At 35.9% G+C, this 288358-nt stretch overlaps 1 protein-coding gene, 1 long non-coding RNA gene and 1 pseudogene across 3 annotated transcripts; 1 reads left to right on the forward strand and 2 right to left on the reverse strand.

Moving 5' to 3' along the window:
- Positions 1–42853: 42853 nt before the first annotated feature.
- LOC120224119 lies at positions 42854–43327 on the reverse strand (annotated as a pseudogene).
- Positions 43328–44279: 952 nt separating this feature from the next.
- On the reverse strand, positions 44280–166781 carry LOC120224121. Its single transcript, XR_005526467.1, has 3 exons — positions 166716–166781; positions 156857–156960; positions 44280–44437 (listed from the first exon to the last, which is right to left on the reverse strand). It is a non-coding gene; the product is annotated as an uncharacterized LOC120224121 (long non-coding RNA).
- A 159-nt stretch (positions 166782–166940) lies between these two features.
- On the forward strand, positions 166941–210251 carry EMC2 (ER membrane protein complex subunit 2). 2 transcript variants are annotated; one of them, XM_039222348.1, is made up of 11 exons: positions 166941–166999; positions 173390–173503; positions 173966–174030; positions 174691–174776; positions 181161–181218; positions 191272–191357; positions 191515–191574; positions 197387–197468; positions 198255–198365; positions 200705–200809; positions 209841–210251. In XM_039222348.1, the coding sequence occupies exons 1-11, from the start codon at positions 166960–166962 to the stop codon at positions 209925–209927; spliced, it is 894 nt and encodes a 297-aa protein (XP_039078279.1). In that variant the 5' UTR covers positions 166941–166959; the 3' UTR covers positions 209928–210251. The 2 variants fall into 2 exon arrangements, with proteins under 2 accessions (XP_039078279.1, XP_039078280.1); XM_039222349.1 differs by lacking the exon at positions 200705–200809.
- The last annotated feature ends 78107 nt before the right edge of the window (positions 210252–288358 follow it).

Here is a 288358-nt window from a genome sequence, read left to right on the forward strand (position 1 = left end):
AGTAGCCCATCATGGGTATTCTAGCATCATTCCTTCTTCAGACAATCTTTTCAGTGCTGCCAATGTAGGCATGCATTTATGAAAAGAAAATCTCTACTGCTTCCTTAAAGGCAAGAAGGGGGCTATCAAACCAGTTTTTGCCTTCTTAGTAACAATGGGTATGTTTTCAGGATCCAACCTCTAACATGTTCAACAACTGTAAACTCCTGCATGACAGAGACCATGACCTTGACTTCTAATTCCCAGTTTATACCCAGCTTAGAAGAATCTTGCCCAGAGTCAAGCCATGGCAGCTTATGTTTTAGTTGTTGAATTCTTGCTTCCTCTAAACCCTGAAGACTCAAGCCCTGAATTATTTCAATTATTTATGAAGTAAACCAGTGCTCACATTAATACAGTTCTTCATTTATTTGATATAAGTAGATGAAGAAAATGTTTTGCAAATGCTCATTTTTACAGTAAGTTGGGTTTGGCTTATTGACTGAGTGGCAAAAGATTTGGATATGAATATTTTCAGTTGGCAGTAAGGGAGAGAAAGAATTATCTCTATTTGTTTCCTGACATTGTGAGTTTAAGGAATGCTTTGTGCTGTTATCCCAACAGACTTACAAATCAAAATAAACAAGAAATGTGGGGCGCCTGGGTGGCTGAGTTGGTTAAGCGTCTGACTTTAGCTCAGGTCGTGATCTCAAGACTCATGGGTTTAAGCCCCATGTTGGGCTCTGTGCTGATAGCTCAGAGCTTGGAGCCTGCTTCAGATTCTGTGTTTCCCTCTCTCTCTGCCCCTGCCCTGCTCAGTCTGTGTCTCCTTCAAAAATAAATAAACGTTTAAAAAAAAACAATAAATGGCAACTTACAGCTTTCAGTGGAAGACAATATTGATGGGAAAAGAGAATTATGTTTTCATTCTCAAAAGGGTAAAATCTGTTCAGTAGGAGAAAGAGGAGCTCTTATTTTGAAGATAATGTATAAAATATTTTTTACAACTTCATGAACACACACATTAAAATTCACTTTAACTCCATGAGGAAGTTAAGAAATACATGATAAAACTAAGGTAAGTACCTCAAATGAAGAACTGAGAAGTCTCCTTGTAAAAGAGTTAGTGGTATTCCCTAGAACATGGTCCCTAACTTCATAATCTCATCCTCATGGAGTCTCTTCCCGTGAAGTATGGGCTAGACTTAGTAACTTGCTTTTAATGAGCAGAATAAGGTATAACTAACAATGTACATCATAAAAGGCAGTGTAGTGTCTCTCTCTCTCCCCACATGCTCCCTCCCTTTTTCTCTCTCTCTCTAAGATCATTTGGTCTGGAGGAGCCAGCCAGTAACACCATGAGCAAACCTATGGTGAGTCACATGTGGCGAGAAGCTGAGGCCTCTTGCCAACAGCCATGTGAGTGAGCTTGGAAGTGGATCTTCCAGCCTCATTCAAGCCTTTAGATGACCATAGCCCCAGCTGACAGTCTGACAGCAACCTCATGAGAGACTGAACTAGAACTACGCAGCTAAGCAGTTCCCAGATTCCTTACCTTAAGAAACTGTACAAGATAATAAATGTTTAATCAGTAAAATTTGGAGTAATTTGTTGTGCAGCAATAGATAACTAGCACAAGGAAGCAGGAGTGATAACACACACTCTATCCCAGAAAGGATAGGGCCAGGAGTTCATTTCAGCAAGAGGACTTGCTGAAATAGCCAGGAATATGTCACATTAAAGTAGGTCAGTTAAAAGAAGAAAATATATGCCACAGGTCTTGATAGTCAGCGTGTCAAGACTGAAGGATTAGAGGGCAAGCAAAATTGGCATACTTTTGAAAAATTGGTACATAAAAGTTTAACCTCAAAGGTTAGTAGAGCATGTAGGTGAATGACCTTAATTAAGGGGGGCAGCTACAGAGAAGCTAGAATTACCCCATAGACTGGGAGACTATATGACATTTGATGTGGAAGTTGTCCTACTTATCAGAGTTCAGTCAATAAAATAGGCATGGTTGCTACCTTCTATAAGCTTATATTTCTAAGAGAAAATTTGACCTGCGCAAGCATATAAAAAGGTATAACTTTAAATTCTGAATGAATGTTCTTCCTCTTCACCATTCTCTCTGCCTCCATCAAGCTCTGACTCTCAGCACCTCAGAACTAGCACTTAATTGCTACCAGGTTGTTTCTTGTTCTTGAGCCTTGTCTCCTCAGCTAGACTGTAGGTTGCTTAAGGAAAGGATCATTTCTCATTCAATAATCCTTCTCTTACCACAAGTTCTTATTTGAAATGTGAGTATATGTGGACATATTTCTGTACCTTCTCTGAAGCCACAAGAATTTTGGATCACTATATATGTATCATTTTAAATGCCACCATCTTGTCTCTAGTGAGATTCAAATCTCTCTGGGTTATTTTTTTTTTCCTACCCTCTTCTGCCTCTCTGTACTATTGGTTACATTCTCTCCACGTTTTGCAAAGGTGCTTTTTCTATTTTCTTTATATTATGGACATTCTGATGTGGTATAAGAAATGGTGCTAGGTATTGGGAAGATATGCTGTCATAGGTAAAATAGACATTGACCCTGCTTTTCTGTCATTCACTACCCATGTTATCTGTACAATATTATTAGGGAAAAAGTAATTAAACATAAGCAGTGGAAGCTCCCAAGAATGTTTAAAGATAGTACCCATGAGGTGTCATGCTATTTCCTAGTGAAGAATCCATGTTTTGGTCTGACAATATGCTGTGAGTGGTATCTTGTGCCAAAGAAAGTTTATAAGATTTTTCAGCACAAAATGCTCTTCAGAAAAGAAACATGTACTCATATAAAAGGGTATAGATAAAGAACACAAATGTTGGAGACACAAAAATGAAGTATCTGAAAAGCAGGCAGCTAACAGTTGTCAGAGCATATTGAAAGGTGGGAAGGCCTTAGAAAATAACTTCTTAAACCTTGATAGCTAGAAAACTTTCATTTGAGCAAGTGGGCTTATAGTGTATTTTAAAAAGACCTTCACACACATATATTAAATGACTCATTTCAATTCTTTAAAATGACTAATTCCTTCTAATCTGTTATGTGTCCATTCAAACTTTTTCTTCCAAGAGTCTATCCCATGTAGTCTAATAGTCCTTTGTATTCAGCATAACTTAGAGTAATTTAATATTTAATTGTCCATTTCCATCCAATAAATCATGGGATTTTAATGAGTGCAGGGACCTGTCTTTCTTGATTAATTTTGTATCACTAGTCCCTAGCATAGTGCCTCACACATGGAAACTGTAATGAATAAAGGAATAAATACATGGAAGTAAAAAGGGTTTTCAAAAAAAAAAAAAAAACACCTGTTATCATATGCATTCTTTCTCTAAAAAGATAGAAAAAAACACTGAAAAGAAATAAAATCACTATGTAGGGCTGTTCAAACATGTCTGGTGATAAATAATTCTCCTAGGAGCACAAGATCCATTAATTATTTTTCATTCATTTCTTCATTACTGTCCTACTGCATACTCAGAAATGCCTTTTACCTTTCCTTTCCAGCTTCTGAAGCCTCTCTGGGGGCTGCTTTCCAGATTTTGGCCTAGCAGAAACCTGACATTCCTGGAACTCACTCTCTATCTTTTGCTTTGAAGAGCCTGATATTGAACAGTCCCAGCTTGTTCATTCATAACAGGCTGAAATATTTGACCTGCATTCTGCTAGAAACAGCAGCCATTAAAACTGTGTGAACAAAAAAGCAACATTGCAAAGCAGGAAGATTCTTCTGTTAACAGCCATTAGAATTGGTCTTTTTCTGGAAAGTTGGATGTTGAAGAGCCATAGCTTTTAGGCAGAGGAAGGCCATACAATGTTAAAGGACAAGGAGCAATACTTTATGTTGTATTTGGTTTCAAATGATGTCACTGGTATGAGTTCAGTGAAAGAGGAGATAATGTGGGATGGCAGGGTCAAGGTGTCCTCAGTGATGAAGGGGGCCATAAGTTAACTTTGAAGGCTAAAAAGGCTTTAGATAAGTAATAATGCCTATGATTTGTTTACAGGAAAAATTGAGAATAGTTTGATTGTGGCAGTGGTCCTTGGTCTCAACTTTGGATTCACTTAAGGAGCTCGATAAAATGAGAATTCATATGATCTGTCAATATCCTCCAGCCAAAGACCACCAGGAACACATCTACAGTTGAAGAAGGCTAAGTTTATTGCTTCACTGCAAAGAGGCAGAACTCCGTGGTATGTTAGTAAGAGGGTGTTAGAAAAGACTTATTATAATATTTGGGTTTATGCTAGTAATTTGGGGGTGGGTTCAAGGAAACAGGGCTTTGCTCTACATTAGATGCTGTCAAGAAGCAGGGGTAATTCTATGACTGGGGATCTTAATAAGTCTTACCTAGAAAATGGAAGAAACCAAGCAATCCTATAACTGTAATTAGTAAAGAAGCAGCAATCAATCTTACCATTCAAGATGGGGGTATTTGGACATTTTTGTGGTTTGGGCACTGTTCCTATATTAGTCTGTGCTAACACTTGATTACAGATTGGTTATCATGGGTACCAAGTGGCCTGGTCTGATGCCGGTGTTCTGTGAAGTTGCTGGGGCTCAACAGAATACCATGGCCCTACCTGTGAATGCCAGGGCAGATCGTGAATGTTGGGGATTGCTTTTCAATTTTTTAGATGCAGCACAAGAAATTGATTCACTGACGGTGCCTGGGTGGCTCAGTCAGTTAAACGTCTGACTTTGGCTCAGGTCATGATTTAATGGTTCGTGGGTTAGAGCCCCGCATCAGGCTCTGGGCTGACAGCTAGCTCACAGCCTGAAGCCTATTTCAGATTCTGTATCTCCCTCTCTCTCTGACCCTCCCCTGTTCATGCTGTCTCTCTCTCTCTCTCTCTCTCTCTCTCTGACATAAATTTAAAATAACATTAAAAAAATCTATGTATCTAATAACATGTCTATGTGATTCTGGCTGAGGGAATCTGAGGATCAAGTTTTCCTATGATGGGAAATAAGGCTGAACAAGAGGAGCAGAGGATTATAGAGATCTTTGAAAAAAACAGGCTAATAGGTTTGAACATGATTCTGCCAGCAATACCAGCCATTAAAGACATATGAGCAAAGAAGCAACATTGCAAAGCAGAGTTCAGGAAGATTTTTCTGTTGGTAGTGAATACAACAGTTAGATAGAGCTTAATCCCAGCAGGGCATAAGCAGAGGGAAGAGAAGCAGACAGCAGCTAGAAAACTTATCCTGATCTTGACAAGATGATCAATTAGATTAAAATATTAACAGTGGGAATGGAAAGAAATTGTTGGATATGAAAGACATTAAATAAAAAGTTTTGATTCATTCACTGTGAACTTAGGGGGCGGGGACTTCTCTTAATATTCTTTGCTCCCAGGCCTGTGCCTGTGGCAGATTTTACCTCAGGGGCACAATGTACACCCAAGAACTATTTAAGGACTGAATGAATTAAACAAATAATAGGATTCTACAACTGACAGGATGGAATGGGGGGACAAGGAAGAAGGAAAAATCAAGAGTGATTTTAGGACAGTTTGGACAGGAAAATTATTTCAGTGAAAGAAGTATTCAGTTTGGATATATTTAGTCTCTGTCATATTAGAAATTAGCAATATGGGCTTGGAATTTAAATTCAAGAGATAGATTAAATTAGAGGTTGCAGGATGAATAAATGGGAGAACTGAAGTCTTTGGAGTACATGGAATTTTTTTCAACTGTTTTTTGAAGTTTATTTACTTATTTTGAAAGCTAAAGAGAATGGGAGGGGCAGAGAGAGAAAGAGGGAATGAGAGAGAGAGATTTCCAAGCAGGCTCTGCATTGTCAGCGCAGAATCTGATGTGGGGCTCGAACTAAACAACTGTGAGATGATGACTTGAACCAAAATCAAGAGCCACCAATGCACCCCTGGAGTACATGGAATTTCGAAGAGTGGGTAGATGAAAGAATGGAGGCTAAGAGTCAGCCTCCTCTTCATTTGGCAGGGCAATGCTTATTTTCTACCCTAGGGGATGAGTTAACCACTAGGGGGAAAAATACATACTATATCAGGAATACAGTGTAGGTTTTATGAGCATGATTTTGGAGTCAGCAGACAGGGTTTCTAGTGCATCCTTGTTTCCATCAAGCTGTGTCTTTTCATGTATTTAACTTACCTAAGTTAAAATTTCCTGATCTGTAAAAAGAAGATAGTAAATGTAAACCCAAACACTTAAAGATGGGTCTAGAAAGACAAATGAAAATACAAGTCTTCTGTGGGAATGTATGAGTGACAGTGTGCAATAAGTGTGGTGAAAATTTAGTTTGCTATTTAGGATATTTTGGCCTTCTCAAAACATGACCTCTTAAGTACAAGTTGCCATCTTCAATGACTCTGCCCTTTCATATCACAAGACAAAGATGGAGAATTTAAATGAACTCATTGCTGCCAAAATGGTGGAATTTTGAGAGCACCTCTAGAGACTAAATAAATACAAAATAAGAGGGAAAATCCTCTGACTTGACAATTAATACTATATCCAACCACTAATGGAGTTGTTAAATAGAAGTAAATATATTTGAGATAGCTCTTACCTAGCCCATTCTGAATTTTGTAAACACATATTTCCAGACAGCTCACTGAAATCTTTCTTGTTAAAGTTAAACCAAAAGGTGGTGATATTCTATACAAATGCTCACTTGTCCTCTACTATTACTGTTATATTTTGTAAAATAAATGTCTCAATATTATACATAATGAGAATTAAGTCATTAAGAATCAGGGAAAAAAATACCAGGCTTCATTGAGAAAATTTGAAATTTACAAGAAAACATCTTTAAATAATGGGGGACACCACATAGTGTGTTAAGAGTATTTGTGTTTCCACCAAGATTCTTATGATACACTCAGTGTTGGAGATACAAAAATCTGAAGCATCATTTCCATACTTGATTCGTACATGGTCTTCTTGCTTATCATACTGCCCATCTAAACATTCTAAAATTGATTAGTTTCTCTTTTTCTTATACAAACCTAGTCCCTATCCTTCTCAGCGGGCCCTCCAGTTTACTGTAGCAATTTGTGTAATATATGGGAAAAGAACACTGTCCTACATTCAAAGATACTCAGGTTTTAATTCAGATTCTATCCTGACCATAAAAATGGAAAGAAACAAACATTAATTGAACATCTATAACACACTAAGCCAAGATTTCTGTAATCTTGCTTAAATGATAAAGGTGACACCAAAAGGTAATTATCATTAGTCCCATTTTATATATAGGGAAAGTGGAGGCTCAGAAAAGATAAATAGCCTATCCAAGGTCATTGACTAGCAGCTAGGATGTAAATATTTAAACTGACTTTGAAGTCCCCAGTTCTTTACATTATATTAACTCCCATGACTACAAACTATTCATATTTTTTTGGTTGTTATTTGATACTATCGTTAAGGAAAAGCTACTAACAAATTAAGAACCTTCTTCAGGATGTTGGGAAATATTTTTGTAGAAATCATTTTATTAGTCCACTGCCTGAGTCAGATGTGAAGTATAGAGATCTGGAAGTGTGTGTTCTCAGTGAGGTACATTTTAATAATATTGGAATAAATCAATTAGCTACATTGTGACATTGTTCAATGTTATACTTAGAGCCTAATATGAGGAAAGAAAGACTGAGTTACAACATATAATCAGTATCCATAACTTATTTTTGTGCATTATCCTTCATTATTTTTCCTACAGCTGCATTTCCAATGTTCTTTATGAATTTTAGATTTCCCAATATTATGTTTTTTCCAGCCCAAATCTTTGACAGTCTCAGTCAAAATTCAATTAATGTTGTGGGCTGATTCCCCCCACCCCCTCCAGCTTTATTGAAACAGTCTATTTCTCTGGAATAGTTTAAGGCTGTTCTTACCATTTCCTGCTGGGTGGGACTTTTTTTTTTTTTTCTGGCTATGCTGTTTGCTTAAACTATGAAACTATTTCAAGTAGACGTGTTTTATCATACTTTTTCCCCTTTAGAGGAACCTCCCTATAATTTAAGGTTGTTAATAACCTCACCAAAGTGACATTTCTAATATTTATTTACTTATTTTTGTCATTAGACACACAGAATGAAGGACAGTGGTTTGTCATCAGTACTTCTAATTCCAACCTACAATGAGTTGTTGATAGTGTGTCCTCTCAATAAAATTATGTGTCATAAAAAGAGTATTTTAAACATAAAAGTAAATAAGGCTAATAATTTTAAAAAATACATGAGAGAAATAGCTAATATTAAATAAGGCTAATAATGCCTTAATATATAGGTCATCCATTTAAGAGTTGAAAAGCCAAACGTATTTCCTAAAGTTGCTTTTGGAAAGCAAAACATTGGAGTTAAATTAATTAATTGAGTATTTAGGACATGTATGTTATTATCTTCCTCATCATTGTTATTATCAAGGTACTTTAACCACAGTAAGAATGTGGCATGTGGACCCATTTACATTTCATCATTAATTAAAGCAAGTGACATGCTCTTTGGGAACTTTTTTTTTTTCAATTAGTAATATGCATTTAATGTTCTTACATGTCTTTTTTTTTTTTCACAAATAGTTTATTGTCAAGTTGGTTTCTATATAACACCCAGTGCTCATCCCCACAAGTGCCCTCCTCCATGCCCATCTCCCCACCCCCCCACATCCATCAGTCCTCAGTTTGTTCTCAGCATTCAAGAGTCTCTCATAGTTTGCCTCTCTCCCTCTCCCCGACTATTTCTCCCCTTCTTTTCCCTCATGGTCCTCCGTTAAGTTCCTCCTAATCCTCCTATACGTGCAAACATATGCTATTTGTCCTTCTCTGCCTGACTTATTTTGCTCAGCATAACACCCTCAAGGTCCATCCATGTTGCTACACATGGCCAGAACTTATTAATGAAAAAGAACAAAAATGACAGGGCCTCTATTAAGCCAACAAATATATTAGATCATTGAAGATGAAGGAAAGAATGGACATCCTTTTCACAGATGAAAACTTGAGTGCTGTTTTAGAAAATCATTCCAGTATTTTTCCTGCTTCATTAGGGGGAGTTTCTTATTTTGAAATTCCCCTGCATGGGTATCCTGACCTGTTCTTAGTAAGTTACCATTACAGTAGTCACCCTACCCCTGCATCTGTGGTTTTGCTTTCCTTGCCTTCAGTTGGTCTTCAGTTGCCCACGGTTACCTGGAAGCAGAAGATCCTCCTCTGACATACTGTCAGAAGACCAATAGTAGCCTAATGCTATGTCACAAACCCTATATCATTCACTAGAGTTCATCTTATCAATGTAGGCAGTTTTGTCTTCTCGCATTATCACAAAAAGAAGGATGAATACAGTATGAGATATTTTGAGAGAGACCATATTACATTCACATTACTTTTATGACAGTACATTGTTATAATTTTTCTATTTTATTATTAGTTATTGTTGTTAATGTTAATCTCTTACTCTGCTTAATTTATAAATTGGACCTTATCATAGGTATGTATGTATAGGAAAGAACATAGAATATATATAGGATTCCATACTACCTGTGGTTTCAGGCATTCACCAGGGCTCTTGGAACATATCCCCTTCAGATAAGAGGGACTACTGTAACTGTATTCCTGTATGAAAGCAGATTAAACCTTCCATACCTCATGATATAACCAGTTGTCCTTATAAGGGTTTCATGTTCTAGACTTACTGGGTCAAAGAGTGTGAGAGGATGAGGCACCCTGAAAAGACAATTCATGGTGCAGGTTATACTGATGTGATAGAGGGCTGTCTTCTCACACCATGTAACATATAATCACCCCTTATTTCCAGAAATTGTACAGAAAGTACTGAACTGGTAGTCATAAATTAAGGTTCTGGTTCTAAGCTCATTTCTAATTCGAGAGGCCACCCTTGGAAGTCATTTGGCCTCTCTGGGTCTCAGTTCCAAATCAGTAAAATGAGGGACTTGTATTGTCTCTCAGATGTCCTCCAGATGTGACACTTTAACAAGACCCATAAAATCTGTATTTAATGCCAGAATCCAATTGGAATAACTTTAAATTTACTAAGTAAACACTGAGAGCTGGCAAGGGGTCTGCAATGCACCTGTTGAGTAACATTTTGAAACTCTCTAAACCATGCGACATTTTCTAAAAATCAGGACATTGTACAATTTTATTTATCCTACTAGCATACAAGCCATGAGAGTGAGTAAAATTCCTAGTTAAAAAACTGCTGAGAAATTTTTGGAAATCATCTTCAGTAAATATGCAGTAAATAGCTACTTATTGGAATGACTAAATATACATCCTAAATAAACATGCTAAGAGAACTACTACTTTGAAGGAAAAAAAAAAAGTCAAGTGAAAAACCATTTTTCCATTGTACATATATACCACATCTTCTTTATCTGTTCATCAGTGGATGGATATTTGGGCTCTTTCCATAATTTGGCTATTGTTGATAATGCTAAATATTGGGGTGTATGTGTGCCTTTTTTGTATCATTTGGATAAATTTTTAGTGGGGTGCCTAGGGGGGTTGTAGGACAATGAAAAAGAATGAAATCTTGCCATTTGCAACAACATGGGTGGAACTAGAGTATATTATACTAACCGAAATAAGTCAGAGAAAGACAGATTTCACTCATATGTAGAATTTCAAAAACTCAACAGATGAACATAGGGGAAGGGAGGGAAAAATAAAATAAAAACACAGAGAGAGGCAAACCATAAGAGACTCTTAAATACAGAGAACAAACTGAGGGTTGGTGGAGAGGATGGGTTAAATGGGTGATGGGCATTAAGGAGGGCACTTTTTGGAATGAGCTCTGGGTATCATATGTAAGAGATGAATCACTGGGTTCTGCTCCTGAAGCCAAGACTACATTGTATGTTATCTAACTTGAATTAAAAAAATTTTTTTTGATCGATGCTTAACTAGACTTGTGGCGTTTGTTTTGCAATATATAAAGATATAGAATCATTATGTTGTACACTGAAAACTAATAAAACGTTTTATGTTGTACCACAATTTAAAAAAAGAGGGGCACCTGGGTGTCTCAGTCGGTTAAATGTCTGACTTCGGCTCAGGTCATGATCACTTTGTGAGTTCAAACCACACGTCAGGCTCTGTACTGTCAGCTTGGAGCCTGGAGCCCACTTCAGATTCTGTGTCTCCCTTTCTGCCCCTTCCCTGCTCATTTCTCTGTCTCAAAAATAAATAAACATTAATTTTTTTTAAATAAAAAAGGAAAAAAAAAGCATGAGAAACCATTTTATTTTCTTTTAGACAAGGCTCACCTATTTTTCTCATCTATTTTTAAAATTAAGAATAGGGAATACTGCCTAACTGTCAATACACTTAAAAATGAGTAAGGAGAGGCAGAGATTAGAAAAGAAATGAAAAATAAACATGGAGGAAAAAAATGAGAAAAAGAAAGAAAGGGATTCACAGACAGAGAGAACTAGACCAGCCAGAAGATAAGGACAAACATCAGGGGGACTTTCACAGAAGTTAAGTGGACAGGCAAAGACAGACAGACACTCAACAAATGGAACATTAGTCATCTACAAGGAAGGTTTTCATGGAGTAATAGCTTAATCAATGGTTTTTAACAAAACAGATTTTGTAAACATAGTGACTTTAAGTAATCATGGGCCATATGGGAAATGATAACCTCTAGGCACTGATTTCTGGGCCAATTGAAGAGGAATTGAAGACTGCATCAGAGATTTCCCAATGTTATTTCAATCCAAATGAAGTTCTTCAATGGGCACTCCTACTCAACTGTAAAATGATAGTAACTAAGTAGAAATTGGTGCCTCACTTAGAAAGAGGAAGAGAAAATTTTAGGAGAGAATAAAAGACAACTTAAAAAAAGTATTTTGTTCCTCATGGGAAAATTAGTTACAATTTTTCATGAAAGTCATTTATTTACAAATCTTTTAAATAATGTATAACAACTGCTAACATCCACCTATTTTCATATTATTATTATTAATTCAAAATAGAATATTTCTGAAATTAAGGAAGTAATTGCTCTTTTAGATGTTATAGATGAGCGCGTAATTGTTATTTTTGTAAAATATCCTCATCACTTGGAGATATAGTAGATATATATGAGTGAAAGGACCTGACTCCCTCTAATATAATCTGTCAAAAATGTGTGCGGGTTTATAGATAAAACAAGTGTCAGAATATTACGCACCTGGGAGATGTGTGCGTAGAGCTTCATGTATTTTCTATTTGTGTGTATATTTGAGATTTTCTACAATAAAAAACTAAAGCCTCTTTTTTTTGAAACTGAGTTAACTATTGCACTGTGTTTGGAAGAAGTAGCTAGATGAAAACATGATATCTCACTTTTAGGGCATCATGAAAGACTCAAGGATTTTTTTGTTATCGAAATTTTTTTGGATCCTACTTCTGTTTCAGTGATTTCTGCAACTTTATTTTTCATCATTATCTAAGTTTTATTTTCAGAACAGCTAAACTGCATTTTTCTAAATTTCCACTTCAGAAACACAGCAAGTCTTAAGAAATGGATGAGAACCGGGTACTTGGTGTACTACGGTTTTCCATTGTGTTTTATTTAACCCAAGTTCCAGATTCTAAAAGCAGCAGTGGAAGTGTCTTTATGCCTTGGGTAAAGATGTTTCAGTTGTTCCATGAGAAAGCTGGAGAAAGAGTTGCATTTGGAAGCCTTGCTTTGGCTATCACCTGAAACTGGTATCCTAGAAGTACAGAGTGCTCAGCCTCTTGGAGGAGAGGAATGCTTGCCTCTTACTCACACACGGCTTTATTTGCAAGTTAAAGTCTCAGAGGAGACTGCCTGTCTACCCAGCTGCAGAATGTGTATGTGATGATTGCATCTGTTGCCATAGAAATTGAAATATAACCGATAAACTACACACCCCAAACAGATTAAAATTGACTTAGAAAAACTTTGTAGGGTTATTACAAAATGTATGATAGAACATCTCTTTACTGTACCTCCCTCTTTAAAATGATAGCTTATGAAGTAGTATTTTCAGAGAAATCATTCTCCCTAACTGAGTTTTTGGTGATAGCCAGATCATTGCTGAATAAATCCTTAAAGTAGTATAAAATAACTGCACATGACAGCAGATGGATGAATGGTTTAAATACATAAGGGTAATGATAGAGTTATGAGTTACTATGAGTCCAAGAAATCCAGGCCCAAAGGTTTTGAACATGATAAAAATATAATTGATTTCTGTTTTAACATGATTTACTGTCTCATAGATGTATTATCTATTGTCTTGTTGTTGAACTTATATTAACCTAAACTTAGTAATAGCTACCACTTATTCAGACCTTACTAATAATGATAAAAATGGTAGATACAGAGAACTAATAATTGACACACTTGTAGAACATAAGTTGGTTGAAATGGAGATTTTATTTTTTTTCCATGGAATGTGGCTATCATACCTAAATAGCTGAGATTGGTCATTTGGGGAAACTGAAAATTATGAAATGATAATTATTTAGATGGCACACAATTAGCAAAACTTATTTTGGGGGTATCAAGGGAATTAAGATCATTTCATAATACCAATAAATTACAAAAATTTCCTAGCAAAAATAATCAATGGTAGGGGCGCCTGGGTGGCTTAGTTGGTTAAGCGTCCGACTTTCGCTTAGGTCATGATCTCGCGGTTCGTGGGTTCGAGCCCCGCGTCGGGCTCTGTGCTGACTGCCAGCTCAGAGCCTGGAGCCTGNTAGACCAGTGTGATCGGGCCATTATACGCAGGACGCACAGCAACGTGAATGGCTTGAGCTCACAACGCCTCCTCCTACAAACAGCGAGGAGTTCAGACTGTACTTTGTGAGCACTGGGAAATCATCCCAAAGCCTTACGCTGGGAAATGGCATAAGTGATTTATATTTTTAGAAGCTCCTCCTTGGGGCGCCTGGGTGGCTTAGTCGGTTGAGCGTCCGACTTTCGCTTGGGTCATGATCTCGCGGGTCGTGGGTTCGAGCCCCGCGTCGGGCTCTGTGCTGACTGCCAGCTCAGAGCCTGGAGCCTGCTTCAGATCCTGTGTCTCCCTCTCTCTCTGACCCTCCCCAGCTCACGCTGTCTCTCTCTCTCTCTCCTAGAAATAAATCAAACATTAAAAAAAAAAAATAATGGTAGTATATACTAAGGAAAAAGAGCAAACCCTGAAATTGCACTTGACCATTTTTGTGTTTTCATTGTGTAACTAATTTGTTCTTCATTAGGAATTAAAAAAAAATAACCTTGCGAGTTACTCAGCGCAAGAGGGCAACTTACGGCGGTTATATCTGTCTCTCAGAAATTTTGAAGTTTGTTTTGCCATCTTTTAAGTCAAAGGAAGACTGGAAGTTCTGTTTTCCTATTTGTTGCTCTGAATATTTATAGAAAAGGGAAGGTTCTTTTGGAGACAGCTGAAACAAAGTTTCAGTGTTCTAAATTCTGTCTTTGAAGATGACTCATAGTTTCTAACATAGGACCTTCTAATGATTTGTATGTGGATGTATGGAATGTTCCATGGCCTAGGAATGGTGATAGCTGGATCTTCATCTATTCTCTGTCCTGCCATTACTTGGCTGTGGGTCTCAGACATTTCTGGCCCACAGTTTTCTCATCTGTCAGATCTCAGTAGGAGGTGTCAAATAATCTGTAACATTCCTTTCAATTCTAATTAGAATAAAAATTCATGCTAATGTTTCTGGCTGACTCAACTCCAATCTATAATTCCTTTCTCCCTAACCATTTTCTGGTATTGGTCCAGGGGTAAACATGTACCCAGTTCTAACCACTGAAGAGTTAATGGCTGAGATTTCAGGAAAGCTCTTTAAAAGGATAGATTGGGCCAGAATGATCCTTCTGGCTTTTTGAACCTGTCCCTTCTTGACTGAAAAAAATGCAATTGCATAGGGTATAGCAGCCATCTTAATGACCAGAAGGTGATAAGCAAAACAGTAGGAATGACAGAAGCAGAGGCATGAAAAGAAATGTGTATCCCTAATGGCTTCTTTGAGAAGCTGTGTCAGCCTTGCACTGACTGTATCTGGATTTCTCGCTATATGAGAAAAATAAACCCCCTGTTTAAGCCATTGTGGTATGATTTACCATTTTCAGTAGAATTTATGTCTAAATAGTATAACTTAATGCAACAAATAAAATGAAAATGCCCTAACTGAAGAAGTATCCTTGTGAAGGATACAGAGATCAATACCATGATTGCTTCTCTCAAAGAGCTTCTAAGAAGAAGGGAAAAGATGAACACTCAACTGGCCACAATACCAGTCAGAATGCATTAAGAAGAGATACAGTACCAACATTTTAAGCAAGATAAAGTCATACTTGATTTTAGGGAACCATGTGGGGAAATCAGGCATAGAGTCTTAAAAAGATATATTTTTTGGAAGTTTATGCTGCCTCCTAATTACATTAATAATTAAATTATTAATACAGAAATAATAACTACACATTAAGATATGATCACTTTTTTATGCTGAGCTAGCAATTGTGTGTCATGGTTTGGCTTGACTTTCAATGGAACGTTTTAGCAAAATATTGTTTTTATAAACCATAATTTTGAAAGAATTCCACATTTGGGAGATAAAAATGATCATGGTAACCCATTTCCTTCTGCTTGATCAGCTACTGGTTTATGCAGCTACTCCCAGTATCCTAATGATTTGCTGTTTGAAAAAGTATGGACTAAAGTCAATGCCTGTCTTCTCTCTCTTTATACACGTTTCTCTAGGGCTCTGTGTTAGTGCTTTTATAGCATCTAGCCCATGATAACCCCTGATCACATTTTAGAGTCATCAGGGAAATTTTTAAAAAGACCAAATGCAGGGGTGCCTGGGTGGCTTGGTGGGTTAAGCGTTTGACTTTGGCTCATGTCATGATCTCACGGTTGGTGAGTTTGAGCCCCACATTGGGCTCTGTGCTGACAGTTCAGAGCTTGGAGCTTGATTTGGATTCTGTCTCCCTCTCTCTCTCTGCCCCTTTCCTGCTCATGCTTTGTTTTTTGCTCTCTCTCTCAAAAATAAATAAACTTAAAAATTTTTTTAAATATCAAACGCATGAGCCCTCCCATCCAAGCCAATTTGAATCTAATTGGTCTGCAGTGGGATACAGGAATTGGTAGGTTTAAAAACACTTCAGTTGTTTTTAATGGATGATTGAGGTTAAGAACCAGCAGTCTAACCTACATTTAAGACATGTATCCACCAGGTGCATGACACTGAGTTTCTCTAAAAAGCTACTCTCAGCCTTGCAGGATTAGATGACCAAAACACAACTCATTTTGCCCCTGAGTTAAAAAGGAGTTGGTTGAAAGAATCTTGCATTTTCTCAGGAACATCACAGCAAGTAGGATCTCTTTAGGACCTGCACCCAGAATCAGAAAAGCTGACGGGAATCAGGCAGTGGTTCTCCCACCCCTTCCTCTCTCACTGCCTCTATTTCTCTGCAGATTTTTGATTTATTCTTTTCTCCCTCTGATCATCCCCAGACATTTGGTCCATTCTGCTCTTTTTGCAACTCAGCTTTCTCTGCCTCACCAGCTATGAAGGAAAATACTATAGCTACTTAACATCACTATGTAGATTTGTGCCCTGCTCCTGAAGCTGCATCTACCGAGAGGGCTGTCCTTTTCTCTTTTTCTTTTTTCTTTTTTTTTCTTTTTTAATTTATTTCTAGGAGAGAGAGAGAGAGACAGAATGAGCAGGGGAGGGTCAGAGAGAGAGGGAGTCACAGACTCTGAAACAGGCTCCAGGCTCTGAACTGGCAGTCAGCACATAGCCCGACACGGGGCTCGAACCCATGAACCGAACCGCGAGATCATGACCTAAGCTCGGAAGCTTAACCGACTAAGCCACCCAGGCGCCCCTGTCCTTTTCTTATATAAACAAAATGGTCCCTCCGGAGGAACATGGCCTCAAGGTACATCACTACTGGTGGTCCCCGCTACTCCCTTAAAAAGACAGAGTCTCCTTTCTTACAAGTACATGGTGTCTGAGACCCTCTGGCCCAGCATAGTTATTTTTTTAAGGTTTTATTTATTCCTGAGAGAGAGAGAGAGAGAGAGAGAGACAGCAAGAGCAGGGGAGGGTCAGAGAGAGAGGGAGATACAGAATCTGAAACAGTCTCCAGGCTCTGAGCTGGCTGTCAGCACAGAGCCCGACACGGGGCTCGAACCCACGGACCGTGAGATCATGACCCGAGCTGGTCGGACGCTTAACCGACTGGGCCACTCAGGCGCCCCTGGCCTAGCATCCATAAATGCCCATTCTGAACTACTCACCTGTGCTCTGAAACAGACTACTATGGCAGAAACATAGCTACAGAGAATTCATCCCTACGTGGGGGAAAGGGGAACTTAATTAAAAAGGAGATCACTTATGAGGTGGGAAGTTAACTGAAAAGGTCTACCTGATCCCTCAAAGAGCTACCTTCTGAAAAGGAGAGATGTCTAAAATGTTAAATGTCTCTTAGAAGCCCTCTGTCAGTGGAATAAGCATGTAGGAAAAACCAGAGGTCTTTCTTGACTTGTGTGTTCTAGGAAAGCATTATGGAAGGGATATAATTTTTATATACAATTTAGGGAAAGAGGCAGCCCAGATAGGCACAGAGGGTATATTGAACAAAGGCATGGTGTGAGGATGACAATCATTTCAGATTGATTGGACTGTAGCATTTAAACTGTAGGGTGTGATGAAGTTAAGGCCAGATTGTGGAGATTTTTGAAAGTCAGTCTAAGGAGAAAGGACAACTTCTAGAAAATGTAAGATTTTTGAGCAAGGGAAATATATAATCAGATGAGTATTTTAGGAATGTTGATCTCTTCCAAAGTGTCTGTAATAACTAGAGAAGAGTAGGGGTACCTGGGTGGCTCAGTCAGTTAAGCCTCTGACCTCAGCCCAGGTCATGATCTCATGGTTCATGGGTTTGAGCCCCGTGTTGGGCTCTGTGCTGACAGTTAGCTCAGAGCCTGGAGCCTGCTTCTGATTCTGTGTCTCCCTCTCCCTCTGGCCCTCCCCTGCTCATGTTGTCTCTCTCTCTCAGAAATAAATAAAATACATTTTTAAAAAATTAAAAAAAAGAAGAGTAGATATGAAAGTAGATGAGTAGATCAAATAAGAGGCAAGATAGGGTCCAATCTAGGTTGGTGGCAGTAAGAATAAAAAATGAAGACAAGACATTCTTGAGAACCATGGGGATTTCAGGCACCATGCCAGGGAAAAGGAGGGGGATATTTTGATTAGGAAGCATATTCCAGTGCTCTGGCCACATGAGTGTATGGTAAAGCCAGACCCAACAAGTTACTTTTTAAGGAACCCTATTGTATTTATTTATTTCACTTCACTCATTCCATCATTCACTCACTCAACAAACATTTACTGAGTACCTGATTTGATCAGACATTATAAGAGGAGGTGGTTCAGATAAGATGAATAAGACTGGTCCCTTCCAATGAGGATGTGGACATGAAAACAATGAATGAGAAGACACTGTGAAAAGTGCCACATTACCTCATAGGGCTGCTGAGAAGATTAAATGAGATCACGTCTGTAAAATGCTTAGTTAGGCACAGTGCCTGGTACCTAGTAAGCGCTCAACAAATAGTAACTTAACTATTATTCCACATAACATCCCCTGAGAGCAAAAAGGAGGAGTGATGAACTGCTTCAGGATATTGAGGACAGCTTCTGAGAGGAGGTGAGATCATTGACCAGGCAGAGGCAAAGTTGGGCATTCTAGATGAAAGGTCCCACATGAGAAAAAGCATGGTGTGTTCTGAGAAGATGGATACAGGATTTGTATTTATTTATTTTTTTACCAGTTTGTTTTTTAAGTTTATTTTTTATTTTTTGAGAGACAAAGAGAGAGCCAGCATGTGCGCAAGTTGGGGAGGAGCAGAGGATCTGAAATGGGCTCTGCGCTGACAGCTCCGATGTGGGGCTCAAACTCACAAACCATGAGATTATGACCTGAACCAAAGTCAGATGCTTAACCAACTGAGCCACCCAGGCACCCCACGGGATTTGTATTCAGTAGTGGCAGGTAAACTGGGCCTCCTTTTGGGTGACCTTGATGCCCAGCAAAGTCTAGACTTTCTATTTTAGGCAATCGGAAGCAATGATTGGATTTCAAGCAGACGAAGAGGGTAAGCAGATTCCTTATTAGAAAGACCACTATAGCATCAGTTAGGGAGATGGACTAGGGGTGGGAAGTGAGAATAGGTCAGAGCAAAGAAATTAGTAGCCTACTTAAATTGTTCAGGTAAGTCATTTGAGCTAAGAATCAAGATGGTTGTAGTAGAAATGGAGTAGCAGAAAAAAATGATAATTTTTCTTTTATTTTAAAAATTTTGTTTTGATAAAGCATCTTAAGAAACATTTTCAACAATCCATATACTTATAAAGCTGAGATTATGTTTGAAAATTTATCTAATTCAGAATGTATTACATTTTTACCCGCTATTATAATGTTAGTCTCTTCTAAAACAAAAAAGACTATGGTTTAGGGAAAACAAAACAAACTTTCACAATTGTGACATACATGATAACATCATAGATTGGATTACTTGCAAATACACTGTTCAAAAATAACATCATACAAACATTTTTTAAAAAATTATTTATTTTGAGAGAGCATGTGAGAGCATGAGCAGGGGAGGAGCAGAGGGAGAGAGAATCTTAATCTCTGTGCTGGGCATGGAGCATGAAGCGGGGCTCAATCTCACAACCGTGAAGGCGATCGTGACCTGAGCCGAAATCAAGAGTCAGATGCTAAACCAAGTGAGCTACTGGGGTGCCCCAAGAACATCCTTTTCTTATTGCAAACCGATCAGGTGGCCTAGCCCTCAGTCATGCCTGGAGGCATCAACAGCTTTCCAGGTTGATAAGTTGCTTAAGGCTTATCTTCCTGACAAGTGGAAAAGGTTACAGAATTCTCTGGGGTCTTATTACTGCAGTTCTTGTGTTCAGGCAATGCCCACTCATTGAAAATCAAATTAACTAAAAATTTCAAATTATTTGTTTTTTCTAGTCTTTATATGTGATAACTCATCTTTACAATAAACACCACCAAGAATGGTAAAACCCTGTATTTCATTTTAAAACAAAACAAATTCCTCCATTCCATTTGCTATTATTTTACTGTCTTTTTAAATTTAATTTCTATTTATTTTTTTATTATTATTATTTTTTTTAGAGAAAGAGAGAGAGCCTGCATGTGTCAGGGAGAGGGACAGAGGGAGGGAGAGAGAATCTTAAGCAGGTTCCACACAGCGTGGAGCGCTATGTGGGACTCAATCCCATGACCCTGGGATCATGACCTCAGCTGAAATCAAGAGTAGGACACTCAACCAACTGAGCCACCTCGGCATCTTTTACTGTCTTTTTAAACTAAACTTCTAATTTTGAGGCAATTGTAGATTCTCATACTGTTGTGAGAAATAATATAAGAAAATTCCTTGTACCTTTCCCCTGTTCCCCCAGTGGTAACATCTTGCAAAACTGTGGTATAATGTGACAACCAGGATATTGACAGTGATAAATCTCTTACAGAGTGTAAATCTCTTCCTGGATTCTCTGTTCTATTTCATTGATCTATCCATCTTTTCCTCCATCAATACCTTATTTCCTTGATTACTGTAGCTATCTAAATGGCCCCAATATCAGGAACAGTAATTCCTCATACTTTATTCTTCTTTTTCAAGGTTGTTTTAGGTATTCTAGGGCCTCATATTTCATAATAACAGATTTCTTAAAAAAAAAAAAAGAAATCCAGGTACACTACATATAGCAACCCCTATTAACCAGAATATGAAGTTAGCTATTAATATGTCATTCATCACAATTCTGAATATGCAAGAATTTAAGTCTTGGCTTTAAGGTAAAGTTACCACAACATAGATTATAAAAGCAAAGTTGTGGAATATTCTCTATAGGTATTTGAAAACCATCTATTCCTATCTATATGGATATATCATGGATATTTCAGGTCTAATACTTCTAATATATTCATTCTTTAAAATGATTTTAGGGGTGCCTGGGTGGTTCAGTCATTTGAGCATCCGACTTCAGCTCAGGTCATGATCTCATGGTTAGTGGGTTCGAGCCCCATGTCAGGCTCTGTGCAGACAGCTCAGAGCCTGGAGCCTACTCCAGATTCTGTCTTCCTCTCTCTCTGCCTCTCCCCCACTCATGCTGTGCTTGTCTCCATAATAAATAAACATTAAAAATTTTTTAATTAAAAAATAAAATAATTTTAAATGCTACAAGTTCTAATATGTTAAACCAATGGGATGTTCCATAAGATGTTCTGTTTCATCGACCTTTAGTTACATTTACCTACGTATAACCTTTATAAAGCAATAAATAACGGCAAGCACAGGACACGAACAAATCCTCAAACCAGCTTGTTGAAATGCAACTTTGTCTCCAAAGGTTCTGCTGTGCCATTTACCTTTAGAGAAGAAAGGAGCGAAAGACAAACAAAAGCTTTGGCAAATTCATGCTCAGAAATTAAATGTACTTACGGGTGGCGGATTCATTTTTAGTCATGAGAATGGATATTTTCACTAGCAGTGTGCTCTCATAAATGCCTGTTATCAAATGGGTCAGGATACAGGAGATAAATCTATAAACTACTGAATATGCTTGCCAATTTTTTAATTTAAGAGGCAATCATATTGTAAAATTTTATACAACATTCTCTAATCCATAATACTCCTAATTTCTTTTTGAGGTAGAAAGAATTTTTTATTTTCTTCCAGACAATTGATTAAGATATCTGTGCTGTCTTCAAACAAGAAAACAGGCTTTTAAAAAGGTAATCTTTTATTATTGAAAAATGAAGTCTACCCCTATTAAGTATATCAGATATATCAGAAATCACCGTAGCATATAATCAAAAGAAACAAATATGGAATAAAAATATCACCATCATATGTACTGCTTTGCTATTTAGCTAACGAAATCTTTAAACAAGAAGAGAAGATGGGGTGCCTGGGTGGCTCAGTTGGTTAAACGTCTGACTTCGGCCTAGGTCATGATCTTGCCGTTTCTGAGTTCTGAGCTAACAGCTCAGAGCCTGGAGCCTGTTTTGGATTCTGTGTCTCCCTCTCTACCTCTGTCCCTTCCCCACTCACGCTCTGTCTCTCTTTCAATAAACAAACAAACAAACATTAAAAAATATTTAAACAAGAAGAGAAGAGCTTTTCTGAAAATTTACATGTTCAATAGCTTTATTGAGATAGAATTGATATAAAAAACTATACATATTCAAAATATATTAAAACAATGTAAGTTTTAAGAGGTGCCTACCCTTTTGGAACCACACCACAAGCAATGTAATAAGCATATATATTACCTCCAAAAACTTTCTTGTGTCTTTTTCTAATCCCTCCTACTTCCCTTACCCCGGTCTAGGTAATCACTGGTCTGCTTTTTGTCACTATATATTAGTTTGCATTTTCTACAATTTTGTATAAATGGAATCATACAGCATGTGTTTGGTTTTTGCTTGGCTGCTTTTACTCAGCATAATTATTCTGAGATTTATCCATGCTGCATGTATAATAGTTTGTTACTTTTTTTTTCCCAGAAGTATGGATATTTGCTTATCCAATCACTCCTTGAAGTGCATTTGGGTTGCTTCCAGTTTGGGACTACTGCAGATAAAACTCCTATGAATATCTGTATTCAAGTCCTTTTATGGACATCTGTTTTCATTTCTCTTAGGTAAATACCTAGGACCAGAGTGGATAGATCATGTAGCAGGTACATATTTAATTTTAAAGAAACTGTCCAGCTTTTATCCAGAGGGCTGAACTGCCTCTATTTCCACCTGCAGGAAGTGAGAATTCTGGTTGTTCCACGTCCTCACTAATACTTGATATGGTCAGTTATTTTATTTTTAGCCATTCTGTTAGGTGTGTAGTGGTATCTCATGGTGGTTTTAATTTGCACTTACCTAATGACAAATGACACTTAACATCTTTTTTGCTCTTTTGTTATCCATATATCTTTTTGTTGAGGTGTCTGTTCAAACCATTTGTTCCCTTTTAAAAAATGGGTTGTTTTCTTATTATTAAGTTTTGAGAATCCATTATATATTTTGGAAATAAGTTCTATATCAGACCTATGATTTGTAAATATTTTCTCCAACCTGTAGACTGTCTTTTCATTCATTTATAGGATCTTCTGAAGAACAGAACTTTAAAATTTTGATGAAATCCAATTTGTTTTTTCTCTTATGGATTGTGCCTTTCATGTGGTATTTAAGAAACATTTGTCTAAACCCACGGTTCAAAGATATTCTTTTATGTTGCATCTCAGAAGTTCTACAGTTTGAGTTTTTTACATTAAAGCTATGATCCATTTTGAGTTGATTTCTGCATGTGGTAAGAGGTGTGGATTGAAGCTCCCTCTCTCTCTTTTCTACACGGATATTCAAATATTAAAATATATTTAATACCTCCTACCTCCCTTACCCCAGCCTAGGTAACCATTGGTCTGCTTTTTGTCAATATATATGAGTTTGCATTTTCTACAGTTTTATATAAATGGAATCATACAGCATGTACTTGGTTTTTACTTGACTGCTTTTACCCAGTATAATTATTCTGAGATTTATCCATGCTGCATGCACAACAGTTTGTCACTTTTAATTTGTTGAGAAGATTACTTTATCTCCAGTGAATTGCCTTTGCACTTTTGTCAAAAATCAGTTGTCTAGACATGTGTGGGTCTATATTTGGGCTCTCTATTCTCTTCCATTGTCTATCTTTATACTAATATATTACATAACTAGTGTAGTTTTATAATAAGTCTTGAAATCAGACAGTATTTGTCCTCTAACTTTGGTGTTTTTTTTTTTTCCAGTTGGATATCAGACAACCCTGGTGTCATGACTGAGAATAACTGTTTTCTTGCCTTTTCTTTTTTTTTTTTTTAATTCTCTCAGCTCTTCTAGTCTGAGAATCTGGAATTAAAAAAATCCAGTTCCTAATTGTTCTGTAAAGGATATGCTCACAGTAATATGGTAATGCTTTAATTATCATTACACTTGTATCTTAGACTTTGTTGAATATTGACCATGTTTCAATTATTGTGGCTGAAATTCACATCAATCCAGTTCTTGACAAATGCTAACTATTGTAGTATAGGTAAGTGAAAAGTGCTGAGTATAACTTCCAAAAGACATCTTTGCCTTGTGAGTCCTTGATCCATTTAGAAGGAAACTGGAGTGAGTTTTCATGCAATATCATATTTTAAAATTTGACAGGACTAAGAACTACTGTCTACCATGGAATGATATGTTTATTGAGGAGAAACATATCTAATCTTATTATCCAGTTTCCTGCAACAATCCTCAGTAGTTTTATCATGCTTTCATTCTGACCATTTGCTTGAGACCTTACTGAGATATGATAAAATAGCTGTTTCTATGGCTTTTTTGGTATCATCTACTCACAACTCTGGAGGATTTTTCTAATTTTTTTCTTTCTTTTTTTCCCTCAAAACTCAGATTCTCAACATGTCATACCTCAGTTTAGTTGGGAAAGTTATGCATAGGAAATTTGCTTGAGGCGAGATAGCATTGCAACTAAGGGCTCAGCTTGGATTCAGGCAAACTGGGTTTAAATATTGATTATACTTTGTGATAATTACTTGGCCTTGATTATGTTATCAAATATCTCTAAACCTCAGTTTATCATCTGGAGATTGAGGATAATATGGTATTGGGATTTTTACAAATATTAAGTTAGATAATTATAAACACTTAGGTTATATGGACCTAATACAGACATTGCTGTGCTCTAGGTCAGCGGTTCCAAAATTTGTCTGTACATTAGGATCACCTAGAGACCTTTAAAATTTTTCACATCTCAGGCCGCACCTCTGACCCACTAACTCACAATGTTTTGGGATGGAACACAAACCAGTAGGTCTTTTTGTAGCTCACTAGGAGAATCTAGTGTGTATATGACTTGGGAACCACTGCACTAGGTGATTTACATAAACTATCATGTTTAATTTTACAACAACTCTCTGAGTTGTGCTTTCATTCCTTTTTTTTTTTATAGATAAGAAAACTGAAGTTCGCAATGACTGTTGATGAAGGCGATTAAGCAAACACAGCTTAAGGAATTCAAACCCAGATCTGTCTGATTTCACAATTCCTACTTTTAACTACTTCACTATATTTATGCAAGCAATGTTCTTAGAGAACCCAAAATTTAACTAAGGAAAAAAATGCACCCACACAGCAGAGATTGCAAATAGCTGGCCCAGACTTTGGAATAAAGCAATGGGGGAATTGGGAACATTTCATTGCCGTTTATGAAGGAGTCTACCATAAACCATGAATATAATTTTTTTAAATATTTTTTATTTATTTCTAGGACAGAGAGAGAGAGACAGTGTGAGCAAGGGAGGGTCAGAGAGAGAGGGAGTCACAGACTGAAACAGGTTCCAGGCTCTGAGCTGGCAGTCAGCACAGAGCCCGACGCGGGGCTCGAACCCACGAACCGTGAGATCATGACCTAAGCGAAAGTCGGATGCTTAACCGACTAAGCCACCCAGGTGCCCCTCCATGAATATAATCTTAAAAACAAACAGTGAGGATCCCTGAAGAAGGTTTCACCATCATATATCACGGAATTAACTTGGTATATTATACACCAGAGCTTGATATGTGCTTTACATTTTTCTAGTCTTTGTAGTAGTCAAAGTCCAAGCCACTAGTTAGAGCTTCTACCCAATATTTTCCTGAGAATAATTCCCAGATGTACTGCATTTACAATGGCCAAGATAACCTGATGACTAGTTTCTGGAACAACATTCTGCTTGCTATAAAATGCATTCCAACAGGCATGTATTTCTTTCTCTACACACCTGATTGAGGACGTAGATGAACCAACATCACGGTTCTAATGGGAACACTACAACAGGTTTTGGTATCTACGTGGCAGATGCCTCTGACCATCACCATTAGCTCTTGTTCTTCCAGGCTTATAAACAAGTTACAAGAACTGAGCAAAAACGACACTTCTGCATACATGATGACATAATTATGGGTGTAGACTTAATCTTAGAGAAGAATCCCAAAAGAGTTTATGTCAGTGCAAACTATAAAGACACTACCAGAAGGGATATTTTTAGTATTTCTTTACTCCCACAATAATTGCAAAGAAATCAATGACACTTGACAGCAATTTTATTATTGTTGAGAACTTTCTGCTTAACTATAGTATTCTTCAGTCCTACCTGGCACTTTAGGCTAAGGACTCACCAGAATTCATCAACTGAAACAATAGTAGTTTGTATTCAGTGTAATATGGTGATCCAAACCAAGAAGTAAATAGTACTTTCACATTCTGAAAAGTGTTTTCCAACACCACCAGATGTTATTTTCTGATAGGCAATAAAGTACTTCAACAGGTTTTTTTTTTTTAATTTGTGATTTTTCTCTTTTTCAAAGGGAAGCCAGCTTTATTTTCATGTTATAATCATAAAAATATTGTCAGCCATGCAGACAGGTGTAATGAATCATCTGAAACTTCATTATGCAGTGATAACCTCTATGTATGTGGGTTTCTCTCCCTCCCTCTTTTCCTATTATCTATTAATCTATTTGTCTAAAAACAATCCAATAAATGCACATGTATGGGAAAAATTAAGTATTAGAGAATGAACATAAAATGAAAAGCAGAATTCCCTCCTCCACTCCTAACCAGTTTATCCCAGGTTAAATGTTTATGTTTTACTGCTAGTTTTTGATATATCAACTTTGGATATTCTCTGTTGATTCCCAGCTGTAAAGGGAAGGTTTCACTATCATATATCACAGAAGTAACTTGGTAGATTACACACCAGAGCTTGATATGTGCTTTTTTTTTTATAGATAAGAAAACCGATGTTCACAATGACTGTTGTAGTATTCAGTCTACTTATGTTACTTGCTACTTGTTTCTCTTTTCTACCAGTTTTAATAATTCTATTGTTACTTTGAATTGTATTGGTTACTGACTGACTTTAAATATTATACTGAAATTCCTATTGCCTAGTCCCTTTGACTATCAAGTCTTTCTCTTTTCTCTTCATGTTAGTAAGATGATACTAACACCACTAGCCAAACTTCTATTTCTGCCACACATTTTTTAAAGTAGCTTTGACACCCAGTGCAGAGCTCAACATAGGGCTTGAATTCACAACTCTGAGATCAAGACCTGAGCTGAGATCAAGAGTTGGGTGTTTCGCTGACTGAGCCACCTACCCAGGTGCCCCTCTGCTGCCCATTTTTTAAACCTAAACTTCTGTACTTTTGCACTGTCAATATTTATAATATTTATATTTCTGCAGGGAAAAATACAAGTAAAATTAAAAGGTATGTGTTAAAATCATATTTCTATTGCATGCAAGCTGTATAGTACAGTTCCACTAGGCTTTGATAGTGAGTATGTGATTTACCTTTTCCATTTTCTTAAAGAGGTCTTTGGATGAACATAAATTTCTAATCTTGATAAAGTCCAATATATCTTTATTTTCTTGCCTACTTTTTTTTCATACCAAGAAATTCTTGCCTACTGAATTATTGCAAAGATATTTTTTATGCTTTCTTCCAAGGATTTTATAGTTTGGCTTTTATTTTTAGGTTTATAATTCACCTGAGGTTATATTTTTTCATATGTTGTGATGTACAGGATATATAGATATCCAGTTGTTCTAGCATCATTTGTTGAAAATATTTTCTTTTCCCCACTAAATTTATGGCATTTCTGTCAATTGGCTGAATATATATGGGGGAAGATCTATTTCTAATTTCACTATTCAGTCTAATCCAACCGTTTGTCATCCATTTGTCTTTTTTTAATGTCAATAACACATTGTCTTAATTGCTACAGCTTTATAATAAGTCTTAGAATCAGGTAGTTCTAGGTCTTCCAACTTCTCTTTTCTTTTTCAGGATTATTTTGACTATTTTGGTCCTTGTATTTCCATATAACAGTTAATGTTATACTATCAATTTTCATTAAAAAAGCATTGTAAGTTGGAAGTATACTGATTCTATGGATCATACTTAAGTGGAATGACATCTTTATAACATTATCCTGCAATGATGTACACAAAGTATTTTTCCACTTATTTAGGCCTTTTTCTCTTCAGACTTATAGTTTTCAAAGCAGAGGTCTTTTATACCTTTTTAAAAATGTATTCTTAAGTATTTAAGTTTTTTTATGCTATTATAAGAGGTATTTATTTTTAAATGTTATTTCCAATTGTTTACTGAAATACTATAGAAATACTGACTTTATATCCTAGAAACTTGCTGAATTCACTTACTAGAATTAATAGATGTTTGGAGAATCATTTGGACTCATGTTGTCTGTGAATAAAGGCAGTTTCATTTCTGCTTTCTAATCTTTATTCCCCATTCCCCATTTCTTTATATGTTATATCCATCTTTTCTTGTAGACTTTTAAACATATTTATCACAGTTATTTTAAAATCTCTCTCTCCCAACTCTAACACCTAGGTCCTTTCTATTGACCATAAATCACATTTTTCCATGTCTAATATTTTTTTATTGTTATGCTGTGGGTAACATATTGCAGAGTCTCTGGGTCTTCCTCTGAAAAGTATTCAGTTTTGCTCTAGCAGGCAGTTAAATTATAGACAGATCACCTTTAACTTGGGGAAGCTTGGTTTTCACTTCTTTAGGACAGATTTCCACTTTAGTTTTGGTGATGCAGTCTTTATTCCCAGCTTCATGGAAAGCGCAGTGTTTACCAAGGCCATCCAACACAGTTGGATTTCAGTAGCTAAAATCTTACCTATGGTGCGCAGCAGGTAGAATCTCTGTTAGCTCTTAAAGCTTTCCCCAGCCTCCTTCTGCAAGGCTCTTTGGATTGTCACTGGCACAAATATTTACAGGCAGTCAGTCAACAATTTGAGGGGAGTTTATATGAAGTTTTTGGGGCTTCTCACTTAGTAGGTCCTTCTTTCAGGGGACTTCACCCTAGATTTAGCTGCTCAAACAGACCCAAACTCAGTTCTCCAAACTCTTAGGCCAATAAGACTGGCTTTCTTCCAGCATTCTGTCTTCCCAGGCTGCACAGACTGAAGAGGGAGATGGGCTATTTTTATAGATATGCCATTTAGGGTTAAGTAGATATAGGAAATCTGATCAGTACATATTGCCAACCTACAGTCTTACCAAAAGTTTCCCATTTTCCTTAATGAATCTCTTCTGTTACAACTCTGATTGAATAATTTGTAAAAGTTCTTCTCGTCCTGCTATTATCATCAAAGAATAAATTAGGCTTTAAAATTTTTTTTACTTAAATTCATAATTACCAAAAATTGGATTTTTTTAGCAACTGGTTATACAGAAGTAGAATGGGATTGAGGATGAGGAGACCAAGGTTTTTTGTTTTTGTTTTCTTGTTTTTATTGCTTTTCCAGCAATCAGCTATGTATATTAGCATTAAGGAACCACTAAACCATTCTGTACTTCAATTTCCTGTTTCAACAAAAGCTGAGAATGGACTAAGTAATGTTTAAGAACAATTCTAATTAGATCCTATATACATATGTACATACACATAAACTTTTTGCAAATTGTATTATTTTAGTGGAAAATCATTAAAACATCAAAAATTTGTAAACCTTAAGAGTTTTACTTCTAACTACTGTCCTTTTTATGTGTGCTCAAACAATATAATGGGACTCATATGTTTTCTTTCACATTTCACTAAATTCAATTTAGTTCAACCTAAATATTAGAGAAGTATGTGGGATTGTAAACTTAAAAATTAATACTGAATAGTGTTTCTAGGAACTCTGCAGATTATTAAATATTAACATTAAATATTACCTCATTTTGGGTCTAGAGTTAACCTATTTCATCAGAAATTATTGATAGGAATAATGTACTTTTAGTTATACAGTCTATGTTCCTAGGGCCAATGCCCTTCCTTCCCAAACATAGAGGCAGACAACTTTAATGAGCCTACTTCTCTCATTCTTTACTTCTTTACACCATTCACATTTGTTCAAATGGTCACCTCCTTGTGCCAACTGCCTTCTTCTTACTCTTCATCAAAATTATTACTATAGGGATTATCCTTATATTACTATATTACTTAAGCTGACTTGCTGGCTGTTTGTTTTTCCATTTTAAATTTCTGCATATTTTGAATTTTTATCAAAGAGATGCATGCATATAGTTAACTTAAATCATTCTATTAAACAACACTTTCCTTCTCTCTTACTGCTCCTCCACTTTTTAATTTCCAGAGGAAACCATTTGATTTTTTTGTTATTTTTAACTTATCTGCATATTTCTAAACAACATGGCTTTACTGCTACATCTTAATCCATCAAATGTAGATATTATTTCATGTCATCTTCCTTGAGATGAGGATCTAGCATTCATTTTTGTTTGAAACCATTCATCCTACTGCCTGTTTCTATCCCCCTTACCTACATATTTTCCCCCTGGACTCTTTCCCCCCCAATATAGTTATTCCATGTTTAGTTAAGTCAGTATTCAATGTTTGAATAAGTAAACATTTCCTGGTGAGCCACATACTATACTGTGATTAATTTTACTTTCCTTTTATTAGAGTTCATTGTTTTGTTTCTTTTTCTTTGATTAGTGATTTTTACATATAATCCTTTGGTTAGTAGTTTTATATATATAATTAAACTATTCTTCAATTTCAACCACTTTTAATTGTTTATATACCTCTAAATACATCCAGATATAGTAGGTATTCTACCAATTTCATTTTTATTGAAGAAACCTCTCCTGGAGATGGTTGACTTTTCCCAATTTCCTATATTTTCCTATATCTTTTCTTTCTTGGTTTATGCTCTTATTGGTAAAACGCATCCTCTAGCAGTTTACTGAGAGATTCACAGAAGCTCAATTTTCATGACTTTAGATGTCTGAAATGTCTATTTTCGCTCACAGTCGATTAGTGGTCAGAGTATAGAATTCTAGGTTAGAAATCTAGTATTTTAAAAATCATGGTTTCAATGTTTCATAGATTCCAGGGCTGCTGTTGAGAAGTCCAAAGTCATTCTAATACCTGACTCTTCTTTGTACTTTCTCTTTGGAAGTTGGGTGGAGTTTTCTCTTTGCTCCCAGTGTTCAGAAAATGTATGATAACTGACATTAGTATGGATCAGTTTTTTCCAATGTGCTGAGACAGACAACATTCATCAGAACCCTACATCTACAAACTCCTGTAGTTCAGTTCTGGGAAATTTTTATGAATTATTCTTCGCTGGTTTCCTCTACTCCTCTGTGTATATTCCCTCTCTGGAAATCCTTTTATTTGGGTCTTGGATTTCTTGGATTGGTTCTCTATTTGACTATCTTTCCTAGTTTTTATCTGTCTTTATATTCTATTCTCTGGAAGTTTCTGCAGTGTTATTCTCCAGTCTTTCTACTGAGCTTTTGATTCCTGCATTTTTTTTAAATTCCAAAAGCTCTTCAAAAAAATTGTGAATCGTTCCACTTACTTTTTAATATAGATATTTGCCTCATGGTTATAATATTTATCTCTTTATACATCTCAGGATGATTCTTTAAAGTGAAATTTTCTTCTCCCTTAATAGTCTCCATTCTCTCATTTGTCTGGTATTCCTCAGTTGCTATTTTTTTCCAAAAATAAAGTCATTGAAAATTTGACTGCAAGTTTGCTTGTCAATTGTGGGCTTCGCTTTTGGTGGTCTGCCCTTTCATTGAATTTCTGATGCTCCCTATCTTTAGTCTTTCTCTTTGGGCTGGTCACTTTGATCAAAGTAAGCTCCAGTCTCTTGCCTTCAGGTTAGAGACCTGGCTTTCAGAGATCTGGAAGCTGAATAAGGGAAGGTGGGATGATATCTTAGCATTCAGTATGTGAATACTGATTTAATCTCCACATTTTTAGTGTGATGGTAGGGGTACCAATGTCTCTGGCATCCCCTACTCCAGAGACCCTCTCTTTTACTTCCTTCAGAGATATATTTTTAGTAGTCTCCTGGAGATGAAGTCTGCAACTGCCCTGTACTATAGAGCAGAAAGGGGGGTGTGGGATCTGTTTCCTAAGCAAACTTTCAAGTAATTTTTTGTATTTAGACTCATTTTTACTATACTTTTTCATTTGTTTGGCCAGAGACCTCTATTGTTTTACTACAGCCCTATCTGTGGCATTCTGGCTATCAAAACAGAGTATCTGGGTAAAAACATTTGTAGCCTCACTTTACTGAGTGATTGCTTCGTACTGTAGACATTACCCTTAATGTTCAAATCAACCTGAAACAAGTTATTTTCATTCCCATTGCATGGAACTGAATAATTTAGCTAGGGTCACGTAGTAGGCAAGTAATTGTTTTGGGACTCAAAACCAAATCTGGACTGTTGGCCCTGAAGTTGATGCTTTTTGTTATATGCTGTACCACTTTGTTAGTTAGTCTTTGAAGAGGAGTCAACTTATTAAGTCAGAAATGCTAAGAACTACTGGCACAACTGAAATGTGTTACATAATGCCTTTGCTTTCCATCTCACTTCATATTCATTGGGTGTTTTAACAGTTATAATACTCACAGTGGCCTTTTATATGGCCTTTTATATGTGAGTATATAATACTCACAGAGTGGGCATTAGGAGTGGAAAGTGAGAGACCAAGTACTATTGGAATGATGACTTCGAAAAGATCAGTAATGCAGCAACTAGCAGGAAATGGAAAAGAACTATTGAAGGGGGAAAGCTTGTGATTCTATTTATATTCTTCATATTTGGGTAATGGTAAAAAAAATCAAATGATGAAATAAAATGTAACCCTTTGCTGGTATTATGAGTCTTTTTGGTTGAGTTTGTTTCTTAAGGCTGAACAAATTAAGTGAGCCTATCCTGGAAACAGGACTCGAGATTCTGATCTTGATAGATCTGAATCTGATAGATGATCTGAGAAGTAATTTTCAGCTTTACAACTTAAAAATGTTTATTAATTAGAGCAGTTTCCCCACTCACAAAACTAGTCTTGTTTTTCTACTGTAATCAAATATTTATTCCTATCATTTGGGCCTTGCATTTCCACCCTGCTTCTTAAACCAAAGCACACCTTATACATTCTGAACTAATATTTACCAACCACCTACTATATTCCAGCCATTGTTAGATGTTAATAGAACCAAAATAAGCAACAAGACAGACCAAGGCCTGCCCCATAGAACTTAGAGTCTAATGGGAAAGTCTTACCTTTAATAAGCAATTGAAATAAACAATAAGGGGACAGATCTTACGATATTTTTTAACTTAATTTATTTATTTTGAGAGAGATATAGAGAGAAAGAAAGAAAGAGAGAGAGCATGTGCGTGTGAGCAGGGGAGGAGCAGAGAGAGAGAAACAGAGAATCCCACTGTCAGCACAAAGTCCAATGTGGGACTTGAACTCATGAACCTTTTAGATCATGACCTGAGCCAAACTCAAGAGTCAGACGCGTAACTGACTGAGCCACCCATGGGTCCCCAAACTTTTTCATGTTATATCTAGTCAAAAATATGTTTTATTAAAGAATATTTATATTCCCTTTCATTTTATATTCACCATTAACCTAAAGTACCTCCTCCATCTCCCAGATTTTACTGTCTTTCGAGTAGGCTGGCATTGCTCTTTTCCCAAGAGCACTCATTTGGTTCTTTCTCTAACCACAACCTCCTCCCTGCATTCTGCCTCCTGTCCCCAACTCTCCTGATCCTTAGGAGTTCTATTCCATTGTCACCCATTTAGCCCTGTTTTGACATCATTTGTCTTTTTTACTCAACTCAGGAAAAAAAGCTATTTCTTTTCTTCCAGATTAATACTACTACTTTTAGCCTAGGAATATTCTGTATCCTCAGATGCATTATTTTCACTCTTTAGCGTCATTCCTGGACTGGCTCCGTTGGCATACTCTCTTCTGTCTTTGCATGTGTGCAGATTTTTCCCCCACTATTGACAATTTTCCAATTACCACAGACAACACATGGAGCTAGTCTTCTTTCCTTCAGATTTTCATGTTCATACAGCCAGTTCATATTTATTTTCCATGGTTTTGATTTTTCTTACAACAGATTCCTCTTTAGTCTTTGTCATATATATTTTTCAAACTCTTCCACAAAAATTCTTTCGAGGGTAGTATTAACTTCCAACAAATCCAATGGACTTTTCCAGGCCTTTCTTTTGGCTTTGGCCTTTTTAACATTTCTGCAGCACATAGTCATGTCAACCTTCTAATGCCTGGCTTCTGTGAACTTCCATGATTATCTTCCATTTGTCAGACAATTCCTTCATCAGACTCTTCTCTATCCTGTTTCAGTTCTTAACTGCTTAACCTTCACTCTCAAGGTTCTTTTCCATTTTTTATTTTCTCTGTGCACTGGCTTTAGCTATTAAGTCTATACTTAATGAGTCTCATCCTGTGTTTTCCAAGTGGATCATGGTATAAAGTATGTCAAGGGTTGACCAAAGTTTGGAATGTTTTGCTTAAACAAAATTATATAGGCTTCTGTACAGAAGGATCATTCTGAGGGTTTGATATTTTAATGTGCATTATGAACAACCAAGAAAAAGTAAATATTTTCCAAATTTATTTAGCCTCAGGATCTTTCAGTGAGGCACCTCATGTCAGTAGTGTTTGAGAAACACATTTTGGAAAATGCTGGTTATTATTGTGAGTTATAATGTCTCACCTTCATTCAATTTTGTGCCAAAAACTAAACATGGGATATTTCTACTTGAATATACCATTATTCAAGAACCTACTTAGTAGATGTAGAATTCTACTCAGTAGGTCACCATTGTCTTTTTAACCCATGATGTCTTCTCATTTTTCTTCTCTGCACCAGTGTCACCACAATGTTCTTAGTCAACCCAACTCAAAATCTCAGCATTATCTTTGGATTTTCCTTCTTCATCATTCTCTTTACCATTTAGTCATCTCTTAATCATTCATTAGATATTTCTTGAACTTGTATATACTGTCATTTCCCTAGTCCAAATTCTCATAACCTCATATCTGGAAATCATCCTAACTGGCCCTGATGTGCCAAGTTTTTCCTTATGCTAATCCATGCAAAACAACTACTTTTGTCAAAATACTGATTTGACCATATCACTGCCCTGCTAAGAATCTTCAGCCAACTTCTTGTTACCTCTTAAAGAAAGTCTGAACCATTCATTACCTGAGGCTGTTAAGGTTAATGTTTCTATTGACTTTCCCCCATCTAGTTCCTTGATTTACTATTTACTCCAGCTAAATAGACCTCACTATTCTAAGACTGTGGAAGTATTTCCAGCTCTGAACCACTTATTAAGCATTGGCCTTGCATTACTTTAGGCATTATTTTCAAAAATCATAGATCATAAAATCAAGGTTTTTGGTGTTTAGATTAAATTCTTCCTTATTTTCATTTATTTGCTTGAAGATTATATCTATATTATAGTTCTTTATTTTCTCTTAAGGAAGTAATGATCTCTGTAAGATATTCTTATACTCATATCAGTTATTCATTATTATGTAACACATTATCTCAAGCTTAATTGCTTAAAACAAAAATAGTTTATTTGTTCATGATTCTGTGGGCCAGAAATTCAGGCAGGGACTGGCTGAAGTTTCTTCACTGTCAGGAGCCATGGTGTCAGTGGGGAAAGAGGGGCTGGGAAAGTGCTAGATCTAAAATGGTCTCACTCTCATGTCTGACAATTATTTCTGGTTCCTGATGCGACACTCAGATGGGGCTGTTGTTGGGAACCTTGGTTATTATTCCACATGAATCTCTCCATGTGGCTGCTTGCGCTTCCTCATAGCACAGTGGCTGGCTTCCCAGAAGGTGAATTATAAAAAGCAAAGATAGAAGTTGTGTAACTTTTAAGGCCTAGCCTCAGAAGTCAAAGCATTGTAGCTCCCATTAAGCATGATAAGTACTAAGGCTAGCCCATATTCAATGGTAGAGGACATAGAGTCTACCTCCTAATAGGAGAGTAAGTAGCAAGGCCACATTGCAAAAGAACATGTAGAATGGATGATATTGCTGTAGCTCTCTTGCTTTCTTTGGGAAAACAACCGATTCACACTAATGTTCTTTCTAGTTTTCTAAAATAACATATGAAAACTTTCAAACACATGTAATAATAGAGAAAACAATGCAATGTATTTGATGTATGTGTTTTCTTAGATTCTATATTTGTCTATTGACATCCATTCATCATGGGGCCAATTATATTAACTATATTTTCTTTTCTGTGTTCTTGATGTTCTCGCTTTTTTGGGGTCTTACAGACCTGGGAGAGATTGTCCCTCCCAGAGTTAGCTAATTCCTAGAGATAATAAACAATTTACTTTCGAGCCTGTCTCTCCTACACAAACCAACCACCTCCTTATTGAACTTTAACACACCAAGCCAAACTTTCTCCTGCTCTAAATTATCCCAGGGATATGTATGAAACATCCAAAGCCTGCCAGAATTATGTAAATTGGCCAGACCTAAACTGTTTACCCTGTTCTGCCTTGCCTTTCCCATGGAAACCCCAGTAAACACTCTGGCACAGACTCTCCCCTTGCTCCTGTTTTCTGGACCACCCTGACGCTGCCTCTGTCTTGGATGGACTGCCTTCTCCTCTTGAAAAGTGTAAATAATGAAAATTTTCTTTCTTTTTAAAAAAATTTTTTTAACATATATTTATTATCAAGAAACAGAGAGAGACAGGGCATGAGCAGGGGAGGGGCAGAGAGAAGGGGAGACACAGACTCTGAAGCAGGCTCCAGGCTTTCAGCTATAAGCACAGAGCCTGATGCGGAGCTCAAAACCAACAAACTGCGAGATCATGGCCTGAGATGAAGTCGGACGCTTAACCAACTGAGCCACGCAGGTGCCCCTAAAAATTTTCTTTCAATGGCATTAGCCTCTCTGTGTTGGTACTCAGTTATCATATAAGTTAAAATCCTGTGGGCCAAACAAGACAGTATGCATCAACCTCAAGTTCAATAATTCAACAGTTATCAACTCATGGCCAATATTGTTTCCTCAATATATCTACACTTTTTGCCTCTCCACCTCTAAAAAATTTAGATGCAAATTCCAGATATCATATAATTTCATCTGTGAATATTTCATTATGTGTATTTGTGTATTCATACATATATGAATATATGTATGTGTACATACATCTCTTCAACTATAACCATAATATCATTATCTTAGCAAGTGATATTTTTAGTATCATAAATACTAATGAAATATTGAATGTTGAAATATTTTAAATTTCCTCACAAAAGTTTTATTTGTTTGTTTGTTTGTTTATATTTTAGAGGGAGAGCATATGAGCAGGTGAGAAGGGCAGAGGAAGAGAAAGAGAGAGAGAATCTTAAGTAGACTCCATGCTCAGTGCAGAACCTGGTGTGGCGCTTGATCCCACAACCCTGAGATCATGACGTGAGCTGAAATTAGGAGTTGGATGCTCAACCAAGCTGCCCAGGTGCCCCCAAAATTATTTTGTTTTTTTAGTTTATTGTTCAAATTAGGATCCAAATGAAGTTTATACATTGTAGTTCATTGTTACGTCTTTTTATTTTGTTTATATGTAGATTTCTTTTCTGTATTTTTTTTATTTGCAGTTTTTCTTCCTCCCTGTTTCTCTCCCCTGCTTTTACTTCCCCTCTCTTCCTCTCTCCACTTTTCTCTTTCTCTTTGATATCATTGTTGAAGAAAACACCAGTTGATTTTCCCTGCAGAGTCCCTACTCTTCTTGTTTTGCATACATTCCCATGGTGCCATTTAACATGTTCTTTCACCCTCTTAATTTCCTAATTGTCAGTTAGATATAGAAGCATTGACATCTTCGGGCTTGATATCTTTTAGCAAGAGTTCTTCATAGGTATACATACATACATACATCTCTGAGGATGTACATGATGTCTGTTTGACTCACTCTCAGTGCTGTTAGCAGCCATTGATGATTATTGCTTATAGCTATTAATTTATTAGGGATTATAAAATAGTGATGATTTCATCATTCCTTCATTGTTTATTAGCTGGAAAGTTCAATAAAGTAAACCTTCTCCACATCAATTATTTCCTTTCTCGATGTATATTCCGTTCTCAAGAGAATGATGATCGATGAAGTTTTTAAAGTATCATTTTGAACTTATAAATTTAAATATATTGGATTTGTGTCAATCCATTATAGTTAATATCCTTATTGATGTTCAGAGGCCCAAGTCAATAGGTCAAGTTGACATCTGTCTCTGTAACATGACATAGTTTTTGATAATTTCCTTGCTTTCTGGCTGGCAGAATGTTCAAAGCTCATCAGTACATTTCCTGTTTTAGAACTGGCATCAGCTATCTGTCCAAGGGGCACTGGTTCCTTTTAGTGGGAAATGGTATTTTTCTTTTGTGGGTAACAATTTTTCTGGTTTGTGTTCTTTATTTAAAAAATATATTAACAAGGTTACACTTCCAGGGAAAATTTTTATAGTTTGTTACTAAACGAATATGAATAGACATTAGAGAAGTTTTAGGTTCACAGCAAAATTGAGCATAAGGTACAGAGATTCCTTACATATCCCATGCCCCCACATACACAGCCTCTCCTATTATCAAAATCCTGTACCAGAGCGGTACATTTATTACAATTAATGAACCTACCTGGAAACATTATTGTCACCTAAAACCCATAGTTTATATTAGGCTTCACTATTGGTATGTTCTATGGGTTTTGAAAAACATTTAATGATGTATATCCCCTATGATAATATTATGCAGAGTGGTTTCACTGCCCTAAAAATGCTGTGTTCTCCACCTATTCTTTCCTCTTTCCTCCCTAACTGCTGACAACCACTGATCTTTTTGGTGTCTCCATAGTTCTTCTTTTTCTAGAATACCATATAGTTGGAATCATACAGTATGTAGTGTTTTTGAATTAGCTCCTTGCACTTAATAATATGCATTTAAGTGGTGCCTGGGTGACTCAGTCAGTTGAGCGTCTGACTTTTGATTTCAGCTCAGGTCATGATCTTACAGTTTGTGCATTCAAGCCCCATGCCAGGCTCTGCACTGAAAGTGTGGAGCCTGCTTAGGATTCTCTCCTCTCCGTCTCTCTCTGCCCCTCCCCACTCTATCTCTCTCTCTCAAAATAAATAAACATTTAAAAATATTCATTTAAGTTTCCTCCATGTCTTTCTATGGCTTGCTTGATAGCTCATTTCCATTTGGGCTGCTATAACAAAATACCACAGACTGGGTGGTTTATAAAAAATAGCAATTTATTTCTCAGAGTTCTGGAGGCTGGAAATCCAAAACTCGATGCCAGCATGGTTGGGTTCTGGTGAAGACCCTTTTGTGGGTTGCAGAATGCTGACTTTTCAGCATAACCTCACATGGTAGAAGGCGCAAAGCTTTCTCTGACCTCTTTTGTAAGGTTCCTTTCACGAGGCCTTATTCTCCTGACCTATCACTTTGCAAGGGCTCCAACTTCTAACACCATAACCTTGGTTGTTAGGTTTCAACATATAAATTCAAGGACAGGAGGGGCACATTCATAGCCTTGCACTTATTAAAAGAGATCTTGATTGCTTGACAATCATGAATAAAGAATAAATATTTGCATGAAGGTTTTTGTGTGGACATAAGTTTCCAAATTATTTGAGGAAATGCCAAGGAGCATTATTCCTGGATCATATGAGTAAAGAGTATTGCTTAGCTTTGTACCAAACTACCAAACTATCTTCCAATGTGGCTGTATTATTTTGCCTTCCCACTAGCAATGAATGAGTGTTTCTGTCACTCCATGTCTTCGCCACCATTTGTTTTATTTATTTGTTTATTTATTATTATCTCTTTTAGAGAAAGGGAACAAGCAAGCATGGGAGCTGGGCAGAGGGGCAGAGGGAGAGAGAGAGAGAATCTCAAGCAGGTATCATACTCAGTGCAGAGCCCAACATGGGGCCCAATCACACGACCTTGGGATCATGACCTCAGTTGAGATCAAGAGTCAGACACTCAACTGACTGAACCACTAGGTGCCTCTTCCTTTATTTTTAATATAAGGAAATATTCCCACTTTCGTAGAGAAATGATAGCATAGCATAAACATTCCTTTTTAAACTTAAAAAATATCTCCTTGCAATCATAGCATACTAATATTTATAGATATTACTCATTCCTTTCTACAGCTGCAAAGTATTCCGTATTGATACAGCATGGTTTTAGCTAACCCATTACCCATTAATAAACATTTGGGTTGTTTACAATCTTTGTTATTACAAATAATATTTCAATGAATTCCTTGTGAACCTGTCTTTTTGTATTTTTTCCCACTGTATCTTTGTAGATTCTAGAAGTGGCAGTGCTAAATCAAAGGGTAAGTACTTGTGTAATTTTGCTATATACTGACAAATTCCCTTCTCTTTAGGAGTTACAACATTTTGTATTTCCAGAAGAGTGTGTTAAGGCACCTATTTCTTCACAGCCTCATCAACAGAGTGTGTTGCAAACTTTTGGACTTTTTTTTGGATTTGATAAGGGCCCTGGGCTGCTCAATTGGTTAAGCATCTGACTCTTGATTTGAGCAGTGCACCCAGATCCCTATGTGCCACAGTGTGGAGCCTGCTTGGGATTCTCTCTCTCTCTCCCTCTCTGCCTTTCCCCCATTTGTGTTCTCTCTCTGTGCCCCTCCCCCACTTGTGTTCTTTCTCTCTCTCTCTGTGCCTCTCCCCCATTTGTGTTTTCTCTCTGTGCCTCTCCCCCACTTATGTTCTCTCTCTCTCTTTCTCTCTGCCCCTCCCCCATTTGTGTTCTCTCAAAAATAAATAAATAAACATTAAAAAGCAAAAAAAGAAAGAGTAACTCAGTGAAGTTTTAAATTGCACTTCTATTATGAATGTAGTTGAAAACTTTTATGTTTAACAGCCATTTGCATTTCCCTTTCCTATGAATTCTGTTAATATTTCTAGCCTATTTTTTTTTATCGGGTTGTCTTTCTTCAGTTTTAGAAGCTTTTATATATAGTAAAGAGATGAACCATTTGTGTATAACATATACTTTTTCCTAGCCAGTCATTTGGTCTTTTTTAATTTAGCTGGGTTTATATTTACATTTCTAATTTTTATCACATCAAATTTATCATTTTTATTGCTTCTGGAGTCACAGCTTCCCTACTTTCAGGTTATAGAATAATCCAATTGTGTTTTCTTTTAATACTCGTATAGTCACCAAACTAACCCAGTTTGGTGGGTTGTAACCAGAAATTTTTAAAATAAGAATCAAATTGCACAAAATAAAGTATTGAAAGTGCATGGAAGTTGTCACTCTGAACCTCGGGACAAGAAAAAAGCTGAAACTTAAAGTCATCAGAGAACTGAGGTCAATGGACAAATTTGCTGCCTCACAAAACAGAGACCCACAGGAAGATACAGAGGATTGCAGTTTACCAGGAATATAAGCCTAAGAGAAGTAGCCAGTTGCTGGAGCTGGTTTCTGTAGGGACACTTTGAACTGTAACTGATGAATTACTAAGTATCTCAATGTAGACTAGCTTAAAAGTTAAAAACTCCAAGGGGGCCCAGTTTTAATGGATCTCTCCCATTTCTATTTTTACCTCCAGGGCTCCTATCGTATTCTCACTGTGAAGATGGAAGACAAACCTGCTAGTGCTTCTGGCAGGGGTTGGGTTAAAGTAACCATGTTAAAATATGTTCTTAGGAAGGTCTACCCATAAGGGAAATTATTTTACCACGGCCTAGCCCATTGGGGTTTTACGAAAGCTTAACCGGCCTGAGGGATGGGAAATACCGAGCTTAGAGTCCCTTAAAGACTGAGGCCTACTCATAGGCCTACAGAATACTTTCCCTCACCCTACACCTTGCACCACATCAGTTAGGGCTCCTGTATAATATCAGAGGATTAAAGCTAAGGGAACGATAAGCCTCAGATGTTATTTGAAGAGTCTCTATGAAAACCCAAAGACTAAGGGGGAGACAAAAGCAATGACAATAAGGAAATTTATAGTTTCTGACATCACAGTTACAGTAAACGGTAAACACAATCTACTCTTATCCAGATAAAGTATGGATTGTTTTGCAACAATTTGTATACTTAACATATCAATATGGACATAGTTACAAATGTGTGTATAGATTACAGTCTAAGATGTATTTCTTGCTGCAGACTATAATCAAAAAAGTTGAAATCAATTGGCATAGGGAATCTCTTGACTATGCCCTCTCCAAAACCAAATACTAGCACCTATGCCCTCATTACCTTTTCAAATACAACAAAGACTTTCTCCAATTCCATTTAATGCGGATTTCACGGATGGGTACTTCTCAACCAGAACTTATTTATACTTTTCAAGTCAGCATAAGCCTTTATATCCTAGTGATGCTTGTCTTGGCTGTAGTACCCACCCAGCTGGCAAAAGATGCCAAACAAGCTAGAGGCCCTTGTGATCCTGACAGGTCTGCCTACTTTCATCTTATTTGTGCCGCCATGGTCTTCATTTGCAATATTATTGTCTGGGAAGCATGGAGAAGTTTTCAAGTAAAAATATGGCACATAACTTGTATTTCCTATAGTACTGAGCCTCTCAGTAACATAGTGTCCTTAAGAAACTGCTGTACTCTCTTGACTGCTTCCCACATGCGCATCTTTGTACTTGCTCTGAGAACTTAAATGAATCTTGCCCACCTGTAAGATCAAACTCCTTTTAAGTGGAACTCCCCAATGAAATTGTAAAGATCCCCTGCAGACTTCCTTTTTTTTTTTTTTAAGAGTTCAGCTTTTTACTGAACAGGTTCAGAAGAGGTTCAATCAGAAAGACCAAAGCTTGTGTCATCACCAGATTCCACGGATTCTTCTTTCTTTGCTTCCACCTCCTTCTGCTCAGCAGGGGCCACAGTGGTAAAGGGGGCAGGACCTCCTGCTGGGACAGCACCAACTATGGGCCATCAGCCCCTAAGGTGCAGAGGAGGCTCCCGATGTTGACATTTGCCAGATCATTTGTAAACAAGCCCTTCAGAAAGATTCTACATACACCAGCTGATTTAATGAGGCCACTGATCTTTTCCTCTGTGAGTCACCTCATCATGCTGCAGGGCTGAGTAGATGCAGGCGAGCTCCAAGACAGAAGCTTTGTGTGGGCAGGTACGGAGCCCGCTTACTGTTAGTCCTGGATGAAGTGAGGGCCTCAACCCAAGGAGGCCTAAGCTTCCGTATTTAACCCAGTCTGTATGTGTCCAAATCCAGTCTCTACTGAACCAATTTTTTAATACAAGAATCATTTATTACCATGAGTTTATTACTTATTTCACACGTATGAGGATTTTTAAATCTTTTTTTTTTATGTTTATTTTCTTGAGAGAGAGACAGAATACAAATGGGGGAGGGGCAGAAAGTGAGGGTGATGCAGAATCCAAAGCAGGCTCCAGGCTCTGAGCTGTCAGCACAGAGCCCCAGCTGGGGCCTGAACTCACAAACTGTGAGATCATGACCTGAGCTGAAGTGAGACACTTAACCAACTGAGCCACCCAGGCGCCCCTTGATTTCCCCTTCATTTCTGAAGGATATTTTCAAGGGCGTGGGATTCTGGGTCAATAGTTCTTTTTTCTCAAAACTTCTGGTCTCCATGAAACATATATTTTCATTCCATTCCAGAATGAAATGAAAGAGTAAGCCTGTACCTGGGACATACTACTCTCATTTTGGAAGGAAAAAAAATCAAGAGACTGGGTACCAAGCCATACAAAATATGTAAACACATTTAAAACTTCTACTGAGATATTTTTTTGGCTAAAGAAAGTAATATGACCTAGGCTAAAGTCAGTGGGCAGGAAAGTAGACTGTGTTCACAGAGCATGGCAAGGGTATGGAGGGAATGAATATCTGTGAAATAATGCAATCTGATACAGCCTGCCATTGTTCACAAATGTTCACTCCATTCCTTAAACAAACATAGTCACCCCGTTCTAACAATACTCTAAAAACATCAAAACATCTACCTTGAAACCCAAGCTCTTACAATATATATTGTGCTCAAATATAGCTTCTCTTGAGCTAAAGTCCTATAAATTAAAAGATTTGTTATTTGTACCCCACATATCCATCATAAAATGTGGAACCCATGATAAACACTCTTATTTAGAATAAGAGGAAAGGGGGAGAACCAGCAATCACTGATTCATAGCAATTCTGAGATCTCAATGAGGAATTGTTGTAAGGTCTACTAACCTGAGTTAGTGTAGAAAACTTAATCTTCAGTTTTGTTTCCTGGAGGTATGTTCATAGTCTATTGTCCTTTGTGACTCTTGACTTCATCTTCTAGGAGGTCCTTTCTTTTCCACTATCCTCTTCAGGAAAAAATGCCTCCTTGGCTATTGAACAGCTTCCTCAGCCTGCCCAGAGAAAGTTGAGGGCTTGAGAATAGTTTTATTGTTCAAACAATCACCTCCCTTTAATTCAGTCTGGTGGCAGTTTGGGCACTACAACTCTTTAAAAAATATTGTTTCTTTTTTTCATTTTCTTTCTTTCTGTCTTAGAGAGAGGGAGAGAGAGAGAGTGAGAGAGAGCAGGAGAGGGGCAAAGGGAGAGGGAGAATCTCAAGCAGTCTCTATGCCCAGCACAGAGCCCCACGTGGGGTTTGATCTCATGACTGCAAGATCATGACCTGAGCTGAATTCAAGAGCTTAATTTGACTGAGCCACCCAGGGGTCACTGTTGGTTTCTCTTATATCTTTGTTTACTATTAATGCCTCCTGCCAATAGCAAGATCCAAAATTATAAAACATTCCTTTAGGCTTAATTACAGATAATTTGAATTCTTTAGACTTTCATTGGGCCAAATCTATGGTCTCTTTTCCTGAACCATTTTGTATAAGTGAAATGACTTACTTGGGATCTTAACAAATTGTATGGTGACAATAGTCTTGATTTGGTCTTTGCTCTCAAGTTTGACTAGTAGTAGTAGTAGTAGTAGTAGTAGTAATAGTTTTAATTGGGTGTACTTTTACTTAATAGAATGAAAATAGTGGCTCTTCATATTATGAAGGATGACAAAAAAATTTATAGGCATGTTATAATGTTAATTTTGCTGACTGCTCATATCTTCTAATATTTATAACGGGCTTCTAAAAGAGAATAGATAATACAAATTGCTTTTCTTCCATTTATCCACTTTAAAGTTTCTTTGAAATCATCCTTAAAATAGCCTACGTGTTAGTATGGTATTTTCATATTCAGAATTTGCTCAAGTTGCTAAACTTCTAATATGCTTTCAATTCACTAAAAATAATTCAAATTATTCCATGTAAGAAAATGCACACACAACTAAGAAACAACTTTGCATGCCCTTGAGTTGGTCTTTGCACTAAGGTTTTGACTTAATTTGCAAACAGTTTACTGGTTGGAGACGAGAAACTGTTGCATCTTTCAATTCTGTCTCTGGATTTCTGGATGCTCCTTTTCTCTTCCATTCTTACTTGGAAAAAAGGCCAATTCTTTTCTTAGCTCATCTCTTGCTGATAATGCCAGATAAGCAATTTGGGGCCAACTACATTCTGTCTTAGAAAGTCTTTGCCAAAGTCACAAGTTTATAGGTACATTTTCTGCCTTTCAAGTTATCTCAGGTGATAGTTTTACCAAAATTTTCACTAGCCTTCTTCAAAATTTGGGCTCCCATAGCAGGCATGGTGCAAATACCACATATTTTATTTTATTGTTGTTATAGTAATTCCTTTGCTTCTAGGTATCAATTTCTTTATTAATCAACTTTCATGTGGTAACAGCAATCTCCAAATCTTACCAATTTACAACAACTGTCATTTGTCACCCATGTTAGTGGGCTCTCTACTGGTCTCTTTTGGGCTTGGCTTGTTTCATGCATCTTCTCTCTTTGAATACAGACTGAGATATTACAAAGAAAGCCATAGATCCAAATGGTATCATTTAGGTTGTCTCCAAATGGGGGCTTAATCCCTAATCTAATTGTAGTTTCAATCTTGTCCAGAGATGTAGTTTTAACCAGTTTGGAATTTTCTGATCAGCCCCAATGAAGTAATTGGCCACATGGGTCCTCTGCATCCTCCAAAGGAAATTGAGACAATCTGCACAATAAGACCTTTTACTACTGGCTTTGCCTGAAACAATCCTTTTTTTTATATATACATAATAACTTTGTTGCCTTACTCTCCTTCCTATAAAAACCTTTCTTTTTGTACAATTCCTTGGAATTCTCCTCCACATTGTACATGGGATGCTGTCTGATTCATGAATCCCTACACAAAGCCAAGTAAGATCTTCAAATTTACTAAGTTGAATTTTGGAGTAGCCACTATTTGAAAGATGCTTTTCTATCTGTGGAAGGCAGGAAAAAGAGGAGTATCAAATCATGCTAGTGCTTCTAAAGCTTCTGCCAAGATGTGCTATATGTCATATCTGCTCACATCCCATTTGTTAAAGCAAACCACACAGCCATCAAAGTTAACCAAAGTTAATTGGAGAAGTGAGCAAATGCTTACCATAGCACAGAAAGAAAAGCAGAACTATGAACAAAAAATTAAATATACTACAACAAATATTTACTGAAAAGCAGCAGTATTCCTCCCAGCTGCTAAAGGCATTCTTATAAACAAAACAGTGTTTCTGATCTCAGGAAACTCAGTCTATTGGGAAATTCCACTAAGTAAAGAAGCAATTGAAATGTAATGTGAGGAGTGTACACAATTGCATGCCACTTAACTCAGAACTGAGACATTAGGGAAGGCTTAACTGAACTGGTGCCTGGATGGTGAACAGGGGTTAGACTCATGAAACAAGTTGAGGAGCAGTGGACTGGGTTCCCAGCAGCTCAGTATGAGCAAGGTCTGAGGGCAAGAGGGAGCCTGAAGAGCCAAAAATAATTCCATGTGGTGGTGTCAGGGCAGAGACCAACCCTGTCATATGCACAAAATAATATTTGAATATTTCCTATTCAAGAGAGAAGTATAAGGTTTAAAACCGTGATGTCACTAGTCCCATAAACAACTGCATTGTAGTATACTGTTATACACTGAAACGGAAAAGCAGAAACAAACAAACCCATGCCCTTCAGAGATGGAGTAGACTAGACAACATGGGCATTGACACTTCTACAAAGTCAGAGTGAAGGCAGAAATGGTTTTATTAAACTTCCTTGTGGCCTGGCACTTTTCTCCAGCAGGCTTTGTGGGAGAAATCCTCAGTGGTGATATTGAGTGAATGCTGTTGATATGGTAATTACTTTGCTATCAAGGGACAACCACTGGCAAGAGAGAGATGGCCTTGAGGTTTGCAGTTTATATATCTAATTAGAAATATTTCTAATTAGATATATATCTAATTATATATCTATTTATATCTAATTATATATCTAATTATATATCTAATTATATATCTAAGTACAGTTGTTTCTGTCAATTAACTATATTAGCCAGATTTTGGAGAGGGGAGGAAACAAAGTTAAATGCAATTTAACTCTATCACTCTTCAAGGGTGTGGCTTTGAGTTTCATCTAACCAGCATGAAGGAATCTGAAGAACATCGCTATTTTGTCTCTGAGCACAGCGGTCGGCCTGTGGAGGAGTTCAACACACTCACAACATGGACAAGCCCCACTGTCCTTTTGAAATGGACAGGTGGGAAAGGTTAACATGCTGATAACAAGCAAAAACAAACAAACAAACCGAAATAAAAAACACCTCTGGCCCAGTTTGTACTCAATGTGCATGTATTTTAAAAGGGGAATTTTTTAAGTGTGAGACATAAAGTGCTTTCAAAATAGGATCTGGTAATGCCTCCAGTTTTGTTCTTCTTTTTTCAAGATTGCTTTGACTACTTGAGGTCTCTTGGTGTTCCCTATAAATTTTATGATTATTTGTTCTAGTTCTGTGAAAAACACTGTTGGTATTTTGATAAGAATTACATTAAATCTGTAGATTGCTTTGGGAAATATGGACATTTTGACAGTATTGGTTCTTGCAATCATGAACATTGAATATCTTTACTTCTTGTGTGTGTGTCATCTTCAAATTCTTTCATCAGTGTTTCATGACTTTCAAAGTATAAGTCTTTCACCAACTTGTTAAATTTATTCCCAGATATTTTATTCTTTGTGGTGCAGCTGTAAATGGGAATATTTTCTTCATTTCTCCTTCTGCTATTTCATTATTAGTGTATAGAAATGCAGCAGATTTCTGTGTTTCAATTTCGTATCCCGAGAATCTACTAAATTCACTTAATAGTTCTGGTATTTTGGTGGACCTTGTAAGAGTTTCAATATATAGTATTATGTCATCTGCAAATAGTGAAAAGCTTTACTTCTTTCTTAACAGTTTAGATGCCTTTTATTTCTTTTACTTTTCCAACTGCTGTGGCTAAAACTTCTAGTACTATGTTGAATAAAAGTGATGAGAGTGGACATTCTTTTCTCATTCCTGATCTTAGAGGAAAAGCTCTCAGTTTTTCATCATTGGTTTTATGTTAGCTGTGGGTTTTCATTTATGGCCCTTATTATATTGAGATATGTTCTCTATAAACCTACTTTGTTGAGAGTGTTTATCATGAATGGATGTTGTACTTTGTCAGGTGATTTTTCTGTGTCTATTGAAATGATCATATGGCATTTACCCTTTCTATTGTTAGTATAATGTATCATATTGATTAATTTGTGAATATTGAACCACCCTTTCATCCCTGCAATAAATCCCACTTAATCATGATGAAATATTTTTTAATGAATTGTCAGATTCCTCTTGCTAACATTTTGTTAAGGATTTTTTCATCTACGTTTGTTAGATACATACCACAAAGCTGTAATAATCAAAACAGTATAGTACTGGCACAGCAATAGATACATTGTCTATGGAACAGAATAGAGAGCCCAGAAATAAACCCACACTTTTATGGTAAATTAATGTTTGACAAAGGAGGCAAGAATATGTGAACAGTCTCTTCAACAAATGGTATAGGGAAAACTGGACAGCTACATGCAAAAGAATGAAACTGAACCACTTTCTTACACCATACACAAAAATAAACTCAAAATGGAGTGAAGACATTAATGTGAGACTTGAAACAATAAAATTCCTGGAAGAAAACATAGGCAGCAATCATTTTGACATGAACTATAGAAACATTTTTATAGATATATCTCCTTTGGCAAAGGAAACAAAAACAATTAAACTATTAGGACTATACTAAAATAAAAAGCTTTTGCACAACAAAAGAAACTGTCCATAAGACAAAAAGACAACCTACTGAATGGGAGAGAAGATATTTGCAAATTATGTATCTGATAAAGGGTTAGTATTCAAAATATATAAAGAACATATACAACTCTACACTAAAAAAGGCAAACAATCCAATTAAAAAATGGTCAGAGGACCTGAATAGATATTTTTCCAAAGAACACATACAGATGGGCAACAGACACATGAAAATGTGCTCAACATCACTCTTCATCAGGGAAATGCAAATCAAAGCCACAATGAAATAACACCTCACACCTGTTAGAATGACTAAAATAAAAAACAAAAATAAAATAGCAAGTGTTGACAAGGATGTAGAGAAAAAAGGAATTTCATGCACTGTTGGTGGGAATGCAAACTGATGTAGCCACTGTGGAAAACAGTATGGAGGTTCCTCAAAAAATTAAAAATGGAACTGCCATATGACCCAATAATTCCATTACTTGGAATTTACCCAAAGAATACTACAAAACACTAATTCAAAAATATATATGCACCCGTGTGTTTATTGTAGCATTGCCAAAATTGAATTTTCAAAATATGGAACCAATCCAACAAGTGTTCATTGATAGATGAATGGATAAAAAAAGGTGTGGTATTTATACATACAATGAAATATTATTAAACCATAAAAAGAATGAAATCTTGCCATTTGCAACCACATGGATGGATCTAGAGGATCTGCTAAAAGACAGACAAATACCATATAATCTCATTCATATGTGGAATTTAAGCAAAAGTAAAACAAAGGAACAAAGAAAGAAAAAGGAAAAAAACCACATTCAAATATAGAGAACAAACTGGTAGTGGCCACGGGGGAGGTGGGTGAGTGAGTGGGTGAAATAGGTGAAGGGAATTAAGAGCACACTTACAGTGATGAGTACTGAGCAAAGTATAGAATCATTGAATCGTCATATTGGACACCTGAAACTAATATAACGTACTTAATTGTACTTAATTATATTTGAATGAAAAAATAGGATATGGCTTTGCAAAGTAGCCTAGAAATTTTAAATATTCATCTTTGTTTTGGACACTCCCATTTCCCTTAAGCATCCATATTTCCTACCTCTGTAAGGACTAGTCATACGAAGAAAAGTTGCAGCCAGTTACAACAAAAATCCAGAAAGGATCATTGGAAGAGAACAGATGTTGATGCAATATTAATGCACGGTATATGATCTTTTATCATAAAAAACATTGGACACATGATCATATATTTGCACCTCAACTCCACCACTATTGATCATGTTATCTTAGGCAAGCATATCGAAAACACAAAGTATGCCTTTCTTTTCTTACATTCATCCAGGATCTCATTGTTCTTGCTACAAAAGTACCTCTTTTTCTCCATCCTAGTATTAATAGCCACCATCTATTGGTTGCATAACCAGGCTCTGGACATTGTGCCAGTCAATATGTGTACATTAAAAAACAATAGCAGATAAACACATTTCTCTTATTTATCGATGAAACCACTGAGACACCTTGAACATTAAATAGTTTTCTCCAGCTCATAGCTAGTAAAGTAGTAGAGACAAGATTCAAACCAGATCTTTCCGACTGTAAGAAAATGCATAGTGCTGACCATTCCAAAACACTGCCATCTGCACTGGATTTGTCTCTTGCACACTGTAAGGCCTGGCTAGACAGAAGCAAAGTGTTTAAACTAATACTAAGGCATAGATTATGATAACCCCTCCCCTGAGCCCCAACACCTTTATCTTTTCATTTTGAAAGATGAACTTGTTGGAGTGCCTGGGTGGCTCAGTCAGTTAAGCGTCCGACTTCGGCTCAGGTCATGATCTCATGATGGTTCATGAGTTCGAGCCCCATGTCAGGCTTTGTGCTGACAACTCAGAGCCTAGAGCCTGCTTTGGTTTCTGTGTCTCCCTCTCTCTCTGCCCCTCCCTCACTCCTTCTCTGTCTTGAAAAAATAAATGTTAAAAAAATTTAAAAAAAATAAACATACTCATTCAAATTAATCTCTAATTGGATTGATTTCACGCAAGGTGACAAAAGGGAATGAAACATTTTAGACACAACAAGGAAGTATTTGGAAAAGGAAAGAGAAGCAGGAGTCATTCAGCTGCCGTTTGAGTCATTCCATAAAATTGGTGGTGTAATCTCCTCTGGCTGAAGCTTTCTAATATGACATACCCACACAGGTCAACTTTGAATGTTTAGCAAGATTTAAAACTTTAACAACAAAGGAAACATTGAAGAAAATCAGTGAGGTGTATTAATAGCATACATGAATGTTAAAATCTCTGATACCAATGCAAGCTTTCTACTTAGCTTCATTCCTAATTTATTTACCTTTACGCAATTGCAATGTATCCTTTAGTTTTTAGCTACATCTTATGTGAACTATTTTTCTATACACTTACCCACCTTCATTTATCCACAGAATTGATCTTTCTTTTGTGTTCCCAAAGCATTTACTCTCTTTCTCTGTATGATGGCTCTTACACATCACATTTTATATTTTTCACATGTTAAACTTTTTTCACTGTAACAATCTCCTATGGTTACAAATGACTTATAGGCTTTTAATGAGAACATTTAACAGTGTTTGGCACTGATTAACTGCTCAATAAGTAAACTCATAATTTCTATATCTGTATTTCATATTTGAAAAATGCCAGCCACAGGATCAATGTAACCTATGTGTGCAAAAGTTAAATTTTTTATCTATACAAAACTGAATCCTCTAATTCATTTCGTTCTCTGTTTTCTTTGCTCACTTGCTCCTCTTTCTCTTGCACTTGCACTTTCCCCTCTGCCTTTTTGCTTTTTTGTTCTCTTTTTCTGTCTCTAATTCTACCTGCCTTTCATTACTCTTTATTTCTGATGAGCTCCATCCCGCAACAAGCTCCTCTTTGTGCCAGGGAAGATGACCACTAGTATCAGGTTCAAATTCACCTTAGCAGAAAGAGAACTTGTTTCTTCTAGCATTAAAAATGTTATCATCCTGTCTTGATTTATCTTACATTTTTCTGGTAATATTCTAATATGAGGGTAAGTCAGAAGGATATGCTTCAATTATCTGAAACCTGATCTATTACCTTTTATAGTGTATTACTTAGGTTTTTATTGGGATAATCTATGTAATAAACAACCCCTGAAAATCTCACCTCCACTTTCAGGAGATTCATTCTGGTCATTCCAAATGGTTCCAGCAGCTCTCAGGCTGCATGCTTCCTCATTAATGTACTGCTTGTGTCCTATTTCCTCAGCCTTTGGCTTTAGCTTCATTTTGGGGTACCTGGGTGGCTCAGTCAGTTAAGTATCTGACTTTGTGAGTTTGAGCCCCACATCGGGCTCTGTGCTGACAGCTCAGAGCCTGGAGCCTGCTTCAAATTCTGTGCCTCCGTCTCTCTCTGCCCCTTCCCTGCTCGTTCTCTCTGTCTCTCAAAAATAAACAAACATTAAAAAAAAGTTTAAAGTCATAGCCTTCATTCTACTTACACTAAATTAGGTCATGCTACTGTCTCTCTGAACCACTAGTGAATCAGCGTAATGCTAATTAGTTAAGGCCTGAGCCACATGTGCCACTCAGTGAGCTACTTCTCTAAAGCAAATGAGATCCTTAGAAGGGTGATGGGTGGTTAACTGAAACACATGCTGGGCGCTACAACCAAAAGAAGGCAATAAAAGGCTGCCAGAATCATCAAATGCCCAACACAGAATATGATACTTACATTTTAGATTTCTTATTTAAGTTCAAGTTTGTGGTTTAGTCTACTTAGACCTTGGGAGGAAGGATTGGGCAACAGCCATGATGTGAACTGTCTATTAGTAGATGCCACATCCAGGACTGAACTGAGAAAATCTGCAGAATAAAGAAGGAAAGATGAAGAAGTGGTACTTTGTGAGGGTGATATTTTTCTCCTATCACCTGGTTCAGTGATAAAGAGCAGTTACCTAAGTTTAAACTTTTTCTTTCCCTGGAAAGAATATAAGACATTCTGAATTAGAAACATCTGCTAGTACGTTAGTCATTGTTCCAGTTCTAGGGGGAAAGTAGTAAAATTTTGGTCATTACAGTGGAGGAAGAATTACCCAGAAAAAGTTTTTCTTGATCAAAAAAATCAAAATACACATGTAAGAAATGGAGAAGGACACGTATTAAATAATTCTGGGGAAAAAAAATCCAGTACATCTGAAATGTTTGATGCAAAATAAATACTTAAGAATGGTTAAGAAACAATTTTAGTGATGCTGACAAGTTGCTACTTCCAGGTCATACCTACAGAGTGTCTTCGACTCAGTGTTTATTCAAAGGACTGCTATGACAGATTAGTGAAAGGATTTCCTACATAGAATTCACTGTGCTTCAAACACTCCTACCTTAACGTTTTAAAAATATTTGTCTGTGAGGTAATTTTGAACTGCCTTGAAGATTTAGGGTGTTCTTCGTAACTCTGCTTCACTGAAGCCCTTCCTCTAAGGATGGCCCACAATTGTCTGCTTGTTTATATTCCAGAAAGGAAATGAAATAACATATGAGATGTGACTAAAACAGTCCTTAGTACATGGAAAGTGCTCAGTAAACTGCAGGAGCAGTTATCTTTCTTATTACTGCTGTTCTTTTGCCCAATATAATTTGAATCATTTTTCTGCAAGAGCACATTCTGTGTGCAAGTTGCTGCTCTAAGGATTTGGTGGCAGGAAAGTCCACCAACACCTTTGTCTGATCTCAAAGGATGAAAAAAGAAGGCACCTGGTTTCTAACATCTTTGCTTTGACAGCTCTCAGAGCCACCAGAGCCTCCAGTGCATTTGGGGCTATTGGTAGCTTCTGGAGAAAGAGTGCTTGAACATCCTCAGAATGCCAATGTTTTTTCAGGGAATAGTATCCATGTGTCTCAAAGTGAAAATTAAATCCAAACTTCCTTCATCATCAAACACTTGCTGTTTCTCTTTGAAAACTTGGTGAATCTGGTGCTCATGAAAACATGGGTTAGTGAAGATCAGTGTGAAAGGCTAAGTAACACATGTCTTCTTCCTTCTCTTTGGCTTTTCATTTTCATGGTCCTAATAGTTCTCCAACAGAAGAAAAGCAAGCAAAAACAAAAACAAAAAAGATATAGAAATGATACTGTAGCATAAGGATCACTCCACAGTTAATGGTAGAAGAAATGTTAGTTTGATTCAATACAGCTTGTACCGATAATTAAAGACTGATGAGTAAATGATAACTTAGAGGTTTGTAATTACTACATTTTTATTGTATGACTTATTTCAGTAAGAATTTTGTGATGTTTTGATTGTATTGTTTATGAAGAGCAGAGGCTATATCACAAAATAATCAGTAGTCTTCATTTTGAGGTTTTTATTTTAAAATACTTATAGAGAATCTATACCATGGAATACTACATGGCAATGAGAAACAATGAAATCTGGCCATGTGTCGCAACATGGATGGACCTTGAGGGTGTCATGCTGAGCGAAATAAGTCAGGCAGAGAAGGACAAATATCATATGTTTGCACGTATAGGAGGATTAGGAGGAACTTGACGGAGGACCAAGGGGGAGAAGAAGGGGGGAAATGGTGGGGGAAAGGGAGAGAGGCAAACCATGAGAGACTCTTGAATGCTGACAAAAACTGAGGACTGATAGATGTGGGGGGGAGGGGGGGATGGGCATGGAGGAGGACACTTGTGGGGATGAGCACTGAGTGTAATGTGGAAACTAATTTGACAATAAACTATTTGTTAAAAAAAGAAAAAATAAATAAAATAAAATATAGAGAATTTTTTTAAAGATTATGCTCAAAATACAAAATGGAAACTAGAAAAAGTAATAATGGACATCTTAATACTTATTTATATTTACAGAGATGCAAATCAAAATGAGACTTGACTTTTTTAATGTTCCAGATTAGGCCAGGGTGAAATAGCAGAGGATGTGGAGACAGTCAAGTATCTTGAAGGGAGAGCTGTCAGGATCTGTAGCTGAATTGGATCCGGCATGTGAAAGAAAAAAGAGGAGTCAAGGATAACTCAGATGTTTTTACTCTGAGCACCTGGAAGGTTGACTGAAGTGAGGAAAGCTGAGTGGAGCAAGGAGGGATGAGCAGAGGAGAGGAGCTCCTTTGGGGGCCTGGTAAGTTTGAAGTTTAATTCTACTATCTTAAACAGTTTATATTCCCACAAACTTATTTTGATTAAATCTCTTGATTTCTGTGGTATAATATTCCTCAGTCCAAACCCAAGGGAGAGATTTTGCTCTTTATGATTTGGCTTTTCACAAGTTCCAATAGTGTGACAAACTTTTTTGATCTTATCTACTTTGAAAAATAAAAATGTAAGTATAAACAACGTGGAATAACTATCAATTATTACTATAATGATGTGTTGAGCATTGTGCTAACTGCTTTATAACTGTTACATTTTCTCCTGTTATCAGATAAGAAAAATTGAGGTTTTATGAGGGCCTGGGGACAACAGTTAATACTTAGCACAGCTAGGGAGACCAGTTTGACTCTAAAGGTCATGCTTAAGGGCATTAAAATTTATTTTAATGTGTTTGCTTTTTTCTTTTTGAAAAATGAGAATACTGATATTTATGCATATATTCAAAACATTTCTAATTTTTCTTTATTACCTTTGATATATATACTTTTATTCAATTTCATACTAAATGGAAGCAAATATTCAAATCAATCAATCATAAACAATATTTAACATGAACTATTATGCCTGGTTGCAATTTAATAATTGGTATGGCATCAGGACAATCATATTGAATTGTTATTAGAATGGGTAGTCATAAACATAAATGCTTACAATATTGTTAAGTAAGCTGAAAAATTTGTCAATGATATTCACTAGATAGCTTCACTTTTGAAAATCAGGTATTAGGCCAGGAAATTTTTTTTTTTAAAGTTGAAAGTGTGTATCTTTCCAAAAGATGAGCTAATGAATTACAGAGTTTTGTAAATATAATTTTCAAGATGACAAACCTATTGAATAGGTACTGGGTCTAAATATTAAAATATTAATGTGGGCACATTAGTTCAGGATGAAACTTAGTGATGATGAACACTTGCACAAATGAAAGAAAAGAGTTTAATCAGTTACTGATTAGCCTGGAATAAAATTCAATCACTAGATTTTCCACAGAAAAAATCAAGCTCCTCTGGGCTGCACACAAAATAAGACCAGAAGGGGATTCTTGTGGTGCCAAAAGCAAATCTGGATTAATCATTAGTGGCTGGTCCTTTGACAAGTGTGGTTTCCTGCCTGGGATGTCATACCCCTGCACTGAGTTTTGACTGCCAGCATGGCCAGAGACCATCATCCCTACATAATAGCATCCTATGGAAGGTTCCATGATGTCCCACTTTAACATCTTCTTTGGAGAAAATTATGTTAAAAGAGCATCACTAGTGGCACTGAAGGTGAGAAAAAGTAACTAAAGGGCAGATTGGTACTTGTGGGAAAGGAAAGTCTCACTGTCTTGCCCTGGGGTTAGGGAGGGTTATAAGCTGACTCTGCACACAGAAGCTTTACTATAGAAAGTCTTCAAATTTTTATCCTTTTATTCATTCATTCATTTTTTTAAGATGTGTTTTTTTAATTTATTTTTGAGAATTGGGGGAGGGCAGAGAGAGACGGAGACACAGAATCTGAAGCAGGCTTTAGGCTCTGAGCTGTCAGCACAGGGCCAACATGGGGCTTGAACTCATGAACTGTGAGATCATGACCTGAGCTGAAGTCGGCCATTTAACTGACTGACCCACCCAGGCACCCCTCATTCATTTATTTTTAAATATAAATCCAAGTTAGTTAACATATAGTGTAATAATTGTTTCAGGAGAGTTTAGTGATTCATCATTTATACATAACACCCTGTGCTCATCCCAATAAGTGCTCTCCTTAATGCCTATCACCCATTTTTAGCCCATTCCCCCACCCACCACCCCTCCAGCAACCCTCAGTTTGTCTCTGTATTTAAGACTCCCTTATGGTTTGCTCCCTCTCTGTTTTTATCTTATTTTTCTTCTCCTTCCCTATATTCATCTGTTTTGTTTCTTAAATTACACATATGAGTGAAAGCATATGATATTTGTCTTTTTCTAATTTTGCTTAACGTAATACATTCTAGTTCCATCTATGTTGTTGCAAATAGCAAGATTTCATTCTTTTTGATCACCAAGTAATATTCTATTGTATATATAGCACATCTTTATCCATTCACCAGTCAGTGGACATTTGGGCCCTTTCCATACTTTGGCTATCGTTGATGTTGCTGCTATAAACATTGGGGTGCATGTGTCCTTTCAAATCAGCATTTTTTTCTATTTTTTGGATAAATACCTAGTAGTGCAATTGCTGGGTCATAGGATAGTTCTATTTTTAACTTTTGAGGAAACTTCATACTTTTTTCCAGAGTAGCTGCACCAGTTTGCATTCTCACCAGCAGTGCAAAAGAGATCCTCTTTCTCCTCATCCTCGCCAACATCTGTTGTTTCCTGAGTTGTTAATTTTAGCCATCTGACAGGTGTGAGGTGGTATCTCATTGTGGTTTTGATTTGTATTTTCCTGATTATGAGTTATGTGGAGCATCTTTTCATGTGTGTGTTAGCCATCTGGATGTCTTTTTGGCAAAGTGTCTATTCAAATCTTTTGCTCATTTCTTCACTGGATTATTTGTTGTTTGGGTGTTGATTTTGTTAAGTTCTTTATAGATTTAGATACTAACCCTTTGATACATCATTTGCAAATATCTTCTCCCATTCCATCAGTTGCCTTTTAGTTTTGTTGATTGTTTACTTCACTGTACAGAAGCTTTATATCTTGTTGAAGTCCCAGTAGTTCATTTTTGCTTTTGATTCTCTTGCCTCCAGAGACATGTCTAATAAGAAGTTGCTGCAGCCCAGGTCAAAGAGGTTGTTGCCTGTTTTCTCCTCTAGGATTTTGATGGTTTTCTCTCTCTCATCATTCAGGTCTTTCACCCATTTTGAGTTTATTTTTATGTATGGTGTAAGAAAGTGGTCCAGGCTTATTCTTCTGCAAGTCACTGTCCAGTTTTCCCAACCCCATTTGCTGAAGGGACTTTTCCCAATGGCTATTCTTTCCTTCTTTGTCAAGGATTAATTGGCCATACATTTGTGGGTCCATTTCTGGGTTCTCTGTTCTGTTCCATTGATCTATGTGTCTGTTTTTGTGTCAGTACCATACTGACTTGGTGATTACAGCTTTGTAATACAGTTTAAAGTCTGGAATTGTGATACCTCCAACTTTGGTTTAGTTTGGTAAAATTATCCTGTTATACATTTTAAAAGATTATTTGTTGAAAAGTAAAAAAAAATGATTATATTTTCAACTCATTCTCAGGTATCCATAATCAGAGAATTAGACAAGTCCTAAATTAGACTACATATTCTCTGTTTTCAATCAGCATTAATCAAGAAAATTTCATTTACCTCTTAGGTTCATGTGCTTGACTCACACAAGAGCTGGTATGATTATGCACATTTCATGATTTTTTATTAAAAAATGTTTTTTAAATGATTATTTTTAAGAGAGAGAGAGACAGAGCATGAGTGGGGAAAGAGCAGAGAGAGGGAGACACAGAATCTGAAGCAGGCTTCAGGCTCTGAGCTGTCAGTACAGAGCCCTGTGCAGAACTCCAACTCACTGACTATGATCATGACCTGAGTTGAGGTCCAATATTTAACCAGCTGAGCCACCATGCACACTCATGGTTTTTTTAGATGGGCTGAACCAATCTGGAAATCACACTCTCTCCTCTTCCCTAAAGAACCATATTCTTTCATTTCTATAAACAGTGGAACACCTTCCTTCCTGCCTCCATCTCTTTTTGATATTAGCTGGTCTCATGGTCAGCTATTACTTGGCATTCTGATGCCTGTCTTTGCTACCAGCTGTTTTAAAACTTCACTTTTTCTTTTCTCCTCCTTCACTTCCTCCCCACCCACTCCCTTCCTCCTTCTCCTCCTCCTTCTTCTTCAACTAAATGCCTTTGCAGAAACACTTTTTCCTTAATGGTGAATTTATTCAAGAAATTTAACATAGATTGAGATTCTGGCAATTGTAGGCTTTTTAAAAAGAATAGTAGGCCTTATTTAAAACCACACTTAAGGTAAAAAATTAAGAATCTCTTTTAGAAGAAAAAAAGCTTTGGAGATTTGTAATAACCTCAATCAGTCCTAACTAGTTGGTTAATAAGGTCATTTTTGTAAATTAATATTCTTCTCTTTTCATGTCTCATTGAATGTTAATGTGCTATACCTTCACTTTATTAATAATAAAACAAAGCCTGCTCATTTAATGCATAGAATGCTGATTTCCCTTTGGTTATTTTAGACTCTGGTTTATTTCCTCATTTCCAGTCTTTATAATTTTCTACATAGATAAATGACTGTATTTTTCTATTCTTAATTTAAAAACAGGTCATGAGAAAAAACTTATGCCAATGCAACTAATCTTTAGATTGCTAGTGCCAGGAAAGCAACATTCATAATATTGTCCTCACTGGCTTTCCTTTTGGAATTGTGGTGCCAGGGAAAATGATTTACTGCCAGCCGGGACTGAGACTTGGGCTTTGTAGAAAAGATTTATTGGCATCAACTTTGCATAAAGCCATAATCAGTCCTGAAAAGACATTTGTCACTATAAACCCTTATTTTCAGGTGCCTGACACTTTCCATAAAACTATACTTCAAGTGGAAAAGTCATTTGGGTTTTCAGATCCTTTATTCTGATATTTCTTGATCATTTAAAAGTCTATCATCTCTTGAACTTTCTGGATACACTAGAGCAGTATTTCCGGGACCTATCCCTAGGTTTCCAGAAAGCAGGGAGAGGTGGGAACTATAAATGTACATTTTAAACAAGCGCCTGCAGAGATTCTGCTCCAAATTGAAAACTGAAAAACATTCTCAGAAAAATGGGTATGGCATCCTGTGCATAAGCTCAGGCCCTGTTTGTGTCACCTTGACTAACCTACGTTGGCCTCTCCATCTCATTTGTTTCCTTATGTATATTCCTTATATATGCTTTAATTGGGAAAGTATGCTTTCTATTTATAAATTGTGAAGTCTAAAGAAAAGCAAGGGAGTACCTTACAGGAAGTACGTATAGGAAACAAATGATTCATCTTAGTTCTATTCTTTTTTCTACAATCCATAATGACAAACACAAACACACAAGCAAAAATACATGTGTGTGTACATACATGCATGCTCAGCCGCTCTAAGAAGAGTAAGCTGATCTCTTGGTTGGAATCAGAAACTTAAAATTCACTTGTAGGGAGCAGCAATTAAGGCAAGGCTACAACCCTGCAAAGGGTTGAGGTTAGGGGACATAAAAAAGAGCCAAAGTTTATTGCAAGATGGACAATCAGAAAGGCCCTGTCTGGAAACCCTAGTCTTAAGGAAGAATAAGAAGTTGAAAACATTCCTCAATTACCAGTGACAGGCCCTCAGATTTGAACAAAGAATTTAAAGTACCTAATGCACTTAAGGTGGCCTGCAATAGCCAACTATTTACTTTACCATATTCGTTAACTTGCCAAGAAACTGTGCCCAAATTAATTAGTCTATCGTTTACTCTTATCTGTGCCACAAATCAGAGGGGTTCAAAAGTCAACCTAAAAGCACTTGTGCATTTCAATTGATTCCAAATGTAAAGCCATTATAGCATTTGTCTTTTTACAAAATAATTTAAAGTGAGCATCCTTTATAATGTGAATCTGTGAGCTCTATCTGTGTTCACCTACATGTTTAAGTTCTGAATTTTATGTGATTATTGCATTCTACTTCCTCTTAGAAAAACCTCCTTTAGTCAGTTTTGGAGAGAATACAGTAAATCATGAAATCAGCCAAAAGAAAGAAACCACCAAGCAGTAGTACATTTTATCATGTAGCTGTTATTTCCAGATTTATCCATTTTGGTGCTAGTTCAAAACACACTGGTTAAATTGTTTATTTTAAAATAAGTATATATTCAAAGAAGGGTTTTGCCTTAGTTACTGTTTTAAAATAACCAAAGAATACTTTTCGAGGTGTTACAAGGAAAAGTAAAAATCTGGTAAATGTGTTCTCTTACTATCCAAGTCTTATTTAACATAATGGATTTACTACTGATACTGAGACAGATACAAATACATTTATTAATTCAAAATAAAATTTTACATTGGAATAGAGACCTAGGTCCTAAACATATACATTTGTAAAAATGTTTTAATACTGGCCTAACATTTATTCAGATTATTTAAAATGAATTATAGATTTTTAGAAAAGACATATTCAAATACTAGAAATGAAAAGCTCATGGTATATTTTAAATGCTTGTTGATTATAAAAATGTAAAACATGAGCTTGTTCCTTCAAACAATCAAAAATCACTTAAACAACCGATATTGATTAGGCTGACTTTCTTAGATACACTAAGAAAATACAAAAAAACCCCTCTTGCATGGAATCCCAGGGATACCACATTGTTCAGCCCCAGTCGGCGTTCATATTGTGTACTGAGGATGGTGCCCCCTGGATGTAAGCAGGGCACACCCAGTCTGTGGGATTGGATGTAACTGCCCTTCATGGCTCCTGTCCTCAACTAGTTTACAATCCATATGAGGAAGGGGATACAGAAGCAGGCAGAATTGGAGGTAAGATTAATACACATGAAGCAACAGTAGCAAGAAAGTATATATAACAATAAAATGAAAAAGAGGGGAGAAATAATAAAATTAAGATGGTATATGCCAAAGACGTGGAAATATAGTTTGTTTCTTTTGTTCTCATTAGGTGATAATGATCAGAATCTAAAATAACTTGAGCATGTAGTTGAGGACATGCTCTGAATTACAGCGTTGCCTGTGAGCACTGAGAGGCCTGAAGATTAATGACTACAACTGAGGCCCTGGTAGAAATTTTAAAAATGTTCCAAAAGACCTTTAGTCATTTGATGACATGGGGAAAATTCAGTTTCAATGTGAAATTACTGACTTGACAGTTTATATTTTAGTTTTGTATTTTGATCACTTTGTGAATTTATAATTCCATGGTAAAAGCCCCTATCTTATATTTAAAACTTCCCAACAATACTGGATGGAGTTGTGTGTGACATGTTATGGATAAAGAATGCATTCACAAAGACCAATTTCATGAAACACATTTCTTGGAAACTTATGAAAGAATGCTGTTACATATAAAGTTGAGCATGCAGTTGTAGAGTGGTATAGAGAGCTGAATGCTATAGGTGTTTACATCTCATCCTTGAGGCCTTGGTTTAGGAATCACTTCCTCCAGGAAGGCCATCCTGATCTCTAAGGTTATGTTACTTGTCCCTCCTGTGGCTATGTGTGCTCAACTATCAATGCACAATGCACTCAGTTATAATTGCCTGCTTACTGTTTTGTCTCATATGACAAAGTAGCGACAACAGGTATTCATTAAACATTATGCTTAATAAATCATCTTTCTTAAGGCTTTAAGTAATTAACTCCTTTAATAATAAGAACCATCTAGTGAGGTAGACATTACTATTACCTTACTCTACATATGAGGAAATAGAGGTATAAAGAGGTTAAGAAACTGTCCAAGGTCAAAGAGTAGTACATTGCATAGTAAGAATTCAAATCCGAACAGTCTGACTACAAAATAGGGAAAGTGTTTTTTACACCTGCTGTTGGCACAATGTCGGGTGCTAGCATCCAAATATTTATTGAATGATGAATGATGTCAGAGAAGAGGGAAGATTGGAGCTATAGAAGAAAACTTGCTACAAACAGGGTGGGGTTTGAGGTATGCCTTGAAGAATGGGCAAGATTTGGATGAATTTATAGAAAACTGGAGAGCATTAGGCCTGGAGAATTTGAACCAAGCAATGAGAATGTGTACATGGTGTGTTGTGGGAACAATCAGAGGCTGTTTTAATTATAAAAAAGGAAGCAAGTTAGAGGGCATGGAGACTGGGTAGGCAGGTTGAAGCCAAATTGTAGAACATCTTATAAACCAGGCAAAGTACCTGGGTAGGGAGCAGAAAGCCACTAAAAGATTGCGTGTATGAGAGTGACATGACAAGAGCAGTTTTTAAGTGAAAGCATTATGCAAAAAAAGCAACCAACTAGGCACATTTTAATGAATGCCTGTTTGACTAATCACTTTAGATTTCAGAGAGGGTAGCTTTCATTTTATTATTTTTACTCAGTCAACTGAATACCTGCTCTTTGTTATAAATACACTGTAAGCATGCAATAATTTGCAAAGGTGGTTTAATATAATTTCTTTTAGATGTATTAATGTTCAGTTTTGAAGTGAATTTTATATTCTTTCAAGATATTAGGCTCTCATCTCACTTAAATATAACATATTTTAATGTCTTTAAATGTCTCTAATATGTCCTTTGTAAAATTTATTAATCTCCTAGTGGCATTCAAAATATCCACCATTTCAGATGATTAGGTCAGTCCAAAAATTAGTTGTTATAGCTTATCAATTTCTTTAATAAGTGTTCCTTGCTATTTACAAAGAACTGTAAGCTTCTGCCCTTCCCTTCACTTACTCTTCTTTAGTAAACGGGTCTATAGCTTGGAGAAGGCAAGCTCATCAAATTTATAGATGACACAAAGCTGAAAAGAAAACAGTCTATCTGATATCAAAATCTAGAAAAGTTGGAGCAAGGTCAAATCTAACAAGATGGAACCATTGGGGAGAGATCATGTTTCTAGGTCCTATAAAAACAACTGCACCAGGGGCGCCTGGGTGGCTTAGTTGGTTAAGCGTCCGGCTTTCGGTTACGTCATGACCTCGCTGTTCGTGGGTTCGAGCTCCGTGTCGGGCTCCGTGCTGACTGCCAGCTCAGAGCCTGGAGCCTATTTCAGAGTCTGTGACTCCCTCTCTCTCTGACCCTCCCCTGCTCACGCTGTCTCTCTCTCTCTCCTAGAAAAACAAAACAAAACAACAACAACAAAAAAAACAACTGCACCAGCAAAAGACCAAGAAAATGATGCTTAGCTGCAATATGTGAGTGAAAGCTCCCAGGAAGTCCACCTAGTAGTCTGAAGTCTATAGTGACTAAATTAAAATTTAACAGAGAATACTATCATATCCGAGTTGTGGTACCTTGTAAGGGTGCAATCCCATTCTACATCGATAATTTGTTTTAAGCAAACATCACTTAAAACATAGGTTATATATATATATATATATATATGTCAAATCCATCACTCTCTCCACTTGAAAATCATTTTAATTAGAAATAAAGGAGTCCAGTTGCTTTCTCAGTTTTTAAAAATTTCAAATCCATCACCTTCCACTGGTCACAAACATACCCATAGCAATGGTGGTTCTGCCTTACTGGGGTCAAAGAACTTTGTGAGCCCAGTGTCATGAACTATTAGATTCCTTCTGCAAATGGTTTTGTGAACTCTGGTAGAGCAGCTCTATAGCGGCACAGAATCTTCTAACAAGGCACAAATTCAGCAGAATCATAGATAATATTTCACTTAATAATTTTAGGCTTATATATTATCTCTCTTTCTTTGCCCAGATTTAAGAAAGATAAGAACATGGGAGCTACAGAATTTTATTTCCAAAATTATCAATCAGTTACCAAAATAAAAGAATTTGTTTTCAATCTACATTCTCTGTTTACTTTCTGGAGGTTTTTAAACTGTTAGACCCAATTCTTCTAATTTGTCATATGACTACTAGACCCCATTTTAGTCCCTTTACTTCTAGAAGAGTCCTTGAAAGATATTGTTGATGTTATCAAATTCAAATTGCCTCAAAAACTCTAGTGTGCAAACCTTCCAAATTAAACAATCTCTCCATTCCCCACCCCTGCCACATATAGTTACACATTCACTCACAAAGGTATACAGGGTTTTTCTGTGTGCTTTTCTGGATCTCTAGACATTACTAAAACTCACATGCACAAGTGTTTTTAGTTAAATAAAATACATATGAAGAAACCAAATACATATCAAGAATTATATCTGGGGTGTCTGGGTGGCTCAGTTGGTTAAGCATCCAACTCTTCATCTCAGCTCGGGTCATGATGCCAAGGTCATGGGACTGAGCCCTGAGTTGGGCTCAGTGCCGAGGGTGGAGCCTACTTGAGACTTTCCTCTCTCTCCTTCTACCTTTCCCCGGTTTGTGTTCTCTCTCTCTCTTTGTGTCTCTCTCTATCAAAAAGAACTATATCTAAAAACTACTTAATTTAACCATCCTTTCATTCTTTAACCTGCCAGTTCATTCATCCAATGAATATTTATTTTAATGTAATAGAGTGGTTAAAAACCTCAAGCTATAGAGGCAGATAACCTGGTTGTGACTCCTAAGTATTCCAGTTACAGGCTATGGGACCTCGGTTGGGACTGTCACAGTTTCCACATTGCTAAATTGGGGATGATTGTAATACCTATCTTGTAGGATTGTTATAAGAACTGATTTACTTAATACATGTAAAATGCTGAAGGCAGCATATGACACAAGTAAATGTTCTATTTATGTTGTTGCTATTATTATAGTTTCTATGTTTGATCAATTTAAGTTTTTTTCTAAGGACAAATACTAAATCTTCTGACAAACATATTCACCCTTAAAGTTCTCCTAAAAGGTATTTTAGCTTTAAAATTACAGAGAATACACCTTACTATAGGAGATTCTTTGTTCCTAAGAATAATCCTGGTGAAATGGGAGGTGGATATTATTAAAATATCTATTTATTGAGAAAATTCTCTCCAGAAAAAAAACATTTTGTGCAGCTTAGTAGTGTGACACAGATAAAATGTATATCAGAAGCTAAGCTAAAACACTTAACTGTGTGCATAAAAATAGAGAAAAAAAGAGCAGAATAAAAAAATTACAGGAAAAAGTAGGGACTGGTGTTCTCATGCCAGTTTAATTCTGCTGACACTGACAGCCTTGCTCCAAAATGGGATAGGAAAGGAAGATGTGTGGTGACATGGCACATGGATGAATGGGTGCTTCCCACCTCACACAAGAACTTCTTTTGGTCTGTAGAGGAAAATAGGGAAGCAATTACCCAATCTCTTTGTTCTCTTCTTTTCCTTTTTTTTTCTAGTCTTCTTCGTTCTTATATTTATATCTTCCCCATTCCCAACACTCATTTCAGTAAAATGATGACCAGAGTCACAATCTATTCTTTGATTTTTCTTTCCGAGGCTCTTCTCTTTTCTTATTTCTTATCAGTTTCATACCAGCAGCATTTTGGGGAAAACCGAGAAATTAGAAAGGGAAGTGTTCTGCAGTGCCTCAACTAGCCAACTAACTGAATTGACTGGTAAAGAATGAGAAGTGAGAAGAGAATCTGGGGGAGAGTGTGTAGATCTGGGCAGTATAAACCCCCGAGAGCTGCAACTCATTGGAAATGTATTTCTCTCTGTGTTTCAGAGAATCTAAAAACTCCATTTAAAATGAATAATTTTATTCCACACCTAGTGATCTCTATCCCTACAACTTTAGAAATAACACTTTAAAATTATCTAGATGGGCATTCTGGTGTTTCTGGGGATAATGATATGTTCACAAGGTTAGGCAGAGCTGGAGTTTTATGTAGTTCCACTGTTTGGACTTCTCTAGGGATTCTGCTACTTCCTGAAGTTAGAGCTCAATTCAGCTCTTTTCCACTGATCTTAGCAGGTTATGGACAGATTGAACCCCCCTATGGGGTTGAAGTCAATTGCTGCTGGATCTAATCAGAGTTTCTCCAGTGGATCATTCCAACATGACAACAAGAGAAGCAAGCATTCTTCAGGGCAAAATTACTTTTATTGAACTTCTAATATCACCAATTTTCATGAAAAGGAAAAGACTGGAAGTAACTTAGATAATTTCTAGCTCCCAGACACTTAAAACATGATGTGTTAACTGTAGTTTAAAGTTGCATGATGACATTTTATTTCCTAGTTTGAGGGAGGATAGGCTCTTTCAGTTATTTTTATTAGCTATGTAAAGTCTGGTCAAGTTTTCTGCTTCCACTACACCAGAACCTTTGAAAGATTAAGAGATAAATTTTTAGATGTTGGTTATTGTCCAGTTTAAACCTAAATGTCACTGGAGGAACAAGGAAAAACCATCATCATGAAGGTCAATGTAGAAAAAGGGATATGGCTGCTCTATCTGATTTACCTGTTCTTCTGCCTAAGTGTTGATCACTCTGCAGCAACCTAGAAGTACTAATACTCCTTTCTGTACATGGAGAACTTCTGTAACAGGGCAAAATGAAATTAAAATTAAATGGGGGGGGATTAAATTGGTTTTAAGAGAGCACTGTGGTAGAATAAACAAGGTGAAGCAAGAAGTAAGCTTAGCACTTAGAATGCATTTTAGAAATTGTGCATACTTCCTGAAGGAGAGGTGATCCTTTCTTTTGGTATTACTTTTTTCCTTTTAGACATCAGGTACTCAGAATTGGATCACTGAGTCATGCATGATTCACTTATGTATTTAGTTACTTATGTGGTTATTTAAAATATTTTATTTAAAATTTTTTTAATGTTTTATTTATTCTTGACACACACAAACACACACACACACACACACACACACGGAGCATAAGTAGGGGAGGGGCAGAGTGAGAGAGGGACATAGAATCAAAAGCAGGCTCCAGGCTCTGAGCTGTCAGCACAGAGCCCAACACAGGGCTCAAACTCACAAACTGCTAGATCTTGACCTGAGCCGAAGTCAGACACTTTACTGACAGAGCCACCCAGGCACCTCTATGTGGTTATTTTTAATAATGGAAAGAGCAGACATGAACTCACCACTCACAAGTGCTTGACAAAAACAAGAGGCATACGTTTGACTCTAAGTTTCTGAACAGCCAAAGAAAAGAAAGGAATAGAATCAGTAACATGATCTGCAATGTTTATGAAATAATGATAAAAGGAGCCTGTTCTTCATTCTGACTCCATGAAGAATTTTCTGCTGTTAGTTTCATAATGAGGGCATTATAAGGTAAAATTTTTTAAAAAGTACTCACCAACATCACTAATGATACATTTCATAGAGTTTTATACACTTTGAGTGTTTGTTGCATTGAATGAGGTTAGGTTATGTTAGCCCATGCTTGAGTATGCATGAACTGCCAACTTTATGTAGCTCAACCTGCAGCACAAAAAAGGATTCAGAACTCTCATCTCTTAAATTTTTTGAGTGAAAGATATAGATAGGTGCAGCTTTCAGTGGCATTTAAATGAGCACAGCAGCATCGGGGTGCCTGGGTGGCTTAGTCGTTTAAGCGTCTGACTTAGGCTCAGGTCATGATCTCACGGTTCATGGGTTCATTCCCCGCGTCGGGCTCTGTGCTGACAGCTAGCTCAGAGCCTGGAGCCTGTTTCAGATTCTGTATCTCCCTCTCTCTCTCTGACCCTCCCCTGCTCACGCTGTCTCTCTCTCTCAGAAATAAATAGAAAAAACACTACAACACACACACACACACACACACACACACACACACACACAAATGAGCAAAGCACCTATCTGGTCCCAGACTTCCCAATTTATAACCAAAAATAAAGAAAAAGAAAAGAAAGAAAAGGCTTCATTACCTGTACATCCCAACAAACCCAGCCCATTTAGAGAATGACTGTAGTTTGGATGACATTGCTTATATTCTTTATTTATCCTTAAATAAAGATTTAGAGTACCTATTGTGTGCTATGTACTGCATCAAGTGCTGATGATGCAGTAATGAGTAAAATAGACATAATTATCCTTGCCTTGATGGTGTGAGTGAGGAGAAAAGCATTTGTGAGCTTAGAGGAGACAATATGGGAACAGGTAGTATAGAGCCTGCTAGGAGACGTGAGGGACTTTGAATTCTACTCTGAGCAAGAAGTACAACTATTGGAAGGGTTTTAGCGAATGACATGATCTTGTTAAAAGGGAATCCATCTGGGGAAGAACTAGGAGACCAGTACAGTGAAATGATCTAAGGCAGATTAACAATCAGAAAGAACAATTCTCAGTTTCTTTCTCCTAGATCACTTTTGCATACCTTATTCTAGTAGAACTAGAACTTAAAAAAAATTTTTTTTTAACATTTATTTTTGAGAAATAGAGTGCAAGGAAGGGGCGGGGCAGCATAGAGGGAGGGAGACACAGAATCCAAGACAGGCTCTAGGCTCTGAGCTGTCAGTACAGACCTCACCATGGGACTTGAACCCACGAGCTGTGGGATCATGACCTAAGCCAAAATCAGATGCCTAACTGACTGAGCCACCCAAGTGTCCCTCTTTGTTAGAACTTCTAACACCTGTCCTTCTTTCACACTCTCGGCTGATGCTTATTTCCTATTTCAAAGAGAAACCACCAACTCTTTGCCCTCTCACTACCACTTCTACCTTTAAGCCCTCAGTATCCATGCCGATTTACTCTGCCTTTTGCTCGGCCACAACTGGTGAGCTGTTTATATTCCTTTTACTAATCCAATAGTCCCATCTCCTGACAACTACTCAAGGACATCATTCCAGGGGCGCCTGGGTGGCTTAGTCGGTTAAGCGTCCGACTTTCGCTTAGGTCATGATCTCGCGGTTCGTGGGTTCGAGCCCCGCGTCGGGCTCTGTGCTGACTGCCAGCTCAGAGCCTGGAGCCTGTTTCAGTCTGTGACTCCCTCTCTCTCTGACCCTCCCCTGTTCACACTGTCTCTCTCTCTCCTAGAAATAAATAAAACATTTAAAAAAAAAAAAAAAAAGGACATCATTCCAGAATTTGTCTTTTCTCTCTATTGCATCATAATTCTTCATTTCTTTTTGGCATCATTCCCATAAGCACAGAAATACACTTTCATAGCAAAAATCATAAAAAGAATGATTAATTCCTCTCCTTTGTCCTCTTTAAAGATGCCCTACCTAGGCTTTCACCCCTGTCATCACCAAAATTGCTGTTGAGAAATCAGTAGTGACTTTCATGTTGCTGAATCTAATGATCAAACTTTAGTTCTCAACAGATTTAGTCTGTCAGCAGCAAGGGACCCATCTTGACTTCTGGCATAGCCACTGTTTTGGTTTTCCTCCTCTCTGTTTTCCTTATTGGTTTCTCCTTAACTCCCATTAAATATGGGGCTCAGTCCATGGACTTTTTTACTTCTCTGACCATACTACTGCTTTGGTGATTGACTACTTCCAGTCTTAAAGCTTATTCCAAAATTTATACTCTAGTTCTAAACTATCATATTCATTCTAGACAACCTATTTTCAGTTGGGTATCTGATACTCTTCTCAAACATATCAAGCCCAAAGCTGACTCCTGATCTTTTCTCCTGATCTGCTCCTCCTGCATTCCTCCCCACCTTTTGTAAACAGCAACTGAATTGTTTCAGTTACTGATCCAAAACCTCGGAGTCTCTCACGCTCTGCCTGCAATAGTAAACCCATTGTTTTTATTTTCAAAATATCACCACCTTCTAAACATATCTAGAGTCTAGATATGTTTATAATTCTCACTCTACCACCTCTAGTTTAATCTTCCATCATATTTTGAATAGATTATTGAAACAGCCACTTAACTGGTCTAACTGGTTCTGTCCCTTTATCTCCTTATAGTCTAGTCTCAACCCCTTGGCCAGAATGATTCTTAATCAGATCATACCATCTTTCTATTCAAAATCCTCCTCTGTGGCTTCTCAACTCATTTAAAGCGAAAGCCAAAAAATCCTCAGTGGTTTAAAAGGACTGATGTAATCCAGCAACAATTTAAAAGTCTGACAATATTGAGTATTGGTGAAATTGTGGAACACCAAGTGTTTTTTTAATTGATTTTTGAATTTAATAAATTTGATTTTTTATTTTGTTTTGAGAACAATGTGGCAGTATCTAATGAAGCTGAAAATGCACAATCTGACAGGAATTCTGCTTCTATGTTTATACCTAAAAAAATCCCATACGTGAAAAAAAGTAACATATATAATTTTTATAGCAACACTGCTTATAAAACAGCAAAACACTGAAAACTATCTAAACAATTATTTATAAAAGATAGATAAATAAATCTTTGTATGTTTATACAATAGAAAATTACTAAGCAATAAAAGTCAAGAAATGAAAGCTACATGTGCCAATATGGAGGGTCACACAGAAGCCTTCATTTGTATTAATGTTTTTTTTCCTAAACAAGGTAGGGGGTTCACAGGTGTTTATTACATTAGTCCTTACACCTTTTGTACGTATGAAATATGTCATAAGTTTTAAAGGAGGTAAATGGGAAATCTGTAGAATGTGGGAATAGTTTAGAGAGACACCTTGCTGGGGGAAGGGCATGGAATGACATGGGGATGAATCTATACATTCACACCATGGGGCCGAGGAGCTTAATTTCCATCCCCTTCATCATCATCTCTCCCTCCTGAATCTTTTCAATAGCCTCCTGTTTGTTCTTCCTCACTAGTGTCGTACTCCCCAGAATTCATTTTTTATGGTTCTGAGTGGTTTACATAGACCCAAATAAGACCATGTCCATCCCTGTACTTGTAAATCCTAGAAGACTCTTCATTAATTACAGCAAATATGGTAAATTTCTTAATATGATATAGAGGTTACTCTGTAAAGTGGACCCAAGCATCCTTACCAATATCTTTTCCCAAATATTCCTGTTCACAACTCTGTATTCTTGCTCATCACCCTCTCTAGGGAATCATCCTTTTCTCACTTCTGGAAAACACCAACATGAGACACAGTTTATGTGACTTCTTTCTAGCTTGTCTGGGGGTAGCAAGTACTTCCTTTTTCTGCATTTGTATAGAATTTTGCACATAACTCTATTATTACAGTCATATTGCATAGGATTTTTATTAGGTAGCTATATTTCTGTTTCCCTTAATACGAGCTACTGAAAGTCAGAGACAGTGGTTTTTGTTGGTGTTTCATTTATTTATTCCCAAGGGGACTCTAATTGGTTCCCTTTTAACTTTTTTAAGTTTATCTATTTGAGAGAGAGAGAGAGAGAGAGACAAAGAGACAGAGAGATAGAGAGAACATGAGCATGAGAGGGGCAGAGAGATAGAGGGAGATCCCAAGCAGGCTCTCCACTGTCAGCACAGAACTGATGCAGGGCTGAAATCCATGAACCAAACTGTGAGATCATGATGTGAGCTGAAATCAAGAGTCAGATGCTTAACTGACTGAGCCACCCAGGCAACCCTATTTGTTTCTAAATCTTTATACACCTAGTTCCTACCAAGATTCTTAATACATATGTAAAGTGTGCTAAATAATTATTTGTAGAATCAGTGAAAGGATGAGTGGAGGTTTTATTTAGCAATGTTATAGGTGATAATAATAGGTTAGATGAAATACATAGTTTTCAAGTTCTTAGCTACCTGGTTGCCTCTTCTCATTAATTAAAATGCTATTTCAGCTTACATGCATCTTTAGCGCTTACTGACTAGCTTCAAGAAAGTCAAAAATTTGCAGGCAGTATCGTGTTCACATTAGCTAAGAGTAGTCAAGAGTTGGACTGGTCCCATTGCTAGGGTAATTCAAAACTGTTATACTGATAGGATACCAGAATATTTGAGTTTATTTTTGAAAGCCTTAGCTAATGTAACATTAGTTTTTGTTCTGAAAAGATGCACAACATAATATAGCTCCCTCCCACATTCCAAGATTTGAGATGGTAAGACATGGAGATTTATGGTGTTCTTGTAGGGCCACATTACAATGAATGGGAACTATATCAGGACTCTGACATCTACACAGGAAAATCTGCTCTCTTTAGTTTTAAATGTTCTAGTATCAAATTATTTTACAATTTGGAGGAAAAAGCTACTGATTCTCCACTGGTTCCTGAGACAATTGAATGTGGTAATTTACATTTTTGAAAACATAGCAGTTTGGTATTTACTCAAAACTGGACAAATTCCACATTTTAGAAATGACTAGCTATTATTAAAGTTCCAACTTCCAAGTAGCTTTAATATTGAGAACTGGTTTTAAAAACCAAACCCACAAAGTACTCCAGAAATTGTAAATCATTCTTCAATTGTCAACAATCAAGGCACTTCAATTTAAAAAAGAATCAAGAGACTTGCCAGTTATTTGAATCTAAGTGTCTTAACCCAGTTTCAGATTGAGGACAAAACACTCTAAAGACACACAAAAATGCAACACCACTAATTTTTTTTTAAGGGAAGCTCTTTTATACATTCTCTATGAAACAAGTATAAAACTGACTTATTTGTCATTACTGATTGAGGTGAGAAGGAAGCTGATGATATGAACAGAAATGAAGGAAAATTGTCTAGGTAATCAAAATACCAGACTTCCATTTAGACCCCTGAATAGTTTCCCAAAATTTTTTGAGGTGGTTAAGTCCATCTTCTACATTATTTCTCAAACACATTAGGATATTGTTACCATGTGTGTTTTTGTTTTTGTTACTGTTTTTATAATTTTTCCTAATTGAATGAAAAATGACTGCATGAAGAAAAGCATGGGGGTTCTCTATTCTTTGTCTATTTTAACCCCACAACTAAGCACAGACTTCCCCCCTGCTGATTCCTATAACACTTTGTAGGAGGCCCCAATCCAGCAATCATTCCTTTCAACTTCTAGACAACTGTCAGCCATACTCTTGGATGGGAAAAATGGGGGTTTGGGAAACTGCAAATCGAGTGTTTGGGTTGTATGATGTTATAGTTCTGCCTATCAAATTCCCAGCAGAAGCAAGGTTCACCAAATAAGTAATCATCAGGCCTCCAGCATTATTCTCCTTATTTTCAGGTTTTTTCCCATTATCCTTTTAAAAATTTTCTCTGGCACAAAAACAGACACATAGACCAATGGAATAGAATAGAGAATTCAGAATTGGAGCCACAAATGTATGGCCAACTAGTCTTTGACAAAGCAGGAAAAAGTATACAATGGAAAAAAGCCTCTTTAACAGATGGTGCTGGGAGAACTGGACAACAACATGCCGGAGAATGAAACTAGGTCAATTTCTCACGCCATACACAAAAATAAACTCAAGATGGATAAAGGACCTGAATTTGAGACAGGAATCCATCAAAACCTTAGAGAAGATAGCAGGAAACAACCTCCTTGACCTCCACCGCAGCAGTTTCTTACTTGACACATCCCCAAAGGCAAGGGAATCAAGAGCAAAAATGAACTACTGGGACCTCATCAAGACAAAAAGCTTCTGCATGGCAAAGAAACAATCCATAAAACTAATAGGCAACCGATGGAATGGGAAAAGATAGTTGCAAATGACGTATCAGATAAAAGGCTAGTATCCAAAATCTATAAGGAACTCCCCAAACTCCACACCCAAAAAACAAATGATCCAGTGAAGACATGGGCAGAAGACATGAACAGACACTTCTCCAAAGAGGGCATCCAGATGGCCAACAGACACATGAAACAATGCTCAGCATCCCTCCTCATCAGAGAAATACAAATCAAAACCACACTGAGATATTACCTCATGCCAGTCAGAGTGGTTAAAATGAACAAATCAGGAGACTATAGATGCTGGCGAAGATGTGGAGAAACGGGCACACTTCTACACTGTTGGTGGGAATGTAAACTGGTGCAGCCCCTCTGGAAAACAGTGTGGAGGTTCCTCAAAAAATTAACCATAGAACTCCCCTATGACCCAGCAATACCACTGCTAGGAATTTACCCAAGGGATACAGGAGTTCTGATGCATAGGGGCACATGTACCCCCATGTTCATAGCAGCACTCTCAACAATAGCCAAAACATGGAAATAGCCTAAGTGTCCATCAACGGACGAATGGATCAGGAAGATGTGGTTCATCTGTACAATGGAATACTACGTGGCAATGAGAAAGAATGAAATCTGGCCATTTGTAGCAACGTGGATGGAACTTGAGGGTGTTATGCTGAGCGAAATAAGTCAGGCAGAGAAGGACAGATACCATATGTTTGCACATATAGGTGGATTAGGAGGAACTTAACAGAGGACCACGGGGAGGAGAAGGGGAAAAATAGTTGGGGAGAGAGAGGGAGGCAAACTATGAGAGACTGTTGAATGCTGAGAACAAACTGAGGGCTGATGGGGGTGGGGGAGAGGGGAAGTGGGTGATGGGCATGGAGGAGGGCACTTGTGGGAATGAGCACTGGGTGTTATATGGAAACCAACTTGACAATAAACTAAGAAAAAATTTTTCTCAAAATATCTCTTGACTGAGGTGGGTATTATATGATCTTGCTATAATTGCCAGCTTTACAAATGACTATTACCTAATGGTGAATGGTACAGATTACTAAATGCAAGTTAGTATATTTCAATACTCCTTTTTGAAAGATTGGCTTATAAGATTAGGACCTTTCCTTAATAATTTCAAACTAGTAGTAGTTGCTTCTAAATAACTGAACTTGAGTACTTGAGAAGGATAAAGGGAAAATGAGTTCCTCCCTATAAACACATTAGTACTTGTTTGGATTTTTTGCCACATAGATGATTGTTAAAATTTTTTGTTTTATTAAAAATTTTTTCAAGCTGCCTTACAGACACTAATTGCAGAACACTTGTTCTCTTAACAAAGGTAGAAAGAATTAAAAGGCATATCCAAACATTCCAGACATGTTAGAGGTGAGGAAAGAATCAAAAGCCAGTATTCCAATGTTTCCCTCTCCATTTGCTTCTCCTCCATACCACATTCAGAGCTGGTTACAAATAAATTTCTATTTCCCATATCCATCTCAAGACTGTATTTGTATTTTTATTCCTAGATAGCTACACAATATTTATTTTATTTGAAGCCTATTTTAACCACTCTTGATTATGTTTTTTTTCCAAAAGTGATTTTCCCTGGTGACAACTGAAACTCAAGTGATGAAAATAACAAAAGAGATTTTAAGAATTTTTCCAGAACCAGGGTCACTGGTGACATTTCCATAAATCACACACAATCTCAACACAGACCATCTTAAGGAGAAGACTTACTCTAATAAGCTTAATATACAGAGGTTAAAATAGCCTCGTTGTATTTATCTTTCACTGTGCAGCTTACCAAAACCAAATTTCTGTCATCAACAATTATTAATCATCCATATGTCCTGCAGAGAATTTTAATAAAGCATATTATGAACCTGAGGCAAGGCTGATGCGGAAAGGACACAAATGTGATCCAAATTTATAAAAGGAGATGGGGGTCCCTATTACTCCACCACATCTGTTTGCCATATGTTCATAAATCACACCAATGTTTTGAACATTTCTCCTAGCACCTTCCTGTCACTCTGGTTTTATAGTTCATAATTTTACCCCTCTTACCCATATACACACAAAAATTCTCTTTATTATGTTTCAGGGTTGAGGATAACATATGACCAAGTATTGGGCCAAACAACTGTGGCTAGTGCCCAGTGACCCTCCAGTTTCTTGAGATTTGGTCACAGCAGGCAAAAGCAGGAGCAAAACTTGTTTATTCTAAAGAAGCAGAGAAATAATATGAAGACACCAATTACCACTGCCAAACCAAAAAGAGAGCTGCATTTTGATTCTGAATTTATGAAATACAGTTGCCAAGAATAAAGCTGCCAACTTAGGAAAAGATGTTTTTCCTTGAAAATAGGACCTTCAGAAATACTATGCACACTACTCTTAGTTTATTCTTATTTTAGTTTTCCTGTGATGCTCATGCATATCTGCATGTGGTACAGTGCTTCTCCTCTAGAACTTTGCCATCTCTATCAACCATGACATGTGAAGACAGAGCAAGAGAAACAGGATTCAAATTGCATTTTTAAGACAGCCTATGTGACCTATTGGTTTATTTAACGTAAAAATGTAGGCAAGTTGAAGGTATGGAGGCAGTCAAATTATCTATGTGGTGTCATATAGATGAAACTGTGTTTCTCTGGTCATTATGGCTGACTGGCCTCCCTCCCCTAGCTCCAGGTAGTACTACTGAATAGAATATAGCAACCACAAAACCATGCATATCCACATTTCAGATTGAAAGCAAAACAAAACAAACAAAAACACCCACATGGTGCCAGAAATAGAGGTAATCTGAAGTCCAAGCAATGAATGGAAGCTAAAGCCAGATGTGCCATGAGGCTACTGGCCCTGGATGTTCTAAGTCACTGAGGTTTTAATTTGAGCATAGAGAGTTGGGAAAGAAGACAAAATTTAAGTTTGCTGACCTGGGGGCATGAAAGGCTATAGGTGCACTCTCAGCATAAAACCAAGAACCTGGAAGGGACTACAAAAGTTCTTTCCACTGGACTGGGAATTTGTCAAGAAAAATAACTTGCCTGTCCTAGGTCATGGTTGAAAATTAATCATCTGGGAGAAATCTAAACTGATACTATGTGGGGATACAGGATTGAATTCACATATTACAATTGGTAAAATAATCTTTATAAAATTATTACAAAAACTGGTTGAGAGACTCATGGGACTGGCAGAGGTATACATAAAACCACTCACAATAATGACTTCACAACCCTGAATCATGACACATCCTTTGAAAACAATTTAATCTGAAGACAGATTCTGACTAAAATTTGAAACACTCGGGGCGCCTGGGTGGCTTAGTCGGTTAAGCGTCCGACTTTCACTTAGGTCATGATCTCGCAGTTCGTGGGTTTGAGCCCCGCGTCGGGCTCTGTGCTGACTGCCAGCTCAGAGCCTGGAGCCTGTTTCAGAGTCTGTGACTCCCTCTCTCTCTGACCCTCCCCTGCTCACGCTGTCTCTCTCTCTCTCTCCTAAAAATAAATAAAACATTAAAAAAAAAATAAAAAAAATAAAATTTGAAACACTCATGGAAAGAGACCACCATGTGATGCAGGAGTCTCAACAAACAGGAGAATTCACAAGTTAAAAGCAATAGGAAATGCAAACAATGTGAAAATAAATTTGCTTTAAATATTTATAGGTATAGATTAGGGAGAAATAAAAATCATAAGGGCAGTATCTCCTAAAGAAGAAGGAGTTTTGAAAAAGAATAAAGTGGAAATCCTAAAAATGAAAAATATAACAATTGAAAGGAAAAGCTCAGTATATGAACTACTGGATGTATTAAACATGGATAAAGAGGAAATTAGTAAATTTGAAGACAGATCTGAAAATTCATGTAAATGCAGTAGGATAGATTTATATATACATATAATATATGGAGTTTATATATAAGCTAATATATATATAAACTAATATACTGTATGCATGGTATTCCTCAACTGACTAATTTTAACAAATTTTGAACTCATTGATAAATAAATTGTATTACAAATTTAAAAAGGGCAAAGGAGTATGAAATGAGACTCTCTGACATATATCTAATAAATCTAATAAATATTCTCTCCGGAAAAGAGGTTGAGAGAGAAGCAATATGAAAATGAAAGAAACCATGAATCTTCGTACTCAAGGAACAGATAGTTCTGAGTAGGGTAGCCAGAAAAAAAAAAAAAATCCACTCTTGGACACACTATGGTGAAACTTTAGAGCATAAAAGACCAGAATTTTTAAATTAAGAAGAAAAACATTTTAATATTACAAGGGCTGAGACAGGTTATATTTACAGAGCACTACTAAAACATTACCAAAAATATACTTCAGCAAGAAGGAAACTGAGTTCGGAAGGAAACGGTGTGGTGAAATAACCAATGATAAACAAACAAACAAAACCTCAAAGCATGTTGATAAATTTAGGTTTAGATGTTTAAAGTATGTGTGGTGGCACGGGCAGCGAGTGGTGGGGGAGCACCTGGCTGGCTCAGTTGGTAGAGCACGTGATCCTTGATCTCAGGGTTGTGAGTTTGAACCTCACATTGAGTGCAGAGATTACTTAAAAAATAAAGTAGGGGCACCTGCGTGGCTTAGTTGGTTGAACATCTGATTCTTGGTTTTGGCTCAGGTCATGAGACTGAGTCATGTGTCAGGCTCTGCACTGAGCATGGAGTTTGCTTGGGATTCTCTCTCCCTCTCTCTCTCTCTCTCTCAAAATAAATAAATAAATATTTGAAATATTAAAAAAATAAGAAATAAATGTGTGTGTGTGCATCCACACATATTAAAATAAACTAAAAATAGGGGTGGCTCAGTTGGTTAAGTCTCCAACTCTTGATATGTGGCTGAGGTCATGATCTAGCGGTTCATGAGATCAAGCTCCTCATCAGGTTCTGCAATGACAGTGTGGAGCCTGGTTGGGATTCTCTCACTCCCTCTTTCTCTGCCTCTCTCTCACTCGTGCTGCTTCTCTCTCTTTCAAAAATACATAAACCTTTAAAAAATAAAATAAAATAGAAATAATATAGAGGGTGGGATGGTAGAAAACATTTTAAGATCCTTGTCTTATTTCAAGGAAAGGATAAAATTAGTGATTCACCTCAAAACCCATTTGCTTAAGTAAATATTACTAATTAAGAGTAACTACTAGAATAGAAATAGAATGTATTTATTCTGTATTTACACTTACAAGAGATATCTTTAAAAGAGTGAATTGAGGATGGGACTAAACTCAGCCAATACAGTAGATGAAACAGCCACTCACCTGTCTGGGTATTTTCATTGGTTTTTATAACTTAAAAAACACATTGATATAAACAAGGTAGTATTTGTATTTTCAGGAATTTTGATGAAGATGAACCTAGAAAATTGCATATAGGATGTCTTTGAATGTGAAATGAGCTAATACACTTACAACGAGACAAATACACTGAAGAAAGAGTTAAAGAGCTTGATAAATAATTGGAATTATTATAATATTTAAACATTAAAAAGTTTAAACTTCCAAAGTAATCAGGAGAAGAATCCTGCATCTTCTTTGATGTGAATGCTCTATGTGATTACAAATTAACATTCTAAATATACAGGTAATTCAGCTATTTTTAGCAAGAACCAGAAAGCTAAAACAACAAAACACTTCTCATATGTATTACATAGAAATAATAATGATACCTAGTGCAATGAGAGAAAAGGATAAACAAAAAGTCTTGCAATTGAATGTGAAGGGACTGTAGATTCATTTGAAAGTTGGTACCACTTTCCAGATGGTGGGGGGAAATTTAGCTTTGAGAGTATGCTAGAAAAACATTAAACATCTTCCACTTCCAAAAGTGCTTTCTTCATTCTTAGAAATCTTACAGAACTGTTATATATAATTGCTTTGAAATTTTTCATATTCTACTTTGTTTAATAATTTCTTTAGGACTTATATTTTTTCTTCTCGATCATATGAATTTGAAGGCTTGAATAATGTCACTCATTATTGGCTTTCCCAACAGAATTACCATGTACCTTGTACATAGTTAAAAACTCATGAAAATTGGCTTGTGGATAAAAATAATTCTTCCAAAAATAACTCACATTTGTGAAAAGTGCTGCTTAAATTCAGTAGCATGTTTCCTCCTTGTCATAGAAAGAGACAACCATTCTCTTTACTCCTCTTTTCACCCCACCAGATAGAGCTTAGACAGAAACCAAGAGTAAGATTTATCAAGGAATGTATGCTTCCAATTTTTTTAAGTTAAAAGCCTTCAGGTGCTTCAGGAGTAGATCCTTCTGATGGGAACATCAAAAATCCCTAGTTTTCGGGGCGCCTGGGTGGCTTAGTTGGTTGAGCGTCCAACTTTCGCTTAGGTCATGATCTCGCGGTTCGTGGGTTAGAGCCCCGCATCGGGCTCTGTGCTGACTGCCAGCTCAGAGTCTGGAGCCTATTTCAGAATCTGTGTCTCCCTCTCTCTCTGACCCTCCCCTGCTCACGCTATCTCTCTCGTTCTCCTAGAAATAAATAAAAATATTTAAAAAAAAAATCCCTAGTTTTGAAGGTATCAGACACATAAAGTCACAATACCCCATTACTCAGCCACGAAGCTGACTCCTTTGTTCTTCATTCAAGAAGTATGTTACTTACAGTAGATACCAGAATCAAGAATTTTAATGGACCCAGCTTCTCTCTAATCACCTATTGTACATAAAAGACAAGAGATGTAGAATATTCAGTGATGCATATTCTTATGGAGTTACTTCCATCTTCTCTCTCCCATTCCCGGACTGCTTCTGTACATCTCTCATTACCATGCAGCAGAGGACTGCATGGCAAATCATTGTCTAAATATTATTATCCAGGAAGTCAAAGAGCTTTATTTTGAAGAGGGCTTAAAACTGTACCTTACTATAGGTATAAAACTCCTCAAGTGCCAGATGGTTTCATTTCAACATTAAGTTGCTGATCTTCCCATGACACTTGCCAGAAGAAAGTTTGGGACACCTCTTCACATGTTTCTCGAAGTAGCCTCTTGATACTAAGGAAGGCTCTCCAGATGTAACCCAGTAAAGATAATACCTTGCAAACCATAAATAAAATGGCCTAACTAAACTCACATCAGGAGACTGCCAGTCTGTAGGAAGGTTTTCCTTTTTTCCCTTAGGCAAAACTTAACAAATAAGGCAGTATAGATCTTAAAGTCTAGGGCATAGTTCTTATTCTGTGTCCACATTAGAATAACCCCAGATCAACTGAATATGAATTTCTAAGGAAGAGTGGTCAAGACACTGGTAGTTTTTTAAAAATTTTCTTAAGTTTATTTATTTATTTTTGAGAGAGTGAGAGCATGAGCAGGGGAGGGGCAGAGAGAGAAGGAGAGAGAGAGAAAGAGGATCTCAAGCAGACTCTGCACTGTCAGCACTGAGCCCAATGTGGGGTTCAAACACATGAACCATGAGATCATGACCTGAGCTGAAATCAAAAGTCGGGCATTTAACTAACTGAGCCACCCAGGTGCCCTAAGACATGGGTATTTTTTTTTCAAAGCTCTTTTGGTCCTTCTAATGATCAACCAGAACAAGTACTATGGGGCCTATTGGCAAGATGATCATACTTTTACTTTAAAACAAAAAAGCTACATATGCTTATTGCTTTTACAAAGATAGTTATAGATAAGCAAAAAAATGAAGAAAAAAACCCATGTGCAATCATGATTTCTAGGGATAACAATTATTAAAACCTTGGTGTATTTTCTTCCAAATCCTTTACTTTGCAGGCCTATATGAAAACATGCATGAATACATTAACACATTTGCTTTTGAGAAAGCTAATTTATGAGGGAGATATAATGTAGAGAAACTGGAGCTCTCATACACTGATGGCAGAAAATGTAAAATGGTGCAGCTCCTTTGGAAAACAATTTGGCAGTTCCTTAAGAAGTTAAACACAGAATTAGTATATGATGTAGTGATTCCAATTTTAGGTATCTGACCCAAGGAAAATTAAAGCATATACCCCACAAAAACATACATAAAAATGTTCCAAGAAGCATTATTCATAATAGCCAAAAAGCTAAAATAACCTACATGTCCATCAACTGATGAAATAATAAATAAAATGTGATATTCTATAATAATATGCAATATTATTCATCAATAAAATGAAATTAAGTACTGATACATGCTGTTACATGGATGAGCTTTGAAAACGTTATGCTAAGTGAAGGAAACCAGTCACAAAAGGCCACATACTGTATGATTCCATTCATATAAAATGTGCAGAATAGGCAACTTTACAGAGACAGAAAGTAGATTCAGGTGGGACAGGTGCAGGTGGGGAATGAAGACTAATCTGTAAAGGGTATGGGGGTTTTTTAGTGAGGATGAAAGTATTCTAATGTTAGATTGTGGTGATGGTTGAAGAAAGTGTGAAAATGTTAAAAAATAAAAAAACATTGAATTGTACACCCTAAACAGATGAATTATATGGTCTGTGGAGTAATCTTCATAAAACCATTTTAAAATACATAGAAATCCAGAGTCTTTATTTCACAGTATAATGTTCTAACATTGATTAATCACTACTTCTCTTTTTTTAAATGTCTGTTGAGTACCGAGCCCATCGTGGGGCTCAATCTCTCAAACTGTAATATCATGACTGAGCCAAAATCAGGAATCGGATGCTTAACCAATTGAGCTCCTCAGGCACCTCTCATTACCTCTTTTTAAAGGGATTTATCCCCATTAGTTACTTCCTTTCCTCCTCCTTCCAATGGCTCTTTTATAAGTGGCTTGTGGGGAACGCTTTACCATCTCTTTTAGGAAAGAATAAAGAATTTTAAGGCCTATTTTGTTCTTATTTAAAAGAACTTTTGACATAAATTTCAATGTCACTAGAGGCTCAACCTCAAACCCATGGCAAAAGGGAGATTTGAGTGAAATCTGTGTCACTATGATGCTGTTAACATTCCTCAAATATTAAAATAACCTCTTCAGGACTTGAATTCTTGGAACATAGCACTTACTTAGTCAAGTTTCTGGTTTGTCCTTTTTATTATCTGCTGGAAAACACACCTTACAATAACTCTGTGTATTCTGAAAAAAATCCTCATTGATAAATTCTGTTCTGACTTACTCTCCTAAGAAATAGATTTATATAATCATTTAGATTGCAATGGGTTGAGAGGTGTGAAAGAGGAAGTCTGGGGATGCTAAGGGTGCTGTGAGAAGTTAAATAATTGAGTAGGATTTTGTATTGATAAGGAAGGACATAATAGCAAATGCCTCCTTCTCTGGCTGCGTGTTGTTGTTAACTTGATTAAAGACAGGTTTGGAGTCAGCTTGAGCTTCAGGATTGCACTAAACCGGTCAAACTCAATTGTTACTTGAAATTGTACTTGGACACTTGAAAATAGCAATTTGAGGAATTTTTCCCCTCCTCTTTTGCTTTCAAGTGGTACAAACTAATGTGAAATTTTCTGGCCAATCATAGACTGATTGAATATGTATAGTAACAAGTCAACCACTAACTAACCGCCCAGGGCAGACATCCCAGAACCGGTGGGTACATTCCCTTAGAATTCAAGTACCAGTCAAAGGCCTCTTAAAGGGAGGCAAGTGTACTTTAATCTTAACAAACCCCCCAAAGCATTTCCCATCATTTTTAGATTTGAAGTGATTGAAAAAAATCTTGGAATAAAAGGTAACTTAAAAGAAGTTTTACAGTCTATATTAAAATAGAAGACTCAGTGTCAAAGTTATATTCCTGGTCCATTTAAGAAGGGTCTTCTGTATAGAAAATGGTATAAAAAATAAATAGAATATTATAATATAACCATTCTGTGACATAAACTATCATTGTCTCCTATAAAGGTTTATGTTCTCAAGTTCTTTTTTTTTAAGGGCCCATAAATACTGGTCCTTGCCATAATGTAATGCTACAAGTTGGTGGTCCTCAAACTTTAATCGATTATACTTTTTAGGACAATTTTTGTCCTAAATGTGACCTCTTCTTCCCCACCTCTGTCCTAGATACAGTTTCCCCTATTAGAAACATCTTGTGTAACAGTAGTATATCTTCTATAACTTGTGAGCCAAGTTTGATACATTATTATTAACTGAAGTCCATAATTTATATTAGGGTTCATTCGTTGTGTTGTAAAGTTCTATGAGTTTTGAAAAATGCATGATGGCATGTATTCACCATTGCAGTATTATACATAATAGTTTCATTGGCTTAAAAATCTTGTTTTCCACCCATTTATTCTTCTATTTCTCTCTCTAAAGTTCTGGCAACCACTGATCTTTTAATCGTCCCTAGGGTTTTGGCTTTTCCAGAATGTCTTATAGATGAGATCATATAGTAAGTAACCTATTCAGATTGACTTCTTTCACTTAGCAATGTGAATTTAAGATTATTCCACTTCTTTTCATGACTTGTTACCTCACTTCTATTTATTGCTGAATAATACTCCCTCTGTGGATGTACCATGGTTTGCTTATCCATTCACTTATTAAAGGACATCTTGATTGCTTCTAAGTTTTGGCAATTATAAATGAAACATAAACATTTGTGTATAGGTTTTTGTAGATATAAGCTTTCGACTCATTTGAATAAATACTAAGAAGAACAACTGCTGGATCCTATGGTAAGACTATGTTTAGCTTTGCAAGAAACTGTCAGATTCCCAAAGTGACTCTACCATTTTGCATCTCCACCAGAAAGGAATAAGAATTCCTATTGCTCCATATTCTTGCCAGTATTGGATTTTATCAATGTTTTGGATTTTAATCATTCTAATCATTGTATAGCGGTATCTCATTGTTTTAATTTGTAACTCCTCAATGACATATGAGGTTGAGTGTCTTCTCATATGCTTATTTGCCATTCGTAATTTTCTTTAGTGAGATGCCTGTTTAGATCTTTGTCCATGTTTTAACAGGTTGTTGATTTCTCATTTTTTTTTTAATGTTTTATTTATTTCTGAGAGAGAGAGAGAGAGACAGCGTGAGCAGGGGAGGGTCAGAGAGAGAGGGAGATACTTAATCTGAAATAGGCTCCAGGCTCTGACCTGGCTGTCAGCACAGAGCCCGACGCGGGGCTTGAACCCACGAACTGTGAGATCATGACCTGAGCTGAAGTTGGATGCTTAACCGACTGAGCCACACAGGTGCTCCTCTCATTGTTGAATTTTAAGTGTTCTTTATATATTTTGTACATAAGTTCTTTATTGGGTACATGTTTTGCAAAGGTTTTCCTCTAGTCTGTGGTTTGTCTTTTCACCCTCATCCCAGTATATAGACCAATAAGAAGTACAAAATACAATCATTAACTGTTAACTGAATGAACAAATAAGGTAATTAGGGTCCATTTACTTTAGGCCTTCCTACTGCTGGCTAAAAGTTTCTTCCAAATACATGAAAACCAAATCATAGATTAATGGTTATTAAAAAAAAAAAAAAAAACACCTTACTCCTAAAATGCATTGGTTCTGGAACAATTGAAAAAAATGTGTTTGAGTACTGTATTAGCTTCAAATTATCTCAAAAGGACACCTATGCCTCCTAATTGGGATGTCTAGTAGTGAGGAGAGAGTAAAAACTCGTCTGAGGAAAAAGAAGAATGTGTGTTTAAGAACTGGTTCACAGAGAAAGCTTTAAAGAGTTTGGAGTGATTCAATTTATCATTTTAAGGCAGGTCACTTGAGAAGGCTTTTTTTCCCCCCTGCACTCTTTGTATAAAACTGAGTTTGGTTTCATAATTTTTCTTTTAAAAAATCATTCTTCACAGATCCAGTGTTTTCTAGGGATTATTTTTTCAAATCCACACATGTATGTTTAAAACTTGTTTTAACAGTTTGCTTACAAGATGAATATGTATTAATAGGGAGAGGGGCTATTATCCTATACAATCTGTTATTGCATTTTGAGAAGGCTATAATTGATGTGCTCTAAGAGTTAAAGTGGTGTTTTCCAAGGTGTACCACCTGATCTTTAGGTGAAAAGATGACTTCTTTTAAAATAGGTTTTCCAGTCAAATTAATCATAGAACTTTTTTTTATGTGATAGGTCATTCCTGTTAGAGAGATTATAATGAGCATATTATAGCATCTTAAAGTCTGAAAAAAATTCTGCAATGAATAAAACAACCCCTAATAACCAGTCTGGCTATAGAACCCTTTTCCTGACTTATTAGTTTCCTTTAATATCTATTACCATCCCATAAAACAAACTTTGGGATATGATTTATTAAAATACTTTTTTCCCCAGAGAAACCAATTTGGAATAATTTTTGCTTCTCTGAAAGCAAACTTTCAGAGAGGGCAGAGCTGTACTAATGAGTAACTCTTTATGTTTGCTTATTTTTTATGTGTGCTGTATGACAGATTCTAGGAGAGGGAGGTAAGATAAAGACATAGGCAATGTATAATGGGTAATACAGAAGTTGCAGTTATTTTGCTGATGTAGTTTCAGGTATAGTTGGTATCTATAATGAACCAAATATAAAAAGATGGAGTGGATTTTGTGAAACTATGGTGGTAAAAGATAAAGATGAATAGATACCACTTGCTAGGTTTAGATTTGCATATTGATTCACATCCACCTTGAATACCATATGTTTTATATATACATATTATCTTATGTTGATACTTCTGTTTCAATTGACCTAAGAATTGTGTAGAAAAGGTTTTCATTTCATAGTTATTTTACATAGTATGTAAGAGTTTAGTGTATATAGTTTAGTAATAATATCAGCTTCTAGTAAAACGTAGTCAGCATATTACTTAAGCACACTTGTAGCTAATAAAATTCAACCTTAATGCTTTCCCAACTTAAAAGGATGACATTACATCTGGCTAAAATAAAAAAAATATATATGTGTTAATGTAACAGTTCAGAGTGACTTTTTTATGTTAATGTAATAGTCACTCTGATCTGGTTGTTCTTCGGAATGATCCCTTCAGAGAAGTAATCACTGATTTAATATAAACAGCTCAAAGAAATGGAAGACACATTTACACACCTCATAAAAGACAAGCCACATTTTGCAGTGCTTTAGGAAGTAAACAACTGATTTTAAGATGTTAATCAGTATGGAGCATATTAAAATCAGAAAACTGTCTTGTGTAAGAAGGAATTAAAACACTGTGTTTTAAAGAGAGTAAACTGGAAAAAATACTGATTCAAAGGGATACATGGGCTCCAATGTTTATAACAGCATTATCAACAATAGCCAAATAATGGAAAGAGCCCAAATGTCCACTGACTGATGACTGGATAAAGAAGATATGGCTCTTTCCATAATCTGTATGTATACATATATACACATGTATATATATATACACACACACATACAGTGGAATATTAGCGATAATAAAGAATGAAATCTTGTCATTTGCAACAATGAGGATGGGGCTAGAATGTATTATACTAGGTGAAATAAGTCAGTCAAAAACAAATATCATATGATTTCACTCATATGTGGAATTTAAGAAACAAAACAGGTGAACATGGGGGAAAAGAGAGAAGGAAGCAAACCATAAAACAGACTCTTAACTATAGAGAACAAACAGGGTTACTGGAGAGGAGGGAGATGGGTTAAATGGGTGTTAGGGATTAAGGAGGGCACTTATGATGACCATTGAGTGTTGTATGTAAGTAATAAATCACTAAATCTAAATCTGAAACTAATATTACACTATAAATTAACTAGCTGGAATTTAATGAGAATTTTTTAAAGTTTATTTATTTATTATTATTATTTTTTAATGTTTTATTTATTTCTGAGAGAGACAGCATGAGCAGGGGAGGGTCAGCGAGAGAGGGAGACACAGAATCTGAAACAGGCTCCGGGCTCTGAGCTGTCAGCACAGAGCCCGACGTGGGGCTTGAACTGATGAACCTCGAGATCATGACCTGAGCCAAAGTTGGACACTTAACCAACTGAGCCACCCAGGTGCCCCTATTTATTTATTTTGAGAGAGGGAGAGAGAGAGAGAGAGAGAGAGAGAATTCCAATTGTTCTTAAAACACTTAACTTATTCGGAGCATATTTGGTTGCAAGAAACATAAGCTAGCTCAAAAAAAGGGTGGTAGGGGCACCTGGGTGGCTTAGTTTGTTAAGCATCCTAACTATTGAACTCAGGTCATGATCTCACAGTTTCTGAGACTAAGCTCCATGTGGGGGTCTGTGCTCATAGTGCAGAGCCTGCTTGGGGTTCTCTCTCTCTCTCTCTCTCGCTCCTTTTTTTCCTCTTTTTCCCTCTCTTTCAAAATAAATAAATTTTAAAAAGGTCATAAATTATAAGGACAGATTTTACAATATGCAAAAAAAAAAAAAAGATGCACAAACAAGTCTCTGAATGGATGGAATCATTGAGGACCTCAGCAGCAAGAGATTTTGGATCATGATTATAGAGCTACATTATTTTTGGAACTGAGCTGTATTGCATTCTAGTCTTTCACAGTTAATATGATCCAGCTACACTACATATGAGTATAAATTTTGTTTCCCAATTGCTTTGATTTTAGAACATGGATTTTCTGAAATCAAAATATATTTATATATTCTCCACCTTAATCAATCATAACCATCTTAATAATCATATCACACACATGCACATACAGTCACACACACATGCACAGGCACTAACCAAACACAAACTAAATACAAACTCAGTTCTAAAACTGGCAAAGAAAAGTAGAACTACCAGTATTTGGTATAATTTCAGAGAAAGAGTAATTTTTGGCAGCAATATTTTTTAAAGTCTCAGATTAGAAAGCATTATGTCAAAATACAGGGTCAATTCAAGGTTCCTCTGCAGGATTATTAAATTTGATCTATTCTAGAACCACTGATGCCATAACCACTAATCCCAGTCACCTTGACCCTTTGTATCATTAGTCACAGTGGGGACTGTTGTAGTGTGAATGGATCAATGCAAATCCACCTCTATTACTGAAATACTATTTCAAATTGCATGCCCAATAGTGGGTAAGGGTTGACATGTTGATTTATAAGGAGTTAATTATAACCACCATTGAAAGCAAGATCAAGAGCTGGTACTAAAACAAGCTAAAAGACAATCTAAGCATGTGGGAAGACTAGAGAGCTGAACAGCTAGATGGGAAATGCTAGTGTAAAGAGAAGAAGTAAAAAGGAAAGCCAGTGTACAGATAGGGGATAATGGGAATAGGAAAGTAGAAGAGAAATAAAATATTGTAGATATGCTGTACTCTGAAAAATTGAGCTGACTTAATATTACAAACTGTTACATTAAAGGTCTACTTAAAAAACCAGTGATCTGGGAACCATTTTTGAAGATTCTATTCTCTTTACCTCACAATTGTAAATGGCTCTCTTTAAACAAGGGGAGCACGTAGCTACACCAAATGATATAAAACTTGTTTTAAATAAGGGACTAATATTTTCAAGCTTGTGTATCTGGAACCTATGGTTTCTCAAGTGGTCCTTGGATAGAATTCAGGGGATCTGTAAATTTGGATGGGAAAAATTATATCTTTATTTTTATTAAGTTAACTAAAATTTAGCATTTCTTCCAATTATGAAGGTAAACAACAAACCAGAGAAATATTAGTGGTATCTGTAACTGTCATGAGTAGAAGTCATGTATGTTTTCATATCACACTTTAATTGTTAATAGATATCCCAAACAACATTTATGTTTATTACTTCTTTGAAATTACACTAGTTATTAGACCTGCTTCTGGATATTATTATCAAATGTGTCAATACACAAAACACTGCTACTACTATATAACAAGTTTGTTTTCTTTTAAATATTTTGATAATTACATTCCAATGTAGTTTCCTATGTACTACTTTTATTTTTTTTTTTTTACTTTAGGCATATAAAAACATTATTGTGAGAAACACTTCAGAGGCTTAACCTGATTGCAAGAGGGTCTGTGGAAAATTTCAGGACTCCTGACTAAGGAGACTCAAAAATATCAGTGATATGGTAAATATATTCATGTCAATTAAAAATATTTAAAATTTTTTAAATGTTTTATTTATTTTTGAGAGAGAGAGATATAGAGACAGCAAGAGCAAGGGAGGATCAGAGAGAGAGGGAGACACAGAATCTGAAGCAGGCTCTAGACTCTGAACTAGCTGTCAGCACAGAGCCTGACACAGGGCTTGAACCCATGAGCCATGAGATCATGACCTGAGCCAAAGTTGGACACTTAACTGACTGAGCCACCCAGGTGCCCCTAAAAAAAAATTTATTTTATAAGCAATGCAGATGCTTTTTTAAAAGAAAGAGAAAATAACAAAAAATATAAATGAATATAAGTAAAAAGTCGGAGTCTTTCAGATCAGGGGCGCCTGGGTGGCTCAGTTGGTTGAGCATCTAACTTTGGCTAACGCCATGATCTCACAGTTTGTGAGTTTGAGCTCCACATCGGGCTCTGTGCTGACAGCTCAGAGCCTGAAGCCTGCTTCAGATTCTGTGTCTCCCTCTCTCTTTCCCCCTTCCCTGCTTGTGCTCTGTCTCTCAAAAATTAATAAATATTAAAAGAAAAAGACTATACTTATGATGAGCATGGAGTAATGTATAGAATTGTTAAATCACTATATTGTATACTTGAAACTAATATAACACTATATGTTAACTTTACTGGAATTAAAAAAAAAAAAAAGGAGTCCTCTGTTACCTTCATAGACTCCCACTACCCAGTTCACTCTTTGGTATGTATTCTTCTGGACACTTCTAGGTACATTAAAAATATCTTATTCATAGAACCTTTTACAATGTGTAAACAGATTCACAACATAAATGTTTTACAACATGGCTTTTAAATTTAAGATATATTGTGGCTATTTCTCCATATCATTACATATAAATTTACCTCATTATTTCTTTGTGTCAGAATATTTCATGATGTTGCTATCCCACAAATAATGTAATGAATCTTTAGTGGGTATTTAGATGTTTTTAAACAAATTGCAGTGAACATCTTATTCACAGAGGTGACATGAAAATATTTAATGATTCTTAGGTCATAGACACTGACAAACCAACCTAGATCTCAACTTTAGTGCTGTAGGGAGATTTTAGTGGCCCCCTGCTGGACCAGGCATGAGTCATTTGTTGCTGGGTCACAAAGAAGCCCACTGCAGAGGGGGCTGGGGTAAAGGGTGAGGAAATCAAGGACCTCAATGCAGCAACCATTTACATAAGGGTTTCTGTGTTTTAACAACCAGCATAGCTATAATTTTGCCTACTGGTTAAATAAAAACTCTATTTGCACATTTTTTAACATCCATGTGAATATATTTGTTGCGTTAATAGCTAAAATGCAATTGCTAGTTCAATGGAAATTTATATTTATATTTAGATAAATAATGTCAAGTTGCCTTTTTTAAGTATACCAATTAATTCTCATTTTAACAAAATTCATTCACAATATCACTTTTTAAATTTTTTAAATTTATTTCTAGGAGAGAGAGAGAGACAGCATGAGCAGGGGAGGGTCAGAGAGAGAGGGAGACACAGACTCTGAAATAGGCTCCAGGCTCGGAGCTGGCAGTCAGCACAGAGCCGGACGCGGGGCTCAAACCCACAAACCGCGAGATCATGACCTAAGCGAAAGTCGGACGCTTAACCGACTAAGCCACCCAGGCGCCCTTCACAATACCATTTTTACATCTTTGTCTAAATGTACATAGAAATCTTAATATTTAATATCAAATTTTAATTTCTTTTATTATTGGTTTTTAGAAATTTGCATTGCTTTCTTTTATTTTGCATTTAAAAAAATTATGAGTGAGATTAAATGTCTTCACATAGGTTTATATGATTAGTGTTATTTCTCTGGAGCCAGCCACGTTGAATCCTTTGTCCATTTCTGCTACTGTTTTCATAGATCTTCAAATTAAGAGTTTTTAAAATAGCATTAAAGAAATTAGCCCTTTGTCTACCATATTCGTCATGTTCGTTTTTTCCAGTTTGTATCTTTTGGTTTTACTGATGTTTTCAAATAAGCATTTATTTCTATGTAGTCAAAATTGTCAGTCTTTTCCTTTTAAATTCTGGATCTTGTATCACATTTTAAAAGCCTTTCCTATTTCAACTTTATTAAAAACAGTCATCTGAGTCTTTTAAAACTACTTTTATGGTTTCGGTTTAAAAATTTTTTGATCCATCTGGAATTTATTTTAGTATAATGAATGAGGTAGGAATCTAGCTTAATTATTTTCCAAATGGCTGGCCAGTTGTACCAACACAATTTATCGACTAATCAGTCTTTCTTCCACAGATTATACTAAATTCTCAAATGTATTTGCATCCATTTTTAGATATTCCAATCTGCTCCATTGATCTTTTGCTTCCATTCCTATTCTAGTATCACACTATTTTAATTACTTTATCTTTTAATATTTAGCAGGGCTGTCTCACTTTGTTGCTCTTTTCTTTCAGATGTTTTTTTTCAATAATCTGATGTATCCAATCATGTGCTACAAAAAAAACTTTGAATTGTTTTTTCACATTTCAAAAACCCAGTTTTCTAACTGGGGTCAGAGTGAATTCATACATTACTTTAGACATTTATAACATTACAATAGAGTCTTTCTATAAAAGAAAATGTTATGTCATCCCATCTATTGACATCTTCAATAGAATTTTGATTTTTGCTTTGCTTCTTAAAAATAAGTTTATCTCTAGATTTTTGATTATTGATTACTGTTGTAAATTGGATATTTTCTTTCTGTGTAATTTTAAAACATTTTAAAACATTATTTCATATATATAGAAAAGTAAATGATTTTTTTTAGCTAGTATGCTTACTGAATCCTAGATGGTTCCCATTATTTTAACTGTATTTTATTGGGTCTTCTAGATAAACTGCCATACCACATGCAAATATTGCCTCCTCTCTTACATATTTTGTATTTTTTATTTAATTTTCTTGTTTAATTTCATTTTCAAAAATGAGAAAATCATCAAAGTAATAGGAAAAAGATAGGGGATTTTCTCCAGTAGCAAAACCATGTAAAGACTCTTGGATAAAATAAGATGCTAAGAATAAATCTTCTCGTTCAGTGAAGCTACTTCTAAATACAGTCGTCACTATATGAATCATTCTTGGCCATATTTTCAAGCTCCGCATACACCTCCTGCCCTATAATTGATCTAATAATTTTTAAATAAATACTCTGATAGCTGTGGACAGCTATAAATCACCAAAATGGAAGACGTTCGCACCATGCTTTTAAATGCACTTGTTTAGCTTCACTTTGCCAATAACTTAAACCAGATGGAAAGGGCAAATCCTCCTGCACAAACACATTCTACAAATGGCATGCACAATAAATGGTAGCATTTGAAAAGTTTTTACCAGTTTATTTCTTTTCAGAGACAGAAAAGCCAGTTGTTACAATCGGTGTAAAGTGAAAAAATGTGTACCTTGACCAATTCAGAGATTTTTTTCCCCTGTCTTAAATTATGTTTATACAACAGTGGCTCTGCTGGACAGGTGGCCATATATCCATTCTTATTCCCTTTGCTCCTGTTTCATAAGCTGGAGGGGCATTTAATAGTGATGCTTATTAAATACCATTTGGTTATGATGTTGATAATTTTCAGGAGCCAAAAGTTGAAGACAGTGATGGAATTCCAGAGGTTCTGACTTACTTGAAGATCAACATAAGAAACTGAAAGCTGAGCTTCACTGCCCCTATAAATGCCCACTCCGGCTTCTCAACTGAGATGCTATAGGGCAGCTACAGGAACAAGCCATGGATAAGAGTTATTTACAGAAATTGATTACTGACACCCCTTCTCTAATAGGACAGGAGTGGAAGTAAAGGAACCTAAGGACACCCAGATTTGAACAATGAACAGTTTTCTGCATGAGATAAAAGGTAGCCTTCCTGGTGTGTTTGTGCATATCATGGCCCTTTTCCTATATACTGAACACTTGGGCCTGGAGCATGAGCAGAGAGATAAGAAGATGAAAGTAATGTGTGTCGAAGGTTAACTGAGGACAAGTTGTGATTGCTTGAAAATTAGGGAGTTCTTCAGCTAGTTAATTCTACTGTCTTTCCAGATAAGCACATGTAATTATTACCTACACTCATTGTGATACTATATTTACCCACTTTGAGGAGAGAATTAAGTTGGTGATTTGGTTACACATCATATTTTGCTTCAATTTGTATTGAAGATTTAGTCCCTCCTTTTAAGCTTGCTGTTCTAAATAACTTCCAAAATTTTTTAAATGACTAAATTTGGTGAAACTGTAAATGATTAAGATCCAGATTTGGGGATCTTGTAACCAATGATAAATTGGAAGTTTTTCGTAGGCACTGGGAACATAAGAGAAAAGAGACGCAGGTAAGAAAGGACAATGTTATAGCCAGTATTTTGAGTGTTGAGACACAGTAAAAATAAAGTAAGATTAACAATGGTGTAGTCTGAGATGGTCTGCATAGGCAGTTATGTATGCCGTGGCTGTTAGGTTACATATGAGTGGCAACTTCTAAAACACTGGAAACAGAGCCTTCAAAACAGCAAATTTCAATCTGTGCAGTTGACCAAGCATCTACATCCCTAGGTACTCTGTCCTTCTACCCCAAATAGTTACTTAGGCATTTATGGCATTATAAAACTAGGAACATTTTTATTATCATAAAGTAGAGCTGTTTTATAGGCATAAGGATTTCTGAATCTCAAAAATAATGCTATATAGAATTTATATTAAAATTGTACATTTAGGAGGACAGATATTATCTATCTTAGTTACCCAATTTCATGTCAAATTATTTTGATATCAACTTATAGAACAGGAAAAGCATGCACCAAAATTTTAAGAAAGAGTTCTAGACAAATTCTTAAGGAAGAATTTAACCTTGAGAAACCCCATTCACTAAATTAAATTCACTGGGATTTGAATAAGGGAAGAATAGTTAAGACAGAAAGAGTCTTTCTTCATATGTAGTTTTTTAAGATGTGCTATTTTTTTATATGTGGGGTCTAATATTTCTCTAGGAGCAAAATATTTTTTAAGGCTTATTTATTTATCTTTGAGAGAGAGAGAAAGAGAGAGAGAGAGGGAACAAACAGGGGAGGGGCAGAGAGAGAGAGAGAGAGGGAGACTCGGAATCCAAAGCAAGCTCCAGACTCTGAGCTGTCAGCACAGAGCCCGATATGGTTTCGAACTCGTGAGCTGTGAGATCATGACCTGAGCCAAAGTTGGATGCTTAACTGACTCAGCTATCCAGGAGTCCCTAGGAGAAAAATATTGAAGTAGTAATAAAATGCCCCTATACTTTTGCAGACAATTTAAAAGTTCTATGCTAGTTATGTTGATGATTACCCTCATGTTCTTTTTTTTTTTTTTTTACAAATAGTTTAGTGTCAAATTGGTTTCCATATAATACTCAGTGCTCATCCCCACAAGTGCCCTCCTCCATGCCCATCTCTCTCCTCCCCCCCCCACATCCATCAGTCCTCAGTTTGTTTCTCAGCATTCAAGAGTCTCTCATGGTTTGCCTCTCTCCCTTTCCCCCACCATTTCCCCCCTTCTTCTCCCCCATGGTCCTCAGTTAAGTTCCTCCTAATCCTCCTATACGTGCAAACATGTGATATTTGTCCTTCTCTGCCTGACTTATTTTGCTCAGCATAACACCCTCAAGGTCCATCCATGTTGCTACACATGGCCAGATTTCATCGTTTCTCATTGCCATGTAGTATTCCATGGTATAGATAAACCACATCTTCTTGATCCATTCATCAGTAGATGAACACTTAGGCTCTTTCCATGTTTTAGCTATTGTAAAAAGTGCAGCTATGAACATTGGGGTACATGTGCTCCTATGCCTCAGCATTTCTGTATCCCTTGGGTAAATTCCTAGCAGTGCTATTGCTGGGTCGTAGGGGAGTTCTATTGTTATTTTCCAGGAACCTCCACACTGTTTTCCAGAGGGGCTGCACCAGTTTACATTCCCACCAACAGTGTAACCTCATGTTCTTAGTACTGGGAAACTCTGTTCATCCTTTACTAAAGTAATCAAGACTCTTTCAATGGTAAGAAATAGAATCCTAAACCAAATTATTTTAGGGGAACAAATTATAACTACATGTAACTACATTGTCATATGTTAACTACAAAAAATACAAATGTAAATTATGAAATCAAAGAAGAACTGAACTGGAGATGCAACTCACAGCCCCCGGACTCCATTCATGTCTCCACTTGTGTATGCTTAATTGATTTTTTAAAGTTTATTTATTTATTAATTTAGAGAAAGAGATAGCACGTGTGAGTGGGGGGAGGGGTAGAGAGAGAGGGAGAGAGAGAGAATCCCAAGCAGGCTCTACACTAATAGCACAGGGCCTGAACTCACAAACTGTGAGATCATGACCTGAGAGCCAAAATCAAGAGTCAGACACTCAACAGACTGAGCCACCCACGGGCCCTGAAATGATTTGTTTTAAATCTCTCACAACCAGAGTTTCCATCGTCTCATCTGTTTTGTACCAAAGCAAATGGTCCATAAGAACTAGAGAAGGTGGGTCAATTATTAAATTGCCCTTTCTTTCCTCCCATTCACTAAGTATATAAGCTTCTGCAATATAAAAAGTTTAGGTGTTAAGCACTAATCTTCTAAATCTGGGGAGTTACAGAAATTATTCAATCTGATGATTTGTGTAGATTGTAGTATCATGGGGAGGGGACAGAGTCTCTATCAAATATCCCACTTTCCATGAGGTTTATCTGAAGAATTGAGCAAAAATCTCTATCTTGGGTGTATCTAGAGAGATGGGGAATCTCAAAGACCAACTGAAAATTTTGCTTTACAACTTCCAGGTAAAAAATAGGTTACACATCAGGCATCAAGTTCCACCCTCTCCACCCCACCCAAAAAAACAAAACCTCACCAAGAAAAATCAGAAAATTAATTTTTTAAAAGAAGTGAACTCAAAAGGATGGAGGAAAATGAAAGAGGAAAAATAGCACAAAATTTTGTAAACTAGAAAGCAGATGGAAAAGTAGAACTGATATAGTGTACTTGAGAAAGTTAAATCCCAAGTCCGGAGTGGATTAATTTAGCTTACTACAGAATCCTTTCAAATGTCAGGAATTGGTGACATGCAGTGCATTCTCCCTATGCAGCTGCCAGCCTGCCCCTATCTGGGATAATAGAAGACTGGAGGTTTATTGCTTGGACAGGATAATATGTCAGGACTCTAGAATGGCAGACACTGGACACTTGTTGAGCAGAATACCAAGATGTCTAGTTTTCTGCTGATTTGGCTCCCAGAATGCTGGAAGCTAGGCCTTTATCCTCCAGGAAGGAATTGGAAGAATCTTTTCAGGAGACATATAAATGTATAAAGATTCTAAAATTAGGAACTGATCCACAAAATGTCCCAGCCAAATTATCCTACTGTGTTGCCCACATTCAATAATTATCCCTTATGCTCAGAGCTTCCAATCCATGTTTCAGTCCCCTATCCTTAAATATGAGCTGAAAATCAAGATAGGTGAGCAAGGGCTTTAACATGGAACATAAAAAGAAAAAAAAAGGAAGGAAAAAGTACAACATTTTGAAGGAAAAGGAGACTATCTGATAGGAAAACTTGACAAATGGGCCACCTAGGTGGCTCAGTTGGTTAAGTGTCTGACTTCAGCTCATGGTCTTGAGTTTGAGCCTTGCATTGTGCTCTTCACTGATAGTGTGGAACCTGTTACAGATTTTGTGTCTCCCTCTCTCTCTGCCTCTCCCCAACTCATGCCCTGTCTCTATAACTCTCAAAAATAAACATTAAAAAAAGAAAATTTGACAAATAATCATTAATTTTTCAGAGAGTAAGAAGATAGTGCAAACAAGAGACAAGCAAGAGCTCTTGGAAATTAAAAATATGAAAGCAGGGGGAAAAAATAACAGATGGAAGATACAGTTGAGAAAATTTCTCAGAGAGTCTGGCAAAAAGACAAAGAATTGGTGGATGGGGGAAAAAAAAAGAATGAACATTAGAATAACTGTCCAGGAGATTAAAAACAATTATATGGTACTTACAATATACACACAGGTATTTCATCCACTGTATCACTGACTAATCATAAGAGCCTATGACATAGGTACTTTTATTATTTCCTTTATCCTAGTGGAAAAACTGAGGCACAAAAAAATTAAGTCACACTGTTAACAAGTAGAAGGTCTAGAATTCAATTCTAGGCAGTCTGACTTCAGAGCCTGGGGATTTTACCATTTACCCTGTCTAAAGTTCAAGAAAGGGAGTGGAAGAAAACAGAGAGGGAAAAAAAATCCTTCTCAGAAAAAGAAAAAGTGATGAATCACTAGATTCTACTCCTGAAACCAATATTATACTATATGTTAATTAACTTGTGTGCTCTGTCTCTCTCTCTCAAAAATGAACATTAAAAATTAAAAAAAAAAAATAAGGTCCTCTTTCACTGAGTTTAATTACACATACTATTATAAGACTATTTAAAATGTCTTAATTTTGCATATTGTAAAATACCATTAAATTATGTTTAAAATCCCTTTAAAATGATCTCTTGCTTAATATATTCTGTATCTTTATGGACATAGGTATTTGCCCCAATTTAAAATGAAGTTTCAGAGAATGAGATTAATTTTTTGAATCACCAAATATCTCTTAGGGATTTGGGACAGTAGTATGATCAGAACATAACATTCCCAATTCTGTCACCAAGCCACAAATTCATGTTGAATTTTCCCAAATATTGTAAAAATAATAAGTAAACGCAAAAAGACAAATAATTTGCGAACGCCAAAAGAAAAGAAAAAAGAAGCAATGATGTTGGCACAAAAATTGCACATATTTAACAAGGACTCATGAATTCCTGTCAGATACAAAAGTAAAGAAGTCTATTTTCTCCAAAACCGTGGCAATTCACAACTGAATAAAACGTATCATGAATAAGTATAAATAGCAGAATGAATGATAAGATCTAGTATATTCAGTGGATAAATATGGTCCAGTGTATCTATGTATCTAATATAGTATATCTATGAAATCAATGAAGGGTAGAGAAAGTTAAATAAACACACAGATGCACACACACACCCCTTATTCCTATTATTTTCTATCAGTGAGACTGATTATTTCTATAATTTTGATTGGATAGGACCTCATATTACCTTTTTGATCAGAATATTAGTTAAATTTAATTTATATGAAATATTTCCTCTTTTTAAATTTTTATTTATTTATTTGAGGGTGGGTAGAGAGAAAGGGAGAGAGAATCCCAACCAGGCCTGCACTGTTAGCACAGAACCCACACAGGCCAGGAATCATGAATCGTAAGATCCTGACCTGGGTCAAAACCAAGTTGGATGCTTAACCAACTAAGCCCCAGGCGCCCCTGAAATTCTTCCTCTTTAAGAAAATACTAAAAGAACAGGAACAAGTGAGTAGATATAGATTAGGCCTCAGGTTCCTCATCTGTAAAATTAGGATAATAATTGTATTTATCTCACAAAATTGCTGTGAAAGTTAACTGAAATAATGCATGGAAGTAATTGGCATACTGCTTTAAGCCACTGAAAAGATAAACTCTAATTTCAATGTTTCTGTCTAGTTCTCTATACTGTTCTTAGAAGAATACCTTAATGGACATAGTATTTTTTTAAATGATGACAGGATCCTTAGGCATAGTCTGCATGGAGAAAATTGAACAGGGAAAAAGAAAAAAAAAGAAAAATTATCTGTATAATGTACTAACAGGTGCTTTCAACTGGTTGGGGGTGAGGGTATGAAATAGAGATTTGGGTTCTGCTCAAGGAGGAGAGAAGTATACTAATAGAAGAAAGAGAAGAGTATTTGCATTCTCAAATGCCAAAGTATACTAGTAGAAGAAAGAGTAAAATGACACATCCAAAGATGCAGAAACAGCACAGTTTAAAACAATCTCTTAATGATTAATTTCACTTTTCCTTTTCTATGTTGGCCATATTCCTCCTCCTCAAAGGTTTTGTTTAATAAAAAGTTGGCAACTTACCCAACAGTGTTTTGGAAAATGAACAGGAATTAAGCATACAAAGAAAAGTCCCAAATGCAAGGCAGTGAATGGGGATTGAAACTGGGTGAGAGATAACTGGACCCCTTAGGCTCTCCCATGCCTCCTCCAACCTAAGAAACACTTGTGAAATGGAGCGCCTGGGTGGCTCAGTCTGTTAAGCGTCTGACTTTAGCTCAGGTCATGATCTCACGGTTTGTGGGTTCAAGCCCCGTGTCAGGCTCTGTGCTGGCAGCTAGCTCAGAGCCTGGAGCCTGCTTCTGATTCTGTGTCTCCCTCTCTCTCTCTGACCTTCGCCTGTTCACGTTGTCTCTCTCTCAGAAATAAGTTAAAAACATTAAGAAAAAAAAGAAAGACCTGGGAAATTGTGGAGGGTCCTGAATTTCCTAGTGTCTACAGAATATGGAGCTGAGCAAATTTGTTTGGTTACCCTAGAAGACTGGCAGATTTGGGCTTCTCAAGATTAACATCAGCTTTTCTTTCTTTTAGCTAAAATACCTCAAAACACAAATAATTATGACAGATGATAGCAAGCCACATGGTGTTCCCTAAACAATGACACATAATGAGCAATTTATTATGACATAAGGAGAATGGATAAAAAATATTCAAAATGTGTAATATTTTATTTTAAAAAGAATTTAAAGGTTTTATTTATTTCTGAGAGAGAGAGAGAGAGCATGAGCAAGGGCGGGTCAGAGAGAGGGAGACACAGAATCTGAAGCAGGCTCCAGGCTCTGAGCTAGCTGTCAGCACAGAGCCTGATGCAGGGCTCGAACCCACGAACTGTGAGATCATGACCTGAGCCGAAGTCGGACGCTTAACTGACTAAGCCACCCAGGTGCCCCAAAATGTTTAATGTTTTATAACATTATTTCACAAGTATTAATTCAAACAATTATCACAAAGACTCTGAGGCTATAGAACCCCTTTTTACGTTTAATGAGAAAAGTACACTCAGATATACTTAGGAAGTTACGAATAGGACTGTGGTGAGTATAGGTGAGTGTAGTACAGTAAAAAACATATCCAAACCCTTAGAGGGGAAGTGAGAAGACAAAATTTGGCCTACTTCAAATTTGGCTATACCCATTCTGATAGATAAATCAACTTGAAAATTGACTATATGCTTAGTATTATTGCAGCTGATATTTCAAGATACTAGTGAATGTGGTTTTGGTAATCCAAGATATTTTTTACCAAAAATTAATGTGCATTTGAAGAGAGATTACCCTCCACCATGAGTGTCTTAGCAATATTTTTACAAGACCTATTTCCTTTTGCTTGATTATCCCTTGTTTTCCATTACATTTGACTAAAAGAAAGTGAATTATTTTAATAAGCCCAGTTCTATAAAGAGGAAATTTTTAAGAGTGAAATAGAAGCCACTCTGCAAACATATCATCTTATTATGAAAGTACTGATGGAGGTATGGGGTCTAAACATAAATGAGGCAGGAATGTAATACAATTTGAAAGCAAATACTCTAAGGAAGACCAAAAGAAAGTGAACTTAGGATGTGAATCATTAAGGAGAAGAGGTACAATAGTTTATAAGTTATACATTCATAATAGAAATATGTTGATTAATCCATTCAAAACTCTACACATGAGTAAATGCCCAGTATGTGGCTCTGTATCTTGTCTTTAAATTTTGATCCATTATAAGCACATAGGAAGCCGGTCTGAGTACAAAATTTCTGTTTCCCAGGTACGCAATTTTTCCCCCATTGGTGATGACTGCTATTAATATTCTTGGTGCTGAAAAAAATCAAATTTTTCCTTGCTTCCTGGTTTCTATTACAAGCAAAATGACAATCCATTGATTTACTACCAGTGGTGGTAATCATAATGTTTTGCTTGTTTTGTCAGCCTTGTCATTAAATTGTATTTGAGGTAATCTGTTATCATTTTGTTAAAGTAGCAGCATTGTTGCTTACATGTTAGAGTGGTGAAGGGTTCCCTGTACCTGTGCTTTACTAAGATTTAGTGCTATTGAATACAAGGCACTAGTCTGCCAAAAAAAAAAAATCATGCTAAAAATATTATGAAATAATGGAGCCCAAGCCCTGTATAATCATAGCATGATATTAGCAACAATGCAGAACAAACACAGGCTGCAGTGAGCAGGAGAACCCATCACACCTATTTCATTAGATTTCATAGCCTGAAAATATTCTTCTTAGACAGTTTCATCTATAATCATTTCTTTGCCTAGGTTGGGCTATAGCAGTTAAGCACCTAATTCTACCACTTACCAGTTGTATTGCTAATCTTTTTATACCTCACCATCCTTATTGATAAATGAAGATAATAATAGTGTATACCTTATAGGATTGTTACAAGGCATGAATGAGAACCTGCTTGGTAAAAATAGGGCTTAATGCATAGTGACTCAATCAACATGTTTATTGTTTCTGGTTTTCTTTTTAGCGTAATTTTTTCATGCTGAATGTATTTGTTAAAATGCTTTTAGCATAATGTTTTAGGACACTTTAGAGTCATCTAAACACACAGAAGTTTATTTTTTCACTTAACAAGACATCTGGATATAGGCAGTTCTCTCAGAGGCTCAATAGTGCCAGGTGTAAGTCAATATTTCTGTGATTTTTTTGGCTTTTGTACTCTAACCCTTATCCATGATCACAAAATGGCTACAACATCACATGAGAGTATTCAGAACAGGTAAGAAGGGTACAGGCAGAAAAACGACTTTGTTTTCTCAAGGAGATTCTCCCCCATGTCTCATTTTCTGGAACTGGGTTTCATGCTCATCTGTAGGCCAATAAAGACTGAAGTTCCTATGACTGATAGAGACAGTAAGAAATTATCCCCTGAAGCTTGCTGTGGGGGGATTGCTAATCCAAACAAAATTGTGGTTTCATTTGCAAGGCAGAGTATGGAAAGGCCTTAACAAGACAAACAGGATAACTGAGTGGTCCAAGGCTCCCCTGTGATAAAGCTTGACTAACCATGTAGAATGAACCATCACTGATCTGTTAGGTGTTATTTCAATAAATAGCAAAAGGAAGCCAGAACTTATTGGGTTTTTTTGCTATTAAACACCAAAATAAAGGACTATACAACTGTATGGGGAAATTTAGTTGTATTCATACGTTCTTCTCAGTGGTTTATTCATTTTCCCTGAATTATCTAGGTAAATGTTTCCATTCCTAACTATATTCTATAGGTTTCTCCACAGTCTTTCAACGTAAGTGCAAACCAATTTTTTGTTTATTTTATGTGTTTTTAAAAATAGATTGGATGGGGCACCTGGGTGGCTTGCTTAGTGAGTTAAGTGTGTGACTTTAAAAAAAAATTTTTTTTTTTTGCATTTATTTATTTTTGAGAGACAGACAGAGCATGAGCAGGGGAGGGGCAGAGAGAGAAGGAGACACAGAATCCGAAGCAGGCTCCATGCTCTGAGCAAGCATTCAGCACAGAGCCTGATGCGGGGCTCGAACCCACAAACTGTGAGATCATGACCTGAGCTGAAGTTGGACACCAAACCGACTGAGCCACCCAGGCACCCCAAGTGTGTGACTCTTGATTTTGTGGTAGGAACCCCTCCCTAAGGAGAAAGAAAAAAATGAAGAAGAGAGAAGAGAAGACTTCAAGGTCACCTAAATATGGGTCCAGCTGCCTACATCCCCCATGTTCTTGTAAACTGAAACAGCTTAATCAGACTGCATGTTTATATTTGTTACCATATATGGGAGACAAAGAAATAAAAAATGTATAAAAAAACCTATGCCATATGATGTGGCCTGCTCAGTTCTTTTGGGTATGAACCCAACTGAGCGGTGCCGGCATGAATAAAGTTGCTTCCTGGAAAGAAAAGCCTTGGTGTCACGACTCTCAGAGCGAGAATCCTGCAACAATTTCAGCTCAGGTCATGATCTCAGGGTTTGTGAGCCCTATTATGGGCTTTGGCTCACCTCATGGAGCCTGCTTGGGATTCTCTCACCTTCTCTCTCTGCCCTTCTCTCAAAGTAAATAAATATTTAAAAATACATAAAAATAGATTGGACATTAATCTGTCAGACAACTGAGAGAAAAAAAGTGTTTTTTTTCCCCTAATTATGTAAGGTATCTTCCAATTCTCTCTTTTTATATTCTCTCATACAGCTGATCTCCATGAGAATTACTCAGCAGTGAATGTTAAATGGATGGATATTCAGGTGAAAATAGTATGTAAAACAAAAGAATGGGAAACCATCATCATTTGGAAATAATGCAATTAATCTATTTGAGGAGTTATTTCCTTTAACAGATTCAAGGAATTTGATTACTTTTCACAAATAATAGCCAAATATGAAAATTTCTATTCATAAAGTGAAAAATCATTTGTTAGGTTTATCCTTAGGTTTTGTATTTATTTTATTTTTATTCTGTTTTCCACTAGGCAGGAGTTCTACATCAGTATCCTTCATTCCCTTTCATTTGCTGTTGCTTTTGGTATAATGCACACGAGAAGTCTTCCAATTTGTTGTGAGTGTCCCTTTACACCAATTGTTTCTCATGTATCATGGCAGCTGGCAGTGACACAAATATTCAAGAGAACACCATATGATCATTAGTTCATTTATCCCTTTTTGGCTGTTCCAACCCCATGTAGCTAATACTATTATCATAATATGTTACTATGAATCTGGTCCAAAGAATAAGAATGCTGAGGTGACTGGGTGGCTCAGTTGGTTAAGTGTTTGACTTCGGCTCAGGTCCTGATCTCACAGCTCTTGAATTCAAGCCCTCCCTGTGTTGGGCTCTGTGCTGACAGCTTGGAGCCTAGAGCCTGCTTGGGATTCTTTGCCTCTCTTTCTCTCTCTCTGCCTCTTCTCCCATACACACTCTGCTCTCTGAAGAATAAATGAACATTACAGGGCACCTGGGTGGCTCAGTTGGTTGAGCATCCGACTTCGGCTCAGGTTTTGATCTCAAGGTTTGGGTGTGGGTTTGAGCCCCGCATCAGGCTCTCTGCTTATAGCTCAGTCACAGCCTGGAGCCTGTCTTTGGATTCTGTCTTTCCCTCTCTCTGTTCCTCCCCTGCTCGCACTCTCTCTCTCAAAAATAAATAAAACATAATTTTCTAAAAAGAATAAATGAACATTAAAAAATTGTGAAAAAGAATAAGAATGCTTTGATAAAGAATTGAAAAATATTTGAGATGTGTCAATACAAAAATGGAACCAAGTTCCTTTAAGAGGGACCAATTTTCTGCTTCCAAAGTTTGTAAATTAATATGTATCATTTATTCCCATAAAAGATTTCACAAATGATTTTTAGTACATAAGGGTCTTTTTTGTTGCAGGATTTTTTACCTCAATACCTGGGGTTCAATGTCTCGCCACTTCGAAGAATGAAGAGGTGGATATAGAATGAGCAGCAGGCAAGTTATTAGAGTATAAGATCAGAAAGGCAAATAGGTGAAAGCTCTTTTTACAGAGAAGGGGCATTCAAAAGTGAATGCCCACAACAGTAGGCATAGTATAGAACAGTATAAAACAGTCCTTGTTTTATAAGGTTCTGGTCATCCTTCCCCTTTTCCCTTCCTTTTTGTTTCTTCTCAGGTTCTACCCTTACTGATTGGATAACTCTAGGTGCGGGGTTGTCCATTCCTGATTGGCTAGACTCCATAGGGTGGAGTCAGGCTGGTCATACTGTCCCTCTTGTAACCTAAGTTTTCTGGTTTAGTTAGGAATGTTGATTGTCAAACTCCTGAGGGGAATCTGAAGGGCAGTAGGTGGTGTCTGCTGATGAGGGAGCCTAAGGCAAGCTGCCAGGCCACGACCCTCCCCACCCCCAGGTGGGATGTATGTGATATTCAGGCACTCCTGGCTGCCCAAGAACAAAGGAAAGGGGGAAAACAAATGGTTAACTGATAGAGATCATAGTCCTGATGTGGGAAACAAAGGCAGGAAGAAATGGCAGATTGAACTAAATTTCCTTATAACCTGCAGCCTATTGACAAATACTTGAGGCAAGCAGAGTAAAATGTTTCTCTAGGAACTCCTTACTGTCTTAATGCTAATGCTTTGCTAGAGGGAAAAACAACCCTAGTTTGATAATAGCTACACCTCCAATATCCTGTAAGTCTTTAGCATATGAAAATCTCACTGGAAACTTCTCCTGGACTTTACATCCTTGAACTCCATAGTGTATAACCAGTCTGTCCTCATGGTCTCAGGCAGCTCTTCCTGCCCATGGGTCCTGTCCTTGTGCTTCAGTAAAATAACCTTTTTGCACCAAAGACATTCTTCAAGAATTCTTTCTTGGTTATCAGCTCAGGATCCTACAAGCCCACTGTCACCCCCAAAACCTCATCATCTGTGACATTCTTAAAAGGACCTTACGCCCAAGGGGGTTTGTTGTGGTTTACTCCCAGCATTGTTTCAAAATAAGTATTTTTCTCCCACTCAGGGACCTCAAGCCCTAACCTTTCCCTCTCTGCCTTTTTACCTTATCTTTCCCTATCATATTTTCAGTACTTAATTTTTTAAAAATTTTATTTATTTTGAGAAAGAGAGAGAGTGCGCAAGGGCGGAAGCGGCAGAGAGAGGGAAAGAGGGAGAGAGAATCTCAAGCAGACTTTGCACTGCTAGTATGGAGCCCCAATGTGGGGCTCAAACTCACAAACAACAAGATCATGTTTGCAAGCTTAACCGACTGAGCTACCCAGGCACCCTTTAGCACTTTATTTTAAAAGTTTTTATTTTTTAAAGTAACCTCTACGCCCAACGTGGGGCTTGAACCCACAACCCTGAGAGACCAAGAGTCACATGCTCCACAAACCTAGGCAGCTTCCCTTGAGGCAGTTTTAATAACTGTAGTTTCTGTCCAAAGAATAAACCGACCCAACTCTTGGGTGGACTGGATAACACATAAGAAGAAGCTACATAATTCTCCCACACGAGAACATGATAAGAAAAGTACAGACTAGATATGTAGGCTTCTTTTTTGGAGATATTCAGTCCAAAACACTCTGTTAAAAATTAAACCTAAACCCATGGATAAATGATCTACAATCCAAAGCTTCATTTCTGATGAGGAGAGAATAGAAAAAAACATCATGGCCATCAGCCCTGAGAGGTGTGGTGACTGTGTTCAGAGACTGTGATCTGTGGTCTCCTAGCTTTTTAATTGGCCTCCTGGGGTATGTAGAACACTGTGTGTTTGTCACACTTGTAGAGATCTTGGCACAAACGATTTACAGCTGTTTGGAGCCTTAACATACAATAGAAAAGGCCTGCTGGGTCTGGCATTTGCTGACACAGCCTTGGAGTCAATGGAAAAGTCTGGCTTCTCTTTGAGGTCCTCATAGTGAAGGATTTGCAGACGGTAAAGTACACAAGACGCTAAGAATCCTCCTTAGCACAGCCAAAGCTCTTCTCTGCAGGGCTCCAGGGGATCTGGTGAGTACACTTTTTCTGCAGAGCCCTGGAACATTTTCACCCTCTTCACTTGAATAACATCATCCTCCACACTAAAACACTTTACAGTATTTTACCTACCTTTACCACACAGAGATTATGACAGAAGATATGGTGGCAGACTGGTAACTAGTGGGCTGAATGCAATGCATAGGCATTATTTATTATTATTATCATTATTATTATTATTATTATTTTGGTTTGGATCCTCATAGTGTTTCATTATGCTTTGTTTAGTTAATTTGAATTACTTGTCAACTTCGTCAAGTCTGAATATCTCACACTTTAACAAAAGTCCAGATTACTGATTTCTCTGGAAAAATCAGATCTGGCAACACAAAGTTTGAATTCTTACCTGGTGACAGATAACTAGAAATGGGCAGCACTTGCCCTCTTTGAGGGGATTTGGGTCTCAGTTGCCAGAGCCCCTCTGGTAGGCCCGTTGACTGACACTATGAGGCATGAGTGAATTAACAACCACTATATACAAAACATATCTTTAAAACACATTTCAAACACACAGAACAATAATAAGGTTATACACAACATAAACACCTCTTAGCTTGCTTAAATAATATTTGTCTACTTTGCTTAAGTTTTTTTTTTAAAGAAATAAAACATTATATATTAATTTAAAGCTCCCTGTGTATCCTTCTCAAATCTCAATATTCTTTCTCCAACTATACAGATAACTGCTGTTCTGAGTTTGGTCTTTATCATTTTCATGTATGTTCGTTTACTTTTGCTATATAGCTATTTCTGTACTTTTTAAAAATTGTACTCTTTTGTACATTTTTAAAGTTTATATATATGTATCCTTTTGTGCTTCGCCCATTCATTCATATTTACATTGTTGAGATTTATCCAGGATGAAACATGTAGCTCTAGTTAATTCATTTAAACAGATCCATAATGTGTTTAAATGTATGTTGTGATCTATTTTGTGGCTATATTTCAGTTTATCCATTTTTTTATTGCTGAAAATCTATGACATTTGCAGTTTTTCAGTATTTAGACCATGTTACCTGGAATATTCTTGTGCACACTTTTTTGTGCACATGTACCAGCGTTTCTTTATGATGTACCTAGCAAGGAATTGCTGGGCCTTAAGGTGTCCTTATCCTCAGTTTTCTCAGATACTGCCAAATTTCTCTCCAACATTATTTTATATAATATACGCCCCCATCAACAGCATATGAGATTCCTCATACTCTTCTTCCTCACAAATAGTGTCACTGTTTCAATTTTTTGCCAATTTAATGGGAGTAAATGGTATTTTATTATTATTTTATTTGCATTTTCTTGTTCACTAGATCAGGCTTCTTCTCATAAATTTATTGGCCTTTCAAGTTACCCGAGATTTACTTGGTGGTTATTTTTTATTGTTGCTTTTTATTTTTCTCAGTGATTTGAAGGGATTCCTTATATATCCTAGATACCAAAATTCTTGTTGATTATATGCATTGAAAATATCCCAGGCTTTGGCTCATCTTTCACTTTTGGTGCCTTTTATTTACAGTAAATTTCCATTTCAATATAAAAATTGTCAATACATTTTCCAGATTTGTGCTTTTGGCATTTTGCATAAGAAATTCTTATCTAAACCTGAGTCATAAAATATTCTTATGTACTTTCTTTGAAAAGTTTTCCTTTTCAGTTAGGTTCTAAATCAACTTAAATTTTGATTTATCTTTGTCCATAAGAACTTAATTTTATTTTACTTTTCAATACGAATATCAATTTGTCCCAACACAATTTATTGAATAGTCTATTTTTTTCCCCACGTTTATAATGCAATGGATGAGTATATTGAGTTTAGGGGCTATCAATTTTGTTCCATTGGTCCATTTGTCTGTTTCTATGTCACTATTACAGCCTTAGTAATAGTGTTACTTACTGTAACTTTAAAATAAGTTTTTATTCTTTATAGGGAAAGTCTCTCCTTTATATTGCTCCTCCTTTAAACTTATCTCGATTATTCTTTATATTTGCTTTTCTACATGTATTATCTTTTCAATTTTTTAAAATAGAGAAGCAAGCAAACAAACAAACAAACAAAACCCTGTTGGAGTTTGATCAGAATTGCAATGGATGTTCAAGGTCTGTTTGGGGAGAATGGAAATGTTTACAAAAGAGAGTCTTCTTACTCATGAACAGGGCACATTCTCCATTTGTACAGAAAATTGTCAAAAATTCTATAATTTTGTCAATAAAATTTTGCACATTAAAAAGTTTAATTATTAGATTCTTTATAAATTAATATAATTCTAAATATATGTACTAAAATTATTATAACTTATTTCTACTCTTTTTCGGTAGGCAATAGAATTCTCAACCAATTTTATAAATTGATCTTGAACCCAGCCACCTTGATGTTTTGTTTTCTTTTCTTTTCATCAGACATACAGTTTGCATATAGGGTTCCTGGGCTTTCTATTAAAAATCGTATTATCTTTGTATAATGATAGTTTTATTCTTTTTCTATCCTTATACTTTAAGATTTTTTTGTTGACTAGAATTAGCGTAAGCAGGTATTATTACCTTTTCACCACACATGCAAAAACATGAAGCTTTGCTTTAGCTAAAGCCTACCTCATTAAGATGAAGGAACAACCTTTTCTGGTATTTTCTAATAGTTCTCAATTATTTCTGTTTAACTAACTCAAGAGTCATTTGATACTCAGACTACTGCAATAGGATTCTAACAAATATTTTCTTCTATGTTTGTACCTATGTAAATAAAATCACATCACACCCTTATCTAAAATTTTTCAATGACATTTTCCTTCTAATGCATAATTTCCAGTCTCAGTCCTTACCACTCTCTCTTAGTTCATACCAAGGCCACAGATTTTACCTCCATTGAGAATCTTCCCTGACCACTTTATCTAAAACATAGTCCCAGGGCACCTGGTGGCTCAGTTAATTAAGTGTCCCACTCTTGATTTTGGGTAAAGTTATTATCTCATGGTTTCATGAGTTCAAGCCCTGCATCAGTCTGGTAACATGTAGCCTGCTTAGAATTCTCTCTCCCTCTCTTTCTGCCCATCCCCCACTCACACTTTCTGTCTCTTTCAAAATTAATAAACTTTTAAAAATAAAATAAAATACAATAAAATTACATGCACTCTGTCCTGCCCTCCTGCCCCGGTTTCGCTTTAAAACATCACCTTGCTTGTTTTTCACTCTAGCACATATCACATTCTGCAATTATATTGTTTATTTATTTATTTGATTGTTGTCTGTTTCTTCCACTAGACTATAAGCCCCATGAAGGTAGTCTTGTTCATGCTAGTATTCCCTTTGACTGAGGCTGGGCACATAGTTCATATTAATAAATGCATTTTGAATGAATAAATTAAAAAACAGTTCTTTCTCTTATCTATAATTATCTCAAATGTACCCTCTGCATTTTCTTTTCTTTATTTTTTTAAATGTTTTTTTAATTTTTGAGAGAGAGAGATACAGAGCATGAGTAGGGGAGTGCAGAAAGAGAGAGAGATATAGAATCTGAAGCAGACTCCAGGCTCAGAGCTATCAGCACTGAGCCTGACATGGGGCTCCATCTCACGAACCATGAGATCATGACCTGAGCTGAAGTCTGATGCTTCCCTGGCTGAGGCACCCAGGTGCCCCTCCCCTCTGCATTTTCTGACTGCCTTGAGTATAAGGCAGAACATTATCAGATGTTGGAAAATTTATCAAGGATAAGAATAAAGACTGAACTTTTCTAGATAGCTATTTAAATATGTATTATTCTTCCCAAATGTTAGGAAGATAAGCAAATGTGTTCCTAATGGATGAGTAGCCTTTCCAGGTGAGGTTATAGTCTAACATAGATTTTCTGGGGATTAACATAGCTTCTTAGCAGAACTATGCCCCTCACAGTGTGGTTCTACTGCTATTCCATAGACCCAGGCATTTTTTTCAGCTATGGATAATTGTGGGGGATGGGGCCCTGGTATCTAAATCCCAAGATTCCTGTTCTATGTCTTGTTGTCCTCTCCTAGAGTCCTCCACCCTCTATAGGCTTTCATCCCAAATAGTTAAGTTTATTTCTCTGCTAGAAAATAATTGTCCTCAAAAAGATAGTGAATTTAGAATCCCAGCCCTTTGCAACCTAAAACGTACACCTTATCTTCTGAAAACCTAGTCTTTAAAAACATGGTGACATTTATTCCCTCCATGGAGACTTCATATCCTGTTCCAAATGTGTACTTGTTTCTACAGGGCAAGGATTGGAGCAAATAATGCTGAGATCTCCACTGTGCTAGTTAGCATGGAAAGAAAAGAAGCCAGGATTGGAGTGGAGACTGGAAGTAGAAAAAGTAACTCAACAGCAAGGTCTTGAAAGCACAGTTCAAAAGACATGATTAAGTTCACTATGATCCAGGAAGCCATTCTGTCCTGTTACAACTCTATAAATGGAGAGGGGGATGGTTCCAGGAAATAATAAATATTTAAAACCAGGCAAATGTTTTTATTATATCTATGCATGTAGAAGACATGAAGTTTGTTGAGAGAACAGGTAACAGCTGATGAGCCATCATCTACCATTCATATTCAACCAGTTCAGCAAGTCAGTCTCAACCTCTTCCTCTCTATATGCCCTTCATTCAGTTAATAAACTCAGCCTTATTATTTTAGTTTTCTAGAAGTCCAGAAGAAGGTTGGCCCAAAGTTATGAATTCAGCAGTTCAAAGAACTTGTCAAGGATCTGGGATTTGTTCCCTTCTTTCCCTTGTGCCATCCTCAACATGTTAGATCTTGTTGTTGGGCTTTTTCTTTTTTCTTTTCTTTTTAAAATTATGGCTGCAAGATGGCTGCCGCAGCCGTAAGCATCAAATCCTCACAAATCCACATCAAGCAGCAGAAGAAAGATGAATCCCTGCCTCTGTCCCAATTCAAAATTGAGAAATAATTTCCCAGAAGGCTCCCAGCAACATCTCATTACATTTTACTGGCCAGTGTTTCATGCTTTAAAAGACCACTGACAAGAGAAGTGGAGTAATTGTGACTGGTTCACACTAATCAATATTCACTCTTGAGCCAGAGAGGGGTCTGTGGGTTATTATACTTTCAAATACCTGAACAAAACTTGAATTCTATTAACAAGGAATAGAAATGAAAATAGCTGTTGAATAGGCAGCTCTAGGAGACACTATTGGTGCCCCAGTCATACTCCATAGGCTTACTCTGACGGATTCCTACTGAGTTTCCTCACACACTCATGACTTCCTATTTTACTCTGCTTGAGAGTGTTCTCTGCCTATGTAAGCTTGCTCTATCAGGAGGAATCCTCAACCAAGGAAACAGAGATGATGGGTAAATACCTCAACTTCCCCTGACTAATGGAACATTTTTGAGGCATATTTCACACAACTTCCCAGAGAATCACCAGTAAGATGGAGCCCCACTTGCCCACAGTGACAGTCTACTCATTTATGCACCAATCATGGGCTTTCCTCCCTTCAGTGTCTCACTTTCTCACAGTGCTTCCTGGGATCACACCAACATCATTGTCTTGTGTTCTGCTTTTATGAGCACTCAACTAAGTTAGCGATCAACAGCATCTGATAGTTATAGCACAGGAGATTCTCTTCTGATGTTTTTCCTGATCCTTAATGAGTTACTCTTCCTTTGTGTGGCCACTATATTGTATAACCCCTTACTATAGCACACATTGTTTTAGGTGTGTTTATTTCCTAATATCCTCTGTGTTTCTGTTTTAGTCACTGCTACCCTCCTATCTTTGAGCACAGTACCTGGCATATAATAGGTACTGACTAAAGAAAAACATTTACAGGGCCTACTATGTGCTTCCTTACTGAGGACTTCTGTCACAAAACACAACACAATCCTTTGAGCACCCCAGTCCTGGCCCTCCCTTCTCCCTTGTGTTTTCATCACTTTCATTATTCTGTGCTTCAACCGCTGCCTTAGAGGTTAAAACTCTGGATTTCCCCAGACCAGAAAGGTATTCATATGGTATAAATATGCTCTCTATAAGTGAATACCCCTTAAGACATTTGTTTTTACCCATGTTTCAGCATTCCCAATCTGAGACAGATCTTTTAACCTAAACATTGCCTCACAGCTGGCAGATCATGTCCAGACGCACTGAACTCCAGCTCACTATGAAAGCCAATAATTCACTGGCCTAAAATATGGACATCAGGGCAGAGGGCTGTCCTTGCTGCTGCAAAGAAATTTTATTTGAGAAACTCTAATTCTTAGTGACATATTTAGTATATTCCCATTTTTTCCTTAACTTTATTGCCTCATCAGTAAAACTGAAACCACCTTCCAGTACTGAAATTGAGTAGCTGGGAAATAAAAGTCACATGAACAATGTAGTGGTTGCTACCCATTTGTCTTACCCTTGCTCTTTAAAAGTTCAAGTCCTATGAGGTAAAAAACAGGAAAAAATAGTTTCTGTTGCCAATAAAATAGTCAGTAATTCATGATGTAGAATGACCGTTAAAAAAGAAAAAAATAGAGAACTTGGGTCTTTGGGAAAATTTTTGGAAAGAGAAAGAATAAGATGTTCAGGCCAATACAAAGCTAGAGCACTGGTTACACAAGTATTGACCTCATCAGATTGGTACCAGGGTATTAACAGCTGTTGTGGTAAGGCAGGCTTCCCATACTGATATCCAACTGGCATTTAGTTGAACACAGTAAACAGGAGCAATGGTTGTGGGGAGAAAAGGTGGGGCTGGATCAACAGTCAGACAGAATAATCTGTGAGATGAATGTTGGGCATAATGTAAAAAGGAACATGTTGCAATCAAGATTTCAGTCCAGTTAACAGAGGCAGAGTTATTTTGGAAGTAAATGACCATAATTTTATACTCCCTTCACTCCTACAGGTCCCTACTAAGGATCAGTATCTCTTATTTTTCTTTCAACTAGTTCCCACAAATTGTGTAAGCTCCAAGCTATAAAACACCTAAATCTTTAATTTTTGAGAAACTGTACAAAGATATCAGCCAACATTGTAATGAGCTACTGTTTCAAAACGCTATGAAGGTCTGCAATTCTGATCAACAAAGAAAGAAATATGCCTTATCATCCAACAAATATTTATGACCCCTGATTAAGAAGTTAAAATCTGTTTCTTTAAAGATATTACACTGTAATTGAGGAATCAATACTTAGGCATAAAAAAGTAACAATTTCAAATAAAATTGAAAAATGGGATGTATTCATTTTTAACACATATTTATTGGTTGTGAACTCTGTGCCAGGCACTATACTAGACACTGGGTATCCATTAGTTAATAAAACAGACATGATCAGCTTTCATGAAGTATATAGTAGGAAAGAAGTTTTTAAAAAGCAAATAATTTAATAAATAGAATTATTAAAAGTTGTGAAAATTTCTATAAAAGAAACTATCAGGTTGCTAAAATAGAGATTAAAGAAAAGAACTCCTATAGATTGGGTAGTCAGTGAGGGTCTACTTGAGAAGTTGACACACAAAAAAGGAGAGAATTAACCATGAAAAGAGATAAAAGGAAATATGTTCTGGGCAGACATGTAAAGATGTGAGGAAGAAAATAGCTCAGACCCTCTTGAGTAACAGAAAGGACCCAGTGTGGTTAAGTATAGTAAGCAGCCAGAGACATGATAGGGCAAAAGGTCCTCTGTGCTTATAGATGGAGTCTTCTGAGTATTTTTCATATTATATTTCCTTTTTGGGAAGTGATGAGATTGCAAAACTGACTTTGCTTCTCAGAACATAGTAGTACAAGTAGCACAAAATCCAATCATTGTGTTCTAAGAGATAGTTTATGAAGTTACAATGAAGGAAGAAAAATTAAGTATGTGTTGTTTTACAAAGTTCTTAAATTCCACTCTCTATTTTAAAACAAAGTATATATTCTTGCTGATTTATGTTTTTATTAAGTTAGAAAATGGTGAAAGCCCACCTTCCAGTGTCACATATAAGAAACATGGTAATTGGATATCAATGGATAACACTCCCTACCTTTGGAAGAAATTATCAACATTTCATAGAATTTAACCATAAATGAATTTTATTGTATCTGTGGTGGAGGAGTGGGATTAGGATCAGCAACTGCAACTGTCTCAGCTTCTGACATAAAGAAATCTTACCAGCTGAGGTTTTTGGAACTATGTGTGCAAAATTTTATTATTTAATATTAAGTTAGATAAAAATAATAAAAGGAATTTGGTAAAAATCTTTTGGCTGGTTTCTTTCCTTGGGATTTCTGAATCCTCATTTCAGTTCTCAATGAAAGAACTAATCAATTAGAATTTGACAAAGGAGGTAGACAAGGGTGATCATACCTGGTCCTGAAGCCAATGGCATGGAGACAGGTTTTGATTTAAAGTCAATGGACAGCCATTGAAAAGTCTTAGCTTACAAATCATTTGGTCCAGTTCATGATTTAGGAAGCTGTATGTTTTAAGAAGTAGCATAGACAACGAATTTTATATTGGGAGATTAGTGTATGCTGATCATAGAGAAGGGGACTTTCGCATGTAGATAAAATTTGGACTTGAAATGATGGGTGAAAATAGATAAGCAGGGGAGAGAACAAGAAGGGGCATTCATGGTAGATTCAATAAATGAAAAATGGTTTTGAGGTTGACTGAGGTGGGAGAAGGTAGGGAATAGGCTCATCTGACTGAGGTATATGCAGTTCTAATCAAATTATAATGGACTCTGCTGAGCAGACTAGGAACATTTAGGTAATAGGAGACTCCAAAACTGTTGTATGCACGATATGATGGAAGTAAAGCTTCAGAAACAAAAATCCGGTAGAAATGTGAAGGGAGGATCCACTCATAAGTGGAAAAACAAGTTAAAAAAATAAATAAGAAAAACCTGAGCAACAAAATACAGTCTGAAGTAATACATACATTTCCATTCTCACTTCCAGTTAAAACCTAGATACGCTTGGCAACGTTTGTATTTTTTGATTAGCAGCGCAGGGAGAAATAGAGAGGAAGACACCAGGATAATGCAGATGGAGTTAGGATTAGCTGTAGGATGGGTCCCAAGGGAAGGTGACAAGAATCAAAATCAGACTGGGCATAACAGCTTGGGCTTGGGAATGATTCAGTGGTATTGAGTGAATCTTATATGGAAGGTGGCATATGGTGGCTGGTGTCATATATGTCCTGATCTAATCATTATTAGTGTTGTTATAGTCAGGTGGGAATGAAGGGGAGGCACAAGAAAGAAGGGGAACTGGTAAACTAGGTCATGTGTTAAAATCTATGATGGGAGTTACAGAATTTACCATAACTCAGTCATAATACAAGAATCCAAGGTTGCATTTTGGGCACTCTGACATCAAGTAAGTAAAATACTAATTAAATATATCAACCATTGGGGAAAAGGGGCACCTAACACCTGTAAGCCTTGGTTCCAGTGGTCTCGGGACCTGAACAAATCTGGGATTGCTTAATAGGGAGGTAGTGTGTTATACTGTAAAAGAATCTAGGGACCTGGACTCAGTCTGGCTTCGCTCTGCCACTTGCTATCTGGGTGACAAGTTATAAATCTCTCTGAACCTCACTTTCTTTTTCCAAAATATGAAGATACAAATACCTAAATGGCACGGTTGCAACAATGTTTGTAAAAATGCTTTGTATAGAGGATGATTTACTAAACGACAGCTTTAAAAATTTTTTTAAACTATTTATTTATTTTGAGAAAGGCAGAGACACTGTGAGTGGGGAGGGATAGAGAGAGAAGGAGACAGACAGACAGACAGACAGAGAGACAGAGAGACAGAGAGAGAGAGAGAGAGAGAGAGAGAGAGAGAGAGAGAAATCCCAAGCAGGTTCCTCACCATTAGTGCAGTGCAGGGCTTGAACCCATGAAACCATAAGAGCATGAACTGAGCCAAATCTGAGAGTTGGACGCTTAACTGACTGAACCACCTAGGTCCCTGACAGCTTTTTTTTTTTTAAAATGATGTCATTGGCAAAATAGTCTGGAACGTATATGAAAAGTTACCTTGAAGGATTATTATACAACTTGAAATACTCAGTCATTTTCCCCTGAGGTAAAGTCATAAGGATAAACATGAGTCTTGTGAATTTGCTTACTGGGCCACAAATGGGCATATGCTGATTGTAAATAATCAGAAACATCAGACATAATGGTTCAGAATGTAGAGTGGTTCCTTGATGAGCATGATCTATATGTTCTCTTCTGGAGCACTGGTATCTCATGGCATTCTAGAAATGACTGCTCAGACTCCAGGGAAAAACTGTTATAAGCATCAGCTCCTAATAAAGACATTTGAAAAATGATATAGCATCAAGTTGCTTAGCAGATGGTGCAGAGAAAGAGGAAATGTGTTCCACATTAATGAATCTGCATACAGAAATGCCCAGTAGGCTTATGAGAGAAGGGTCGTTAAAGACTGACATGCTACTTCTTGTATAATGAGAGTAAAATTATGTATAAAAGCAAAACCACTATAGAAAAGAAATGGTGGGTATTTAGCAAGTAGTGGAGGTATGGAAAGTTCCTGAAAAATAAAGTAGAATTAGACAGAGGGAATAAAATCACACAGGTTGTTTAAGGAAAAGTCTCTCCATGTGTTCTTCTAGAACCTGTGCTTCCACCACCGTAGCACTTACATCCTAGAATGTAATTGACCATCTGTGCATTTCCCCGATGAATTCACAAGCTCCATAGCAAGAGGAAATCAATGTATCTTGTTTATGACTCTTGGTACAATCCCCAGGGTCTAGACTGAGGGCTTTGCACACAGTAGCTGGTCAAAAAATACTTGATATTAAGTAATCAAGCTAGGGTCATAGAAAATATCATAGCAATCTGTATAGAAGATAAGGTAAATATAAGGCATTTCATAGAGAGAAAAAAGAAAAGATGCAGTGCAGCATATAGACAGATAGGTTTTTAAAAATGCTCTAATGTTTCATATCTACAAAATATAAAACCAACTTCTCCATCTGTGACTCTGATGAAAAAGAGAAGAGAAAAAGAAAAATTAACTCTAAGTTGTAGGTGAGTGTATATTAAACTTTAAATTGTGGCCACAGGGGCATCTGGGTAGCTCATTTGGTTGAGCATCTGACTCTTGATTTTGGCTCAGGTCATGATCCCAGGGTCATAGGATGGGAGCCCTGCATTGAGCTCCATGCTGAGTGTGGAGTCTCCTTAAGATTCTTTCTCTCCCTTTGCCCCTCTTTCCTCCTCATGCTCTTTCTAAAAATAAAAATATTAGAAAAAAATAGCCATAGTGGCTAGAAATCAGATTCAAGGTCAATTTATGGTGAACATAGTTGTTTTATTTAGCTTATGACTTAAAAAGATAAATACCATTGTTATTTTACATATATGATCCAGTCTTGGAAAATTTTACACATAAAGGAGTATCTTCTAGTATAAAGTTAAAATGTAATCAGGAGCAATAAAAACAATATGGTTGTTACTTTAAGACTGAAGAAGACAAAACGTCAGGTCCAAAAACCTCAGAGAACTTTGACAAATATGATCCTTGAGAGACGTAGGATGACCTGGAGGTGCTGGAATTGGATGCACACATCTATTGCTATATATTACAGCTGGATGATTTAAGAGACCCCAACACTAATGAATATCACAAGGAACCAGAAACTCCCTTGACAGTCATGTGTACATGTGTAAAATAACAAAGAATCTGAATGCAAGTGTTTGTACTTGATCACTCAGTCTGGAATTCTACCCAATCCATTCAAGCCCAGAGAAATGCACAGCTTTAGCAAAAATCAGTCCCTCCCTTGAAACAAAATATTAATGTTACCACTGATGCACCCACTTTTCTAGGCATTCTTCATTTCAGATGTTCTTAATACAACTCTGACACTGCATCTAATCAATCCATATTAAAGGGCCAGCAATAGGATTTGACATTTCTTCTGGAAAATTACATGTGTTAATATAAAAGCTGGGCATTTGCCACAGAGCTATTTTGTATTAAGTGAAAACTGCTGCTTAAGAAAACAAAAAGATTTTGCCTGAAGAAAATTTGGAACATTTTATCCAGCTTAATTTGATACTGAAATTCAAAAAAGGAGACAGTGTAAATATGTTGCTTTTCTATGATGGTATTTATGCATCAAATAAAACTACTCTTGCTGTTTGTGTCCTTGTGTTTTCTATAATACAGTTTACCCTACACTAGTTAGGTCTAACTTTAAAACAATAAACATTTGGCAAGTAATAAAATTTAGCTTGAGGGAAAAAATGTCAGTTAAAGTTCATGTGGACTGGGCTAATTGGACAACCAGACAGTATACAGCATCTTTCTAGAAAGCCTGTGTTTTATATATTGTGGATAGTTTATCTCTTCCTAAGATATAAAATATTATTATATAATACCAAGGCTAATTGAACTCTTATTAACTTCATCATGATAATGGATGCCTTTAATGTTCAAATCATCATTTTAAAGATTTGGACATTTCAAAAGGCATTAGGTACATTCTGCAGCACTACCTCTTTAATAATTACATTGCTTAATATATACAGATGTGTGCTGGCCAAAACTTGATTGCTAATACCATTAATTTAACCCAATCCATATTTGCTCAGTTTTTTACAAGACAAAAACACAAGCTAAAATTAAAATCTTATTCTGACAGTCACATTTCATGATAATAGACTGGATGAGCATGAAAGCTCAAAAGTTATAGGCATCAACACTTCATGCTTTGTAACAACCGAGTCTTGGCTGACTAGGGAGAGTCTAAATTTTCCTTGGACATCAAAAGCCTCTCCTTTACCCAAGCTCTTGAGTTTAGATAACTTTAGAATTAGTCCTGCATTGTCTTCTTTTTCTGTCTAGGCTCTATCCTTAGGCAATTTTAACCACTTCTAGGGCTCTACACAACAGCTCCAGCACAGACCACTCACCTAAACTCCATCTTTTACACCTCCACTTAGCTAAAATGCCCATTTTAGAATCCATTCTCCACAGAGTTATATTTTTAAATGTGAACAAGATTGTGCCTCTTTTCTGGTTAAATTTCTTCCATTCTTTTTAGAATAAAGTTCAAATTTCTTACCATAGTCTAAAATGCCCTGCGTGATGATTTCTTTCACATTCCTCACATCATCTCTCTATTGCTCATAGCTATTCTGATTCTTTCCCTTCCTTGGCGGGTTTACTCTTTCCAGACCTTACATTTGTTCCTGGACTGCTCTGCTTTTCCTGCAGCTGTTGCCCTGTGCTTGCTTATCCTCAACCTTGGGTCAAGGAGCAAAGACCACCCTCTCAGAGGATTTCCCGGACCACCTTCCTAAAATTTCTTTTTCCATTTTCTCTCTTTTTCCTCACCCAGATTTTTCTTTCATCTTAGTACTAATGATAATCTGAAACTCCTTTAAGTTTTTAATATTTGGAATTCTCTAAACACATTTTTATCTTCCCACCTTCCTATCTGTGCCCTACTCCCTGTTTATCGAGAGGCCTCCATTGTCTCAGGGAGGATTAGGGTTGCTATAGCATGAATGAGATGAAAAGATGGAATCAGCATTCTGCCTATTTCAGTCACAGTAGTTATAAAACACGAAGCCTTTTGATTTATAAGGGCTTTTTAAAAAGATTTGAGGAGGAAAATATTTTCTCCCTAAACTTCTGAGCTTTGTTTTATTCATATATGATAGTTCTAAAAAAATCAAGAAGTATCAATTGTAGAAAATAAAGAATTTGTGGAAAGTATAAATGAGGGATGAAGTGAGGTAGAGGTGAGGAGCTTTAATTTAACCATTCTCAACAGAATGGACTTATATGGGGGAGAAACTGAAGGCCATTCCCCGTGTCTCTAATAGAGACTCAGGGACAGACTTTCTTAGATTGACTTTTGGCTTCTAAATCTACTAGCTAAGAGTCTTCAAGACAGATGCCCTAATTGTCTTACCTGTAAAAAGAAGATAATATTTCCCACTTCATAGAATCCTGAGGATCAAAGTAGTTAATAGTTAATACACACACAGCACTTAGAACGGGGCCTCATAACAAGGAAGAGCTCAGTATTTACTAATTTTTATGACTACATAACCACCTATCATTTTTTTTAAGTGTTTAGGTGTCATATCTCCTCTCTGAAGACTTTAAGGTTATTCCTTATCTAATCCTTCCACCCCTCAAACACACAAAGTATTTGTACCTTTGTTCTTTGTATCTATTTAAATTACTCAGTGTCATGAAGAAATTTACTGCCAGTCCAAAATTGGAAGATGGGTTAAGTTTTTCTCAATTACTTCTAATTCCTTTTAAGCAAACAGAGGTTTCTGTAATGGCAGTTTCTTAGAAATATATTTAAATCAAAATGTGGAATTTTAGAATTTTAAATTACAAGTAAAGTTTATCTTCCCAAAGGAACTTTAAGAGGGGCACCATTCATTTTTTTTAAAAGAGCTCAAGATGAGAATGTATATGCTATTCTCAAGCATTAAACTTTTATAAACTAAAAGATTCTCCAAGTGATTTATTATTGGGAAGGACAGTATACCCTTCTTATGTTCTGAATCAAATGTTAATGTCCTCATACCTATGGCATCATTATTATAAGAACACAAAATCATATTCCAATTATTCTCAATCACATGTTGCTATGACTTTTTCCCCCTGAGAGATTGCTTACTTAAAAGTACATCACATGCACTTGTGGGAACTTCTAGAAATCACACTAATTAAGTGCACATGGAAAAATTACTTCGTGTTCCAGGGCCGCTTCATAGGCTATACTTAGATAATAGATTAGCACAAGTGGAGCATGAATAATAAGATAAACCATCACTCAAAGGAATGATAAATTTTAAACCTGTGCACTAAAAGGTAATGCATACACCTTATAAGATTGCTACTAATCATTTATTGTATAGAGGCTTTAAAAAATAATGTGTTGAATCAATACCTACAGTTTCTGGAATCTTTTATAATTTGTCTAACAAGCTGCTATTGATATATATCAGAAGACAACTCTGGAGATTAAGTTTCTAATCATCAACAAGACTGATTCAATTGTAATGTAACTCTCCAAGACACAATTTTATTTTGGTAAAGTACTGAATTTCATCTTTAGTCTTAGGAGTTAACGTATCAGTGATCTAAATAATTTCATTAATATAATGAGGATCTTTTGCCTTTATTTACAGAAAACTTCTTTCCTTTAATCACCTTAGTGTTATAGTTGGAAACACAGATTGTTTACATAAATATTCATTTCCTTTTCAAGTGACTGTGTTGCAAAACCAAATGTATTAAAGCATACTTAAAAAAAAAAGATTTTACATTTAAGTAATCTTTATACCCAGTGTGGAGCTCAAACTTACAACCCCAAGATCAAGAGTCATATGCTCTGCTGACTAAGCCAGCCAAGTGCCTTCTATAAAGCATACTATTTAATCTCTATTCTTGGAATATCTCCCTTTTAATATCTTCGTACCAAATATATTTTGCTTTCTGAATCAAAGTGCACCCCCCCAATCTCACCTTCTCTCCAAAACTTCCTGTATTAAATGTCAGAAAAACTGTAATGCTTTTCAGCCTAAATCTCACAAAATGGGCCAGTTTCATGTAAAAACATTAATTTGTCTTTTTTTTAAATGGCCCTCCCTTCCTCTACTCCAATAACTTCACCCCTGCTGTAGAGCTCTGCCTTTTATTGCCCTTAGCCTCTATTTTCTCATCAACCTCACCTGTCTTGCCTTCCATTCTCTCCAGGCTTTCAAGTGATGATTAGATCATTTGAGAAACTAATTTGAACTAATGAACTGAAGTACTACTGCTGGTCATGTGATAGGATGGGTATAAAACATAAAATCTGAAAATCTATGAGCTCAGAGCAGAGATCATCAGTCATCAGATGAGGGAACTGCAACCAGATAGTCCAAATCTACCAGTTAGGAAAAAACTTTGTTTCTGAACTGTTTTATAGCTTGTGGCATATAGTTTAAGTTTTGGTACTTTAAAGAAAATAAATTTAATGACTAGAAAAATCCTTTATTTAGAAAACACAAGTTTAAAAAATGTCACGGAATAAGTAGGTGTTATTGGAACTAAAACTTAATGAATTCTAATTAAGTGGCTATTGTAATACATGCCTTCTCACTAGATATTACTTTCCTTGAGCATATTCTGACGCACCAATCTAAAGGCCAAGTGACTTCATTCTTCCCAGAATGGCAATTTCCCAGCATAACATACCCTGGAATGTATTATTGTGGTTTCAAAATGGTCTGTGTATTAGCAAATTTGTCATAATTAAGATATTTTGCAGAAAATAATAACAACTTATAAAAGTTTTAAATGAAAGTTATTCCTAATTATAAATGTTGACATGTGTGAAGATTCATGTATATAAGCATATATAATTTAATACACTTTTACATTTATATTTTATATTTACACAATTTTAAAAAATTTATATAAATACACATATACAATTCATATGGCTTTATATATATTACATAACTCACACTCATTTTAACTTTTACCAAATTTAGTTCATATTCTTTTTGCTATGCAATTTATTTAGCTGATAGTCTCCTTCTTAAGTATAAAGTTTCAGAGGGGACCAATGAACCAAAAATAAGGTAAATTAAGTCTTCATGAATTTAAGACGCAAGTAAACTAATACCTATGTTAGTAAGGGTAGGGAGTAACAGGGAAGTTCTCACATAACTAGTGAAGATGTATACTGTTATTTTTTTTACCCTGAGGACAAGTTAGTCTTTATAGTAAATGCTTTAAAGTTGTGCATACCTTTTCCATCTAAAAAATCTCCTTCTAGAGATTCATCCTAACAAAATTAAAGTATAAAGTCGCATAGTGATGTTCATTGTAGCATTGAGTATCACATTAAAATGAGGCTAATTATATAGAAGTACAAAAAGAAGAGCTTATTAAATGTACTATGATATACAACTACAATGAACAATTCTTCTTTAAGGTGATTATGGAGATTACGTATGCTAACATGGGAAATGTTTATACGTGTTCAGTGAAAAAAATCAGATTACAAATATTACACATATTGTGACTCATTTATACTTAACATATGAATTTATACATTTATACACACATATATATGAGCATATATTTATATGCACACCTTGGTGGATGTGTATGAGTACATTTCTTTATGCATTAAAAGTTTACATTTATAGCACTGTTGGATGAATTTTCTTTTTTTAATGTACATTCATTTTAAGAGAGAGAGAGGCAGAGAGAAAGGGAGACAGAATCCCAAGTGGGTTTTGCACCATCAGAGCAGAGCCGGATGTGGGGCTCCTACTCACGAACCATGAGATCATGACCTGAGCCAAGATCAAGAGTTGGTGCTCAATTGACTGTGCCCCTGAATTTTCCATGATGAAGGAAATATTCCCTATCTCTGCTAATACAGTAAGTAGTTTAGAAGTAGTCCTTAGCCACTCTGGCTGTTGAGTACTTGAAGAATGGCTAGAGTAAGTGAGGAATGGAATTTTTATCTTATTTTAGTTTAATTTAAATTTAAATAACATGTAGCTAGTGGCTACCATATTGGAAAGCACAGAGCAAGAAGGGTGTATACCATGGTAACATTGGTTATGACTTGCTATTGTTTATTTTCTTCTTTTTGCCTAATTTCTAAGTTTTAAAAATGAACATGTACTACATATGTGGTAAGAAAAGAATGGGGCACCTGGATAGCTCAGCGGGTTAAGTGGCCCAGTTGGACACAGGGCATGATCTTCTTATTCATGGGTTTGAGTCCCGCATTGGGATCTGTACTGACAGCTCAGAGCCTGGAGTCTGCTTCAGGTTCTGTTCCCCTCTCTCTCTCTCTCTCTCTCTCTCTCTCTTTCCCTCCCCGCTCATGCTCTGTCTCTCTCAAAAATAAATATACATTAAAAAATTTTAAAGAAAAAATAAAGGTTCTTTTTTGAGAAGTCAGGAGGGAATTCAAGTATAGGTCTCAGAGTCTGAAGACCAGGATTTGAGTACTGGTTCTGCCATCTATTGGCTATGCTAAATTTTACGTAAAATTTTTAAGCCTTTGTAATCCCTGCAACACCTCTTGCAATACTATCATTTCATGGTGTTTTGATTAAATCAGTTACTGTTTGTGATCAAGGAGTTCATTTAGAGAAAGTTAGCAGTAAAGTATCCTTTTTCTATGTTGTAATTTGTATGTAGAGAATGAGAGAATGGATAATAAAGAAAGAAGAAATGTAAGAATAGTAAAATCAACCATTATCTGATGTTTATGAAATAGGAAACAAAAACTAAAAGCGAGCATAGAGAGAAGAGTAGCCAAAAAGAAAATGAAATTACTTGAGATAGTCATTAATGTAAATGAAACCTTTGGCATGTATCTTATAGTTAACCATTAACCATTTTAATAAGGCATAATAAAAACAAAAGCATTCATCTAAGGATATCTCACTGATTAGATGAGTTCTGCAAAATATTAATAGAAGCCATGCACTCTCATTTAATTAAATTTCACTAATTAAATTTTAAAATCTACATGACTGTAATGGTAGTTAAAAAGTAGTTCTCTGTCTTAAGAGACTAGAGAAGGATGTTCTTAAGATAATATTTTGTAAATTCAGAAGAACACTGCTTAAAGAATTCTTATTTCAGTGAAAAGGATCATTCCTTCATGAGGTCAACAGAAATGCTGATAGTAGTATTTTAAAAACATAGTAACACTTTAAAAGCATTTACTTAGAAGTCAGATGATCACCAAAGTATGGGTTTTATATTCATAAATGAAATTAGGCATCCAGTGTAATAGCACTTGGAAGCCAGTACTTAAAGCAACTCAAAAAATTCTGTTGCTAAGATGTCCATAGGGAATAATGTTTTTAAAAGTTACTGAAAGTATCTTAGGATATTCTTGTAGGATTCAAAGAAGAAGTCAAAAGAAATAAACTATAATTATGAAGAAAAATAAAAGATAAAGATGTTTATTAAATATTTTACGTATATGAAAATTAAGAGAATATCTCAATTATCCTAATGATTAGATTGAAATGTTATTTTTTAATTAAAAAATTTTTTTTAAAAAATTGGCATGTATCTTACAGTTTTTTATTAAAATTTTTTAAATATTTAGTTTTTTGAGAGAGAGAGACAGAGTTTCAGCGGGGGAGGGTAAGAGAGAGAGGGAGACACAGAATCCGAAGCAGGCTCCAGGCTCTGAGCTAGTTGTCAGCACAGAGCCTGATGTGGGGCTTGAACTCATGAACTGTGAGATCATGACCTGAGCTGAAGTCGGCAGCTTAACCGACTGAGTCACCCAGGCGCTCCTAGATTGAAGTGTTAATATTTATTTTTAATCTCTTTGAAAAACTCGTTTGTAACCTGATTCATGTAGGTGGCTACAAATGGATGAAAGACCAAAGATGGTCCTAAAATATATGAGAAAATAGGTGATTTTCTCAGCTGAGAAGTTTCCAATTTGTAACTTCCAATTCTTTCCTCTTATGTTTTTTAAGGCATTAGCTGAAGTCATCACAAGCCACTAACAATTATTTTCAAGCCCTGGGGATACTGGCCAGATGCCAATGAGCTAGGTTATAAGTGCCTATAACCACAGGGAGGAAAAATAACAATGTTAGAAGGTATAGATTCATTACATCAACTACATAACTCAGAAAATATTGATATATATTTCAAAGAAATAGATTTATAGCCATTTAGACCACGGGTTTAAAAATAAAACAATTTGGCCCTTTTTCTTTCTTTGATGTTGTTAAAAGATGACTACAGCACTTTTTCTAAGCTTTTACATTTGAGACAGATTTTAATATTATAGTGATCTGTAGTTTATAAAATATTTTGCATGTTACTTTTATTTTTACCATAAAACTATGAGTTAAGATTAAGATGAGAATTTTAAAGATGAGAAAACTCCAGAGAAGTTAGTAAATTTACCTAAGGTAAGCAGCATTGGTGGGGCTTGAACCTTGGTATCTTGATTTTTACGGGTGGTTTCCTGGCTTTTATGACCACTTGAGTCAAAGTCATACCAGGTACATAACTGTTTATTGACCCAAACATCTTTGCTTTATGCATTTCCAGAGTTTAAGGAATGAAAGCCTGATGTATCTTTTCTCTTCTTCACTACTCACCTCTTCCCACTCCCAATAGCATAGGTAGTATGGTCCGTTCCTGTTCCTCAATTATGCTTGTTTTGAGTTAGGCATAGACACCCTTCTCTTTGGAATATAGCAGATTATTACCATGTACTTAAAAATAAAGTCCAGTCTAGACCTGCTGATTCTTTTAACAACATTCAATATCAAATCCACATGGAAGCATTATTATAAACTGCTGTCCTGAAATGACAGGAGACTATTGTCCCTGGGACAGCAAATCATCAGAGCCACGTAATTACTTAGTTTTAAGGCAAAATTTGTAACAGAAAAGAGATATTTGGTGTGTCACTTGTAATTGTCTGGTTCTTCTCCTTTCCTGACAATTCTTACACTAAAAAGAAAAAGCCCTTTACACTAACCAAATGAAAACTCAGCCTGTGATTAAGTTATCTGTGGTTGTATAACACTAGTGCAAATAAATAATAAGTTTGGGACTCTCCAAGTCAAAAATAAAATATAAAGTAAGGCTGTGTTTACGTGTGTGTGTGTGTGTGTATGTGTGTATTCAACAGTTATATCCTTGTTTTCCATGAGTTTTAGAAATATTTTCATTTCCTTTGGTAGAAGTGATGATTAAAGCCCAGGTATTGATGTCCAATATTACCCACACAGTTGAAGTTTTTCCAAATGTATGATGAGGCAAATGAGAAGATGAAAGGGTGAACTGTTGTGTTGCCTTAATCCTCATGAACAAGTGTTTATGAACCACCATTCATAAAACAAGCATGCTTATCTCTTTTCTTGTGGAAGTAATTTCACAAAAGCTATTTCCAACTTGTAAATAATAATCATGTTGGTGCTGAGGAACACCTTTTTTTTTTTTTTTTAATGTTTTATTTATTTCTAGGGGAGAGAGAGAGAGAGAGACAGCGTGAGCAGGGGAGGGTCAGAGAGAGAGGGAGTCACAGACTGAAACAGGCTCCAGGCTCTGAGCCGGCAGTCAGCACAGAGCCCGACGCGGGGCTCGAACCCACGAACCGCGAGATCATGACCTAAGCCAAAGTCGGACGCTTAACCGACTAAGCCACCCAGGCGCCCGGAACACCTTTTAACTTAGTCAGGCCTCTGTAGGGTAATGTTAAAATCTGGTGAATCAGAGCTGTGATAACAATTCTTTTTAGAATTCTTTAGAATTCTTTAGAATGTGTGTTTATACAGAACACACATTTTCCTTATAGAGTAGAAAAACCAGTAGTAACTTATCATTTTTGAACAAGTCATTTTAGTTTTCATGTTAATGATATTTATAATGCCATTAACAGTGACATTGAGAGAGTAAGCATACAATAGATGTAGAATTGATGGTCCAATTAATACATGAGTTAGCTTTTAATGTTTGAATATCTCTTGAGCATTTATTATGTGCATAGCATTAAGTTAAATGCTTATTCTACTTTATGTTGGTTACCCCTCATTAATAATCCTAGGAGTTTAAAAAGGATTAAGTCCATGTTATACATTTATTTTCTATATGTTATAGATCAATTAGTTCTAAAAATTGTCCATTGGAAAGAAAGGACCCTGTGATCAAAATCCATAATATTGTTCCTCTTGAAGATTTAAAATATACTTTATGAAAGATATGAGAACTAACAATATCAACAGCCTGAAAAAGAAAACAAATGATCTTTTCAATAGCTGTCAAAAAATAATTTGACAAAATTCAACATCCATTCATGATTAAAGCTCAACAAACTAAGAACAGAAGGAGACTCCTTTAACCTGATAACAGGAATTTGCAAAAAAAAAAAACAAAAAACAAAAAACAAAAACTAGAATTATTTATCATATTTAATGATAAAAGCCTGAATGCTTTCACCCTAAGATTTGGAACAAGGCAAGGGAGTTCCCTTCACTATTCTGTCTAACACTGTCCTCATGATTCCAGCCAGTAAAAGGAAGCAAGAAAAAGAAATACAATTAATACAGATCAGAAAGTAAGAGGTAAAACTTTATTCATAGATAACATGATCTCCAACATAGGGAATCCTGCAGTTTACAAAAAGTCTCTAGAACTAATAAGTGAATATAGTAAACTTGCAGATAAAATATTAACAAAAATCAAGGTGCCTGAGTGTCTCATTCAGTTAAACATCTGACTTCAGCTCAGGTCATGATCTTGGGGTTTTTGAGTTTGAGCCCTGCATGGGGCTCTGTGCTGACAGCTCAGAGCCTGGAGAGTTCTGTTTCTCCCTCTCTCTGTCCCTCACTCATTTACATTCTCTCTCTCTTTCAAAAATAAACAAACATTAAAATGTCAACAAAAATTAATTATATTTCTAACTACTAGCAACAGACAATTGCAATTTGAAATGGAAAGAAATCATTTAAAACAGCATAAGAGGTGCCTGGGTGGCTCAGTCGGCTAAGCATCCGACTTCAGCTCAAGTCATGATCTCACGGTTCGTGGGTTCGAGCCCCGCATCAAGCTCTGTGCTGATAGCCAGCTCAGAACCTGGAGCCTGTGGAGACACAGCCTGATTCTGTGTCTCCCTCTCTCTCTGACCCTCCCCTTCTCACGCTGCTTCTCTCTCTCTCTCAGAAATAAACAAAACATTAAAAAAATTTAAAACAGCATAAAAATCATAAAACATTAGAGACAAACATCTGTGTGCTAAAAACTACAAAATATTAATTAATGAAATAATGAACAACTAAGTAAGTAGAGACATTTATCAAATTCATGGATTGGAAGCTCATATTGTTATGATGTCGGTTCTCCCCAAATTTATCTCTAGAGTCAACAAAATCTCAATCAGATGTGAGAAGGCTTTCCTGTAAAAATTAACAGGTTGATTTTAAAATTTCCATGTAAATGCAAAGAATCCAGGATAGCCAAAATCATGTTGGAGAAAAAAAATTGGAGTATTCACATTACCTGATTTCAAGATCATAAAGCTATAAAGCTATAGTAATCAGTATGGCATTCGCCTAAAGATAAACACATAAATAAATGGAACAGAATAGAGTCTAGTCAATTTTTTTTAAGAATACATTTTAAAAAATTTTCTTTTTAAAGTTTATTTGAGAAAGAAAAAGAGAGAGAGAGCCTGAGCAGGTGAAGTACAGAGAGAGGGAGGCAGAATCCAAACTCGACTTATGCTGACAGCACAAATCCCAACATGGGGCTTGAACCCACAAACCATGAGATCATGACCCGAACCAAAGTTGGATGCTCAACCTACTGAGCCACCCAGGTGCCCTTAGTCTAGTGGATTTTTGACAAAAGTGTCAAAGAGATTGATTGGTTAAACTGATCTTTTATTTGCTTTCAATTGGTTGAAGAAAGTCTTTTTGCTCTTGAAAAAAGTCTTTTCAAGCAACCATCATATGACCCAGCAATGTCACTCCTACACATTTCCCAAAGAGAAATGAAAGTATATGTCTATATAAAGACCTGTTGATGAATATTAGGAGCAGCATTATTCATAATGCCTTAAACCATAAGCTACACACTAATTGCTAAAAGGATAACAAGTTATGGTACATTTGTGCAGTTTAAGAGTCTCATGTTCTACCAACTGAGCTAGCCAAGCACCCCTTCATTTGTGCCATGCAATAGAAAGAAATTTATTCCTGATAGATGCAACATCAAGATGAATCTCAAAACATTATGCTAAGTGAGAGAAATCAGAGACAAAAAACTACAAACTGTATGATTATACTGGAAAGGGCAAAAATTATAGAAACAGAAAGCAGTGCATCGTTTGCCACAGGCTGAGGCTAAGGAGGGGAGGGACTGTGAAGCAGATGGAAGTAACTTTTTGGAATTATGAAAATGTCCTGTAACTTCACTGTGGAGGTGACCATAAATCTGTATACATTTATCAGAACTGGTAGAGTTATACATTTAAAAAGGGTAAATTTTACTGCAGCTAAATTAATCCTCAGTGAACCTAACTTGAGCAAAAAGACCTTCAGAATACTTCAGTAAGAAACTGTTTGAAATATTTTCTAAATGTTTGTTTGTTTATTTATTTATGTATTTATTTATTTTATTTATTTTGAGAGTGCAAGCAAGCAGTGGGGACAGAGAGAGGGAGAGAGAATCCCAAGCAGGCTCCACACTGTCAGTGCAGAGTCCAATACTGGGCTTGATCCCACGACACAGGGATCACGACCTGAGCCAAAATCAAGAGTCGGACACTTAAATGACTGAGCCACCCAGGTGCCCCTGGTTTAAATATTCTTTAATACAAAGTTTTCTAAGATAATGTTTTACTGAAAATATTTTTCTAGTCTTTTATCATTCTACAGATGTCTTTACAGTGCTCCTCAAAATATGTAATATAGTAATATATATAATATATTATATTAATATATTATATATGATTTTATATCTTATACGATTTTAAAATATATTTATAAACAATTCTATGTTTTTAATATTTATAATTGCAAAAATTAAATTTCTTAGTTATTTTTTAGTTAAAAAAATTTTTTTAAGTTTATTTACTTATTTTGAGAATGAGAGAGCAAGGGAGGGGTAGACAGAGAGGGAGAGAGTGAGTCAGAGTCCTAAGCAGGCTCCACATTGTCAGCACAGAGCCCAACACGGGGCTTGAACTCATGAACTGTGAGATCACGACATGAGCCAAAATCAAGAGTTGGATACTTAACCAGCTGAGTCACCCAGGCCCCCATATCTATAAAGTTATTTTTGAGGACCATATCTATAAAGGAGACAAAACATTCCATGCATTTGAGTACTAATCTTAGAGAAGCAAAGGCACGTTTCTTGCCTTTAGGTTGCTCAGAAGTAAATGTGGGAGATAGGTAAGTCAACTGTTATTGAAAATTCAGCATGATGAATGGAATGTTAAAGGTGTTTACATAGTGACATGAAAATACTCAAGAGGCTCATTCAGTTCTAACTCAGAGAGGGGTAGGCATGGAATGGCAAAAGGAAAGCTTTCTGGGTGATGTCTGAACTAAGTAAGGAAGGGCAGGTTGAATTTAGCAAGGCATAGAATATGGGGTAGGGAGAGGGAGGATCATTGCTGTAGAAAGAGTTTGTGGAGATTTTAATGAGGGAAATATCAGATCTGGATTTTAGAAGGCAGTTCTGATTCTTATGTGGAGGTGATTGCAGAGATAAGACCAAAACTGAGAAACCAGTTAGAAAGCCACTGCGGTAGGAAATTGCAAGGGTATGAGCTTGGTAGTGGTAATGGAAATGGAAAAGAGAAGATATATGATAAAAATATTCAGAAGGTAGATTTTGGTATTCTTTGAAGACTGAGTGGACACTGAGAGTAAGATTAAAGAAGAGATCCTTTCTTTCTGGTTCTTGTTAAGAACACATGTAAATAAAGTTACAGAATAAGAATCCTTAAATTATTAGCAGAATACATAAAACAATATTTATACATTTTTATTCTCTATAGTTCTCTACAATACACAACAGGCAGGAGAGTCTCAAAAAAATTCCTGTTGGATGAATGACCAAATGAAAGAATTAAAATAGTAAAGAACTAAATGTTCATAATTTCAGACTCTGGAAATAGGCATATGAAATTTTTGATAGAATTTCAAGAAACTACAATCGTTTCCAAGGCCCAGAAAGTACAATTCTTCCCAAAGCATGGAAGAGTCAAAACATCTGAAAGACTTTATAAGATTAAAGGCTAAGTATTTTTATTCTTTAATACCTAAAGTATGTTATAAATTTGAAGATACTTAATAAGAAATATGAAGCTCTTTAGTACTATTAAAGTTACTTAGATATACCATTTCTTTGAATTAAAAATTTTTTAATTTGTATTTCTCTTATAATAAACAGTTGTAATTTCCTGTTGCTATTTTAATAGATTTTTCCCCTGAAAAAGGATTTGCATGATTCATATATATTTAATAACAACAACAACAAAAAACCGCAGTAAATTTTCTACCTTACTGTTCACAGTCGTCATTCTGGATCTTTTCCATTTTTTCCAAATGCCCATTCTTACTTTTATCCATCTTATTTTTGTTTCAAGACCTCACCCCCCATTTTATTAACAAAATAAACACCCAGCATGAATTCCCTCATTCTCCTTCTCTATACCTCTTAAGCTGCTAGAAGGAAATTTTCCTTCATGGAAAGCAATTTCAACTGTTCTAGTAAAAGTGATTCAGTTTTTGGTATATTGGATCAAGAACTAAAATGAATCTTCCTACTATTCAGATATACAAATTGAATATTGATTTAAAAGATGAGCTTGATTTAATACTTGACTTTGACTTATTCAGTTACAGATAAGGAAACTGAGGTCCAAAGAGGTTCAATAAATAGTCCATTATGGCCAAGCAATTTTTCACCTTAAAAGGTCCATTCTAGCTCTAAAAGTGTATTATCCTATGATTAGAAAGAACATCTATGTTTAGGTTATGGGTAATAGAGAGAAAAATGCAAAGTAAATTGGCTATGATTTATCAAAATAAAAGTAAACAATGGTTATTTAAAATCTAGCTGAGAATAAGTTAAAAATAAAGAATATATTAGTATATATTAATTTATTTTTAGAATGTTCACTAAATGTCTTCTGTATGACAGAAACTGTTCTAGGCTGTAGAGATACAACAGTGAACAAAACAACCATCCCTCTTTTGGTGGCTCATATTCTAGTGAAGGGTGGCAGGAAAAACAAAACTAAATAAACAAACTGCACATCATATGAGATGGTGAGAAGCACTGTGGATTATCAGAGCAAAAAGGGGTATATTAATTGCCAAGAGGTGGGTAGAGGGAGAGTTACAGTATTCTCTCTCTCTTTTTTTAATAAATAGTTTATTGTCAAGTTGGTTTCCATATAACAACCAGTACTCATCTCCACAAGTGCCATCCTCCATGCCCATCACTCCCCACCCCCACCCCACACATCCATCAGTCCTCAGTTTGTTCTCAGCATTCAACAGTCTCTCATGGTTTGCCTCTCCCTCTCCCCCACTATTTCCCCCCACTGTCCTCCGTTAAGTTTGTCCTAATCCTCCTATACGTGCAAACATATGGTATCTGTCCTTCTCTGCCTGACTTATTTTGCTCAGCATAACACCCTCAAGTTGCATCCATGTTGCTACACATGGCCAGATTTCATTCTTTCTCATTGCCATGTAGTATTCCATCGTATAGATAAACCACATCTTCTTGATCCATTCTTCCCTTGATGGACACATAGGCTCTTTCCATGTTTTGGCTATTGTTGAGAGTGCTGCTATGAACAATGGGGTACATGTGCTCCTATGCATCAGCACTCCTGTATCCCTTGGGTAAATTCCTAGCAGTGCTATTGCTGGATCATAGGGGGTTCTATTGTTAACTTTTTGAGAAACCTTCACACCATTTTCAGAGGGGCTGCACCAGTTTACATTCCCACCAACAGTGTAGGAGGGTGCCCATTTCTCCACATCCTTGCCAGCATCTGGAGTCCTATGATTTGCTCATTTTAGCCACTCTGACTAACATGAGGTGGTATCTCAGTGTGGTTTTAATTTTTTTTTTAAATTTTTTATTTCTGAGAGAGAGAGAGAGACAGCATGAGCAGGAGAGGGTCAGAGACAGAGGGAGACACAGAATCTGAAACAGTCTCCAGGCTCTGTTCTAGCTGTCAGCACAGAGCCTGACAGGGGACTCAAACCCACGAACCGTGAGATCGTGACCTGAGCTAAAGTCGGATGCTTAACCGACTGAGCCACCCAGGTGCCCCAGTGTGGTTTTGATTTCTATTTCCCTGATGAGGAGGGATGCTGAGCATCATTTCATGTGTCTGTTGGCCATCTGGATGTCCTCTTTGGAGAAGTGTCTGTTCATATCTTCTGCCCATTTCTTCACTGGGTTGTTTGTTTTTCGGGTGTGGAGTTTGGGGAGTTCCTTCTAGATTTTGGATACTAACCCTTTATCTGATATGTCATTTGCAACTATCTTTTCCCATTCCGTTGGTTGCCTATTAGTTTTGTGGATTGTTTCCTTTGCCGTCAGAAGCTTTTTATCTTGATGAGGTCCCACTAGTTCATTTTTGCTCTTGATTCCCTTGCGTTTGGGGATGTGTCAAGTAGGAAATTACTGCGGTGGAGGTCAAGGAGGTTGTTTCCTGCTTTCTCCTCTAGGGATGTGATGGTTTCCTGTCTCACGTTCGGGTCCTTTATCCATTTTGAGTTTATTTATGTGTATGGTGTTAGAAAATGATCTAGTTTCATTCTTCTGCATGTTGCTGTCCAGTTCTCCCAGGACCATCTGTTTAAGAGGCTTTTTTCCATTGGATGTTCTTTCCTGCTTTGTCAAAGGTTAGTCGGCTGTATAGTTTTGGGTCCAATTCTGAGTTCTTTATTCTATTCCACTGTGCTATGTGTCTGTTTTTGTGCCAATACCATACTGTCTTGATGATGACAGCTTTGTAGTCGAGGCTAAAGTCTGGGATGGTGATGCCTCCCGTTTTGGTTTTCTTCTTCAACATTACTTTGGCTATTCGGGGTCTTTTGTGGTACCATACAAATTTTAGGATAGTTCCAGTTTTGAGAAGTATGCTGGTGCAATTTTGATTGGGATTGCATTGAATGTGTAGATTGCTTTGGGTAGTAATGACACTTTGACTATATTTATTCTTCTGATCCATGAGCATGGAATGTTTTTCCATTTTTTTGTGTCTTCTTCAATTTCCTTCATAAATTTTCTATAGTTTTCATCATACAGATCTTCTATATCTTTGGTTAGGTGTATTCCTAGGTATCTTATGTTTTTTTTTGGGCAATGTGAATGGGATGAGTTTCTTGATTTCTCTTTCTGTTGCTTCATTCTTGGTGTATAAAAATGCAACCGATTTCTGTACATTGATTTTGTACCCTGCAACTTGGCTGAATTCATGGATCAGCTCTAGTAGGCTTCTGGTGGAGTCTGTCAGGTTTTCTATGTAGAGTATATGTCGTCTGTGAAACGTGAAAGTTTGACTTCTTCTTTGCTAATTCTGATGCCTTTGATTTCCTTTTGTTGTCTGATGGCTGATGCTAGGACTTCAGCACTATGTTGAACATCAGTGGTGAGAGTGGACATCCCTGTCGTGTTCCTGATCTCAGGGGGAAAGCTCTCAGTTTTTCCTCTTTGAGGGTGATGTTAGCTGAGGGCTTCTCATACATGGCTTTTATGATGTTTAAATAAGTTCCTTCTATCCTGACTTTCTCGAGGGTCTTTATTAAGAAGGGATGCTGTATTTTGTCAAATGCTTTTTCTGCATCTACGACAGGATCATATGTTTTTTTTTCTTTTCTTTTGTTGATGTGATGTATCACATTGATTGATTTGTGAATGTGAAGCAGCCCTGTAACCCAGGAATGAATCCCACTTGATCTTGGTGGATATTCTTTTTATGTGCTGTTGAATTCTATTTGCAAGTATCTTGTTGAGGATTTTTGCATCTGTATTCATCAAGAATATTGACCTGTAGTTCTCTTTTTTTGCTGGGTCTCTGTCTGGCTTGGGAATCAAAGTGATGCTGGCTTCATAAAATGAGTCCGGAAGTTTTCCTTTGATTTATATTTTTTGGAATAGTTTGAGAAGGATGGGTATTAATTCTGTTTTAAATGTCTGGTAGAATTCCCCAGGGAAGCCATCTGGCCCAGGGCTCTTATTTGTTGGGAGATTTTTGATAACTGATTTGGTTTCCTCACTTGTTATGGGCCTGTTCAGGTTTTCTATCTCTTCCAGTGTGAATTTTGGTAGTGAGTGTGTATTTGGGAATTTTTGCATTTCTTCTAAGTTGCCCAGTTTGTTGGCATATACTTTTTCATAGTATTCCATGATAATTGCTTGTATTTCTGAGGGGTTGGTTGTAATCAGTCCATTTTCATTCATGATTTTGTCTATTTGGGTGCTCTCTCTTTTCTTTTTGAGAAGCCTGGCTAGAGGTTTGTCAATTTTATTTGTTCAAAAAACCAACTCAATGGTTTCATTAATCTGGTCAACTGTTTCTTTGGTTTCTATATTGTTCATTTCTGCCCTGATTTTTATTATTTCTATTCTTCTACTGGGTTTGGGGTGCTCTTGTTGCTCTCTCTCTCTCTTTAGTTGTTTTAGGTGCGCTGTTGATTTTGTATTTGCGCTTTTTCTAATTTCTTGAAATAGTTCTGGAGTGCAGCGTACTTTCCTCTGAGGACTGCTTTTGCCACATCCCATAGGGTTTGGATAGTTGTATTCTCATTTTCATTTGTTTCCATATATTTTTTAATTTCTTCTCTAATTGCCTGATTGGCCCATTCGTTCTTTAGTAGGATGTTCTTTAGCCTCCATGTTTGGGGGTTTTTCAGACTTCTTCCTGTGATTGATTTCGAGTTTCATAGCATTGTGATCTGAAAGTGGGCATGGTATGATATCTATTCTTTTATATTTATTGAGGGCTGCTTTATGTCCCAGTATGTGATCTATCTTGGAGAACGTGCCATGCACACTTGAGAAGAATGTGAATTCCATAGCCTCAGGATGTAGAGTTCTAAATGTATCTGTCAAATCCATCTGGTCCAATGTGTCATTTAAGTCGATTATGTCTTTATTGATTTTCTGTCTAGTTGATCTGTCCACTGATGTAAGTGGAGTATTAAAGTCCCCTGATATTAGCACGTTCTTATCGATAAGACTGTTTCTGTTTGTGATTGTTTTATGTATAAAGGTGCTACCATATTTGGTGCATAGACATTTATAATTATTAGCTCTTCCTGATGGATAGACCCTTTAATTATTATATAATGCCCTTCTTCATCCCTTGTTACTGTCTTTACTTTAAAGTCCATTTTGTCTGATATAAGTATAGCTACTCCAGCTTTTTTTTGACTTCCTGTAGCATGATAGATATTTCTCCATCCCCTTACTTTCAATCTGAGGGTGTCCTCCTGTCTAAAATGAGTTTCTTGTAGACATCAAATAGATGGGTTTTGTTTTTATCCATTCTGCTACCCTATGTCTTTTGATTGGGATATTTAGTCCATTTACATTCAGTATTATTATTGAAATATATGGGTTTAGAGTCATTGTGTCATTTGTAGGATTCATGCTTGTGGTGTTGCTCTAGCATCTTGTGTTCCTTGCAACATTTCCCTCAGAGAGTCTCGCTCAGGATTTCTTGTAGAGCTGGTTTAGTGGTGACAAATTCTTTCAATTTTTGTTTATTTGGAAAGGTTTTTATTTCTCCTTCTATTCTGAATGACAGCCTTGCTGGATAGAGGATTCTTGGCTGCATAATTTTTCTGTTCATCACATTGAAGATCTCCTGCCATTCCTTTCTGGCCTGCCAAGTTTCAGTAGATAGGTCTGCCACCTATCTACTGATAGGTTTCCCTTTGTATGTTAGGGCCCTTTTCTCCCTAGCTGCTTTCAAAATTCTCTCTTTGCTCTTATATTTTGCCAGTTTTGCTATGGTATGTCATGCAGATGATTGATTCAAGTTACATCTGAGGGGAGTTCTATGTGCCTCTCGGATTTCAACATCTGTTTCCTTCCCCATATTGGGGAAGTTCTCTGCTATAATTTGGTCCAGGACTCCTTCAGCACCTTTCCCTCTCTCTTCCTCTTCTGGGATTCCTATGATGTGGATATTGTTCCGTTTTATTGTTTTGGTGAGTTCTTGAACTCTTCTTTCATGTTCCTGGATCAGTTTATCTCTTTTTTTCTCAGTTTCTTCTTTTCCTATAATTATGTCTTCTAAATCACTTATTCTCCTTTCTGCCTTTTCAGTCCGTGCATTGGACACCTCCAGTTTATTATGTATCTCATTTACAGCATTTTTTAATTCATCATAACTATTTTTAAGCTCCATGGTGTTTGTAGCCATAGTTTCTTTGATGTCTTCCATGCTTTTTTCAAGCCCAGTGATTAATTTTATGATTATTGTTCTAAATTCTTTTTCAGTTATGTTGCTTATACCTGTTTTGAGCAGCTCTTTAGCTGTCAATTTTTCCAGGAATTTCTTTGGAGGAGAGTTCTTTCGTTTCATCATTTTGGTTAGCTTTCTATCTCTTGTTAGTTTCAAAAGTTTGTTATGCTCTCTGCACCTGTGAGTGCTGCTGTACCAAAGAAGGCTCTTTGTCTATCCAGGGCCTATCCGTTCAGAAAGTGTTCTTTGAATGGTATCACTTGGTCTCTCTTGTTGAGACCTTGGTTATTTTATTTTCCTAGTCATAGTGATATTTGGGACTCTCCACCATGTGTACTTTGGCTTGTTTCTTGAGGTAGCCCTGGAGGAGAAAACAGACAGACAAACACACAGGGAACAGAGGCACACAAACACACAGACAAATCCAACAAACATGCAAACCGAACGGGAAAATGAGAAAGTAAAGAGAAAAGAGGGTAGAGGGAAGGCGAATAATAAAAAATAACAATACATAAAAAAGAAAAAAGGAAGAAAATAAAAGGAAAAAAGAAGAAACCCAAAAGAACAGTTTAAAGCATATAACCGGATTTCCCAGCTACAAGTAAACAGCTGGGTGTATGCAGTGCTGGTTGAAAAGCATAGAGAAAGAGAAAAATGACAGGGCAGGGATGAGGCGAAATTGTAAATGAAATGAGTAGGCAGAAGGAATAAGAAGCTTTTTTCAAAGATCAAAAGAGTGGAATATGTTTGGAGAAGTAGTGAAAGAAATGACCATGGTGTTACCCAGAAAACTATATAGTCTGATTACTCCAGAGAGAATGAGATGAAAAAGTAGGTAGGTGTAGAATTTACATCTAGAGAATGGATTAAATGTGACTGTTTAAGCAAGTCAGTGACCAGAATTAATCAGGGCAGTGCATCCATGTTGGCCTTTCCCTGGCTCCGGTAAAAATAAACAAACAAAGAAAAAAACAAAACAAAACAAAAAAAAAAAAAGGAAGAGGGAAGCTCTCTAGCAGGGATGGGCGTGGTTTGATCCAATGCATCCCTCCGGAGTCCTGCCTTGGTTGTTGTGGGGAGAAGAGTGAAGGCGCTCCAGTTCCTTCTTGAACCAAGGGCTGCAACTCACCTTTTTGGGTGTGTAAACTCCCTGTGCCGGGGGCGCAGCCAAGGTGGGTTGTGCTCTATATCCCAGGCTAGGCCTCGTTTCCATATCCCAGTCCTCGCGCCCCATTGAAATTGTCGGAAACACAAATTCGCAGGCAATCCCTTCAGGGCAGTCCCAAACCTCTTGCCTTCCCCCTGGGGATTGAGCCAGAAGCCGCTGCTCCTGTCTCTTCCAGGTCGGGATGGGGAGCAAAGAGCAGTTTCATCCGGAGGTCGCCTGGGACAAGTGCATCCCGCCTACGGTCAGCTGGAGAGCAGGAACACAAAGTCGCCCAAAACACAAAGTCGAAGTCGCGGGCAAATTTCCCAGTTTTAAGCCCTTTGCCTCTAGGCATCCAGCTGAGCCAGAAGCACAAAGGCGGGGCCGCCTCACATCCCCTCCAGGTTGAAACTCCAGGAGCAGTTTCCCCGGGGGTCGCCTGGGATGAGTGCGTCCCGCCTAGGGTCAGTTGGAGAGCAGGAAACCGGGTCCCTCTGTGTCCTGAGCAGAGGTTTTTCTGTTCCCCAACGGCAGGGACAGTGTCTTGAGAAGTTTCGGCCACTCTCTTTCCCCTCTAAACTGCCTGCAGAGGGGGATCGCCCCTGTCCTTCTTTGTCTCTGGTCCCGGCTAGATTTTATCTTCCCCAGTTTGCACTCACGCTAGAAGGTTTTCTCAGTGGACTCTGTCTCCTTTTCCTCCCAAACTCCTGGATTCATTAAGGGTTCCTATGGCTTCAGGCCTTCTCCGTGCAAGATATGGGAGCGAGTGCAATGTAAGGAGTTCCCTACTTCTGAGTTACAGTATTCTAAATAGAGTCACCATGGAAGCTCTCACTAAGGTGGCACTGGAGCAAAGACTAGAGCAAAGAGAAAGAACAGGCCATGCAATGACCTAGGTGAGGGAGGAGATTGGGAGGGGTGGAGGGGGACATGGTGGGCAGGTGGGAGAATGCAGGGAAGTGCTCTTTTAGGCAAAATGAAAATCAATGGGAAAAGCTTTGCGGTGTACCATTTCTAGCATGTTTCATGAACAAGAAGGCCAATGAGGCTGAAGCAGAGGCAAGGAGGAATTAATAGTCAAGAACACTATGGGGCACCTGTGTGGCTTAGTCGGTTAAGCGTCTGACTTTTGCTTAAGTCATGATCTCGCGGTTCGTGGGTTAGAGCCCCGCGTCCGGCTCTGTGCTGACTGCCAGCTCAGAGCCTGGAGCCTATTTCAGAGTCTGTGACTCCCTCTCTCTCTGACCCTCCCCTGCTCATGCTGTCTCTATCTCTCTCCTAGAAATAAATAAAAATATTTAAAAAAAAAGAACATTAGTAGGCTGCTATAATGCCTTATATTAAGAATAAGATAGGAGTTGTTGAAGTTTTCTGAGTAAATACATGATAGGATCTACAAGAAATGACAAGTGTTGTCAAGGATGTGGAGAAAAAGGAAACCTTGTGTACTGTTAATAGGAATGCAAACTGGTGCAGCCACTGTAGAAAAGAGTATGGGGGGGTTCCTCAAAAGGTTAAAAATGGAACTACTGTATGATCCAGTAATCACACTACTTGGTATTTTCTCAAAAAATACAAAAACACTAATTCGAAGGGATACATGCATCCCTCTGTTTATTGTATCAATATTTACAATAGCCAAATTATGGAAGAAGCACAAGTGTTCATTAATAGATGAATGGATAAAAAAGATATAGTAAATATATTTCAATGCAATATTATTCAGCCATAAAAAAGAGTGTAATCTTGCCATTTGCAACAACATGGATGGAGCTAGAGAGTATAATGATAAGTGAAATATACTCAGAAAAGACAAATACCATAATATTTCACTCATATATGGAATTCAATAAACAAAACAAGTGAACAAAGGAAAAATCCAGAAAGAGAGACAGACAAAGCAAGAAACAGACTCTTAACTATAGAGAACTAAGTGATGGTTAGCAGAGGAGAGGCCGGTGGGGAAACATGTAAAGTAGGTGGTGGGGATTAAACAGTTACACTTATCATGAGCACTGAGTAATGTATAGAATAGATGAATCACTGTATTGTACACTTAAAACTAACATAACACTGTATGTTAACTATACTGTCATTAAAAACTTAATTTAAAAAAGATGATAGGATCTAATTTATCTTTTAAAAGGCTTACTCTGGCTTTTATATTGACTATAAGAGTTAAGCAGAAACCATAAGATGGCAGTTGGAATAAGCAGTGGTAAGAAGAATCAGTGGTAATAAATTCTGAATATATTTTAAAGGAAAAGCCAAAAGTTACCGACAGATTGGATGTGAGAAAGACTATAACATTTTTTGGTCTGAAAATCTGAAAATTTGAAGCCGCCATTACGGAGAAAGGGGAGACTATCGCAGACACTGGTTTGAAAGCAGATTGAAGAATGGAATACAAGAGTTCAATGTTAACCATATTTAGTATGAAATGCTTTTCAGACATCCAATTAAGGATGTCAAGTAGGCAGTTAGATAATATGAAGTCAGAAGAGAGAAATATGGGGTGGGAAAAAAACTTAGAAGTCATCAGCAGGTAGATGACATTTAAAGCTATGTATCTGATTTTAGTATATGTGCTGCCAAAGCGAGCACTAAAGCTATGTATCTGGATGAGATTATAGAGATGTTCAGTAACTCAGCTTTGGGGCATTCTAATGTTGCTGGGTCAAAGAGATTTGGAGGATCCAATAAAGGAGTTTGAGAAGTGGCCAGTAGAGTAGGAAGAAAACCAAAAGAATGAGTGTCCTGAAAGTCACTGTTTAAAATGCTGCCCTTGGGGTGTCTAGGAGGCTCAGTCAGTTAAGTGTTAAGACTCTTTATTTCTGCTGAGGTCATGATCCCAGGGATATGGGATCAAGCCCCACATGGGGCTCCACACTGAGTGTGGACCCTGCTTAAGATTCTCTCTCTCTCTCTGCCCCTTTCCCTGACTTGTGCACACACACACTCTCTCTCACAGACAATTAAAAAAAAAAAAACAATTAAGGGGTGCCTGGGTGGCTTAGTCGGTTAAGCGTCCGACTTTCGCTTCGGTCATGATCTCGCGGTTCGTGGGTTTGGGTCCCGCGTCGGGCTCTGTGCTGACTGCCAGCTCAGAGCCTGGAGCCTGCTTCAGTCTGTGACTCCCTCTCTCTCTGACCCTCCCCTGCTCACACTGTCTCTCTCTCTCTCTCCTAGAAATAAATAAAACATTAAAAAAAAAACCAATTAAAATGCTGCTCTTAAGCCAAGTAAGATGAGGGGGGAAAATGTGAAATAGTGTATGTATTTAGAAAGGTGAACATCATTTTGTGTTCTTGATAAGAGACAGCTGGGGAAAGGGAAGTGCAAAAGTCTGATGTGAGAAGCCATGATGTTTTATTGCTTATAATCCATGAGAAAGAGTAGTAATGATAAAGCAGGAGAAGGAAAAATTACTGGAATGACAGCCTGAATTGAAAAAAAAAAAAAGGGGGGCATGAAATCTAGTGATCAAGTGCAGGCATTCGTCTTAGGAAAAAGCACAAACAACTCACAAATAGGAACAAGAGAGAAGTCAGAATACATGCTGTTTACAGGAAACAGCTTATGTTCATTTGTTACTATTACTTTTCTTAGATTCCTATGTTATCTTTGACTTATGAGTCTTTATTCAAAAATAGGTTAACAGTCTTTAATTTTCTACATATCTTATTTTTCTACATAATAAAATGGCTTTCTAGATTCTAGGATATCTCCTTTCAGTCCAAAGAACTTGTCTGAAAACCAAGCAATTCCAGCATGCTGCAAAACTATTCCAAATGGTAAAAATAACTCAGTCATACAGGACATTTTATGTCCCTTTACTGTTTTTCTTAACTAAGAAAAAAGTAACCAGAAATCCCATAAGGGCATTCTGTTAACTGGAATATGCCAAGATAATATTCCTTTTACTCTACATTACTTATATCAAACATAACCTCCTTGTATATTAAATACCTTGGGACAAATAAAATACAGGAAGATTATATTTCAATGTTCAGGGAGATAATATTTGACATTTGTTATATCTAGGCTAAATAAAATACAGTTGTCCTCTTTTCCTGTGATTCATAAATTAGAACAAGTAAGGTTATATCAGTAAATTATTCAAACTTTTAAAATGTTTTTATTGATTTATCAATAAATAATAACCTAAATATTAATAACCTAATATGTCTGAACTACCAATTTCAAAAATTCAAGTGGTCTTAAATATAAATGAAGAACTATGCTAATTTTCAAAGAACTATGCTAATTTGTATCTCTCACCTAGATCTTTCTAATTTATTGACTATATACGTGTATATACAAATACAGGCACATAAATTTATATATATGCATATAAATTTCCAGGAGAATGGCTTGCATACTTGCTGTATTTGAGCTTTTAGCTCAGTACATTTCATCTGGTAAAACAAAAAAACAAAGCTAATCTCATGTGTACTCTGATGATGCTACAGAATGCATGACTACATAGCAGCTTTATTCATGAGGTATAAAACATTGACACTTTATCTATTAGTAGAATTTAAACTAAACTAAACACAATAAGGAATACTGTGAAATACAACATTAAATTAATAAAATTACCAACCTTTTTCTGTTCCTAAGAAATAACCTTTTGGATATTAGTGAAATTCTAGGAAGGGATGCATGTTATCCAGGGACATGACTGACATTTCCTTTTTTTTTACACTAAAACAGTTCATTTGTTTTTTAGGGCTCACTGAACAAAATATTACAGACTAGGTGGCTTATATTTTTCTCACAATTCTGGAAGCTGAAAGTTTGAGATCAAGGTGTCTACAGGGTTGTTTCTTCTTAGGCCTCTCTTCTTGTCTTGTAAGTTGTGATCTTCTCCCTGTCTTCTATGTCCTAACCTTCTGTTCTTGTAAGGACATAGTCATATTGGCATAGAGTTTTATGCCTAACAAACCCATTTTAATTTATTTACCTCTTTAAAGGTGCTATCTCCAAATAAAGGTACATTCTGAGGTGCTGGAGGTTGAGCCTCAAAATATAAATGTAGAGTGGAGGTCACAATTCAGCCCTAAAAAACACTATAGTTAGTTACAAAAAATACATAACTTGGAGATGGCCTTATGGTATTTTTCTTTTCTGAAGTCATATCTTTTTTTATGATTTTTTTTAAACATTGATTTATTTTTGAGAGAGAGAGAGAGAAACAGAGCATGAGCATGGAAGGGGCAGAGAGAGAGGGAGACCCAGAATTTGAAGCAGGTTCCAGGCTCCGAGCACTCAGCACAGACCCCAACATGGGGCTCGAACTCATGGACCTTGAGAGTATGACCTGAGCTGAAGTGGGATGCTCAACTGACTGAGCCACCCAGGTGTCCCGGAAGTCATAATATCTATATTAAAAGTTAGGCCCATTAAATTAATCCATTGAAATTCTTTTTATTACAAAAATTAAAATATCCATTCCTAAAACAGAATTATCACTCAGTGTCACTCTAAAAACTAAAAATAGTGGAATTTATTTGTGGATTATACATATTTCTTTATAATATACAAGGCATTTTCATATATCCGTCATTTGACTCACACAACTCTGGGAAACTGACACTCACAGAAACTTAGAAACTATGACTAAGTCTAAAACTTCTCTTATTCTTTATACCGTGGTCATTTAACTATACTATGTGGCATCTATAAAAGAATAGCAGAGGAAAACTTATGTGCATGAGGATTTGGGAGACTCAAAAAGTCAGCATAAATTATAAGGGTTTATCTGGAAGAACATTGGCCTAGGCCCACAGTTGCACAATGCTTTTTCAAGGACCGCAGATTGGTTGTACCTATGACATGGTGGCAGAAGCAGGGTGAAATTAAGAAAGGGCAGGTTTAGTTGTTAAACTGGACTAAGCTATTTTCCTAACTAATCTGATATTACTTAGCGTATAGTTTACAACCAGACTTTCCTGACTCTGATAAAGTAATTTGAAAACTTTGGCCAATGTTTAAAAGTTCAGATGACTTCCAGTATGAAGAGTGATTTTGGTTAAACTAAAATTCTATACTGTATTTTTAAAACTGCAGTTTAAAAATTTTTTTTAATGTTTTGTTTATTTCTGAGAGAGAGAGAGGCAGCGTGAGCAGGGGAGGGTCAGAGAGAGAGGGAAACACAGAATCCGAAGCAGGCTCCAGGCTCTGAGCTAGCTGTCAGCACAGAGTCCAACGCAGGGCTCAGGCTCACGAGTCATGAGATCATGACCTGAGCTGAAGTCGGACGTCCAACTGACTGAGCCACCCAGGTGCCCATAAGGTTGCAGTTTAAAGAGCAGAGCACATTAATAGGATCAGTGGCCAACACATGGCATTCTCCTTCTCTGGGGGCATCCCTAGAGCTTCATCACTCAGCTTGATCATACTGAATCATTGTTCCACTCATTGAGCCATTGTGTTCACTGACGAAAAATTCATAGTTCTGCCAACTGTGGCTACCACCATTATGGTGTGCTTTTCCCTGTTGGCTAATATCTTGCTCTTTGTTTAAGGAAAACTATAGAACATTGTAATTGAGATTTCTTTATGTAAATTCAGGAAAATTCTGGATTTTTTATATTGAAATCCCTTAAGTATTTTATCCTGGGGGTAAACTCAGGACCTGGCAAGAGCAAAGCAGAAATCCTTTAGAAGGGAATCTAAATTTATACTACATGAAATGAGGAGAAAACTTCTGATTAACTATGCATTGATTTCCTCATCCTCTTGAAGCACTAATAAAGCAAAGGAATAAAAAGAGAACAAAAAAGAATGAAGGGAGATGAAGATGATGAGAGATTTAAATGGAATTCTCTGGGAGATAGAAAGCAGATGGAGAGTGGTGTTCAGTAAATGAAGTTATTATGTGGGTGCATACATAGGACGTTATCCAGAAAAAAACATGCTTTTTGTCTTTTTTCTCTTTCCTTTTTTCTTTTTGGTCTAATTTGCCCTACAGAAACCTGGACAGATTTAGGACATTGAGGCACAAGGTACTGGGGAAGTTGGTAGTGACCCTCAGTGGTAAAAATAAGGAAAATGGTTGAAAGTAGCTAGATCCTCAGATTTTGTCTACTCCCCTATACTCCGAAGCTGAGTAATGCTCTCCACCTTCTACTCTGAGGATACCAATGTTTTAATTTCTGGATTATTTTCTACATTCAAGAGGCTTTGGACCACTAATCAATGTGAAGTATGGGAAGGGAAATGTGGCTGAAGCCAAAAAGATAAGTCACAATTTTTATACTGATTAGTGGGACTCTTAGCCCCCTTCTGTACTCTGCTCCTGGAATACAGGATATTGAGACATATATCCACCCAGGTAGAAGAATAAGAGAATGCTTCTCTGGAGAACCAAATGACTCTAAAGAAAAGACCTAATGAAACGGACTTTGAGAGATCCTAATTTAAAAAAAGTAGGCACCCTATTCATCATAAACATATAGTGCTTCCATATAGCATTCTAGTGGCCTACAGTTAAATATGAAACAGACAGCTGAGCATCACAAGATATTGAGTAAAGTCTTCAACATGAAAGACAGACATTAGACAAGATAAAGAAAAAATAAAACATCTAAAGAAAATAGACACTGAAAGGAGCTGAACGTACTTTAAGTAGTGTTCTCAGAGAGATAACAGATGATTACTGCTAACTAAAACAATAACAGCATGCTATTTAAAAAAAAAAAAAACCACAGAGAACAAGGAAGACTTAGAAATAAAAAAATAAGGTAGCCCAAAAGACCAATTTAATGGAAGATTTGGAAGATAATATTGAAGACATTTCCCAAAAAGTGGAACAAGAAGGTCAAGGAGATGGGGAACAAGAAATGAAAAACAAAGAATTTAGAAGATTCAACAAAAGCTCCAACTTTCAAACAAGAAAATGGAGGGAATGAAATTATCTAAAGAATTACTTACATCTAAAGAAAATTCCCCAGAACTGAAATGTATAGAGAACAGTCCAGATTGGGGGCGCCTGGGTGGCTCAGTCGGTTAAGCGTCCGACTTCGGCTCAGGTCATGATCTCACAGTTCGTGGGTTTGAGCCCTGCGTCAGGCTCTGTGCTGACAGCTAGCTCAGAGCCTGGAGGCTGTTTCAGATTCAGTATCTCCCTCTCTCTCTGACCCTACCCTGCTCACGCTGTCTATCTCTCTCAGAAATAAATAAAACATAAAAAAAAAAATTNAAAAAAAAAAAAAAAAAAAAGAACAGTCCAGCTTGGAACAGGGCATAGAAGAGAAATAAAAGCAGACGAAGAAGAAATTGATAACTGAACACTGAAAAACAGTATTGAAAACCTACAGGAAATTTAGATAAATGAATAATAAAAACTGGCAAAAGAACACTTTAAGTAGTTACTAATTCCAGGAAAAAATGAAGGTTGTAGAGACGTAAGGAAGAATTGTTGTGTTCTATTTGGCCTATGATGGCAAAATGTATTTGGGTGTTTGAATAAATTTGGGTCTTTGAAAAAAAGCAAAAAAGATAGGCAAAGGGGAAGAAAAGCAGTGGCAGAGATAACACTGCTATACTGAGACAAAAGTAAACTACATTATTTAGAAATACAGAAATAGCAGGAGAAACATATTTAGAAGAATTCAGTATTTGGTTTGGGTGAAGAAGATTGGCATTATTATAATTATTTTAGCAAAATTTACCTTAATGAAAACTATGTACATATATTTTATAAAAATAAAAATCTACATAGTATAAAAAGGAAAATCCAAGATTATAACGAGGGGTGAGAGAGACTGGAAAACAGTTAAGACTTACATATTTCATTTATATGTAAACTTTAAATATTATATAAGAACTTTTAGGTGTAAAGCTGGGCTCTATTTGGTAACAGATTTTTTTTTTAGTATGATCAAATAATATTTCTCTTACTTTCACATTATATTAATGCCTTCATTAATTTATGCTTTTGTTTGGCATCTTTGTACTACCTTTTAAAAACAACCAAAAGATCCAAACTGTCATACACATTCTACCAAATTAATAATAGTAACTGTAAGAATATATTTCTGTAAAACTTTGTTTCCAAGTGAAATTAGGCTTACTTCTTACCTTAGTCATTGGTTGTAAGGAATAGAGACTCACTCAAACCAGCTAAGTAATGAAGGGGAATTCATTTAACAGATAAAACACTATTTAAAAAACTCAGGGGCAGGTGTTTTGAGAGACTGGAACAAGGAAACAATGCCATCAAGATCTAAGGTTGTTGATTTCATTCTCTCTATTCTCTCTCTCCAGGACTAAAGAACTCTTATTCATTTTGTTATGTGCCTGAATCAATTTTTTTTCTTTCTCTATAGAGACTTCTGTTTCACTTCTGCAAGCTCAAACATGGCCATTCCAAGGTCTCCCTAAATGGCCGGAAGCTGCTAAGTAGAATTTCTAAACTCTAATTCCAAATGTTGGAAGATGAATCTGATTGGTTCAGCTTGTCAAGTACCTACAATTAATCCAATCAGCTGTGGTCTGTGTTTGGGGGATCTGTCCTGTGACCTGATACTCACTGGCAGGGATTGTGGAAGAGGAGAAGAGATTAACAAATAGGCAAATTGACTAACACACTTGCTTTACCTCTCCAGCTTTCTTGATAAGGACTCAGAAGGTTTCTTTCCACTCCTAGTCTAGTTCTTCCAAACAAAATAGACACTCCAAATTAGACTGACTACCAGGCATCCCAAATAAAGCAGTGAAATGTGAAAAGCATAAGGAAGAATGTGTGTCTCTCTTCTTGTTTTTGAATCATTTTCCTTCACACGTATGAAAGTTCTAAATTAGGGAAGTTATAGGAAACTTCTTAGTATTATTTTTCATCCTAGAAACATTACCACAAATGACCAGTATTTTAAGGCCAATATGATTCCCTGGTGATGTGAGTTATTACTTGAAGATTTTCATTATGGCTATTAATGGTATGAGAGTAGACACTGTGTCATAGGAAAAGTTTTCAGAAGTTATTGTTCATGGTATTGTTGTTTTGCTTTATATTACAGGATTAAAATTATATTTATATTTTTCACTATGTGAAGCCAGTTCTTGCATTTGCATCTATATTATATCCTATGTAGATAAACATTAAGTAACAGGGTTGGGATAAGTGATGAGCTGGAAGAAATATATTAGATTCTAACACAGAAGCTATTTGAACCAGCATTGTTAGCCCTCATTAAAATATCCCATATGTTCTTTTCTTGAGAACTGCTTCACCTCCTCTTTAAGCTGAAAAAAGTAAAATTATGTTACATGACACTTATATCTTGGCTTTTTTTCCTTAAGTACATTAGGAGAAATTCTGAAGAGAAGAAACAGAAGAAAAAATCTTTTCGTTGGCAGGGTTTATCAGTAGTGTTTTTAAGGGTTAGAGAGGTTTGGTTTTTGTTATGTGTGGGAAGAGATGTGAGAACAGATGTGATTATAATATTGTTGCATTCCACATCTTCATGGACAAGTTAGTTTAAAGAGTTTTTTTTTAAATGTTTATTTATTTACTTTAAGAGAGAGAAAGAAAGAGCAAGAGAGAGCATGAGTGAGTGAGCAGGTGAGAGAGGAGAGAGAAATCCAAGGAAGCTCTGAGCTGTCAGCACAGAACCCAATGTGGGGCTCTATGCAGGGCCTGATCTCACCAACCATGAGATCATGACCTGAGCCGAAATCCAGAGTTGAATGCTCAACCGACTGACCCACGGAGGCATGTTCCACCCCCATGGACATGTTCTTTTCGAGCAGGCAGTTGTTTATTTTATAAACTCAAGAAACAATTTGAGCTTCCTGGCTATCTGGCTGAAAATTTAGAACAACTACCTGCAGATTTTATAAATTTAAAGTAGATGGATTAGTAAAGTGTGGATAAAAATGTAACAAATAGCAATTGTCTTTGTTTCTTCCAAGATATTATTTTCAAATCTACTTCAGGCTTTTACTTAGCTGTCACCAAGGAAGTATTACACAGTTTGCTAGATCATCCTGTACTAGAGCTGAATGATGAATGGAAAACAAAATAGAACTAGTCCATGAAATGACTTCATCACAGTGATTATTTTTTAACCACTTAAAGTTTATTTTATTCATGTGTCAGGTATTGTGCTATACTTTGATAGCCATTTTCACATTTAATCTTCTTAATAACTTCCTAAGGTAGGTATTACTATCTTCTATCAAATGAGATAGTCAAGGACCAATGCCAGGTCATGTTATGAATAATTGGTAAAGTGAGAAATCAAGTCAAAGTTTTAGGATTCCAAGGAATATCAATGTTTTAATATATTAACTGCAATTGAAAAAACTTGATAGAGTTTCTTTTTGGCAGTAGCTGTGAGAAATGGCATGTCTGTATATTTGCGTCATATATTTATTTAGATCACTAATTGTGTGCCTACAATTTCATTTGAGTGTCTATCCCTTAGTGACAATTTCTTCAGAAACATTCAGAAACAACTGTCTCCTTTTATTTTTTTTTAATATTTTTATTTATTTCTAGGAGAGAGAGAGAGAGAGAGAGAGAGATAGCGTGAAGAGGGGAGGGTCAGAGAGAGAGGGAGACACAGACTCCGAAATAAGCTCCAGGCTCTGAGCTGGCAGTCAGCACAGAGCCCGACGCGGGGCTCGAACCCACTACCGCGAGATCATGACCTAAGCGAAAGTCGGACGCTTAACCGACTAAGCCACTCAGGCGCCCCAACAACTGTCTCCTTTTAGCTTTGCCCACTGGTAATTCAGATAAAGTTCAGAAGCTTAGCTACCTAAGTCTTTCAACAGAAAGTGGTTTTATACTTTATTGAGTAATACACACCTTTTCCCCTCTCAAATTAAACAAATATATTTATTTTTTCTAACTAATAAATTGTCTATTTAAGTTAACTCATGTACCTGCTCTAAAGTGACTATAATCTGAAATTTCAGAGAAGAACTCTCAGAATCAGATCAGTGTACTCTGGTTGAACTTTGGATTTTCAGTTAATTGTGCTTAGCATGCAGCTCCGGTTGATAATCTTGTCTGTGTTGACACTTAAGTATCTGCTTAGTGATATCTTGCTGACAATTATAACAATTTTTGTAAGTAATAAACCAAATTTAGCTCCTGATAGTTTAAACTATTTAACTCTTATCATTAGCACTTCTCAAAAAATTATATTATCAACATCATTTTTTCATTTCCTAGCATTTTTGAAATGGGTAAACTTTTGTTCAAAATTAATGGCTCAAGGTATTATAAGCTATTCATGAACTAAATGAAAATCTGCAAGACTAGCTTACATTTTTAAAAATACATAGTGTAAATGTGGTCTTGTGCCCCATTCTCATACTGAATCAGGCTACATTAATAATAATCATAAATACCATTTGTGGCCATTCAATTGTTCCTTAAGTTAATATATTCAGTAGTATCATAGTTGGGATGATCAATGTTAAAACAGATTACTTTTCACAAGTTTTACTTTATATGTTGTGTGTTTCAAACCAGAGTCAAATGTATTACTCTTTTATTTTGAAGAATTCTGATGAGGCAAAAAGCATTATGTATAAATAGCATAATTCATCTGGACAGTTTATAATGTATAGAGATCTATAATTCATGAGATTTCTACTGTTTATTCCTGTTTGTTGGTGTTGTTTATCTACTATTTCTTTGAGAGGCTGGACTTCAGCTGTGAAATTTACTTGTGAAATTGTTTTACAACAGAAAATAACATGTCTTTACTTTCAGTATTCTATTCTTTGTACTACACTATGAAAAAGTGGACTAAAACCAGAATATTAAGGCCTCTTTTCTTTTTTCCCCTCAGGACAGCAAGGAAGTTATAATACAAAGAAAAATAAAAATAAGGAAAAAGATACTCATGAAGGCATAATTCAGATTCAGAAATCTGTCCTTGTCTGAAGCCTTACAACAGACACAGCATATAGGCGGGATCTTTAAGGGAGTCTCCTGTGTCATCAAGGGTCTAGATTACATCATCACTGACTTCATCTTTTCCATCTCCCAGTTTTAACGTCTCTCCTTTTCCAAAGGCTGCTGTAATTTATCCCATGGGTTCTCAAAATAAGTGACATTTAAAATAGAGACATGGCTTCTGTGTTTTCTTTATTGTCTTTGCCATCTGTCGATACCACACCTATTTGCAGTGATAACAGTACCTTCTGCTCCAGTTCTAATGAAAATGGTCTTTACATATCTAATGTTTTGTCAAGGATTTTTCTGATTTGTAAAATGAAACACTAATAATATATTTATGTTGCTTTAGTGCACAGTTTAATCAAAATGAACTTTGCTGAATTTATGAGACAAGAGCTATATTCAACATAAATTTGCCAGAAATGTTTTGCGTCATGCAATGATACTTCAACTATAATTTTATTTTTCTTCTTAGATCAGACTAGAGCAGCCCTTCCCTGAACATGTTTCAAAGACAAACAAAATTACAGTAGTTCTTACTTTCTAATATGTTCACTCCTTCAGTGTTTTGAATCCAGAAATGTTGAAGAGGCTAGTAAGTCCCAGCTAAGAATCATGTGCCAAGACATTCAGTGACTTTTGTTTTCTTTAAAGACATAGATAGTAAGAACAGGAAACAAGTTTTAGCTATTTGGGAGTGTTTCCTTAAAAAAAGTCTACAAGTCGCCACCTTGAAAATACGTGAATTATTTCAAATCGACTTTTATCCATCTGAAAGTAGGAAGGGACTTAAGACGTTTCAGCAGTTCTTAAATATGTCTGCCATGTGGTGCCAATTCAGATAGAAGTTGCAACTGGTTTGTACATATAGGTGGATTGGAAGGAACTTAACAGAAGACCATGAGGGAGAAGAAGGGAAAAATAGTTGGGGAGAGGGAGGGAGGCAAACCATGAGAGACTCTTGAATGCTGAGAACAAACTGAGGGCTGATGGGGGTGGGAAAGAAAGGAAGGGGGGTGATGGGCATGGGGGAGGGCACTTGTTGGGATGAGTACTGGGTGTTATATGGAAACCAATTTGACAATAAACTATTTAAGAAATAAAAAGAAGTTGTAACTGGTCTCTGGTAAAGAAGCTAAACTTACTCCTTTTCAGGGACTGTTCTTTAGTAAATCTTATAACTCCTTTGGTGTTAAAATAGCAATTTTAAGATAAAATTATGTGAAATTTGTTATTAATAAAAGTAAATTGTTATTACTTTTAATGTCCTCCCTTAACAAAATAAAAAGTTGGCAATTTATATTGGCTCCTTCACCTTTTTCCTGGAAATTTTACTGGGTCATAAAGCCCCAAATTAGTAAGCATTGATCTAATGGAGCTTCTGCCTTTCTACAGATAATTATTGAGTCCTTGGGGACTGATCATGAACATGACACACAAATGTTGAATGGAGCTTAGAGTCTAGTGATAGACACAAATGATGACATATAATGATTATATACAGTGGGATAAGTGCTTTTAGGGAGAAGGAATTCTGGAGCATATGAGCAGGGTACCTAGCCCCAGCTTGGGGAAGTCAGACAACGATCTTTGTAGGAAAAAGATACAAAATATGAAGAATAGTATCCATATTCTTTTTTATTTCCTCCCAGGTTTTGTGAGGAAAATAACTCCTTCAAGTACCTGCCTAGGTACTTGGAAAAGCAAACCAAAGTGTTGCTTAATCATCATAGAATTAGAGCAAACAGCTATAATTAGAGGCTGTTGAACTTTGGGGAAATAATCCTGTCCCAGCCAGTACAACAGTTCTTTAGTGGGCAGATATTAATTTCTCTAGAGACAGGTCAGTGGGATAACATTTTTAAGGTAAGAAGTGATATTCTCTTTTTCTGCCTATCTTTCTGAGAGTGAAACTTGCCTCACCTTCCTCCAGACCCTGAATTACGGTCTCAGGGAGTGTCAGGGAGAAAACTGGGAAGTCAGGAACCTCACCTCTCTGGTTTTGGTTTTCAAAACTCATCAGAGAGGATATATGTAGGTGCCTCTGGAAAAATCACAAGACAATGCCTGGGGCATAAAGCACTGAGGATGAAGGGGTATGTTCCTTGAGACTGAAATATTGTTCTCACAGGGTTGGGGAATGGAGGCCAGGGTACTAAGGAAATGGAGTCTCAAGGCGAACTGATAAAATTCAAGTTTGGAGGCTTCTAGGGAGAGAAGCCTTATATCGCCTCAGGATCTCGAGGAGGTGAAAGGACCGAGAAAAAAAAAACTGGAAATATGCATAGGGAGGGAACCTCAAATTCCCATGTGATCCAAAAGTAGTTAGGAGAGCCTCAAGACCTGGGGGCACTTGTGGAGAGAAACAAGGGCTGTACCGCTAACTGGAAGACCACGTGGGCTTCCCAATGCCTTGAGACTCCATAAGCATGACTGATATAGAACGGGTATGGCTGTACTAGTTGATAAATTATCAAAGTACTTTGCATTCACTGATAAATAGCCATTTACCCAGAATCACCTATCCTCCCCAAACCCAAGGATAATGCCTCAAATAGCAGAGGAGGCTCCAGGAAGCTGCATAAGCACTAATACCAGTATCTACATCCTTTCTGTTTGGTGTAATAGTTATCTATTGTTGTATATAACACTTCATTCCAAAAACTGGCAGCTTAAAGCAACAATAAACATTTGTTTTCTCACATAGTTTCTGTAGGTCAGGAATTTAGGCAAAGCTTAGCTGAGCTGCTCTGGCTAAACATAGATCATGAGTTTGCACTCACTACATCAGCTGAGTCTGAAGTCTTGAGAGGATGGAGGACCAGTCCTAAGATGTGTCACTCACATGACTTGCGAGTTGCAGGAGACTCCAGTTCCTCACTACGTGGATCTCTCTGTAAAGCTGCATGATTGTCTTCATGACATGGGGGCTTTCTTCTCCAGAGTGATCTAAGAGAGAGCAAAGCAGAAGCTACAATGTCTTTTATTACAGCTTCAAAAGTTATACTTCATCATTTCTGAAATATCTTATTGATAACATGGGTCACCCATATTCATTGTGGGAGGTGCCATGCATTGTGTGCTAAAGAGGAAGTGAAAATCATTGGGGACCATCTTGAAAGCTCCTATCACAGTCAGTGACCTTGCCCCATGGTTTGTTCGATATCTAAATATCACTTTCACACAAGTCAGAATAGCTTTGAAAAAGAAGACAGCAATGCAGGGGCAAATTCCAAACTGAGATTAAATTTTTGTCTTCTTCTAAGAAGGTACTCAAATAGAAACTGGGTTATATAAAAATGCATATTTTGTTCTTACAAACTTGATTCACAGCTTGTGTCCCATCTAACTGCTCCCTGAAAATAACTGCTAGAGTTTTCCTTTGTTCACCACTACTCTTTTGTTGCTTTGTTTCTTTAAAAGGTATATTCTTTCAATAACTTTGCTATTCATTTGACTTTGGAAAGCAGTGTGCCTCCTCCCATTAGGCACCAATTTCATTATATCATTCATTCTGGCAGGTGAATATATAAAGCACTTGCAATACCCTTTCTAGAAGGGCATCTGTGCAGCAGAGCAAATGCTAACTAGGACTGTCTTGGCATTCAGAAGGGTTGATGGCGAGGGTCTTTGGATTTATGCACCACTCATATTTCAGACCTATAATCAATTTTCTGTGTTTTGGGGGAAAGTATTAATAAAATTTGGCCTTACTTAAGTTTATTAACAAGCAATCATTAATGATAGTATGGCACCTACTCAGTGAATTATCAAGTGGCATCGTGAGTGCAGTATCTTTCGAATTCTCTAATACTTTATGGAGATCTTGAGTTATAAAACTTTAGAACTGCTGCCATTTTTCAGTTATACTATTATTCTTGGAAAGATGTTTAAAAATTCTAAATTACATGTATGTATTTGGAATCTGACTGAAAAAAGAAAGAAATATGAAATCCTAGGTAATTTATCAATGGCTGTAGCATAAATTCTAATACCAAGAAAAGAATGAATAATTCCTGATCAGTGTCTCATAAGACAACAAGCAAATTTTCAAGTCTCTGTGGGCTATATATAATATACCATTTTTTTCTTCAATACAAAGCAACCATTGCTGAGCTATTAATCATAAACTGGAAGATATTCTGTGGAGTTGAAATTAAATTTCCATGTCTAATAGCTATGTTAAACAGCTTTGGAGTCTAGCTAGTTTTTCAGGAGATTTACCTCTGAACAAAAATGGAAGATTACATCCAGAATGGAATAATAATAATAATGCCTCCTGTGGGGCTAATCTGCACTGTTAGAATCTTACTTCAAGAAAGAACTTGCTATTCAACTGCAAGGCGTTCAAGGAAGCTGACAGCCTTTAGTTATTAAAGCCTTCAAAATTTATCTCAGCCTCTGAGCAGGCAGCCCCTAGCCAACAACTGAGCTTGTGGTGGTCCTAGGGCCTTGTCATTTTTTGGCCAATGTAGGTTCTCCTCTGATGGGTATTCTTTGCTCAGAGCTTTTTTTTTTTTTTTTTTTTTTTTTTTTTTTTTTTTTTTTTTTTTTTTTTTTTTTTTTTTTTTTTTTTTTTTTTTTAATGATCAGGCTAATACTTTGTCAGATCTAAATCATGGCTCGAAGCTCTTTCTGTCTATTCTAACTTCCTACTCTTTTCTTTCATGGGCATCAAATATGCATCATGGTCTTAAAACTCTCCCCACCCAAGCTTTCCCTTCCCAGAGTAACAAAATGACGAAGCTATTTTTTACTAAGCTCCTACTCTGGGAAGCGGTATATCATAATTTGTTTGGGGGAGTTATTTAACCTCTCCAAAGTATTCCCTTATCTGCAAAGTGGGGTTGTTGTAAAAACTAAATAAAATAATTGACAAAGAGCAATTTGTAAAGGGCCTGATAGACAGTAAGTATTCAATAACTGGTATATAATTGTAGAGTATTATACCATACGTCAAACTCTGTGTCAGAAATTGTTTATTACTTGTAATACTTGTTATAATCAAGTATTAATATGCTCATTTGACATATGAGGAAACTAGGGTTCAATGAAGTTAAAATAACTTGCTCAAATTGCTTAATTACATAGCTAGAGTAGGCAACCTGGGTTTAGAGAGCAATGTAGACATGTGTTGGCAAATGATCCATTGCTGCTACCTTGGAATGTAATGAAACTCCACACCTTCTATAACATGGTATGTACAATTTGTAATTAATACAAACTACTTTGGGGACTTTCACAACTGTTAAGACTGTACACTTAATGCCACCACATATATGACATTAAAATCTGTCAATGGACTAAACATTTGTCTAAAAGCTTAGAAGAACGTGTATGTCACTGTCACTTTCTAATGAATACTAGTCAGTTATTCTTGTAGAATGGCTCTCAGTCTGGGTTTGTCTGATGTCTTCTCAAGATCAGATAGAGGTTATGTTTCATATTCTATAATCTTGCTATTGCTAGAAAACTGCATCAATTGAAAACCCCCTCCTTTGATGGCTGCAGCTCCCACCCAACCCATAGAAATGCTCAAACCCATTATTAAAAGATGCAAAGGAATCTGTAATGGAAGTATAATGGCAGAAGGAAGTTAAAATATTCTATTGCTCACAAAATTTCTAGTGAGGTGGCAGCAATTTGAACTGAGTTGCAGGTTTAAAGCACAATTTTATTGCTTCTTACCTCACAGTTCTAAGATAAAAAACCACAATGAGATATCACTTTATATCTGTCAGAACAATTAATCCCAAAAAGATAAGAAATAACAAGTGTTGACAAGATGTGAAGAAAAAGGAACACTTGTGCACTACTGGTAGGAATGTAAGTTGGTGCAGCTACTGTGGAAAACAGTATGGCAGTTTCCCCCAAATATTAAAAATACAATTACCACATGATCCAGTAATTCCACTACAGGGTATTTACCCAAAGAAAACAAAAACAATTCAAAAAGATATATGCACCCCTATGTTTATTGCAGCATTATTTACAATAGCTAAAATATGGAAGCAACTCAAGTGTCCATATATGGATGAGTAGATAAAGAAAATGCACAATTAGTGCTTGCTTCAGCAGCGCATTTACTAAGAAAATGCACAATTAATACACAAGTAATGATTTTTTATTACTTAGCCATAAAAAAGAATGACATTTTGCCATTTGTAACAACATAAATGGACCTAGAGACTATAATGCTAAGTGAAATAAGAAGAGAAAGGCAACCACCGTTATGATTTCACTCAAATGTGCAACTTAAGAAAGAACAAGCAAAGAAAAAAGGAAACAAGCAAAAAAGCAGACCCTTATATACAGAGAATAAATGGGTGCCTGCCAGAGAGGAGGTAATTAGGGGGATGGATGAAGTAGATAAAGGGGATTAAGAGTACACTTCTCATGATGAGCACTGAGTAATGTATAGAATTGTTGAGTCATTGTACTGTACACCTGAATAGAATATAACATTAAGCTAACTATACTTCAATTAAGAAAAAAGAATTTTAAGTAGAATTTAAAAATTATGTTACATAAGTTTAAAAAAACCATTTGAGGTTGTGCTATTTCTACAGGTATGAGATAGAAATGGATGAGGTTGGTAGAATGGATCTCGGGGAATGGGCAGTTTTCTTAGTGAAATTCTGCCAAGAAACCAGGCCTTTTCCCAAATAAATCCATGGAGTTCACCAAGAAAGCTCTTGTATGTGCAAAAATGCATATAATTTATGATCTGTAAGATAAGATGGACACTTTGTGCTCAGTGTTGCTACTGGTATTTAAGTCAATTCTAGCCAGTGGTGATCAGCATGACCATAGAGAGAAAAAGATGACCCATAGAGAGAAAAAGAGAGGAAATGAACTTGTGGCCTGATGGCAAGGGTAAGATACATCAGAACGACAGGTTTGAATAAACAGCTTAAGACACTTGTGGCTAGAGTGGTGCTAACAAATTACAGGAGAAACTGTAGAAAAACAAAAATTGTGTCTGTTAACAGAATAACATGTACTTAGAAAAAAATGTATCAGTTAATACTCAGTATATTGTTATGGGAATTTACCCATAATGCAATTTATTTATTATGAATAAATACTTTTTTGAACATTTTTTCAAGTAAAGAATCTAGTTATAGTTCTATTGTAGAAAATGAGGTCTAGATGGGCTCCAGAGACCATCAGGTCACCATAAGTTTGTAAAGACTCCTGGATGTTTGGTACCCAAAAAGGATGTTTACAAAACCATTTCTGCACAAGGACTGTTTCATATGCACAGATGTACGTGTATATCAGAACAGAATATGCACTTTGGGGAAATTAACTAAATATCATTTAAAACATGGACTCTTAAGTATGGTTATAAATCTCAAAAAAGTAACAGCTCTAATTTATTGCTCATGTGGGAAAAATTTTGGGTGTACTCTTTCTGGATGTACTTTCCTCTTCACTGTTACAACTATGGCACAAAGCAGTAATTATCAGTTTGTGAATTCCATTGTGAAAGGACCAAAGTGATCTCACTGAAAATGTTTCCCAGAGACTCTCCTTTATTTTCTAAAATAATATAATTGGGATGTAGAATGAACTGCTGGAACATTTAAAAAAATATATATTGCAAATGATGGCAAAGACGGAAAAACTAGAAGTGCTTAAATGCTACAATTGTGCCAGTAAAGAGGGTATTGGCTATCCTGCTTGGACAGACCATATTAGATTACATAATCTGTAAAAAATGTAATAAAAAACAATGTTCAGAAGATTCCTAAAACAACTCTGTTAATCTGGCTTTTGGTAAATAAAACCCTAAGGAGAACTTCCTTTCAAATGTGAATGTGTCACAGTGAAAATCTAGTGACATGGAATTAAGATGAAATAATATTTTCCCTTAAATACAAAGGGACTTATGGTTATGATTCACTAATTAGAAACAATAACATGATTTAAAAGCTATAGTAAATTTTATATGAAAGTTGTACTGAGGCTAATTGACTTTTATGGATAATTGTCATAGTAAATAGAAGTTATAAACTGTGCCACATAATGTGGGATATTTTAATTCACCATGATTAAGACATAGAAAACAGATAGTATATTCTAAATAAGTGATTTGATGATGATGATGGATATTGCAAACTCAATTAAAATGGCATTATGTTCCGTCCTGTTAAATGATGTCCATATTGTAAATGTCATAAGGTTTATTACTCTTAAGAAGTTGCTTTAGTCTTTCATAATGTCAGAAGATATTAATTGAATTAAGTAAACTTTCATCATGAAAGCACTCCAAAGTGCTTTGTGGGCCAATCGGGCTTAATAAATAGAGATTATCCCATCTCAAAGAAAATATAGGCTTATTCAAAGTTATTCTTTTCTGAATCGAGTTCATTCTGATGTATTATCATTCTAACTATTCAAACATGAGCTTGTCAAAAAAAGGAAAATCATACAATAATGTCACATAAAAAAGACACGTCATAGATGACAATCATGTGCTTTTTTCATTGTTTTACTGAGATCGTTAAATGAGATAGTATTTCCCATGGAGTTTAACATGGTATGATCCAATATTTGGCTGTTGGGATATTTCCTTGATATTTGTCACCAATGCTTGGGGAGCCTTCCGTCAGAGAAACAGAATTAAATTAAAAAAAATATTTTTTATATTTATTTATTTATTTTTTTTGAGAGACAGAGAGAGATAGAGCACGGACACAGAAGAGGCAGAGAGGGAGATACAGAATCCGAAGCAGGTTCCAGGCTCTGAGCTGTCAGCACAGAGCCCGACACTAGGCTCGAACCCACAACTGTGAGATCATGCCCTGAGCTGAAGTCAGCCGCTCAACTGACTGCGTCACCCAGGCGCCCCCGGAATTAAATATTAAAAAAATTTTTTTTAATGTTTTATTTATTTCTGAGAGAGAAAGAGAGAGAAAACGAGTGAGCATGAATACAGGAGGGTCAGAGAGAGAGGGAGATATAGAATTTGAAACAGCCTCCAGGCTCCGAGTTAGCTGTTAGCACAGAGCCTAACACGGGGCTCGAACTCACAAACTGTGAGATCATGACCTGAGCTGAAGTTGGATGCTTAACTGACTGAGCCACCCAGGCGCCCCTGGAATTAAATATTTTTAACATACATGAATGAAAGCTTCTTTTTCAAAGGAGAGGGTGAGAGGTAACATTTTGAAAGTATTTTATAAAAGTAAATTTATAGAAAGTACACTCTTATTTATATTCTCAGGGTTATGATTTTATCTATAGAAGATATTTCTTTCAATTTACATTTATAATTATATTATAAAATGTTAAAGAAGAATAAAAAGTCTCGTCACTGACATACCAGGTTTTTCCTGACTGTGCCTGAAGAGGGTATGTTTTATTAGACATATAAAATGTAACAACATATAAACACACATTTTCCCACTTCAGAGGGTACTATTGGTAAAAAAAATTCCCTTAAGTATATTTTTCTTGTGAAGATTTCATCTTTTATCTAGGATCTAAACAGCTGATCTCCTTCATATATATTTACCATTTTTGTTACCTACTCGTGGCAAGAACTTGAGCAAAACACCACTTCAGGGCATCAGATTAGGAAACATATACAATGTCCAATCATTTTCAAAGTACTGACATTATCCCATTAATGGGTTGCAACTAGTGTTTTCAGAAAATAAAATGAAACTAACTCAATTTGAATAGAAACTATAGAGGGCATGACACATTGTAAGGCTAGCTGGTAAATGTTTCAGTTTTATATATATTTATACATACTGTGTGATGTAAAATGTATTTCTTAATATGGACTGCAGGCAAAAAAACGTTTTAAAAATACAGTTTTAACAATTCGTAAATACTTTTTAAGTCTAAAATGAAATCATTCAAGTTTCCAGCTAAAAAATACTGAAAGTGACCTCCTTTAATACAGTGTCACATAGTTTATTGTCTGAGAGACAGTAGCAGCTAGTTACAAGGACATTTAGTTGAAATGACTGAGAACATTTACTCCCTTAATTCGTTGTAATTGTTAATATCCATTGTAAGTATTTAAAAGATACCTCTGGGCTTTCACCCCCTTAAAAAAATCCAACAAAATGTTGGGCATAAACAATTTAGTACAAATAGTAATTTGTAGATGTATGTCACAAATACATATACCACATACTGTGGTAAGTGGCTGGGCGATGTAAAACGGATAGGTATGGTCCCGAACTCACTATATTTATAATTTTTAGGAAAATATTAGATATAAAATGAGAACCTCCCATCTATGACCAAGGAGCAGAATTCATATGTTCACTACTATGAAATATTATCCTAACACTTACATGAGCTATTATTTTTTTGAGTATCTAATTCACTCATTCAACAAACATTTACCATATGCCAGGTGTTTTTCTAGGTTAAAATGACATAGCTAAAAATAACAAAGTCCATACTCTCAAAGAACTTAATTATGAAAAATACAGAAAATAAGTAAACAGAAAAAGTGATAAGTGTCATAATGATGCAAAAGGCATTAACTAGGAGCCACTTGTTATTGGATAGTCCAGAAAGGCCTCTTGATAAGTAGATAGTAATTTTAAAAGCAACTGAAATATGAATGACAAAAAGAAGACAGCCACTTGATCTGGAGATGAACATTCCAGGAAAAGGGGTAATGGGCAAATGCCAGACTCAAGGCAATTTGGCATGTTTGAGGAATAGGAAGTAGGTGAGAATGGCTTGGGTCTAGTGAAGAAAGACTGTTAGATGAGTTAAGAGATGTAGGAGAGAGCCAGACTGAGTAAAATCCTGTAAACTAGACTGAGGTGTTTACAGTATATTTTTATTGCCTGGGGGAGTCATTTGAGAGCCATAAGCGATCATGGAAGAGATGGTTGTGGCTTAGACTGAAGTAGTAGCAGTGGAGATGCAAATAGATTTTGGAAAAATTTTGGAAGTACAATATAGAATTCGCATACAGAGGACGAAGAATCAACAATACTTTATAAAATTTTAGTTTGTGCAACTAGGTGGACAGTTTCATTAATTGCAGTCGGGAAGGGCAAATTGGGTGGGGGCATGGTGGCAGGAATCCAGAATTCTGTTTGGGATATGCTAACTTAGAGATGCATGTTAGCTATCTAAATGAATATGTCAAAAAAGCCACACTAGGTTTCAGAGGAGAAGTTTTGGAGTCATCAGCATATTTATAAAGGACTGGTACCTCCATGAGAGTGTCATGCACTATTTTTTACTCTTGATAACAACTCAAAGTAGACATTTTCTTTTCATATAGATACAATTAACTTCTTTTTATAAATGAGCAACTCTGATGCTCAGCTGAAAGTCACATCCTGAAAGTCAACCAGCTACTAAATAGTGGAGCTTGGACTCAAATCTGTCTGATTGAGTCCTTGTTGTTTCCATTACACCAGGCTGTTTTATTGAAGAATTGGAATATGTGAATTTCTTTTATTTTTTAATTAAATGTTTAAATATTTATTTATTTTTGAAAGAGAGAGAGATGCAGAATGCAAGCAGGGGAGGGGCAGAGAGAGGGAGACACAGAATCGGAAGCAAGCTCCAGGCTCTGAGCTGGGGCCTGAACTCACAAACCGTGTGAGATCATGACCTGAGCTGAAATCAAAAGACTGAGGCTTAAGTGACTGAGCCACTCAGGCGCCCCAAATATGTGAATTTCTGAGTGGGGAGGGTTTTTAATTTTTCTGAATGAAGAGCTTCTAAAAGGTCCGTTTAGTTTGGAGAAAATGAAGCTTGTTCACAATCTACTCCAATTTTGTAAGTTCAATAGTCTTTTCTCTGTCCTTATATAACTTCTCTGTGGCAGGTGCCACTGATAGTTTTTTTTTTCTTTTTCAATTCTACTCTCTTGGCTTGTGGGACATGACTCTCATTTCTCCTTTCTCTTATCTTGATTGCCTCTTCTTCACTGACCATTTACTACAGCGATTTGTAGCCTTTTTTCCTCACTTTACATATTCTCTATGATTTTGTTTCCATTATTTTAAATACTAAATATATGCGTTTGAACTTATTTTTTTGCTTCTCCTCGGGACATTTCTTCCTAGCTCTAGTAAACTACGTCTAAAAGTGCTTGAAAGCAATGAGCTTGGTGGGAAAGGGTGAGGAAAAAAGAGGCCTTCCTTCCCCCCCCCCCCCGCCCCCCGCCTTTGAGACTACAGAGGAGCGACATGCAGGGACTCTGACGGTCTCATTCGTACATTTATTCAGTATTTCATTCATTCATTTAATTATAAGGAGTTACATATTGGCTGATCTTACGACTTTTCAAATCTAGAGTGGCAGACAGTGATCCAGCGTGGGACGAAGACATTCATGTGAACAGCAAGAAGTCCTCGGCCACACAAACCTTACGTATAAAGGTAGCATCCCAATTAGTCCCTCAAAGAGATTAAGAAAACATTTTGGAGCGTATCAGTTTAGCCGAACATTCAAAAGGCAATGGAAAGCAAATCCTGTTTAGGGAGTAGGAAGGTTGTGGACCATAAAGGTTTGGAGCAGAATGTTACGTTGCAGCAGTACACGAAGAGAACACGACACTGGGTTAGGGAGTGGGAAGAGAACGAATACGCCTGTGTAAAAAAAAAAAAAAGAAAAAAGAAAAAGAAAGGAAAAGGAAAGAAAAACTGGGTGTGGCGCACATTAAAAAACCCAGCATTTACTAAAACTCCCGGCGAAATAGTCACCTCAGCCCACGCCGACTCCCGCCTCCGGCGGCTAGCCATGGTGTCCTCAGAGTCCCGGAGCGCGGCTCGCCACCCAGCTTGCCCCGCCCTCTTCCCCAACAGCTCCTCCACTGAGCCGCGTGCACGTGCGCGGCGGAACCCGCCCCCTCCGCTCTCTCGGCCAATGAGAAATAGTGTCGTAATTCGGTACCACCCAGTCGTAGGTCACGTGACGGTGTTTCCCCTGCCTCCAGGTTCTGAGAAGATGGCGAAGGTCTCAGAGCTTTACGATGTCACTTGGGAAGGTAACTTGGGGCAGGGCGGGTGCGGAGAGACCAAAAGTCCTGGGAAGCGTTTCGGCAGCGCCCGTTGCCCGTGGAGACGTGGATTCTCCGGTCTGTCTTCTGCACTGGAGCTCTCTGGACGGGCCAAGTTGAGGTGGAGGTTGAGGCCGACCCCTTCCGTGGCCCAGTCACGGACTAGAATCCGCGATGTTACCCACCGCTTGTGCTCATCGATAGACTCAGGGACCCACATACCTCTGCGCAAGTACAATGGCCCAGGGAAGCTTCCTTTATAAAGCGGGAGGGACCTGGGTCTGTCACACTTTTAATAGTGGCTGCTGGGCGACGCAGAGGAAGCGAGATAGTTGCTTGCTGAAGCTTCCCAGCACCCAAGAAATACAGGGCCTGTAAGGCCCTTTATTCAGTGCTTTGTAAGGGTTACAACTCTGGAAAGGTCTGTGGAAGACTCATGAACAAATCCAATTCTTCTACATGCCGATTTACATTTTGTTCTCTCTGCAAACCGGTTTTCTGATTTCTCTTAATTATTCGCTGCCGCATTCCCCCTGAAAACACATTTATGCACATAACACAACTTTCTTAATTCCTGCCAGTAATCCCTGTTATGAAGGGGTAAAGAACTGGTTATCTCGAGCATATGCTCAAGTGTGGTAAGCTTCTTTCCCCATCTTACTTTAAGGTGGAGAGTGTACTTTAAATCTGGAAGAAGCCAGACTTTGAACCAATTCTATAAAAGAGATTTTCCCTTCTAAAAACTTCGGTGGGGAGCATGGCTAAGAGGAGAGCTAAGAGTTTCTCTAAGAAATAAGAGTTGTGTAATTGAAATTTATATTCCCAGCATTTAACAGACTGAAACAGCTTATTTGTTTAGTAAATGCTTCTTCAGATGTTTAAACAGTGACCTAATAACATGATGACTGAAAGCCATATTGACCATTTAATGGCGAATATATGACTATCCCAGTATTAAAAAATTGCAAACATATGGAAAAGAGTAAAATTCCTTTATACTTAAACCAAATTCAATAATTTATTACTGGTTTTGTGGCCTCTGGTGCAATGTGAACTTCAGTTATTTCTATTCTATTTGTATTTGGGCAATTCTTTATAATAAAAGTATTAAGTACTTAGTGCTAGATCTTGAATATATCGAATTAAAAAGCACACAGTCCCTACCTTCAAGGAGTTCACAGTCTAATGGAGAAGACAAACCTGTATATACATAGTTTTAAAAGGCTTGTGTCAGGATATTTAGTAGCCAGATGGTAAGATATGTGGCTGTTATTTTTAATGCTACTTTAAAAATGTTTCAAGTATTTCATACATTTTAGAAAGTGCTACTTTATTTTTTAAAAATTTCTTTTAATGTTTTATTTATTTCTGAGAGAGAGAGAGAGACAATGTGAGCAGGGGAGGTCAGAGAGAGAGGGAGACACAGAATCCGAAACAGGCTTCATGCTCTGAGCTGTCAGCACAGAGCCCTACGTGGGGCCTGAACCCATGAACCATGAGATCGTGATCTGAGCTGAAGTTGGACACTTAGCCGACTGAACCACCCAGGTGCCCCTAGAAAATGCTACTTTAAAGATATGTTTATCATGGGTTTATTAGATGGTAGGAACAAGTAGGTGTGTGTAACTATCATACCTACCAGCAGACAAATAACTTGGACCTTACCTTGTAGGCATTCTGAGGAGAAGTGATATAATTAGATTTAGAATTATAAATATTAACTACTTCACAAGTTTAAACAAAAAAGTAAACATTAAAGTGCTTTTAAACTATTAAGTTTTTATAAAAAGATAGGTTACGTCCTGTCTGTGTCTCCAGCTGTATCTTAAACTATTTACCCTCTTACTGTATGAGCTGGTTATGGTGGCTTTTGTTGAATTCCCTAAATGTCTTATGTTCCTCTTATCTTAGGGCTGGACAAATGTTATTTCTTCCATTAGGAGTGTTTCTCCCTTCTTGTCCTACACTTGCTACCATTATCCATTACCATTCCTCAGAATTCTCTTCATAGGCCACATACTTCAGAAAGCCTTCCTTGACTACCCTACCCCACTCCTCCACTAAAATTTTTTTAAAAAGAAAAAAAAAACAGCAAAAGCAACAAAATATACCCCTAGTCCTTTAACTCTGTGTCCTCATACTATTGAAGTACTTATTCAGTTTGTTAAGTTTTAGAATTTTGTCTCCTAGAATGAAGGGAGAAACCAGGCAGATCTTGTTCTTGTGCTAGACATTTTGGAGGAGATCAGTAATAACTTGTTGACTAAATGAATTGTTAATAACAGTAATAAACATGAACACATTTTTACAAAAAGACTGTAAGTCATTTTTCTAGTGTTGGAATAATTTCTGTAGTATCTTAGACTTAGGCAGCTTACTGTACTAATGGGATATATTTGCTTGTTTGTAAAATGAAGGTTTCACACCTTACCAGAACCACATTTCATTGAATAGCATCATGAATTAAAGCTTTGGAAATGACTTATTCAAAAAGTACTGTAATTCTTGTGATAGGAAAATTTATCAGGTCTATAAAAGATTCATATAGTAAGTCTAACACTCTTCATTTGGGATTTATAAAAAAAGTAGAATGTATAGTTAACTTATTCAGCCAGTTGAAAATTAATGATGTTTATTAGACAGAGAACTTACTACTTATGTGTTTGTAGGTAGAAAACTCAGATCATGATCTCATGGTTCATGGATTTGAGCCCTACATCAGGCTTTGTGTTGACATTACGTAGAGCTTGCTTGGAATTCTCTCTTTCTGCTCATACCCTCACTTGTGTGTGTGCTTTCTCTCTCTCAAAATAAATAATAAAAACATTTTTTAAAAGAAGAGTTGTTAAAAGAGTATAGTCAAGATTTTTGAAAATAGGATATATGGATAGGATGTCTAGCACAATGGCCTGTCATAGGCACTAAATGAATATTTGTTGAAAACATATTTATAAAAATGTTTGAAGAGATTTTAGTTGTTTATGCTATGTCTACTTTCTTTCGTTTTATTGAGTCCTTCAACCATAAATTGGTTTCATTCCCTATCATTCCAGTAGGGTTTCTAGGGTGACCTATTAACAGATCTAATGAATGTGGGTTTTTTTTTTTGTTTTTTTTTTTAACATCTATACTATATTTGTTGTTGTGGATCACTCCTTCCATGAAACATTCTTTCCTTGGTATCATAATAACATTAAGGGTCTCCTCCTTTTAGACCTTTCTTTTGTGAGTTTTCTATACCCATTTGGTCCTTGATTTTTGGTGTTCTTAATGGTTCATTTTTTAGCACTCTACTTAATCTTTTATCAATGGTTATTAAGCCTGAGATCAGTAGACTCCTGACTGATGGAAGGGTGTTTTATGTGGTCTTTGAATTACCTGAAATTATATGTAAAATTTAGTGTTATAAACATGTACATATTTCTGGGAAGAGAAAGTTCAAAGTTCTCATCAGCTTCAAAGAGTCCAAAACTAAATGCCTTCTTTGGGTAATCTTATCCATACCTAGCTTTAACTATTGGCCTATATACTAAATGACATGTTAATTAAGTACATGTCTACATGTCTGAGTACTTTGCACCACTGTTCCAGTTCTTGAGGATACAGTGCTAAATAAGATAGGCAGGGCCCCAGATCTCATGGAACATACCCTGAGACTTCACTTTTAAGCTAAAGATCCATATTTATGGATATATATATATATATATATATATATATATATATAACATATGTTTTCTGAAGGTAATTTTTTTTCAAGGTAAGACCTAGAAAGATAGTTTGGCCCTTTGAATGCTAGCCTAATTTGGGTGTCAACAAATGGGCAAGGGTGCAGTGTAATGGAACATAGCTGCAAAACACTAAGTAATTTATATCCCCAAGGCATTTACTCTTTTAAAATAATCTGCCAGGGTAAAAGTGAATGTGGGTTTAAGACTATGTAAGTGAACCATGGTATAGGGAATAGTGTTTGAATGAGTTTTGAGAACTCATGCTGTGGATCTAAAGTTAACATTTTATTATGTTGTGATATAATAAGGGATATGTATTTGGTCTTTGTCTCCAGTTCCTGTCACAGAGCCCCCAAACCCTTGAAATTTCCTGAATGATAGGGTTGATAGGGTTATATTTAGTCTTATTCCTGGGTTTCTGACACAAGAGCCTCTGAGACTTTTGGAGTTTCTAGAATAAAAGTATCTTTTTTGTATGCTAATGAGACGATCTATGGCTGGTTAGCTTCAGTTGAGGGCTGGTCAGCTTCAGTTGAGGGCTGGTCACCCAAAAAGACCAGGGTCCCTTATTAAAGATTGGAACTTTCAGTCTCATTCCTTGAGTTTCTGGGATGGGAGAGGATCTGGAGATAAGTCATGCTCGTGGAATGAAACCCTATAAACCCCCCTATAGGTTTTGGAGATCTTCCGGGTTGGTAAGCACATTCAGGTGCTGAGATGGTTATTAGCTTAGAAAAAGCATGGAAGTTCCTCTGCTTCCCCTCTCGTCCTTCACTTTGCATGTGTATCTCTTCCATTTTACTGTTCCTGCAGAGTAAGTGAGTTCTTATCAAAGTTATGTGAGTCATTCTAGCAAACCTGAAAAGGAGGTTGTGAGAACCCCAGACTTTATAGTGAGTTGGTCAGAAATAATGGTGGCCCTGACTTGTGATTGATGTGAAAGTGGGGCAGTTTTGTAGGACTGAGCCCTTAACTTGTGGAGTATGAATAATCTGCTTTTTTGTTTGTTCATATCCTCTTCAAAATTACAAGATTCAGTTCAAATCCCAAACAGAGTGAGAGTCCAGCTGATTTCCAGTTGTCAGTAGAAGGAATTAACTGTATTAATTTAATTTGCTAGACCATATAGGGTCTATTTTCATCTTAATGATTTTTATTTTCATTTTTAGACTTTGAGCTTTAGGGACTCAGATAATGCATATAAAAGTAGTGAAAATCCCTTGTGCTTGTTTTATACTTATTCTTTAGGGGTCTGTCATATAGTTTATTTAACTTATGTGTTCAACAACAATTTAATTGTTTAAATCTATTCTGCATCTATCTGTAGAAGGAGAAGGTGAGTAAGTATGTTAGATTTTCAGAGGTAGTAAGAAAGCATGTATGTGATTGGTGAATTGGACAATTCATTCTATTTTAATTATATGAGAAAGGGATCTTTTGTTTACTGTATTAGGTACTATTTCTTTTTCTCAGTTATTATTTCTGTTATTACCAAAATGCTTTTTGAAACTTTTCAGTTCACTCTTAATTTTAAATTTTTAAAAAATGTTTATTTTTGAGGAAGAGACAGAATGCAAGCAGGGGAGGGGCAGAGAGAGAGGGAGACACAGAATCCAAAGCAGGCTCCAGGCTCTGAGCTGTCAGCACAGGGCCCATTGTGGGGCTCAAACCCACGAACCGTGAGATCATGCCCTGAGCCAAAGTTGGATGTTTAACCGACTGAGCCACCCAGGTGCCCCATACTCTTATTTTATAATATGCAGAGTTATTCTTGTGACACTTTTGTTTGCAAGTACTATTTACCTTGCTTTCTTCTTCCCATTTATTTTTATGTATGTAACTGAAAGATTTCCTTTGTTCTGATTAAAAAAATTTTTTTAGTGTTTTATTTATTTCTGAGAGAGAGACAGAGACCACATGAGCAGGGGAGGGTCAGAGAGAGAGGGAGATACAGAATCCGAAACTGGCTCCAGGCTCTGAGCTAGCTGTCAGCACAGAGCCCAATGTAGGGCTCGAACCCACGAACCGTGAGATCATGACCTGAGCCGAAGTCGGGCGCTCAACCGACTGAGACATGGTGCCCCATGTTCTGATTTTTTTATGTTGTTTATTTTCTTCCATGGTTGTATATCCTTATACATTGTATGTACTGTTGTAATGATATTCAGGAAGTTTTGTGATGAGTATCCTGTCAGTGCTGATGCCAGATATGACCCCCTGATTTTGAAATTTTGCATCCTTGAATGAGTAGGTGAGCTTTAGGAGCACCTTGGATTTTTGAGATTTCTATGTATAATTTTATGCATTTCTTTTTTTCTGTGAAAATAATCCCTAGCTTTTATCAAATTCTGCAAGTTGTCTGTAACTTCAAAAAAAGTAAAATCCATAGTTGCTTCAAGGGTTGGAAGATCTTTGTGGTGGACTCATGCCATTCATTACTTTTACAGTTGTAACATCAGTTGTAATGTCTTTTTAATCTTCTAAAAGGTCTGTTGCTCTTGTTAAGTTGATTTTCTGCTTTATCAACTTTGAAATGCCATAGACTTACATTAATATGACCTTATTTTCCTGAAAAATTGATTTCAACTTCTTTGTCAGTTTTTTGACAATGATCAAATATATACGTAATAACAAACTTTATTTTTTTCAGAGATGCGAGATAAAATGAGAAAATGGAGAGAAGAAAACTCACGAAATAGTGAGCAAATTGTGGAAGTTGGAGAGGAATTAATTAATGAATATGCTTCTAAGCTTGGAGATGATAGTAAGTTATTATTCATGCTCATCCTATTTATGTTTTTTTGTTCTTTTAAAAACCATATTTTCATTATATTTTTCCTGCTGTTTAATCTATGATTTGTCCCTTTTTAAGAAGACTTTTCAGGAAGTCAAGGATACATCATTTTGAGAAGGATTTCTGATTCCTGGTTGTAGTGGAGCTATCAAATAGGCATTTTTGTTTTAATGTTCACAGGGCTATAGTCCTGACCTGGTCAAAATATACATCATAAAGAATTTTTGAGAAGGCAAGGGTATTTACTTTTTAAAAGATAATTAAGGTATATATTACTGAAAGCATATGAGGATGCATTTTTAATTCCTGATGTAATATGGTAAAACAATTTTCAGTTATAAATGACTTTCTCTAAAATATCAGAAATAAGGTCTGATTTCTTTTGGGAGATTTTTACACTAAATTCAGTTCTTTCTCTGTCTTTATATATAGTTTGGATCATATATGAACAAGTAATGATCGCAGCCCTAGACTATGGTAGAGATGACTTGGCATTGGTAAGTATTTAAACTAATTTTATTTTAAATCTGCTTCATGAAATATATATAAAGTAGCTAAGACAATGGCTTGCATTTGAATGCTTTTATAGCTAGTTTTCAGTGCTACTCTTTTTTTTAAGTTTAAAAAAAATTTTTTTTTTTTTGAGAGTGCAAGCAGGGGGCAGGGGGACAGAGGATCTGAAGTGGGCTCTGCGCTGGCAGTGGAGAGCCTGGTATGGGGCTTGAACTCACAAACTATGAGATCATGACCTAAGCCAAAATCAGATGCTTAACTGACTGAGCAACCTAGGTGCCCCTTCAGAACTAATCTTAAGAGTAGGTAAGACTAACTAGGTACTTTGGGACAGGGAATGTTCTTAAATCTTTTTAATAATCTGGAGAAGTAGATATTTAGTATTCCAATTTTACTGAAGAGTTTAAATTAGTTGGTAAAAATTATCCACTTAACAGTTGAATTAAGCTATATTATAGAGTTTAAAATAAGAAGTGGATAGTTAAAAACAAGTTTTTCTTTTGGGTTTTAAAATGACTTTCATAGCACAGTCACGGACTTATGATTTGACTTAGGATTTTGCGACTTTATGGTATGTAGCCCATTTGGTATATGTAATGTAATTACTGCTATTTAAGTCTTTTTTACCAATTATTTTTTTTCAGTTTTGTCTTCAGGAGTTGAGAAGACAGTTCCCTGGCAGTCATAGAGTCAAGAGACTAACGGGCATGAGATTTGAAGCCATGGAAAGGTAAGTGAATCTTTTCAACAGTATGATCTCATTTTAAAATGATAAACATGGGTATAGATGTAGGTCCTACTAGACCCATGGCAGTATCATTTAATTGTGCAAGATGTTTTGCTACTGAGTTTCAGAATAGTGTTAGTTCTTCCCAGTATAAATTTTGTCAATTACTCCCAATAAATAGGATTTGACATAGGAGTGTAATTCATTTACCATCTCTGGCCTGGAGAAATGGGATCATGTTCAGGAGTAAGGACTGGTTTTATATCCTCTTTCTAAGATTTATTAGCTGTTTACCTGGCACATTATTTAACTTACTTTTAACTTATTTTTTATTAAGCCTTTTTGCTATATTCCCGCAAAACAAGAATATTACCAACTTCTCAGGGTTGTTTTGGGAATTAGTAATGACAGGCATTGAAGGTACCCATAGAGGCATTCAAGGTATAGGAGGTATTATTATTTTTTTTAATTGGGATAGAAGTGATACTCAGTTTCAGGTGTATGATATCATGATTTGATATTTATATATATTGTGAAATGATTACCATAGTTAAATTTAGGTAATATCCATCACCATACATTGTTACAATTTATTTTCTTATGAGAACTTTTAAGATTTACTGTCTTAGTAACAACTTTCAAGTACACAACACAGTATTGTTAACTATAGTAACCATGCTGTACCTTATATCCCTAGGACTTTAACTGAAAGTTTATACCTTTTGACCACTGTTACCTAGTATGCCCACGCCCACAGCCCATCTCTGGCAACCACTAATCTTTTCTCTTTGAGTTTGTGTTCTTTTTGATTCCACTTAGAAGTGAGATTATACAGTATTTGTCTTTGACTGCCTGACTATTACACTTAGCATATGCCCTCAAGGTCCATCCAACCTCATAAATGGAGAATTTCTTCCTCTTTTATGACTGAATAATATTCCATTGAATCAGACTTCTATCAGACTTTATCCACTTATCTGTCAATGAACACTTAGATTGTTTCCATGTATTGGCTATTGCAAATAATGTTGCAGTGAACATGAAGATGGAAATATCTTTTCAAGATAGTGATTTTATTTCCTTTGGATAAATACCCAGAAGTGGAATTGCTAGATCAAATGGTAGTTTTAATTTTAATTTTATAAGGAACCTCCATAGTGGCTGTGCTAATTTATATTCCCACTAACAGTGCCAAGGGTTCCTTTTGCTCTGCATCCTTGTCAACACTTGTTATGTCTTGTCTTTTTGACAATAGCCATTTTATTATGTGTGAGGTGATAGCTCATTGTGGTTTTGATTTCGTTTCCGTCTTGATTAACTACGTCGAGCACCTTTCACCTTTTCATGTACCTGTTTGCCATTTGTATGTCTTCCTCAGCAAATGTCTTTTCAGTTCCTCTACTTCTTTTTATATGGATTTTTATTTTTTGCCATTGATTGTAAGAGTTTTTTTGTTGTTTCGTTTTGTTTTTTATTTTAGAGAGAGCAAGCAAGGGAGATGGGCAGAGGGAGAGGAGACAGGGAGAGAGAGAATCTTAAGCAGGCTCTTTGGCCCGCTTGGTGGGGCTCCGTCTCACCATCATGTGTTCCTGACCTGAGCTGAAGTCAGGAGTGGGATACTTAACTGACTGAGCCACCCAGGCACCCCTGTATGAATTTTTTATATATATTGGATATTAACTTCTTATCAGGTATTTGTAAACATTAGATGATTTGCAATTATTTTTTCCCATTCTGTAAGTTGTCTTTACGTTTTGTTGAACTTTTTGTTATTGTTGTACAGAAGCTCTCTAGTTTGATATGGTTCCATTTCTTTATTTTTGCTTTTGTTGGCCTTTGCTCTTGGTGTCAAATCTAAAAAATCATCACTAAGACTGGTATCAGAGGACTTACTGCCTATGTTTATTTCTAGGAGTTGTATGATTTCAGGTCTTATGTTGAAGTCTTTAATTTTGACTTGATTTTTGCGTATGGTGTAAAAGATAGTAGTTCAGTTTTATTTTTTTGCATATGACTGTCCAGTTTTCCCAAGACCATTTATTGAAGACACTATCCTTCTCCCATTGTATATCCTTAGCTTCTCTTTGGTAAGTTAGATGACCATATGTGTTTGGGTTTGTTTCTGGATTCTCTGTTATGTTCCATTAATCTGTGTGTCTGTTGTTATAACAATACCATAATGCTTTGATTACTATACCTTTGTTTATAGTTTGAAGTATGATGTCTTCAGCTTTGTTCTTACTGCACAGGATGGCTTTGGATGGTCAGTGTCTTTTGTGGTTCCATACACATTTTGAGACTTTTCTAGTTCTATGAGAAGTGCCATTGGAATTTTGATAGGACTTGTATGGGATCTTTAGATTACTTTGAGTAGTATGGAAATTTTATGAATAATCTTCCAATCCATGGGCATGGATATCTTTTTATTTTCTTCAGTCTCTTTCATCAGTGTTTTATAGTTTTCTTTTTTCTTTTTTTTTTTTAATGTTTTATTTATTTCTAGGAGAGAGAGAGAGAGACAGCGTGAGCAGGGGAGGGTCAGAGAGAGAGGGAGTCACAGACTGAAACAGGCTCCAGGCTCTGAGCTGGCAGTCAGCACAGAGTCCGACGCGGGGCTCGAACCCACGAACGGTGAGATCATGACCTAAGCGAAAGTCGGACGCTTAACCGACTAAGCCACCCAGGTGCCCCAGTGTTTTATAGTTTTCAATACACAGGGCTTTCACCTCTTTGTTAAATATATTCTTGGGTAGTATATTCTTTTTGATGACTTGTAAATGAGATTAATAAAGGATTATTATTAGTGTATTGAAATGCAATGGATTTTTATATCTTGATTTTTCTATCCTGCAACCTTACTGAATTCATTTATTAGCTCTAACAGTTTTTGATAGAGTCTTAAGCCCTATTATGCTGTATTTATCTGTATTGATCTATCTCCCAATTTTAGGGGCAGTGGTTTACTTGGTGATGTCAATTTTCCGATGGATCTAAGAAGAGTTATTGGTTTGTTCAGTTTGTTTAACTTTTTTCTTGTGAGGATTGGAGTGATGACTTTCAGGATCTTTTTGTGCCAAACCAGGAACTAGAAATCTTGAGCATCTATTCATGCAATTATTGGCCTTTTGGAGAAATGCCTATTCATATTCTTTGTTTCTAAATGGGGTTAATCGTAAGAGTTTTTTTTTATACAGTCTAGATACAAGTCCCTTATCAGATAATATGATTTGCAAAACTTCTCACATTATGTGGGTTGTTTTTTCACTTGCCTAATGGTGTCCTTTGATTACAAAAGTTTTTGATTTTTTTTTATGAATCTAGTTCTGTTTTTCTATTGTCCCTTCTTTTGGTGTCATATGTAGAAACCATTGCCTAATCAAAGTCACAAAGATTACACTTATCCTTTCTTCTAAGAGTTCTATAGTTACTTTTAGTTTTTATATTTAGGTCTTTGATCTGTTTGAGTTAATGTTTTTTTATGGCGGTGAGGTAGTTGCCCCACTTTATTCTTTGGCATATGGTTATCCAGTTGTTCCAACATCTTTGTTGACATTACTTTGCTTTCCCCATTTAATTGTCTGGCACCCTTGTTGAAAATTAATTGAATATAAACATGAGGCTTGATTTCTGGGCTTTCAGTTCTGTTCCATTGATTTAAATGTTTATCACATGCCACAGTGTATTGATTCCACACTATTGATAGTGTAGCTTTGTAGTAAATTCTGAAATTTGGAAGTATGAGGCCTTTGACTTTGTTCTTTTTGTCCCTCAAAGAGGATTTTGTCTATTCTGAGTCCCTTGAATTTATTACATATGAATTTTAGGGTGAGCTTATAGCTCCTTACTTTATAAATTTGGTGTTTTAGGTAAGACAGAGTAACTTGTACCTAGTTATAGTAGCTTTTATTAAGCAAGATATATTGATATAATTTTTCTTAATCCTTTTATTCCTTGGCTTTTGGCTTATGTATTTGTTTATATGTACATTTTTTAAATGTTAATGTATATTTATTTTTGAGAGGAGAGAGAGAGACAGAATATGAGCAAGGGAGGGCAGAGAAAGAGGGAGACATAGAATCTGAAGCAGGCTCCAGGCTCTGAGCTGTCAGCACAGAGCCCGACATGGGGCTTGAACTCATGAACCATGAGATCATGACCTGAGGTGAAATCAGACAATTAACCGACTGAGACACCCAGGCGCCCCTATATGTACATTTTAATCTCATTGGATCTTCTCTGTAAGCAAGCAAAGGGCATAAAAAAAATAAAACAGTATTATTAAAGGTTAACAAAGTAATTTGAATCAGAGGACAGAATGGAAGAAATCTACAAAGAATTGTTCCTGAATCAGTGTTTTACTCTAATATCCCTTTTTGTTTTATTTCAAGTTTAGTATATCTAGTATTTTTAAACCATTCTTAAAATAGTAAATAGCCAGACACATCCCAAAATCCAACATGGATGGTTTTTAAAATTATTTTGTAAGGATTTGAGAGGTACTAGTTTCCAAAGGACACATTTTAATAGTTACTATCCTTCTACCCCTTTTATAACTGTACAAAAATTCATATGGTAACAATGATTTATTCTTAAATCAGGTTTTCTAAGATACCTAGTGAACTTTAATTTCTTTAAGCCTTGCCCTTTAATTGGAACTCTCATAATCATTTTATCCAATAAGGTTTTGCTGTTGTGTTTGTGTGGTTTTTTTTTTTTTCTCCTGAAAGAGTGGCTATTATGTGTCTTCATTACATGGGACCATAAATCATTGATTCTCATACACGATTATGGGAATTAGAGTGATCTGTGACCTTTTTAAAAAAGTATGTAGTTGCTTAGTCCCCATTTTACTGAGATTAGTTTGCTAGTGGTGTAATCCAGATTATTCTTTAAAGGAAGCCCTGCAGGAGAATCGACAAGTAGGTTTGAGAACATTGCTGACTAAAGGTAAATTTTTGTGAACCTGCAGTGTATTAGGAGTCTCTAGAGAAACAGAATCAAGGGCATATTGGTGTACATATAGGTGGGCAGGAGGAGCGAGATCTATTATGAAGCAATTATAGAGGCTGCGAAGTCCCAGAATCTGCTGTCTGCAACTTGGAGACCCAGGAAAGTTGGTGCTATAATTCTATCTGAGTCCAAGTACAAATGCCTGAGAATCAAGGGACCTGATGGTGTATATCCCAGACTGAGGGCAAGAGAAGATGAGATGGAATGTCCCAGCTCAAGTAGTGAGGCATTAAAAAGGGGTGAATAACTCTTCCCTCTGCATTTGTTCTATTCAAACTCTCAAGAGATTGGGTAATGTCTACCCACATTGGGAAAGGCAGTCAATTTTATTGAGTCCACAGATTCAAATGCTAATCGCATCTGGAAACATCCTCAGACATACCCAGGAACAATATTTAGTCTGGGTATCCCATGGCCACTTAAGTTGCTACATCACACTGAGTTAAAAAAATTAACCATCACATTCAGTTTTTACAGAATTTACTATTTTGGGGGCACCAGGGTGGCTTAGTCGGTTTACGTGTCCAATTTTGGCTCAGGTCATGATCTCATGGTTTGTGAGTTTGAGTACCGTGTTGGGTTCTGTGGTGGACAGCTCAAAGCCTGGAACTTGCTTTAGATTCTGTGTCTCCCTCTCTGCCCCTCCCCTCCTTGCGCGCGCTCTCTCTCTCTTAAAAATGCATAAACATTAAACAAATTTAAAAAGAACTCACTATTATTTTATTATAGTAAAAGTTAAATGTAATATAAAACTAGGTGTTAATAATGCCTAGTTTTTATACAACCAGAAAAACAATGTAAGTTTTCTAATAAAATACCTCCCAAAACTAGAAAACTACTAAAGTTGAGATTATCATTATATTAATAAAAGGAATGGTTTCCTACCTTCCTCTTGTTGTTTTCAGTGTGTTTCCCAGATTTCCAGGGAACTCTTATGTACTGTGTCTTATGTACTATGTCTTAGAACCCTTGTTCTATAGCATTAATTTTGTCCTTCTTTATATACTTCATTGTTTTGTTTTATTAATATTTAATGATTTTATTTTAGATTTCCCCATTTATTGAGGACTCTGTGCTGCTAGTTTTTACCTTTGTATTTAGGCCAAACTGAATCAGTGTATTTTGTTCATCTCATGTTTTATTTGTTCATGAATCAGTATATTTCTGAAGTAAGTTTTTTTTATAAATGCTCTCACATGAAGTTTTTCTGTAAAAAATTTCTAGCAAATTACTGCTGTTACATGAAGATCAGAAGAGAGTTGGATTCCAATTGTAAATGCATTTAAAGTCCTGCCAGTTTAACCTTTTTCTGTATTTACTATTTGTCAATGAATATTAAGGTAATGATTCTTGATGTTTCTTTTTCTTTTCAAATAGATACGATGATGCTATACAACTATATGATCGAATTTTACAAGAAGATCCAACTAACACTGTAAGTTAGCTGACTAAATTTTATTTTAAAAGGTGAAATTTAGTCATTTTTGAAATAATGTAAAAATACATATGAATCCAGGTTTTAGCTTCTTATTTTAAAAATTTTATGTTGGGGGTGCCTGGGTGGCTCAGTCAGGTAAGCATCCAAGTCTTGAAATCATCTCAGGTCCTGATCATGCAGTTGTGGGACTGAGCCCTGCATAGGGCTCTGTGCTGAGCATGGAGCCTGCTTGGGATTCTCCCTCTCCCTCTGTCTCTGCCCCTCCACCACTCACTCCCTTTCTCTCTCTTCCTAAATAAACCTGAAAAAAAATATGTTGGACCACATTTTTAAAATAGAGTTAAAACTCTTCAGTAAAATGTAACTCATAAGATACCTTGTTAAAATGAAACTAGTAAAGGGGTGCCGGGGTGGTTCAGTTGGTTAGATGTCTCACAGCCTAGGTCATGATCTCATGGTTCCTGTGATCGAACCCCATGTTGGGGTCTGCACTGATAGCTAGGAGCTGCCTGGGATTCTGTCTCTCCCTGCCCCTCCCCTGCTCTTACCCTCTCTCTCTCAAAGTAAATAAACTTTAAAAAAAATAAAGAAAAAGGAACTAGTGGAAATTTAGAAAGAAAGAATTTTGTTTGCTTACAAAAAAACCCAGCAGAGTTCAGTGGTTTTGTAATATCTTGAAGTCTATGATACACTAATTTGTTTTGTTTGGGTAGTTCAATTCTAGTTGTCTCAATGGAAAATGAAAGAAGTCATGACAGTAATTGGTATATGGGATTAATAAAGGTGTTTTGCTTTTTTCTGCCTTATACCTAGATAAGAACATATATATGTACATATATACACATAAAGAAGAAAAATATATTGTGTTTCCCATAACATAACATCTTGAATTATCCTGATTTGAATGAATATATTAGTGTATTTTGAGAAAATTTTAGTTTACTACTTTTGCATAATGGCTTTCCTCAGACTTATCTTTTACTCAATGAAAAGTTAGAGGCATTTTAGATAGCATATTAGACATTTTAATATTTTTTATTACGTCCATGCATACATATGCCTGCTAAAAGAAAATATTTTTAAAAATTTTAAACAAAAACCAGTTAGAGTCTGCTTTGTCCTTTTATAGAAGAGAAATTGTTTTATTAACACAATACAAATACATGAAAATTTTCTCTTTTTGGCAAACGTTTCCTTAAAAATACACATTTTTGGGGACACCTACGTGGCTCTGTTGGTTAAGCTTCCGACTTCGGCTCAGGTCATGATCTCACAGCTTGTGAGTTCAAGCCCCACATCGGGATCTGTGCTGACAGTGCAGAGCCTGGAGCCTGCTTCTGATTCTGAGTCTCCCTCTCTCTCTGCCCCTTCCCCTGCTTGTGCTCTGCCTCTCAAAAATCAATAAACATTAAAAAAATTTTTAAAAATACACATTTTTGAAAAGTCATTTGATGTATGATTATGGATTATAAGATGCAGAAATACTGAATCTTAAACATTAGTTGCTTGATTTGTTTTAAGTAAATTGTTTATGCTCTGTTGGGGAATTATTTAATATTGGAGTGTCCAACATTTAGTCAACTTTTATCTCAGGCATTCATTAGTCATAAATCCCTGATTTCTGCTGTGTCTTCTGATACCTGTAGTAATACTTACGTTTATTGCTTAAATGATAATCTTTTCTCAATTTTATTGAAATATAATTGACAAGTAACATTGTGTAAGTTATACATTGTGGTAATATATATATGTAGTGAAGTGGTTTAGATTTTTGCTTTTAATATTATCCCATCCCAGGGAAATTTTCTCTGGAAACTTCCTAGGGTTTTTTTTGGTGGGGGTGGGGAGTAGGAGGGAAATGGGTGGTAGAGGTAGATATTTGAATGGCAAAGATTTATTATTTTGTGAGAATTCTCAGCCTATACAAAGTTCAGGAAAAGCTTTGAGAGAGCTGCAAGCCTACCTATTATTAAAAACAAAAAGCAAAAAAAGAAAGAGCTTCTATTATTTTTCTAGGTATTTCCAGTAAAAGGATAGTTAAAATGGGAAAGTTTTGAACACTTTTTTAACCTTAGCTATCCTAATTACTTGCTATGTTTTAAGAAAATGGTACTGTTTTTCTTTCCTTGAAGATTTTTTTCATGTACTTACTTCATTTGTAAGATTTTACGACAGGTTCAAAGATATTCTTTTTTAATGCAGTCATATATTGAAAACACGAAATCACGGTCCTGAAAAGTTGGTTTCAAAACAATTTTTTTGTAACAGGTTGAAAATCAATAGGTTATAATTTGTTTTTTGGAATTATGAGTCAACCATTTTATGTGTCATTTTAAGTGGGGGATAGTTTTAACAAATTATTTCACTTTTTCCGGATTTAAGACAATATGTAATTATTTTCCTGTATTTTTGGTACTTTCCTTGTTCTATGGTTCCAAGACTGATTAAAAGAGAAATCCAAATGGTTTCATTTATGAACTACGTATGAAGGTGTAGTGACCAAATCCCTTTGTTGCTAGGTAAACAGTTTAGAACAAAGTAGCTAAATTCAGCTTTGCTAAATGTATTATTCTTTCATGAAATATTACCTTTATCTCATGTCCCCTTAGTCTCTTTTGTCCTTCTTTACATGTTTATTGAGTACCTGTCATGAACCACCAGAATGTTGATGTTACTAAGAATAAAGAGTGTTTCTGTTAATGTATCCATGGAAAGCACTGTGGTAGACACTGAGGTAGATAACAAAACCATGCAAGACCCAGAACTAATTAAGTCTAGTAGGGAAAGACTTTATTTATATTAAACAGTTAAGTGGTAGTGTAAAAGACATCACAGTTTCTTTTTTCAAAGTATCTTTAATGTATGATCTCAAAGGTGAGAAAGTCTAGTTTCATCCTCATCCATAGTTATAATTCAAGGTTTTACACTGTAGTTCTTCTTTGCATTGTCTAAAAGTGATCATATGACTCTTTCATTGGTCTTGTGCCTCTAGATATCCAGAATAGGAATGAGGTTGTTCATTCAAGCTTTAAGGTGCTCTCCTTCCCTCTCACATGTGTTCATTAATCTTTTCATTTTAATTTTTTAATGTTTATTTTTGAGAGACAGAGACAGAGTGTGAGCTGGGGAGGGGCCTTGAGAGAGAAAGGAAGACACAGAATCTGAAGCAGGCTCCAGGCTCTGAGCTGTCAGCCCAGAGCTCAACGTGGGTCCAAACTCATGACCCGTGAGATCATGACCTGAGCTGAAGTCGGATGCTTAACTCACTGACACACCCAGGTGCCCTGCATTCATTAATCTTTAAAAAAATATTTGTTGAGTGCTTGCAGTATGCGTGGTTCTGGGAATAGAAGAACGAATTAGACACCCACTTGACTTTGCGCTTAAGGATGCAGAGCGATGTGAATAGACTGTAGACTTCGAAAATAGACTCTTAAAGTCTTATTCCTTAGTGACTTGCAGTGTGATTTTTGAGCCTTGCAGGCTTTGAAGGATGAGTATGGTCGAAATGAAACAAAGATGATGGGCTGGGGAAGTCCTCATTCATATCTCATGATTGAAGCTTTCATGCTGTTAAACTACAAAGTTTACCTAGGAAAGAAAGAATAAAGTGATTAGGAAGGAAGTTTTCAGTTTTCTTTTGGGAGGGTACAAAAAGGACATTTTTCCCCCATCTATTTTTAAAATGTTATGAAATATTTTTTTCAAAGAAATAAAACCTACCCATCTTTAAAATTACAAACAATACAAAAGAATGTATGGTGAAAAATAAGTCTTTCCTCTTAACCCTAATCTCAAGTCCTCCTTCACTTAGGCAAACATTGTTAACATTTTTAATGTATTCTTCTGTAGACTTTTTCCTGAAATGTATTCCTACTCTGCAGTTTAAGTCTGGAGGACTATACATTTTAAATTTTGATAGGGGTGCCTGGATGGCTCCATTGGTTGAGCATAGGACTCTTGATTTCGACTCAGGTCATGGTACCAGGGTCCTGGGATTGAACCCTGTGCCAGGCTTTACACTGAGCTTGGAGACTGCTTAGATTCTCTCTCTTTCTCTCTCTCTCTCACCCTCTCTCACCCTCCCACCTCCTTCCCTCTGCCCCTCCCTTTCTTCCTCCCTCCATCCCTTTCTCCTGCTTGTGTGTGCATGTGTCCTCTCTCTCTCTCTCAAATAAGAAATAAATTTAAAAATTCTTTAAATTTTGATAAATGTTGTCAAATTTCCTTCCACAGAGGATTTTTAGCTTCTCCTACTCATGTGGTGTCTTTCTGTCTCTCAAAAATAAATAAACATTAAAAAATTAAAAAAAAAATAATATGGGAGATAGTTTGAAGGACATGCAATAAAATGAAATAATTTGTAATTTGGTGGCTGTTCTATTTTAGGCCAGAGATTATGGGGATCTAAACCTAAGACAAGTGGAATTGGAAGGGATAGGGAATGGATGAAAGAATATTCTGCAATGAAAGTACACAATTAAAATTACTTAGGTGTAAGTGGTTTTTAGAAAGATAACTCAAATATGAAAATTTTAGTCATCCTATCAAAGTCAATTATTGGATTAGGCTCACTGTAGGCTTTTATCCCTTAGCTTACCTGAGCACTCATTTTTTTTTTTTGTTTGGTTGCTTTTAAAATAAAAGTAGGCTTCTCTTCCTTTGAAAGTTCCTTGAGAAAAATAATTGTGTCCATTGCATGGACTAATGGCTAGTATATGGTGGGCCTTCAATGAATTTTTGTTGAGTGTATTCATTCATCACTCTTTTCAGAAAGGAAGTATAATAATTACTGCCTTTTTAATTTAATTTCCTGTTGCAGAAAGATCAGATTTTGCCTTGAATTGTAAACTGCATACTGTGATGTATCAAATATTTAAAATTTTGTTTTGGATTTAGATGTAATTGTCTATGTACTGAAGAGGAAGATACTTTCAGGATGTTACATTTCCTAGAGTCATGGGCATAATAAGCCTTGGAAGAACCTAGAAGTCTGCTTTCCTTCTGTAAGGTCAGCGGCCTATCTTTCTGTGTCCCAGCATCTGCAGTAGGGGGAGTCTAGATTGTATTTTGCTGGTAGACCATAATCCTTTAATCCTTTCTTAGGTAGTATTTCTTTCCTCCTGTAGCTTATTAAGATATGACAAGTGTTTCAGGAGGAATTGCTGACTAGCCCTCTTGTATGTAATATCACAGAAAGCATGTAGCAAGTTTGATGAAGATTTGTTCGTTGGCCATCAATACTTTATATTTTATTATAGAAATATTTTATAATAGAAATTCTAACTTTGTTAATAAAATTGCTTATAAAATGTGGAACAATTTTTATTTTTTGAAAAATGGTTATTTATTTTGAGAGTGAGAGAGTATGAGCTAGCCAGGAGAGGAGCAGAGAGAATCCCAAGCAGGCTTCGCACTGTCAGTACAGAACCTGATGCCTGGCTTAATCCCATAAACTGTGAGATTATGACCTGAGCTGAAATCAGGAGTCAGACGCTTAACTGACTGAGCCACCCAGGTGCCCCTGAAACAGTTTTCATTGTTTAAAATTTATTTTTTGAGAGAGAGAGTAAGCAGAGGAGGAGCAGAGAGAGAAGGGGGCAGAGGATCTGAAGCAGGCTTTGTGCTGACAGGCTGACAGGAGCGAGCCTAATGGGGAGATTGACTCCCAAACCATGAGATCGTGACCTGAGCCGAAGTTGGAGGCTCAGCCGACTGAGTCACCCAGGTGTCCCGAACAGTTTTCATTTCTAAGACTTAAACTGACATTTGCAAAGATATTTCCAAACAAGACATTTAGAAAAATTCAGAACATTGGCATACTTTATAGGAAAAAAAGTTAAGAATTGGAAATTGATAAATATTCAAGACTTTACTTAACTTTTAGTGTAATTAATGCTGTTTTAAAACTGTTTTGACATAAAATTGATGTAGAATAGACTGCACACATTTAAGTAAGGTGTGCAAGTTGGTAAGTTTTGACATTTGTATATACCTGTGAAGCCATCACACAATAAAGATAGTGAACAAAACTATCATCTTCAAAAGTTGTTTTTACCCTTTCCATTTTTGTATTCCTATATATAGGAATTGAGCTTTCTTGTGGGATAGCAGTTACTTGAAAACAATTTGATCCTTTTGGGTCTATGTTAGAGAGGTCCAGAACAATGTGTACAGGACTAATGATTCCTCATTATATCCTTCTGCATACTCTGTCCATTGCCACAGGAATCACGGCATTTTCCAGTCTGGTTGGTGGGAATAGGCACTATTCCCAGCCCTGTGTGAGTTCAAGACACTTCCCCTTAAACCCTTCTGGTGATTCTTTCCTTGGCTTGGGGTAGTTTTTTCACTCACATGCACTGATCAGTACAAGGCTGAATACTCAAGGAAAACCTTTGAGATTCAAAGGGGAATCTAGAGTTCTTAATTCTATTTCTTTTTTGTCTAGTACTATGTCTACAAACTCTTTGATCTTCCTGGGCTCTCGGCTCCTTTTCCTGAACTCACAGAATCTACTGAGTTCACCCTGTTTTCTCTTCCTATGCAGGATTCCATGATACTCTCGAGGCAGCTAGCCAGGGCAATAAAAATAGTGCTCACCTCATTTGTTTCCAGCCGCTTAGGGATCGCTGTTCTTTGTTGCCTCTTGTGTGCCTTAAAAGTGATTGTTGCATGTATTTAGTGTAGTTTTTTAATTGGTTCAGGCAAGAGGGTAAATCTGATCCTTGTTACTCCCGTTAGCCAGAAATGATACCCCTGCTTAATGCTCATTTAAAATTATCATGATAGATAAAGTTGGTTCTTATGCCAACACGTGGTGTTATTTTTCTTTTAGAAGAAATAACATGGAAAGGGCTGTTGCATAGTATGTAACTTAATAATATATCATTGCCGAAAGACAGCTGTTGCCACAAAGGTATTTCTTTAAGCGGTCATGCACCGTTTAATTAGGAAGACTGACTTTGCCTTAGTTGAAGTGTTATCACTTAAAAGTTTGTTTTAGACTTTATACTATTAGGAAATAAATGCTGTATCTTAGGTTTTACATGATCAATCAATATATTGCTTATATAGGAGAGATTTTTGGGCATGTTTTCCAAATTGATTAATTAAAGCCTTTTAAAAGTTTTAGTTAATATTGAATTTCTGTTGTTTTACATTGTTATAAAATTAAGACATTTTACCTACTACAAATACACATAATTCAAAATAATAGTAACAATAGTAACAGTATTTAGCCTGTAATATTTCAGATTCTTTCAAGAAGTGTAGAAGGATCTAGAATGGGAATCAGAAATTTCAGATTCTTCTTTTAATACTATCTGTTCTGATGAGTTTAAGTTGTTTAAATCTCTGTTTTCCATCATTTACAAAAAGATTTTTAAAAAATTTTTGTTTATTTATTTTTGAGAGAGAGAGAGAGAGAGAGACAAGAGTGTGAGCTGGAGAGGGTTAGAGAGAGAGGGAGACACAGAATCCAAAGCAGGCTCCAGACTCTCAGCACAGAGCCCAACGCAGGGCTCAAACCCACAAACTGTGAGATCATGGCCTGAGCTGAAGTAGGATGCCCAACTGACTGAGCCACCCAGGTGCTCCAAAAAGGATTGTTTTCTAAAAGGCATTTTAAAAATGAATTATCGTTGAAACCCTACAGCAGTGCTTTACAAACTATATTTTGTGCATGCTATTGACCTAAAAATATCAGTGTATGTTCAACAGTATTGAGATGGTTCTGTTGTTAAATCACCAAGAAATAAAGTTAGGTGTTTTTAGTATACCCTTTTTCATGAAACTTGTAGATAATCGTATCCATTAGTGTTCATTACCGTACCTCTTACCAGAAATATTCATTGTTACTCATGTTCACACTTGGACTTTTTGTCTGATATGTTACATTTGAATGCAATATTGTCAACAAGTTTCACTGCATCTGTGTAATGTCTCAACTGATGCAAATCCTATATAGATTGGACAAGATAGTAATATCAAATTAACCAAGCCTGTGCCAGGCCTTTAAAGATCTCATAGGTAGAGTTATGTTATGCTTAACATAAATACTAAACAGAATAAACAGAAAGGAAGGAAGATACTATTTATTCAACATCATTCTATACTGTGTACTGTGTTAGTTGCTTTACATTGATACTTGGAGATTGGGTATTATGGACATTTGGGAAGGTTAAATATTTTTGCCTTTGGTTAGATAGCTGGTAAGTGCCAAGAGTTGGTATTTGTTTATCTTTTTTATTTCAAAACATGGACTCTGTTGTACCATATTACCTGTAGAGGAAGTAGCATCATGATAAGGAATAAACAGTTAAGATACGTTTCAAATGATGTTGGATTGGTGAAATTAGAAGGATGTATCCAAAAGAAATTACTTTCTTAATTATATGTTAATTTACCCATCACCTATTTTCAGAAGAACTTGGAAAAAGGCTCTCATTTGAAGTCTAATATTCTTCCTAAAGTATTTAAGATTCAGTTACTTTTAGAGCTTTTCTCTTACTTTTCTTTCTGAATTCTTGAGGCCTTTTAAATGGTACATTTATTATAGCACTTTCATTGTTGTACAGAGTGAAAGTATTCCAAAAATATTTGAGTACCTACCATATGGTAGGCATTGTGTTAGGCCTTCAGCCTGAGCTGAATAATCAAGGATATACATTTTTAACACATTTCATTTTTTCTTACCAAAATGTTTTTTTATCATTGTTCTAAATATCACTCATGGTCTTATTTATTGGGAATCTCTTGATTTTCTCTGATTTTTTTAACTTTCACTTCTTCAGAGCAAAACCTCCCCCCTTTTCACCCATGACAGGTAGTTTTATTAGTCTAAAGAGGCCTCATTCTTTTTACTTTCCTTGTCTGCATCTTGTGGAGTATGTATTACATAAAACAATAATAATCATGTTCATAATTCATAAATCATAAACTTAACTTGGCCATAGTTTTAGTTTGTTTCATTGTTTAGCTATCTGCATTGAATTAGAGATGAAAGAGATATAAATATAATAATTTATATAGTGTCTTTCAGTCCCTGTTGATTCCCGTCTCAAATGGATACTCTTGATTACACACAATGTTGGCTGTCTGATTAAACATTATTGTTTGTGTTTTCTGTGCCTTCCCTTCTATGTTCCTCCATCTATGTTCTGTCCTCCACACAATTTCCTCGTTTGTTTTTTTAATGCCTACTTGCTCTTTCTATTTCAGTACAGGTATCACATCTGGGACCCTCTTTGCTTCCTGCCTTTACCCTCCTCCACTCTGCCACACCCTGTGTTAAGATCTCCTCCATGTTGCCAAAACCCTAGATATCTCTATCATTGTCTTTTTATTTGATGTGTCTTTTTCTCATCAGCTCCTGTAATGAATTATCTATTGTTTTTTTACCCTCATATTTTCATTGCCTTGCACAGTCCCTGTCAAACAATAGATGTTTAGTGCATAGGGATGACTGCATAAATGGCACTGATATTTATATTTATTACTTGAGAAACTTTAAAAATTAAAGTTTAAATGTTTTGTCTATTGTAAAATACTGTTTTCAAGTCCTGTGTTATTCTTTTGAAAGACTTATAGGTAGGTGTTTTTCTTAAAACTGAAAAAAATTTATTGGGAGCTATCTATATTTTATAATGACATTCAAGTGGCCACGGTGAGATTTTTTTTCTAATCTCCACTATCCCTCTATCTCTTAACATACAAATCTTATGAATGAGACAGAGTAAAAGACTTTAGGCTGGGTAAAGATTAGGATTCCCTGCTGGCTTGTAATTATCAGAATCTGGATGGTTATTTATTTGAATGAAATGATGCATACATTGTGTACATCAAAAGTAAAGCATATGTGATTGTTAGAGGAATGTTTGAATTCCCCAGTGGGATGTCATGGGGTATGTTTATAAACTCCCACTAAGCAGTAGTTCTACAATGGAATTTCACTGGCATTGAGATAATAATTTGCACAGTCAAATTACCTTCTTTACAAAAACCCAGGGAATCATGAGGGCCTAATCCTTTATTAATGTCAACCCATAGGCTGCAAGAAAGCGTAAGATTGCCATTCGAAAAGCCCAGGGGAAAAATGTGGAGGCCATTCGGGAACTGAATGAGTATCTGGAACAGTGAGTGTCTTACAAGAGGATTGTGTTTTGTTATTCTGATAAATCTTTTTTAATTAAAATGGAATTTGCATTTGATTTTCCTTTTTGCCTCCATGCTGTTCATTTACAGAATATCTACACCCCCCCCCTTTTTTTTTTTCCCCTTTTCTCTCATCAGATTTGTTGGAGACCAAGAAGCCTGGCATGAACTTGCAGAACTTTATATCAATGAACATGAGTAAGTTATAAATTTTGTTAGGAGTGCAGTGTTTATCACTATTATAGAAGCTCAGGAGATGTGGTGGTTTCTGAAGGATTGATGAGAAGATACGAGTTGTGTCATCTTAAATGAACAAAATAAATAAATGAAATATAACAAATCAACAATATGTTGGTTATAATATGTGAATTCCTTTATTAAGTCATTTGTGTTTTTCTAAATTGTTTTGTTTGAGAAATAAGTTTTTCTTTCAAACACGGATTCTTTGAGTTAGGCCTACATTTGCTGAGCTAAGGTTATTTTTAGTGATTCAAAATTGTGAGTTTTTAGAGTCTAAATTGTTCTTATATACAAAGAGTATTATACACCCTGCTGTTTAAAAATTCTGTCAATTGTATGCATTTATTAGCCTTTGTATTAAGGGAATCAACTCTTCCAAAGTTAGAAGCATTCTGTTGCCTGGGTAAAAGACCAAGAATAATCAAGAATGTTGAATGCTGTAGGAACTTACTTATTGGATATTTAATGTTTTTGTTAGCTTTTTTTATTGATGCAGTGACAGGAGGAAATCCCAGTGTGAGAGGATTAGCCTAGTCTTAGTGCAAGTTTTCTAATATTGCAGCATTAACGCCAACCTCTATCTACAGGCAGGATTTTTTTTCTTTTTTCCCTTAGTTCTTCTAAATCTGAAGTATATCACATTGTTTCTTTTCTTCTTTCTGAGAGAATAGCCTCAGATTCTCATGCACATATTCTTATTGTGTATGAATAGTTAACCTTGTTCTCATACTACAAATAACTGAAACAGGAAATAAAATAGAATTAAGACACTTACCTCTTGCCTTTGCCCAGAGCTGTGTGTGTAATGTGAAGTGGAGAGTTAAGGTAGTTATCTGCCTATAAAATTGGAAGCTAAAGTAAAAGTACTAGCTGTCATTTAATGAATGTCTATTGTATTTTGGGAACCATTCTTCAGTTCTCTTCTGTGTTCTAGCTGTCAGATTCTTTTTGTTTCCATTGGGGAATTATGTCCTTAATCGTGTTCATACAGATGTATGTATGATTCTATGACCACATATGTAAACATACTCAGGATTCTCTTAGGTATGTGAGAGTGGTATAGTACATTTGGTTTAAATGGTAATGTTTCCACTTTTCGTAGCTTTTTTTCAAAATTTATTTTTACTTTTATTCCTATATACTTAACAAACAGTGATATATTAATTTCAGGTGGTTCATTTTTCATAGTTTTAAAATCAGCATTGTTAGAGTGTACAGTATATAGTTTACCATGAAGGTAATTTTTTGGAGTGCAGTAAAACAATTAATATTCATTTTATTTTGTCCCTCAAACAGATGACTTAAAATAGTTTAATACTTAAAATAGTTTAGTGTCTTTTGAAGATCTTGTGATTAAAGGTATTTAAAAATATTTCATATTAATCAAGGAGTTTTTTTTAATTAAATATCTAATGAAGAAAATTTGGAAAACACAACAAAGAATAAAGACAAAGACCAAAATCATAATTGGATCATCATCTTAAGTTATCTACTATTTATATTTGATTTTTTTTCTTCTGTACCTCTTAAAGCAAACAGAAACCTAAAATAGAATTATCTTTTATAGCTTATACTTTTTACTTTGTTATGTTTTGACATACATTACTTATCACAATAAATATTTTAATAGCTTTATATTATTCCATCTTATTAATGTACTCTAGTATTCTTTATCAGTTTCCTAGGGGAATGGAAAACTTGTTCTTTTGTTTTTGCTTTTTCATTTTTGCTATAATGCTGTACTAATTATTTCCTTGTTTTAATTCTTTAAAAAAATTTTTTTAATGTTTTATCTATTTCTGAGAGAGAGAGACAGTGTGAGCAGAGGAGGGTCAGCGAGAGAGGGAGATACAGAATCCCAAACAGGCTCCGGGCTGGCTGTTAGCACAGAGCCGATGCAGGGCTTGAACCCACAAACTAGGAGATCATGACCTGAGCTGAAGTCGGACGCTTAACCGACTGAGCCACCCAGGCGCCTCTTCCTTGTCTTAATTCTTAGAAGTAAAATTACTTGATTATATACTCTTTTTTAGTGGTTTTGGTAATTATTGCTAGCTATTCACTAGAAATTTACTCTCACATCAGCAATTACTAGCATCCCCTTAACAACACTGGGTGCTGTCATTCTTTTTAGTCTTTATAAATTTTGCAAGGTGAAAATTGGTTAAATATTTAAAACTTCTTAACAGATTTTTTATAGCTCTTTATATAAATGATATGAGTGTTTCCTGTGGCAGCATGTATACTATATAAATGATATGAACTTTTGTCCTCTTAAAAATATATCCTTGTTTGTTACATATCTTTTTAACATTAATTTTTTTAACTTACAGAAATTACATATTTATTTCAATTTTTATTGCTTCCATGTCCTCTAAGAACTACATAAATCAATCTCCTCTCTTTTCTTTTTCCTTTCTCAGTGTTACTTTTTTGTATATATTTCTAATACTCCTGTATTTAGTTTTAAAATAGATTATACTTTATTTTTAACCCATAATTAAACTTACTATTATTTGCTTCACCTTGTAATAGCCACATTCAGTTTTACTTTGAATCTAAAAAGTTCATTGAGATAGAATTGAATATACATATACTTAAGAGAAATGAACTGTAAAATCAAAGAAATCAAGAAATACAAAGACAGAAAAAGCGCCCGAAAAGTAATTTCTTCTCAAGGCAAATGATAATTATGTTCAGCCTACCTTTCTATCTTGCATTGCAGAACTCTTTTTGGTCTTGAAGCTAGTTATTTGCAAAATGACCATTTATTTTTTTCTAATTGAACACACAGGGAATATTCAGGTTTAGGGTGAGTGAAAATATTTCCAGATTTTTTGAAACTGTGTAAATCAGAATCTGTTCATTTAATTCATTTAACCTGTTTGGGCAAGTCACTGTGGCATGTAGGTTTTTTGTTGTTTGTTTGTTTGTTTTTGGTAGAAGAGGTAAGTTCTGTGGAATGCCACTACAGTTTTGTAGGCATAGTGGCTAAATGTAGCACATTAGGAATTGCTAGATGTATTATCATTTTGGCATTCTTTCTGCATAGGAGGAGTAGTTATAACCTCTTTTAAGTAGAATAAGTTGCAGGCAGCATTGCTACTCTAGATCTACAATTTTTACTCCAAATAAATTTCCAAAATAGAATGTTCATATACACCTATTCATTGTGTTAGAGAAGTTAAAGAGGATGTAGAATTCTGCCAAGTTTGTTTTTATATCTTTAAACACTTATCTTTATTTAATTTTGCTTCTAATTTATAAATCTGATTTATAAATTTCTGATTATAGTTTCTATTTAGTGATTGTAGTGGTATATGTCACACCATTCAACCATATTGAGACATTTTACTTGCTCTAAATATAAAAAGTTAGTTAAAATGTATACATTAGTACTACCAATACAAATTATAAATGAAAATATGTATTTTTAACAAAGGTACCTGATTTTTTCCCCTTGATTTCTGGTCAGAACTAGATATTATATCAGCAAGGAACAGTTAGTAATAAAACTAATTATAATTGTGACTATGTAGGTCCAGCCTTACTATAAAATTCTGTAACAAATGAAATTATCAAAACCCTATAAGGAAGAATCATTAAGTTGATAAAGTAATATAGGGCTAAATATGATCTATATAAATGCTTTTGCGAAGAACGGAAGAACTTGGAAAACTTTAGTCATTGACTTTGACATACTAATACTAGTAGTTATTTTAAATACATTCAAATAATTTTAATTCTCTAATCATTGAGTGATTGTGTGTAGTGAATTAACTTTTTTATGCATTTGGAATGAAATTGGCTAGGTACCATTCTTGGAAGAATTGTGGAAATAGTCACTTCCACATGGTTTAATACTTTTGAGTGAACTGCTGTGAAAACTGTATTAAACTATCTTTTGCTCCTTTTAGCTCTAAGTTTATTTGATTCTATACTTTATCCACAAAATTATTTGATTTTATACTTTGTAAAACTGGGGGGAGGGATCCTCTTCTTGTATGAGATACTAAATAATTTTTGAGAAAAATACCTTGGCATTCAGTTTTCAGCAGAAACTCCTACCTGTCTATTTTATCTTACTGTATGTTATATAAGAACCAGAATCACAGTGTGTTCAGCCTATTTAAATCTGTAAGAACGTTTATTCTTAGCATTAATATGAATTTTTGCATCATCCTGTTAAAAGGAACATATTTAAAAGTTGATAAAGTTGAGTATTTAAGGTACACTTTCCACAACTGATCTTAGCCAAAAGGCTGAGAAGCGATTAAGGTACACTTTTCACATCTCTTATGGAATGATAAATATATGTTAGATAGATAGTCATAATACTTTTGTTCTAGACAATTATTATAGAATTTTTTTAGTGATTTATTTTTTAGTGATTTATTACATATCTATCACATGTCAAGAACCAATGCTAGTTTTGGATATAAAAAGGAAAAGGACTAAATAGCTCTATGATCCTTGATGATGTGTATACATATATATACACATAAATCTAAAATGCTGTGATATTTAGATCGTCTACAGGGTGTTTTTGGTTTCTCGGGGAGTTTGGGTTTGATTGTTTTACTGTTTTTATGTTATGTTATCGTTGACGTCTTCATCACTACCATCATTACCATAATTTTTCATTGTGTGTAGTGCGTAGAAACAGTAAGCATAGCGGTTAAGAGTAGGCTGTTTGGAGTTTCAGTTTGCATCTCTGTGACTTCTCAACTATAAAATGGTGATAATAATTTCCTACTTCCTAGGATTTGGGGAGGATTAAATGAGTTAATACATATAACATACCTAGAGAAGTGCATGATACATAAAGAGCATGTAATAAAAGGAAGATGTTATTAGTCAGTACATATATGTGAAACTGCAGCATGTATATTTTGAAAAGTATATCAGACTTAGTGTGAAGATAGGTAGCTTTGTACATTGGTGACAAATGCCAAAAATAACTGTAGGTAGCCTTTTTCTGTTAGGTACTTTTATCACCTTTTCACTGGGAATAAATCTTGTAACACCTGTGTTCTTTAGGATTTCCTGTAAATGGTGAGGATAGTCACATCACTTTAAACATATAAAATACATTAAGGGGAATTATAGGCATGTGGTGTAAAACTATTTTTCCAGAGCCCTTTGTAGCAGTTCTCTCCTCAGGTTTTTATCAAGATGCTTGTTTCTTCACCATGTGTTGAAATAGTAGTAGAGTGCATATCAGAACCACTAACTTGATCTATTTACATGGATTTAAACATGTATAACTTCATTATAATTTCGTATTTGACAAACAAGTAACAAAAAGTCTTTGTAATAGAATATTTTGTAAGTATGTGTCAATAAGGATTTTTATGAATAGAGAGTATTTATTAAAACAGTCTTCATTATGCTTTAGCTATATGAATATTTTATTCAGTGATCAATGGACTTGAATTTATTTTATATGTAACCTGGTCCAAGGTCATGAAGTCTATGCTGTGAATAAAGTTTGGATGTCATAATGGTGACCCATTTTTAAGAATGTAGTATCTACTGATTGTTCATAATCTGCTTTAGGAGTTAAGCATTTGTTATTTGTATTTGTCAATTCAACATAAGTATTTATAAAGCTTTTTAAATTTTGGGAATAAAATGTCTAACATCACTAAAATTGTTTTAAAATTATTTTCAAACATTGTTTTAAGTTATTTTTATTATTTTTAAGTTATTTGAGCTAAGATGATATTTCTGACTTTTAAAATTGGTAGTTCCTCTTCATATTTTTCAGCTATGCTAAAGCAGCCTTTTGCTTAGAGGAGCTAATGATGACTAATCCACACAACCACTTATACTGTCAGCAGTATGCTGAAGTAAGTGTTTTTAGAAACAACAGTTGTATATGATTTTATTTTTGTTGGTGTTATATATTATTTTAGAACTAAGAATATGTCCTATGAGACAAGAATATAAATATTAAAATATCTGATGAAAATCAACTATGAGTAAAAGTTTAAAATTCTTAACATTGCAATGGGAATATGACTTATAAAGCACTTCAAACAGTGAAATTATTTGTGATTTTTATTATATACTATTTTCTTTCCTAATTATGAACCCATGATGTCACCACTATCACCATTTAATGCCTTCTGAGACATTTATAATAGTTATGATTTTTAAATCCATATTCTAGGAAGTTGATATTAAGATCAGTATTTTTGGAAGTAGGAAGTATTTATCTCACTATTAAGAATAATGATACAATTGAATGCTATGTTAGAAGGATTTTATTATTAAGAAATGTCAAGGTGGCTAGAAAAGTATTGACATATAGATTTAGAATGCTAGTAACAGAAAATACAAAGTTGTGAGGCATTTGCAAGGCAGTTGAAATAGAAATTACATTGGCTTTTTTATTGACAGCATTTTGTTTTAAAAACTACTCTGTGATCTTAATGTTCATAGAATAGGTTTTTCAGGGAGGTTATGCTTTAAAATTTAGATTAGCTTTAACAACTTTAAGATGAATTCTTTTAACATCTTGAATTTGTTTACAGAATATCTGTTTCAGTTACTCATGCCTATGGTATGATGAAACATGCTATATTTCAAAGTAGTAAAATAAACAGATTTCAGCACTCTGCAATTTTTAACAGGTTAAATATACTCAAGGTGGACTTGAAAACCTCGAACTTTCAAGAAAGTATTTTGCACAGGCATTGAAACTGAACAACAGAAATATGAGAGCTTTGTTTGGGCTTTACATGGTGAGTAGAGGTGCATGTTTAATGTTATACTCGCAATTCTGTCATTTAAATCCATTAAGTCTATCCCATCCAATCACTTCCCTCTTGTTTTTTGTGTATTGTTAGCATGTTTTTCACTTGCATTAAACATGAGCAATGGATTGTATTGCAGTTTTATTTTTGAAAGTTAATATATTCTAGCTATTTGACATTTTATTGTAAAATATCTTTTATTGTATCAGAATTTAAGTCTGCCTTTATTAAATAGTAACATACAAAACCATATTATGTATTGTCTTAATTGTTTTGATATTCTTGGGTTTATGTCCAACATTATTATTTTTCTTACTGTAAATTATATGTCACGTTTTTAAACTATGCAGTAACAGACATTAGAAATAAAATCTCTACGTCAAATATAAACTTCATATATGGTACAGAAGAAGAGCTTGGAAATTGTGGGAAGCATGTAATTAAATATTTCTATGGTTTATGTATGCGTAATGATGAGCTTAGAAAAGTCAATTAACAAGGGCTGTGGGAAATAGGGGAAGAATTTGCTGATCCTTAAAATATACATAATACGAGCTCCTCTCTCTACAATCAGAAAACTTTTTTTTAATAGGCTAGTTCTTTGAAATTTTAATTTATCCTGGTCTTTTCCTGGAGTTTTGGATGAATGTCTTATTAAGACTTAGTGAAAAAGAATTGGTTGCAGAAATAGAGGCAGGAAGAAATATAAATGAAATAATTTTCAGGAAAAGAATGGCAAAATATAATTAGAAAACAGTTCAAATGAATTTCAAGAAATTTTTTTTGGATCTACCAGTTCCAATTATAGTAGCTTGGATATACAGTATAATAGCAATGTCTCTTTTTACCAAGTAAATGAAATACTAATAAATATATATATGACAATAGATTATTAATAATAGTTTACACATAACACTTTATGTGCTAAGCATTGTTTTGAGCTCTTTTTAAAATTTAAATCATTAAATCTTCACATCACCTATTTGAGAAAGTACTGTTATTGCTACCATTTCACAGAAAGTGAAACTAAGATGCAGAGAGGCCTAGTTAATTTGTGGAAGGGTAGTCACAGACTTACTGAGTGATTGAGATGAGATATCAGCTCAGGCAGTTGATTCCAGAGTTATTCTTTTAATCACTCTATTTGCTGAAATTCATACCAAAAAGTTGACAGTAAAGACATTAAGGTGTAAAAGTCAGATTTTGGCGTATAAATTTTTCATTGACAGAGGAGGTGATGGAGGGAAAGAGCCAATAACACAGGCTAAGTATAAAAGAAAGGCTTAATATTTTTTTAATAACATGGACAGAACCTCATAAGATTAAGACATATTTAGCATAAGATAAAAGATCTTCTCCCTGGAAGTGTATATATAAATACTTGAAAATTAGCATATAATCTTGGAGGTGTACATATTCTTTCATGGATCCTAGATTAGGATGGATCAAATTGTAGTGATTCTAACTGGTGCTGTGAAATCAGTTTGGAAACTCTTGGTATAGTGAAAAGAGAAGTAGATTGGAAATGAGGATCTCTTTCTATTTCTAAGGCTTTCATTAACTTGCTTTGGTGAAATCACATCACTCCTCATGGACTTAAGTTTTTTTCACCTGTTAATGTAGGAAGTTGAACTAAATTATTTTTGAGATTCCTTCTTACATTAATATTCAATAATTCTATAATTCTGATATAGGATAGCTAAAGTAATACCGTGATAAATAATTAGAAATAATAACTTAATAACAAATAATAATAATGACCAGCAATATCGTACAGTATTTAAATAATGTTCTATAATATTTAAGTACTTAATTTTACCTTTAGAAGTTGTGGTAGATAGATAATAAAATAAATTAGGGATTATGTAAGAAATTCATTCTTGGGGCGCCTGGGTGGCTTAGTCAGTTAGGCATCCGACTTTTGCTTAGGTCATGATCTCGCGGTTCGTGGGTTCATGCCCTGCGTCGGGCTCTGTGCTGATTGCCAGCTCAGAGCCTGGAGCCTGTTTCAGAGTCTGTGACTCCCTCTCTCTCTGACCCTCCCCTGCTCACGCTGTCTCTCTCTCTCTCTCTCCTAGAAATAAATAAAACATTAAAAAAAAAAAAAGAAATTCATTCTTTTTTGTTACTTTATCTTATATTTTAAAACATATTTTGATTTTTAAAAACTAACTTCATTGCAATTTACTTTTATTTTTAAACTTATTTTGGTACAACCTATAAAACCTCTTTGCTATCCCATTGCAATTATGGCCTTTACATTTTTTTTTTATTATCTTGGCTAGAAAAAAGGAATTTTGTTTTTGATGTTTCTTTTTTGTTTTTAGTCGGCAAGTCATATTGCTTCTAATCCAAAAGCAAGTGCAAAAACAAAAAAGGACAACATGAAATATGCTAGTTGGGCAGCTAGTCAAATAAACAGAGCTTATCAGGTCAGTATTGATCATTTTATGTTGTCATATAGATCAGTTAATGTATTTCTTGTTTTTGTTTCAGCAAACTACAAAGCCAAATGTCTGTCATTGAACTTTTATGCCTTTAGGTCTTAATCGAATGTGTTTTAACTGTGTAAAATTAACTTGTAGGATCACTTTTTTTTTTTTTTTCCCAAAAAAAGTCTGTTACTGGGGCAACCGGGTGGCTCAGTTGGTTAAGCTTCCCACTCTTGATCTTAGCTCAGGTCTTGATCTCATGGTTGTGAGTTCACGCCCCACATTGGACCCTGCACTGGGTGTGAAGCCTACTTAAAAAAAAAAACAAACAACAATTCCACAAAAGAAGTCCATTACTATTATGATCCTATAATGAACCTTATCATCTGCAAAATTTCAGTAGTTCAGACAAATAAAAAGTAATTCTAAAAATTCAAGAAAGGTAAACAAATTGCATAATGTGCAGATTGGGTATGTGAGTTGAGTATGTTATTAGAGGTATCTCAGGTAAATACAAGGGAGGAAGAAAAGCCTAAAGGTAAACTAACCAGACTATATAACAAAGATTTTGTGCTTTGCTTACATGTCAGATCTTATCTGAAAATTCTCTTTTTTTAGTTTTCTGAAGCTTGACCCTAGGAGATTCTTCAGTAATGGTTCATGGGAAATCATATCTTTTTATATCTTGCATGTTTATAAACCTGTCTGTCAGTAGTCTTTATATTTGAAGGATAGTTGGGCTTTTTATACAACCTTTCTGAAGGTATATTACTGAAGTATCTTAAACATATTGTTCCATTGTGTTTTAGGATAAAATATTGCTGTTAAGAAGCCTGATGCATCCTGATTTTCTTTCTCTAAGTGACAGACTTTTTCTCTGAATGTCCAAAGGAATTTTTCCCTTATTATTAAAATCCAGTAGTTTTACTGCAATACGTTTTGTTGATTGTTGGGTCAGTTTTCCCAATTGCGCAGTAGGCCCATTTAATATATGGATTTAATCCTCTTAATTTGAGGAGAGTTGCTTTTAGAATTATAGTGTTAAATATCTTTTCTGTTTAATTGCTGAAGTTTTTTTTTTTCAGGATGTAAATATATTGGGTTTCCTTTCTTACCACCTTGTTATATCATTCATTTTTTTCCAAATCTTTTTCTGTCATTTTCTGTATTTATTTTCTTTTTTTTCTCTAATAATTTTTAATGGAATTAGTCTGTATTCTTTTTTTCTGTTCTCCTTGTTTAAATCAGATAGTTTTGATTAGGAGGAGATTTTTGTGGAATGAGAGTGTCAGAGATAGGATAGGATAACTTTCCCAGCTTGTCTTTTTATGGCTTCCTCTTTGTTATAGAGAACTTAAATATGACCTCTCTGTATATGTAGTCTTTCTCAGAGCTAGGTCTGCTACAGAAAGATTTTCTGGCTTTGACCCTATAGAGGTCTGTAGATCTTGAATTTTGAGGTACTGCTCTTAGCTTTAAATGTTGCATTTTGTTGTTAGAGTTCTTTCTTTCATTCTTTCTGGGGTTTGCTGCCTGTGGGCATCACTACTTTCCTTATCACCCGCACCCTTTCCCTTCATCTGAACCATCTCTCCCTCTTACCCCTATTGTTTCTGCCCAGTTAAATTTGGTTTCACTTTCTGGTGATTATCCTTCAGTGTGAGGTTTTTTTTCACTCCTGGAAAAGGATGTTTGCTGGGTATTTCAGAGATTTTGAGGTTGTAGACTGTTGGGCTTGTTTAATGTCACATTTGTATGCAGCTTTTAACACCTATCTTTGATTTGGAGCCTTTGAGACTGTCCTAGTTTTGTAGGCCATTTGCAGATTCATCCAATTTATACTCTTCATTTGTGTGGCTTGTAGAGTAGTATTAAGTTGTCCATACCTATCATACATACATACCATACTCCTACCATACTGCTGTTGATCCTTTCTAGGTCCTGCCACTATTGGTAATAAAACCATATTGTAGAGGTTTTTTTGAGGATTTCCTATAGTGTAGTTTTTTTTGAAGTTGTGCTCTTTGGGCTTGTTTTCTTTTATTTTGGTTTTGATGCTGTTTTTGTTTGGTTTTATACTCCTTGTTGGAGAAGGTTAGAGAGATTAAAAAAATTTAGTGTCCCTGTGATCACATTATTTAAAGATATGTTTGTGTACTTTTATTATATGTAATAGAGGTTATTCTCTTGGCATATTGTAAGTCAGAATATAAATGCAGTTAGTTTGAGATAGCACAGATCATAATGAGTTCCACACTTAGTAGTAGGCCTTGAGTATGTGTGTGATTTAAAGATAAGACTCTGATAATATAAAATTAATGGCATGCAGACTACATCCTTTTTTAAAGCTATTTTTGAGAAACAATTAGCTGCTCAGAGAGTGCTTTTTTTTTGACATGGCATGACTGTATTTTTAAAATCTATTTTTATTATACATAGAAAAAAAGAACCCAAGTCATAAATATACATTTCAATGAATTATACAAGATAAGTGTATCCATGTCAAGAAATGGAAACAGTATAGCACCCAGAGCCCTTATAGTATATCCTCTTAATATCTGCTCCTATCAACCTCAATAGTGTTGATTTATAATCCCGTTGTTTTGGTTTAGTTTTGAACTTTATGGAATCATACAGTATGTATTCATTTTTGTCTAGTCTATTTCACTATTCTGTTTATGACATTCCTGTTTATGTCTGTAGTTCATTCATTTTCATTTTACTGTTATGTGGTGTATGAAAATAATATAATTTATCTGGTCAGCTGTTGATAGGCATTTGGGTTATTTCTTGTTTAGGGCTATTATGAATAATATTACATTGAATATGGCTGCAGAGTCTTTTGGTATACATGTACTTCTGGTGGGTGTATACCTCTGAATGGAAATATTGAGTCATAATTTGTTTTCCAAATTAGTTGTTTATCGTCCCACCAATAGTGTTTGGCAGTTCTCACAGCTCCACATCTTTGCCAGTACTTGGTGCTGTCATTTTTTATAATTATAACCATTCTGGTATATGTATAGTCATATCCATGGTTTCCTTTTACATCTCCCTGATGACCAGTGAGATTGAACACTTTTTCATATGTTTATTGGTCATTTGGATATCCACTTTCGTGAAGTCTAGCTTTTTCATTGCTTTATGACTTATTTTGTTTTTTTTTAAACAGTTCTGATTATGAGCTTTTTGTTAGTTATATATGTAGCACATTCCTTCAACTCTTTACTTGCTATCTCCCTCAAATGATTTTGATGAATAAAAGTTCTGAAGTTAAATGTTTATTTTCTTTTATGATTTGTGCTTTTTGTGTTTTGTTTAAGAAATCGGTTGCTACTCATAGTCATAAAGATAATTTTGTGTGTCTTTAGAAGGTTTTTTTTCTTCTACCTTTTGTATTTAGATCCACAGTCCATTTGAAATTGATTTCTATGTATGATGTGAAATAAGGGTCAATTTCCTCTCATGTAGCTATTCACAGAGTTTCTATCCATCTCTGTATTTGGTCATGAGTCCCATTCTGTGAATACTAGTACCGTGTAGGAGTTAAGAGAACATAAATGCTAGATCCATATTGTCTGTTTTCAAAGTTTGGTGTTGACATTTATTATTTATGTGGCTTTGGATAAATTATACACTATCTCTGGGTTTAGCTTTTCATCTGCAAAATGGACACAATTGAAGTTTTTTGAAAATTAAAGGAGTTAATAAATAATTTTCACCAAGTCACAGTAATACTCATTACATTGTATTTACTAATCACATCATCCAAGTTTTCTTTATGATGAACTGCTATGTTCATTACAATTAAAACAACAACAATAATACTTATAAGAGCAAATATTTGTAGATAATTTCTCACAAGCTAGGTATTTTGCCTGTTTTATAAATGAAGAAGTTAAAGCATGGAAAGATTAAATAACTTTCCCAAGATGACATAGATGCTTAAGGACAGCTGTTTTCAAACCTAGGGAGTCTGATTCCAGAGTTGGTACTTGGAAGAGTCGCAGTATATATACTCTTCTATAAAGAAATGTCAGGTATAAATGTATCTGAAGGTATACAGTTTTTTACTCTCTTAATTATTTTCTCATGTGAATAGTTGATAACCTACCCTCGTGTCTCTTCAATTCAGACCTAAAGCTCTAAATAGTAACTACATTCAGAATTTTATTTGTTTTGTTTTTTTCCTTTCTTACTGTCTCTTCAGTAATACAAGAACAGACAAGCATGTTTTTTTCTGCCTTAAGAGATGCACCACTGGACATGAATCTGTCATTTCAGTATTTTGAGCCATTGTTCATAGATCCAAACCCTGTTGTTTAGTAATATTTACCCTTCCTGCCATTTTTTTTTTAATTTTGCCTTACTAATTCCATTCTACTTAGAGATTTATAAAGTCTCTGTGTTTTTTGGAAAGCGCTCTAAGAGTGTCACCGGTACTCTTTAATAAGAGTTTTGCATCATAAACTCCACAGTCCTCAGAGACATTTTACGGATCTTTACTGAATATGATTTGCCTTTTCTTGACTCTGTAGGGAAGGATAGAAAAAAAGAACTTTAGCCAGTTTCTGTCATTTTAGATATCACTGCAGGAAGATAACACATCTCTCAGGTCATCATGTCACATTTCTGTATAGAAATTTCTAATACTCCTCAACTAGGAATCACCCATCATGCAAAATTTATTTGCCCCTAGATACTAGTAACAGGTTTTAAATAAAATCTCTTGATGCTTTTAAAGCTTGCATATTCTTTGCTTTTTCTGTAGAGATTCTGGGCTCTTTCTGTGAATCAGATTCTGTAAATATTTGTATCAATTACCTTTTGCTAATTTAGTGATTTAAAATAACTTGTTTGCTTATGATTCTATAGGTAGGCTGTTTAGCTTGGGCTCAGTTGAATAACACTGCTTGTTTCCACTGGGCTTATTTATATTTCTGTGCTATCCTAGTGGTTGATGTCCTCACTTAAATATCTGACTGTTGGCTTGCTGTCTGTCAACTGGGATTGCTAGGCCTCGTGTTTCTCACTTGGCAGGCTAACCTGGACTTATTCGTGTGGTGGTCTAAGGGTTCCATGAGCAGCAAACAGTCAAACTCCAGTGTGTAAGGGTTTATTGAGTCTCTGTTTGTGTCATATATTGCTAATTTTCCATTGAGCAAAGAAAGTCACATTCTCAACCCAGATTCAGAGGATATAATACTTCACCTGTTAAATAGGAAGATAACTATGTGATCCTTTGGCAGTTTATTACCCTATTGTATAAGTCTATAGTCCCTACCTTCTGTTTTCATTTATTTTGTCTTTTTCTTTTTATCTGCTTATTAAGGTATGATTTATATACAGTAATGTGCATACATTTGAAATGTACAGTTGAGTTTTGACAAATGTATATTCCCTTCCCACCAGCACCCCATACAAGATATACAACATTTCCATCACCCAAGAGAGTCCCCTTTGCCACTTTGCAGTCAGCCGCACTTGACACTGTAGACAAGCACTGATTTGATTTTTATCACTATAAATTGGTTTTGCCTGTACTAGAACGTTATATAAATGAGATCATAGGTTACGTACTCTTTTGTGCCTGGCTTCTTTCACTCAGTATAATGTTTCTGAGATTTATCCATCCAGTGTTCCAATCTATTTATCCTATTACTTTGTCCACCCATATTATTTTCCACAATTTATGCAAAGGTAAAGGTTAGCCCAGTTTATCCCAGTTGTCATAGTTGATAAATTATTGACCTTTGAATTTAATAAATAAGTTTTTATGATTTGAATGTGCTTTCTGGTGACTTTCCTTTAACATTGTAGGGAATTATGAAAGCAGAGTTTATTTAAGCAAAATCTAACTGTATGAAAACAAAAATGCAGAATTTTTGTGATTAATGTGGGAAGTATAACTTTCAGAGATTGGCATTTTAGGAATTAGATAAATCTCTGGGATCTAATTGAGAATTTTATGACTCATGTCTTGGCATATAAACAAATATAGAGTATATAATAAATACTCCTTATTGTAATGTTTTCCTAGACATTTATAAATTAGAGAAAATGAGATTTTAAGAACTGCTTTTCCTTCTTTCTTTCTACTTAATAATGAAACAGAATATGGCTACTACTTGCTCTTCAATTAGGTAATTGGTTTAGTATGTTTAGTACAGGCAGGCAAGTTTGATTAATGCTCATGAAAAACTTTAATGTGAACCTAACTCACAATAATTTTCCAGATAAATGCTTCTTTGGTACACTTTTAAATTCGTCTGTGCTAGCAATCCATATGTTATTTATGATTGCAGAAGTGATTCTGTTACTATCCTTTTGGGAAATGGAAAATTAAATCATGATTTGAGGGAAAATAGGATTCCGGCTTAATCAGTTAAATTGCCATATAATTCTGGAATAGACAAAATAATTGCATGTCAGGCAAAATTTGAAGTGATAGATTTATATTTCCAACTTTCTTTTTATTTGTTCTGACAGAAATAAGTTTGGTTTATTCTAAATTGCACTGGTTGTCAGTAGTATTGTCACACAATCTTAAGTGATTTTTAAAATTAGGTAATTTAAAAAATCACATTTATATTTACTTTTTTTATGGTTGAGTACAAATCAAGAAAAGTGCTGTATTTTAAAATACTGGTTATGACTTCAGCTCTACAGAAATTTTTCGTTTCTATTTTGCTAATTAAAAAATAGGAGTGAATGTTTCTATGTGGTATCCTATTTTGCTCCAACCGATCAAAGCTTTTCCTTAGAATTAGGCCTTTAAGTATCTGATTAGGACCATTCCTGTTTACTTTGGATAGGCAGTTGTAAAAGAAAAGGCTTTCTGTTCTTGGTAAGTCCTTGTGAAAGTGAATTTATCAACTGGATTATAGGAGTAATAACATACCCCACATCCTTTAGTCACTATGGGAAATTATGGAAAGGCAGAGTTTTAAATGTTATGTTGCTGTTACCGTATTTTGCAATTATGAATCATATATTTAACAATTGAATTCCTTAAATTAGTAATGTCATATGAAAGGTAAAGTAATCTTGATTCTTATGAGAAGCTTATCTCTTCCCTCAACATTTCTTCTAGAAATCCCCTTTATTTACTCTATCAAATCAAGATTCAACCACAGAAGCTAATGGTTTAGGAAGTAGGAGAATCATAATGTTAACCTATAGCCAGTGAGGTCAGAGGCAGGTTACCAATTCCTGAACTCTATTGCTTCTGTGATTTTACCTGTACTTGATCACTTAATCTTTCTTAACAGGTCATGAGAAGTTTGCCAAATTAAGTTAATTACAAAAGAGAAGGAGCACATCATAAATCAAGTGCTAAGTGCTTAAGACAGCATTGGTATTTGCAGGGAAGATCAGTCATTTGAAAATGTATTGAGTGCTTAGATGTTAATTTGAAAATACTATATTTTCCTAATAGTAGATGTTAATCAATACTTCATCCTGGGGGAACAGATAATATAGATATAATAAACCTTCCCTTACCCATAAGGAATACTTCTCTAGTAAATCTGTAGTATTCAGTCAACCTGATAAATGATGAGAATTGTGAGTCTAGTTAGAAAACTCATTTTGAAATCAGCATGGGGTGTTCAACAGTGTTTCCCTCACTGATTATATGCACTATATTGAATTTAATATGCCATGAATTTTCTTTTAAATGTGCAAAGATACTATTTTTAATGTGTTGTATTTTTTTTTCATTTTGAAATCCAATGGTTTTAAAAATAAATTACAACTTCATAAACTAGAAATGCATATTTTAAAACATGTTTGCATCATTTTAGTATGTAGCATAGAGTTTTGACAGCTCTTTGCTACTGAAACATGCCATCTAATCAATTAATAATTCTAAAAATATTTTAAAGATTGTGATTTACTTTAAATAATTTTAGAGAGATCTTGCAACTTTAAAATATTTAAATAGAAAGTACTTTACATTTACATTTTACTTTTGTTAAAATTGTAAATATTTGTTTAGAGGGCTGACAAGTAGAAATGGCTCACATTTTTCAGTTATAAATTATGCTTTTTATTTCATAAAGTTTTTTCATCTGAAAAGATAGTTTTAAAATATATGTTTTTTATAGGTTATCACACTACATAAGCATTTAAGTCAGCCAATTTTGCAGTGAATTCTTAGTATACTTCAACTAAAGATGAAACTTAATGAAAATGTAAAGTCCAAATTTTGAACATTGATAAAAGAAATTTAAAAAAAAGAAAAGACAACACAGGCAAATGGAAGGATATTCCATATTCATGGATTGGGAGAACAACTATTATTAAAATGTGCATACTGCGCAAAGCAGTCTGCAGATTTAATGCAATCCCTGTCAGAATACCAACAGCATTTTTTCACAGAAGAGAACAAATAACCCTAAATTTGTACAGAAGCACAAAAGACCCTGAATAGCAATTGTGAATAACAAAGGTAGAGGTGTCCCAATTCCAGATTTCAGGTTATACTACAAAGCTATAATAATCAGAGCCATACAGTACTGACGCAAATATAGAGACATAGATCCATGGAAGAGGATGAAAAGCCCAGAAACAAACCCACGATTATATGATGAATTAATTTTCAATTAAAGAGGCAAGAATATGCAATGGGAAAAAGACAATCCCTTCAACAAATAGTGTTGGGAAAACTGGACAGCTACATGTAAAAGAATGAAATTGGACCATTTTCTTACACCATACCCAAAAATAAACTCAAAATGCATTAAAGACCTAAATGTGAGACCTGAAACCATAAAAATCCTAGAATAGAGCATAGGCAGTAATTTTTCTGACATTGGCAATAGCAATATTTTTCTAGATCTGTATCCTGAGGCAAAGGAAATAAAGGCAAAAAATAAAACCCCAATTTTGTTTTATTGAAGAAAAGATGTTTGATTTCATGCTAGTGATAAAATAGATAATGTTATCTCTCATTAGCAAAGTGAAGGTAAGATTGTGATTTTGAACCTGCCATGAAATTGAGCCTAATTGCATTTTTTTTAAAAATTAGTTTGCAGGTCGAAGTAAGAAGGAAACCAAATACTCTCTTAAGGCAGTCGAAGACATGTTGGAAACACTGCAGATCACTCAGTCTTAAGGTCTCAGACTCTTTCACGTTACATTTCACAACTGCACAATTGAATTTACTGGCCTGTGACTTATTTACTAAATGTGTAGTGCTATTTATATACTAATTTTTTGTTAAGAGGGCAATTGTAAAGAATGTTTATATAAACCTAAAAATGCCTTTTATTGCTAAGCAGAAAGATGGAGAAAGTCCATGGAAGACAGATTTAACAAGATTCATATTGATTGTACATCATTCTCTTCATATCACACTTAATATAACTGCTTTTAAACCACAATCTGATGTAGAAATCCCATGAATAAATCATGATGATTTATTAAACTTGCATATGAAGATTCTAGATTCTTTTTGTTATACTCAAATAGTGAATATGTTGTTTTAGAACTCAGTTTCTAGTAAACTTCTTTTTATTTGTGATAAGAAATACATAGTATTCACAGCTGACAAGCAAAATGCTGGCGCATTATTTTGATTTCTCTTTATAGTGTCAAGTTGGATTTTGCTGTGCATTCCAGTGGGCTTGTTTTATGTGCTAAAATGTTACTCTGATAAATATTGCTTAAAATATGTCATTCTCCAAAGTTCAGTCATATCTCTTTGTAAAATTGTTTTGCCATAGGATATAACTGAGATTTTTACCTATAAAAAGCTTTAGGTTTCATGTATACTATAATACTTCATGAAAGTTACATTTATTTAACTCTTAAGTATAAATTCCATAAAAAAATAGTAAGAGATCATAGAGAATAGGGATTAAAAGGGTCTCAGTGGCAGGAAAACTAAGAAAATCTGTCTTCAGGAGCAAAATTTTCATTTCTCTTATTTTATTACCTTCTTAGTAATAATTAGAATTTCTTTTTCCTTTTTTTCTTTTCATGATAAACAATCATATACCTCAACAATATTTTGCATGTTTCAATAGCATAAAAAGAACTTGGAGAGTTAAACACTTTATTCAGACACAAATCAGTTTATAGATTAGGCAATTGTTCATTCAAGCCATGTATTATTAGTAGTAGCTTGCAATTTACATATATGTTACATTTTGTGTGTATTGTAATACATGTATAATTACATATATAAATATTTAGTTTACCACTAGTTTACAGAAACTTGCACACTTGTCATTGCTAGATTTAGGCAAATTTAGTTCATGGAGGAACTGACAACCTGGAAGTCTTTAGGAAGAAAGACTATTGTCAATATCAGTTTTTAAAAATTTTTTTAAATTCTGTTAGTAAATTATTCTACATATCTGGTCTAATTCTTTTATTTTGCAGTCTTTTTCATTTTATTCTTCTATAAGAAATGAGCACATGTGAAATAACCCTCCTCCTATTAAGGTAATTCTTATCAACTAATCTTTGTTATCACAACATACACTTTTTTGCCCATAAATTTAGTAACTGCATTTTCAACATAACCAGCCATTTATGATTTGTTTGCTATAAACAAAATAGTGCCCATATATTATTCCATTCCCTTTCTTCCTCTCCTGTTAGTCACTAGAGTAGTATTTACTTTAGCAATTGTACTTGTGTAAGTTAGTGCCTTTTCACTAACTGTCAGCCTAAGTTTCACTTTATTTTTCTGGTTTTAATACCTTCTTGTCAAGAATTTTTTATGAAATATATTGTTGATGTGTAATAATTTATAACTCAGTTTAAAGGTACTGATAATCCCATCATGGACCAACTACTTTTACCGCCACTTTTTCCTTGTTTACAGTGTCTTATATATTGTTTAGGTAGGAGCAGAGATCCCTGTTCTTCTAGGAGATAAGGACCTTAACCTTATTACAGCCCTCAGATGTGTATTATGATTGATCTAAAACAGAAGTGGTTTCATTTCTTATGGTCTGTGATACGCCAAGGAGGAACTTTTGCAGTGAAGGAAATATTCTGTATTTCTGCTATCCACTTTGGTAGCCACTAGCTGTACATAGCTATTGAGCACTTGAAATATGGCCAGTAGAACTGAGAAATTGAATTTTTAATGTAAATTAAATTTAAATAGCTGCATGTGACTCATGGCTATCACAGTAGAAATGCAAATATCTAAAGTGTGTGCATGTGACCTATTTAAGGCTAATAAAATGGACAGAAGCCTGTTGAGAAGGGTTTTCCTTTCAAATTATAAAGTCAAAGCTTTGTGAAGTAAGGCTTTGCCTCTTTCTCCTCCTTCACACCGTGGATGTCAACAACATGGTTGGAGATACAATAGCCACCTTACAACCATGTAACAATAAATAGGAGTATGAAAGCTACCTTTCAGAGATGGTTTTGTAGAAAGATTAGGGAAAGCCTGGGTCCCTGATGGCATGTTGAACACCTGAACCAACACGAACACTTGCCAAACTCTACACTTACTACATGAGAAAAATAAATTCTGTTTAGATGTTGTTTAGATTTTCTATTACTTTTGCCATACATATTTCTGACTAATATATCCATCATTCAGGATTTTTTTTAATATGCAAAACTCTTATTTTAGACATGCTGGGAATAGTGTTTCATAATGTAATGATTTAAAGTAGATAAGCATATATAACACAAGAAGTAACATTTTGTTGCAATTGAGCACCCACTATTTCACCCAACTTTGACTTGGGGGCAGAGGAGGATGTAGAAAGATAGAAGTGGAAGACAAGTGTTTTAGTATGCTGGGAGGATATAATTTTTATTGGTCAATATTTCAAAGAATCTTTTTTTCCAATGCCACAATCCATTTATTTTCAAGTAACTTCATTTTATGACTTCATTTCATAGAACTTTAGAATTCTAGAAGGGACTTTAAAGATGGTTTAGTTCTACTTCATTTTAAGATGAGAAATCGAGGTTCTGAGAAATTAAGTCCTTCTGTGACAGAGCAGGATGTCAGGAGTTCCCAAGTCAGTGTTGTTTCTAGTGTATTCAGAAGCATATGCCTATTCTGTTAAATGTTCATAATATTTTAGAGTGACAAAATTAAAGATAGACATAGCCAAGAAACATTACTTGTTAACAGAGCAGGTATTAGAATTCAGATTTTCTGACTTGTAAAACAATTTTTTAGAGGAATAATAAAGTCATAACTTTTTAAGTCATGATTTCATTTTGAATTAAATTGAACTTAAATTGACCATTTAAGCTGCTACTTCATGTATAGTCATTGTGAAAACTATTTAAGACTATTTAGAACTATTTCAAGGCTTTTACTTTGAACCTCTGATGTATCCTGTCTCCCTTCATACTCTTGACAAAGCAACCTTTTGTTGCAGACTGAATTTTGTCCCCCCAGTACTCATCTGTTGAAGTCCTAACCCTAACCCCCAGTACCTCTGAATGTGATTTTATTTGGAGAGAGCCTTTAAAGTGATAATTAAGGTAAAATTAGGTCATATGACTGGGCCATAATCCAGTATGATTGATATCTTTAGAAGAGGAGATTAGGACACAGACACACAGAGGAAGGACCGTGGGAAGACAAAGAGAAGATGCCCATCTACAAGCCAAGGAGTAATTCCACAGAAGAAACCAACCCTCCTGACACCTTGATTTTGGACTTCTGGCCTTTAGAACTGTGATAAAATAAATTTCTGTTGTTTAAGACATTAGTTTTCTGTGTACTTTCTTAAGGCACCCTAGCAAATGAGTAGACCTTTCTTGTTGTTCTACAGAGAAAAAGAAGTTACTGGATAAAAACATAACAACCCTGTATCAGACATTCTTGTACCCACCTCCAACTCTTTCTCTTACAGGAGAAGTAGTCCTGCCCTTCTCTGAACTGTTTCCAACCACTGTCCCCCTTGTTTTTAATACTTCAGCCTTATTTCAGTTTCATGAATTGCCGTATTCCCTTCTACCATAGAGCATCCTGCCTTCCCCAAAACATCACCATCATCTCTTTTCTTCACACTTGTCCTTAGACTATTTCTTTTCTTTATTATCTCTTCTTTCATTTCACCTAGATTCTTCCTATTAACCCTCAAATATGCCCATTTCGTTACCAGTTTTTAAAATATTTCCTCTCCTTTTCACAGTCCTCCTCTAGCTACAAACCCATTTGTTTTTGTTTTTTACATCCAGATTCCTTCAGTTTTCTAGACTTGTATCTCTTCTCTGCACCCCCACCCCAAATTCTTTAATTTGCTCTAGTCTGACATTCTCCACTCCCACCATATTCCTTTGGAATAGTATAGTTCTGTATCACCCAGTCTGATGGATATTTCGTCTTTTAACCATAACCATATTCAGTTTATTTTATGCTGCTTTTACATTTCGTGTCTGTCAGTTCTCCGTTTTCATTATCACCACCATCACCTGACTCCTGAACTACAACAGTAGTCAGAAACCTATATTCCTCAATTTAGCCACGTTTAAATTCCATGGAATTGTTAATGCTTTTTTTTTTTTTTTTTTGCACACACTTGATACTCTTCATTCCCTCTGTATAAAACAAAGCCTTCCTTGAATCCTCTTTCAGGAGTTAGGTTCCTCTTTTTTTTTTCTATGTTTTTTTTTTTTAATGTTTTATTTTAATAATACTTTGACTCATAAGAAGTTACAAAAACAGTATGGGAGTTACCATGTATCAGCTTCTTCCTATTATCTTAACTGCATCAGCTTCTTCCTATTATCTTAACTGCAGTATATTATCAAACCAGAAAATTGATATTGCAGCAATACAGTTAACTCAGGTACTGGCCTTATTTGGATTTCACAATATTTACAAGCTCTTTTTTCTGTTTATAAAACGTTATATTTGTGAATCATGTTATTCTCACACACAGGATATAGAACTTAACATCACAAAGAAACTCTCTTGCTACTCCTTAGTAGTTATATCTTCATCTAACCCCAATGACTAGTATCCACTGATCCTTTCTCTATCATCATAATGTAACCTTAAGGATGTTATATCAGTGGAATTACACAACTTGTAACTTGAAGTCTCAATAGGTTTTTTGACTTTTCACTCAGCGTATTGCTCTTTAGATCTGTAAATGTTGTTGCTATCTCAATAGTTTGTTCCTTCTTACTGCTAAGTAGTATTCCATCATATGGATGTACCTCCGTTTGGTAATGCATTCACTGTCAAAAGACAACTGAATTGTTTCCACAACGAAGTGGGGTTTAATCCAGATATGCAAGACTGCTTCAATATTTGAAACTGAGTCAGTGTAATCCATTGTATAAAGAAGAAAATAAGAAAAACCACATGATCATATCAATTTATATAAAAAAAGCATTTACCCAAATTCACCCATTTATGATGAAAAAAATAGTTCAATAGAATGAAGCAAGGATGTGTACTCTCATCACTTCTATTTGACATAGTACTTGATATCTTTGCTGGTGCAGTAGAATAACAAAAGTGAATAAAAGGCATACAGCTTGGGAAGGAAGAGGTAAAGCTGTCTGTATTTATAGATCATCTCTTGGTCTACATAGAAAATCCCAAGACATCTCCAAAAACATCCTGGACTCTTTTACAAGATCATAGAATACAAGGTCAACAGAAATCGATTGTATTTCTATTTTGTTAGCAATAAACAGTTATCATTTACAATTGCTCAAAAATATTAAATACAGATTATTAAAATGAATACAGGATATCTTTGCTGAGAACTACAAATGCTAATGAAAGAAATCAAAGAAGACCTAAATAAATGTAGAAACATATATTCATGGATTGGAAGACAATAATACTAAAGATATTAGTTTTCCCCCAAATGGTCTGTAAGTTTAGTACAATTTCTTCTTTTATTTTGTGTAGTACAATTTCTATAAAAATCCCAGAAAGACTCTTTGTAGATAGCACATTATAAAATTTATATGAAAAATTAAAGGAACTAGAATAGTCCAAACTTTGCAAATGAAAATAAAGTTGGAGGAATCAGACTACTAGATATTGACATATGTAGCTAGAGTAATCAAAATAGTGTGGTGTTGGGGCACCTGGGTAGCTCAGTTGGTTAAGCATCTGACTCTTGATTTTGGCGCTAGTTATGATCTACTTGTTTGTGGGTTCAAGACCTGTGTCAGGCTCTGCATTGACAGTGCAGAGCCTGCGTGGGATTCTCTCCCTCTTTTGCTGCCCCTCCTCCCGCTTGCACTCCTGCTCTCTCTCTCTGAAAATAAATAAATGAAGTATATAAAAAATAGTGTGTTACTGTTACATAATTGCTGTGTGGTTTTGTCAGAGTGATAGACACATAGAGTAGTGAAATAGAATAGAGTCCAGAATAGACCCACACCAGTATGGCAAACTAATTTTTGAGAGAAGTGCATAAGAAATTCAATGGAGGAGTCTGGGACAATTGAATATTCAACATGTTGAAAAAATTAGTCATAGCTAAAAAGGCTTTCAACCTAGACCTTCCACCTTATTAAAAAATTAACTTAAAATGTGTTATGGATCTAGATGTGACATGTAAAAATACAAAGATTTTAGGAAAAACTAGGAAGAAATTTCTTTGCCAAAAATTTCTTTGGTTAGGCCAAAATTCTTCAACTTTGGTGATAGCAAAGGTGCAATATATTTTTTTAATTAATAAATTGAACTTTGTCAAAAATAAAAACTTGTTCTGAGAACAACTCTGTTAAAGAAGATGAAAAGAGGCCATAGACAGAAAATACTTGCAATCATCTATTTAATAAATAATATTTGTTCAGAATATATAAAGAACTTTTAAAATTCAATAGTAAAAAAAAATGGGCAAAGACTTGAACAGACACTTAAAGAGGCTGTGGGCTTGGCAAATATGCATGTGCAAAGATGTTCAACATCATTTGCTGTTAAGGGAAGTGCAAATTGAAGCTATAATGACATACCACCAACACCTATTAAAATGGCTGAAAACAACTTTATGTGCTGTTGATTAAATGTAGAGCAACTTGGAAATGTCAAATGTTTACTCTGGAAAAAAAGTTTGTTGTATACTTTTATTTTATCATATACCTTTCATTTGGAGCATTACCTTAATTATATTTTCAGGTAATTGTCTCCCTGAGTAGATTCTTTAATTACAGGAGGTCAGAGACCATGTCTATTTTTATTCACTTCTAGCAGTATAACCTGTGCATAGTATACATTTCTTTTAATTCAAAAGAAAAATACTATGTATATTATGATATGATTTATTTAACAAATTTTACTTCCAGAAGTATTTAGCTTCACTTTGTTTGGTGGTAAATTATCATCAGAAAGTCACCCCAAAACTCTAATTGCATATCATATGAACAATAGTATAAGGCTGCTAATGAGATCATATATATGTATATGTGTGTATATATACATACATATATATGTGTATATATATATATATACGCATACTATATAAGTAATGGGAAAATACAATGCTTAGCCATATAAACTGGAGCCATTCTCAGAAAGCTGTAGAAATGCTCAAACTAAGGATATTGCAAATAACCAAGAGTGATTAATGGCCTTTTGAGATTTTAGTTAATGGTTCCCAAATTATGGTCCGTTTTAAACTTGTTAGAAATGCAAGTTATAGTTATCTACTATATGAGAAACTGAGGATACAGTCCAGCAGTTTGTGTTTTAATACACCCATCAGGTATTCCTGAAGCCCACTAATATTTGAAAACCATTTTTCTACCAGTTATTTGGAAGACTGATTGGAAGAAGCATACAAATGTAGATTTGTATTATTTTCTCTGTTTATTGCATTATATTTGTGTATAGTGTTTGTGTTATCCTCTCTTCTGCTTCCCACCCCCCCCCTTTTTCCCATTTCATTGTTTTTTTGCAACCCTATTTTCCCCAGCTGTCAAAATAAAGAACTGAGGTATACATGTCTGTTTTATATAGTGAATGGAATATTTTTCTTTTTGTAATTTTAAAATTAGTATATATGTAGAAATACTCTTATTTATTTGATTTATATTAGTTGCTTTCAATAGCTTTAAAAAAATTTTTTTGAAAGAAAGGTGATGGAAATGGATTCTATGTATCTAGACACACATACACAGATGTTCATATATACACCTCTTTCTTTTTCTTTCTATGTATATATGTATATTTGTATTTCTTTTTGGACTCAATTATAATAACCACAATGGGGATGTAGACAGTGTGACCTTTGTATTACAGTGGTCATAGTAGAAAGCAAGAATGATATTAAATTCTCTGTTCTATATTCATTGTCTCAATATAAAAATCTGATTAATAATTAGAAAGATTTTGATGCTTAAAAAAGTTAAATTAGAACCATGCCACAAACCATTTCAGCAATAAATGAGTTCCAATTGGGTCAATTACATGTCTACTATATAAGAAAACAAGCATAGTAACACAACTCATTTTCAGGTCTTTAGGTCCTGAAAAACTTCCTCTACCTCAACAGACTGTTGCCATCAAAGCAACTTGGAGACAGTAATTTGGCAAGTAAGTCATTGATAGGGAAACATCTACTTGTAGAAGTCCAAGTAATACCTAACTTTTCAAGTAGAGAATGGACATTAACTTTGAAGAAATCTGAACTTACGCTTAACTAACTTGAGAGAGAAACTAGTAAGAAATCTTTTGTGAGTTCAGTTCTTTTTAGGCAACTTAACTGTTACTTGAAGCCATGGCTAACAATCACTTGAATATGTGATTGTATCAGATGAATGACCATAGAAGTTAAGATTTATCAAAAAACATGTTTTTTAAAAATCTAGGTAACAATGTGTACCATAACATATAAATATAAAATCAGTTTGAAGCTCTCCAGATTGGTAAACATAGCCAGTAGTTTAAAGAATTGGACTCTAATGACAGCTGATTTTGGATCCAATTTCACTGAATGTTTTATGTGTCATACTTAGTATGGCAGAGAGAACCAGAGACAACACAGTCCATTGGTTGCTGATTCCCCAATGTAACCTCCACTTCCAATCTGAACAGCAACAATAACAAAATACTGGGATAAATGACTATAGTTCTTGTGAGGGCAATCAAAGTTGGGAGTTTCCAGATAAAAATCATTGAGGAAAAGCAGGGGCACCTGGGTGACTCAGTTGAGCGTTCGAGTTCCACTCGGGTCATGACCTCGCAGTTTGTGGGTTCAAACCCGCACATTGGGCTCTGTGCTGATGGCTCAGATCCTGGAGCCTGCTTTGGATTCTGTTTCTCTCTCTCTGACCCTCCTTTCTCCTCCATTCACACTCTCTGTCTCTCTGTCTGAAAATAAATAAAACATTTAAAAATAATAAATCCTTGGGGCACCTGGGTGGCTTAGTCGGTTAAGCGTCCGACTTTAGCTTAGGTCATGATCTCGCGGTTCGTGGGTTCAAGCCCCGCGTCGGGCTCTGTGCTGACTGCCATCTCAGAGCCTGGAGCCTATTTCAGAGTCTGTATCTCCCTCTCTCTCTCTGACCCTCCCCTGCTCACGCTGTCTCTCTCTCTCCTAGAAATAAATAAAAATTAAAAAAATAATAATAATAAATCCTTGAAGAAAAACTATACAAATCGTCTTGCTTTACAAAGAACTTCAAATAACATGGTATACTGATGATTTAAGTAAACTAAAAACAGTCAGGAAATAGACATGGTATGAAAGATGTAGTTGTATCACAAGAGGCACCTAAGAATCAGACCTTTAATGCTTGTATAAATGCAGTATAATTAATATTAGAATGAGAGGGAATTTTAAAAAATAAAGATGTAAAAATAATTGAATACAATATTGTTTTTTTTTATTTTGGAGGTCTACTGCTAAATATTTCATTTTTCTGGATGAGATTTCTCTAAATATTTTCCCACAAGGAAGTATTTACTAGTCTAATGAGAATCATAATGGTATATTTTGTGTTAATAATTATATTCTAATTTAGCTTAGTAACTTTAAATTTGCACTTTTCTATTAACAGATCTCAAATATTCATGAATTAATATTGGAATTCATATTCTTAACAGTTAATGATAAAAAAGCTTGCTTTTCAATTACCGTATATATATTTTCCTCCCAGAAACTGATAGAAGTACGCCATCTAGAGTAAATTTTATAATTTTTAAAAATAGAAAAACTGTTGGGCTGATTTAATGTTATTTTAAACCCCAGAAAGTAGGTATATTTTAATCAAGATCAAACTAAATATTATAATTTTGGATTTTTCCCATCTCTTTTATTTTTAAATGCAACTCTCTTAATATTTTTGTTAATAGTTCCAAATTAAGCAATTAACCTAATTAGCCCTCTTGAGCTGGATAACATATCAAGTTCAGGAATTACAATTTTTAAAACCTGAACTCATGACATTTAGGGCTGATTTTGAGATGTTATTATCAACTAAAACAATTATGGAAATATTTGAGAGTTATTATAAATAATGAGTTATACATGAACACAAACAGTAACTATTAATCTTGGTGTGTTCAATGAACTTTTAAGCATAATTGTAGACCTGCCATTGAGTAAGCTTTGATGCTAGAGGTCTGAGCATATAAGTAAGTAAAGTTTTTCATATGCTAATAAAATGTAAATGAAAAGAACCTTTTATTTGGCATCTTGAATTTTTCAGGTAGGACATGAAGCCTATAAAAGAATAAGTTTTAAAATTTATTTTTAGATCTCAATATCTTTATTGATAAAACACTGTGCAAGATGTTGAGGACTATAGGTTTCTTCAACTAGGCAATGTATTTTCTTTTCTACAGCATTATTTTTTTTCTACAGCTTTATTGAAATTAAGTGACAAAAAACATTGTGTAAGTTTAAGGTGTACAATGTAATGATTTCAAAAACATGTATATAATGCAAAATGCTTACCATAATAAGGTTACTTGCCACATCTTTCACCTCATGTCATTACCATTTTGTTTTTATGAATATAAGATTCATTCTAGTAATTTTCAAGTATACAATACATATTGTTAACTAGAATAACCACACCGTAGGTGAGATCCCTAGAAATTATTCATTTTAGGATTGAATGTTTGTGTCCTTTGACCAATATCTCCCTGTTTCCCCCAGTATCCAGCCCTGGTAATTATCAGTCTACTCCCTGTTTCTTTGAGTTTGACATTTTTAGATTCCACATATAAGTGAGATCATACAGTATTTGTCTTTCTCTGACTTATTTCACTTAGCATAATACCTTTAAGATCCAACTATGTTGTGACAAAAGGCAGGATCTGCGCCTTATTTATAGCCAAGTTCTACATACACACCACATTTTCTTTATCCATTCATCCATCAGTGAACACTTAGGTTTTTTCCATGTCTTGGCTATTATGAATAATGCTGCAGTGAATATGGGAGTGCATATAATCTCTTCAAGGCAGTAATTTCATTTCCTTTGGATATATACCCAGAAGTGGGATTTCTGGATCATATGGTAGTTTTATTTTAAAGAAAATTCTGTATTGTTCTCCATAGCGGCTGTACCAATTTATATTTCCACCCGTAGTGCAACAGCATTCCTGTTTAGCCACATTATCTCCAGCATTTGTTATTTCTGGTATTTTGGTGATAGCCATTCTAACAGGTGAAGTGGTGTCTTATTGTGGTTTTGATTTGCATTTCCCTGATGATTAGTGGTATTAAGCACCTTTTGATGTACTTGGTGACTGTTTGTATGTCTTCTTTAGAAAATTCAGATTCTTTGCCCATTTTTTAAGTTCTATTTTTTTTTTTTTGCTATTGAGTTGTAGGAGTTCCTTGTATAATTTGGATGTTAACCTCTTATCATGTATGGTTTACAAATATGTTCTCCCATTTCTTAGGTTGCCTTTTTGTTGTTTGTTTTGCTGTGCAGAAGCTTATTAGTTTGATGTAGTCTCACTTGTTGATTTTTTGCTTGTGTTGCTTGTCCCTTTGGTGTCATATCCAGAAAAATCATTGCCAACACTGATGGCAAGAAGACTTTTCCCTATGTTTTCCTCTAGGAGTTTTATGGTTTTAAATCTTATGTTTAAGGCATTAATCCATTTCAAGTTAATTTTCTGTGAGAAGTATAAGATACAAGTCTAATTTCATTCTTTTGCAGTTTTCTGAACTCTATTTATTTGAAGACATTGTCTTCTCAGTGAGTATTCTTGGTTTCTTGTCAAATATTAGCTGACCATATATGTGTGGATTTGTTTCTGGGCTCCCTATTCTGATTTATTGGTCTTTGTTTTTATGCCAGTACCATACTGTTTTGATTACTATAGCTTTGTAATATAGTTTGAAATCAGGAAGTGTGATACCTCTACCTTTGCTGTTTCTCAAGATTGCTTTGGCTATTCAGGGCCTTTTGTGGTTCCATATGAATTTTAAGACTTTTTTGTTTCTGTGAAAAATTCCATTGGAATTTTGATAGAGATTACATTTAATCTCTAGATCATTTTGGGTAGTATAGACATTTTAATAATATTAACTCTCCTGATCCATGAACATGGACTATTTCCCCATTTATTTTCATTTTCAGTTTTTTTCATCGTCTTATAATTTTTGGTTTATAGATCCTTCACTTCCTTGATTATTCCTAAATACTTTATTATTTTTGATGCTAGTTTAAACAAGATTGTTTTCTTTGTTTCTTTTTCTGTTAGTGCTTAGAAATGCAACTGATTTTTATATGTTGATTTTGTGTCCTAAAACTTTATTGAATTCATTTATTAGTTCAGTCAGTTCTTTTTTTTTTTTTTTGGTGGAGTCTTTAAGATTTTTCTGTATACTGGGGTGCCTGGGTGGCTCAGTTGGTTAAGTGTCCGACTTCTGCTCAGGTCATGATCTCACGGTTCGAGGGTTCGAGCACCGCGTCAGGCTCTGCTGACAGCCTACTCAGAGCTTGGAGCCTGTTTCGGATTCTGTGTCTCCCTCTCTCTCTCATGCTCTCTCTCTCTCTCTCTCTCTCTCTCTCTCTCAGAAATAAATTAAAAAAAAACATTAAAAAAATAAAAAAACAGATTTTTCTGTATGCAAGATTGTATCAGCAAACAAAGGAAATTTTACTTATTCCATTTTGATTTGGATACCTTTATTTGATTTTTTTTCTTCTTTATTACTCTAGCTAGAACTGTCAATAGTATGTTGAATAGGACTGGTAAGAGTGGGCACACTTGTCTTGTTTCTGATTTTAGTGGGAAAGTTTTCAGTCTTTCACTGCTGAGTGTGATGTTAGCTGTGTGTTTGTCAGATATGGCCTTTTGTTATGTGATGTATTTCCTTCTTTACCCAGTTCATGGAGAGTTTTTATCAAGAAAGAATTTTGAATTTTGTTCATTGCTTTTTTATGCACCTTTTTTGTCCTATATTACACTAATATGGTTTATTATATTGATTGATATGCATTTAACCATCTTTGTATTCTAGGGATAAATCCCACTTGAAAATGATGTATAGTCCTTTTTTTAAATGAGTGAACCCATTTCCCCCTCTCCCTCACCCCCCTATCCACCATCAGTTTGTTCTCTGTATTTAAGAGTCTCTTGTGGTTTGCTTCCCTCCCTCTCTGTTTGTAACTTTTTCTCCCTTCCCTTCCCCCATGGTCTTCTGTTAAGTTTCTCAAGATCCACATGTGAGTGAAAACATGATATCTGTCCTCTGACAGGTTTATTTCACTCAGCATTATTCCTTCCAGTTCCGTCCGCTTGCTGCAAATGGTATGATTTCATTCTTTGTCATTTCCAAGTAGTATTCCATTGTATATATAAGCCACATCTTCTTTATCCAGTCATCAGTTGTTGGACATTTAGGCTCTTTCCATAATGTGGCTATTGTTGAAAGCACTGCTGTAAACATTGGGGTACAAGTCTCTCTATGCATCAGCACTCCTGTATCCCTTGAGTAAATGCCTAGAAGTGCTATTTCTGGGTCATAGGGGAGTTCTATTTTTAACATTTTGAGGAACCTCCACACTATTTCCCAGAGCGGCTGCATCAGATTTCATTCCCACCAAGAATGCAAGAGGGTTCCTGTTTCTCCACATCCTTGCCAGCATCTATAGTTTAATGATTCATTTATTTTAGCCAGTCTGACTGGTGTCAGGTGGTACTTCAGTGTGGCTTTGATTTGTATTTCCTTGATGATGAGTGATGCTGAGCATCTATTCATGTGTCTTTTGGCCATCTGTGTGTCTTCTTTGGAAATGTGTCTATTCATGTCTTCTTTCCATTTCTTCACTGGATTATTTGTTTTTCCAGTGTTGAATTTGGTAAGTTCTTAATAGATTTTGGATACTCATCCTTTATCTGACATGACGTTTGCAAATTATCTTCTCCCATTCTGTCAGTTGCCTTTTAGTTTTGTTGATTGTTTCCTTTGCAGTGCAGAAGCTTTTCATCTTGATAAGGTCCCAGTAGTTCATTTTGGGTTTTAATTAATTCCCTTGCCTTTGGGGATGTGTCAAGTAAGAAATTGCTGTGGCTGAGGTTGAAGAGGTTGTTGCATGCTTTCTCCTCTAGGGCTTTGATGGTTTCCTGTCTCACATTTCATCCGTTTTGAGTTTATTTTTGCGTATGGTGTAAGAAAGTGGTCTAGTTTCATTCTTCTGCATGTTGTTGTTTAGTTCTCCCAGCACCATTTTCTAGAGACTGTCTTTTTTCCATTGGATGCTTTTTCCTACTTTGCCAAAGATTAGTTGGCCATACATTTGTGGTTCCAATTCTGGCTTCTCTATTCTATTCCTTTGGTCTATGTGTCTGTTTTTGTGCCAATACCATACTGTCTTGATGATTACAGCTTTGTAGTAGAGGCTAAAGTCTGGGATTGTGGTGCCTCCCATTTTGGTTTTCTTCTAAAATATTACTTAGGCTATCTGGGGTCTTTTGTGGTTCCATACAAATTTTAGGATGGTTTGTTCTAGCTTTGAGAAGAATGCTGGTGCAATTTTGATTGGGATTGCATTGAATGTGTTGATTGCTTTGGAAGGGGTTTATTGACATATTAACAATATTTATCCTTCCAATCCATGAGCATGGAATGTTTTCCCATTTCTTTGTGTCTTCTTCAATTTCCTTCATAAGATACTGTAGTTTTCAGCATACAGGTCTTTTACATCTTTGGTTAGATTTATTCCTAGGTATTTTATGGTTCTTGGTGCAATTGTAAATGGGATCAGTTTCTTTATTTCTCATTCTGTTGCTTTATTATTGGTGTATAAAAATGCCACTGATTTCTATACATTGATTTTGTGCCCTGCGACTTTTCTGAATTCATGTATCAGTTCTAGCAGTCTTTTGGTGGAGTGTTTTGGGTTTTTCATGTAGAGTATCAGTTGTCTGCAAAAAATTAAAATTTGACTTCTTTGCCAATTTTGATGCCTTTATTTCATCTTGTTGCCTGATTGCTGAGGCTAGGACGTCCAACACTATGTTGAACAACAGTGCTGAGAGTGGACATCCCTGTCATGTTCCTGATCTCAGGGAGAAAGCCCTCAGTTTTTCACCATTGGGGATGATATTAGCTGTGGGCTTTTCATATATGGCTTTTATGATCTTGAGGTATCCTTCTATTCCCTACTTTCTTTAGGGTTTTTATTAAGAAAGGATGCTGTATTTTGTTGAATGCTTTTTCTGCATCTATTGACAGGATCATATGATTCTTATCCTTTATTTTATTAATGTGATGTATCACATGGATTGATTTGCAAATACTGAACCAGCCCTGCAGCCTAGGAATGCATTCCACTTGATCATGGTGAATAATTCTTTTTTTTATGCTGTTAAATTCGATTTGCTAGTATCTTGTTGAGAATTTTTACATCCATGTTCATCAAGGATATCAGCTTGTAGTTCTCCTTTTTTGTGGGATCTCTGTCTGCGTTAGGAATCAAGGTAATGCTGACTTCATAGAATGAGTCTGGAAATTTTCCTTCCATTTCTATTTTTTGGAACAGATTGAGAAGGATAGGTATTAACTCTGCTTTAAATGTCAGGTAGAATTCCCCAGGGAAGCTATCTGGTCCAGGACTCTTATTTGTTGGGAGATTTTTGATAACTGATTTAATTTCTTCACTAGTTATTGGTCTGTTCAATTTTTCTATTTCTTCCTTTGAGTTTTGGCAGCATGTGGCTGTCTAGGAATTTGTCCATTCCTTTCCAGTTGTCCTGTTTGTTGGCATATGGTTTTTCATAGTGTTCTGGTGATTGCTTGAGTTTCTGAGGGATTGGTTATGATAAATCCATTTTCATTTGTGATTTTATCTATTTGGGTCCTCTCTCTTTTCTTTTTGAGAAGTCTGGCTAGGGGGTTATCAATTTTGTTTATTTTTTCAAAAAACTAACTCTTAGTTTCATTGATCTGTTCTTTTTTTTTTTTTAATGTTTTTTTATTTATTTCTAGGAGAGAGACAGAGAGACAGGGTGAGCAGGGGAGGGTCAGAGAGAGAGGGAGTCACAGACTGAAACAGGCTCCAGGCTCTGAGCTGGCAGTCAGCACAGGGCCCGACATGGGGCTCGAACCCACGAACCGCGAGATCATGACCTAAGCGAAAGTCGGACGCTTAACCGACTAAGCCACCCAGGCGCCCCTCATTGATCTGTTCTACTGGTTGTTGTTTTTTTTTTTTTTTTTTTCATTATGTATTGTTTATTTCTCCTGTAATTTTTATTATTTCTATTTTTCTGCTGGGTTTGGGGTTTCTTTGTTGTTCTGCTTCTTGTTCCTTTAGGTGTGCTATTAGACTTTGTATTTGAAATTTTTCTTGTTTATAGAGATAGGCCTGGATTGCAGTGTATTTTCCTCTTAGGACTGTCTTTGCTGCATCCCAAAGGGTTTAGATTGTTGTGTTTCCATTTTCATTTGTTTCCATATATTTTTAAATTCTAATTTAATTGCCTGGTTGACCCATTTGTTCTTTAGTAGGATGTTCTTTAACCTCCATGCATTTGGAGGTTTTCCAAACTTTTTCCTGTTGTTGATTTCAAGTTTCATAGCATTGTGATCTGAAAGTGTGCATGGTATGATCTTCGTTCTTTTAGTTCCTTGATCTCTGCAGCAATAGATTCTCTGCCATCTTCTTTGCTTTTTTCAAGTCAAGGAATTAATCTTGTGACTATTATTCTAAATTCATGTTCATTTATATTGTTTATATCTGTTTTGAGCAATTCTTTAGCTGTCATTTATTCCTGGAATTTGTTTTGAGGAGAATTCTTCTGTTTTGTCACTTTGGCTAGTTTTATGTCCCTTTAATGTTTAATTTTTTTAATGTTTTTTTTATTTATTTCTGAGAGAGAGAGAGAGACAGACAGACAGACAGTGTGAGCAGGGCAGGGTCATAGAGAGAGGAAGACACAGAATCCTAAACAGGCTCCAGGCACTGAGCTGGCTGTCAGCACAGAGCCCGATGTGGGGCTTGAACCTATGACTTGTGAGATCATGAGCTGAGCCAAAGCCAGACGTTTAACTGACTGAGCCACCCAGACGCCCCTGTCCCTTATATGTTTAAAAGCTTGTTATATGCCGTTCACCTGGGAGCACTACTGTACTTAAGAGCGGGTCATACACTGTCCAGGTCCTGGCCCTTCAGGTGGTGTTTTTGGGAGAGTGTTACTTGCTCTCTGTTGTTGCGGCTTTGGGTATTTTATTTCCCTACCTGTAGTGATATTTTGAACCCTCCAGTAGGTGTGATTTGATGTGTTTATTGAAGTAGCCCTGGAAAGGAAAACAAACAAAACCTAGAAAATAAAAACACACAAACACACAAACAAAAAACCCAAAAACCAAAAAGCCAGAAACACCAGTTACAAGTAAACAGCAGGGCAGAGGTGGTGCTGATGGAAGAGGCTGTATCCAATACAAAGAGAAAAATGACAGGAACAGGGGGAAAGAAAAAATAAAAATTGATCAGACAGAAACTATACAGCTTAATCCAGAGAGGGAGAGAGAGAGAGAAAGGAAAATAAAGAAGGGGGCGGGGAAAAAGAAAAAGAAAAGAAAAGAAAAGAACGTTGTCCAGACAGGGAAACGAGACAGCTTAATCTAGAGAGAAAGGAGAATAAAGGTGTGGAACATGTATCAGAGGAATGGATTAAATATGTCTGCTTAAAGAAACCAACAACCAGAGTAACCAGAATAGAGGAGGGAAGAAATAAGGAGAAAAGTAAGGAAGAATATATCTATGTAATAAGAATTGTCTGAGAATTAAACCAGGCAATGCTGCAGCGCTGGTCTGGAGGAGGAGCCGTCTGGTTCCTCAGCATCTATCCCGCTCCAGTAGATATACAGTTACCAGGTGTTACCAGGTACGAGGGGCATGGTTTGGTGTAGGCGGGTGCTGCCTCCGCTGTGGGTGGGCTGTCCGTTCCCAGAAGCCCCACCTTGGTATTGGTGGGAAGAAAAATGGCGGAACTCCAGTCTCTCCTTCGTGGACAAGGCGTCCCAAACCACTCTGTTCCAGCCGGCCTTACTGTGTGGCAGGCGCAAATAACGCAGTTTATCTCACCCCGCTGACTCCATGCCCTGTCGCTTGGCTGGGAATCAAACTCCAGCTCCAGGTGCTCAGATACTGGGGAAGTGCAGCTCCGCGCTGGAGATATGTGGTCCCCGGCTGGTGGGTGCAGGCAGGCTTTGCCCTGTCCCACAGCACTCCACGGAGGGGATTGCTTTCTCCTACTGCGGACCGCGCCTCTGACCTAGCCACCAAGCCCGGGGCTGGCTCCCCTCCTCCCCAGGTGCGTGATCCAGTCAGCCAGCACTAGTCCGAAGAAAGCCCCTCAGTTAGAAATTGGATCTTTCTCTGTCCTGGTTTGAGGCTTTTCTCTTATCCAGATATAGTCCTATGCTTCCCCAACCTCTCTTTCTCTTCTCTTTGTCACTCGGCAAAAGGGTATCCCTCCCCTCTATTCTTTCTCTCCCAGTTCACAATCACGCACCTATGGTCTGTCAGGTTGTCCTGGGGTCTCTGGAAGCGACTTTGTCTTCTGGACTCTCGGAGTTCAAAGTCCTTAAGCTTCAACACTGCTTTGAGAGAGGGAACTTCAGATCCCCCTCCTTCTCCACCATGTTCGCTCCTTCTCCCTGTATGGTCCTTTTAATATGCGTTTGAATTCAGTTGCTAGTATGTTAAGAATTTCTGCATGTATATTCATCAGGGATATTGGCCTGTAGTGTTCTTGTCTTATGGTGTCCTTATCTGGTTTTGATATCAAAATAATGCCGGCCTTGTAAAATACGCTTGGGCATGGCCTCTCTGCTTCAGATTTTTGGAAGAGTGTGAGAAGATCAGGATTAATTATTTAACTGTTTGATAGAATTCACCAGTGAAGCCATCTGGTCCTGGACTTTTCTTTGTGTTGGGAGGTTTTGGATTACTGAGTCAATCTCCTTTCTAGTAATTGATCTGTTCTTATTTTCTAATCATGATTCAGTTTTGGTAGGTTGTGTAGTTGTACGAATTTATCCATTTCTTCTAGGTTCTTCCATTTGTTGGTGTATGATTGTCCATGGTAGTCTCTTAAAATTCTTAGTATCAGTTGTAATGTCTCTTCTTTCATTAATGATCTTATTTATTTGAGTCCTCCCTTGTTTTTTCTCAGTAAGTACCTATAGGTTTGTGAAATTTATCTTTTACCAAAAGCAACTCTTCTTTTTTTTATTTTTTAAATCATTTTTCTATTGCCTATTTCTCTATTTCTATTTTCTATTCCATTCCTCTATTGATCTTCCATTTCTGTACTGATCTTTGCTATCATCTCACTTCTGCTAACTTTGAGCTTAGTTTATTCTACTTTTTCTAGTTCCTTAAGGTGTAAAGTTAAACTATTTGAGATATTTCTGTTTTTAATTTAAGCACTTATTGTTAAAAAATAAGTTTCCTCTTAGCATTGCATCCCATACATTTTGATAGGTGTTTCCAGTATCATTTGTTTGAAGATATTTTCTCATTTCTCTTTGATTTTATCTTTGACCCATTGGTTTTTCAGGTGTCTGTTTAATTTTCATGTATCTGTGAATTTTCCAGCTTTTTTCTCTGTTACATATCTCTAGTTTCATATAACTGTGTTTGGAAAGGCTTCTTGGTATGATTTTAGTCTTTTAAATTTGCTAAGATTTGTTTTGTAACCTAACCTATAGATCTATCCTGGAGAATGTTACATGTGGATTTGAAAATAATATGTGTTCTGATATTGTTGGATGAAGTGTTCTGTATATTTCTGTTGTGTCTTTTTGTTCTAAAGTACAATTTAAGATCACAGTTTTCTTATTAATATTTTGTCTATATAATCTACCCATTATTGAAAGTGAGATATTGAAGTCCCCTATTGTTATTGTATTCTTGGTTCTTGTTTATTATTCCTTTCAGATCTGTTATTATTTGCTTATATTTAGGTGCTCTGATGTAGGGTACATATATATTTATAATTGATATATATTCTTGATGAATTAACCCCTTTATCATTGCATAATAATCTTCTTAGTTTCCTGTTACATGTTTTGATTTAAAGTTTGTTTTGATTTTAAAGCTATCCCTGCTCTTTTTTGGGGTTCTATTTGCATGAATTATCTATTATCCTTTCACTTTGAGTCTCTCTGTGTCCTTGAAGTTGAATTGTGTCTCTTGTAGGAAAAACATAGTTGGATCTTTTTAAAAATTATTTATTTATTTATTCATTCATTCATTTAGCCACCATGTGCCTTTTGATTGGAGAATTTAATTCATTTTAATTTAAAGAAATTATAGATAGATAAGGACTTACTATTGCCTCCTTTTTAATTTTTTTTTTTTTTTTTGGCTTTTTGTAGCTCCTTTGTTTCTTCTCTTGCTATCTTCCTTTGTGAATTGATGCTTTTCTGTAGTGGTGGACTTTGATTCCTTTCTTTTTATGTTGTATGTATCTACTGTAGGTTTTTGTTTTGTGCTTATCCTAAGGCTTACATAAAATATCTTACAGATGTAACAGTCTATGTTAAGCTGATAGCAACTGAACTTAGATTATAAGTAAAAACACTACCCTTTTCCTCCTTCCTATCACATATATTTTGATGTCACCATTTACATCTTTGAATAAGGTTTATTAGCAAATTTTTGTACCTATAACTGTATTTAATACTTTTTTCTTTAACGTTTATCATATTTTTAAGTGGTTACCACACCATCATATTACAATATTAGAATATTCTGAATCTGGCTATATATTTACTTTTACCAATATATTACATAGTTTCATGTGTTTTCATATTGCTAACTAGTGTCCTTTTGTTTCAGCTTGAAGAACTCCTTTCAGCTTTTCTTAGAAGGCAGTTCTGGTGGTGATGAATCCCTGAAGCTTTTGTTTGTTGGGAAAGGTGTTTATTTAGACTTCATTTCTGAAGAACAACTTTATCAGGTAAAGTATTCTTGATTGGCAGTTTTTACTTTTTAGCATTTTGAATATATCATCTCACTCTCACCTGATCTACAAGTTCTCTGATGAGAAAACCACTGATAGCCTAGTAGGGATTTCCTTGTATGAGGGAATTTCTTTTTTCCCCTCTATGCCTTTAAAATTCTCTGTGCCTTTGATTTTAGATATATTTGATTTAGATGTGTATTAAGAGAATTGTTTTGGATTGAAATTTGGGGTGACCTATTAGATTCATGGATTTTGATGTCTAATCTGTCCCCAGGTTTGGGAGGTTCTTAGATATTATTTCTTTATATAAGCATTCTACCCCTTTTCTCCCTCTTTCCTCCTCCTGAGAGTTCAAAGATGCATAAATTATTTCTCTTAATTGTGTTTCATATTCTTATAGATTTTCTTCATTCTTTTTCATTCTTTTTCCTTATCTGAATGGATAATTTCAAATGATCTATCTTTGAGCTCACTATTTATTTCTTTTGCTAAGTTGTTATAATTTTCTGTTGAAGGTCTTACTGACTTCCTCAGTGCATTCATTGTATTCTACAGTTCCAAAATTTCTCTTTGATTCTTTTTTATATTTTCTATCTCTTTGTTGAAATTTATCATTTTGGATTTATATTATTTTATTAGTTGTCTACATTCTTTTGTAGCTTTCTGAGCATCTTTATAACAATTATTTTGAATTCTTTACCAGGCAATTCTTGGATCTCCATTTCTTTGACATCATTTACTGGAAACTTACTGTGGTGTCCTGTTTCCCTGATTTTTCATGATTCCAGTAGTCTTCCATGAGTGTCTATAAATTTAAGGAAGGAGTCACCTCTTCCAGACTTAATGGACTGACTTTGGTAAGGAAAGACCTTCACCTATGTTGGGGGGCCATGCTGGAATGTGATGTGGGATCTGTTGGTTTAGGGCACCAGGTGCAGGTATGTGTGGTGGCTCTGAGCCCTGCGAGGCATGCTTTCTCAATGGCTCAGCCTGCTGGAGCCCATAACAATCATGTGGTCCTTGATGATCATTGTGGGGGATCTGCATCATTTGCAAAGGTTTTTGGTTCCTCAAGCATTTAGTTCTGGAGGGTCAACTGCAGGCTCTAGTATAGTGACAGGGGCTGGTTGCACACATAGCATCCGGGGCCAGGAAAAGCAACAAGGGCCAAGACCATTTGTGGATACACTAGCAGCTGTGGGGGCCCTGGCTCTCAGTGGGAACTCCTGGCTGTAGGTTCTTGCCTCTTGTGCATGTATTGCAGTGGAGGTTGGTGATGGGAGTCAGGCTGGAGGTGTGCAGGTGCATAGCTGGAGGAGCTAGCCCTAAGCATGTGCATGGTGATGGCGGTCAGCCATGGGGCTCTAGGTGTCATCTTGCAATCATGTAGCAGTAGAGGCCACAGCAGGGTGTTGGTGTGGCTCCCAGGCTCTAGTAGGGAGGGAATGGGAAAGTGGCAAGAGGAACTCAGGTATCTGGCTTCGGTGAACATGAAAACCTGTGGGGCGAAAACTAGTGAAACCTGCAGCAGTCTATGTGGCTGTGCTGGTTTCCCCAGTGGCAAAAACTCCTGAGGTCCTTTGCAGAGGAGGTCACTGGGAACCACGGTCACTCTCACTGTGTGACTGATACCGCTAGCCCCTGCCCTTCTTCCTTGTTCCTAGCCATAGCTGTGCAGTTCAGCTTTGCTCGTGTCTAGGTGGGGTTAAACTCAAGTAGATTTTTTGTGCAGTGCCCTGAAAGGCTGCAGGAGCTGATCACTCTCCCTGTTTTCCCTTTCCCAGTGAGGGAAACTTTTTCTAGCTGGTGAGTTCCTTGGTAGCAAGGAGCAGTGCCAGCCTGAGGAGATGAGGTAGACAAAATGAAGCTCTTCTTTCAATCCTTTTTGTGTACTTCTCAAGTTTTTCCTTCTACTTTTTGCTAAATTTCTTAAGTGAACGTCTGAGTTCTCCTAGAGCTGATTTTTTTTCATAGACAGCTGCCTAATTGTTGATCTTTGTGGGGACATAGAATCTGGAGTCTCCTACTCTGCCATCTTGGTGATGTCACTTTTCAGCACTGACATTTCTTTTTTTTTTTTTTTTTAATGTTTTATTTATTTCTGAGAGAGAGAGAGGGAGAGAGAGAGAGCGCGCGCGAGAGAGTGTGAACTGGGGAGGGTCAGAGAGAGAGGGAGATACAGAATCTGAAACAGGCTCCTGTCAGCACAGAGCCCAACATGGGGCTCGAACCAACAAACCGTGAGATCATGACCTGAGTGGAAGTCGGATGCCATCCAGGCTCCCCTTATCACTGACATTTCATAGTGAATACAATGAGGAAAGATTTTATAAAATTCAACACAAATTATTTTGGACTTAAAACCAAAACTTTTGGAGAGATCATGAGCCTCTATCTTATCTCAGCTCTAAAAGGTCCTTTTCTAGTTTGTATCTGTTGATACTTGAAAGTTTTGCTTTGGGAAGTTCAGAATTTAGAGCAAATGTGAGCAAATGACGTTTCTTATAACACTTCACAAGGAACCAGATTTTCTGATGAAATACTGCTTTGAATTTTTAGTGTCCTATATAAGGATTTATACAAACTATAGGTAAAACTTCTGCAGAATTGAGGTCTTGCCTTCAATTTCCTTTCCCTGTAGCATTGGACATATATTGTTGCCACAGTGGGTGCATATAAATATTTGTTGATTTCATATTTTGTCTCCAAGCCAACTGATGTAGGTGAGGAGTGTCATTCAGTTGTTAAAGTTTAACATTGAAATTAAGTTATCAGACTGTGAATTCAGTTAGTAGTTTTTTTTTTTTTAACTGAGTATGGCAAATTTTACTTAAGACACAGCTGGACCTCCTTGATAGCAGTTATGTATTACAAAGTTAAGAATAAAAGATTTATAAAAATTTCTCAACCCAGTAAGAATATGAACTACCATGAAATTACCTATTGAATAATAGTAAATAGTAAATGTTGGTGGTAAAAAACAAACAAACTTATATTTCAATTATATAGGATGCATGCATAGCTTTAAGACTTTATGCTGCCTAGCATACCTTCCAGTTGCTATGGGGAGTTCTGTTATGTGCAAGTGTGGGGTTTCCTAGTTGGCAGCATTAGGTATTTATGATGGCATCAGTGTTTGCTGGTTGTTGCATTTGCAGTGGAACTTGTATTTAGGCCAGTTGAAAAGGGAAAGAAAAAGAAAGCAAATTAAACTTGACTTCTTGGCAGTGAAGCAGTAGCTTCTTATTACATGGACCCATATATTCCAAGAATACCGCATGTAACTTCTGTTGTGTGCCATGATTACATTCCCTATAACTGACTATATTTGCATTATAATAAACTTGTATAATAGTATTAAAATCCAAAAGTTAAAAACTAAATATTATATCTTGTCAATTGACATGGTACTTTTGTTTTTTAAATAATTTTTTAAGTTCATTTATTTATTTATTTAGAGAGAAAGTGCGAGTGAGGGAGGGGCAGAGAGAAAGGGTGAACCCAAAGCAGGCTCTGCTCTGTCAGCTCAGAGCCTGACACGGCGCTCAAACTCATGAAGCTGTGAGATTGTGACCTGAGCCAAAATCAAGTTGGACACTCAACTGACTTAGCCACCCACATGCCCTGTCATGGTACTTAATACAGGAAATTAGCATATGTAGAATGATGCTTATTTTTGTACATTTTAGTCAAAGAGAAATAATCATTATTATTTATAGTATTGTATAAGCTTTTATTTAATTAAAACAAATGAAAGTCTAAATGAGCTGATTAAAGAAGTTCTCTCAATTTTTATAAGAGAAACAGAATAAAAATAAAAGTAAACTCATTAATATCTGGGATTTCTTTTTAAAAACAACTTCCATATATATCTTAGAGTTAGAATACATTTTGCTCACAAGCCAATGTTCTAAACCCATCTTCATCTACCACATAAGGATTTTCAGGTATCCCAAGAAGTACCTTTTAAAAATTAAAAACACAGAAGTACCTTCTTAATACTGATTCTTAATGCAAAAAAACCCAATAATTAACTCCTTAATGTTGACAAGTTATATTCACTGTAATTTGTAGATTTATGGGTTATGTTCATTGTAATTTATGCATATCATTTTATTTTTTGAATACTGGCCATTTCTGAAGCAAAGTTCCGTTAAATGTCTAGTAAGTTAACTTAAAACTTTGTGTATATTCCCAGCTGTGTTGCACAATTATATTGCCTGGTCTCTGGAAGCACTGGTGTTGCCAGTATATATAAAACAGAAGGCACATAGAGACAAAAATCTAATACTGAGATCTCGCCCTTAAGGAGCTTACAGTTTAGTTTGAAAGACAGCATGGAAGAATGAAAATTCTATTCATGTAAACATCAAATAATGTCCTGTGGGACAATATAAGGGTCATTTTTATTGCCTAGCGATATAATATGTTGGTGTTGTACACCTTTAGATGAAGGTGTCCCTGCAAGTTGAAAGTTCTGTAGATCTTGGGGAAAGCAAAAGACTTGGTCTTGATACTGAAAGTTGAATGATAGTTTAGATTTGAGGTAGGGGCAACAATTTATGCATCAGGCTTAGGAGAGATCAACCTTCTAGAGGTAGAGTGAGTTGAGTAAATCTTTTATTCTAGGATGAGAATTTTGAAAAATTTCAAATTTCAAATGAAAAAGAATGATGGGAAGTATTAATTTTTAGAACAAATATTTTTCTAGCACTTTACAATTTATAAGGTATATCTGTGTAATTCTCATTTAATCTTAAATACTTGTGGTATAGTATGTTTGTTATTCTTATTTTAAAAATATAGAAATAAGGCAACTGAGGATTATTATTACAAGATATAAATGAACAAAGTATAAATGTAAGCTTTGATCATCTGAAGAGAAAAATACAATAAAAATTAGTGTGAGATGGAGATTAGGTACAAGGAAAAATGTGATACTCTAATCTTTCATTGCAAGGAGACAGTTAAAAGGTAAAACACATAGCTTCAAAAGTGATGGCAAAGATTTTTTTTATAATTTCTTTCTAAACTTTAGAGAGTTCTTTATTTAGTAACTATATCTTGTGTGGAGGTTAAACTTTTATCTGACTTTCAGTAATGCCTTCCATTTATTTGAAAAAATAAAAGTAATCATGATTATTTTTTTCTGAGATTATGTATATACCTGCCCATCTGAAGTACTCATAGTATAGTTTGCATAGTGTACACATTTGTAAAGATGTTCAATAAGAGTTGGCAATGATTATTTTTGGGTGATGGAATATTGGTAATCTTGTTTAGTTTCTTCCTGGCACTTTTCAGTGTATTTCTTTTAAGTTTATTTATTTTGAGAGAGAGAGAGAGACAGAGAGAGAGTGAGCACAAGCGTGTGTGCCGGTGAAGGGCAGAGAGAAAGGGAGAGAGAGAATTCTAAGCAGGCTCTGGGCAGCCAGAGCCTGATTCCAGGCTCCATCCCACAAACCACAAGAGTGGCCTTGGCCTTGGCATTGGCCACAGGCCATGGCCTGAGCCGAAATCAAGAGTTAGACGCTTAACTGACTGAGCCACTCAGGTGCATTTCTAAAAAATGTGCATCCTTTTTCCCCCGTGAAACAATAAAAACATTATTCTTAAAATTTAAAAATTCCATACAAGTACCATTCTGAGAAATACACTTTGGGAACTACTGATATAGGTAATTATTCCTAACCTTAATGAATGAATGATCTTTTTCACAATAACATATGATTTTCAAACGTATGAGTTTGGAAAATTATTTCCCAATTTTTCTGTGGCGTGTAATAAAGTAGTTTAGAAAAAAATTTTTGTAATTAGTGTGTTTTATTTTTAAGTGATGAAATAAGAGAAAGGGTTGCTACTTATTAGTACACCACACGAATATATCATAGATGTTAGTAGTTTATATTCCTGGTTAAAATAAAGGCAAATTGGATATAGCAGTCACTATAGTTTATTTTATTAGCATTGCTTTCTGAGGTACAAGACATACTGATGCATTTTGAAAGAATTTCCATCAGACAGATTGAACTACTAGATCTGAAGGAGATCATTTTAAGGCACTTTTGCACATTTATCATGTTTGTACTCATTAATATGTATTAATATGCATTCCAGTCCTTTCTTGTGTCATCTTTCTTTAATCAGTGAATTAGGTAACAAAGGACCACAATTAGATGATTCAAAACTAAGTAATGAATACTACCTTCATGATGACCTGCAGTGCTCTGCTGAGTTATGAAAAAATGACAATGACTATATCTAGAGGACCTTCCTCTGATTTATGATAATCACTATTCATTGTACAGCGCATGCCCTCCCAGTCTCTTCAAATTGTTCCATTTTAGATGGATAGTTAAAAAATTAGTTTTTTTTTTAAATGTTTTATTTATTTCTAGGAGAGAGAGAGAGAGACAGCGTGAACAGGGGAGGGTCAGAGAGAGAGGGAGTCACAGACTGAAACAGGCTCCAGGCTCTGAGCTGGCAGTCAGCACAGAGCCCGATGCGGGGCCCGAACCCACGAACCGCGAGATCATGACCTAAGCGAAAGTCAGATGCTTAACCGACTAAGCCACCCAGGCGCCCCTTAAAAAATTAGTTTTATTAACATTTTAAAAGTAGATACTGAAACAGATACCATTGTTAAGTTTAATATCATAAATTTGAATATTTGGGAAATGGCTGAACAGGAAATGATACAAGCATGTACTTCCATGTAATTCTTAAGGAAAAGTGAGGATGTGGAGAAAGGAGAGCAGAAAGTTAGGGACTGAAGACTTATTAAAATTTTGGGAGTGGATAAATACCCAGTAGTAGGATTTCTTGATCTTCTGATATTTCTGTTTTTAACCTATAGAGGAAATTCCATACTGTTTTCCATAGTAGTCACACCAATTTACATTCTCCCGAAGCAGTGCACAAAGGTTCCCTTTTCTCCACATCCTTGCTGACACTTATTATTTCTTGTCCTTTTGATATTAGCCATTCTGAATGTTGTGAGGTGATATCTCATTGTGATTTTGGTTTGTGTCATAAATACAGAGAACAAACTGGTGGTTGCTAGATACTCAAGGAAAGGGGTGGGAGGTTGACAAAATAAGTGAAGGAGATTAAGAGGTGCAAACTTCCAGTTATAAAATAAATAAGTCATAGAGATGAAAAGTACAACATAAGGAATATAATCAATAGTATTATAATAACATATGGTGACAGATGGTGACTACACTTATCATGGTGAGCATTAAGTAATGTACAGAATTGTTGAATCACTGTGTTGTACATCTGAAACTAAATAAGGTTGTATGTTAACTATACTTAAATAATAAAAACTAAAAAATTAAAATTAAATAAAATTTGGGGGATGGAAGTAGAAAAAATAGAAGATGAACTAAAGAAATGTGACAATTACAGAAGTGATTACTATCGAATGAATAACTTTCTATGCTGTATCTCATATAGTAATCCTAAATGAATTAGAATGAGGGAGTTGCAACTCAGAAAGATAAATAATTTGCCCACGGTGACCCAGTAAATGGTGGAATAATGATGATTCAAAACAAGATCTATAATAAAGCTCATGCTTTTTCCTCCTCAGCAGTCCATCTCTCTAATTCAGAGATGTTGGAAAAGAATCAGAAGACAGTAATATAATAAAAGTTAAAGGAGAGCCTCAACAAGAAAGTGTTCTACATTAGATGTGGCAGGGAGATCATGCAAAATGAGATCTTAGGAAAGATCACTGGAATTGGAGGGGCCTTCTAGGGCTGGTTCTAGCAGCTGGAAGAGGCAAAGCCATGTTCTGTGGAGTTAAGGAGACATGGTTTCTCTTTCCCATAAGATGTTAGTGTTATGTCTTACTCATTTTATCCTGGTGTCCGTAGGGCTTAGAATAGAGTTTTTGCCTGCAGACAGCCCCAGAATAAGATTTTGCAAGTACATGACTAATGTTCAGTGCAGGTCAAAAAGGTCTTGATACAGCCAGTCTAAGGACTTGGTGGATATTGAAGATCCAATGGGTCATGGTACTCTGAGAAGAGATCCACAGGACAGATGATTTGAAGATGGTGGTAAATGAAAAATAACATGAACATTACATGATGAAAACCAAAATTGGTGGTATATGAATCATTGGATTCTGCTTTTAGAGTCTGAGGAGAAGGAGAAGATTGTGCCTCCCATCTCTCCCTTACTCTGGCTCTTCCTGTTGAAGCTGCTGTGAGTCAGTAATGCCACCAAAACCCACAATTTTAGATAAAGTAGGGTCACAGAAATTTGGGTCTGTCTTAAATTGATGACAACTAATGTTTTCAAAATTAATTATATAGAATGTATTAATGCTAGTATTTTTTCAATAGATGAAGAAAAAACATTTAGTATAATTCAGCACACATTTATGAATTTAAAAAGTCAATGAATATTCTTTCCTGCTTTGTTGAAGATTCGTTGGGCCTACATTTGTGGGTCCATTTCTGGGTTTTCTGTCTTGCTCCATTGATCTCTGGGTTTGTTTTTGTGCCAGTACCCTATTGTCTTGATAATTACAGCTTTGTAATATAGCTTGAAGTTTAGAATTATGATGTGTCCAGCTTTGGTTTTCTTTTTCAGCATTACTTTGGCTATTCAGAGTCTTTTCTGGTTTTATATAAATTTTAGAATTGTTTGTTCTAGCTTTGTGAAGAATGCTGGTGTTATTTTGAAAGGGATTGCATTGAATGTGTAGATTGCTTTGGATGGTTTCAACATTTTAACAATATTCTTCCAGTCAATGAAAATGGAATGTTTTTCCATTTCTTTGTGTCTTCTTCAGTTTCTTTCATTAACTTTCTATAGTTTTCAGCATACAGATCTTTTAACTCTTTTGTTAGGTTTATTCTTAGGTATTTTATGGTTTTTGGTGCAATTGCAAATAGAATTGATTCCTTGATTTCTCTTTCTGCTGCTTCATTATTGGTATATAACAATGCAACAGCCATTTTCTGTACTTTGATTTTATATCCTGTGACTTTGCCGAATTCATGGATCAGTTCTAGCAGTTTTTTGGTGGACTCTTTAGAGTATTCCACATACAATATCATGTCATCTGTGAAAAGTGAAAGTTTGCCTTCCTCATTGCTGATCTCTATGCCTTTTATTTATTTCTATTGTCTGATTACTGAGGTCAAGACTTCCAGTACTATGCTGAACAACAGTGGTGAAAGTGGACATCCCTGTTGTGTTCCTGACCTTAGGGGGAAAGCTCTCATTTTTTTCCCATTGGGGATGATATTAGCTGTGGGTTTTTTCCCCATTCCGTGAAGATGACATTAGCTGTGGGTCTTTCATATATGGCCTTTAAAATATTGAAGGTTTTTCTATCCCTACTTTCTGGAGGGTTTTTATCAAGAAACGATGCTGTATTTTGTCAAATGCTTTTTCTGCATCTACTGAGAAGATCATATGGTTCTTATCCTTTCTTTTATTAATGTGATGTATCATATTGATTGATTTACAGATATTGAATAACCCCTGCAGCCCAGAAATAATCCCACTTGATTGTGATGAATAATTCTTTTAATGTATTGTTGGAATAGATTTGTTAGTATCATGAGAATTTTTGCACCCATGTTCACCAGGGAAATTTGTCTGTAATTCTCCTTTTTAGTGGGGTCTTTGTCTGGTTTTGGAATCAAGGTAATGCTGGCTTGTATAATTAGTTTGGAAGTTTTTCTCCCATTTCTGTTTTTGAAACAGCTTCAAAAGAATAAGTATTTATTTTTTCCTTAAATGTTTAGTAGAATTCTCCTGGGAAGGCATCTAGCCCTGGACTCTTGTTTTTGGGAGATTTTTGATTACTGATTCAGTTTCTCTACTGGTAATGGGTCTATTCAAATTTTCTATTTCCTCCTGTTTCAGATTTCAGAGTTTATATGTTTCTAGAAATTTGTCCATTTATTCCAGATTGCCCAATTTGCATATAATTGCTCATAATCTCATTATTGTTTGTATTTCTACAGTGTTGGTTGTGATCTCTTTCATTCATGATTTTATTTATTTGAGTCCTATCCTTCTTCCTTTTGATCAGACTGGCTAGGAGTTTATCAATTTTGTTGATTCTTTCAAAGAACCAGCTCCTGGTTTCATTGATCTGTTCTACTGTTTTGTTTTGTTTTTGTTTTTTTAGTTTCGATAGCATTGATTTCTGTTCTAATCTTTATTATTTCCTGTCTTCTGCTGGTTTTAGATTTTATTTCCTGTTCTTTTTCCAGCTGTTTGAGTTGTAAAGGTTAGATCATATATTTCAGACAGTTATTCTTTCTTTGGGAAGGCCTGGATTGCTATATACTTCCCTCTTATGACTACCTTTGCTGCATCCCAAAAGTTTTGGACTGTCGTGTTTTCATTTTCATTGGCCTCCATGTACTTTTTAATTTCCTCTTTAATATCTTGTTTAACCCATTCATTCTTTAGTACGATGTTCTTTAACTTCTTCTGGTATTTGTGGTCTTTCCAAATTTTTCCTTGTGGTTGATTTTAAGTTTCATAGAGTGTGGTCTAAAAATATGCATGGTATGATCTCAGTCTTTCTGTACTTTTGGGGGGCTCATTTGTGACATAGTGTGTGATCTGTTCTGGAGAATGTTATATGTGCACTTGATAAGAATGTGTATTCTGCTGCTTTAGGAAAAAAGACAGTCTCTTCAGCAAATGGTGTTGGGAAAACTGGACAGTAACATGCAGAAGAATGAAACAGGAACACTTTCTTACCCATACACAAAAATAAATTTAACATGGATGAAAGACCTAAGTGTAAGGAAATCATCAAAGTCCTAGAGGAGAAAAGAGGTTGGGTGACCTTGGGTGCAGCTACTTCTTACTAGACATGTCTCTAGAGGCAAGGGAAAGAAAAGCAAAAATGAACTATTGGGACTTCATCAAGATAAAAAAGTTTTTACACAGCAAAGAAAACAACAAAACTAAAAGGCATCCTATGGAATAGGAGAAGATATTTGCAAATGACATATTGGGATAAAGGGCTAGTATTCAAAATATATAAAGAATTTAACAAGATCAACACCCAAAAATAAATAATCCAGTGAAGAAATGGGAAGACATGAACAGATATTTTTCCAAAGAAGACATATGGATGGCTAACAGACATGTAAAAAGGCACTCAACATCACCCATCATCAGATAATACAAATTGAAAAATTACAACGAGATACCACCTTAGACCTGTCAGAATGGCCAAAATTAACAACTAAGGAAGCAACAGGTGCTGGTGAGAATGTGGGTAAAGGGGAATCTCCTTTTATACTGTTGGTAGAATGCACTGGTGCAGCCACTCTAGAAAACAGCATGGAGGTTCCACAAAAAATTAAAGTAGGCTACCCTATGACCTAGCAATTGTACTACTAGGCATTTATCCAAAGGATATAAAAATGCTGATTCAAAGGGACACATGCACCACGGTGTTTATAGCAGCACTCTCAACAATAGACAAATTATGGAAAGAGCCCAAAGGTCCATCAACTTTGGAAAAATGGATGAATAAAGAAGAATGGATAAAGAAGACATGATATGTATATATAACGGAATATTACTCTGTGATGAAAAAGGATGAAATCTTGCCATTTACTATGATGTGGATGGAACTAGAGTATATTATGCCAAGTGAAATAAGTCTGTAAGAGAAAAACAAGTATATAATTTCACTCATATCTGGAATTTAAGAAACAAAATAGATGAAATAGGAGAAGGGAAGCAAAAAAGGTTAAAAACAGGAAGGAAGACAAACCATAAAGAGACTCTTGAATACAGAGAAGAAACTAGACTCACAAGTAACAAAATTTGGATAAAATTTTTTAAGTTGCTTATAAGAATATTTGACTATGTGTGTATGTATATATATACACATATGTACACAATGTGATATATTGTGTATATACACACACACACACACAATACATGATGTATATATATCACATCTTCTTCATCCACCGGAATGTTACTCAGCCAATAAAAAAGAATGACACCTGGCCATTCAAAATGACATGGATGGAGCTAGAAATTATTATGCTAAGCGAAAGAGCTCAAAGACAAATGCCATAGGATTTCACTCATATGTGAAATTTTACAAAACAGATGAACATAGGGGAAAAAAAAGAGAAGCAAACAAGAAGACAGACTCTTAACTATAGAGAACAAACTGAGGGTTGCTGGAGGGGAAGTGGGCAGGGTGATGGGTTAAATGGTGATGGGGATTAACGAAGGCATTTGTTGTAAGGAGCAGTGGGTGTTATATAAGTGATAAGTCACTAAATTCTATACCTGAAACTAATATTACACTGCATTTTAGCCAACTGGAATTTAAATAAAAACTTGAAAAATAAAATAAAATAATAAAATTGCTTGTGACTAAATATTTATTAATATAGTCATATCAAAAATAGACATGGAAAAATATTTCTCTCAATTTTGACTGAAAATACAGTTGTTAAGATTTTGGCCATTAGATTTAGTGTTGGTTGGTGTTTAAAATAAAAAGCAATACTTTTATTAATTTCAGTTAGAGAACTTATGAAGGGATACAAATGTCATTCAGCATTTCCATTTTTTTATCAGGTAACAATTTTTGATTTAGAGATTATTGTAATAAAGTATCATTTTATTTGTGAAGTATCATGTTAACCATAGGAAATAAAGAAACTCACTTGAGATACTTAGATGCTTTTCTATTGAAAAACATTCAGTTCTTCTAATGAAAAACATTCACTTTTTATGATATAAGGAAATATTCTTTCAGAACAGTATGTAAAACATTTTGAAAAATCCACTTAATAACATGAAAATATATACTGAAAAATGATCAGTGTCTTCTATCTTGGCATTGCTACCCATCCAGATTTGATAGAAAGGTAATTTATAAAAATTCAGTTTGTGCACTTTCAAATTTGACTTGATCTAGAATATTATCAAATAGAGGAGATTGAATAAAAAAACAAAGAACACCAATTTGTGGCACAAATCTAAATGATAACATTGTAAGACAAGATTAATAACTAGCTTCACTTAATGTCAGGTTTTGATGCAGCATTTAAAACACTGCTTTGGTTTAAAGTAAGTTATTGAATCTGGGCAACAAGGAAATGAATAAGATTATTAGCATTGTAACAAAGCCCAGAAATGAAATATCATTTGGAAAATAGCAAGCTGGTTAAAGGCCAGGGAGGGAGAAAAAATAAGAAACACAAATGTTCCTGCAGAGCCTTGGTTTGAAAATGAATAAAAGAAGTAAATATATTCCATTTAAATGTTATCTCATACTTATTAGACCTTTATTTCTTGAGAACAAATGACAAAACAGGATCTGGATTTTTATAAAATGGGAGTAGGAGCTATTGCTCCATTTTAAGTATAAGTATGTTTATTCCTGATACTTCAATCTAGGACTGTTTCTTTTTGTGTTGAAAGTTTAGGTAGACCAATCTGAAGAACAGATTACACCAAAGGGAAGCTGAACCAGATAAATGTCTTTTAGGGCCCGAGGTATCATGTATTCAAAAATACCAATCTTCTACTTCCACATAGACCAAAAAACTTCTTACTTTCCTTTCAAAAGTAGCAGGGCAGAAATCTTTTGTAGGTGGAAGTGCAAAGTAAATAAAGTTCAAAACTCAAATCATGGACAACCTTATGGCAAAAATAAAGTATGTAGTTTTGTAACATAAATTATATTGCTTATAGAAAGCATTCTATACCAAAAAGCATTATCTTTTTAAAAATATAGATTCCCAATGAGCAAAAGACGTTAGTAAGAAATGAATTCAACAGTATTAAAATCCTCAGAAGAAGAGGTACAGTCACTGTACCTATGGTGAAAGATGACCTCCTTACCTTACCAAGTGTTTTAAGTGGCACCGATTATTTTTCCCTTCCTAGATCTCTAAACAATTTCTGATTTTCTGTGGTGTTTGCTAAATTTTTAGGGTAATTTGCTTTCACTTTAATCAGTTGAAGACAGTACAATCCAGTGTCTTCTTTGGTGAGTCACTGACTAGTTTTTGTGCCTTTCAACCGAAGAGCCCTGTTCTCCTGCCATTTGCTTGCTTTGCAGCTTTGCACTCAGTTTGATTTAGTTAGAAGGATATTTAACATTGGCTGATTTGGGTTGCATGAAACAAGAGAGTCAACAGGTGGAAGCCAAATCAGGCCACACACATTTAATACTTCAGTGCTGCACGGTGCGTGTAGCTGTTTTGGAAGTTGCCAAATGAGCCATGCAGCCTACATGCAACAGATCGGGTATGGTCTAACATGGCCTGAGCCTTCAGAATTTATGGCTTTTTACCTCTTTTTGGATTATACCAAAACAATTTCCTTCAGCATTGAAGCATCTGGCTAGCTCTTATAGTTTCCTTTTTCTTATGTTTAAATAAGGGAAAAAATTGATCCAGGGCAGGGAAAAGGTATGGCTCACCCAAAAGTTTGTGTTAAGGATAAAGCTCAGTGACACTAAAATGCACAAGTCTGTGTTTGCGTGGATCTAGGGTGAACAAAATAACTGGATATAATTATGTTCAGAAGGTAGAAATATTAGAATATACATCTCTCTAATCGGAGTAGTGGCTGAGTTCTTTTTTCAATTGTATTTCTGCTTCATTCACACCATGAATTTAATTGCTTAATTCTAACTTTAAATATGTAATATGAGTAATAAGTTTTTCTTTGTAGAGGAACAGAAAATGTATTCTCTTACCTCTTAGGCAGTTAGCTCATGTTTCTAGTGATGAATTTAAGGGTTATTTCTTAATTCCACACTACTATTTTATTCACCCTAAGTAGAAGAGTGATTAGGCATCTCCATTAGCTCGATTAAGAGCAAGCCATTTTCATGACATGAAATTTTGGGCTAAACATGCAAATTATTAATTTGCTTTAGATTTTGTCCAATTACCAATGATTCTGTCTGAATATAGGGCTTTTACTTAGTGATATTTGAAATAACTTTTCACTGTAATATCCCAGAGGTGGGAAAATCTTCCATTATAGTGCACACTCACAAAAAATAAATAAACCACCTCCATTTAGTTTGGTGGAAGGAAACAATCAACAAAACTAAATGGAGGTGCTTTACTTATTTATTTTTCGTGCAGTGTAAGGTTGAATGATTTTCCCATCTAAAGGGTATGACAGTAAAGAATTATTTCACATACCAATAAGTAAAGGCCCTATATTTAGATAGGAAAAGTCAACAAAACTGAAAGACAACCTACAGAATGGGAGAAGATATTTGCAAATGACATGTTGCAAATATGTGGATCTAGGTATATAAATATATATATATCTTTATATCCAAGATATATAAAGTACTGATATAACTCAAATCCCCAAAAACACATAATCCAATTTAAAACTGGGCAGAAGACATGAATAGACATTTTCCAAAGGTTACATACAAATGGCTAACAGACACACGAAAAGATGCTCAACATCACTCATCAGCAGGGAAGTACAGATCAAAACAACAATGAGATATCACCTCATACCTGTTAGAATGGCTAAATCAACAGCACAAGAAACAATAGGTATTGGGTGAGAATGTAAAGAAAGGGGAACCCACTTGCATTGTTGATGGGAATGGAAACTGGTGCAACCACTCTGGAAAACTGTATGGAAGTTCCTCAAAAAGTTAAAAGTAGAATTCCCCTAGAATCCAGCAATTGCACTCCTAGGTTTTTACCCAAAGAATATGAAAATACTAATCCAAAGGGATACATGCACCCCAATATTTATAGCAACATTACCTACAATAGCCAAACTCTGGAAACAGTCCAAGTGTCCATTGACTGGTGAATGGATAAAGAAGTTGTGGTATAATGGAATATTACTTAACTATGAAAGAAGAATGACATCTTCCCATTTGCAATGATGTGGGTGGAGCTAGTAGAGAGTACTATACTAAGTGAAATAAATCAGTCAGAGGAAGAGAAATATATGATTTCACTCATATGTAGAATTTAAAAAACAAAACAAAAGAGCATAGGGAGAAAAAAAGAGAGGCAAACCTAGAAACAGATTCTTAATTATAGAGAACAAACTAATGGTTACCAGAGGGGAGATGGGTGGGGGATGGGTGAAATAGATGATGGGGATTAAGATGTACACTCACTATGATGAGCACTGGGTATTGTAAGGAAGTGTTGAATCACTATACTGTACACCTGAAACTAATATTACATTCTAAGTGAACTAACTGGAATTCAAATAAAAAAATAAGGTATCTCCATACTCATGTTTGTAGATCTATTATCACAAGTGTGGTGAATTCTGTTGATTTTGATAACATTAAGAACCACATCTATTCCTCCTTTCAAGTGGCAGATGTCTCCTCACTTTCCCTATCTCTGATTTTAATTTCCTCCTAGCTGCTTATCTCTCCTAATCTTTAACCTTCCTTTAGTTATACCTGACAAGTGTTTTTTTTTTTGCCTGAACTTAATTCCTTTAGTGAATTAACAGTCATCAGAAACAGTCACCTTTGTACAGACACATGTGTGATAATTAATCGAATTAGTTTTTATCATTAACTCAGTCCATTTGATTTAAGGTATATGTGTTGTTATGATAACTGTAAGCAGAAACCTAGTTATACATTTTTAGAAGTTTTAATTTTTTTTATTTTGAGAGAAAGGGAGTGGAGGAGAGGCAGAGAAAGAGAGGGAGAGAGAGAATCTCAAGCAGGCACAGTTCTGTCAGCATGGAGCCTTGTGTGCCTTGAACCCATGAACTGTAAGATCATGACCTGAGCCAAAATCAAGAGTTGGACGCTTGACTTACTAAGCCACCCAGGCACTCCTAAAATTATTTATGTAGAATACAGCTTTACTTATCCAAAAATAGCTTCCAACAACATAGACCATCTGGAGAAAACAAACAAACAAAAACACTGACTCAGGAAATAAATATAAACATTGTATACTTCAGTGATCTCTGATAGTCGTTTTGTTCTGCAATAGATACAGCAACCGTTGGTTTGTTAAAAGCCACTTACTGTCTTTTTCTTATCTAAAAGCCTAAGGCAGTGTATCTGTATACACATACTACTAGAATAGCATTGTAGGCCTGGTTTAACTACATGTATCCACTAAATCAATTTAGCCTTTTACTGTCACAAAGAAGCATAGTAAGCCATAGTAGGGAACCACACTCTACATCAGAGATCTGTAAGCAGTAGAACAGAATTAAAACAGAAAGTATACTATAACACAGAAAGCAACAAAGCTGACTTGACCATTAAAGGGAGATAGAGATCTGGATGTATATTTTTGTCAATTAGTTACCCTAAATAATCCTTTGAACAGATAGAAAAAAAAAACTGAACAAAACATTTATATACATATATATTTAAATATATTGATGAATTGGCAAAAGAAACAAATTTTTAAAAAGTACCCATGAATCATAAAAGATAAGTGTGAATGCTAGATTTTGTTCTGAGGGTTTCTGCTGAATCCTGAAATATTGGATTTCCATCTTGACAGCTTCTTGGGAGATGGGGATACTAGTCAAAGCTCAGAACCCACCCTACTGTAGGAAATTTAAAAGGTAGGATACCCCTACTCAAAACTGAGATGTGCAGGAGTGAAACAAAGAGGAAACACCAAGAAAATTTGCCTATATTAACACTAATGCTAAGTAAGTGACGAATCAGTAAAACTTTCTTGAGAATTTGCAAGTATAAGCTAGCCCTCAATCGGTTTGAAAAAGCCTCAAGTGGAGAGTTTAACCTAAAATGTTTCCAGCTGGTGGTACCCCCAGATGACTGGCATAAACAAATAAAAATCATTTGGAGAAATTCTACTTCAGTCTATGCTTCAATCTATTCCACTGATAGAACACTAAGGAAAATGAACCTTCGTGGTTAAAAAATTAGAAAACATCCAAGAAGACAGGCATCATAAGTAAGAATCAACCAAAACAATAGATTTCCAAAACTATAAACATTGGAATTATCAGAGTATATGACTGTATTTGATATGATTAAAACACCAAAAGCTTGAAAACGAAATAGGTCACAAGTAGATTTGAAAAATAACCAAATAGAAATAATAATATTTCTATTATTAATAGAATATTAATAATGTAATAATTTAAAAACTCAATGAAAGTTATTAATCATCATATTAGATACAGGAGAAGAGTGAATTGGTGAAGTAATTTCTGAAGAAATTATCCCAAATATAATCTAGAGAAATGAAAATTATGATAAAGAAGTCAATAGTTGTGGGGAATGGAGAAAGTCTTATATAATTTTAATCAGATTAGAGAGCCAATGGAAAAGAGAGAGTACTAAAAAGAATTCCTGAGAATTATTGAAAAGCATTAATTCTTAGATCAAGAAAGCCAAGTATATCCCAAGATTAAAGCAAGAATTTCTCTTAATCAAAAATCACCATAAAGATTAGTTATGCTGAGCGAAATAAGTCAGGCAGAGAAGGACAAATATCATATGTTTGCACGTATAGGAGGATTAGGAGGAACTTGACGGAGGAACAAGGGGGAGAAGAAGGGCAGAAATGGCGGGGGAAAGGGAGAGAGGCAAACCATGAGAGACTCTTGAATGCTGACAAAAACTGAGGACTGATGGATGTGGGGGGGAGGGGGGATGGGCATGGAGGAGGACACTTGTGGGGATGAGCACTGAGTGTTATGTGGAAACTAATTTGACAATAAACTATTTGTAAAAAAAAAAAAATCACCATAAAGAAGGTGAAAAGATAGTTTTGGGTCCATTTCTGGATTTTCTATTCTATTTCATTGATCCATGTGTGTTTTTGTGCCAGTGCCATACTGTTTTGATTATTACAGGTTTGTAATATAACCTGAAATCTGTCAGTGTGATACCTCTAGTTTTGTTTTTCTTTTTCAAGACTGCTTTGGCTTTTCAGGGTCTTCTGTGGATCTGTACAAATTTTAGGAATGTTTGTTCTAATTCTTTGAACAATGCTGTTAGTATTTCAATAGGGATTACATTAAATCTCTAGATTGCTTTGGATAGTGCCATTTTAACAACAGTTGTTCTTCTAACAATTGAGCATGGGGTGTCTTTCCATTTCTTTGGGTCATCTCCAGTTTCTTTCATCAGTGTTTTATAGTTTTCAGAGTATAGGTTTTTTGCCCCTTTGATTAAGTTTATTTCTAGATATTTTATTATTTTTGGTACAATTATAAATGGGATTGCTCTTGATGTAAGCAAGGTAGGTAGTCAAAGTTTGCACATTCCTTCAGGTGGCTGTGTGTTTTTGCTGGGAGGCAAGGGAGAAAAGGTAGCATTTGCTAGTTCCTTTGCTCCTGGAGGAGTCCCTCTGTGAACCCTGCCCCTCCAGGGTGTGCTCTGAGATGAGTAAATAACTCTCCTTTCTACATGTCCAGACATTTTTCAAAGTTGTGCTTCTACACATATCTCCTTGGGCTCTTTGTCGTGCTGTCTCTTTAAAAGTAGGGACTTGGCTTCCTGTCACCCTCTAGTCTCTCCCAGAATGGAGGCCACTGATTTTTAAAATTCCAGGCTTGGGGCACCTGGGTGGCTCATTCGGTTAAGCCTTCAAACTCTTGATTTTGGCTAAGGTCACATGATCTTGCTGTTCATAGGATTAAGCCCCAGTTTGGGCTCTGTGCAGATGGCACAGAGCCTGCCTGGGATTCTCTCTTCCTCTCTCTCTCTGCCCCTCCCTCCTCCAATAAATAAATAAACTTTAAAATCAATAAAATAATTAAATTAAAATTCAGGCTTTAAGTCCCATGGGTGGTAAGAACTGATGAAATTGAGCCCCGCTGGCTTTCAAAGCCAAATGTTATGGAGATTCATCTTCCCTGTGCAGGCTTCTGTATATGATACTCTGTTTCTCTCCCTTCTCTGTGCCCTTGGCTCTCCTTCCCCATTGGATGGCCAAGGTCTGTTTAGCTGCCCACCTAGTCTTTGTCTTTCCTAACCTCTTTGATACATCCTCTTCTCTAACAGTGTGGAGTTTGTTCTGCCAGTCTTTTGGTCATTTTCTGGGTTATTTATGCTGATGTGAGTGTTATTCTCTTGTATCCATGTGAAGAGGTGGGCTTAGGCTCCTTACTGTGCCATCTTCCCAGCTTTCTGAATTTATGGGCTTTTAAAATACCCATCTGAAATAATTACTCTCAATGTATTGCACTTTTTCCTCTGAGTATTTCTATAGCATTAAGTATTATGGTTTAATTCAGCACCATGAATTATAGATGCTTAAATGATATTATTATATTAATTCATTTAAATTTCAAGTGAATAACGAATAGAAGGAAGAAGCTTAATCTCCCATTAGCACTTAAAATTTCTGGGAGCAAATAGACTTGATTCTTAAATGTTCCATATCTGATTATGCTATTTTTGACTTATTCCTTCATCCCCCCTCAAGATGTTTTCCCCAAGAAGTCTTATTTAGAAATTCTGCTTTATGTTCATTTTGAAAATACTGTATTAAAGCAGATTGATTCAAGGGTGCTATCAAAGAACCCTTCAGCCAGAGAAGAAAATTCTCCAATAGCATTGTGGTCCCAAATCAACAGTTCCTAATGAGTCTATTCTTACTGCTTATTGTGCCTGATATATAGGAATTTCAGATAGTTCATTTGGCATTTTTATTTCCCTGAAAAGCACAGGAAGCTTTTGAAATTATCTATTAAAGATGTCTCTATTATATTAGACTTTTTGGAAATCTTAAGTAAAAAATAACCATCATTGCACATAGAGCCAAATTCAGCCTTTCCCTTTCCTAACTGAGTTAATTTTTCATTAAAATTTCACATATAGCTGAGAAAATAGAAGATTATTATTAAACTATCAAATGTTTGTGTAGATTTTTAAATTTGAAATAATTTAAAATGTGGATTTGAAAAATTTTGCTAGTTAAGAAAATAACATGTCAACAGTGAATTTTGATTATTACAAAATGATTTATTTTGAAACTATTACTTGGACCAACTATTAAAATAAAAAGAAGCTCAGTTAAAATGTAGAATTGCAACTGATTAGTGAAAACATCAGAAGGAATTCTAGAAGATACCTCTTTCTAGAGACTGTTCTCATAATCTCACAAAGGAGGTTAGGATGTACTGCTGACAACTTGCATTGAAGTTGCCCCAATCAGATTCAATATTTTTCCCCTTTATACCTGTGCTCTCTTTCCTGGTTAGTTTATTTACTATCTTTTTAGTCACCAATGTATAAACTTTGAGCTCCTTCCTCCTCTTCACTAAGTTCTGGTCATTAAGTTCTATGGTTTTACCTCTGAAATGCCCCTTGACTCACTCCATTCCCTTTTCATTCCTTGGTTCAGAGCTTTACTTAGCTCTTGCATTATGCTCCTAACTGGTCTTTTAATCTCACTAGCCTCCCAAGGTACTTTGGGAACCTCTCACTGTTTTGCATTTTTCAGGATCAAAATCTAATTTTTTTTGATAATACCATTAAAGTCCTTTCTTGCCCCAGGATTGTTATTACTGATGGGTAAAGCTAGGGCTTTAGGGTCACACAGACCTGGATACAGATTTCTTCTTTATCACTTTCTGTGTGATTTGCTCAAACAGGTTTCTTAACTTTACTAAGAATAGTTTCCATATCAATAAGTTGGTAATGATAAGAACAATAATAATTTACAACTCCTTGAATTTTTGTGAGGATTAAATTCGTCATAGTCCATTTAAAGTGCCCAGTGTGTGATAAGCATTCAACATATTAGTTTTCATTTTTATTTATCATCATTTTAGCCACTGTGCCTACTGGTTACTATGCTGTTTTCAGATTCCATCTATCTGCTTATGTTTCTCTATCTGATGAACTCCTACTTGTTCTTCAAAGCCCTATTTAAGTGCTGTTTCTTCTGTGAAGATTTCCTTGGCTAAACTGAATTAACCACTCTTCTGAGATCACATTGCACACCCATACTAATACTTGGATTCATAACACTATATCATAGCTATACGTTTAAAAGCCCTTTTCCTTTATCTACTTGAAAATCTTCATAGATTGAGCCTGTGTCTAATTCATCTTTATATCCACAGTGTCTGACAGTGTTGAATGCAAGAAAATACAAACATTTCTGCTTGTATCCTGGTTTAAGCTTTCTTTCTCTGAAGCTAGTTGCCTCAAAAGATAGACATCTGAGGGACTTTCTTTTATATATATTATATATTTCTTATTATATAAATAATATGTAAAATATATATTTTTTAATGTTTTGTTTATTTTTTGAGAGAGACAGCATGAGCAGGGGAGGGTCAGAGAGAGGGAAACACAGAATCTGAAGACAGGCTCTAGGCGCTGAGCTGTCAGCACAGAGCCGGATGAGGGGCTCAAACCCATGAAACCACGAGATCATGACCTGAGCCGAAGTCAGACGCTTAACCAACTGAGCCACTCAGGCGCCCCTGAGGGACTTTCTTAAAGGTAATTTTAAAAATAGTAATTGAAAACACTAATAACTAATTTAACACTACTACAGGAAGTTTGGGAGATAAAGTAAAAGACATTTACAACGTGCTGTTGTCATATGACTTGTATTATTCTCTTGGTATTTTTCCTTCTAATTGTTTTTCTGTAAACATAATTTGCACAGTTGAAATTCTAATGCACATTCAATTTTTTGATCTGCTTTTTAAAAGCATAATGTTTTAGGTACTTTATATACTATTATGATACACTTATAATCATTAAAAAGCTACTTCATTCTTCAAGTGAGTATTTATTTGTTGTTTTTCTGTCTACCCTTCCTCTTCTTTCTTTCTACTATAAACATTGCTATACTAGACAATTGCGTGAGAGTAGTCTTTTTTATAATTTTTTTCTTAATTCCTTGATATACATTCCCCAAAGTAAAGTTTATGCTTTAATGATAATTCACTTCAGTCGTATACTATGTTAGGATTATAATTACAGTACTTAAGCAGGCAAATGGTGAAATTGAAAAATACTAGGATAGAAGATTAAGAAAGGAAGAGGAGGTATTTAAAAAAAACTGTATACTTTTTAAGGAGTACTCTTTCTTTTTATAAGGAAACAATTACCATTAATTAAAAATTTATTGAGCACTTATTTATTGAGCACTCAGCACAGAAACATAATGCCTACCCTCAAAAAGCTTACAGTTGACTGAGAGACACACACATGTAAACAGACCATTAGAAAACAGAGAAATAGGAACTACAATGGGTAAAGTATATTAAGTACTAAGGAATATACAGAAAAAGCAAACTCATATTGGAGGGTTTAGAGAATTCATTGAAAAAATTCTGCACCAATCACTGGAGATAGAATTTGGAAGATCAGGGGTCTTCTGGCCTGGTAGAGGCTGGGCTATTTTATTTTAATTAATTAATTAATTTCCTTAAATAGTTTATTGTCAAGATGGTTTCCACATAACACCCAGTGCTCATCCCTACAAGTGCCTTCCTCCATGCCCATCACCCCCTTCCCCTCTCCCTCATCCCCATCAGCCCTCAGTATGTTATTAGCATTCAAGAGTCTCTCATGAGACTCTCCCCAACTATTTTTCCACTTCTTCTTCCCTATGGTCCTCCATTAGGTTTCTCCTAATCCACCTATATGTGCAATCATATGGTATCTGTCCTTCTCTGCCTGACTTATTTCGCTCAACATAACACCCTCAAGTTCCATCCACATTTTTACAAATGGCCAGATTTCAATCTTTCTCATTGGCACGTAGTATTCCATTGTATAGATAAACCACATCTTTATCCATTCATTAGTTGATGGACACGTAGGCTCTTGCCATGTTTTGCCTATTTTTGAGAGTGCTGCTATGAACATTTGGGTACATGCGCCCCTATGCATCAGCACTCCTGTATCCTTTGGGTAAATTCCTAGCAGCAATTGCTGGGTCATAGGGGAGTTCTATTGTTAATTTTTTCAGGAACCTCCACACTGTTTTCCAGAGGGGCTGCACCAGTTTACATTCCCACCAGCAGTGTAGGAGGGTGCCCATTTCTCCACATCCTCACCAGCATCTATAGTCTCCTGATTTGTTCATTTTAGCCATTCTGACCGAGGTGAGGTGGTATCTCAATGTGGTTTTGATTTGTATTTCCCTGGTGAGAAGGGACGCTGAGCATTGTTTCATGTATCTTTCAGCCATCTGGATGCCCTCTTTGGAGAAGTGTCTGTCCATGTCTTCTGTCCATGTCTTCACTGGATTATTTGTTTTTCAGGTGTGGAGTTTGGGGAGTTCCTTATAGGTTTTGGATACTAGCCCTTTATCTGATATGTCATTTGCAACTATCTTTTCCCATTCCGTCGCTTGCCTATTAATTTTATGGATTGTTTCCTTTGCCGTCAGAAGCTTTTTATCTTGATGAGGTCCCAGTAGTTCATTTTTGCTCTTGATTCCCTTGCCTTTGGGGATGTGTCAAGTAAGAAGTTGCTGCGGTGGAGGTCAAGGAGGTTGTTTCCTGCTTTCTCCTCTAGGGTTTTGAGGGTTTCCAGTCTCACATTCAGGTCCTTTATCCATTGAGTTTATTTATATGTATGGTGTGAGAAAATGATCTAGTTTCATTCTTTTGCATGTTGCTGTCCAGTTCTCTCAGCACCATCTATTAAAGAGGCTGTCTTTTTTGCATTGTATACTTTTTCCTGCTTTGTCAAAGAATAGTTGGCCATACATTTGTGGGCCCAATTCTGAGTTCTCTATTCTATTCCATTGGTCTATGTGTCTGTTTTTATGCCAATACCATACAGTCTTGATGTTGACAGCCTTACAGTAGTAGAGGCTAAAGTCTGGGATGGTGATGCCTCCCAATTTGGTTTTCTTCTTCAATATTACTTTGGCTATTTGAGGTCTTTTGTGGTTCCGTACAAATTTTAGGATAGTTTGTTCTAGTTTTGAGAAGTATGCTGGTGCATTTTGATTGGGATTGCATTGAATGTGTAGATTGCTTTGGGTAGTAATGACATTTTAACAATATTTATTCTTCTGATCCATGAGCATGGAATGTTTTTCCATTTTTTTGTGTCTTTTACAATTTCCTTCATAAGTTTTCTATAGTTTTCATCATACAGATCTATGTCTTTGGTTAGGTGTATTCCTAGGTATTTTATGGTTTATTGTGCAATTGTAGATGGGATCAGTTTCTTGATTTCTCTTTCTGTTGCTTCATTCTTGGTGTATAAAAATGCAACCGATTTCTGTACATTGATTTTGTACCCTGTAACTTTGCTGAATTCATGGATCAGCTCTAGTAGGCTTCTGGTGGAGTCTGTCAGGTTTTCTATGTAGAGTATATGTCGTCTGTGAAACGTGAAAGTTTGACTTCTTCTTTGCCAATTCTGATGCCTTTGATTTCCTTTTGTTGTCTGATGGCTGATGCTAGGACTTCAGCACTATGTTGAACAACAGTGGTGAGAATGGACATCCCTGTTGTGTTCCTGATTTCAGGGGGAAACCTCTCAGTTTTTCCCCATTGAGGATGATGTTAGCTGAGCACTTCTCATAGATGGCTTTTATGATGTTTAAATAAGTTCCTTCTATCCCAACTTTCTCAAGGGTCTTTATTAAGAAGGGATGCTATATTTTGCCAAATGCTTTTTCTGCATCTAACAACAGGATGATATGCTTTTTATCTTTTCTTTTGTTAATGTGATGTATCACATTGATTGATTTGCAAATATTGAACCAGCCCTGTAATCCAGGAATGGATCCCGCTTGATCGTGGTTGATAATTATTTTTATGTGCTGTTGAATTCTATTTGCAAGTATCTTGTTGAGAATTTTTACATCTGTATTCATCAAGGATATTGTTCTGTAATTCTCTTCTTTTGCTGGAAATCTGTCTGGCTTGGGAATCAAAGTGATACTGGCTTCATTGAATGAGTCTAGAAGTTTCCTTTGATTTCTATTTTTTGGCATAGCTTGAGAAGAATGGGTATTAAATGGGTATTTAAATGTCTGGTAGAATTCCTCAGGGAAGCCATCTGGACCAGGGTTGTTATTTGTTTTGAGGTTTTTGATAACTGATTCTATTTCTCTTTTTTATTTTATTTTATTTATTTCTGAGAGAGAAGAGAGACAGTGTGAACAGGGGAGGGTCAGAGAGAGGGAGATACAGAATCCGACACAGGCCCCAGGCTCTGAGCTAGCTGTCAGCACAGAGCCTGATGCAGGACTTGAACCCATGAACTGCAAGATCATGACCTGAGCCAAAGTTGGACACTTAACCAGCCAAGCACCCCAATGGTTCAATTTCTTCACTAGTTATGGATCTGTTCAGATTTTCTATCTCTTCCCATGTGAATTTTGGCAGTGAGTGTCCGTTTAGTAATTTGTCCACTTCTTCTACGTGGTCCATTTTGTTGGTATATAATTTTTCACAGTATTCCCTCATAATTGCTTGCATTTCTGAGTGGTTGGTTGTAATAAGTCCATTTTCATTCATGATTTTGTCTATTTGGGTCCTCTCTCTTTTCTTTTTGAGAAGCCTGGCTAGAGGTTTGTCAAGTTTGTTTAGTTTTTCAAAAAAACAACTCTTGTTTCATTGATCTGTTCAACTGTGTGTTTGGATTTCTATATTGTTTATTTCTGCTCTGATTTTTACTATTTTTCTTCTCCTACTGGGTTTGGGGTGCTCTTGTTGCTCTCCCTCTAGTTCCTTTAGATGAACTATTAGATTTTGAAATTGAACTTTTTCTAATTTCTTGAAAAAGGCATGAAGTGCAATATACTTTACTATTAGGACTGCCTTTGCTGCATCCCATAGAGTTTGGATTGTTGTATTTTCATTTTTATTTGTTTCCATGTATTTTTTAATTTTTCTTCTAATTGCCTGATTGGCCCATTCATTAACCTCCATGTTTTTGGAGGTTTCCCAGACTTCTTCCTGTGGTTGATTTCAAGTTTCATGGCATTGTGATCTGAAAGTGTGCATAAATGATCACAATTCTTTTATAATTATTGAGGGCTGCTTTATGTCCCAGTATGGGATCTATCTTGGAGAATGTGCCATGCACACTTGATAAGAAAGTGAATTCCATGGCCTCAGGATGTAGAGTTCTAAATATATCTGTCACATCCATCAGGTCCAATGTGTCATTCAAGTCCCTTGTTTCTTTAGTGATTTTCTGTCTAGTTGATCTAACCATTGCTGTAAGTGGTGTAGAGACTGGGCTATTTTTCTGAATGTTTTTTTTTTTTTTTAATTTATTTTTGAGAGGGAGAGAGACAGCATGAGGGAGATACTGAATCTGAAACAGGCTCCAAGCTTTGAGCTGGCTGTCAGCACAGAGCCCGATGCGGGGCTCAAACCCACAAACCGTGAGATCATGACCTGAGCTGAAGTCGAACTCTTAACCGACTGAGCCACCCAGGTGCCCCGAGACTGGGCTATTTTAAAAGTAGTTATAGTAGATTTAATATTCCAAATGAATCTCTAGACCAAGATCAAGATTTCAAATGAAATATCCAAAAACCTGTTTATGACTCAAAGAGGATACAAATGAAGTGAAAATCAAAAGAGCATTTATGAAATGGAACAAGAATGAAACAGGGAAGCAATATCCCCTTTTCTACTATCAAGTCTATTTGCAACCAAGTCTACATGGGGGGGGGGGAGGGAGAGGGCATAGAAATACTTACCCTTGAATGAAGACAAGGTTTGGTAAATATATTGGACTGACCCTTTAAATTCTGAATCAAGATTGCATTTTTGTGACCCAAGTAAGCATTTGACATTCTATTCCAAAAGGAGTTCAGAAGAGATAAAAAGGAAGGGACTGCCTAAATTTTTATGCAGGTAAACGCAAGCATTACCCCAATCTGAGTCAAAAGATAGTGAGAGAATTCTTTTTGATGTTGTACTATGAGTCTTTCATATTCAGTTTACCAGTTGTCATGGTTATTTATATACACAGTCTTAATTTCCTAGATGGTCAGAGGCTTGATATGTCATATACTGTGGTGCTCAGTCTTTAAGAATGTGTGGCATAGTCAGCTGATTACTTCAGATTCATATCTCCTTTGTTTTGGTAACAGAACCCCAGTACTTTAGAAGCTGATAAAGCTGCCCAGCTAACAACTAGATTTTCTAGCTTCTCTTACAATGAGGTGCATCTATGTGAATAAATTTTGGCCACTGGTATATGATAACTAAATCATGCAACTCTGGGTCACTTTCTTAAAAAAAGGAAGCTGATGGCCTTCATACACATTCTCTTTCCCCTTTGCTACTGGCTGTGATTTGATGAGAATTTCAGCAACTGCCTTGGATGTAAAGCTATGTGAGCTATGTGTTGTGAATAACAGAGCTGCCTTGTGAATGCTACCTCTGGATAGTTGTATGAGAAAGACATAAATTTATATAGTTTTAAATGTGAGAGAGACATTATTTTGTATATATGTATAATATAATAACATTATTTTATTCATTGGGGGGAGATTCTTATAGTAAATTAGTCTATTCCTTGCATAATTGAGGAAGAATAGTTGTATAAGACTAGAATCTTCCAGGTAAATGGATAAAAGAATAAGTGATTTGGGTAAATACAAATATTTTGGTATGGCTAGACTGAAGTTGGAAAATTAGACAGTAGCCAAATTATGAGAAGACTTGTATATCATGCCTCCAAATTTAGGTTTTATCCTATCAGCCATAGAGAACCATTACAAGTTATTGAGCAGTGGGCATGGTTCAAAGAAAGATCACCTTGGCAATAGTATAGACAATGAATGACTTTTGTCCTGTTGTAGTTTTGGATTGTCTGTATCTTTAATCCCCTTCTCTAAAGTTGGATAATCCAGGGTAATATAATTTGGCTTTTCTTCAGTTTAGTTGAGTTCATATAATCCTCAGCTCCAGGATTCATTATGAAATTAAAAGAGCAGGAATAGCCTTTCCAGAATTATCTTCCTCAACTGTTTTGAGTGGGTTGGAAGGCTAACACTGGTTGGTGGAGCTACATGCATTTCCAGCAGTGCTAGCATTCAGAAAATTCTGGGCAATTTCTCCTTTCAGATCGAAGCTAAATTCACATCCAAACTAAGCCTTTTTAGAGAATTACTTTTCCAGTTGTATTGCTGACAAATCCTTCCCCCGCAGTCATTTCTTCATATTGCACAGCTCTTTTATCATGTGCTTGCTGAATCACAGCAACACTTAGTTCCATGCCTAGGGCTCTTGAATATTTTGGTGTGTACTTCTAGAAGAGCCAATCTAAGTGTCCCTGGTTTTGTTTCCTGTAGTTCCTTCAGCATATCTATGTAAGATAGTAACAACAAAGTGCTTTTAGGCTTCCTAGGAACTACACTGATGTTGTTGATGATGATATAATTCTTACACATAAATGGAAAACATTCTTCCAGCTTTTAAGTTTTTTCTTTACATCTTAGCAATTAAAGGCAAGCAGTTTTGTTTTTTTTTTAATGGAACTTCCTTGCCATTTACTTTTGTTTTGTTATCCTAAGAAGAGAAAATAGGAAAAATCTTCTAGTAAGCTAAGACCATTACCCTCAAGGGGCTATTCTGAACTACACTAGAGGAAAGGACAGCTAAGATGAGTGATATTTTGGCCTGCTCTAATCATGTTCATTTGGTGATATTTACAATACTACTTCTCATCCCTCTGTTGAATCATGTATCAAAAGCTTTGGGTATCTAGACCCTTGTCTGTAACAAATTTTCGCAGCATGCTTCCTTTGCCTCTTACAGATTTTGAGCAGATGTATTGAATCAGTAAAATGAAGATATGGTAAATTCCACATTATCTTGAATAGAAACAGTCACCAAAGCTCAAGCATATTTCTCTCCCTCTTTTATTTGAGAGAGGCAGAGGCAGAACAAGCATAATAGTTAAGAGAATTTTTGTTTTTTAACATCAACACCTAAGGCAAGGTTATCAGACATCTTATGCTTAGGTCTAAAATGCTGTCCAGTAGAAACTGATTTTTATAATGATGATTCTGAAATACTCAAAAAAATACTTCTCAAATCTTATTAAGGAAAAAATGATCCATTAGCAAGTATTTATTTTCTACTATCAACAAATAACCAAGTAAAGCTCATAGTTTTTTAACCTTCCTCAAGGAGTTGATAATGTGGATTGGAGAATAAGACCAGCCCATGAAAAAAGTAGGGAATAATTAAACCCAGAACCATGGAGCCAAGACTATGGTTATAATATAAAGAGGATAAAGAGTTTAACAGGGCTTATCATAATTAGGCCTCAAGCAGAATGTTAGACTTGAACTAGGCATTGAGGATGAAATAGAACGTACATAGGCAGAGTGGAGGGAAAATGCAATTTCGCCAAGGAGGAATAGTCAGAGTGAACTATTGCAGGAGACAACAGTAGAATATAAGTTCAGAGCATTTTCCATACTCTGAATTTCCCATACTCTGTAATATTGCTTACATTTAACTTTATTCTAGTTCTTCAAGTTCAGTAACCCATCACCATACCCCAATTCCACCTACATAGATAAATAGATTTTACCAAGAAAACTTATTTTAGATGTTTAGAGCTAGAATTGCTTATCTGGAATTCAACATGCTTTTTCTACCACCACACTGCATGAAGTAATGGGAGTGAGAGGAGGGAGAGCCTATAGTACCAGGTATTCTCAAATTGTCTCCTTTTCAAGTACTAAGCAGACCCTATTCTGCTTAGCTTCCCAGAGTTTAGGGCTGTCAGATGGAAAGGAAAAACAAAGTACATGAAGTTTCTTTTAAGGTGCACATGTGGACCGGTGTTTCCTTTCTTGGCTTTTAGAAGGTGTCTTCATCACGGCACAAAGAAATTTTCTTGATACTGTGGGGATTTATTGGTACAAGTTATGTACCACAGAGGCACTTTTTCTCTCTGCAGAATTATATCTGTTGGGCAACAAAGCAAATACTCAATAAGGTTCTGAGATATGTAGATCTTGAAAAGAAAGGAGTTTGAAGATTTAAAAGGAAGGGGAAAAAACAGAAGAGGGAGACAGGTTAGCTCTTTTACCTCATCCTTGGTCTCACTATGGAAATCATACTGTTTTAAAACAACAACAACAACAACAACAGTAATCCATATTTTACAGACATTAGCTTTTGGCTAGGAGATGAGTGCTGTTCCCTTAGCAGACGGGTAGGCCAGAAGGTGTAGAAGGAAAATGAAGTTTAAAGAACTGACCCAGAAGATTCTTGGAAGGTCATTCAGTGAATGTTCATAAAATCTACTTGGGAGTTCTTTAAAAACAGGAGTGATACAGTTGTATCTTCTTTGATACATTTTTACCTGGCTCTGCCTACAAATGGATGCAGAGAGCTGGATTAGATGATTTTCTACTTGAGCCTTGCAGATCTGTGACTATAGTCAAGTTGCTTAACCAATGGAATTAGCCTTTAGAGATTTATTTAATGAGAAGTATTTAATGAGGACATATTAAAAAGTCTGTCTTGTGTAAATGAAATGACACAATTATTAATATGGTTAAAAAATTGGAGGCCTAGAACAATTTCAGAAAGACTTTCTGTAGTCTGTTAGTTGAGAAAGTCATGTCTAAATAAATTTTATTTCTTCGTAGTAGAAGGAATGCCTTGAGACAATCTGTACTCATACAACTGTATAAAGAAAAGCATATGTCGGAGTGGACTATGTCCCTTACTGTGTGTCTCTGCCTTGCTTTTTTATTTTGGGGCATGCATCGCTGAGTAGAAGAGCAGCAAGTCTCAGGACATGGGGGTCTCCTGACAGTACAGATGTTATACCTGTCATTTATGGGGACTTTACATTCTCTGGTTATCTTTTAAGAACAGAAATTTCAAGCAAATATGTAGTTGTTATTCAAAGAGTTGCTACTTCCCATATAGATTTTTTTGGATTCCATTCATTAAGTAAACACCTATGTGCCAGGAGTAATTAAGAACACTGGGAATACAGTGAGACTATATCAACATTTTCCTTGTCCTTAAATATTCATGTCTGGACTCTTGAACTCTTCAGAAGATACAGTACCTAGTAATAATTTAATCTAATTAGAAGAAAGGTGCCTTTGTATAAAGCTAGACTGTTCCCAGAATTATTGTAACACTTACAAGAGAAAAATTTGAAATTGGAAAGGACTTGTGAAATGTCTCCTTTTGAGTCAAGAATGCATTTTAAAAATCCCTGGTAGTTCTAGAAAAATCAGATTTTCCAATTTATTCATAATGTGGTAGAATCAAGTACATTTTCATAGATCTGCAACAGCAGCATTGGTAAGGCAGGCATGCAAGAAGAATCCAATTTCAAATTTTGTTTCTTATTTCTAAAATGGTTTTCTGTCATAACTTTGGAAAGCCAGCACCACGAATTTTTCAAATTATCCTTAGGCAGCTCTGGCATAATTTATGTTAAGAGGTTTTGGCCTGTTTATGTACCCTGGAATTTGCCAAAATTAGTAATGTGATATTCCATATTTAGCAAACCTATAGAGCAATAAATAAGGACATATGACTATTGGGGAGTACTGTTTGTTTAAATTCTTTTTTTGTGGCATTCATGAAATGTGGGGAACTTCCAACTCAAATTCTGCAGTATTAGGCAGCAAGTTGTACACTGAACCAAACCAGATGGTGATCAGCTCTATTCCTATTATCAACTCACTACAGCGATGGTTACCAGACCTTACTTGCAACTTTAACATTTGGAACAGATTAACAGCAGTTAGGCTGAAATGAGAAACCTCCATTTTACTAAAAGTTTCAGAACATATCATGCTGTAAAATCAGAAAGACTAGTAAGAAAAATTATGAGGGAAGGAGTTCACTGTCTACCTTGGTTTCTCCCTGCAGGACGTGTTATTTCCCTTTCATGAATGCCTTTCTCAAAGGAATTTTAATGTGGAGTATTGTGAGGATTAGGGTCTATTAGCCTATCAGCCTCCTGAGATGCCTATTTCACAACCTATTGTTGAATTTATCTCAGTGTAGCCATGAATAGTGTAGGCCTGAGGCACACAAGGGGGTTTGGGTGGTTTGCATTTTAGGGGTTTTCTTTTGCAGTAAGATTACAAATACATGTACTCATGCCCATACCACACCTTGTACAACTTCAGAGGTTCACCCAGCCACTCAAATTCATGAAGCATTTGGGCTGCCCAGATTTGGCCTGTGGATTTGAATGTATTTGGCTATATGCTTTGCCTTGTCTGCCATCACCACATACTGTTTCTCATAGCAGCCTTTTCTTTGTGGCATCTATTGGTCAGATCCATTCCTAGGGTTTTATAGGACCAGGACAAGATCAATGTGTGCCCTTCACATCTAATGTTGTATACAGGTGAAATCAAGTTAAGGTGAACACTGAGGCCAGCAAGTTTTAGTGTTACAGCTATCAGGACAAAGTGTGGCAATAGACATATTACAGAGTTCAACTCCCATTTTGTGGTATAGAAAACTGATATTTTAAGAAGCAAAGGATGTACTAAAGACATACAGTTGGTGTGAGTGGTAGATATGATGAGGAATGATACGAATGTTGCTAATGTATCAACATTCTCCCATGATCATGATTCAGAGACAGGGGCGAAAAGGTAGATTCTCTTCTTTCTATACTTAAATGGTGGCAGCCCTGCCCTTGTCATTCTGGCAGGAACAGTGTGCCAGAGAAACCCTTCTGACAGAGGAGAGGCCAACTGCTTTTGTGCATTTTCGATTGTTCTTTAGCCAAGACCTTCCTTCAGGGTTTACTGAAAAGTCTTTTTGCCTGTTTCTTAGTATGATAGGAAATAAAAATTCCTCTTTAGGAATGGGTTTTGGAAGCCTCATGAACTATATAAATCAAGAAGGATGAAAGGTCCAGGAGAATACGGATATTTCATTCTTGTCTCTTGGAATGGAATTTTGGGGTGCACTTGTGGGAAATGTAGACAGTGGAGTTACAATAGATCTGGAGGAGAGTGGCAAGAAGAGAGAGACAAAACCAGGCAGGGAGCAATCACTGCAAATTGCAAGAAGGAGAATATTTTTTATTCTAAAAAGTGGAAGGAACACTTTCAAGTATTTTTAACTAGAAATGATCATGTCATGCAAATGACATGATAGGATTGGAAACTATGTGACTGCACTCTAGAAGTGGCGTTATTAGAAGCCAAGAATAATGAAAACCAGTTAGGAGGTTATTGCAGTCGACCAGGTGAATGATGATTTTGACTAGTATGGTCCTTCAAGTCTTTGTTCTATTTATATCTATATCCATAATTATGACTATATATTTTTAATAAAACAGATTATACCATATATACTGTTTAAACTTTTTGCTTTTTTTAACCACATTTTTTTTGCCATTTACTATTGTTCTATATTAATTTTTGATGGCCACATAATATTCCCTCATAGAATATTATAGTAGGTTACTGAATCATCCCCCTACCTGACATTTGAGTTTTCAATTTTTTAATAGACCCTATTATTATGATTGTCCTTGTTAGTACATCTTCACTCACATCCATGACTATTTCATTAGGATAACTTCCTAGAAATGGGATTTCTGGGACAAAGAGTATTTAAAAGTCTTGAAATTTTCTGGGTATTACTAAATTGTACGTGACTGCAAGTCAGCCTCTTTTGCAGTCTAGCTGATACCCAAAGAGCTATGTGTGAGTTTCATGTAAGATCCTCACACTGTGTGTGCTCCTCTTTCCAAATTTGTTCATTGTGATTTTTCCTTATAGTGTATTTTGTAAATAATTAATGTACTTCTCTTATTAGAATAAATAATCAATTACTTCTCTTATTCCAGACAGTACAGTTTAATTTGGAATTGGAAAGGACTTGTGAAATTCTTCTTTGAACTAAGAACCCATTTTTAAAATCACTGGGAGATCTAAATTTATCATATTTTCCAACTTATTCATAATGTGATAGAATAAATAAAAGCTTATCCATCTTAGACATGGGAAAAAAAACACAATCCCTCTACTCAGACATTCAAACATCTTAAAATAGATTTTATTTTTTTAGAGAAGTTTTAGGCTCACAGCAAAATTCAAGCATTTTATAGTTATTTTTAAAATGGGAAAGAAGAAAAAGATCAGGGACATAAATAGATGTGTATTTTTGAAGTGAAAGAAAATTATTACTTTTCCTTTGAATCTTTTGGAAGGTAATATTGTAATTTGCTAATGTTTGGAACTGCTTACAGTAAGGATCTATCAGAGGATAGATTCTTTGGTTGAAATTCATGAGGAATTGTTTCATGAAGATCTTGAATGTGCTGATTACCAGAGAGTTCTTATTTCCACAGTGGCAGTTAGGTTTCTAGTAAGATGAACATTATAGCCAACTTGGAACCATCTCATTCGTGTTTGATACAATTCCTTATTACATGTTAACATGCCACATACTTACTTTTTAATTAAAAATAATACCCATCTCCTATTCTTTTTCTTAATTCAAACACTGTCTTGCTAAATGGTAGGTACATAGTAAATGCTAAGTACATGCTTGATTAATTCATTAACTGGGAATGTAGCTATTAATAGATTGAAGATTCTCTTTTTGGATCTATCTTGCTATGAATATTAGTAGTAAAATACTCTGTTCATGAGAAACATACTTGAAGTCATCAAAGTGAAGGCAGTAGCTTAAAATCTTAACACATATCCTGGGGAGCAACTATTAATATCTCAGTAATTTTTCTTTGTGATTTAAGAAATTAATTTCTACTATACATTTATATTTTTTCAGCTATCTTGTGTTCTCAAATAACCAAAATGAAAACAAAAGAAAAGCCTAGCCAGACTCTACCCAAATCATCATATGGGAATCTTGTTTCTTTGGGACCTCACAGATTCCCATTTAATAGGCCCGTTTCCCTATTACTGTATTTCTAGAATACATTTTCTCAGTTAAATACTTGTCAACTAACAATTCAGAGGAAGAGTTTAAGATATTACTACTTTCAAGTGTAATTGTATTTTATTAGGGGGATATTTAAAAAGGAAAAAAATCTTCATAGTAATTCAAAGTAGCAATGTATAGTGGAGGGGATTTGTGTGACCTATGGATGCCATTTTGAAAGTTCTTTCTAATATCTGAGGTATTGAGGAACTTATTTAAATTTTCCTTTCAAAGCATCCTCCTCCTCCTCTCATAACCACTAGAAAGATGGCCTCTGTACTCTGTAGCCCAATAAGAAAACGTGTGCCTGTTTGAATTGCTTCCTCATTTGCAACCTAAGGCCAAATTCCCAAGAATACAGAAAAAACCTTGTTGTACAACATCCTTGACTCCAACATTTTATATATAGAAGTAGCTTTATCTTAATATATATGTCCTTATACCTAAGGGACATCATCCTGTTAAAATGTTTGCAGTTTTCCTGCTTAACCTTTCAGATATTATAACCAAAGCTTGATATTAAATGAATGAATGCTTGTGTTCTTGACTCTAATTTGTGATACAGGGTATCACACTTTGATCAGGCTGTTTTACTTAATGCTGTTAATAACTGTTGTTTTTTTTTTTTTTTAGTTTTCCACCATCCAGGTTCTATTATTCAAGCCACAATCTATTTTATACAGTACCCATTATTACTTAATTATCCTTCAATCATAAAAGATAATTATAAAAATCATATATAAGATCATAAAAAGAATAAGAAAATCATCTTTAGGGGAGTAGTGAAGAGGGCAATAGAAAAAAACTTGTTTGAATATTATACAAGATAATACAAGTCTATGCTTCATAGTAAACAAACCGTCACATCTCATTGACTTGACTCACTTGGTCCAGGTGACTCTCCAGGAAAACTTGTCCTCGGTACTGTAACTTGACATTTGAAGCTACTGAGATCTTGAGGCTCCATCTTCTTTTTGCCTCAGTAGGATGCCTCAACTTGGGGAGAGAGAACAGAGTGTTTATAACCTTTTCAGATCCCAGTGGGCAGAGCTATATGTCACATGGCTCCACCAAACTGCAAAGTCTAAGAACCATGGTAAGCATTACTAAGAGAACAGAACTAAATGTATCTAAATTTTAAGAGAGAGAGTTCAGTCATGTGAAAGACCATCAGGTCTGAGAGGAAATGAATACTTACTAGGTACCTATTGTGGAAGTTTCACTTTTTTTTTTGTGGCAATAAAAGCCTCAGTGTCTCAAAACTTTTGCATTGATTCCTAGGCCAAAATAAACAACTAATTGTACTGTTGATTGAAGTCCAAACAACTTAAAATTTATTTGTATATTAACAACTTAGTAGCTTCTTTAGATAAAATAATACAAAAATTTGTTAAAAATAAAAAAATTTTAGTGTTTTTTCCGATTCAAGCATAATTAGTATATATTAGTCTCAGGTGTACAATATAGTGATTGAACAATTCTATACATTTCTCTGTGCTCATCATGATAAGTATGAGCTCCCCTTTATTTCACCTACCATCTACTTACCTCCCTTCTGGCAACCACTTATTTATTCTTTGTACTTAAGAGCCTGCTTTTTGTTTGTCTATTTTCCCCTTTTGTTCATTTGTTTTGAACAAATGAACAGATGTTCATTTCCCTATATGAGTGAAATCACGTAGTATTTGTCTTTCTTTGACCTTAATTCACTTCACATTATACTCTCTAGACACATCCATGTAAATGCAAATGCTAAGATCTGATTCCTTTTTTATGACTGTGTAATATTTCTCTCTCTCTCTCTTTCTCTCTCTATCTGTGTGTGTGTGTGTGTGTGTGTGTGTGTGTGTGTTATATCACATCTTCTTTATCCATTCATCTAAAAATGGACACTTAGGTTGCTTCCATATCTTGGCTATCGTAAATAATGCTGCAGAACATAGGAGTTCATATATCTTTTTGAGTTCGTGTTTTTATTTTCTTTGGGTAAATACCCAGTAGTAGAATTACTGGATCATATGGTAATTCTATTTTAAATTTTTCTTGAGGAACTTCCATGCTGTTTTCCACAGTGGCTGCACCAGCTTGCATTCCCATCAGTAGTGCACCAAGGTTCCTTTTTCTCTACATCCTCACCATCACATGTTATTTTTCATGTTTTTGATTTTACTTATTCTGACAGGTGTAAGGTGATATCTCACTGTGGTTTTGATTTGCATTTCCTCGATGATTAGTGATGTTGAACATCTTTTTATGTAGCTGTTGGCCATCTATGTGTCTTCTTTAGAAACGTGTCCATTAAGATCCTCTGCTTAATTGGATTCTTTGTCTTTTTGGTGTTGAGTTGTATAAGTTCTTTATATATTTTGGATATTAACCCTTTATTAGTTATGTCATTTGCAAATATCTTTTCCCATTCAGTAAGTTGCCTTGTTGTTTTGTTGATGGTTTCCTTTGCTGTGCAGAAACTTTTTATTTTGGTGTAGTCTATTTTAGCTTTAGCCAGTTACTTACTAAAAAGATGTGTGAGCATCTTGGGCACTACACACCTCTCAGACACTGGAATCAGATTGGACACCACCACTTTCATTTCCTGTTCTACACTGATTTTCATGCTAATTTCTGTCCAGCAACTACCCAAACTCAGCTTCACAAAGATATGACATCACTAAAGAAATGTGGTATGATTTAATGTTGAAACTGAATTGTGTTGAGCTAGTAGTTCACAACAGTGGCTTACAGAGTTTGAATAGTGCTATATTTCCCGTAAACATTTAAAATGTCCCACAGTATCCCTATAAGGGTGCTGCAGTACCCTGGGGTGCCTCAGTACACAGTATGGGAATCATGGGCTTATTGTATAGGTACTACTGTAGATCACTTACTTCCCATAATAGTTTGGAAGTTAGGTGTTATTCTCAAATTGGATGAGAAAACTGAGATTTGAAAAGGGCATGAATTCTATCTCAAACCTTCTACTTAGTAATTAGCAAAGCAGAGGCTTGAACCACAGCCTCTGGCTCCAAACTCCATTGCATCATTCCATGTGCCACGAGATTTGCAGGATTAAGGTTTTCACAGCTTCTTCTCCCCATGACCTTTCCTGGGTTTCAAGAACATTTAAATGACTATTTTTTTTAAACATGTGGAAGTGCTTGCAACTCATGGAAATGATTTTAAGTCATGTCTACATTTTTAGCTTTAAGGCACACCTGCTAGAAAATAAATTCTCTTGAGTGGAGATTAAAGAAAGGAACTTTAAAATGGTCTTAAAATGGCCCCAAGGAAGATTGTTTAAGCTTGAAATCAAGACAGTACATTTCTAATTAACTTGTAATTATTTTACTGCTAATTTTTAATGTGACATTTAGTGTGGACCACATATCACTTTTTCTCCAGCTGTCAGGACAGTCCCTAAACTAAACCTTCTTCACCAGCTATTGCCTAATTCAATATGGTCCATGTTGGAATTTTTCCAACTCTGCCTGCACATAATTTCTAAGTCTCAACAGACCTGTGCAAACATGAACCATAACTATAATCTTTCATGTTACTCATAGTTCTATTTAATTATCTGAAATACTACCTGATAAATAGTGTAATCAGAAGAATTCCAATTTAACAGTAACTATTTCCACATCACTTTTCTACTCTCATCTAATTTGAAACAGGTTTTGGATTACTACCTCTAAATTATGTAAACTCCTAATCAATGATTAATTCAAGAATCTTCAAGCTGCTGTTTTTTTTCCTTCCTCTTTTTTGTGTGTGATTCTTAAGTGTCAATAAATTCAGGCCTAGTCAAATGAACATTTTTTTCTTCCTTAGACTTTTTATACCTTTATTTTCTACTGAACTTGTAGAGGGGACAAAGGATGGATGGTTAGAAACAAGAGTAAATCCTTACAACAGAAAATTGTTCTTAAACAAAATATCTCAGTGTAAAATTAAAAGTACATTTGTATTAAATACCTCTGTTAGAATCACAGGTCAGAGAAATATCTGAAAAGGAAAAACTGTTCTTCATTTAAAAACAAATTTATCATGAATGGGAACAGGGTAACATTTATCGAGCACTCTGTAATTGCTGGGCATTGTACACTTATTATTTTGTTTAAACCCAAACAATTGGAGATCAGTGTTATTACCTTCATCTTTCAGATGAAGAAACTGACAGCTGAGAGTTGAGGAAATCTTTCAAGTTAACAAGGGAATAAATGTTAGAGCTACCATTCAAACTCAGATGGGTCTGAACTAACATCACAGCCATGGCTTTTCCCTGTAAGGGTGTTATACCTTCATATCAAGATATGTGGAGATGGAGGCACCTGGGTGGCTCAGTCAGTTAAGCGGCCGACTTCAGCTCAGGTCATGATCTCATGGTTTGTGGGTTTGAGCCCCACATTGGGCTCTGTGCTGACAGCTTAGAGACTGGAGCCTGCTTCAGATTCTGTGTCTTCCTCTCTCTTTGCCCCTCCCCAGGTCACGCTCTGCCTCTCTGTCTCTCAAGAATAAATAAACATTAAAAAAAAGTTTTTTTTAATGTTTTATTTATTTCTAGGAGAGAGAGAGACAGCGTGAACAGGGGAGGGTCAGAGAGAGAGGGAGTCACAGATTGAAACAGGCTCCAGGCTCCGAGCTGGCAGTCAGCACAGAGCCCGACGCGGGGCTCGAACCCATGAACCGCGAGATCATGACCTAAGCGAAAGTCAGACGCTTAACCGACTAAGCCACCCAGGCACCCCAAAAAATTTTTAAAAAATATATGTGGAGATGGTCTCATCTCTCATGTTTTGTGATGGTGATTGCATATGAAAACTTAACATTATTATTTTAATTTATCAAATATGCAGTATTTATTGAGTGCTACAGTGTGATTGGCTTTCTTTTAGGAGCTAATTGCTGCTATTTATGAAGACTGACATTTATTAATTGTATAACTTATATGCATTTTCTAAAAGTTGGTGATTTATTATTAGCTTATTCGTTATTTGTCATTAGAGATCTCACAGGATCTGCGTGAGTTGCTGATGATCTGTAATATTGAAAACATGTTAGACTGGATTCCAGGAGACCTGGATTCATGTTTGCCTTTTCCACTTGGTACCTTGGTGATCAAGAGTCAATTTGTACGTCCAGGGCTCAGTTTCTTCGTTTGTATAATGCAATGATTGAAATGTATGCTCCCCGAGGTTCTTCTGGGTACCAAAACTGTGATCTTACTGAGCACACTTGTTTTATATGTCATTCCTAGTGGCCCTTGTGAATACAGTGAAATGCTGGTGGTGTATATAATTCAGAACTGAAAGCAATGTCTTTGGATTTGGTTTTGGCAGGTATATGACACATTGAATGAAACCTTTAAAGCACTATACCAATTGTAGTTTTTCTATTAGTTTTCTATTGCTGTGTAACAAATTACCACAAAATACCATGTGGTAACAAAATACAATGTGTAACAAAAGGTTCATTGAATGAAACCTTTAAATCACTATACCAATTGTAGCTTTTCTATTAGTTTTCTATTGCTATGTAACAAATTACCACAAGATACCATGGTAACAAAATACCATGTGGCTTAGAATAAGACACATTTATTATCTCATGATTTTCATGGGTTAGGAGTCTCAGCATGGGTCAGCTGAGTCTCTATCAGGGTCTCATCACAAGACTGCAGTCAAGGTTTCAGTGGGCTACATTCATTTCTGGGGCTTGGTCTTCTTCCAAGCTCTGGTTATTGGCAAAATCCATTTCCTGGTGGTTGTAGAATGGAGGTCCCCATTTTCTTGTTGGCTGTCAACCAACAGCAAGGAGCTTTCAGCTCCTAGAGGTTGCCTGCAAATTTTTGCTCTGTGACCACCTTGTAAGCCTTCTCAAAACCTGGAAGCTCACTTCTTCAAGCTAACGAGGAATAGCCTCTCCCTGCTGTCTGCTAAGTTATGTAACTATACTGAATTGAATGGTGCCTCCCTTCCAATTCATATTCACTTAGAACCTCATATTTTGACCATATTAGAAATAGGGTCTTTGCAGAGGTAATTAGTTAAGACAAGGTCATACTGGAATAAAGTTGGCCCTAATCTAATGACTGATGTCATTATAAGGAAATAGAGGCACCGAGACACACAAAGGGTAGATGACCATATGACAGCAGAACCAGAGATTGGAGCTAGGTTGCTATAAAACAAAGAACACTAAAGATTTGTGGCAACCACCAGAAGCTGGAACAGGCAAAGATTCTTCTTCTAGAGATTTCAAAGAGGGTATGGACCTACAGACACCTTGATTGTAAACTTCCAGTATCCCAAACTATGAGAGAATAAATTCCTTGTTTTAAGCCCTTTGTGGGACTTTGTTATGAAAGCTCTAGAAAACCAATACAATAACATAATGTCATCATGGGGATAACAGTATCCCATTCCCTTGGCTATTTAACATAATTAAATCAAAGCAGTGACCTCCTAATACCTTTGACATTTTCTATTAGAAGCGAGTCACAGATTCCTCCCACATAAAGGGAAAGGATTATACGAGGAATTGACTCATTGGGATCACCTTAGGATGTATCTGCCATATCAATGCAAGGTTATACTGTTTTATTCTGTGAAAGTGGGCCCTTTTATTAAGTAGAAATCAAATTAAGCAGCCCTAACTCTCTCTACCATTTCTAATTATTTCAAAATTACCTACAGAGGTACTTTATTAAAAAGTTTCAGTGTGGGGTGCCTGGGTGGTGCAGTCAGCTTAATGTCCAAATCAGACTTCAGCTCAGGTCATGAACTCACAGTTTGTGAGTTCAAGCCCTGTGTCAGGCTCTGTGTTAACAGTGCCAACCCTGCTTGGGATTCTTTCTCTCTCCCTCTTTCTCTGCCCCTCCCCTTTGGTGCTCTCTGTCTCCCTCAAAATAAATAAAGAAAAACTTAAAAAGTTTCAATGTGACTGATAAATAGATAGATAGATAGATAGATAAATTTTTTTAGTTTTTTAAAAATATAACTTATTGTTAAGTTAGCTAACATACAGTGTATACAGTGTGTTCTTGGTTTGGGGGGTAAATGCCTGTGATTCATTGCTTACATACAGCACCCAGTGCTCATCCCAACAAGTGCCTTCTTCAATGCTCAGTGCCCATCACCCATTTTTCCCCTCTCCCCCACACTCCCATCAACCCTTATTTTGTTCTCTGTATTTTGATATATATTTTAAATGATGGCTTTTCTTTCTTGAAGTCTATCACTTTTGACTTTTTCTGTGCTCTGAATTGTCTGTTTAAAATGGATTTGTTGATACTTTGGCTATAGGTTGTTCTGAAGATGAAAGCTAGTTGATCATTCAAGGTATAAAAAAGAGAGAAGTTTATTAGCTAAACTTTGGCCTCTTAAAAACATCATTAGCACTCCAAGAGATATTGGTCAATAGATCAGTATTCCATTGAGCACCTACCATATACTCAGCATTATACATTATTAAGTATATTTTAGTGCATTTTCACTATTTCAAATGATAAAATGATGTGGTCAAAGACAAGCTGAGACTAGTCATCCAGAAAAAGTCATTGTTGTCAGATTATCTAGGATATACTTACACAAAACATTAATATATTCCATCATATTTATTTATTTCATAGAACTACAGTTCAAGGTTATCAGGAACTGACAAAGCAAAGCAATGACTATTTGACTATAGGTACTCTTCTTTCACACTGGTCATTGAATTCAAACTTCCACTAATACTATGAAATACAGTGAGATTTGTGAACTAATGTTTCAGACACATCTCTCATATTTTTCTATGGGTTTCGTTTGGGACCGTTAGACAGACATGTGTTTTTCTTTGGGTACTGCCATAGAACTCCCTTATGGGATAGATTTCAACCTTTAGTCAGCCTTCGGAGAAAATAAATGTTTCCTTATATATGAACTTAGTGCATATCATGTTGCACAGCTATTCCGGGTGCGAAGTCCCTGTACATTGGAATATTCTCTGGGGTTCAGACTTTCCTTTCAGAGATAGTTTGTTTGAAAACCTATCAGTATTGCCAAAGATAGAGGTTCACATACTTTCATGCACAATGTTGTCAAAATCAGGTCTCTAAACTATTCTTGATTCTGTAAGATCATAATTAAATTTCTTTCTTCTTGCCAAATTCCTATCTTTAACATTGCATGACTAATCCTTTAGGATATTGGTATTTAATACTGCCAGAAAATGGTATTAAATGCTATAATTCCAGAAAGATTGTTTACATAATATCAAACATGGAAAAATAATTTTACATTTTAGGTCTCTAATCTTAGAACTGCCATGTAATATAATGAAGTAAAATTGCTTCATGTAAAGAAGTTCATATTTAAGTTTCTGGCTCTGGATTTTACCAAAATGAAGTGTTCTATAGGTCCCTGATGAACCTAGATGATCAAAGACAGCCCATTCTCATTTGATTTTTCTGCATTGGGTCTCTCAGGGAGAGGTCAGAATTCTGTAGATAAAATCATAATTTGACCTGAGTTCAAATTTGGGCTCTAGCACTTTTTAGCTATAAAATGGGATGGTAGGTTATATCACAAGGCATTTGGGGCGATTAAATAATGAATGTAAATTGCATAGCTTGAAGGCTAGCATCTCGGAAGTGCTCAATATATGTTAGTTAAAATAAATCAACAAAAATAAAATTTCAACTCAATACTCTCTCCCAATTGTCTTTGAAGCGATTTTAAACTATGGGGAAATTTGCAAATGATCTTGGGATTTTCTTTTGACTAAAATATATTGGCACCATCCATCCTGGTGAGAAGGAAAAACCATCCAATAGCAACCTATTATATGTCAGACGATATGTGAGAATCTTTGCATAGATGACCTCTTCAACTTCTAAACAACAGCAACAACAACAACAACAACAAAAACAGCAGTAAATGAACAAAACAAAAAAAGCAAACACACCTGTAAGGCTCATTTCAAAATTAAGGAATTGAGCTCAAATAATTTCAGAGCTGTGGTTTAAATTTATATTTGTTTGACTCTCTAATCCAGCCCTATCATGCTGTCTCTCAAATGGCAAAGCCCTCTGAAATTTCACCTGGTATATGACTTCTGTGTGTCATGAAGAGAGAAAAATAAAAATGGAAAATGATAAAGATTTTCACCGTGCAAAACTTTTGACATTTCCTATGAAAAGGCATAAATGATTTTGAAGGGTGAACAAGCACACAGACTTTTTGGGAGGCTTGTAAATATGATTAGGCATACACAATCAGATGGATTTTCAGACTTGCTTGTGTAGATCCTTCTCTTTTACTCCCACCCACACATACATGCAGTCACAGTTGTCTGGACCAGTTTGTGTCTGCTGGCAGTCTTGGGCTCAGTTAGATGGGAAGTGGGTTGCTGGAAATGGTGGCTGGGAAATAACTATATTTGCATTTTAGAAAGATCACACTGGCTGCAGTGCATAGATTAGATTAAAGAAGGCTAGATGAATTCAAGGAAATCAGTTAAGAGACTACTGCAGTAGTTTAGGTGAAAGATGGTGATCTTAGAGTAAACTAGTACTAATCAGGAGGGCGAAAAGTCAGTGGATTTGAGTTAGAAGTGAAATCAGTGGACTGGATATTTTTGATGGACTGGATATAAGGGGTAAAATGAGGAAGGTTCAAATAGAACTCTTAGTTCTGTAAGGCTCATTGATATAGGGGAAACAGAAGTAGAATTACATTTTAGGGGAAATATCAATACCTTGATTTTTATTTATGTTGAATTCGAATATGCCAAATTTAGATATATTGAGTTTGAGACTTCCAAATGGAGATTTAGGATAAGAAATTGGAAGTAAAGATATAAAACTCAGAGAATAATCCTGGACTAGAGATTAAAATATGGAGGGTGATCATAGTATGAATGGTAATTAAAGCTCTGGACCTGAGTGTGATATTCTCAGAAAAGCATAGAGGGTGAGGCAAAAAGGTTATCTACTACTCAGACTTTTGGAAGTCTAATATTGGATAGCTCGGTGAATGGGGATAAGCCTGCAAAAGAAATGCATGCATGAATAGAGATAGAGGAGTAAAACCAAGTAACTGTGGTAGGAAAGTATTTCAAAAGAAGAGATGATTAACACAGGAGTACATGAGAACTGAAACATGTCCATAGACTTTTATGACATGGAATGAATTAGTGATCTTAATAAAATCTTTTTTGGTAAAGTGATGAAGGTAGACACTGAATTGTAGAGGTTGAGGAGGGAGCAGGAGATAAGAAATCAGAATAGTGTGGAGGAGAAATAAAACCTTGAAGAGTTTGACTAGGCTTTTAGAATCTGTTTAAAGCAATTATGCTTTCTGTTTTCTTCTTCCTTCCTGTTTAGGAAAAGTAAAACATTGCTATTTCTAGGGCAATTTTTTTCCTGTTCCTGAACCAAAGAGGAAAAAAAGAAAAAGAAAGAGAACTAAAGTAAAGCCAAGTCTTCACATTATGTCTGTCTCTGCATTGTTTTCTGTGTTAGAAAAGCCAGATACGTCTACTGCTCATGCAAGTAATGGCCTTATAAAGAAGGGGTCCTGTAGCACCCAGGGCCTAGTGCTTTAGAGAGTATCTCCAGTGTGTGGTGAGTGTGTTCTGTTGTTGTATTATGGCTGTTCTTCAAGCCAGTCATATGCTGGGACTCTTCCTTGCCAGCTATGAGCAGTGTTTGGTCCCTGGCCTGAATGTGGCAAGTTTCAACTATGTGTACTTTGATTTGCTTGTGAAATGAAACCTGTCACCACTTCCACGAACTGAGGCCCTGCAAAACTCTCTGGTCAGGAGATGTGGTGTGGGTAGGTGTTTGTGCTGGTCTTCTAGGGAAGGAACTCACTGCACTAGGACTGAGGCAGGTGTGGCTGAGAAAGGCAGTTCCACAGGAGTGCAGGGGGGTAGGGCCTAGTGTAAGCAAATTAGGCTGCTTCCTGAAGGTGGCTCTGTTTTTATGCTGAGGGGTGAGGAAGAGAAATGGCACTGGCCAGCTGCTTTGTTCTCAGAGAGATGTCTTTGTGAAAACTGCCTGTCAGGGACAAGCTCCAAGGGGATCAAATAATTACCCCACAGTGTGCCCTAGGTGCTCTTGAGATCACTGTTTCCATGTTATATGCCCCTGGGTTGTTGACTGCCTTCTCTCCAAGAGCAGCAGCAGTCAGCACCCTTGGTACTCTCTCTCAGCCAAGCCCACTGAGCTTTAAAATTCTCTGCTATAAGGATGGACCTTGAGGGTGTTATGCTGAGTGAAATAAGTCAGGCAGAGAAAGACAAATATCATATGTTTGCACGTATAGGAGGATTAGGAGGAACTTAACGGAGGAACAAGAAGGAGAAGAAGGGAGAAAATAGTGGGGGAAAGGGAGAGAGGCAAACCATGAGAGACTCTTGAATGCTGAGAACAAACTGAGGACTGATGGGTGTGCGGGGGGGAGGGGGGGAGATGGGCACGGAGGAGGGCACTTGTGGGGATGAGCACTGGGTATTATATGGAAACCAACTTGACAATAAACTATTTGTAAAAAAAGGAATTCTCTGCTATAAGCCCTGCTTGGTTATAAGAACTCTTGAAATTCAGTCCCTTTTATTTTCTAAGCCAGTGGCTAAGGGGAAATGTTCTCTTTGTGCAGTCCCCTGTCTCTGTCTCTGTCTCCGTCTCTCTCTCTCTCTCTGTATACATCTATCATCTTCTCTGTGACCACACCTCCCCCACCCCCATTATAGCCAGGATCTGTTTGTCCCCTACACCATGTTTTTGCACTTTGTATCTTCTTCGCTGTAGTCACTTCTCTCCCTTTAGTTGTAGAGCTTGTTCTGTTGGTCTTCAGGTTGATTTCTGGTATATTTAAGATTATTTGATAGTTATCTAGTTGGATTCATGGGATGAGGTGCACCTAGGATCCTCCGACTCCTCTGCCATCTTCCTGTCTCCACTATAATTTTCTTAATTAAAAAATTATTTAAATGAATACACAATAATATTGACTTAGTTTTGCCATGCAGTTCTATGAATTTAAACACATGTATTGATTCTGTAACTACCACTTCAATCAGGATACAGAATTATTTCATCACCCTAAGAATCTTCTTCACGCTATTTGCACACTTTTCCCCCCTAACTTTTGGCAAACACTGATCTATTCTCTGTCCCTGTAGTTTTGTCATTTTGAAAATACCATAAAAATGGAGTCACAGAGTGTATAACTTTCTGAGGCTCACTTCTTTTATCTGAGAATAGTGCCTTTGAAATTCATCCATGTTGTTTTATATATTCCATTATTCATTCCTTTTTATTCCTGAGAAATATTCCATTATATAAATGTACCACAATGCATTTATCCATTTATCTGTTCATGAACAATTTTTCCAAGTGTTGGCAGTTATGACTAGAGTTGCTATAAACATTCATGGACATTTCTTGTAAACAAATTTCCTTTCTTTGTAGTATGTATACAGGAGTAAGATTAGCTTTGTTAAATGTCGTACAGTAAAATGTAGGTTTGCGAGCATATATCATTAAGGAAATATGCTTGTTATCCAAAGTACTTGTATATCAAAGTGAATTTCCCCATAAGAAATAATGGAAACTCAGATGATTCATTCCACAACGCCAAAATATTCATATAAAAATGATTACAGTAATGTAATATAATACAAAATAATAAATAAAATACAAAATGTAAAGAAAAATAAACAAATTAACCTGCACCTACCTTTGAAAACCTTCATCGCTGGCATGAGGGAGACAAGAATAGAGGAAGGTTATTGTATAAGATGACTTTCACTATCACTAATGGAACCACTGCTGTCTGTTATGTCAGTGGAACCTTTTTATTAATGAAGGCCATTATATACGTTTGCATGGATGTTGACTACAGTACACTATTAATATACTCTTGTCATACTGTATTTAATGTAACTGGCAATAAGGCAGCAGAGGAAAGGGTCTATATCTGCAGGCAGCCTGACCTAGAATGAAACAAAGCATTCCTAAGCTTACTAGTGTATGGAAAGCAAAGGACTGTCCACAGGTGCTTTGAAGTGACAAAAAATAGTGCCAGTTGTGGGCACCTTCCAACAATTGAAAAATCACTGGTCTCTGCCAAACACCACAGCCTGAGACCGAGCATCTGAGCATGGGAGACAATCACCCATAATCCCACAGTGAGAGAGAGAGAGAGAGAGAGGAGAACCATTGGCTCAGTTATAATCATGTGACATTCAGCATCACATAATACTCATATTGAAAGACCTTACTAATTTATCAAGTTAAAATTTATTGGAAATGTTTGCTCATTTTGCAGAACACTTGCAGAACAAGTTACGCATAATCCAAGGTCTTAACTCTATTTAATTTTACAAGACACTGCCAAACTGTTTTCCAGGCAGCTATACCATTTTGTATCTTGGTTTTAAAACTAAAATGAGATGCACACCTATTAGAAGGGCTAAAGTTTTAAATGCTCACAATTTCAAGTACTGGTGAGGATGTGGAGTAACTGGAACTCTTAACGCCGTGCTGATGGGAATGCACAATGGAACGGCAGAGTGGAAAAAGCTGGGGGTCACAGTCTTTGATACTCCAATCACGGAAATGACATTTTGTTACTTTGCCATATTTCATTTGTTAGAATCAAGTTACTAAATCTAGCCCACATTTAAGGAGAGGAAATTACAGAAAGACATGAATACCATGGAGGAGGGATCACACTTGGACTCACATAAAAAGGCTCCTTAAAACAATAATTTAAAGAACATGAGAGGAAAGAATAACATTTGCAGGGAAGAATATTATATTTACACAGATATTTACCATTACTACTGATCTTCCTTTGTTTTAATGTTCTGATTTCCTTCTGCTATTATTTTCTTTTTGTAAAAAAAAAATCCTTTATCAATTATTTCAGTGTAGATCTTCTGATAGTGCATTCTCTTAGTTTTCCTTTTTCTAATAAAGTATTTGTTTCACCTTCATTTCTGAAGGATATTTTCATTGTGTATAGTGTGATGGGTTGACAATTCTTTTCTTTCAGCTTTTTGAAATGTTGTTTAACTTGTTTCTGGTGTCAATGTTTTCTGATGAGTTCGAATTGTTTCTCTATGAATAATGTGTCATTTACTCTGGTTACTTCCAAAAACTGTTTTTTTTTTTTTTGTCTTAATTTTCAACAGTTTATGTTGTTTCTAAGCATGGATTTCTTTGAGTTTCTCCTGTTTTGATGTCACTGGGATTCTTGAATCTATAGGCTTATGCATTTCACCATATTTTTGAGGTTTCCAGTCATTGTATCTTCAAAGTTTTTGAGCATTGGAGTCTTTCTCTTCTTCTTTTTTTTTAGGATTTCAGTGACTAAAATATTAGATCTTTTGGTATAGTAGTATAAATCCTTGAGGGTCTGTTACTTTTTTTCCGGTTTTCTTTTTTCCAGTTAGGAACATTTCTATAGATCTGTCTTCAAGTTTACTTATTCTTTTCTTTATCATCTCCAATCTGCTCTTGAGCCTTCACAGAAAATTTTAAATTTTGGTTATTGGTTTTGACAGTTCTAAAATTTCCATTTAGTTCTTCTTTATAACTTCTACATTTCTTTTTTAAAAATTTTTTTTTTTAATTTACTTTGAGAGAAGGGGAGGGGAGGGGCAGAGAGAGAAGGGGAGAGAATCCTAAGCAGGTTCTGTATTGTCAGTGCAGAGCCTGATGTGGGGCTTGATCTCACAAACTGTGAGATCATGACCTGAGCTGAAATCAAGGGTTGGATGCTTAACTGATTGAGCCACCCAGGTGCTCCTTAACTTGTAGCATTCTTGCTGAAATTTTAAATCTATTTTTCTAGAATGTTCTCCATTGTTGGAGCATTTTTATAATAGTTTATATAAAGTCTTTGTCCAATAATTCCAATATCTGTGTTTTTCAGTATCTGTTGATTGTCTTTTTTCCATGCAAGTTGAAGTATTACTAGTTCTTTATATGCCAAATAATTTTAGGCTGTTTTCTAGATATCTTGAATGTAACATTATGAGACTCTTGGTCTTACTTGAATCCTGTGGAGAATGTTAATATTTTTGTTTTGGCAGGAAACTGACCCATGTAGTGTAGGTCACAAGTTCTGACCAGTCTTCTGTGAGTCGTGATTTCAACATCAATTTTATTTTCAAGACCTTTGCCGTATTATTCTGACATGTCCCATTTCTACAGCCCTCAATGGTCAATCTGGGGGTTATCTCTTAGTTCAGTTTTCATCGTCTTTGTTATGTTGTTTAAAATCTGATCCATTCATGTGCAATTTGGGAGTGAGCCCAGGAGTTCATAAATAATTTTGTGGTGTTACTTTCTCAAGGTCCTTCCTGACCCCAAAACTTTTCAGTTCCCTGACATTTCCATTGCTGCTTTTCTGCCTTAGATAGCTGGAACTTGATTAAATTTGCTTTGCTTCCCACTTATCATTACTGCATCTCCATCTCAGGTGGGTGGAGATACAGAGAAAGGGACAAGGGGGTTTTGCCCCACCCTCTCTGTTTTTTACTTTCCTTATCCCCTGAGCTCTAAAATACATTCTCTAGCATGACAAACTTAAAAAAAATTTTGGTAATGAATTTGAAAGGAGAAGTAATTTTGCTAAAAGCTTGTACTTTTCTCATTTGAATCAAAGCCTGTACTCTTATCTGTTTCTAAGCACAGGAATCAAATGGTGGGTTCAGTTGTCCTGGGTAAGTACCATGTACTGAGAGAATAGCTTGTAGGATAAGATATCTGAAATTAATTGTAAGATGAAGGATCAGAAAATAGCAGGTGCAAAAAGAAGGATATAAAAAAGAAATGGCTAGTGAATCTAATAGGTATTGCCCCTGGCATGCTGACCTAATGTTGAAGTGAAAGTATACTAGCCCTGAACAAAAATATTCATGTATTTTTTTAAGTTTACTTACTATGAGAGAGAGAGACAGAGAGAGAAGGGGGGAGGGGCAGAGAGAGAGGGAGAGAGAATCCCAAGCAGGCTCTGCACTCACAGCACTGAGCTCAGCTTACAGCTCAAACTGATGAACCGTGATCATGACCTGAGCTGAAATCAAGAGTCTGACACTTAATCTGACTGAGCCACCCAGGCTCAGGTTTATTTGAGTTCTTTTAGGTCTTTTGAATTTATAAATTCTGAGTCCTACAGTGGCTTCCCTTTATAAACCTTATGTCTGTTCAAAACCACATTTCTGCCCACAGTGGGTTAATAATTTAAAAATCACATTTTTATATTCCTGGAAGGTCTGTGGAACTCAAAATAAATTAAAGCCAGGACCTTTGGCCATACTCTTAACACCTTTCCAAGGCAAAGACACAAAGGAATCCCATTCAGGGACAGATCAATCCTTTAATGATCTAGTCTTATGAAAGTAAAACATTTAATAACAAGCATTGTCCATTTTTTTATATGAACTGGATACTTAAAGCCATGTGTCTGGTTATCAAATAAAAATAAAATGATTTTCAAGGATAAGCAAAACCTTCCAGTAATATATATGTCATTGAAACCTGAAAACTCTCCTTAACAGTTTATGTTTATACAAGAATGTCTTGCTGATGTCTAATGTAAGAAAAAACAGAAAACCTCTCAGAGAGAATTAGCTACTTGAACCTGAAAATGCATTAGTAAGTCCTACAATTTTGACAGAATATCACATCATTTAAACGGAGGAGATAAACTTGAGGTGTAAGGGATATGACATACAGTTTGCATTCTTGATTCTCCAGACAGTAGATTTTGAAAAGTGATAAGTTAAAGCTTTTGTGGAAAAAGGTAAATTAACTGAGAAGTTGCCAGTGATATATCCTGGCTGGACTAAAATCAAGGCATTTTCATTAGTCTAGATGACCTTAAAGCAATTGGCATGGGCTCTTTTATTTTGCTTTTAAGATGTAATTTCCACATTGTTATTAAGAATTTTCCTTATTGGAGATCTTACAGTTGAGTACACACTCAACATGACTCATCATTTCAGCAACAAGAAAAAAAGTCTTAAGCGTAAGTAACATAAAATAACAATGTTTAGTCGAAGAATGAAGAATTATAAACAAGAGAACCTCTTAATAGAATTCCTCTTCTTTCTCTATAATTCTTGTATATGATAAGCAGTGTACATGAGAAGCAAAATGCTCTGAGCATCTCTGAGAATGAAAGGGAATTTGTTATGTAAAAAATACCAAAACTGCTTGAAACTCATCCATATATATATATATATATATATATATATATATTTTTTTTTTTTTTTTTTTTTTTTTTCCTACAGATAGTGGGGTGCCTGGATGGCTCAGTCAGTTAAATGTCCAACTCTTTGTTCTTGGCTCAGGTCATTATCTTACAGTACATAAGTTCGGGCCTCATCAGGCTCTGTGCTGATGGTGCGGAGTCTACTAGGATTCTTTCTCTCTTTCTCTCTGCCCCTCCTGCACACATGCGCTCTCTTTCAAAATAAGTAAATAAACATAAAAATTTTTTAAAAAAAGATAATTGGTTGAGGACAAGGGTGAAGACATCATTCTATTACCACTGGCTGTAAGAATTTATGATACTCATTTAGTCTGTGCCAAATTTGCCAGATTTTGCTATATATATAAAGGTCTCTAGGAGCAGTACAGGGTTAGAGGCCAAGAACTTGGGCTCTGCTGTCATACTCTCTAAGTGCCAATCTTGGCTTCACTATTTACTAGCTTTTGACTTTAGGCTCCCTGTTTGTTATCTCCTCAGCTTCATTTATCCCATCACGAAATGGGATTAATGGTGTGTATTTCATTGTTGTGAGCATTAAATCATCTCATATAAAACACTTGGCAAAAGTATTAGCATAAGAATTTAGTAAACACTCCATAAATGTTAGCTATTGTAATGACAGATTCTATAGAACAGGTCAAGTAACTCAGTGAAAGCTCTTTCCATGAACAATGTCCTATGAAAGAAATCTACCTCAGATATATGTAATTCAGTCTAGCAAGGTAAGGATTGCTGGTCTTCCACATTTCAAAATCTGGTATATAATAAATGGATTTTTACTGTAACTTAAAAATTGTGAAAATTATATTTATAAAATTAAGTTCTATTTAAATATTTACAGAAACTGGGATATATGCCCGTAGACTCTCAAGTTTTTTAAGAACTCAGTTTGTAAACCTAAGTTATGTTGAGTTTTTTTCCCTTTAATATATAGATTCCTATACAAAATTTAGTACCAATCCATTCTGCCTACTCCAGAATCAGAATATTTACCTCACTTTGCTGAAATTATAGTGCCTTCAGATGGAAGACTTGAAAATCTCATTCAGTTAATTTTGAATCTTTTGAATTAACTTTATTTATGCCATTGAATTTGACAATCAGCATTTCAGGTATATATTTGTTATGTACACTGAGATAGTGGGGCAAAAAGAGAAGATTAAATAGAGTTCCATGACTTATTGAAAAGACTGAGCATTGGCTTCATCTGACAAACTTCCAGGACAAAGAAAAAGTAAGTTGGTGCTTTATGACTACTACAGTGCTTGGTGATAATAATGCTCAATACACAATTCTGAATAATTGAATTCAGTTCAATTTTGCCTGTAATTGCCTTCCCCGCCCCCGCCCCCCATCAAAACACAGACCCTTCTGTCTATCCTTCAAGGCTCAGCTCAGTTTTTATCTCATTTTTGGAAAATTTGCCAGTGTTGATCTTCTACAAAAAGTGTGGTAGATATCCACTGTAGTACTTTCATAGAAGTTCTTTTTACTCCATCTAGGTGAGGGCATACAACATAGCACTGATTATCTTCCCCCCTGTCTGTGCTGAATATGTTGTAGGATTTCAGTAATTTACTTGTTTATTCATTGTACTTGAGTGATTGAAATGTGTAACCTGAAGATCCAATATTTTTATTCCATCAAGTTTAGCCATGATTCCGTAAGCATAGCTCAAGGCCCCACTGAAGCCTGCGATTTGTGTATCTCAGTTATTGCTAGGGTGTTATTTTCATCTTGGAATGAGTAGCAGAAATGATACTTTACTTCATTAACTCTGAAACATAGAGGGTTTAGTTTATGTTTACTAAAAAAGTTTTTGATGTCAACTAGAGGGCTATGAGAGGTTCTCCTGGGTTCTGTTTTCCATAATTACCCAATTATCTACCTCCTCTCTCTGTGTCCTTTTATGAGAATTACAAACTATTGTTTAACTCACTGGAACTCAGTGTGAGTTGGAAGAGTTTTCATTTCATAGCAAGCAGCAATTTAGTGAATGTAATAATTGGATGATGAGAACTCGCTTCTTCAGGATGGGGTAAGAAAGAGACATGAATGAGGCCAAGAAGACCACCCTGGTGACAAAGAAAAGTTGCCCCAAAGGAGATTTTTCAGCAATGAAGATAGAATATCCTGAGGTTTTATTTTTATGCGTGAAACTCAGATTTCCTGGAAAAGGATTTGGCCTGCACAACCCATAGTGTGCCCATACACAAATGTATTGTAGAAGAGAAGTATGGGCTGGAAGATTCTATTTGGACTTCATCCAGTGGGTTGTTCCTGTTGCTCATCCCACAAATTATCTGCCCCCCACTCATTCCCTCATTTCCAGATTCTACAAACACTGCTCCTGTGTGGATGAATGAAAAAATGGGCAGAAGACAGAAGCAAAGTAGGTCTTATGACAGAGTTATTTCAGGTAAGCACGCACAAAGTGGCGGATTCCAAAGAGGACCGAGAGTAGGAAGGTTTCCCAAGGTCCTGTTACAGACGTGTGAACAGCTTTTCTGGACCTTCTCTTCTTTAAAAAACCTCACTGTTGCTTGGTCTCTGCAAGTAGAAGGCAAACTGCTCAGCTTGCTTTGAATATGAAAGAGAAATTGTAGTTGGGTTTGCCGTGACAAGGGTCAAGGTCTAAATTTTGTAGGATACTCTCAAATATTCCAAGTATACTTTTACCTCTCTAAAATAGCTTCATTCATTTAATTTTAAGGTAAGACTCCCTAGTATATAATTTTTACCATTATCATCTGTGATCTCTGTCTAGGGAAAAAATACTAAAAAAGAAAAACTCATTCTGAGGCAAAATTTTGCTCTTTTCCCTTCTGCTGAAAAACTCACTTGAGTTAAACATCCTCAGGCTATTTGGAGTCTGATACTTAGAGGTATCAGCATAGCACATTGCTGGAAGTGATTCAGCTGCAATGCATTCATCAAAGCAGCACTCCCCAGCAAACTGATTATATCACTCTGTGCAACCACACACATTTATTTAAAATTTAGAGGAGAATGCTAATGAATGCACCCCTGAATAGTCTTTCCATGAATACTCTAATAGGTTTTCTTTGCCTATTACATCTTAGTAAACAGAGAGAAAAGGAAAGAATTAAACTGTCACCCCCTTGCTAAGACCCTGGGAGGATTTGCAAAGACTTAGTAGGGTAGGGAAGTGTCCACTCCACCTCTTTTCCCCATTTTTATTTATTTATTTATTTATTTATTTATTTATTTATTTATTTATTTATTTTTACAGATAGTTTACTGTCAACTTGGTTTCCATATAACACCCGGTGCTCATCCCCACAAGTGCCCACCTCCATGCCCATCTACCCCCTCCCCCGCACACCCATGAGTCCTCAGTTTGTTCTCAGCATTCAAGAGTCTCTCATAGTTGCCTCTCTCCCTTTCCCCCACCATTTCTCCCCTTCTTCTCCCCCATGGTCCTCTGTTAAGTTCCTCCCAATCCTCCCATACGTGCAAACATGTGATATTTGTCCTTCTCTGCCCAACTTATTTCGCTCAGCATAACACCCTCAAGGTCCATCCATGTTGCTACACATGGCCAGATTTCATTCTTTCTCATTACCATGTAGTATTCCATGGTATAGATAAACCGCATCTTCTTGATCCATTCGTCCGTGGATGGACACTTAGGCTCTTTCCATGTTTTAGCTATTCTTGACAGTGCTGCTATGAACACTGGGGTACATGTTCTCCTATGCCTCAGCATTTCTGTATCCCTTGGGTAAATTCCTAGCAGTGCTATTGCTGGGTCATAGGGGAGTTCTGTTGTTAATTTTTGAGGAACCTCCACACTGTTTTCCAGAGGGGCTGTACCAGTTTACATTCCCACCAATAGTGTAGGAGGGTGCCCTTGTCTCCACATCCTCGCCAGCTTCTAGAGTCCTCTGATTTGCTCATTTTAGCCACTCTGACTGGCATGAGGTGGTATCTCAGTGTGGTTTTGATTTGTATTTCCCTGATGAGGAGGGATGCTGAGCATCGTTTCATGTGTCTGTTGGCCATCTGGATGTCCTCTTTGGAGAAGTGTCTGTT

Source organism: Hyaena hyaena, unplaced genomic scaffold (genome assembly GCF_003009895.1).
Source record: "Hyaena hyaena isolate Hyena2069 unplaced genomic scaffold, ASM300989v1 scaffold_1108, whole genome shotgun sequence".
Taxonomy (NCBI): Eukaryota; Metazoa; Chordata; class Mammalia; order Carnivora; family Hyaenidae; genus Hyaena; species Hyaena hyaena.

Bases quoted from the DNA above. Each gene is read 5' to 3' on its own strand.
- EMC2 (XM_039222348.1), top strand. From the start codon at position 166,960: ATGGCGAAGGTCTCAGAGCTTTACGATGTCACTTGGGAAG. The intron at 197,469-198,254 runs GTAAGTGTTTTT...AATTTTTAACAG, and splicing joins ACTGTCAGCAGTATGCTGAA to GTTAAATATACTCAAGGTGG. The intron at 198,366-200,704 runs GTGAGTAGAGGT...TTTTGTTTTTAG, and splicing joins CTTTGTTTGGGCTTTACATG to TCGGCAAGTCATATTGCTTC.